The sequence below is a fragment of the Delphinus delphis genome, chromosome 6 (assembly GCF_949987515.2).
Source record: "Delphinus delphis chromosome 6, mDelDel1.2, whole genome shotgun sequence".
Classification (NCBI taxonomy): domain Eukaryota; kingdom Metazoa; phylum Chordata; class Mammalia; order Artiodactyla; family Delphinidae; genus Delphinus; species Delphinus delphis.
In genome coordinates, this window is record NC_082688.1 from 92,573,320 (window position 1) to 92,861,677 (window position 288,358).

The 288,358-nt window shown below is 42.5% G+C and overlaps 2 protein-coding genes and 1 pseudogene across 3 annotated transcripts; 1 reads left to right on the forward strand and 2 right to left on the reverse strand.

Annotated features, from left to right (window-relative positions):
- The first annotated feature begins 69,080 nt into the window (after positions 1–69,080).
- S1PR3 (sphingosine-1-phosphate receptor 3) lies at positions 69,081–79,802 on the forward strand. The gene is made up of 2 exons (XM_060015079.1): positions 69,081–69,290; positions 77,071–79,802. Exon 2 carries the CDS (start codon positions 77,214–77,216, stop codon positions 78,348–78,350), a length of 1,137 nt encoding a protein of 378 aa, XP_059871062.1. The 5' UTR covers positions 69,081–69,290; positions 77,071–77,213; the 3' UTR covers positions 78,351–79,802.
- Positions 79,803–88,872: 9,070 nt separating this feature from the next.
- Positions 88,873–230,602, reverse strand: SHC3 (SHC adaptor protein 3). Of its 2 annotated transcripts, none has more exons than XM_060013535.1 (12): positions 229,648–230,602; positions 187,472–187,542; positions 151,195–151,258; positions 148,812–148,931; positions 145,217–145,270; positions 139,994–140,045; positions 130,001–130,127; positions 118,434–118,584; positions 117,387–117,474; positions 114,254–114,412; positions 110,570–110,865; positions 88,873–89,213 (listed from the first exon to the last, which is right to left on the reverse strand). In XM_060013535.1, exons 1-12 carry the CDS (start codon positions 230,101–230,103, stop codon positions 89,085–89,087), a joined length of 1,767 nt encoding a protein of 588 aa, XP_059869518.1. In that variant the 5' UTR covers positions 230,104–230,602; the 3' UTR covers positions 88,873–89,084. The 2 variants fall into 2 exon arrangements, with proteins under 2 accessions (XP_059869518.1, XP_059869517.1); XM_060013534.1 differs by having other exon boundaries at positions 117,375–117,474.
- LOC132426838 (keratin, type I cytoskeletal 25-like) lies at positions 209,506–226,322 on the reverse strand (annotated as a pseudogene).
- Positions 230,603–288,358: the final 57,756 nt, after the last annotated feature.

The following is a 288,358-nucleotide window of genomic DNA, read 5'->3' on the forward strand; positions in this document are numbered from 1 at the left end:
GTTTAGAGTTGAGAAACATGTTGACAAGTCAGAAATCAAATTCTTGCCAACATCTTCCTCTACCTAAACATTCATTAAGAAATCAAGTAGCAACTCCAGTAAAGATTCAACCAACCCAGCCACTGGGTGCCATTTGCCTCTCCCTTTTCCCACTTGCAGAGATTCTGGCCATAAACAAGCCTTGTGAAGAAAAGAGAACAGGTGGAATGGTCCCAGCAATTCTCCACAATGGGAAAAATCTGTGTTTAGATATAATTTTATAACGCATGTTCCGATAAGTTGGCTGTTGAAATATTTAGTACTGCTTGGCTGTAAATGACAGAAACCCACCTGCCACTCACTCCCTCTACCCCCCCCCCCCCCGCCCCGGGAAAAAACAAAACAAAACAGTGGTTTAAATGAGAGAAATGTTTCTCTTTCCTCTTGGGCCTCACGAGGTGGTCAGGGGTCACTCCACTGCCTCTTGGCCCAATGTGGCAAAAAAGGTGGATGAAACAGGATGAATCCGGAAGCCTCCTGAGTCTATGAGCCTGCAACCAACGTCTCCACCAGGGTCCAGTCCACCTGCCAGGGTGGCAGACAAGGGCCTGCACGCAGTCAGGGAGGGGACAGATGTTCAGGAGAGCCCAAGCTCTCTGCCTGGGGCTAGGGCCAGCAGAAAGCATAATGAAAGGGCGAAATTTACACTCAGGATCCACCCAAGCCCCAGGACTCAGGCTTGCAATCAAGTGTCTTGCCAGGTTGCCCACTGACCTACCCAGAGAACAATGGGACAAGAAGTGCCACATCACCCACTAACTGAGTGGGATTTGAATTCTTGTCTCCTGAACAAAAAACAAATGAGAAACCTATCACCTGTTCTGCTCAGTGGCAAAATTCCTTGATCCTGGAGGCAAAGACAGGCCTCTTGGTCAGCCTGCAGGAAAAGTAAGCACAAGTTTACAACTTGCTTCCATCCAAATGGGTTATGTTGGCAATTTCATAGTGATGCCAAGTTTTAAACACAATCTCTAGGTATTAGAAGAAATGAAAGCTCAGCATAATGCAAACTCCATTCCATCATGCAAACGCCATTGGCTCTGGAGGGTCAATAAAACCCCAAGAGTCTGAAGGACAGTTGGCCCGGGGCTGACACTCATCATGACACTCTCCAGGGAGGCCAGGGTCTCTGTTTCCACCCCACCCTCCTCCTGACAGCCTTCCCTAGAGAATGCCTCAGACAGATCTGGGTGCTTTGCCTGTGTTTTCTGTTTCTTTCCCCTCTGGGTAGACGTGGAGAGTGAGGTTCAAAGGCTGCTCAGGGAATGAGTGGCAAAGGCAGACTTCAAGCCCAAGCCTGCCTGCGCCCCAGGCCCCAGTAGAGGCTGTGAGCAGGGGGAGGGGGATGGAGAGGGAGGGAGGGAGGGAGGGAGGCAGGGACGGGTTGGGGGGATGACTGTGGGAAGACTGAGCTGCCACCTCCCACGCAGGGAACCACAGAACCCTCTTCCTCCTATGAAGTGTTATAAGGGGCAGCCAGCTTCCAGACCAGCTCTAGATTTTTTTAATCATGCCATGTAGCGGAAATGATATCACAATCACAGGGGTTATCAGCAAAATGACCATTTCTTTGGGCCAGCCTAGGAAACTAGCCACAGGTACAGCTATGTCTTGAATAAGGTGGGGCCTGAGTTCCAAACAACAAACTGTGAAACAAGGCTTTGAAACCTTATGAATTTGGAGGCAAAGGGTAGGAGTGAAACACAAAAGCAGGTTGGATTGGTTATTGGTACACACCTTCCCTCCCTCACCAAAGAGTGCCCACCCGCTGCCCTGTGTCCACTCTGTGGAGTGCAAAGATGGAGAGATATGTGAGTAAGGGTGGCCCAGTGGACTGGTAGCCCCAGTGACTAGCCCTCCCAGGATCCATGTCCTTGGCTAACCTTGTCCCCTGAATCTGTGCTGGGTCCAGGACCAGCTTTAACCAGTGGAAAGTGACAGAAGTGGCAAAATGCTGATTCCCAGACTGAACCCCAAGAAGGCCTCGCAGCCTGAGCCCTGTCATGTGTTCCTGGGCCCCTGGGCCACCCCATAAGAAGTATGGTTCCCTGCTGAACAGCCCCATGGTGAGCCCTGGGACGGCATGACAAGAGATTTCCCCAGCCCCCGTCTTCTCACCGGCTGAGTTGGGGCTCTGGCTTGTTCTGTCCCAACCTCTAGCCCCTGGAATTGCAGCACATCAGACCCTGAAGCCCCATGCCCCCCTGGCTTCCTCACCCATCTGGATTTCTGCATTTACTTCCTCAGTCCTGACCCGCCTCATGAGTCAGCTGTGCATTTGCTGTTCTGGTCCTTGGCAGGAACAACCCCCCACCCCGGCCCCCGCCCCTGCTTTCCTAGAACAAAACAGGGTTCAGATATTCTATATTCAGTCAAGACATTCCCAAAACAGATGACTTACACTGGAGCACAAAGAACCTCTGCTCACTCAAGGAAAAAGGGTAATCACTGAAATAAATCATGAACAGGTCTGCCCAACAGCCATCACTTAAACACCTTTAATAGGAGGGTAGATGTTCATGTTTTTGGTGGCTGAGTTTTCTTTTAAAGGTGGAGGTAAACCATAACAGTGATTCCCAATCCTGGCTGATTGCTCTAATCACTTTGAAAGGTATTTCAAGAGCACTTAAGAGCTTTTAAACGCACAGGTCCCCACAGATCTGAGGTTCTGATGAGTGTGTTTGGGAACACTTGACCTTGATGGCTTACTAAGATACCATCCAACAATTGGTTTTGTAGTTCTATGCTGTTACTACTGTTTTTCTTACCAATGCAGAATGAGCCCCTTATTACAGCAATCGTAGAAGATGTCATTTTCATCTGTGAGAAGTATGAAAAAACCTTACTGTCATTATCATTTACTCTATTTTTGTAACTAATTAAGTTAGAAAAAAAGAGTTTTGTTCTATAGAGATACAAGTATTTGTTTTTTAAATAATTCAATATTAACTGTTGTTAAAATGGTTTCTTAATATTGGGGAAAAAAAAGTGTTGAGAGCTAAAGGTTTGAACAGCCAGAAAGAAGGTAATATCCATTGGTATTTAAAATCAAGTATGGTTTAAAATTTGCTCTAATGATAAACCTCATTTGTACTGAGTTGTGGTTATTACTCATTGCCAGCCTCTGTGCTAGGTAGGAAGCATTTAATCCTCCTGATAAACTCAGAGGTTGATCTTGCTTTGCACCCAGCTCACAGGGGAGACGGCAGCTACATGGGGTCACACAGCTCATTCATCGCAGTGATGGGAGCCAGTGTGGGGCCGGGGGACAACCCTGTTATTAAACGCTTTTAACTTCTGCTGTGTTTTGAAATAGAAGCAAGAAGAGAGCCGTGAGACTGTAAAGATGAAAACTTCTCACGTGCTACGTTGGGAGCCTCAGGGGACCACTTACCTGGGAGGAGGCAGGCTGCTCCCAGAAGCACACGATAGTTGCGCACAGACACGCCTCCAGCTTCGAAAATGCTCATAAGATGAACGCCCTTGGGTCACCAGCACCTTGATCATGACATGAAGCATGACCACCTCCAAAGGCCCCTAGCGACCCCTTCACTATCACTATCCTCCCAAATACCACTATGCTGATTTCCAGTCCCATACATGTTTGCCTGGTTTTTAGATTTTGGAATTGTAACCATGCTACGTGGACTTGTTTGAGTCTTCATGGGGGCTTCTTCTGCTCCACGTTATATCGGTGAGATTCACTTGTGTGGCTGCATGTAGATGTGGCTCTTCATTCTCCAGCTGAGTGGTGCTCTTTTCCAGCAGAAGACCACCACTGGTGTGACCGTCCCACCCGAGGCTGGCATTGGGCGGGTTCCAATTTGGGGCTTTTGTGAATAGTTTCCACACACGCTCTCAGGCATGTCTCCTGGGGAACATCTGGACACACTTCTGTTGGGTATATTCCTAGGGGTGGAACTGCTAGGTCATCCGGTAGGCATATGTTCAGCTTGAGCAGATGTTGCCAAGCAATTTTCCAAAGTCTTGTGTCAATGTTTCTTCCCACCAGCCGTGTACGAGGGTTCCATATGTTTATTATTCATTATTGTTCCTCCTTATTGATTTGTGAAATTCCTTACATATGATATGAGCCCTTTACTGAGTATTTGTATAAATAGCAAATATCTTCCGCCACTTTCTAGCTTGCCTTCTTATGCTCTTACTATTGTCTTTTAATGGACAAATTCTGTACGGTCCTTTTTAAAACATATGTTATTTCTCCTCTTATCTCTTCTTCCTCCTCACTCTCCTCTTTCTTCCCCTTCTTATTCTCTTACAGTCTTTCTGGAGGTCTATCAATTTTATTAGTCTTTTCAAAGAACCAGCTGTTGCCTTTTTTGAGTTTCTGTGTTGCATGTTTGTTTCCATTTCATTGGTTCTGCTCTTACCATTATTCCCTTCCATCAAGTTAAACTTGCATTTTTTTTTAACTTTTTGAGAGGCTCACATGAGTAATGAACTTCAGTCTTTATTCTTTCTTGATAAATACTTTTAAGGCTATAATTTTCCTTCTAAGCACTGCTGTATTTGTATCCTACAAGTCTTGATATGACATTTTTATTAACATTCCATCTAAAATAGCTTCTAATAGTCATTGAATTTTTTTGATCAGTGGGTTATTTTAAAGTGTATTTAAAATGTTCATTTCTGAACACTTATGGATTTTCTGGTTGCCCTTCTATTATTAATTTGTAACTTACTTCCACTGTGGCTGGGGAACATACAATGTAATATGTATGCTTTTAATATGCTTGAGGTCTGTGACTCTGACCGAGGTCCCACCACCCCAGAGTCACAACTTATCCAGTCACAGTTATGTGTCCTTGTAGGAGTAGAAAATGTTCAAGAACTGTGCCAGAAATGCAAGTCTAAAAAGTAGCTGCAGAGAAGAAGTCCAAAGAATACTGGAATACTTCCTCCAGGAGGTAAAGCTTAATTCCATTCTCTCTCCCCCTTTGACAATGGGCTAGACTTAGTGACTTGCAAAGAATAAAATAGGATAAAGGAAAATAGTAACTTGACAGTGGAGAAACCAGGCAGACACCATCTTAACCAGTGATGAAGGTTAACTCGTACCTGTGATGTTGAGCAAATGTCCTGTACTCCTGATAAGATGTCTTGAGTAGGTGCTTCACCTCGGTAGTACTATTTCTAAAAACCCATAACCTGAGTCTAACTAAGAAAAAGAAACCAGACAAGCCCAGATTGGGGAACATTTTACAGGATACCTGGCCAGTCCTCCTCAAGATGGTCAAAGTCATCAAAAATGAGGAAACACTGAGAAACTTATCACTGACCAAAGGAGGCTGGAGAGGCATGACTAGTAAAAGCAATGTGATGCCCTGGACTGGATCCTGGAACACAAAGAGAATGTTACTGGAAAAACTGGTGGAATGGAATAAACTGTGGGCTTTAGTTGTGACAAATGTACTAAGGTAAGGTAAGATCTTAACAATGGGGGAAACTGGTGGAGAGGGTTACAGCAACCCTTTGTACTATCTTTGCAGTTTTCCTGTAAATCTAACACTGTTATAAAATAAATAGTTTATTAAAAGAAGAAAGAGGAAGAGAAGTAGAAGAAGCTGCAGCAAACCACATGGCTACCAGGTCCTGCTCAGGTAGCTCCTGAGGCTTGTTCAGGCATAGTGTTGTTTCTCCACTGGAAATCGAAAACTGGAGCTTATAGTGGGTAAACTCTCCCAAAGAATCTCAAATGCACTTGTCACTTGAACTGACATGGAAAGAGGAGTCTGGCTCTTTCAGATCGTATTCTATCAACATTGAGAGTATCATGCAATGCCTACAACTTTGGGTGGTAAAATTTAATTAGAGCCTTTTGTTTTGCTAGTGAGAGGCAACTACTAGTTTGTTCCTCCTCTCAAATCCAAACCAACCCAAATCTTAAAGTTTAATTCTGCTGGTTTTGGAAAGTTTTTTATTTATGCCTGTTGTATTTTTCCTTTTCAGGTCTTCCTGTAGTCCCAGGTGGGAGCAGAATCACAAATGGCCAAGTCCTGTGAAAAGGCTCTTCTCAGCAGTGCTGCTGTCAGATTGGGATGGATAAAGTCCCAGAACCCACAGAAAAGCCCATTCTCATGTGTTTTCTGGCTGAGTTATGCAACTGCAGGTGGTTTATATTATGGGGTTTATATTACTTTGGACACACATGTGTGTGTGTTTGGAGGTACATCCAATGAAGTGTCCAATGAACCTGAACTTTAGACTCCCATCCTGCTTCTCACCACATCACCACAAAGAAGGGAATTTTGGAGATCACTGCCCAACTGTGCTAACACTCATATCTTAGAATAAATACCTCATTTCCCTTCTTTCAAAAGCAAAGAAATGGTGTTGACTGGCAGGGACCAAACATTGAACCTAAAAACAGGTAAATGTAAAGGATTCTCATTCCTATCTGGTCACGGCCACTGAAAAGAGCAGCAGACGTGAGCAGGTGAGCTGATGAAGGCCACTTGAGGACCCCTTAGGAGAAAGAATGCAGGGCTACCAGGAACCATGTGGACGCCATGCTTTCATCTGAGCCTTGGGAATGACCCTATAGCTTAAGCAATTCACAAAGCAGGTATGAGCTGCTCCTGTTCCTGGAAAACAGCCAGGTGGTCAGGAGAGAAGGGAGGAAGAACCAATGCTGTTCCTTCTGGCTGCTGCCAGCCTCCTGGGCCTCAGGTCCTGCCTTCTGGGAAGTTCAACTGATGAGTAACATTAATTCCTTTCTCATGATTTCAGTGCAATGACCCCTGTGATCACCAAGCCAATCACATCACTTCACAGGAGAAAGAGAAGCCTCCCATGAAATAAAACGGCTCATCCAGAAAAAAGCCAGAGCTGAGGTTGGGCCTGAGACCCCTGACTCACTTGGAGGATAATCAACTAGTCACCTGGTACCAGCCACTGAGAGCCCTGGTGGCTGGAAGCATTTTGAGAGCCCTCAGTCTCCGCTCATTCTGATACAAGTTCAGAATGAAATGTGTTGTTAATAAAACATGGTTAGTATATACCTCCCAAAATTGAATTCAAGGTCTTGAAGAGATATTCGTATACCCACGTTCATAGCAGCATTATTCACAATAGCCAAAAGGTGTCCATTGACCAGATGAGATGCATACAATGGAATATCATTCAGCCTTAAAAAGGAAGGAAATTCTGACACATGCTACAACATGGATGAAGCTTGAGGGATGCATACTATGGAATATCATTCAGCCTTAAAAAAGGAAGGAAATTCTGACACATGCTACAACACAGATGAAGCTTGAGGGCATTACGCTAAGTGAAATAAGCCAGTCACAAAAGGACAAATCCTGCATGGTTCCACTTATATGATGTCCCTAGAATAGTCAAATTCATAGAGACAGAAAATAGAACAGTGGGTGCCACGTGTTAGGGAGAAGGGGTAATTGGGAGTTGTTGTTTAATGGGGATGGAGTTTTAGTTTGGGAAGACGAAAAAGTTCTTGGATGGTGGTGATGGTTGCGCAAACTATGTGAATGTACTATTGAACTGTGTATTCTAAAATGGTTAAGATCACAAATTTTACATTATTTGTATTTTACCGCAATTAACATCTTTTAAAGATGCTAAAAGAGCTGACTGTGGGTTTTGCTGTCTTCAATCTTGTATGGATGTCATTTGCCATATGAGTGAAGTGTTGGAGCCACACTGGCTGCACAGATATTGACTGAGGAGCTTCTTTGCATGACCAGGACTCCAAGCTGCCTTTGGGGTGCCCTTGCCCAAGCCTCTCCTCAGACATTGATATGATGGTGGTGGTGGGGTGGTGGTGATGATGGTGTCACCTATTGGTAAAATCCAAATGGTACTCATATCTCCACTATATGACTGAGAAGATTGACACTCAAGAATTTCACAGAAGACACCCAAAGCCAAAATCGGCAAGTAAAACAAATGTGTGTATGCAGAGAAGGCCATCTCCGGAGGCTATTAGCCTTTCAGAAATGGTTGCTTAAATTATTTTTTATTCCAAACCTTATTTCTCACATATCTCCCCCTACCAACCTCAGTCTCCTTGTTCTCAAGCTACTAAGAAGCCTGTATAGTTCTGGCCATCCAAAGCTAGCAGACTTCCTGGAGTCTGTTTGGATTCCTGGGAAAGTCTAAGGCCCTTCTAGAATAAAGGTTTGATGTGTTTCGTAAAGTACAGACATTTTCATCTGAATTGTTCCACAGACTGTAAACCCCGTCATAGGTGTGGTCATTGATGTGTCATTGACCAGGAAGCCAAGGTCTGGGAAGGGCTAAGGATCTGCCAGAGTCCTGAGTGAAGAAAAGGAAAATAAGGGCCCAGTGAATATCCTGGGTGTAAACTGGATACCCAGGATAAACCCAGAATACCTTGTAAACAAGAGCTCAGGGTGTAAACTGATGAACAGACTGCTCTGACTAGAAGGCACTGCTGAGAGGAGGGCTACTCCCCCCTGAATTGGAGGAGAATAATCACATTTTGGAATAGCCCCTCCAGGACTCCAGGTTAAGCAGTGGGTGGGGCTGAACTTGACACCCTCAGCTCTTGCTGGAGGTTCTCCTTCTAGCTGACCCTGCCCTGCTGTTGGGAATCTCAGTCATCTTCACCTGGGTGGGGTCTGTAACAAGCTCCATGCTGATTTTAAGTCTACCTTCTAATGATGACAGATTGTATTGAAGAAATTTCCAAATCTCTTTTCCTCCAAAAAGAACAAAGACTCAAGACAGGAAACTGGCTGATGATGTCTGGTGGAGGAAGAGACTCAGTGGATTACTTCTGCAAGTGTCACAGGTAGCCAGGCCTTGGGATGGCAAAGGTGACTGACTACTTAGGCAGTAAGAGAAATATCTTTTCTAAGTTTCAAATTGACCATGTTTTTGAACAGTGTTTTTACTTTAATCTTAAACACAAACACACACACACACACACACACACACACACACACACACACACACACACAGAAGATTTAGAACTTCTACCATTAACAAAAGGGGAATCCCAATGGGAATGCATAAATTCCCAGCAAATTCTTACCAGATACACCCCTCATGCCAACTGTAAGATTTACTCTACTGCAGTGTTTCTTTGTATGGATCAGAAGATGATGACAATGATGATGATGATCTATAAGAAGCAAAATCTAAAGATTCCCTGAAATCCAGTTGCTTCATTAGAACAAAAAGTTCTTTTTACATTGGCTTAATAGTTGATGGCTGCTTTTAGAAACTTAGTCCCTGTGTGGTCTAAGAACAATGCAGTGAAACACCCAGGCAGAGCCTCATTCAGCTGGTCAGCGTGGGCCCTGAGGTTCTGCACATCAGCAAAGCTCTCAGGCAGTGTCTGTGCAGGCAGTCTGTAGACCATACTTTGAGTAGCAAAGTTAAGGGCATTTAATTCCCCAAAGTGACCATGAAAGGTGGCGTCAGATCCTCCACACCCACCCAGAAGTACTGAATAAAACTGGCATTGCAACAGCATCCCCATGAGATTTGGGGGACCACCCAAGACATCCCAAAATATTGGGCATGGGGAGAGCCTGGGAGTCTATACATTTACAAATCTCCAAAAGTGATTCACACACAAGCAGAAGGAAGAGGGATGTGGGATGCAGGAAAACAGAGCACTGGGCTCTAAAATTACATGGCCTTTATATGACCACAGATCCTCTCTGCCTCCAAATATGTAGGCCCAGTGTACGCGTTTGCTAGGGCTGCTGTAACAAAGCACCACACAAGCGGCTTAGACAACAGAAAATCATCATCTCACAGCTCTGAAGGCTGGAAAGCCTGAGATGAAGGTATCAGTAGGGCTGGTTCTTTCTGAGGCTGTGGGAGAAAATCTGTTCCAGGCCTCTCTTCTTGGCTTGAAGGTGGCTGTCCTTACTTCACATGGGTCCCCTGTGTGCATGTCTGTGTCCAAATTTCCCTTTTCTATAAGGACACCAGTCATACTGGATTAGGGCTCACCCTAATGACCTTGTTTTAACTTGATTACTCCTGCAAAGACCCTATCTCCAAATAATGTCACATTCTGAAGTGCTGGAGATTAGAACTTCAGCTTATGAATCTTTGAGGTGGGGGGGAGACACAATTCAGCCCATAGCACCCAGAAAGATGGGGTCAGGGGCAGCCCAGAGATATTGTATAATGCAAGCGCTAGAAACCTCTGGAACAGATCGGCCCCTTGTGCACGACCAGACCCCTCCTTTCTCCAGTGTTTCAGTGGAACAAATGAACCTCAGCTGTGAGGCTGTAATGACATTTTTGTGGCAAAAACAAGGCCTTGAGCCTTGATCTTTGAGGTTTGCTTGCAGTTTCATGGGTTAGAAAGTTCACAGGCACAAGCTCTGCAGGTTTATCACACATGAAAAAGCAAAAAGCTTGTTTTCATCTTCAGAGACTTTGGGGCCCATTGACTGGACCACCTTTGTTTCTCCTTTTTATCAGTCTCACATATGTTTTACCACCTGGGAAAACTGAAAAACGAATGAGAACCTCAGTCTTCAGATCAGTTGTTTCACTTGAATCCAATCTACTAAACATAATAATATAGGTTTTTTTCATTCTTATACCTAAGATCATAAAGTCGAACACTCTGAGAATCTCCAGCTTTATTTGTCCCAATAGAAGAACTGAAAACTAACATTTGATTTCAAGTGAACATGGTTAGATATGGCTCATTTGAATTTTTTGTATGTACACGTGATACTTCAAGGTCATAAATTCTTCAAATCTGAAGGTCCAAGATAATCTGCCAAATAAAGGTGTATAAAAAGAGCTATTTTTTTTTCAATTTTTAGTTATGCTAAAAGGATCTCTGGTCTCTCAGTACCTTTCCATTTTCTTTTGCTATTCCCATCTTTCATTCTTTCTTCTGTGTGCTTTTGTTTCATGTCGCTAATTTTCTCTAATTTTCCAACCCTTTTTAATCCTTGTAGTTTCCCACCTTTTTCTTTTCCTTGATTCTTAAATTCAACTTTTACTTGTCCTGACAAAACACTAGTTATTAAAATTCAGTGCAGAAAGAGTTTCTTCCTTTTTCTTTTTTGTCATTTTGTGTGTTCTTCCTCATTGGATTATAAACATAGATATATTGCGGTGCGGTGACAAGATCTCAGAATGTTAGGAAGTGTGGGATCCCTGGCTATCCACACAGCATCACTCCCTGGTGACCAGAGCTGCCAAACGTGGGGACTGGGGCAGTTTTGAATTTCACTCCTTTGGCCTGTCTGCACAGTTACCTTCACCCTCAGTGGAGTCACCCCAGCTTCAGAGCACAAAGGATGAGAAAGACTACTCTACCAACAGGATTCTGGTCCATTCAGCTAGGTTTCCTTTGTCTGTTTCCAGGTGTTTTTAAAATGCACTACTGGTTCTCCCTTACTAACACAGAGTTTCAAGGCGGGCATGTGCTTTTTCACTCTCCCTCATACATTTCACTCCTTCCCAATTTTCTCTCCTCAGTTGTTTGCAGAGAACAGATTTCTTCATCCTCAGGAATGTCAGCATAATCCTGGACCTCTGAAGCTGGACATGTCCATTTCCTGGACAAAGGCCAGGCTGTGCCTCTTCACATGTGTTCTTCTTGCTACTCTGTCTACTGAGTCTGAGGAGTTAATCATGTGGGTCCTGATTTGTCACCTGGTGGGATGCTGGCTCCAGTGCTGTGGCCTCCCTGTGCTCACAGTGCTGGGAGAAGCTGGTGGGTGGTCTAGAAAGCCACCCTCGGAGCACACGGTGTCATGGGTCCATGTGACAATCAGACCAATCAGACCTGGAGGTACTGCTGCTCCAGTGCCTTTGAAGAGTAGGTGCCCCTTGCAGGATCCAGACTCAGTCAGTCTCTGAAAGGCCAACGTCCACTTCCAAAATGCTCCTGAGACTAAAGTGCCCACTGGGAGCTCCCCCGATTACTGTCCACGTGGGCCACTCACACTGCTCTGCAAATAGGCTGCATGGAAAGCAAGTCATAACCAGAAGCCACTTGACCAATTCACCATGAAAAAAAAGACTATCAAAAAGCCCAGGAATCAGCACAGCACATGCTTTCTCTAGAGAGGGTCACAGCAGTTTAGTGAATTACCCAGGACAGGCTGTAGGAGCTGCAGAGCCAACAGGTGACCCAGAGCCTGTGCTTTGCCTGGCTTTCACTGCCATCAACAATGGTTTTGCACAGATCCCTCAGAGGTGTGTCACAAACACTGAGAGCCTAGTAAAACCATTTAAAAAGCTGACATTGGTTACTTGGTGGGTGTGCTGGCTTCCGTTTGGTTCAGGAAGCAAGAAGTAGAAGGGTGACCATGAAGTACTGTGGAAGGATGAGCAGCTCCAGCCAGGCTCCAGCCAGGATCCAGCCAGCTGTGCCGCCAACCAGCTGTCACTAACCAGCTTGGAAAGTTGGGCAACCTCTCTGGTCATCCACCCTGTCCATGGTCAGATGAGGTCAGGCCCACTTGGGGTGCATCCTGGGGCATCACAGCTGCATAATGACCTGTGGAGCAGCAGGCTGGCATTTCAGAGAACCCTCTCCAGGTGATGCATTTTCCTGCCCCGTTAACACACCACAGCCAGGTGCCCTTGCAGATTCCTTCCAGAGCTAATGGGTTGTTTTGGGGGTGCTCTGCAGGTTTTTGAGCGTGAGGACCCACACATATTTAAGTTTACAAAGAACATTCACACAGATTGTCTCATTCGTTGAAGAACTCAAACCCTAGCAGGTGCGTTTCTTTCCCAAGGACACAGAGCCAATAAATGCCACATGAGCTCTGGGTCAGGCCCCTGGACCCCACGTCCAGTGGTCTCATGACTCTCCTCCACTAGTTCCTGGGTAAATGGCACCAGTAGCATCCTCCCCACCCTTTCCTGACCCAAAGAACCAACAGCCTCCTTCAAACAGCTGAGAAACCCATGTTCAGAACTCCGTCAACTCAGTTTTTATTTTTATTTCAGGTTTAAGCCAATCCTTGTCAAGGTCAACAGCATCTTCGTTAATAGAATCCTTTAAAACACTTAAATAACCTCAAGTTGCCTTTGGCAAAACACGTTTCAGAAACATTTTCCATGGGATTTGACTGGGACAGTTGAGCCATGTGTTCTGTGGGCGGGGCAGTCTGTCCCTGGAGCATCCTTTGAGGCAGGCATAGAAAGGTAACTTCGGTGACTCAGGTAAGGGATTCATTCTTAGCAGCTATAAATATCCTCTAGCCCTTTCTCCATCTGTATCCCAAACCTAATATCCTCATTCTTTTGCTGGGAACTAACTAGCTCAATCCCCATCTCATGTCATTTCTATGACAAACAGATTGTTTATTTAGCAAATTCCATCTTTCATAACCCCTTATCTGTCCAACACGGATGTCCGGGCACATGGACTACCCCATGCTGGCTTCCTCCCCATTTCTCCTGCACCTAGCAGATCAGCTTTTTTTCTTGAAGAGGCAGGTGAATAGTGCTGGTGACCAGAAGGAGTTACTCCTTCAGCAGAAACTCACAAGCAGTATGAGCCCCACCTGCTGCCCAGATGTCTCTCGCACCCTGCAGGGCCATTCTGCCAAAGGGCTATGGCCTCCAACCAAGAGTATTATTCCTGGAGACATCTGAAATCAACCCCAAGTCTTTTCCCAGAGACTTCTCTCACCGAGGAGGAAAGACCCTGCTGGGGACCGTGCAAACGTAGGCCAATCTCCAGGAACAAGAGGAACTGCTTGTGCCAGCATTCCCCAGAGGGGAGCAGCCTTCACTGGCCCTGGGTCTACTTCCTGTCAAGCAGGAGGTTCTGGGACAAGAGTTTCAGAGGGGAATTTTCTTTTGTTCTTATTGCCAACAAATGCTGATCTAACATGCAGAGCTTGAGTCCATAGCAGCTGCGGACCCCTATAACTGTGGAGGGGGAAGGGTAAGCTGGGACAAATTGAGACAGTGGCATGGACATATATACACTACCAAACATAAAATAGATAGCTAGTGGGAAGCAGCCGCATAGCACAGGGAGATCAGCTCGGTGCTTTGTGACCACCTAGAGGGGTGGGATAGGGAGGGTGGGAGGGAGGGAGACGCAAGAGGGAAGAGATATGGGAACACATGTATATGTATAACTGATTCACTTTGTTATAAAGCAGAAACTAACACACCAGTGTAAAGCAATTATACTCTAATAAAGATGTTAAAAAAACCAAAAAAACCTAAAAAACTGTGAATTGCGTAAACTCATTCTCTGAATCAGGTGTATCTCCTGGGAGGAAAAATGATTGTAGAGGGTGGGTGTGGGATATGCAGAGTGTGTATGTAGAGAGTAAATGTAGAGGGTATATATGGAAGTTGTGTGTGGAGGGTGTTATGAACTGAAGGTTAAGATGAAGCAAGTTTCCGGTTTGTGTTTAGTGTGAGAAAGGGCACAGAATAAATGTTTTCGGTGATTCTCCTGAAACTAACACAATCATTTAAGGTCTTTGTAAACATGAAACAACTCACATCAAAACTTTTCCAAATTAATTACAAGGAGCCTTTAAAAGGCAATGGGGAGATTTTTACTGGAGCACAATGAGAAATGCTTTGAGGGCATCTTATTTTCCTCAACCTATTAAAATTTTAAATGCACTGGCCTCTCAGCAGTTCACCTTCCTCCCAAATACTTAAGATTCTATAAATCCTCAATTAGCTCTTAGAGAATGGTTGTGCTGTGGCTCTTAAAACAAGTCTCCCTTAATTTGAAGGGGTTAAAGTGTAGAAAGAAAATGTAAAGAGGAAAGGGAGAGAAGTTTCTGGCAGAAAATCCAGTTTAAAAATAAATTGCTCAGTTCAGGGAAAGAAATATCTCTTGAGAACGGAATCTGTGAGGGGAGAAAAGGGAGATGGGTGAGATAGGGGGAATTCTGAGAGAGTGCCATGAACTCACCACCCCCGTGTGTCCAGTGTGAGCCCCTCCCCTTGCTTGTGGGTGGGACCTAGAGCCTGCTTCCAATCAGGAGAACACAGCAGAGGGGATGGAGATGTAGCTGCTGTGAGTAGGTTACAATACTCTGTCTTTGTTGTGCTTCGTATGTAAGAAACAGACTCCTGCTGTCCTTGAAGAAGAAAACTGCCATCTTGTGAACTGCCTAAGGATAAGTCGGAAACTCAGAAGGTCTTTAGAAACTGAGCCAGGAGCAACTAAATTATGCGAACAACCATGGGAGCTCTGGGGGGCACCACAAACTTCAGAGGAAAATGCAGCCTGACTACTCCCTGATCGCAGCCCTATGAGACCCTGAGCAGAAAACTCAGCCAAGCCATGCCCTGACTCCTGACTCATGGGTACAGTGAGATAAAAAACAGGTGTTTTTTTGTTTTCAAAACAGCTTTATTATAATCATTTCACATACATACAATTCATCCATAAAGGTGTATAATTCACTGTATTTTAATATATTTACAGCGTTATGCAGTCATCAACACCAATTCTAGAACATTTTGATCCCTCCTGAAAGAACTTCAATTCCCATTAGCTATCACTCCATATTTTTCCCCCAACTCCTGCCCAGCCCTAAGTAACCACTAATCCAGTTTCTAGCTCTATGAATTTGTCTGTTCTGGACATTTCATATAAATGGAATCATAAAATATGAGGTCTTTAGTGACTGGGTACATTCAGTTACCATATTATATACAAGGTTAATCTATGTATTAACATGTATTATTACTGCATTCATTTTTTCATGGCTGAATAGTATTATATTGTATGGATATACCATATTTTATTTACTCATTCATAAGCTGGTGGACATTTGGGTTGTCTCCACTTTTTGGCTATTATGAATAACACTGCTATAAATATTTATGTACATGTTTTTGTATGGATATATGTTTTGTTCCATTTGAGGAACTGCCAGACTGTATTCCAAGGCGACTGCACCATTTTACATTCCCAACAGTAGGTATGAATGTTCCAATTTCTCCATGTTCTAGTCAGCATTTGTCATATCTAATTATAGCCATTCTAGTGGATGTGAGGTATGTTTTGATTTGCATTTCCCTAATGACTAATGATGTCTTTTCATGTACATGTTGGCCATTTGTTTGTTTCCTTTAGAGAAATATCTCCTCAAATCTTTTGTATATTTTTAATTGAATTGTCTTTTTAATATTGAGTTGTAAGTGTTCTTTGTATGTTCTAGAAACAAGCCCCTTGTCACATATATGATTTTCAAATATTTTCTCCTATTCTGTGGGTTGTCTTTTTCACCTTCTTGATGTATCTTTTGCAGCACAAAATTTTTAATTTTGAGCAAGTCTAATATATACCTATTTTTTCTTTTGCTATTTGTGCTTTTGGTGTCATTATGTAAGAACACTTTGGCTAGGCCAACATCATGAAGATTTAGTCCTATATTTTCTTTTAAGAGTTTTATAGCTTTAGCTCTTACATTTAGGTTGATAATTCATTTTGAGTTCATTTTTGTGTATGGTGTGTGGTATGGGACCATCTTCATTTTTAGCATGTGGATATCCAGTTGTCCCAACACCACTTTTTAAAAAGACTATTCTTTCCCTAATGGAATTGTCTTGGCACCCTTTTCAAAAATCAATTGACCATAAATGTCAAGATTTATTTCTTAACTCTCACTTCTGTTCTATTGACCTATATGACTATCCTTATACCTTGATTACTGCAGCTTTGTATTAAGTTTTAAAATTGAGATGTTGAGTCCTAAACCTTATTCTTTGTTTTCAAGATTGTTTTGGTTATTCTGGGACTCTTGCATTTCTATATGAATTATAGGATCAGCATGTCAATTTCTGCCAAAAACACCAACTGGGATTTTAATTCACATTGAATATGTAGATTATTTGGGAGAGTATAGCAATCTTAATAATATTAACTCCTATAAACCATGAAAATGGAATGTCTTTGCATTTATTTAGCTCTACTTTAATTTCAACAATGTTTTATAGTTTTTAGTGTAAAAGTTTTGCACTTCTTTTGTTAAATTTATTCCCCAATATCTTCTTCTTTTTGATACTATTGAAAATTGAATTATTTCCTTTAAAATTGTTTTTTCAAAATGTTCATGGCCAGTATATAGAAATACAATTGCTTTTGGATATTGATATTATCTTCAGAGACCTTAATGAACTGAGTTATTAGGTTCAAAAGGTGGGTTTTTATGGTAGATTCCTTAGTATTTTGTACATACAATGTCATGCCATCTGTGATTATAGTTTTACCTCTTCTCTAATCTGGATGCCTTTTATTTTATTTTCTTGTGTAATGGTCCTGACTAGAACTTCCAGTGCAAGGTTGAATAGAAATGTTAAGAGCAGACATCCCTGTCATGTTCCTGATCTTAGAGGGAAATCATTCAGTTTTTCACCATTAACATGATGTTAGCTGTGAGTTTTTTATAAATATCCTTTATCTGGTTTAAGTTCCCTTCTACTTTTGTTTGTTGAGTGGTTTTATTATGAAAGTGTTTGGGAATTTTTTCATGTGATTTTTCTGCATCTATTGATATGATTATATTTTTTTGTTTTTATTCCATTAAATATTGCATTACACCAATTGATTTTTAATGATTTTTAATGAATTTATTGGTTTAAATGCAACCTTGAATTACTCACACAAATCCTATTTGCTAATGGTGTATAATACTATTTATATGTGGCTGGATTCAGGTTGTTTGTATTTTGTTGAGGATTTCTACATCTATATTCATATGGGGTAGTGGTCTGTAGTTTTCTTTGGTGTCTTTGTCTGGTTTCGGTATCAGCCTTATTATGAAGTTTGGAAGTGTTTCTTCTTCCATTATTTGGATAAATTTGTGAAGGATTAATATTAATTCTTTATTAAATATTAAATATTTGGTAGAATTCACCAGCGAAATCATCTGGGCATGGGCTTTTCTTTACAGTTTGTGCAGTTTTTAAAATTGCTAATTGAATCTCTTGTTTAAGGTACATTTAGATACTCTCTTTTAAGTCGGTTTCAATAATTTGTATCTTGCTATGAATTTATCCATTTCATCTAAGTTAACTAATTTACTGGCATAAAATTCATAATTGGCCCTTATAATCCTCTTTATTTCTATAATGTCATGTCTTCTCTTTATTTTTTTTCTTTATCTATGTAGGTAAAGATTTGTCAATTTTGTTGATCTTTTTAAAAACCAACTTTGGTTGCATTGATTTTCCCTATTGTTTTACTTTTCTCTATTTCATTAATTTCTGCTCTAATCTTTATTTCTTTCCATTTTTTCACTTCAGGTTTATTTTATTCTTTTTCCAGTGTCTTAAGGGAGAATCTTACATTATTCATTAGAAACTATTATTCTTTTTTAAATACAGTCATTTATAGCCATAAATTTTCCTCTAAGCCTTACTTTAGCTGTATCTCATAAATTTTACTATGTTATGTCTTAATTTTCATTCATTTCAAAGACTTTCCTAATGTCCCTTGTGATTTTCTTCTTTAAGTCATTGGTTATTTAAGAATGTGTTGTTTACTTTCCACATATTTATGAATTACCCCAATTTCCTTTTGTTAATGATTTTTAATTTCCATTCCATTGCAGGTATTGGAATGGAATACTTTGTATGACTTCAGTCCTTTTAAATTTATAAGGCTTGTTTTATAGTCTAGCATATGGTGTATCCTGGATAATATTCCATGTGTGCTTGAGAATATGTATTTTCTTGCAGAAGGGTGGAGTGTTCTTTACATGTCTATTAGGTCTCTTTGATTATAGTGCTGTTAAAGTCTTTTACTTTCTGGTCGATCATCTACCTAGTTTTTCTATTCATTATTGAAAGTGGGGAATTAAAGTCTCCATCTTTTATTGTCAAACTCTCTATTTCTCCCTTGAGTTATGCCAGCTTTTGCTTCATGTATTTTGGATGTGTTTTGTTGTTATATGTATGTATGTTTTTAATTGTTATATCTTCCTGATAGATTGACCCTTTTATTGTTATATAATGACCCCACTTTATCTTAGTGACTTTTTTTGTTTTAAAGTTTATTTACGAGATGTCATCATAGCCATTCCACTTTCTTCTGGTTACTGTTTTTAAGGTATGTATGTTTTCATTCTTTTACTTTCAGCCTATTTGAACTTCTGAATCTAAAGTGTGTCTCCTACAAACAGCATATAATTTGATCTTTTTAAATTTTACCCACCTGGACAATCTCTGCCTTTGATTAATTGTTTAATTCATCTGCAATTTTACTTTTTGCTTTCTGTCTCATGCTTCTTTGTTCCTTTCTTCCTCCTTTACTTGTTTTGTATTTACTGAATATTTTCTAGTGTAAAGTTTTAATTCTTTTAATGATTTAATGATTTTTTTACCATTTTTAAAGTTATTTCCTTAGTGATTGCTCTAGGGTTTACAATATACATCTTAATGTATCAGAATCTACTTCAGATTGACACTAACAATTTCAGTGACATATATATAGTCCCTATAACCTTTTTTGTGTTATTATTACTCTACATATTATGTCTATATATGTTACAAACTCAATAATACATTGCTATAATTATTACTTTATGTAATTTTGTATCTTTTTTGAAAGCTTAGAGGAAAAAAATGAGCTAGTATATATTTTTAGTGTTGGTTCAACCACAGCTTTTTCCTTTTATTTTCAAATATATTACATTTTATATGTTATAGGTCCAATAATACAAATTATATATATAAATATATAATACAAATTATATATATAAAATATATATAGCAATTTATACAATTATTTTTCAAATCAGTTAAGAGGAAAGAGAAGACAAATAGAAAATTTTATCGCTTTTATAACTACCTGCATATTTACCTCTACTGGCACACTTTGTTTTTTCATATGGATTTGAATTATTGTCTAGTATCTTTTACTTTCAGCCTAAAGAACTTCCTTTAATATTTCTTATAAGGTAGATCTTGAAACAACAAATTTTCTGTTTCTGCTTATCTAGTAATGTCTTAATTTCTTCCTCATTTTTGGAGAATAGTTTCTGCTATATATGATATTCTGGTTTGACAGTTTGGGGGGTTTTCTTTTGGCATTTTGAGCATGTTATCCCACTGCTTTCTAGCCACCATTGCTTCTGTTGAGAAGTCAGGTATTCATTGTATTGGTGTTCCCTTGTACATTAAGCGTCATTTTTCTCTTGCTGCTTTCAAGATTTTCTCCTCGTCTTTCAACATTTTTGACCTTGATTTGTGTGTCTAAGTATTCATGTCTTTGTTTTATCCTACCTGGATTTTATTGAGCTCCTTGGATATATAGAAAAAAATGTTTTAAATCAAATTTGGGAAGTCCTCAGCCATAATTCTTCAATATTTTTCCTGTTCCTTTTTTTTCTCTCTCCTCTCTTCTGGTATTCTCTTTACTTGCATATTGATATGTCTAATGATATCCCACATTTCTCTGCTCTTCTGCTCATTTTGTTATATCTTGGAATTAGCCTTCTCTTAACTTCTTTTCACCAAGTTATGACTCATTTCCCCCAACACCTTCAGGCATAGATTCTCCACTTTCTGTACCAAATAGACAGTCCTTTCCACTAGAGACACAGAACTATCTTATGGTCTTCCTATCCACTGGACAAGACCCCTACACCAGAGCTGGAAGGCCAGACTTTGCTTCTCTGGGAGTGACACCTCTACTTTACAGATGGATTCTGGATGGGGGGCGGGTAGCAGCCCCTGGTCTTCTCTGCTTGCTTCTTCCAGCATGGCAGGGGGTGATTGGGGCCCCTGTATACCCAGCCTGACACACAGGGGATATAATGTTCACCCTATGAGCCGGGCTTTGTGGGGAAAGAGAGATCTGGTCTTCTTGTCTGTGCCTGCCAGCCTTCTTGTCTCTGTAGAGCTTCTGCAACACAGAGATGGGGGATGAGAAACACCACAATCTGCTTATCCCAAGATGGGCCTATAGTAACTTCAGACTGGGGGAGAGAGAACCCCTGAATTCTTGGCTGCATATACCCAGGGTAGAGCTTCAATCACATGGAGCTGTTGGGGGAGGAGGGTTAATAGAGCAAGTTGTGGTTCAAATTCCATGACTCACTGTTCTTTATGAGATTTAGTAGGCTTTCTTAAATGAATGTTTCACCATTTGTTGTATGGCCTTAGGACAATTTCCAGAGACTTTAAATCATCGGGTTTGGGGTTTTGTTTAATAATTTCACCAGTTAAATTGTTGTTTTGTTGGAGAGAGGGTCCATGGAGCTCTTTACTCAGTCATTCCAGAAGTTCTGTAAGTTGTTTTTTTTTAACTGTCAAATGCATGGTAATTTGTTGTGTGGCAATAGAAAACTAATAAAAGTGTGGTTTGTATTCAGATAGCTATTCTATTGAGAATGGCAAAGCAACTGTAGCAAAGTGTAGGAAAAATGCCTCTTCGGAAGATTTATCCTTTCTGGCCACCACCCAAGAGCACAAAGGCTGAGGGCATTTATTCCTGGAGGCCCCTGCCTCTTCCTGGCAAACTCATGGGGACTGGGATGGAGCCCAGGTGCAGTACAAGTCCCAAGGAGTTTCAGGGCTCTTTCTTATTTTATTGAAGTATAGGTGACATACAATATTATATTATATTATATTATATTATATTATATTATATTATATTATATTATATTATATTATGTTCCAGGTGTACAACTTAGTGATTCGACATTTATATACATTACAAATTGATCACCACAATAAGTCTAATAACCATATGTCAGCACAGAAAGTTATTACAGTATTATTGACTATATTCTCTATGCTGTGTATTACATCCCTGTGACTGCTTTATTTTATAACTAGAGGTTTATATCTCTTCATTCCCTTTACCTATTTCATCCAACACCCTACTTCCCTCTTTTCTGGTGACCATCAGTTTGTTCTCTGTATCTATAAGTCTGTTTCTGCTTTGTTTTGTTTGTTCATTTGTTTTGTTTCTTAGACTTCTCATATAAATTAGATCAGATGGTATGGTTCTCTGTCTGACTTATTTCACTTAGGATAAGTGATCCCTCTAGATCCCTCTAGATCCATCCATATTGTCACAAATGGCACAATTTCATTCTTTCTTATGGCTGAGCAATGTTTCGTTGTAATGTGTACCACATCTTCTTTATCCATTCATCTGTTGATGGACACTTAGGTTACTTCCATATTATGGCTATTGTAAATAATGCTGCAGTGAACATCAGGGTGCAAATATCTTTTTGAATTAGTGTTTTCATGTTCTTCAGATATATACCAAGAAATGGAAATGTTGGCTCATATAATAATTCTGGGTTTTTTTTAGGAATCTCCATACTGTTCTCCATAGTGGCTGCACCAATTTACATTCCCACCAACGGCAAAGGAGGGTTCCCTTTTCTGCACATTATCACCAACATTTGCTAATTGCTGTCTTTTTGATAATAGCCATTCTGACAGGTGTGAGGTGATATCTCTTTGTGGTTTGGGTTTGCATTTACCTCATGATTAGTAGTGTTGAGTATCTTTTCATCTTTTTGTTGGCTGTCTTTATGTCTTCCTTAGAAAAAAGTCTGTTCAGTTTCTCTGCCCATTTTTTTTGTTTGTTTGTTTTGTTGTTGTTTTTTTTTTTTGTGGTACACGGGCCTCTCACTGTTGTGGCCTCTCCCGTTGTGGAGCACAGGCTCTGGACGCGCAGGCTCAGCGGCCATGGCTCACGGGCCTAGCTGCTCCGCGGCATGTGGGATCTTCCCAGACGGGGGGACGGACCCGTGTCCCCTGCATTGGCAGGCAGACTCTCAACCACTGCGCCACCAGGAAAGCCCTCTCTGCCCATTTTTAAATGGGATTGTTTGGTTTTTTGGTATTGAGTTGTATGAGTTCTTTATATATTTTGGATATTAACCCCTTATTGGATATGTCATTTGAAAATATCTTCTCCCATTCAAGTAGGTTGGCTGCAGTGCTCTCTCTTTGCCTCTGCCCAGCAACCCAGGGGTGTTGATAACACCACAGCCCAACATCTGAGCCTGAAGCACCTTTACTCAGAGCAAATTAGCCCCAACTTATGACCAAGAAAAACTATTCAGGATGAAGTATGCATTTAACTTGAGAGATTAAATGCAGATGTGCCTTTAACAGTTAAATTTAATAAGTTCTTAGCAAATAACTAGGATTGGTTTTTCTTTTAATCATCCTGTTTGAGGTTATTGGTAAGTTATAACTAGCCATGATTAGATTTACTAAATTCCTGTGTCTTATTTTAGAAAAAGGGTTCCATTTATATAAGTCAAATTGACTTCTTTCAGTAATCCAACCATTGGGAAAGATTCCTGCAACCTCATTTTCAGGAACCATCATATGCCAGTTGGCAGGTCCATGTGTTGTAGCCAGCCATCCTAGGGGGAAATTGTTAACCTACTCTGGATAAGTGATGTGAGACCTTCAGGTGAAGCAGACATTACATAGGAAGGAAACAAACTGAATTGGAAGCCTGACAAGGCACAGAATCACATTAGTTGCTGCTGCCCTTCTTGGGAAGACCAAGGGCAGAAATGTACCATCAAGTGAGGCTGGTGAGGCTTTGCATAGGAGGTTCATTACAGGAGTATCAATACCTGTGAAGATTCAGAACATGTTAGCCATCAGACTGTAGGTGAGTGTAACTTAAACAATCATGCATCCATGTCATGGAACACAGCTATTGAAAATCATGTTTTTGATACTTTATGGTATAAAGAAAAAAATACCAGTTATTTTTACAAGTAGGATACAGACTTTATGTCACACAACACTAATTTATAGTATACAATACATGGTAGCTCCCTATAGATTTCATACATATGTGTTCTAGGTACATACAAATACACAGACAGTACATGGTATCTTCCTATACATTGCACACACATATACACACACCATATGGTAGCTTTCTCTCTCTCTCTCTCTCTCTCTCTCTCTCTCTCTCTATATATATATATATATATATATATATAGTGGTCCTACTGTGTGCACCGCCATGCACAGTACTAAGTGCTTTAGAACCATTATCTCATTTATTCCTTGTGACAACCCTGTGAGGGATGTATGTACTGAGTTGAATAATGTCCTCCAAAATTCATGTCCACCTGGAAACTGACTGTAACCTTATTTGGATATAGGGTCTTTGCAGATGTGACCCAGTTAGGATGAGGTCATACTGGATTAGGGAGGTCCCCCAATCTAATGACTGGTGTCTTTATAAGAAGAAAATTTGGACACAGACATATAGGGGAAAAGCCTATGTGAAGACAGAGATTGGAGTGATGTGTCTAAGCCAAAGAGCATCAAGGATTTCTAGCAACCACCAGAAGCTGGGAGAGCAAGGAAACATCCTCCCTAGAACCTTCAGAGGGAGCATGGCCCTGACATCACCTGGATTTGAGGCTTCTGGCATCCAGAACTGTGAGATGATAAATTTCTCTTGTTTTAAGCCACTCTTTTTATGGTACTTTGTGGTACTTTGTTACGGTGGCCCTAGGACATTATCACAAAGTATCAATATATTTATTCCCATTGGCTACATAAAGACAATTAGCATCAGTAGGTTTAAGGCCACACAGTTAGTAGCTGCAGAGACAGAATTCAAATGCTAGTAAAGTGGTGCCTGAGAGACCCAGAATGCAAGCCACACTGACTCCCAGTTTTTGATAAATTTCACAGGAAAGAAAATTTTAATTTCAGCATTTATTTGGGGTAGCTGAACAATAGATGATTTTAATTTTTTTATTATATTTTTGTAGATTTCCAGTTTTTTATGGTGAATGTAGTTAATGTTTATAAATCCAAGGAAAAGAATGTTATTAAAGAATTATGGCTCCACACCAGATGAGACTGTGGTCACCTGTGAAGGGCCCTCCTCATCTTTCCATTCTAGGCCCTTCCTCAGGGAGCCAGGTTGAGGCTAAATGCAGAAAACAGCAGTAAGAAACAGCAGTGATTTCTTTCCGAGGAGAAAGGCTTACAGCCAGTGGGGCAGCCAAACCACTAGCAGCTTCAACTCCCAGGGCAATTCTAAATTAGTATTGTGTGGGATTTCCAGGTGAAAGCAGAGCCCATCCGTCAAGGCCTTGGTTCCCCAGGAGCACTCCCCGATGGGGCGGGAAAGTCGGGGGGGAGGGGGTGTTGCTTAAGGGAATTCTGCCTCACTCTACGCTGCCCTATGACCCAGCAGCACCCATGTTAACCTATTCAAGAAGTCAGGCCACAAGCACATTTATTTCCACCAAGAATGCTGATTGTTTCTATTTCCCAGTCGAGGCTTTTGGAAATGCCACCGCATGAGGGCTTGAATCTGGTATGTTTTCCTCTTCCTTCCAACTCCTACTCTGGTAGGAGTGCCCAGGACCTGCAGACGATCCAGACAGCCCTGCTGGGGGCCTGGTATGAACTGCAGCTGTGTGCTTGTCCACATGAGTACTCACGAAAAAGGCTGACACGGCTCAGGGTAGTGTTCCAGGGACCTGATGCTCTGCAGACCTTCCGGAGGCCTGAGAGCAGACATCCTGTTGGGCCGATGGCTCTTGGTCTCCAAAAGCAGGAGAAAACAGTCTCCTGCTCCTCCCACCAGAGACACAAAAACCACTGCTTCTTCACCCTTCCAGCCAAGATTGATATGACCTGTGTGTCGGTCCATGTGGCCTCCCTGAAGGAACTCCTGTGGGAAGTCCTCCAACCAAAGGATGCTGACATGAGAAGCACAGCAGGGTGAGTAAATGGGCCAACAGGGCATGCAAGTATAGAGTGTGATGATCTCTGAGTCACAGAGGCAGTGAAGGTGGTGATGTGGCTGAGTGTGGGTAGGCAGGAATTGTGGATGATTTAAAACAAAGAGACATACAACATTTTAAAATCAAATGATGGCCTAGAACTACAAGTTCTAAATTCTTCTTTTGGGGGGCTGTTGGGGTGAAGTGAGGAGGGAGATGAAGTAAGGAAATGACAAAAACATTCTGGAAAAAACTTATTTACTGCTTTTATAGTTATTAATAAAGATTTAATTATAAATGTTGAAAACAGGAAGTTTGTTGTAAATATAATCCCAATGTGAGTCAAATAAAACTGAACGCACTGTTATTACCAACTTTCACGCGTGTGTTATTTTAGATGAGTGCATTCAGTGATCTGAGAATACTTACTATGTAGAGTTTTCATTAGAAAACAATGACATCAGGAAGACAGGCAACCTGCTGACCACCATCCTGAAAGTTCTCCAAATGACAGGAAATTTGGGAAAGAATGTCAGCCCTAAATGCATGGCTGGCTAAAGGAGAACGCTTTCCTAAATCACAGAGTTACATTACCAGAAGCCCACCATGACCCTGTCTCCTTCACTGTTACAAGTGCCTGACACCTCTTCTTAATTGGTCCTGCAAACAATGGGTCGTGGAAACTTCTCCTGCTTTTAATGCGTAGGTGCACCCTTTGGAGGAGTGTGCAGGCAGTAACAGGCCCTTTTCACATTTTTCTTGTTTATATAAAAGCAGAATCCAAACGGAAGTAGAGGGGTAGGTGGGAGTCAGGGCATCTCGGCAGAGGTGTGGACAGAGGGCCAGGGAGGGCTTGTCATGCACCTGTCTAATATTTATGAGGTGAGATGTCCAGGAGTAAGAAGGAGCCAGGAGAGAGGACGAGATGAAGGATGATTGATTGGAAACATCGCATGGAAACAGGGTTTGACCCTGGAGGAAGAAAGGGGGGACAGGAAGTCAAAGGTGGATGCAGCATCCTTGAAGGGAGTCAGAGAAAGGAGGCAAGGGATGTGCCAGTGCAGGTCGTGCAGAGGCGGTGCAGCGTCTCCCCCTCCTGAGAGGGGCATGGGTGGGACATCTGGTGTGAGGTGAGGTGATGCTGGGAACAGCGTGGGTGGGACCAGGACGGGGGACGAAATGTACAGCCATCAGCTCTGAGAGCCGGGCTGAGGTGAGAAGCTAAAGCTGTGGTTTTATCCATCTGTAGGATGAAGCCTTAGGAGGCAAGAAGGCAGGTGGCTGGAAAGATTCAAAATGCGACACTGACAGGGCAGCTGTGGCAGATGGACAAGAGGACCAGGAATTTGAGGGTATAGAAAAGAGGTAGAATAGTGCATGAGGAGAGCTGGGTTGTCAGGGAAGACAGTAAAACCTTGGGCAGGGGGTCAAAGGACTAGACAACTCCATGAAGTCAGAGCACTCCTCACAGATGGGGGAAGGAGAGGGCTGGGGTTATGCTCAGCATGTTGGACGTGGAAGTCTTCAGACAATCACAAGATGACACATGGCATGGGTACGAAGTGAGATGTGTAAAGGTTGTTGGAACACCGGCTGTTCACAGACACTGTAGTGGTCCAGGATGCTGGCAGGAGTGTCCCTGGCTGGTGGGAGAATTGTGTTTAACATGGAATTTGTTCAAAGTCTGAATGTTACCAAACCACCTTGGGTCTGCTTGCCTGCACACGGTAAAGCCAATCTACTGACACCAGGGTGTGGTGAAGGAAAGTGTAGCATTTATTGCAGGGTGCCAAGCAAGTAGTCCAACTAGCTAGTACTTAAAAGGCCTGAACTCCCTGATGGCTTTCAGGGAAAGGTTTTTAAAGATAGGGTGAGGGAGGAGGGTCAGAAGGATGTGTGATCAGCTCGTGGACATTCTTCTGATTGGTTGGTGGTGAGGTGATTGGGAGTCAACATCGTCAATCTTCTGGTTCCAGTCAGTCTGGGGTCTACTGCTTGTGGGCAGCATACAGTTAACTTCTTCCACCTGGTGGGGGTTTCAGTATCTGCAAAACAGCTCAAAGGATATGGCCCAGAATATTATCTACAGTTCTTGAGGAGGAACTAAAAGTCCCTGACTTTGTTTAATGGCTGAACTATTATTATTTTGTCTTGCTTGACTGTTTTCCTTTCTTTGTTCATTTTCTCACTTCTCTGATTAAATTTATTCTTTGGAATTCAGGGAAGGCCTAGGAGGCTAATATTTTTCTACCAGGCAAGAGGTAGACAGAGGATACGGGGAGTGGGGGAGGATCTGTTCTGGGAAGGCCCCATAGGATCCTGCTCGGTTACATAAAGCGCTACACAAACTCAAGGTGAAGACCATCAATCTGTTTTTCTAATAATTTATTCTATAGCTTCAGAAAATATTATCAAGAATAAGATTCAAAAGGAACCCCACATCCTGTGTTCAGATCTTTTGGTGCCATCACAGAGCTTCTGGATCCATCCCTACCTGAACCCCACCCATATTGTTTCAGGCATGTGATTTGAGTCCTCTGTTATTTGCAGCTGAAAGCATCCAAACAGATACAGGAACTATTTGTGTAAGGGTTATTTCTTTGTTTACAATTCTTATCCCCCTCCCCTATACTAACTCAGCTAGATTAAGTCTTCTAGCAGAAAGTAACAGTGAATTTCTCCTCAAAAAACTTTTGCATTCAAATAAGCTGCATTTTAAACTAATGAAGCAACAAAAGTTTACTTACGAAAATGACGTGCTAGAGTATTGTGAAACACCAAAATAAGAACATAAATTTAAAAACATTTCCACAAAATTCAGATCGTAGGAGTCCAGAACAAGAATATTAAAACAACAATCCCGAAAATGAAACTTTCTCTATTATCGAGACCAAATCTACAGGTCGTTGAAACAACTGGAAGATCGGCCTTGCAGGGGACAAAATGCAAACACATGGATGGTCACTCTCAGTCTTTGGTAACATAAGAGAAACTGCCGAAGAGTGAATCCAGACAAACCTGGGTACACTAGCAAAATCTGTGACAGAGAGCCTACGGAAGTACAGAGGATCAACATCATTTGTCATTTTCTTCCCTACCTGTGTTTCTCGCTGTCCTAATCTGTGAAAGCAGCCAGGCTGCTTCCTGGCGGCAGTTCGTGTATGGCCCAAAGCAGAGGTTGCTTGCAAGACTCTTCCTTTGCTGGCCTTTGTTTTCCTAAGGCCTGAGTTTATGAAAAAGACTACCCTAAGAGCCTCTGTGGACAACCAGGTAGACAGAATGGGTGTGAGGGCTAGGAGTAGAAATAAGGGAACCAAAGGAAGAGGAAGGCCAGAGAGGGACAGCTGCCAGACACTCTCAGCTTGGCTACAGTTCCGGTTTCCTGCCTGGCATGTGGGGACAGAGATCTCCCCAGTTCTCCAGGCCACACCCAGCCTAGACAGTGAGGACACAGGCAACCACCAAGATGGATTTCAGCTTAGAGGCCCCTCCCATCATGTGAACCTCCCAGGGTGCCATCTGGGGGAAAAGGAGATTCCGAGACTGCCTGAGGTCCAATTCTCCACCAGCCTAGAAGCATAAAGTTTCAAAGTCAGATTTCGAGGAAAATGAAGACATGACTGTGTTTTGCTGACCTGAGTCCATATGATCCAGCAACTCTACTCCTGGGTATATATCCAAAAAAATAACTAATTCAAAAAGATACAGGCATCCCAATGTTTGTAGCAGCACTATTTACAATTGCCAAGATATGGAAACAACCTAGGTGCCCATCAACAGCTGTATGGATAAAGAAGGTGTGGTATACACACACACACACACACACACACACACACACACACACACACACACACACACAAAATGGAATATTACTCAGCCATAAAGAATGAAATTTTGCCATTTGCAGCAACATGGATAGACTTAGAGAGAGGGCATTATGCTAAATGAAATAAGTCAAACAGAGAAAGACAAATACCATATCATACCAAGTGGTATGATACCACTTATATATGGAATCTAAAAAATACAACAAGCTAGTGAATAAAACAAAAAAGAAGCAGACTCACAGATATAGAGAACAAACTAATGGTTCAGTGGGGAGGGGGGAGGGGTAATATAAGGGTATTGGATTAAGAGGTACAAACTATTAGGTATAAAATAAGCTACAAGGATATATTGTACAGCACAGGGAATATGGCCAATATTGTATAATAACTATAAATAGAGTGTAAGTTTTTGAAATTGTGAATCACTGTACTATACACTCGTAACATATAATATTGTACAGCAACTATGCTTCAATTTAAAAAATAAAAGTAAAATAAAAAAGAAATGGTATTTTTAACATTTCTTGTTCTAAATCTAACTAAAATATCAATAGACTGATGATGGAATAAAGCTAAAGACATTGGTTAGAATTCATGTTTGTTTTCATATAGAAAAGGACAGATAGATAACAAAATAAATGTCGATCAGTGTGCATTAAAGATTAGCCTGCACTAAGCTCTAAGCATTAAAGGTTAGGGTCACTAACTAGCTCTGTCCACCATGAGGGTCTCGAAGCAGTGATATTCCAGGAGCAACAAGCAGATCCATGTCCCAGATCTTAGTGTCTAAACACCAATTTCCAACAAATGGAACCACAACTCCCTGCAGAAAAGGCTGATTCTAGGACAGGGGCAAAGAAAATACCAGATGAGCTCAGAACATCTTGTTGTGCCAGAAATTAAGAAAGTGCTCAAAAAAAAGAACAAAAAGATAAGAGCTGGGGCATTTTGAAAGAGCACAGGAACCAACCTGGAAAAACTCCCAGTGGCCAAAGCTGGAACAAGTTGAGCAACAAAATAAATAAGGAGAATATTAGATTGTAACCCAGAGAAGAAAATAAATATCTATGAGTACACACTGACATAAACAAATGATTGAAAAATAAATAACTGGGGAAATGGGAAAAAACTTTCTTCATGAATTCCAAACAATAAACATAGGACTGAGGGAAAGAGAAAATCCCCATGAGAACACCTCAATAATCATTGCTGCAGGCAAGGTGCACAGATGATGTTAAAATCAGTGGATATTGGCATAGCCTCAAAGTACCTACTGCAAAATGTTTATTAATTACTGTGGTGGTTTATCATAGTCCACAAATTCTTTGATCAACCTCCAGGAGGAGGATCTTACTTCCTCTGCCCTTGAGTGTGAACTTAGTGCCTTGTTACCAACTTACTGAAAGAGGACTTAGTGCCTCGTTACCAACTAACAGACACCCCACCGTAACCAGGAGATCCAGGTTACTAGCACCAGGGACGTACCTCCTGATATGAGTGTATGAGGAGACACTTACCCCTATAATATTCTCTCCAGAATACTCATGAGAAAGCATCAGACACACTCACACTAAGGGACATTCTACAAAATACCTGACCCATGCTCTTCAAAACCATCAGAGTCACAAAAACAAAGAAACACCATAAACTGTCCCAGGACCCAGGGGGAGTCGTACAACTAATCGCAACATGGAATCCTGGATTGGATTCTGGGGTAGAAACAGGACATTGGTGGGAAAACATGTGACATCTGAATGGTCTGGATTTCAGTAAATAGTGTAGTACCAATGCTAAATTCTTAGTTTCTACAAATGTACCATGGTTACATAAGATTTCAACATCAGTGAAATGGTGAAGATGAGCGTGCTCTGTACTATTTTTGACCCTTTGTAAATATAAATTATCTCAAAATAAAAAATTAAATTGTTTTAAAACAAGAAGGTAGGCCATCAAATGCTGGAGGATGAGAAGCTATTGAGGAAATAGCCATACAAAAGGCCTGATACATCTGATATATTCAAAAAATGTTGGTCCCCTTCTCTTCCCATCCTAAGTACTTCCTCTTGCTGAAGAAACAGAATAAGCCGCCTAAGTAAGCCCAAAGTGGTAGCCATTAGCTGCATTTTTTTCCTTAAGAAGGGTTGTAACTATCACTGGAGAGGCGTTTGAATAAGATAAATTTTTAGAGGCAGAATTTCAGGCAACAGAGACCAGTGAGGGGGCCACTTTCACCAAAGTAAAAGGCTAGTACCTCCTGTAGCTACTAAGAATGTGTCCTCTCCCATTGACTCAGCAATTCCATTTCTTCCTAGGAATTTGTCCTAAGGAAAAATCAGGTATGTGTGCAAATATTTAGCTATGAAAATATCCACTGTTGTGTTGTTTATAATAATAAAAAAGTGGAAATAAATCAAGCATCTAAGAATAAAGAATTAGTTAAACCATGGTACATCTGCAAAAGAAATATTATGAAGTCATTTAAGAAGATGTTGAAATACAATAGAATATTATTCAGCCTTTAAAAGGAAGGAATTCTGGCACATGCTACAACATGGATAAAATTGAGGACATTATGCTAAGTGAAATAAACTAGTCACGAAGGACAAATACTGTATGATTCCACCTGTATGACACCCCTAGAGGAGTCAAATTCATAGAGACAGGAAGCAGAATGGTGGTTGCCAGGGGCTGGGTTGGGGAGGAAAAGCCGGGAGTTAGTGTTTAATAAGGACAGAGTTTCAGTTTGGGAAAAATGAAAAAGTTCTGGCCCTGTGCCAAGGGCCCAGCTCAAGGCAAAGGTCAGCCAAGAGGGATGGTGGGGGTGTTACCATAAGGTGTGTGTGTGTGTGTGTGTGTGTGTGTGTGTGTGTCTACAGTGGGGGACGGCTAAGGTGTCATCTGCTGCATTTCTTCTAATCAAAATTCTTCCTGCTATTTGGCCTAATGGATTTTCCTATGTACCCCTGCCAACATTTTCAAGTTACCCTTTTTCCTTTGTGACTGGAGAGGTGTGTTGGTTGATTTTTGACTTTCTCTAATGCATGCAAGTCTCAGTTCATTCTGGGTGCTCATCAGGAAGGTTTTAATGCTCTCAAGGCAATTGCTTCAGAGCCAGCCTGCCCTCCATCTATGGTACCGTCCCTTAGGTGGGGGTCCTGGCCGGAGTGGTTATGTCTTCCAGGAGAGTTCTGAGGCACAGGCACCCAAAAGTATTCAAAGAGAAAAGAGAATTAAACAAAAAATATTAACATCCCTATAAATGAAGCTTGTCAGAGAAGCATCCTTGAGGTTACAGAAAGGAAAGTAAGTTTAAAAAAAGAAAAGATGCAGTGGATGCCATCACGTCGATGTTCTGTGCACGTGCACATTCTGTAGGGAAACATCCTGGAACAAGTCAGAGATCGCTGAATTTCTGCACAGCCAGGATACTTCATTTCTGGATGCGTGCCTCATTCAGCAATCAAGACAGAGCATACTTCCCTGAGAGGTTTCTTTGTTTGTTTGTTTTTAGGGTTTTTTTTTTTTTAAAGAAGATGTTGGGGGTAGGAGTTTATTAATTTATTTTATTTATTTTTGCTGTGTTGGGTCTTCGTTTCTGTGCGAGGGCTTTCTCTAGTTGTGGCAAGTGGGGGCCACTTTTCATCGCAGTGCACGGGCCTCTCACTATCGTGGCCTCTCTTGTTGCAGAGCACAGGCTCCAGACGCACAGGCTCAATAGTTGTGGCTCACGGGCCCAGTTGCTCTGCGGCATGTGGGATCCTTCCAGACCAGGGCTTGAACCCGTGTTTCCCGCACTAGCAGGCGGACTCTCAACCACTGCGCCACCAGGGAAGCCCTGTTTTTAGGGGTTTTCTGTGGGTTTTTTTTTCCCTCATTGTCTAGCATCTGGAATCTGACCCTGGAGACTCAACACAGTTTATTTTAAGACCCAGCCACTCAACAATGCCCACACACTCCTTACTGATAGGCAAAGTTCAAAGGTGGTGTAGACGGTTCCCAGAATAGAAGCGTCTCTGCTGCTTCCGGCAGCGCTCCCTGCGTGACTGACTCAGGCGGTCCCAGCCAGGCTCACTGCGGGTGCCCTTGCTGGCTCACCTGCATGTGACCATGTGCTTGGTAGACCAGCGTTTTCATCCTTTGCCTGGAGACCAGGGTCCCCAAAACGTGCACAGACAGCAGATGAACAGGAGTCCTAGGACAGCCTATTTGTAGCACAAAGTCATAAAAATGCACTGTGATTTTTTTAAATGTATATAGAAATTCCCCAAGAGCAATGGAGTTCAAACTTTCGTATTCTAAAGGTGACCTGACCAACCTTCCAGCACCGTGAACTTACAAGTGTGTGCGTGCTCTAATGCTTACTGCTGAAAGGTTTATTTTGCCCCCTCCCTGACAAAAGTCACTACACCTCTTAACACTCTTCAAAATTTAAACCACCCGCCTAAAGAGCTGACACTTCTTTTAGGACTTATCTAATCCGTTTTGACAATATTTCGAACAGAAGGTCCAGGCTTGATTTCACAGACATGCAGACTTGAATAGAAAATGACTTGTCCAAATTAGTACCTGCTCATTAGGCCAATACCAATACACTCTGGAAAACCCTCTCTTTAGCTGGCTTGCCCATTATGAAGACGCCCCTTGCAGCCACCACCTAGAAGCTGAGAACCTGCACCGTGTCATCCATCATCCACTGAGTGTCATCGGCACCCTGTGGGACAGTTTCCTTGCTCTGCCCACCACCCTGGAGATCCTGCAATCTCACTTTCTATACGACTGACCAACACCACTCTCCCTACAGCATGCGGTTTACCCTAGCCCCACCCCAGTTCAGGTATCCCTTTGAAACTTTGATGAAAGCCAAGGAGAACAAAGGCACTTATTCATACAAGCATTCTGCATGCCTGTCCTTCAATTGCCAGTGACATCTTCCCAGCCAATCTCAGCAGCTGCTGCTTCTCCTCCCTTACCTGTCAGTTACTTCTGGCTTTGCTCAAGAGATGACCAAGTGGGCTTCCCTGGTGGCGCAGTGGTTGAGAGCCCACCTGCCGATGCAGGGGACACGGGTTCGTGCCCCGGTCTGGGAAGATCCCACATGCCGCAGAGCTACTGGGCCCGTGAGCCATGGCCGCTGAGCCTGCGCGTCCGGAGCCTGTGCTCCGCAACGGGAGAGGCCACAACAGTGACAGGCCCACACACCTAAAAAAAAAAAAAAAAAAAGATGACCAAGTCCTCCTAGAGGCTCCTGCATTCTCCTGACATCCCCGGGGGCTGGACTGGCTCCCTCTCACACTCACGGCTTTCTGCATGATTGTAATCACCTGGGACTTGTTTGGAGCTTGTTTATCCTATTACATTATTTGTGTCTTTCACAGTAACACATTCATGAAACATTGTTATACCAACACATCACAGACAGAGGCAAACAAGACAAAAACTTCTAAAATTTTTCACTGAAATGTGCTCACTGTCATTATTAGTTTAAAAGGATCAAAAGTTTCATGAACGTAAAGCTTGGGAAAATTCACACTCCTCTATTATTTACTCCTTTATTATTACTATTACAAGAATGCATGCATCAGTGAGACAGGTGCAGTTTGAAACTTAGAGAATTCAGTGATGTAGCTCTTTGATCACTTTTATTTTTATCCCCATTGTTTTTAAAAATAAAGAGAGAAATGGATGGTTGTAAAAAGAAAGGGCCAAAGCAAAAACGAAGTCATAGTTGACTAAAGGTCAAAATCCTGAATCTGAACCCTTCACAGAGCCATCGATCACATAGAATATTTTTTGTGAGGTAAACACCATGGGGGAAAAGGAATGAGTCATACTGGTTAGGGGTGGCAAACATGGCACAACTTAGCTGTAGATACTGAAAAATTAATTCCTCATAAACTAAGGGTTATTTTCTTAGCCCTCAGCTGATTAGAAAGGTCAAAGCAGAAACCAGCAAAATTCTGTGGGTTTTGAATTGTTTTGACCTGCCTGGGTTCTCAGTGGTGTTCTCTGGGCTTTTGGTAAACACAGAGTGGCTTTTGACCCGCTTTTGTGTTACAAATAGAAATGTATATTTAGAAGGTGGTGCATATGAAAACCCCAGTGTGGCAATTTCACCTCAGAGGCACTCTTGGGTGGTTATTGCCACATTCTGTAACCCATGTATGTGTGTGTGTGCATAGAGTGTGTCCCTAAGCAGATGCACATGCATCTAACCCAGCTTAACAGTGGTTACCCCCTGGCTCTTGTCCATGTAGTTCCACAAAGTGTATTGCTTCCACGATGTCACTAGTGTGATGTTTAATTATTTTGGGGGGGCCTCACTGCACAGCTTGCGGGATCTCAGCTCCCTGACCAGGGATTGAACCTGGGCCACGGCAGTGAAAGCCCTGAGTCCTAACCACTGGACCGCCAGGGAATTCCCCCTGTGATGTTTAATTTTAACTGTCAACTTGGCTAGGACATGGCACCCAGTGTTTGGCCCAATGTCTGCTGTGAAGGTAGTTTTAGCTGTGATTAACATCTAAATCAGTAGAATTTGAGAAAAGCAGATAGCCCTCCATAAAGTGGGTGGGCCTCATCAATCATTTGAAGATCTTAGGAGAAAAAAGACTTGAGATTCCCAGGAAAGAGGGGATTCTGACTCCAGATGACCTTTGGACTCAAGCTGCAGCATCAACACTTCCCTGGGTCTCCAGCCTGCCGACTTGCCCTGTAGATCTGGACTTGCCAGCCTCCAAAATCGTGTTAGCCAATTCCTTAAAATAAGTTTCTTATCTGGTTCTGTTTCTCTGGAGAACCCTGACTAAAACTCCAGAGGATGAGTTCATGGCACCTTTCTCTTGAGTGGAATCCAAGCAAAGCCACCATCAGTGATGTTCTGTGATCATCAAGGTACACCTTCTCAGCTCCAGGCCCATGCAGTTAGACACAGTCTTCACTCTCCAGGGGTCCCAGTCAGGGAAGGATGTATCGAACAGAGACACTGGGGAGCTGAGAGGAGGCAGACATAACCCAGTCTTCAGTGAGGATGTCAGAGAATGTTTCTGGCAGGAGAAAAGCCAGCTTGGAAAGAGACAGCTAGAGAGATGGAACGCCTTCTGGTTCTTCTGGAAAAATGGGTGCCAGGATAATGGCATAAAGGGTCACTAGTCTTGGTGTTTGGGAGCATGGGCTTAATTTTGCCTCAACTGATTTGCATTGTTATGAGACTTATTATTTTTTCATTGCAATGGTTCCTGGCATCAGGAGCCCCTGCAGAACTCTTTGAAATGTAGAATAATGGGCCCTACCCCAGAATCTCTGACTTAGTAGGTCTGGGTGGGGCTCAATAATCTACATTTCTCAGGTGATGCTACTGGCCGTGGGGCCACACTTTGAGAATCCATCTTACTGGGATAGATTTTTAAGGATCTGTGGTACTTCTAGATTGAGGGTTGGGTGAACTGTCACATATGCTAATCTATAGGACCATTTAATCATCAACTTTACCCAGAACCCAAAAGAAAGCCACCTAAGAAAAGTTGAGGTTTTCAGTGCCAGCTTCTCATTGAAGGAGAAGGAGGTTGCAGGTGAAACCCTCCCCATCACTCAACTGTCTTCACGACCACACACATCCAGCTTCCTGGGTCACCCAGGCAAGAATCTGGGTTAGAAGGTGGACTCATACACAATTTATGTCCTTCTCTCAGGATGATTTTTAAATCTTTTCAATCCAACAGCCCCTGGAAAACTCTGTTTCCATAGGTGCGATCAGCAGGGTGCTGAGGAATGCTGGTTGAGTCTCATCTCACGACCACCTTTCTGTTGTGTCCTGACTGGATCTGGCTTTTTCTGGGGGCTGCCACAGTGGGGAGACAGCATGTCCAGAGGCCTGCCGTGTTCTGTCTCAGTGTCAACATCAGGGACCCTCTGCCTCTGGCTGCCTTCATCTGCCCTCTGCTAAGACCTCACGCTCTCACAGACCAGAGTGATTGCGGGCTATCCCTCAACCAGCTTGCCTTCCCTCCAACTTGTGGATGAAATCCCACAATTAAAGACCCATATCTCTGTCCCTGCAGAAGAGTGCAAGATGCTCATGCTTCTCAGAGCAGAGCATTGTCCATTGACTACCTGGGGACATTTATTTAAAATTAAAATGAAAAGCTGCTTCCTGAAGCAATCAAATCCAAAGTTGTGGAGCCAGAACCCCATCACCTGCATCTCAGAGCACCCCTGATCCTATCAGGCAAGCTGAGGTTCGAGAGTCAACGAGAGCAAGCCTTGTCTTTAAGGACCGTACAGGCTGCAGAGCAGGGAGGCGTCCTCTGTGCCTCACCCACTGCTCCGGATGAGGCTGCCTCCACCCATTCAACCAACACATTCACTGTCACTCCAAGAGGGAGTTTCCTAGACCATCACAGAGAAGGGGTGGGAGAGGGGAGGCAGAAAATCTCCCAGGCAAAGGTCAGCCAGAGACCAACTGGAAGGGCCACTAAGAAGAGCCAGCCTTCCAGGCGGCCGGGGCAGAGGGGTGCTTGCCCACATGACACTGCAGCCTCAGCCTTGCAGACTCAGCCTTGCAGACTCTGAAGTGATCACTATGCACCAGAGAGCGAGTCATCTTGCAGGGAACTGATAATTTTCTCCACTGTGATAGGCCTGCCTTGTCCTCCACACTGAATTTGAAAACTCGGGGATGGAACGGTGTTCTCTGTAGACTTCTCACCTGTGTGCATGCACGAACCCACCGTGAACACCGACAGACCACTTGAGAGAGGCCTGCTAAACGGAGAATGTCACCTTCTATGCAGAAACAGCCAACTGCTCCTGGGGTTCCAGGGTGGGCTGGATCCCTGGGGTCTGTGCCGGCTTGGGGGCAAGAGCAGGAGACTCTGCCAGCATGTTTTGATTCAGAGCTTCTCTGGGCCTGTCCAGGAGCTCTCTTGGGAAGCAGCCTAGACCCATTGGGTCCCACACAGGACCTCCCTCTCCAGGGGCCGGACCCAACCTTTGGTGGAGAGCTCACTAGTGTGGCCTCAAGGCTGCTCAAAGGCCTGCAGCCAAGGAAGGGCCAAGCCCCGGGCTCCCAGAGTCAGTCACAGAGGCGGGAGCAGGGAGAATGGGGCTGCTTTAGGGTGGCATCAGGCAGCTCAGCTCAGCTCTCCCCCACTCGACTCTTCCAAGGGACCCCCACAAATTCACAGCTCTGTGCCCATGGGGTCGGCATGCAGCTGGGGACAGGTGGCATCCCTGCAGAGCCCAGAGCTGCCCCGTCAGTGGGGTGGGCCTCTGGACCAGCACAATGACAGCCCTGACAATACCATCACAGGAGCACCTGTATACTCTTAGGGATGTTCTGGAATTAGGATGCCACTTTGAAACTCCTTCAAAAGCTCTGTAACAGTGGTTCTCCGCTGAATGTGATTATGTACCACCCCCCCACCCCCCCACCCCCCACCCCCCCGCCCAGGGAATATTTGGCAGTGCTTGAAAGATATTTTTAGTTGTCACAACTGGGAGGAAGGGATGCTATTGGCATCTAATGGATAGAGGCTCAACATCCTACAGCGCACAGGACAGGACCCATAAGAAAAAATTTTCTGGCCCCAAATGCCAGTGGTACCAAGGATATGAAACCCTGCTTTACATGCTTTTTTAAAAAAAGTTAATTTGTGTATTTTAATGATTCAGTTAAAAAGATGTCCCAAGCATGCTGTGCTTTCTCACGTCTCCAAGTGTTGCATCTGTTCCCACCCCCACCCCCAAGCCAGCTCTCCAGACTGCCCCACCCTTCCTGCTGGATGGAGCCCTAGACCCTTGACCCCACCTGGCTCCAGGCTGTTTGCATTTGTGTCTTAGTTTGAGTCTTTCCCAGAGCAGTTGCTGAGACAAAGTTCGGTTGCAGTAGTTCATTTGGAGTTAGTTGCAGGAAACGCTTACTTGGGGAGAAGGGAGGAGGGCTGATGAAGTGTGTGCTGCTGAGGTGCTAGGAGCACCTGGGGCTCAGTCCTGCTGGGAACCCTCCAGGCTGAGGGGACCCCCCTACCATGGAGCAAGGAAGACAGTGATCGGCAGTCCCAGCCGCTCCTGGGTGAGGGGTGACCCCGGGCATTGGCTCCCCAGCCCTTCCTGACGTTGGGGTCTGGGCCTGCTCGGGGTGGGGGGTTCTGTGGGAGGAGCACGTGGCCTCTGGAGTGGGCCAGGGGCGAGGGCAGGGCTTTCGCCGCAGCTGCTCTCACTGACCTTTCCCAGCAAATGTGAACATCACACTGCAACCATCGCCATTTCCCCATAAACTCCTATACAACAGTGACCATGTCTTTCAGCTTTGTGTTCCCAGAGACAGAGGCCTGGTACCCTCAAGAGATAATTGATACAGGAAGGAAGGAACTGAATACCTGCAACATCCAAGTGGCTGCTGAAGGGATCAGTTACTTTGTTTCCACTGACCCTGCCTGGTTTGCCAACATAATAAGAAATACACTGTGAGAGCCAATTAGCCAATCCACCCTGGCAAAATTGTATTTGAAAATGCATTTTATGCTCAGCATTGATCCACAGTCAGGAAGAGAAAAAGGTATGTAACTTGATCCCTGCCAAAGAGGATGGGTATCTAATTGAGAAGACTCAAACCTCATAACTACTGGACTGAAAAGCAGCAGCTCTGGCGGACGTGACCAGTGTTCTCTAGGTGCACCTGCCTGTTCTTGGCTGGAGGTAAGCTGCACATAACTAACTAGGGGAGAAAATCAAAGTTGTAGGGATTTATAAGATTTTGAGCCATCATCCTACCATCTCCACCTTTTTCCTCCAACATTTTGTTGTGAAATGTTTCAAATAAACCAAAAAGCCAAAAGAATTTTGCAGTGAATGCCCACATATGTACCACCTAGGTCCTACCATTTCCATTTTACCCTACCTGCTTTATCACACATCCATCCATCTCTCCACCTGTCTACCCTCCAGCCACCCATCCATCCCCAGCTTCTACCTTTCAGCTCAATGACCAAGTTAACAAGCTCCAGCTTCATGTTGTATTTATTCAGGGAAGACAGAGAATAGACATCACAGGCAACACAAACAGGCAAAGAGTTCAGACTGAAGAAAGCAAACCCTTTATGAGAAGCCTTCCCTGCAGGCCACATGGTAAAGAGGTTTAAAGGTACAGTTTGCTAACAACTGTGGCCAAGCCACAATTCTCACCTCCACCTTCAAAATCTTGGGAGTTGGTAACACCAGTGAGCACATCGTAGGTTACTTTGTTATAGCGGAACACTGTTTTAGGACTTAAGAGAAAAGGCTGGGCCTGCGCAGGTTGATGGGGAAACAGGGTCCCTTCGTTGCAGTGGACCCCTCAGCAGAGCCTGCCGTCTGCAATTCTGACAGACACATCAGGAGATGGTGGTACCCAGGAAAACCACACTAAAAGTTACTATGGTGGACTTTAGCTGCTGGAAATTTATTGCTTAATATTTTGGAAATTCAACTTTTCATTTCTATAGGTATTGTTAAGCATGCATCATAGGACTTAATGAGATGGATAAGATTAGGTCACAGTTACAGACATTTCTAAGCACTTAGTTCCTTCACGAAGGTTATGGATTGTTAGCAGTTGTTTACCTAATCAAAGGTTTGAGAGTGAAAGGAAATGTCTGAGACACAACAGAAGAAATATTAAAAAGAAAAAGAAATAAGGAAGGACAAATAGACCACAAGACTAACATGCCATTTGAAAATGATAAATGTAGACAGAGAAATAAATAAATCAATAAAAATTGAGAGAGACTGATAAAAAACCAGAAAAACAAAACAGTACATAAGTAACAAACTATCAAAAATATGAAAGAACAGAACACAGAAAATGCATATTAAACTCCAAGCACTGCATGCATAGCAAGATACCAGGCACAAGGTTAAAGATGTTCTGCTATTCATTATTATAGTCAGCTAGGAGTTTAACAAAGAGTAATTTGTGTTTGTTTCGATTGCAATGACACAAGAGAAAGGCTGAAGGACGGCTAAGAATGAGGCTTGTGGCCGGGAGAGGTGAGAATTCAGAATCGTAGGCTGTAAAGTTCCCTCTCCTACCACACAGCATCCTTGTGCGTCGTGAGCATCTCCCCGGCTCCCACCACTACTGGTGTCTGCAAGAAGCTAAGTCCATACTTGCCTCACGGCTCTGCACATGGTCAGCACGAACGTGTTCTAATCAGCCTCCCACGAGATGAATATATTACAACGTTCAAGAGCTACCCTCTAGTTAATAGTTTCCAGGTGCACTGGTAGCTGTTAACTGAGGTCACACATCTCTGTCTCCTGCTCCTGGCCTCCTTGGAAATAGCCTTCTTGAGGGACTCTCTTCCTCTCGTTCTTCTGGGTGGTTGTCAAATGTTGTAACAACTTCTACAGAACAAGACAGAGTAAATGTAACCCGGGTGTAAGCTGTTAGAGCAAATTTCCAGGCTTTGGTGAAGAGTCTCCTTAAACCAAAGATTTTTCTATTTTACCAGTGAGTTTCAATAACTTGTGCTAATTTACAAAATGACTTACTATGATAATAGTAATTACCTGGCACTTTGTATATAAACTTATATATATAAACTTATATAAACAGGTAAATAGGACAAGCATCATTCATTATACAAGAATATCGATCACAATAAGTATATTAACATGAATGATTAAATAATCTGGGGATTGTACTGAAGATGACTTTTAAATTGAATAGAAAAGCAAATGTGATAGAGTTGCCAGACATAAAAATGGGACTCTCAAAACAATATATGTCCCTCTTGCAATATGAAGGGGGTCAGACCCATAATACATTCTAAGGTATTTGGGGTTCTCTTCTGTTTTGAAAAGCCCTGACCAGTGGACATTTCACCATTTCAGTCTCTTCTAGAACACGTAGGTTGGAGAACCCTGGAAGACAGTGAGGGCTGAATCAGGGAAGAGGCCTCGACCAGAAGAAGCTGGATGGTAGAGAGGATTCCCCTCCGGCTCCCTTTCCCCTCTACACTGGACACACACAGTGGGCAGCTAGGCTTTGGGTGGCCCCCAGGGAGGGCCTAGCACCCAGCAGGCTGCTTCTCTGAGGGTGGGGCTGTGACAGGTGCTGCGAACACCCTGTGGGGCTCCTAATCAGAATACTTCCCTACCTGAATTCCTCCAGAGGCTCCTGCCACATGCAGGATAAAAATGCAAATTTCTTACCTGACTTATAATGGCTGGCCCCTCACAGGCATCCTAATCATGTCTTAATCCCTGGAAACTATGGATATGTTACCTGCCATGGCAAAGATTGCAGGTGGAATTAAGAGCACTTATCAGGTGACTCTGACAAAGGAGACCATCCTGGATTACCCAGGTGGGCCCAATGTAATCACAAGGGTCCTGGAAAGGGGAGGAGAGAACCAGAGAGATGGCAGCATGCAAAGGACTCTGCCTAATGTTGCTGGCTTTGAAGGTGGAGGAAGGGGCCACAAGCCAAGGAATGCAGGCAGCTTCTAGAAGCAGAAAACACAAGGTAACAGATTCAACACTACAGCCTCCAGAAAGTAATGCACCCTTCAGACACCTTGATCTTGGTCCAGTGAGATCCATGCCAGCCTTCTCATCTGCAGACCTGTGAGGTAATACATTTGTGTGGTTTTAAGTCACTGAGTTGGTGGTCACTTGTAACAGCAGCTAGAGAAAACCAATACAAAGTTTTGTTCCTTTGACCTTAGATTATACCCCTCTCATCCTGGCTTAATATTCTCTGCGAAAACCAACTTTCTCACTCTTCCCCAATATGCCACGCTGGTTCCTACCTCAGGACCTTTGCACTGGCTGTTCTTCCTGCTTGTACCACTTGGCTGCCCCCCATTTTTGCAAGGCTTGATCTCCCAGCCAACTGGTGACATCACACGTAAGCACATCCTCAGAGGCCTTCCTTGTGGACCTCCGCACTCCTTTTCTGACTTGAAGTGATTTGGGGAAAAGGTGCCACACCCCTGCTACACCCATCTCCATCTGTCACACAGACGACGTGTGAGTATACAACCTTAGACATCATCACTCCTGGTCACTTTTATTTCTATCTTATTCCCACAAACACTATTTTTTTCTTCTTTCCACTTTTTCCTTTTTCTATTTTTCCAACCCACGAGAGGCAAAAGCAAAGTTCCACAGCTTCCCTAAAACCTGAACCTGGTAAAAATGGCTCTTGGCTCTGTTATAACATCCAGCGTGTCCAGTCTGGCTACAAAATGGGCTGGGAATGTAATGTCCTGGGATGATGATTCCTGGAGGCCCCTGGTGGTCCCCATGGCTTCTCATTTTCCCAGCTGCACAAGTGGGATCATTAAACTCTCACACAATCACACAATTGTTTTACCCCCCCAGAGATGGTGACTCTTATAACACCCATGTTTGAAATCATGGCTTTGCAATTAACACTTTTAAAAAAATGCTTTGAAGTCACCAAGGATCCTGGATGTGAGAACCATCTGCCCCACATACCTGATCAGGGAAGCAGCAGGCTCTCCCCTCACCCTGCACATCCAAGCCAGGGGGCAGTGCCCAGCTTCAACCTGACAAACAAGAGGATGACCTTCCCCACTAGGCCTTCTAAAGCATTTGGCACCAATGTCTTCAGTCAAAGACAGAACTAGTCTAAGGAAAAACTAAAATAAAATCCAAGATAAGAAGTCCAAGACACTAGTAACCATGACAGAAGTTTTACAAAATCAAATTTGGTTATACATGTAAGTTGAGTTTCTTAAATACAAGAGATAAATTGGAAGAGACTTTTATAAATAACAAGAGGTGAATTGTAGCTCTGGCCGGGATCGCTCAGCTAGCCAGATTAAATTAGCCCAAAATGCTTTCCCCTTCAGATAAGAGCTGTGGGGCAAGATGCAGAGAGTCCTGGGACTTCTTGGGTAGGGTCTGGAGTGGGTTAAATTCAATGGGGTTAACTTCTCGGAGTCAGCATACCAAGTGTTCCTGAACTGACTGCAGTGGACAGCCTGTCTTGGGCCAGCTGACTCCACACCTCTCAGTGAATATACACATATCCTGCAAGATGACTTGTGACATTATTTTCTTCTGTCTGAATCCCACAGATGGGCTGCCTGTGAGTGCAGACTCAGGCCCTCCAAGGCGTCTGGACCCACTCTCACTTGGAGTGCTGTATCCGGGTGACCCCCTTGTACTCAGAGGTCAAATATCTCCCGAAGACCTCCTGAAATATCACAGTCTTTCCTCTCATCATGTTTCCAGGTCTCTGTTCTTGCTCTCTGAGCTTGGATCTATATTGCTAGTCACTAGGAAGTGTTGAGCAACTTCAGGAAGTTTCCTTTAACTGTTAAGGTTCTTACCTTGATGAGTGCCCTTTGTAGTCCAGCTTCTGCAAAGGGATTATGAATAGTGGACTACTCAGAAATTCTTCTGATGCAAGACATATTTGTGTTTCTCAGAGACAGAGAAAGCTACCTCGAGGAAGGAGAACCACATAAACAAACACACCGTTTGAGCTGAACATCAGCTTTTTATTTAACAAACCCAAGCATTGCAAATGTCCTTGCTTTGAGGATCATCCCTGAAAAGTATCCAGAATGGGAACTATCTTGACCTCCTGATGTAACTTATGCTCATGCTGTTCATCTTTCCTGACGGCATTGTCCTTAACCATCATTTAAAAGCACCTGAAAACTTAAAAAAGAAAAGTAGCTGTATTCATAGTGTCAGAAAACAATCTTGGGCAGTTCTTTGCTATAATTTTTAAATCATCAAGGCATTTCTCCCAACCACTGTCTATAAACATTCCTCCTGCATTGATAGTCACAGCCAGAGAGGGTTCAAGATGGCAGCATAGGAAGACCCTGAACTCATCTCCTACCATGGACACAACAAATCTACAACTACATATGAGATAATTCCCTCAGAAAAGGACCTAAAATCCAGATGAACAGAGCTGCCACAACAAAGGGTAAAAGGACAGCATCTAAATGGGTAAAAGAAGCAGAGATACAAGTTTGCCAGGGAAAAACCCATATCCCAGCTGCAGTGATCCACAATCAAGAGAGATCACAAAGGCATGGGTCTTCTTCCTGAATAATGAAGGATTCGAGCTTCATATCTGACTCTCCAACCCCTAGGTCCTGCACAGGAGAGAGTCCCCAAAACACCTGGCTTTGAAAACTAACAGGGAATGTGCCCAGGAAAACTATAAAACTGTAGGGAATGGAGAACCCACTCTTAAAGGGATCATGTGCAAACTCACTCAACCCCAAAACCAACTCAAAAACACCTTCTTCATAGGTTAAGGAGACCCACTTACTAATCTTGAAGCATCTGCTGGAGAGGCAGGAACAAGTCGGGATACTTCGCAGGGACTGAGTTACTGGCGGGAGCAATTTATGCAATCTCAGGCTATCTCACTAATACTTGCATTTGTGGGCACCATTTTAGAATTCTCCTTCTAACGTGTTAGTGCCAGTGGGCATAACCTTCCGAGAGCCCTGCCCACCCTTGCAACTCAGCCAGGCCTCACAGCTGGCTGAACAATAACCCCAACCATCAACGTTCTGTAGCAGCCACAGCTGGGCCCCATAGTCAATCTGAGGGCCAGCCCTGCCCACCAGTGCCCTACAGCAGCCACAGCCCTGCCACAACAGGAAGGTGCATGTAGCCCACATAGGGGACACCCCTTGAGTGCCTGGTTCTTGTGGCAAGGCAGGACTGAACCTCTGAGCCCCACAGAACATTTCCTAAGTAAGGCCACTCCTTCAAGACTGTGAGAGATAGCTAATACACCTAATACATAGAAATAAACACAGAGAATTAAGCAAAATGAGAAGGCAGAAGAATATGTTCCAATCGAAAGAACAAGACAAAACCTCAGGAAAAGAACTAAATAAAACAGAGATAAGCAATCTATCTGATAAAGAGTTCAAAGTAATGGTCATAAGGTTGCTCACAGAACTTGGAAGAAGAATGAATGAACTTCAACAAACAGATAGAAAATATAAGAAAGTATGAAACAGAAGTTATAACTAAACTGAAAAATACACTAGAGGGGTTCAACAGCAGGCTGGATAAGGTAGAAGAATGAATCAGTGAGATGGAAGACAATACAATGGAACTCACCCAGCCAGAGCAGCAAAATGAAAAAAAAAAAAAACTTTAAAAAGTGAAGATACCTTAAGGAACCATAGGGACGACATCAGGTAGATGTTGCATTATAAGGTTCCAGAAGGAGAAGAGAGAGAGAGAGAGAAAGGGCTAGAAAAATTATTTGAAGAAATAGTGGCTGAAAACTTCCCTAATTTGGGGAAGGAAACAGACATCCAAGTCTAGAAAGCTCAGAAAGTACCAAATAAGATGAACCCAAAGAGAAACACACCAAGATACATTATAATTAAAAAGATAAAAGTTAAAAATAAAGAGAAACTCTTAAAAGCAGAAGGAGAAAAACAATTTGTTAAATACAAGGGGAACCCCATAAAGCAACCAGCAGATTTTTTCAGCAGAAATTTTTACAGGCCAGAAGGGAATGGCATGCCATATTCAGCACTGAAAAGAAGAAAAACTTCAAACCAAGAATTCTCATTTACCTATAACTATGTTTATCGCTTTATTAATTTTAAATAAAGTGTAAAAAAAGGGGGGGCTTCTCTGGTGGTGCAGTGGTTAAGGATAGGCCTGCCAATGCAGGGGACACAGGTTCAATCCCTGGTCCAGGAGAATCCTACATGCAGCAGAGCAACTAAGCCCATGCACCACAACTACTGAGCCTGGGCTCTAGAGCCTGTGAGCCACAACTACTGAACCTGAGTGCCACAGCTGCTGAGGCCTGTGCGTCTAGAGCCTGTGCTCCACAACAAGATAAGCCACCACAATGAGAAGCCCATGCACCGCAATGAAGAGTGGCCCCTGATCACTGCAAATAGAGAAGAGCCTGCAAGCAGCAATGAAGACCCAGCACAGCCAAAAATACAATATTTTTTTTTTAAATCTATAAACAAACAAACAAACAAAAAAATGATAACCAGCAATTTTATCATTCAGAATTGAAGGAGAGAGCATGAGTTTCTCAGATAAGCAAAAGCTAAAAAAAGTTTATCACCATTAAATTGGCCCTACAAGAAATATTAAAGTGATTTCTTTAAGCTGAAATAAATGGTACTAATTAATAATAAGAAAACATATTAAAGTAAAATTCTCAGTGAAAATGGTAATATATAATATATATTATAATATAGTAAAGATAGTGGACCAATCATTTATAAAGTGAGCATGAAGGTTAAAAGACAAAAGTAGTAAATATTACTAAAATTACAATAATTAGATAAGGGATGCATAAAATAAAATGATGTAAAATGTGACATCAAAAGTATAAAATGTGGTAAAGTGAAGTAAAAAGATAAAGCTTTGGAATGTGTTCAAATTTAGGTTACTACCGATTAAAACAGACTACTACTTAAATAGGATGTTATATGTTATATGTGAACTTCATGGTAACCACAAAGAAAAATCTTATAACAAATACACAAAAGAAAATGAGAAAGGAATCTAAACATAACACTATAGAAAACCACCAATACATGAGGAAAGAGAGAAAGAGAAGAAGAAAGGAAAGAGATAAACTACATAAACAGCCTCAAAACAATTAACAAAATGTCAATAAGCACATACCTACAATAATTACTTTAAACATAAACAGCTAAATTCACCAATCAAAAGACATAGAGTAGCTGGAAAAAAAAAAAGACATAGAGTAGCTGAATGGATAACAAAACAAGACACATCTATATGCTGCCTCCAAGAGACACCCTTCAGAAAACAAGGGCACACAGATTGAAAGTGAAAGGATGGAGAAAGATATTCCATACAAATGGAAATAAAATGAAAGTTGGAGCAGCTATGCTCATATCAGACAAAATAAACTTTAAAACCAAGACTGTAACAAAAAGACAAAGAAGGACATGACACAATGATAAAGGAGTCAATCCAGTAAGAAGATACAACATTCATAAATGTAAATGCACCCAACAGAGGAGCACCAAGATATATAAAGCAAATGTTAATGTACTTAAAGGGAGAAATTGAAAGCAATAAAATCATAGTAGGGGACTTTAACACCCCACTTACAATGGATAGATCATCCAGACAGAAAATCAATAAGGAAATATCAGACTTAGGCAACATATTAGATCAATAAACTTAATAGATATATACAGAACATTCCATCCAAAAGCAAAAGAATACACATTCTTCCCAAGTACACATGGAACATTCTCTAGGATATGTGACATGTTAGGTCACAAGAAAAGTCTCTATAAATTCAGGAAGATTGAAATTATATCAAGCATCTTCTCCAACTACAATGGTATGAAAGTAGAAATCAATCACAAGGAAAATAAAACAAAAAGATCACAAAAACATGAAGATTAAACAACATGCTACTGAAGAAACCAAAGGAGAAATTTAAAAATACCTAGGACAAAAAACCCCAGAAATACTAAAAGGGAAGTTCATAGCAGTACAGACCTACCTCAAGAAACAAGAAAAATCCCAAATGAACAATCTAAATTTACACCTAAAGGAATTAAAAAAAGGAAGATAGGACACTGACTCCCACTTTAACAACACTGCTCCTTAAATGCTTCAATACATTCAAGGCTACTACACTTTATCCTGTGAATAGGCATTCAGGGACTTGTACAAATATATATTAAGTATGATGAATTACGTTAGAGTTCATATTTTGTCTATAATAGAGTACAGATGTTAGCACTTGTCCAGTAACTGACTAGTTAGATTATCTGAATATAAAGATGGTCCCTGTTCCATACAACTAATCCTGGCTTTAAAGCTAAAACCTTGAGCAGGATTTTGAAGAAACCTTTGTTTTAAGAGATCTTCGATATCTCATGTTCTCTCCAGAGCATTAAATATTATACAGAATTCTGTACAATTAATTAAAACTGACTTGCATTTTTCTCTTTTATATATTAACCTCATATCACATACTAACCAATAAAAAAAGAAGCCTAAAATTAGTAGAAGAAAGGAAATAACGAAGATCAAAGCAGAAATTAATGAAATAGAAACAAAAAAAAAAAAAATAGAAAAAATCAATCAAACTAAGAACCAATTCTTAGAAAGGATAAATAAAATCAACACACCTTTAACTAGACTCAACAAGAAAATAAAAGAGAACTCAAATAAAATCAAAGATGAAAGAAGTTACAACTGATACATAGATGTACAAAGTGTTGTAAAAGACTGCTACAATCAATGATACGTCAACAATTTAGACAATCTAAAAGAAAAAGGATAAATTCGTAGAAACATATAATCTTCCAAGACTGAGTCTTGGGGAAATAAAAAATCTGAATAGAGCAATTACCAGCAAGGATATTGAAACAGTAATCAAAATCTCCCAACAACCAAAAGGCCAGGACTAGATGGTTTCACGGATGAATTCTACAAGACATTCAAGGAAGATTTACTACCTATCCTTCTCATGTTCTTACAGAAAATTGAAGGGAAGGGAAACCTTCTAAACACATTTTACAAAGCCAGCATTACCCTATACCAAAACCAGCCAAGGACACCACAAAAAAATAAAATTACAGCCTAATATCCTTGATGAACACAGATGCAAAAATCCTCAACAAAATGGTAGCAAACCAAAGCCAACAGTACATTAAAAATATCATACACCACAATCAAGTGGGATTTAGTTCACGGACGCAAGTCTGTTCAACATCAACAAATCAATCAATGTGATACATCATATTAACAAAATGAAACAATAAAAATAATATGATTATCTCACAGATGCAGAAAAATATTTGACAAAATTAAACATTATTGATAAACACTCTCAACAAACTGGCTATAGAGGGAACATACCTCAACATAATAATGACCATGTATGACAAACTCACAGCTAACATCATACTCAATGGTGAAGAGCTGAAAGCTTTTCCTGTAATATCAGAAATGAGACAAGGATGCCCACTCTTGCCATTTTTATTCAACATGCTATTGGTAGTCCTAGCCACAGCAGTTAGACAAGAAAAAGAAATAAAAGGCATCCAAACTGAAAAGGAAGAAATAAAATGTCACTTTATATGATGTCATATCATATCATGTAGATGATATGATATTATATATAGAAAACCCTAAAGACTCCATCAAAAAACTGTTGAACTAATAAATCAATTTAGAAAAGTTGCAGGATCTAAAATCAATAAACAGAAATCTGTGGCATTTCTACACACTAATAACAAACTATCAGAAAGAGTAATTAAGAAAACAATCCCATTTACAATAGCATCAAAAAGAATAAAATACTTAGGAATAAATTTAATCTAGGAGGTAAAAATACCTATACAACTGAAAACTAAGACACTGATGAAAGAAATTGAAGAAGACACAAATAAATGGAAAGGTATTCCATGTTCATGAATTAGAAGTATTAATATTGTTAAAATGTCCATACTACCTAAAACAATCAGCAGATTCAGTGCAATCCCTATCAAATTTCCAATGGCATATTTCACAGAACTAGAACAAATAATTCTAAAAATTTTATGGAATCACAAAGGTCTCAAGTAGCCAAGACAATCTTAAGAAAGAAGAACAAAGTTGGAGGTATCACACACCCTGATTTCAAACTATACTACTATATAGTATGTATAGTAGCTATAGTAATCTGAATAGTATGATATTGGCATAAAAACATACAGAATAATAGAACAGATTGAGAACCCAGAAATAAACTTACACATATATGGACAATTAATTTATGGCAAAGGAAAGAACGTGCAATGGAAAAAGGATAGTCTCTTCAATTAAATGGTGTTGAAAAAACTGGACAGTCACATGCAAAAAAACCTAGATCACTATCTTACATCATACACAAAAATTAACTCAAAATGGATTAAAGATTTGAAAGTAAGACCCAAAAACATAAAATTCCTAGAAGAAAACATAGGTGGTAATTTCACTGTCATTGGTCTTAGTGATGTTTTTGTGATCTGACTCCAAAGGCAAGGGAAACAAAAGCAAAAATAAACAATTTGGACTACATCAAACTACAAAGCTTCTGCTCAGTGAAGGAAACCATTATCAAAATCAAAAGGCAATCTCCCTAATGGGAGAAGATACTTGCAAATCATATATCTGATAAGGAATTAATATCTGAAATATGTTTATAAACCTCACACTACTCAACAACAAAGAAATAAAAACCCCTTAAAAATGACATGCTTGAATAGACATTTTTCCAAAGAATGCATACAGATGGCCAGCAGGCACATGAAAAGATGTTCAACATCACCAATTATTGGGGAAATGCAAATCAAAATACAATGAGATATCACCTCACACCTGTTAGAATGGCTATTATGGAAATGACAAGAAATAACAAATGTTGGAGAGGATGTGGAGAAAAAGGAACGCTTGTACACTGTTGGTAGGAATATAACTTGATGCAACCACTATGGAGAAAAGAATGGAGGTTCCTCAAAAAATTAATAATAGAACCACCATATGATCCAGCTATTCCACTTGGGGTATTTACCCAAAGAACACGAAAACACTAATTTGAAAAGATCTGTACATCTCTATGTTCATTGCAGCATTATTTACAATTGCCAAGAGATGGAAACATGGAAGCAACCTAAGTACCCATCAATGGATGAATTGATAAAGAAGATGTGGCATATATATATATATATATATATATATATAATAAAATATACATATATTACACATATAGAATACTACTCAGCTGTAAAAAAATGAAATGAAATTTTGCCATTTGCAACAACATGGCTGGACCTAGAGGGTATTATGCTAAGTGAAATAAGTCAGATGGAGAAAGACAAATGCTGTATGATTTTACTCATATGTAAAAGCTATAAAAACAAAACAAACAAACAAACAAAATCAAACAAAACAAACTCATAGATACAGAGGACAGATTAGTAGTTACCAGATCTGAAGGGGGATGAGGGGAGGGCAAAATGGTTAAAGGGGGTCAAAGATATGGTGACGGACAGCAATTAGACTTGTAGCAAGGATCACTCTGTAGTGTATACAGATGGCAAATTGTATTGAATAATTCTGTACACCTGAAACTGACATAATAGGGAAAAAAGAAAAGAAAGTCATGGCCAGTAAAGTAATCCATTTTCAAATCATCATTATGTTTAATGGAAAAAATCTGAAAAGACTATATATATATAACTGAATCATTTTGCTGTACACCTGAAGCTAACACAACATTGCAAATCAACTATGCTTCAGTTTTTTTTAAAAAGTGACAAACTATTGATGCACACAACAACATAGATGAATCTCAGAAACATCATGTTGGATAAAAGAAGCCAAACGAATAAAACAAACACAAAAGTCATCGTTATGAAGAGTGGATGTCCCCAGACTACCAACCTAGGGGTTCACCCACCTCCCTCTTGCTGACCTGTCTCAGAAACTTCTGAGGGGTCTGTGAGCCACCACAAGGCTGGTGACTGCAGAAGTCAGGTGGCCTCGGTTCCCACCCACCCTGCTCACCACAGCTGGCCACATCCTGCCCTGTCTCAGACCATTCTGGGAACTTTTGATCTCAGTTCCTGACAGCCAGTTGAAACTAAGAGGGGAAGCTGTCTCCTTTTCTCTGTCCCAAGGTGGGGCACTGATCAGGGCCAGAAGAGCCCTGTACCTTCTCAGGAGCCACCTGGGTCCTGTCACCAGAATCTGCACGGCCGTGCCTTTCCTGTGGTGGGCTTTCCCACCTGTGACCTGGCCAAAGCCCTTCCTCTTCACGCAGGACCTATGGTTCCCTGTGATGTACTTGCCTATACGCCACCTCAGAGCCAACGTTTTCACCCCGATTAGGCCATCTGAGCCCTGGCACCTCACATTGCTGCTAGGCTTGTGGGTGTCCTGGATCCACTCACAGCCCTGCTCTGGACAGTCGGCCCACATCGTACAGCAAGCTGACCTCTGCCCGCACCACACCCCAGGTCCCAGTTCCTGTCACACCCTGCAGTGCTGCGTGCTTGCCCTTTGCCCTGTCTGGATCCCAAGGCCCTCAGGCTTCTCAGAAACCTGCATGGGGGGCTTTGTCATGGTCCATGGGCTTCTTGCCACCAGCTATCATTTTGTAGCCATTAGTAGAGCCCTGCTGGGTGAAATCTTGCTTGGATGTTCAGTTAAAGAGGTAGCTGTAAAAGTAAATTGTCTCCATGTCATAGGAGAACTGACTAGGCCCTGGCCTCGGCCACTTTCAGCTAAGACTCTCAGGACATCAGGGAGTGGCAGGCTACTGTGCACCCCATCTCTCTGAATGTCGCACCCTGTCTCCCCCAACTGAAATGCCTGGTATGCTGAATGCCACAGCTTTTCTCTCCCCAGTTCTTGCCCTGAGGTCACTCTCAAAGTTTGTCTTTTCATTTACTGCTTACACTTAATTTTTTTCTTAAAGTAAAAGACAATTTTCAAACGCACGTTTGTGATGTTTGCCTTCAGCTCTCCCTGTCATCTTGCTGTGACTCAGGCTCGGGGAACCGGGAACCTAGAAATGGCAAGTGAACATCAAACTATGCAAAGAGTCTCAGCTCTGAAGATGAGCTCATGTGAAACCTTAGGTGACTCACTTTGAAAGTGACCATCCTCAGGCCACAGGCCTGCAAAGAATCACAGGCAGGAAAAACACAGTTATAGATGCAGTTGGTTTTTAATAAAACAAGTGAAAATAATTCCTACAGCATTTACTTGCTTAGTAGAAACTTTAGGACCGGAACAGATGTGTGTGTGAGTGTGTGTGAGTGTATGTGTAGTGAGTGTGTGTATCATGTGAGTGTGTGTGTGTGTGTGTGTGTGTGTGTGTGTGTGTGTGTGTGTACCCATATTAAAGCTTAGGTACCTTTGTTAGCTGGTTTGAGAGGAGGGTGTGTTGAATTTACATACATGTCTGTATACCTGTATTATATACATGCATGTTGATTATAAACATATATGTTGCCATATGTTGAATTTGAGATGACCATACATGTTGGGCATGTGGAGTTGGAGTTTGAGGTCTAGGGTCTCCATGTACCCCTCAACAAGATGCAGGGGTTGACGCCAGGGATGGGGAGATCGCCCTGCAAGTGGAGGTGGAGAGAGGAGTGGATCCAGCGGGTGGAGCCGCTCTCAGTGCTGGCTGCGCAGGGCACCGCCTGACCAGCTGGCTCCATTGGTCTGGCCTGTGGCTGGATCTGGAGAGTGTGAGATCTCTCGGGTGATGCTAACATGCAGGGAGGCGGGGAATTGTTCCTACAGCCCAGAGCTCCTCCCACTCCAGTGCCTCAGAAAACACCTGCGGGTCTGTTAAAGCACAGATTCTGGTGCAGGAGGTCCGGTGGGACCTCAGAGTCTGTATTTCTCACGAGCTCCCAGGCGATGCCAAACCTCTGCCCTTGCTTCCATAAAGAAAGTGGGGAGCTTCCCTGGTGGCGCAGTGGTTGAGGGTCCGCCTGCCGATGCAGGGGACACGGGTTCGTGCCCCGGCCCAGGAGGATCCCACATGCTGCGGAGCGGCTGGGCCCGTGAGCCATGGCCGCTGAGACTGCGTGTTCAGAGCCTGTGCTCCGCAGCGGGAGAGGCCACAACAGTGAGAGGCCCACGTACCGAAAAAAAAAAAAGAAAAAAAGAAAGTGGGCTCTTTAACAAGGTTTTCTTCTGCCCAGTTGCTTACACCAGCCAGCAGGAACACACCTCGCAGTGCCCTGGAAGTTGACGGATAACATATTGCATTTATAGAGCAATCGACCAGGAGCACACGCCACCATCTCTAAGACATTCTCAGTTAGCGATGACGCTATCGTCCACACCCACCAGTCTGCCTGCCCACCCCGGAGCTCTTGTCTCCAGCGGCTAAGAGGGTGAAGGTTCCTGCAGCCCCCAGCCAGGCCTCCCCAGGCCTCAGCCTTACCTCTCCTCCGAGGCTGCACAGGGAGCACTTCCTCACCGTGTGCGCGCCGAGGCCTGAGGGCGGAGAGCGAGGCTGATGCGTCTCCTCACAGGCCCATTGGGTCAGGAAACCCCTGCTTTGAAGCCTGCAAAGGCCCTTTGTCCAAAAGGACAGTTGGAAATCCTCAGTGTGATGACTGAGAGGTCGGATCCTTCCCACCACCTTGCCAACCCTGACTTCCCACTCCACCCCAATACACACACTGATCTCAAGCCGCATCTAACTTCACGCAGCGCCCAGAGGGCACACGCTCTCCAGGCTTGGCGCCAGCCACCCGGCCCTCCGCTGCTGGGCCCTGTGTGTTTGTATCCGTTCTGTAAAACGGCCCCCCCACCCCGCCTCGGTAAGCCTTACCCATCCCCCGGTCTGGGCTGGGAGCCCCCCCGCACCCTCCTTAAGAGCAGCCCTGTCATTGCCTCCACCTTCTGGTCCTTCCCACTCTACTAGATTAGAAGGGTTTTGAGGACAGACGTTTGGTCCTATTCACAGGATCCAATGTCAGTTCTGGGTGTGGCCCCACAAATGTTAGTTATTAGTTGATAAATTGAGTTTAAAAAAAAAACGAATAACAGATAAGAGGGAGGGAGGGAAGGTGGGAGAGAGGAAAGAATTTAGCTGTCCAAACCCTGTATCCTATTTCTTTTTAAGGCCTTGGGACCTACTCTCCATGTGGCACTGTGCGTAGGCAAGAGGGCCCGCTGAACGTAGCTGGTGCACCACCTTTATAGCAGTCAGTGCAAAGTGACAAGAGTGTAAACGTTTGTTGCTGAAGGAATGAGTAGATCTACCCTTCAGCTTGGTGGATACTCATGGCATGGTTACTATCCTGCAAATTCAAGTGAAAGTGCTATAAAGGCCAGCAGGGATATTTAAAAATTCAAGGTGAACACAGATAATACTTTGCCTCATTGTAATCCAGATCAGATAAGGTTGAGAGTAGAGAGGGAAATAAGAGAGAAATAAGAATAATTTCGTCTTAAATTGTCTTTCAACACAGTTAACAGAAAACAGGGTAAAAATACTACATACCAAAGCAGTAATTAGCATAAAACTCAAAACTCATTGTCAGAGCCACCAGCCATTAGAGACAACTGCTAAGCAAGGAGCTCAGTGGGATGACATGGCAGCCACTCCAAAGGCAGCCTGCAGAGAAGTGTTGTCTGGACCTGAGACCTCTGCTCCGCACGTGCCCAGACACACACGTACACACATGCACACACAGAGACACACTTGCAGACACACACGTACACACAGAGACACACATGCAGACACACACGTACACACACGCACACGGTACACTTTTCCCAGAGTCACACTGAGCTCCAGACCACAGAGTTGCTGAGCCTACATTTCTCCCATCTCCGGGTTTGGAATCCATCCAAAGGGGCCGTCTGTTTTCCCAGAGTCCTGGTTCCAAGTGTAGATTTCCCTCCTGCCCACTTATATTAAGCAATCAACTGTCAAACATTTTAATTTAGTGAATGAAAACCTCTTGACCCTGGAAGGCTGTAAATTAAATGAAACCTCATCTGCACACCTGGCCACCTCCGGGGCTTCATCCCCCAGGTAAGCAGCCACCCAGCCGCAGGGCATCAGGATTCCCAGGTGTTTCCTGGGGCTGCGGTGAACCAGGTCCCACCGTGGGGTGGCTGTGGCATGTCAGTGTGAGAACAAAAACACTCCCCACATCCTGAAAGGTCACTGATGTTACACGCGCATTTTAATTACATTAATTCAAAAAATAAAAATATCACTTCATGTAAAAAATTGGAAAAAATAGAAATCACACCCTCTCCTCAGAAAAGGGGCCAGGAACTGCATACTTCTAAGCAAGCCAGCAGAGTGAATGTAAATTGTGTTTCCACTACATGGGAGAACAGAACACCCTACACTCTGCATTGGGACTGGCTGAAATGAGGCAAAACCCTCAGGAATGTGTTGCTCAAATACGACAGAGATCCAAGCCCTCCTGATAATGGAGCCTAGGGTCTGGAGGCAGATGCAGAATCCAGATGGGGGTGAGGGGAGGAGGAATTAGGGGAGCATTTATCTCTTTCGTGGCCAGGAGGAAACACAGAGAGAATCAGATGCATCAAGGAGGACTTCCTGCAGGAAGAGCCTCTTCATCCGGAAGCCAAAGTGTGGGTAGGATCTAATGAGATGAGGATGGTGGGAGAACAGCATGTGCAAAGGCCCTGTGGTGGGAAGCAGTGTGGCAAGGAAGAGGTTTCCACAGGTGGAGGGGAGAGGTAAGAGAGATGGGATGTGACAAGGTAGGAGGTTGGCTGGAGAAAGGACATTCAGGGCACCAGGTCATGAAAGAATGGGAACTATCCTAGGAGCTGGGAGGGGCTAGGGGTAAGGATAGAAGTAATCACTTGTGCATTTTGAAAAGATCCTTTAGGCTGCAGTGTGAAAGGAGAATTAGGGGCAGCTCAGCTGTGTTTGTGTATGCCCACGGTGGAAATTAAAGATGAGAAGGACCTAGATCCAGCCCTGAGGAAAGTCAAAGGTTAGCCTCTAGTGAAGCCAGAGTTACCTATAGAGAAGAGCAAGGGAACATCAGAGAGGAGGATAAATAGATGATGAAGGAAAGGACAGCCCAAAAGGTGTGTTAAGGTGACAGTCGGCTGAAGGGCCACAGTGAAAAAAATAGGGTTCTGGGCTTAGCAGCATGTAGGTCCTTGGTGATCTTAGTAAGAGATGTTATGGTTGGAGCAACAGATCCAAGCTAAATGGGAGTGAACTGAGGAGAGAGGCAGAAAGAGAGGAAACAGCAATTTTCTAGGAAGGAGAGGAAAGACGGTAGCCATGGGGAGGAGGTAGTTATCAAGGAAGGGGATGGTTTTGCTGTTTTTGTTGTTATAATTGTTTAGAATGAGAATGTTTAAAAACCCATCGTGAGCTTTCCAGCTGAATATATTGCATTGACCAAACACTTGCTTCCTCTCCTTCTTAAAACCCCACCAGAATGGCAATAAATGTATGAGGTTTGGAAGCCTAAGGGACAAAGACAAATGGAACAGGGACATCAGGGAAAGAGACATTCATGGTACTTTTGGGAAAGAACACCTGGATGAAGGGGCAGGAACTGCCTTAGGAAGGCTTGCAGGGATAGATGCTGACAAGGAGAACCCCAGGGAGCCTTCAGTCTGCGAGCTGAAACAGGAGAATCCAACTGGGAGCCTATGTCCCCATCCCACCTGTTCTCAGAGCACAGCCAGGTGATGGTTACAAAAATCTACACAAGTGATTAAAGGGCACAGAACTACGCACACACTCTCCATGTCAATTTCCTGGTTTTGATGTTGTACTAAAACTATGTAAGCTGTGACCATCAGGGAACTGGGTGAAGGGTACCTTGCAGATTCCTATGCATCTATAATTACTTCAGAATAAAAAGTTAAAATTTTAAATAATTAAAAATCAGAAAAGTCCTTTTTTTCTGGTGAAAGGTTTAACACATGATGTCCCCGTTCCAGTGGGAAAATTGATGGGTAAATATGTTCTAACGATATATATGAGAACTAGGGTACAGACCCTCAGTGAGAAAGAACTGAATACCTCTCTGTTACAAAGAACGGGGAGCAGGCAGAAAGACCCGATGTAAAGGGCCAATGGACATGCTGCTCCTGAGCTTGTGGTCTCAACGTGGAGTGTTTTTTTTTCTGAGATACCCCTTTCTGGACAATGCAATAGAACGCACAGAACTGAAAACCCTTAAGCCAGCAAGTCCTGGGATCCCAAGGTGATGGGCGAAGCTAGAGGAAGACCACGGAGCTGCAGGCTCTCTGGGCGCCTGGAGAAGTGTTCAGAGCCAGGGCTGCTGGCCATTTCCTCCTTCCAGGCACAAAGCCTGGCCCTGCCTTCTTTCAGGTTCTCAAGTGGCTCATTGCCTCTGACTCAGCTTTTTTGATAACCATACTCTCTGCAGCTGGGGCTTTTGTTTTTCCTGGGTTTACCCACCGCTCTCCACTGACTCAGCCTGAGCTTCTACATTTAAAATCATAATGCTCCAAAGGTTTTTATCCTTTTTGTCCTCTTTATTTATTTTTAAGTGCCTAGGTGAGCATTATAGCCTATGTAGCCCTGGAAGATTCCCTGTGGCCTTTATTGAATGGAATTTACTCTACTCTTTATGAATCAAAGTCAATTCCTTCCAGCATAATGGAATCTGTTTTCAGATGACTGAGGAGGATTCTCAATTACCCTGGGGCTTCAGGCAGCAGGTTAGCCTTGAAGGCAGGATTTATTTCCGGTTTATGATTTGCCTCTGCTTTTGTCTGACTTTGCAAGATCCTATAGCCCATAGAACTAGGAGTCTGGGGCACTTTGGTTGGCTTTACTAGTTAGAGATTGCAGCCCTGAAGCAAGGATGATCTGATGTCTTCAGACTTCTGGGCCGAGGGACTAGAGAGATCACTTTATTTTTTCCCTGTTGTTTGGAATAGAGAAGGGAGCAAAGAGCCAGTGAGGGAGGACAAGGTGGATTTGTGTGCTGGGTTTATAGAAGACTGAAAGCATTTATACAGAAGACCTGTGTTCACGCTATTCTTATTAGCATGCACCTTATGAAATTACCATATTAGTGCTTTAAAGTAGCCAAGTGTGGTCATTTCACAGAGTTCATTCTAGTGTATTCCTTTGGTAGCTAACCCCCTCCCTCTACCAAAAACACAGCAATGTCTTTCCTCTCTTTCCCTTCCTGGTTATGCTTCCCCAGCAAGCCTCTGCTTATTCCAAATGCTCCCATCCTAACTAATTGCAAGATTTTTCCCATTCCCGAGAGACAGCAATATTTGATGTGGTTCACACACAGAAGCATTAAAGACAAAGTGGGAATAACCACAAAGAAAAGTGAGGGAAGATTATTTTCCAGGCCTGACCCTTTTAAACTTTTCATTGGTGTGAAAGTAGGGGGAAGAAGGGTAAAGATAATCACAGATGAGCCTCCTTAGAGCCATCATCCAGAAAATTTCCTTCTCAGGCAGGCATCATGGGATTTGCTCTCCCCATGTGGTTTAGATTTCTTACTTTCAGGGCCCATGCTGTTCTCTTTCTTAGTTTACTCTCTCATTTTGCTGAACCTCATTCTCAAGTAACTCCCTAAGAAAGAGGCATAGAAGGAGAATTGTTTCAATACTTGCTTTGTCTGAAAACATCTTTATGATGCCCTCAGACTTGGTTGACAATTTGGCTGAGTGTAGGATTCCGGGCTCCATCTTCTGTCAAAGCTACTGTTGAGAAATCTGGTGCTGTTATGATGACCATTTCCTGGCATGTGGCCTGGCTTATCTTTCCTTTCTTTGGAAGTTGTTAGGAATTGTGTTAAACCTTATATCAATTTTGGAGAATTGACCCCTTTTAACAAGTTGAATCTAATCCATGAACATGGTATATCCCTCCATTCATTAAGATCTTTGATATCTTTTTTCAGCACTTTGTAGTTTTCAGGATACAAGTCCTGTGCATATTTTGTCAGATTTACACCTAAGAATTTCTTTTTGTTTAGTGATTATGTCATATTATATTTTAAATTTCAGTTTCCTTATGTTTATTGCTAGTATATAAAAATACAGTTCAGTTTTGTACATGGATCTTGTATCCTGCAAACTTGTTTATTAGTTCTTGGAGTTTTTATGTTTGTTTTTCTTTGTCTTTTATAGATTCTTTAGGATTTTTATGAAGTCTATCATGCCATCTACAAATTGGGGCAGTTTTATTTCTTCCTTTATGACCTATATATTTTTATTCCTTTCTTTTCCTTATTTTGCTGTCTAGGACTTAACAGTACCATATTGAATAGAAGTGGTGTCAGTGAGCATCCTTGTCCTGTGCCTGATCTTAGGGAAAAGCATTCAGTCTTTCATCATCAGGTATAATGTTAGCAGTAGGGTTTTTGCAGATGCTCTTTATCAAGTTGAGGAAGGTTCACTATATTCCTAGTTATCTGAGAGTTTTATCATAAATGAGTGTTGAATTTTGTCAAATGCTTTTTCTGCATCAATTGATAGATCACATGGTTTTTCTTCTTTAGCCTATAAGTATTATGGATTATGTTTCTTGATTTGTGAATATTAAACCAGCATTTCATCCTTAAAAGAAGTTCATTTTGCTCATGGTAATAATTATTTTATGTACTGCTGAATTCTATTTGCTAATATTTTCTTAAGAATGCATGTGTCTATATTTATGAAGAATAGTGTTCTGTAGTCTTTTTTTGTACTTTCTTTGTCTGGTTTTGGTATCAAGATAATACTTGCTTTATAAAATGAGTTGAGAATTGTTCTCACCTCTTCTATTTTCTGAAAGAATTGTTCAGAATTGGCATCAATTGTTCTTTGTATACTTTGGTAGAATTTTCAGTAAAACCATCTGGGCCTGAAGATTTCTTTTTTGAGAATTTAAAAATTATGAATTCCTTTTCTTTAATAGTTATAGGGCTATTAAAATGGTTTATTTCACATTGGGAGAATGGCGGTAGATTGCACTTTTCAAGGAATTGGTTCATTATATCTAAGTTGTTGAATATTATATGTGTGGAGTTGTTCCTAGTTTTCCCTTATTATCTTTCTGATGTCTACAGGGAATGTAGTGATCACCTGTTTCATTCCTGATACTGCTAATTTCTGTCTTCCCCCATTTTTCCCTTGTCAATCCTGCTAGAGACTTGGCGATTTATTGATCTTTGAAAGAACCACTCTTCATTTCATTGATTATTTTTCTGCTTTCATTTAATGAATTTCTGCTCTTATCTTTCTTGCTTCCTTCTTTCTGCTTGCTTTGGGTTTGTTTTGCCTTCTTTTTCTTGTTTCCTGAGGTGAGAGCTTAGATTATTGATTTGACACTTTTTTCTTTTCTAATCTCAGCTTTTTAAAACATGTTTTAATCAAGAAGAAGAGTCTGTGCACTGTTTCAATTCAATGAATATGGAAGGAAAACCTTTTCCTTTTTGTGAAAAACTGTAGAATTTCTATGATCCATTTAAATGCCCAGATAGTTAGTTAGTTTAATTCTACCCATTAAATGCAGTACAATGTACCACTTTCCAGATGTGAACCCTGATACTCAGAAGTTTAACAGTTTCTTTTATTAATTAAGAATGATGGTGGAAGCAAGATTCCCCACCCTTCTCCCCACTATAGCATTCCAGCCTGTGCTAGCCATCCTCACCATCTGGGGCAGAGGCTGTCCATAAGGGACTTAGGCAGGTTTCATTCAGTCTCCTCCAAACCAGTCATGCACAGTCCACAACCCAGAGTACATATGCGAACTGGTAAGCTAGAGGGTCAGTGGGTGGCATCTACCGTCCTCTTCCTGCCCTCAGGCTCCAGTCAAGCCAGATCAAGGGAGCCAGGGACCCAGATATTGGGCATCCATGCATAAAGCCCAGCCTATGTTTTTCAGGAGGGTTGCAACCTCCAAAGTGCTAAAATAAATCAACAAACTCCAAACAGACAGGGCATTCCAACTCTGCTACTTACCAGCTATGCGACTTTGGGCAAATATATGATTATCTCTGTGTCTCAATTTCCTCATCTGAAAAATGGGATGATATTGGTTTTCATCTCCTAGAGTTGTTCTGAGGGTTAAGGAGTTACTCTGTGTGAAGCTCTTTGAACAGTGCCTAGCAGGAGTAAGCGCCAAGTCAAAGCTGGTATTTGTTCTTACTGCTGCCAACCAAACTTCTTCAGCCCTTTCTGCTTAAGGTCCATAGTGTCTGATGGTGGAAGAGGGAGGAAATTGGCAACTACTGTTGCAGTTCATCTCACCACCCTCTCTCTCCATTCCATCACCAACCAACCCTTCAGCAGCCAAGAAAAAGCCAAGTTATTCAACAATGTTGCAGACACTTGTTCAAAAAGCCAGGGGCACGGGAGGAATACACAGAACTGGTCCAAGCAGAGGGTGGACAGGTGTACACAAAACAACCCCATCCACTGTGTGCTATCTGAATGATTGGATAAACACAACTGGGGCATTTTTGTTGAATTACACCCCCAGACTGTATATATCAACAGTCCTCCATAAACGCAAAGTGCTTCTCCAGCAAGCCAGCCCTCACCACGTTTTCTCAGGCGCAGCATCCAACAAGAAGGGCACGTTTTTGGACTACTTTGACTCAAAGCATCAGGCTGCCGAAGACTGGGCTACCCGCTTTGTGGGATTCAGTACCGGCATCGCCGCGAGCCCTCAGCCAGCTCTCCTCATCAAAACAATGGAGAGAATCAAGGGTACCTCCACCCAGTGGGATGCCTTCCAGACCACCCTTTCTCCTCTTGCTTTCAGAGCGCACGGGCCTCGGCTGAAAACACACCACGTGGGCATACACACAAACGCGCTAAACCCTCACCATCCCCCCAGGCTGAGTTCACATTTCCCTGTCTATCTGCTCCCACTGAACATTCTGCCCAGCTGACTACAAATTTGGAGGTTCCACACCTTCCTCAAGTTTGGTCATTTGCCGGAACAATTCACAGAACTCAAGGAAACACTTTACTTATCTCAACTGGTTTATTATAAAGGATACAGCTCAGGAAAGGCCAAATGGAAGAGATACATAGAGCAAGGTATGGAGAAAGGGCTTGGAGCTTCCATGCCCTCTCTGGGTGTATCATCCTCCTAGCACAGAGCTGTGTTCACCAGCCCAGAATCCCCCAAACTCAGTTGTTTAGGGGCTTTTATGGAGGATTCATTATTTAGGCTTCATTGATAAAATCATTGGCCTTTAGTGATTAACTCCAGCTCCAGCCCCTCTCCTCTCCCCAGAATGGGGCTGAAAGTTCCAACCCTGTAATCACATGGTTGGTTCTTTTGCTAACCAGCCGCCATCCTGAACCTATCTAGGGCCCGGCCACCAGCCATCTCATTAGCATGTAAAAGACAGTAAATTCAGGGATTTTAGGAGCTCTGTGCCAAGAACCAGGAGCAAAGACCGAATATTTATTTTCTATTATACTACAAGGTCCATCGGCTTATCTTCCAGGGATGGTCAGACACATTACCTCCCTCACCAGGAGTACAGTCCTTCTGCAGCACACACACAAACACACATGTGCAAACACATGCACACACACATACATGCACACATACATGCACACACACACATACACCCCTATACACATACATACACTCATACACCCATACACACGCAAACACATACACACAGTTACACACTTATATGAACACACATGCACACACTAGTCAGGTGTCTGAATATTAGAGACATCTTTATAAAATATGAAATGTGAAAAGAACAATTCTTGGAATCTCTGTTGTCCTTGACTGACAGTGTGAGTGGAGAAAGGGGATGCATGAGGCATAAAGATGGGGACAGACGATGTACTGTACTGTGAAGTCACAAAGTCGTGAGGTCCAGGTGTAAGTGTCTCTGTCAACGAATGAATACTTATTGGGAAAGAGTTCGGACAGCTAGTCAGAGGCTTCACTTGGCCCCAGCCAGGGTTGTAAGGTACAAAAGTTCAAGTTTCATTTTTGCAAATCCAATCCAGATGTTTCAGAGTTATTTCTCTCCAGCACTATGTAAATGATTTCCATCGTGGTGATCTGTTGGAGAACCACAAGACCTCAGTCCCCAACACTGCCCAGGGCTCCCCAAGGATTCTTTTCTACCAGGTTCCCTTCCCTGTGGCCCATCCAGCCTACCCTACGCCCTGCCCAGGGCTCCTGCCACAGCCTTGTCCACATGTGTGAACTCACACCACATTGTCCTGACTGTATGCTTGAGGATCGGCCTCTGAAACCCACAAAAAGTGGCAGGCACAATTACTCAAGATAAAAGCAAGACAGAGATCCAAGAGGCAGAGGCTGGGAGGGAGGAAAAAAGGGAGAAAGAAGGTGCATTTATAGGCACAATCGTCTGGCCTTCCCAGCTTCTCCGTTCCTGCAGTCGGCTCCTGCCATGTCTCAGCTCTGCTGGGGAAGGCTTCCCTGTGGGTTAGATTCTTAAAACTGGATGTCTTTTAACCAAGTGGTACCTGCATGCCAGGCTGCAGGCACTAATGTGTTGGGAAAATAAAAGGTATTTCCTTTATAAAAATTACAAACTAGTGTATAATATTATATTACATATATCAATATATCATAATATGTATTTGCTCAAATGATGTTCAAGTTTGGGGCCACGTGGTTTTCAAAAGTATACTGATATAAATCATCCTATCTTTTTATTTTATTCCCATAAGCCTAGATTTGATTTGATAGTTTGAGACAGAGATGGACAAATTTTTAAAATTATTTATTACCTGACATTTTATTTTTCGCCAACTTTTTACTATGGGAAAATTTCAAGCACACAGAGAAGGCGAGCCCATTGTACAACTCCCCCCATCCACCCCTGAAATCCCATAACCGCTAACATTTTGTCATATCAGCTTTATGTGTACATACTGTTTTTGCTGAATTATTTAAAAACAATTTTAAGGTATCAAGACATTCCACTCTTCAATAGTTCAGCAGGCATCTCCTAAAAATAAGGTCATTCTAGACAAGTAGTGTGCTATTATCACACCTAATAACACGAACAATAATTCTACCATATCATTCAATACACCATCATGTTGAAACGTCCTCCAAATTCTTTAATGCTGGTTAGTTGACCCAGGAGTTGATCAGGGTCCATGTTTGTTATGAATGTCACTTCTTTTTAGCTGTTTTTGTACTACAACCATTCCCATTCTTTCTCCGACACTGACTTTTTTGAGGAGACCACGCCAACTGATACAGAACGCCCTGCTCTCTGGACGTGTCTGATCGTTTCTCCCTGGCGTCATTTACTCTGCTGTTTAAGCCCTTCTTTCCCGTAAACTGGAAGTGAAGGTCACAGGCTTGACCTCTGACTGAATTTTAGCATTTTTAGCAAGAGCACAGCATTGGTGATGTGTGCTGGATTCTGGATCCCATAATATCAGATTGATCCAGTGTGAGAGATGCTAAGTTTGATCCCTCCTTGAGCCCCTGACAGCCAGATGTCTCCATTAAAACAGAGAACGTTCTTCCTTTTCCAGTTAGCATTGTGTGCTTCACCAATTCTCCACACTTTCACCGTGCTGTGCATGAATTCACCTGGTTCAACTCAATTATTTCAGCGGGAGGTGAAAAATGGGAACTTCCTAATTCTCCCATTCCTTCTACATTTATGAGCCACCATTCCTCTGTAAAGAGCTGTCACTGCAGAGGGGGAGATTTTTATTCAACAGACTCAGGGAGAGCTGGTTCTCTCCAGAGGAGTTATGAGAGAATATGATTTCTAGAGATTGTGTGAGGGCACAGAGGGCACTCCAGTCAGGGCCCAGTGACTGAGCTCTAGGGCCCATGGAGTGGGGAGCAAGCAGGGGTACACAGTGGGCCAGCCAGAGGACTGTGCTTGGAGAGAGCTGCTCAGGGTGGGGAATCTTTGGGAAAAAGGAGTCTTTACCAAAAGAGGAGTTTCAGGAATCCTTTGGTCTCCCTTGGGACATTTACAGTAAAGAGTCCCACTGTTTTTCAGCCTTCTGGAGTCCAGGTCCTGAGGCTGCTTTTGGAGCCATCACTAGACCTCAAGGTTGCCCTAGTAATGTCTGGATTTCAGACTTTGTCCAGTGAATGAAGACATGGGCACCAGTCAAAACAAACTTCAGCCAGTAACCTAGTAGTGCATTTTTCGTAGTGTGACGCAACTAAATGAACAGATTTGTTGATGAACTAACTGACTGTTTTGGTCAGGTGTAAGCACAGTGGCCAGTACGCTGTCTGGTTACCCTGGCCACGGTGAGTGGCTGAAGATGCAGTCTCTCCTCTCCTTTTCCTGACTTGGTGCTGTAGGAGTGGAAAGATTAAGGAACCTTAATTATAAGGGTCCCCTTATAATTTGGGGCAGAGATGGCTTCTCAGAGCTTGCACAAGACACCCTGAGCCAGTTTGGAGGCTACCATACTGGAGAGGTCTCACAGCAGTGCAGGCAGAGTACAGTAGATTAAGTGGAAACAAGGACAGGGCAGCAGCAGCCCTCCACTGAGCCCCAGAGGTCAGCCAGAGCTCTGCAGTACCGCCCAGCCCCCCACCCCGCTTTTTCTCCAGGGCTGGGGTTTCTCAGCAGGGAACAACTGAGAAGGCCAGCAAAAGCACTGGCAACTTGCACTCTGTTGTCTATGCCTCCTCTCAGGGCTCAATCCCACCCCTAATAAGCATTTGCTCCCAGCTCTAGGGGAAGGATGCTTGGGGCTCTTCCTCTGGAGGCAAGAGGGCAAATCACAAGACAGGTAACTGAGGGAGACTTTCCCCAAGATTCCCCAACTTGCTTCAGGGACCCCTGCAGTGCCTGTCTGGTCTGCCCAGGAATGCACAGCCTTGCTTGGGATAGCAGGCCTTCTGGTTCCTTTTTCTTGCCTCTCTCCATTTCCTCCTCCCCCGTTCTCTTTCTTTCTCCCTCGCTAGAAGCTTCCAGGGTCGGTTGCTGTGTTCACTCACTCAGGACCTTCACTTTCTGTGTCCAATAGATTTGGTAGTCCCCTCCCTCGGAATTCTTCTTTCGGAAGCTCTTCGCATAGATTATCTCATTTATCCACACAAAAGGAGTGAATCCCTGAGGTGTGCCACGGAAAATCCACGAGCTCTTGTGCCCAGGGCGGGTCCGGGGATACGGAGCGTGTGTGCCCCCGGGGAACAGCCTCTGCGCTGGAGGCCCACAGCACGAGGGAGGTGGAAGGCACCGGTCCAAACCAAAATGTTGCCAGATGTTACCCCTCAAGTTGGGGGTCAGTCAGTTCCAACCCAAAATGATCATGATCGCGACAATTATGCTAATGATGATGATGATAACAGTAATCTGCCAAACCCTCGCCCTCAGTGCGCCCTGCCCAAGTCCAACCCCGGACCCGGTTTGGACCTGCCGGCTGGGTCCTGAGCCCCTGGGTCGGCAGCCGGGAGCTCAGGAGGAGCGCAGGATCTGAAGGCCGTTCTGGGGCAGAGGCGGAGGGGCAAGCCAAGCCCAGGGGGACTAAGAAGGGAGGCGGGAGGCCATGGGAGAATGTCTAGGACCCACCAGAGAGGGCCTCGACTGTGGGGGCAGGCAAGGGAGGCAGGAAGACCGGAGCAGGAGTTCGGGGGCGGGAGTCCGGGAGCAGGACACAGGGGTTTGGGGGCAAGTGCGGGCGCGGAGTGCGGGGGATGCTGAGGCGGGGGGCGGGGAAGGAGGGACGCGGAAATAGGGGCGCGGCGCTGAGGGAAGGGGTATGAAGGTGGTGGGGGACAAAGAAGTGACGGCAGAGGGCTGGGAGATGGGGGAGGGGGCAAAGGGTAGATGGGTGGGCGGGGAGATGCCGGGAGGCCGGGGGATGGAGCAGGGTGCGGGGAGGTGGGGTATGAGGTCAGGGGAGGAGGGGGCGTGGGGGGCGTGAGTAGGGGGCTGGGGCTCGGGGAGGTGGAGGTGGGGCCCGGGATGTGGGCGTGGGGCGGCAGGGCGGGGAGGCGGAGCGCGGGCCCCGCCCCAGCGGGCCGCTGGAAAAGTTTGCGCCCGGCTGGCGGGGACAGAGGCTGAAGAATCTGGTCTGGGAGACACGCGACAGGAACCCGGCGCCAAGCGCGGTGGCAGGACGAACCCGAGCGAGACTCTCCGGCCCGGGAACGTGCCCCCACTCCCGAGCCCCAGGACTATCCCGGCGTCCCAGCCCAGCTCTCATCTGAGCGGAGGAAGGGGTGTCAGGATGCCGGTGGCCCAAGTGCCCTTTCCAGAAGGAGGTGAGACGGCACGGCCGAAGGCCCGGGGCACCGGGGTGGGTGGGGGCAGCCGGGTCCACTTTTCTCACAAATTTCCAGCCAGTCCTCGGCGCGACGGTGACCTGGGTGGGCGAGCACATTACATCAGCATCACCCCCTCCACACAGGTCAGCCATTCTGGTGACTGAAGCCGAGGCGGGGTGGGGGAGGGGATGGTCCCTTTTTAAGTACAATTGGAGCATTTAAATGCCAAGGAAAGAGTAGTGACTCTTCACAGAGACGTTCCGTCAGTCGCTTTCCTGGAACAATTAAAAAGTTGGGCTCCCGCCCAGGATGAGGACCTGGGACTCTGGAAGCGTGTGTACATGTGCTTGTTCTCTTGGGGAAATTATTCTATTTAATTTCATTCGCCACGAAATTCCAGTTTTCCTTCTATGTCTCAAACAAGGCAGTCAGGGCTGTCAGAATCAGGGGGCTGGAAGAAAAAGTTCCTATCGTGCAATAATGAGGTTCCCAGGGAAGATCAGTATGTTACATTCCTAACAGATAAAGCTGGGGAAGGTCCTTCTTTGACCTGGTGCAGGAAAGTGCTAACTTTGCCACTTTTAACCCTCCAGTCTCCAAATGGTTCTCTCTCCCTCTCTCTTGATCCCTCTCCTTCTTACGTTCTCTCTCTTCCTGACATTAGACACTCCCAAGGACATATTACTTTGTGGTGTTTTTGTATTTAGAGGTAAGAGAGGGACTTCTTGTTGGATTTTTAAAGTGAACATGCTTTACTTTGAAAATGAAGAAAGGTAGCAGCATGAACTGAGTCTGGCTCTTCTGGAGCTCTGGGTACTTCCACAATTAGGCATCTTTTTCAAGTCTGGAGTTAGAAGTTGCAGACCTTGTATATAATCACATGTTCCTAATATATCTTTTCAACATTTATTTCTTCATTGATGAAAATCTTGCTGGCATGGTTAACAAAAACGTAATTCCTAGGAAGTACGAGGGCAGGATTATGGTCTGTGGGTATATGAGTAACAAGGGATGGCCAAGCCTGTTGCTGGTGTACGTGGTGGTTCTGGTGTGTATATGTGTGTGGAGTGTGGTATGGTGTGGTGTGTGTGTGTGTAGTACTTAAGGAGTTGTGGAATTATCCACATCTGTACAAGTTCTCAATTGATGCAGAGCTCAGTGCCAGTATGAATAATTTTGTTGCGGGAGGAGAACCATACACTGGATGTTCTCAGTCAGCAAACATTCACTTAGGTCCTGCTAGTCCAGGCGCTCTTGTTGCCTGACACCAGAGATCTGAAACACAAAGTCACCCCTTAAGATATAGACAAAATGCTTCCTCGACCAGTTTTCATCTCTGAAAATGCTGCTTTCCTCTTTACATTTGTGCATTTCATTAAAGGCATGAGTCTTCTAATTTTCTACCATATGTGGATACTGAAACTCCCATTTCCTGTACAAGGAGCCTTACCTATTGGCCTAATGAATTTATTTCTCAAAATTTACTAACTGATTTTTCTTTGTTTGGAAATAATGACACTAATTTGATTCCACGGTATCTCTTCCACCTCCTAAAAATGTTTCAGGACCTACAGTGTATACATATATTTTTGTTGCAAAGACATGGGGATTTGAGCATACCATAATCTTGAAACATTTGGGGTTGCCCAATTGGAGAAACCCTTTTTTTCTGCCAGGACTTGGGACTATGACTCTGGTGCTGCCACAGCTGGCAAGGCAGCCTCAGGCAATCTGTTACGTTGGCCAGTTAGCCAGGACTGCTGTGCCGTGGGCTACACGAGCCTTTCTGTTTCCTTGCATTTGGCTTCGTGATTCCTTTCTTAGCAGTTTCGGAGCCATTTCATATTATTCCTTTGCCGTACATTTTCTGTAAAATTAATTACTTGCCTTAAGAGATATTCCATGAACTTTTGGAGATAATATGATATACTGAGTGGAATCCTGTCTAGTTTTAGTTAATAATACTTTTAAGTGTTGTTACAGTTACTAAGCATAAAGTTGCCTTTTCTTCTCTTTTGTTTTCATTCAATTTTTGAGGAATTACAGCTGCATCTATAAGAGGCCAGGCAATAGGCCAGTCAGGTAAATCAGTGACAAGGTTGTTCCAAGGAGAGTACGGATTGGGTGGCTCTAACGTCCCATCAGCACCGTGAGCTGGAGTGAGAGACCTGAGTCAGTTGACTAGGCTCTTTGGCCTTGAAGATGCCGCTCCATTTCCTCGGGGTCAGAGTTTTCCATATATTTCAGTCAAGCCCTCACATTAGCATTCCAGCATTTTGCTATCAGTTCCAAGCATGGTGGTGACACTCTTGTCACTATCTAGGTGAGGAACACATGGAAAGGTGACAGCCTCCGGAAGAGCTTATCCCTAACGTGGTGCGCTGGAATCCAATGACACAGGCATCCGGCCCAGCGCAGCCTCTTCCAAGCTGTGCTACAAAGGACACTGAGCCCGCACACCCAACCCTCCGGACTCAGTTTCCTCCTATGTACATTTGGAAGGCAGATGCTGTAGTGGGGATCAGACATGGTACCTGCAATGTACAACATGGGGTACATGTGCAGTATCACCGAGTAAGAGCACTGCTGTGGGAAAGGATGACAGGGACCCCCCAGTTAGGACTTCCTGGGCAGAACACCTCTTATTTGCATATGCCTGGAGGAGCTCATTTCCACACACTTTCATTCGTCCTGTGGCAGTCTTGGTAGGAATTCAGTCCCGTGCCCTTCCTTAGAACAAGCACAGAAGAGAAAGTTTGACAAGGCTGGTTGAAAACCAATGAAGGTAAAGACCTTTTGCATCTAAAGCAGTTGCCCTCCGATTGACGAGCCAGGATGCCCAGGAGTGTGTGCACGGAGGCAGATGTTCGAGCTGCACCAGGTCCTGGGTACAACCTGCATTCCTGGGGCTCCCTGGACTGCCCCCAGATCTGTGTTATCATCCAAGCTTTGTTTACCGGGAGAAAGAGCTGTGGAGAAGCCACTGAAAAGCAGGAATCCTGATCAGGACTAACTCACTTCCACACTCCAGAGAAGAAAGGGGAAGGTGTGGAATCCTGACGTAGTTCATCTGTAACAGCCGTTTTCTCACTGGGAGCTCCACTAATGGTCACAGAGCAACTCGCAGGCGTGCAAGACTGAGTGTGTGAAGCCTCTTGCTATGAACTATCTCTGAAAGCAGAGTGAGGTCACCTAAGAAGCTTGGAGTGAGGGGAAATACTCATTAGCAAAGGAATTTTTCTGGGGCCATGAAATGGCCAACTCATTATTTCCTTCCTAAATTCTTCTAAACAAAAAAAAAAAAAACAAAAAGAAAAAACCCTTGCTTTCCAAGAAATTTGGCTTGTTGGCAAATGCTTCATGTTTTAATTCAGTTTGGGGGATGAACTGGGAGAACGTGCCTTTAAAAATACAGTGCCCTGCATCCGACCAGGAGAAATAAATTTCTCACTATCTTATTGTGTGTGTGCGTGCGCTTTTTTGTTTGTTCGTTTGGGGGGTTTTTTTTGGCCATTACAGAGAGAAAGAGATAGACCACAGATTGTGGAAATATTTCCCTTTGTTTTTTTTCCTTTTCCTTCTTTTTACAGTTTGTTTATTTTTCAAATTGACATGTGTAGAGAAAGTGAATCACTAGCACAGAAAGCACATCTGGAATCCATCGGCCCCTGCCGGGCTCACTCCTCCCCGCAGATGCTCCAACTTGGAATGGAGGGAAGAGGTGTGGGGTGACACACCTCTGAACCACCTTACAGAAAGTGTCGTATTCCTTCTCTGCAAAAAGAAAAAGGCTTGGTGTTGAAATGCCTTGAGGTAGACTTGAAGACCCCAACTGAATGAAGTTGAAGTGAAAACTCTTAGGTGTAACAGGTCTCTGTTGAGTAGATGTAAGGGAAGCTCAGGTGTGGGCAGTGTACTTCAGGGGACGGGTCTGTGGGGGTCTGGGCCACATGAGCACAGTTTGAGAGTGAGAACTCTGCCTGTGGACATAAGCAAGGCACAGCTGTGTCGGAATCTGGGTTTGTTGGAAGACCACTGTCCATAAGCAGGAGCATCTCTGTCCTGAGTATCTTCTATAACATGCCTGGCTTTCGGAATGTGTACACGACTAGCCAGCACCCAGCCACACTTCTCAGCATCAGGCTGTATTTTTAAGTATTCTGGTGGAAATTAAGCAGTGATCAACCTTTTACAATGGAAAGGCAGATGCTGGTCACTAACAGCCCCAGACACCTATCTTTTAAAATAAAACAAAACGTGAGCATTTGTAATGTGTAACGCTCACCCTCTATGTGGACTTCTCCAGCTCCCCACAAATACCACTTGCAGGACCAGGGGCTAAGACCCATAAGCCTCTGCAGGGACCCTCCCATCAAAGCCCAACCTAGACATCAATGCTAGGAAATCCACGGTACTCCTTGGAAACACAGGCACGTGCTCGCCACAACGACATCCTCAACCCATCCTAGCACCACTGCTAAGGACAACAACACTTGGAAACCACTCCATGTCCACAACCAGGAATGAATGGAGGCTGTTGCATCCATCCACATGGTGGAAGCAATGGGAAGGAATTACCGGCATCTCCACGCATGGCTCACAGGAGCATCACATTGAGAAGACGATGCCAGGCACACTGTATATCATATGGCTCCATTTATATGAAGGTCAGACACAGGCTAAATTACCCTAGGGGACGAGACGTCCAGAGAATGTTACTATCTGGGAGTGGTCAGTGACTAGAAGAGGCCATGAGGGATAGGATAGGTTGGTCTCCCAGGAGCCCTGGTGCCTGCAGTGCCCAGCACCCCTGCAGTGACCAGCAGCAGCAGGATGGATGAGCCAGGGAGGGCCGATGCCCCACCTCGCCATGAGCAGGACCTGGGAGGGGCAGAGCGTTCTTCCGGCAAACTCGGAGTCTGTGCTGCGCCCCTCGGGATGGAGACCGGAACTCGTCCGTGAGATGGTCGGACTATGCACAGTGGTGTTCAGATGCATCCAAAATCAATCTGATCTTTCGCCCAGCACTTAACTCTCAGATGGGGTCTACTTTCTAATGTTGATAATCCAAAGAAAATAAGCTTTTAGATTCCAAAGAGAGATGGATATCTTCCAGTTACGCAAAATGCGGAGATTCACATTTAACAAAAGACGTTCTGAAAAAATGTGCTCCTTGAGCGATAAATATTTAATTAAGGGAAACTATAAATCAAGAATTAACGGGAAGATATGTTCACCTTCAAGATTCATGGTTTGGATGGGTTTCTGGCATATCTTAGACAATTTTTGTTTTGGTTATTTTCTTTCTGGTTATCAGTTTTTATTGTTCCCTTCTGTTTCCTCTACTCAATTTTATCAAAACTCTACATATTCAGGGGATAAAAAAGCTGATGTGAGTCTGCAAAGCCTGTGGTGTATTTCCTCTGCCCTTTATTTCCAAGAGAAGTCCAGATCCATCAGTTTTAAAGGGACTCACTTCCCTGCTATCCATACTATATAACCTAGTCGGAGGGGTGGAGACTGTCCAAGAGGTATTCAAATGCTGTGGAGTAATGGGGGAAACTAAGGCACAGGAGACAAACTTTGGACACACCCTGGTTTCAAAAGCCTTTCAGTTGCAGATGCCTAGAGCCCTTTCACCCCAGTGTGAGTGGGAATTCCTGTACAATTCATGTTCCTGTCCTTTTAGTCCTGTTAGTATGTTTTTTATCATTCAGACTGCTCTGGTGCTGAGTCAGTTACCATTATAAATCCCCTTGTTATGCTTGCCAATATCAGGTCCTGGGAGAGAAACCCCTGATGGGAAAGCAGATGTCTCAGAGACATCTGAGGCAAACCCGACATGATGGTGTCATGGACAGAGGGGCGGCCACTTGGATGTGGCAGCAAGGGTCTGGCATGGGGGATGTTGCGTATGTAGGGCCCTCGGGCCAGCCATGTGACCCCATTGCCGTCGGGGAAATAGCCGCTCTCAGGATGCTGCTGCTTTGTGGCTCTTGGTGGAGCGGCACATGTGTTCCTCTTCCCTACCTTTGTGCCACGCCTTTTCCATGAATGAGGTCACACGTGGTGCAGTGGCAGTGCATCTGTGTGGGGATGAGGAATACTCTCTCCGGGGTTGTGCTCTGGGGTGGCAAGTGGTGGGAAGATAACCAGGCGACTAAGTTCTCCTGTGCCTGGTTTCCTACGACAGATCTTCACGATGTCAGCATGGGGATTAAATAAGGGGCTCCAGGGAAAGTGCTCTGAGAGTGTCAGCTGCTGCACCTACTTCTACTCTTAAAAAGACAGCTTGCAATTTGTTTTAAAAAGTGGTGTGCGGGCTTCCCTGGTGGCGCAGTGGTTGAGAATCTGCCTGCCGATGCAGGGGATACAGGTTCGTGCCCCAGTCCGGGAGGATCCCACGTGCCGCGGAGTGGCTGGGCCTGTGAGCTATGGCCAATAAGCCTGCGTGTCCGGAGCCTGTGCTCCACAACGGGAGAGGCCACAACAGTGAGAGGCCCGCGTACCACAAAAAGAAAAAAAAAAGGTAAAGAAAAATCTTCACACAGTCGGTTGTTGTAAATTAACCTCGTTTGATCTTAATTATATATTTAAATACTCAAATAATTTTAATTTAGAATAAGTGAGCTTAGTGAAATCCATTTCTGCTTTGGTAGCTGGGTCTGCTTCATTGAGGACATCACAGGAGGCTGATGGATAAAGCCACAGGTGGGTTGGGGTGTCCAGTGGGGAAGGACCATCGGAAGTCTGGCTCTTGGGTTTTCCGCCCCACCCTCTCACTAGTGCTCCCAAGTTGGTTTCTTTCAGTTCACACACACCGATTTAGTTTTGGCAGTTTAGACAGTTAGAGCTAAACTCTGAATTTTAAGCCAAACTCGAAAATCCAGTTAGTTGTCCTCTCTTTTCTTCCTTTAGTCTCAAAAGCTGTTGATTCCACTTTTACAGGTTTGTATTTCTTCCTCCCCTGGCTCCATGCTCAGCTGCTTGCTAGGGGGTGGCCATGTGGGCCGTGCGTGGCCTGTGCTCTTCTTCCTTTGGTGGCCAGGTGGTCGGTTTCCGAGCTCTCCGCTGGGCAGACCTGGGGGCCGTCTAGACTCAATTTCTGGCCCTGGCCCTGCTACCCGGGGATCCCATCCAGGAAGTGTGAGTACTTCCCACAATGTTGCGCCAAAACCCACCAAGGACGTTTCAGAAATCGGACGGGCATTATTCCAGATTCTATTCTATTTTTTGGACCTGGCATAATACTGTTTCTCTCTCAGTAACTGGGAATAAGGGTTTACCACCTCCTGTGCAGTAGATGAGTATGAACTGGTTAGCGTTCCTTAAGTGCCTTGAGGCCCGTGCGCCGCGATGAAGAGTGGCCACCGCTTGCCACAACTAGAGAAAGCCCTCGCACAGAAACGAAGACCCAACATGGCAAAAATAAATAAATTAATTAATAAACTCCTACCACCAACATCTTAAAAAAAAAAAAAGAGATTTCCAGATGGAAGTATTACTTGGGTGTGTGTGTGATGGTGACGTGACTGAATGATGGCGGAGCTCATGCACTGAATTTCCCTCCTGAGCAACTGCAGACACAGAACTGCTCCCTCTGTCTCCATGGTCACTTAGGATCTTGACCTGTGTTAAAGGCCCCCTCTGGGCCCATGCAGATCAGCCGTCCAAATGCTTCAACATTTTTAGTGCCTTTACCCAACTTTATTGTTGCCGTTGATCTTAGGTGCTGTTACTTTATCACTGGGCGCCCCCTCCTTTTATCTTTTTTCAGGAGCCCATTCTCAACACCCTAGCCGGTGTCTGGCTTGGATCACTATTGCAGCCTGAGCCGCAGGCTTTCTTTGCCCGGGAAATGGACGTTCCCAGGGCGCCCTCTGGTGGATTCTGGAGCTAACCGATCGTGAGTTCCAAGTGATGGCGACGGTTCTCACGCTGCACCCCAGACCCTACACCTCCAATGAGACCCTGCACAAACATTACAGCTATGTAGGCAAGCTGAAGGACAGGCTGAAGGACGCCCCCGAGGGCAGCACGCTCACCACCATTGTTTTCTTGATCATCTGCAGCTTCATTGTCTTGGAGAACCTGATGGTTTTGATCGCCATCTGGAAAAACAATAAATTTCACAACCGCATGTACTTTTTCATTGGCAACCTGGCTCTCTGCGACCTGCTGGCCGGCATAGCCTACAAGGTCAACATTCTGATGTCAGGCAAGAGGACTCTGAGCCTGTCTCTGACGGTCTGGTTCCTACGGGAAGGCAGCATGTTCGTGGCCCTCGGGGCGTCCACCTGTAGCCTACTGGCCATTGCTATCGAGCGGCACTTGACCATGATCAAAATGAGACCTTACGATGCCAACAAGAAGCACCGCGTCTTTCTCCTGATCGGGATGTGCTGGCTGATCGCGTTCTCGCTGGGCGCCTTACCCATCCTGGGCTGGAACTGCCTGCACAACCTCCCTGACTGCTCCACCATCCTGCCCCTCTACTCCAAGAAGTACATCGCGTTCTGCGTCAGCATCTTCACGGCCATCCTGGTGACCATCGTGATCCTGTACACACGCATCTACTTCCTGGTGAAGTCCAGCAGCCGCAGGGTGGCCAGCCCTCACAACTCAGAGCGGTCCATGGCCCTGCTGCGGACCGTGGTGATCGTGGTGAGCGTCTTCATCGCCTGCTGGTCCCCACTCTTCATCCTCTTCCTCGTGGATGTGGCCTGCAAGGTGAAGGAGTGTGCCATCCTGTTCAAGGCCCAGTGGTTCATTGTGCTGGCCGTGCTCAACTCCGCCATGAACCCGGTCATCTACACGCTGGCCAGCAAGGAGATGCGGCGGGCCTTCTTCCGGCTGGTCTGCACCTGCCTGGTCAGGGGCCAGGGTGCCCTCTCCTCACCCATCCAGCCTGCTCTCGACCCAAGCAGAAGCAAATCCAGCGGCAGCAACAACAGCAGCCCCTCCCCAAAGAGCAAGGAAGACCTCCCCCAAACAGCTGCCTCGCCCTGCATAACAGACAGAAACAAAACCCTGCAGAATGGGATCCTCTGCAAGTGAGGACGCCGGGCTCCAGGAACGTGGGGTCCTTGCATCTCCATGGAACGAGCAGCAGCTAACCCTGCAGCCACATTCTTATTGATTGCACGCCTCACCCACGGCGGCTGTTCCAGAGCTAGGACTCAGGAAACCTATTCTGCCAACAGCCTGCCTGTTGTGGACGTCTCTTAAGGAGGGAACCCAAGGAATTGCCAACCCATTTCAGTGTAGACAGCATGCCTTTTCCGTTTAGGCTCCAGGCTCTTCCAAATGTACCAAGCTGCCGATGTCATCAGTGCCTTACCTTGAATCCCACCGACCACTGTCTGCTGTGCCTAGAGAGGGAAGGTCGTGGACCACAGTGTACAGTGTGTCTCCCAGAACATCAGGATGATGTTTGGTAACTTTACACTACACTCTGCACAGGATAGATGCTGTATATTCGTCATTTCTGTGTTACAGAGCACTTGCGTTTCATACGTCTGCCATTGGTACATGCATAAGTCGCAGTACGTGATACTGTTACGTAACAGGAAGTACAGGTATGTTCTGACTGAAGCACCAGGTATGAGGATATGGCTGGGTACTAGGTGGACGCACTGGTCCCAGTCTCCTCAGACTGACATGAAGTCTCAAGTTAAGCAGGTTTTGAAAGCCCAAATCCCCCCAAAGGACTTGTCCAAGGCTGGTCTCAGATGTGTGGGTCTGACTCCAAACTGTCCTGAGACATACACTTGACAGCGTCTGGAGTATCCTGGTGAGAATGAGCAAGTTCTGTGGGCGTACATCCCCCAAGGGGACCCCTGCTTCTCTTCTGTCATTTGTCCCTGCAGTCTTAAGCACATCTAAAAGCCAAGTTAGCCAAATTACGTGATTGTTTGGCATTTCTCCAAATCACAGAAAAGCCAGCCAACGTATTCCAGGAGCCTGTGCCCCAGACCAACCAAGAAAAGAACCCACGAGGGAGAAGCAGAGGACAGACCCCTGGCTCATTTCACCTTTCCAATGTAATGGGGAGTTTCTATTGAATTAGGAGAGGTTTGCAAGGCAGCACTGTGATCCTATGTTGAGTTTGAATCTGTATCAGAAAGCACCAAGTCAACAACTCCCTGCATTGTCACAGCTGAGCAGCTGAGGTCATCAGCAGCCTCATGGATTCCCGAAAGCTGACCCTGACCATTACTATTAGAGCAGTTTACTTGTGATCTGGCAGCTTGTGCTTTCTTCAAAGAAATATAGCCATACTGTACTCTTCCTTTTCAACACATGTTGACCCTGTATCACTGTTTACCTTAAGAAGCAATTACTTAGAAGGTATTTTTGTACACAGTCATCCCCAGTGATTCTTCATGCAGTACAAATGGGTGAAGAATACACAAATTTGTAGAGCTGTCATAAGCATATAGTTGATGTATTGAGTTCTTTGTTTAAAAAAAAAAAAAGCAACCTTTAAAAGGATTTTTTCTTGGGTAAGCCTTACATCAGAACCCCCTGAAGTTTTTAGGTTCAGTGGGAATTTTGCCTGGATAAAGACTAAAAGAGTAGTCTTAATACATGAATAACTTTTCAAAGAGAAAGGGACTCCTCTTTGTTATATGATGCCAGTTCCTCTTTATTAAGGAAGATTTCTGTGGGTCCTGGGTGATCATGTACCGACCAATGTCTTTCTTAATTTTTGTTACTGATGAGATAAATCCTATTTGTAAGGAGATGCTCATTGGTGGCTTTTTTTTTTTTTTTGCGGTATGCGGGCCTCTCACTGTTGTGGCCTCTCCCGTTGCTGAGCACAGGCTCTGGACGCGCAGGCTCAGCGGCCACGGCTCACGGGCCCAGCCGCTCTGCGGCATGTGGGATCTTCCCGGACCGGGGCACGAACCCGTGTCCCCTGCATCGGCAGGTGGACTCTCAACCACTGCGCCACCAGGGAAGCCCATAGGTGGCATTTTTGTTGTCCTCATTACATCACTGAAAAGGAGCTGATTCTCTTGTCAATAGCATGAGAAAATCCAGGGCATTTCTGGAAAAGTTAAGCATTAAGATACTGGGATAAGAAAACAACAACAACAAAATTGCCTCAGAGAGCCCAAATATTGAGTATTGCATTTTACCTTAGGTAGGGAAATGACTTAAGAAATTTATATGTTAGTTCTGAGTTGCTTGGGGGCCCCAGATGTCTGGCACTAATATTAATAACACTATAACCTCAACTTTTTTTGAGGTAGTGCAAAACTTTCAATCAATCTGAATGAAAAATACTCCAAAAAAGTAATTGTGTTTATTTGATATATGCAAAAAGTAATCAAATTTAGTACTGATGTGTACATTCCTAACTAGCTAGCTGGAGATCATTTAGAAGTTGAGTATGTCAAAGCCACAGAGAACCTGTGCATTAGATCTCGTTCAGTTAGTAACCTTTACTGTGTCCCATGTATGTTTGTTAAAAAAATAAATAAAACTGAAAGCCTTTGTATAAACTCATTCTTGGGAGTCCGTGTGAGGGGCTGTGTACACTGGGGCTGCCCCTGGTGATGTGCAAAGTGGCAGTATGACCTCTCACTTGGTGCCAGTGTTTCTGTAGGAGTTAAAACACTCTGAGAATTCCAATAACATTTCCCCTAGGCTTCCCACTAGCAGAGCTGGTGTTTTAGGAAACTTCAGTGTATTGGGTGCTTTTCCACCAATTTTGGTAGGTCAATAGGGAAGGTCAATGGACTACCCTTTTGATAGGGGGACAATTGTAAGGGTCATGGCAGCCAAAGTACAGCTGAAAGAGATGGGATGATGGGTTCTGTTCCATTTGGTGTAATTGAAGCAACAGGAGAGACTAGATCAGAACTAACCCTTTCTCTAGCTTTCTCCAGCACAAATGGTAAGTTTTCACTTCTCCACCCTACATTCTACATAGAAGGAGACCAGTGTTTGGCATCACTAGTTGGTAGTGACATTCTGCCACCTTTGCTAACTGCCCAAGGCCGAGTGGACAGAAGTTAACATAAATCTCAACAGGAATGCCTTTGCCAGGCCGCCATTTTCATCCCACACCTTTGGTGTTCCTGACGGGGTTCTGCTGTGATTGTGTTTTAAGAGGTCTCCTGGGGAATAATTGAGACTATCTGCTTTCTATGGAAAGGTTTCAAACTCAACTCCTCTCCTTCATGAGGCAATACAAGATCCACCAAACAAATGAGAGACTTTTCACGATATTCTTTATTGCCCTCAGACCCACATTGACAGTTAACATCAGACTATTTAGAGAACAGTTGTTTCCACCCTTGACCCATGTTGCTTCTGCACTGGTAAAGAGCCTTTCACAGAAATGTAACAAGGTGTACTTTATAGAAAACTTCTAGTTAAATTACCAAGTCCATGCTTTTAAATGTATCTACGAGTGCAAAACTTCCACACCCAAATGTTTTTAGTATCTAAGTCAAATATCAAAGGGTTTGCTACATAATCAGAAATGCACACACCACTATTCTGAAAATGAAGGCACATTTTCCAATAACCAGTGATAAGAAGTGCAGCATTGCCTAAGTGGGTGTGACAGCCTTTGCCCCTGGGCCACAGTGATGGCGTCCAGGGATGACATGTGGCATCTCCAGTTGGCTGCCCTAGAAGCTCAGGGATGTGCCCAGTGTGGCAGCAGGGCTCACAACTGGAAGCCACATCATTTACTGAAGGAGTGAAGTGGATTCACTGAATGTGAGGAGGGAAGGAACTTAAGCCAATTCTCTTTACCCGTTGTGTTAACAAATATCCCAAATGTTGGCCGAATAATTTAGGTTTTATTATTTTTCATAGAACAGAGGTTAGAAAACTTGAAATTGGTTTTGTATTTCCACTCCTCAGAGATGTCCAAATACCGATTCTGTTCCAATATCAACGTAGAAAGTGGTAAATTGGCAATAAACCATAGACCTTCACAGTAATTCCTTTTTGTTTCACAAAAGTTAACGGAAAACAAAACACAAAATTTTCAAATATTTATCAATATGTATAATTTGCCATCCAAATGCTTTTTAAAAATTAATAAATATCTCATTATTACACATTAGATGTACACGGAGTTCTCTCCTAATCCTTGGATTTAAACATCAAATTTTAATTCTTATTTAGTTCTGGATACAAAGAAACATTCATGTACTTAACTTTACAATATTTATTCTGGAACAAGTTATATTCAAAAGTCAAATGAACAGAGACCATTCCACTTGCAACCAACATACAGCTGTTACAAAAAAGTTAATTCAGTGTTCAAAAATGGATTTGCCCATTGATTTCGGCTTTAGTTGTCACTTGATTTGTGGTTAGAAACTTTGGTTGTGGTAAAAATGTCCCAGACAAGTGTGAATTCATGACCTCAAACACCAGGGCCACAGTGTGTGTCCCACTTGCATATATTCCTGCCTACAGCATTTCAAGGTGAAACAACAAAAGAGAAACTTTACATTGCATGAGATGCAGGAAGGAGGCGAGAACAGGCAGAAGCAACCTCACCTCCGCCTCCAGCATCCCTCCTAACACCGACCATTTTTCATGCATGAGGGGGTCCCGGCCTCCTCCTGGGCCATCCATGCCTTGTCTGCCTGTTCTTACCCTCCGCATCCCGTCTGCAGCCTAGTTTGCAAAGCCTTCAGACTCCCCAGACCCACCCAGGAGTTCCACCCTCCAGGGTCCTAGTTGAAGTTGGCCACACCAGCCATCAGGCCTGTCACGCTCCCACACTCTTTGTGCGTTTATTTCCTACTGGACTATATCCTCAGGCAGACGGAACCTTTGCACACTCACAGGAGCCCAGAACAATGCCTACTTCACGTGAACTAACGTAAGATGAGGCCAAGAGAAAGCTGGTTAGAGAAGCCAACAAGCAGTGCGGCTATACCGAGGAAGACCACACTCAGCCCCCAAACACGCCTGCCCAGGCAGCCTCACCAACACCCACCCCTGCTTGTTTTTTTTACATGCTACTGGGTGAACAGGGGATGTAGGTCTGGACGTGCTGCCCCCTCCCTTCTTTTTTCTTTTTCTTCCTCTGTCCTCCCATCCTTTCCTTTCCTGTCTTCCCCCATTGACTTCTCTTCCCTTGTGTCACTTTCCACAGTGGACCCCCCGTGACCCTCTTGTCCTATTCCTGCAGCATCCAGGACCCTCCTCCCTGTGTCTGTAAATTCTAGGATATATCGGTCCCCAAACTCTCCACATTTGTGTAACTTTCTAGTTGTCCTTGTTAGTTAAAATACCAAAACCCAGGGAGGAGCCCCGAAGTGCTAATTGCCCAGTCAACCTGCGTGTGCACACGTACAGACAGAGATGCACGTCCGTTGTAATCAATGTAGGTATATGCATGTGTATATATGTATATACAGACAGACAGAGATGCACATCTGTCATAATCAGTAGATATATGTGTGTGTGTGTGTATATATGTATCTATACATATGCAATTGATATTCACAAGTCCTGGTATAAAGTTGCAATTTTTCTGGCTGCTATAAAATATGCCAGTTTTAAAACTGTTTATTTGTTGCTTGCAAACTTATAAATATGTATAAACTCCATTATAAATAAATTGTGGCTGGCAGATGGCATTTTATCTGCCAGCAATGATTGCATGGAGTTATAAATGCTTATTAATCCTCCACTTTTAAACTCACAGCATGGACGCTGGGATCTATAACATGAAGTGGCATGAAAACATAATCATACATTAGAGGGGAAAAACCATCAATGAGACAGGTAAGGGCTAGCAATTCGCACCTGAGGATGGTTCTCAAAGTCAAGACTGCCTACCAGCTTCACCCACAATTTATTAGAAAGGCAAATTCTCTGGCCCCATCCAGAACTACTGAGTCAGGAACTCTGGAGAGGACCCCCGATGGCTCTGATGCCTGCCTTTCACCCCAAGTCTGCTTATGAAGGCCTGTCTCTCTGCCAAAGGATTCCCTGGCTTGGTGTGCATAGGACTGGCCAGGACACTGGGGCTAGAAACAGCCTTCCACCAGTGCTGGGCTGTTTGGGTAAATATCTAGCTCTCTCCCCACGCTGGTGGATTAGCTCTGAGGTATGTCCAGCCCTGCTGCCCTCAGTCCCCAATGCAATTCGTTAGCCACATCCTGGTGACTTGCCTGACCATGCCTTCCTCATCAGCTTCCTTCCTTTCCCCACCCCTAAGTCTACATAGGCTCTGAGCTTCTCTCAAGGTCTGCTTCTGAGGGACGCCAAACTAAACAAAGGAATAGAAACACTTCCTTGTCCGTGTGAATGACTCACACCTTTATGCATTTTGGAAAAAAAGATGGAACATAAATGTAAACTCAAGGAGGGAAGCACTACTGGCCATTTTCCATCAGGGGCTGAGCTTTATGTACAAGCCCTAAAGGACTCTAATAAGTCCTGCACTCTGTCCTAGATTCAGTCACTGACTGTCGCCACCCTCCAGCAAGTCAATTGGCTCTGGTTTCCTCACTGAAAAATGGGTCCCTCCAGCTGTATTATCCCAGAACACTCCCTTACTTGCTGTCCCCTGAGGAGCAGGGACAGTTCCAGGTTAACAAGATGTGCCAGTCGTTTTTCCACTTCTCTTTCTCAGGACCAACTTAAAGTTTTACTACAGAACCCTAGAGTATCATTCTGAAACCCAAGGCCAAGATCTGTCTGTGTCCTACAGTTACCTATTTACAATCTTTCCACAATCTCCTTCCCACTTCCCACCGGGCTGTCACCGTTCACAGAAAGGCATTTATGGATGGCATCCTTACATACTTGGCCAGCGAGAGAGCACAGATGTACACTTTTGAGAGTGAAGCATCCCAGGAAACAACTGTCCTCCATGCTTACACATAGTCACTGGCCCCCACAGCCTCTCAGGACAGGGACTGCACAGCCCGGTGGTGCAGGTGGAGAGCCAGGGCTCAGAGAAACTGAGCAACCAGCTCAAGGCCACATGGCTCTGTGCATACGGGAGCCAAGGTAGGCTGCCCGGGGAGCCTGGGATCCAAGGAAACGTGTGACTGGACTTCAAGAAGTGACTGATTCAGGGAAATAAGGACCAGGACATTTGTTTTCAAGGGTTACTTATATAAAGGAGTCACCCAGGCATCTGATGCTACCTGAAAGGAGAGCTCCATTTCAGGAAGCGGGCATCTTCAGGACAGCAGGCTGGACACGGAGCCAGGAGAATGAGTCGACACTGTCCCCAAGCACGGGGCCCTTTGAGGGGGCCGCACAAAGTGCTGTTTCATCCACTCCTCTCCCAGGCCTGCCCTGCTTTCAGCCAGGACTTTCCCTTCGCACTCGGCTTCTCACCTTCTGTCCTCATTGGAAATGATCACTGCTACCCTCCTCCATCAGGAGAACCCCAGTTGGGTCTTTGTCCAGCAACCCCAACAGCTGAGATGGCCCAAAACAGAATCATTGCTCAAATGAAACACAGGTAAAGGCCAGGCAGGCTCCCGGTCCTCTGGCCTCTCAAACATAAAAAGTCCGGAAGTGGTGGCTTAAACATAGGATTTAGGTGGGGAGTTATTTGATTTGAACACACCATCTGACTGTCCACCTGCTTCTTTTTTTTTTTTTTTTGGCCGTACCATGTGGCTTGCAAGATCTTAGTTCCCCAACCAGGGATCGAACCCTTGGCCCCGGCAGTGAGAGTACCGAGTCCTAACCACTGGACCACCAGGGAATTCCCCACCTGCCTCTACTATGAGCTGTTCAGAGTATCCCTAGTAGTCAGATGTCAAAGCTGACTGAAACCAGTGACCAGCAGCCCCACAGAAGCCCCGCAGGCTCCCAGCAGATAGGAGTGTCACTGGAAAGCACAGCTAATTCAAACAGGATGGTGTGGGTAGGAAGGGGAAGGGGGGTCTCCAGAGCTACTTAGCAAGATGGGCCATTTTAGGACTGCTGGACCCTGCCTGGCTCTCCTGGCAGACACAGAGGCCTGGGTCAAGTGGCAGGGGGCCCACGAGAGGGGCAGCAGGTCCTGGCACACTCCGAGGGCCCAGGGTGGCCCGGCACGGCGCTCAGTGACCACGCCCTGGGAGTTGGAGGCCCTGGAGCTGCCCCGACTGTGGCTGCAGCGAAGTTTGCCTCTGAATCCCGAGCTCCCTATGGAGCAGAGCTCAGAGAAGCGCTGAGAGAGTAGAACAGCTCTGTTGCCCACCGACCCTGTAGCCTTGAGCAAGGTGGGCACTACCTGAGCCTCAGTTTCCCCATCTGTGAGTGAGGCTCCGTGATACCCAGCATGTGGCGTTAAGGAAGAGAAGAGATGACCCAGGTGAGCTCTTACATGCTTTACATGCTTTACAAATGGGAGAAAACAAAGACTAGAAAATTGCTGCTACACCTCAAATCTGCTCCAATGGCTACAAAGGAGTGCCAGTTATGTCCCACTAGCACTGTTCTGTGGGAAGCGATCTTAAAACCTGAGCTTAAAAATACATATTTTGAATGAATATTGAAACAATATTTGATCCCCCATTACTTTTAATTTTCTAAATTGATTCTCATGCAGAAAGCATATATTGCTTATCACCATTGAGATAAACACTAACTTCAGAGCAGAGAGCTACTAAACCTGCAGATTACCATTTCTTATACTCCCAAGAGAAAAACAAAACAGATCAAATGTTCAGGGGCCCTCAGTTCTTAACTCTTGTTTCCTACTTTCCTTTGCCCTTAACATGAGCGTTTTGGCCTTATGCAGGGGGGTGTGCAATTCTGTTGAAAGAAGTCATTTGATCCATTTTTATATGTGTGTACACTTGCACACAAAGAAGGATCATGCATCCCCATAGAGGTCAGATTTTTATGTATACGTCTGCAGGGCTGCAGGCCTCAAGGAGACAGAGTGCAGGGCAATTCTCACAGCCACCCCAAAGTCTACATTGTCACAGGGGAAGAGCCCAACCTAGCTGCTGTCTGGCATCCCTGTTCAGACCCCACTGCTTTTGGATAACTTGGAGCAGGGTATCTGTTCTGCACCTGAAAACAGACCATTCTAGGAAGAGGCAGGGCAGTCTAGATTAGTGTCAGACTCCCCATAAAGTTCCAATTCACTGCAGAACATTCTAGAAGATTGAAGCCACTGTCAGCTTTGGTTCATTGGACCTTCAAAAGGTAAAAACTCCACAGAAGGCTAACATGAATCCTTGGACCTGCCCCAAGCCATCCTCAGCCAACAGGTCTACCCCATCCTCCCATCCTGGCCATACACACCCTCTAAAAGTAGAAACAGGGTTCACGCACATAGCATTAGAACTTTGTGGAATTAGCGCTCATTAGAATTTTTTAAATCTACCATTAACTCCACATTCTCGAAGCATCAAACTTATTACTCTCCAATGCTAAGTGTATGCAGAGAGTCCTTCCGTTGCACTGATGAAGGGGGTGCTGCCCGCAATGGATTTCACTGGGACAAGAGCCAACATTGCAGCACAAGTGAGAAGGTGCCAACGAATGAGTGAATCCTTCCATCTTTTAAAAGACAGCACCTGTTAAATCATATGGTAATCTCAAGCCAAACATTTTTTAAAAGTTAGAAACACTGTCGACTTCCTAACACCAAACGACCCAGTAGGAAATCAGTGTTTGATCCCAAAGGAAGGAGCCGGGACAAAGCGCTGCCCAGGGCATGAGCCCTTTTCATGGAGCAATTGGGAAACAATTGTAGAGACAAACCAGCCAATTTACCACCAATCTCTCCAGAAGTGGGACCTCAAACTGATTCCCAAAGCTCTTGAGCCTGGTCCCGAGCTTCAGGCAAACCTGAATCAGCCACAGCTGATGGAATGTCTCCAGGCAGGAACTCTGAGCACATGTGTTTGCACCCGTCTTCCACAGATCGTACACATGCTTCTTCCTCTACTGAATATAAAGGGGGCGGGGTTTTACTAGCAGGTACTGCAGCAGCCTGTTGGCTAAGAGGATGTACAAACCCCCATCTACCCCTCCACTCATCCTCATTTTGTCCTTATACAGATTAAAAACAAAGGAAGCATTTACCTGTCAAGATCTTGATCAGTGAGGCTTATTTTGTGCCCTATTTGGCAGTAAAGTGGATCCCCAAGAACCCCTGGACAACCGGAGTCATGGGAGACGGCATTCCTGTGCTCAGCACTACCTGAAACAGCTGGAGTAATGCCTACTCTTCAGTGCAGCAGCCCTAATCTCTGGTGCTGGAAACCCCATGCACACAGGTGTGATGCAGGCAGCCTGGGAGGCGTCGCCAAGCAGGAGGGACAGCCATGAGGACCAGCACTTCACAGGGCTTTACGTGCAGAGCATAGACAGCATCTTGCCTTATTCTATCACAATCCCAAGTGTTTATTACCGACCCTCCTGCTGCTTCTATTCCCTGTATTGTGCTTAGTAGGTAATACCTTCCCAGTGGACTTTCCCAGTGGAATGGGTCAGCTGAATTAACATTTTGCCCGGACAACTACAGTCAAACTTTGTTTTCATTAAAAACATACAGCACGGAACATCAGTCTTACATCTTTCTTAGTCTTAAAAAATATAAATATAGAGGGATAATTTGTACAGGATGTATAGGTATGTACACCTTTAATATGCACATGAGAATTCGGAACAAGTTTATGAAACTTGCACTTTAGGGAGGCCTTCCTCCTGGGGCTTTGAACAAAGCTCTGAGCTAGTGGGCAGATGCTTGAGTTCCCATGGCCCAGTACCCATCTACCGGGAAGAAGTGAGCCCTCCTGACTGCAGGTGCAGTGTCGGGACGGGGCAGCTGGCAGGTCACGGGTTCCTCTCCACCGGCTGCTGAAGGCAGAGCTCGCTCCCGGCAGAGACGATGGGCAGGCTGTTCTCCAGGTGATGGTTGATGAGGTCGTTGATACTGTCAAAGATCCTGTCCTTTGTGCGGATCTGTGAGGGTGCAGAGGGAAGGTTAGCACCACCCACAGGCAAAGGAAGAAGAACGCCCCCCACTGGGAGTCAGAACTGGAGACGCAGCCTCCTTAGCGACCCAGGGTTTCCCTGTGCTTTCAGAGGTGGTGTCTGCTAAGTCCCTGGTCCCTGTCACTGGCCAGTAAATTCAGTCAGTTCATCTGTCCACCCCTCTGGGACTGAGCCATGGCCTCCCCCACCTTTAGCAACCAGGGGCCGTGGTGAGATCCTCTGCATCCCAACAGCCTCCTCTCTCTGGCTCCCCTCCTGCCCTCATGGGATTCATCCCAGAAACCTCTGTCCTGCACCACCCAGCGGTGTCTGCAGGCTCCCCTGCCCCTGCCACCTGCAGGCCTTTGCCCGGCGGTACTGGCCCAGACCTCTTCTTCCACCTGGGAACCTAGCTCAGCCTCCAGGTCAGCACCTTCAGGCCCCCGTCCTTCCTCACCACCCCTCCCCAGGCCAGCTGTCAGCATCTTGCACACCTGCCAGAAAGGAGCCCACAGTTGTGAGGAGGGGCTCCAAATTCCCACTGGAGAGTGACCCTTGCTGGGATGGAGGGGCAGTGCTGCACGTTTCTGGTCACTCAGTTCTAAAGCTTAGTAGGGTGCCTGTCCATGAACTTCTCCTGAATAGATGAAGGCCTGAGATGGGGTGAGGGTGCTGGGTGGTGCTTTGCCTCTTCCCTCTGCACAATGGCCCTGTGCTCTGGTCCCTGGGGGTCACCAGTCCCCCCACCCTGAGCCGGTACACTCACAGTATAGACCACACTTGAAGGAGGCAGTATGAGTTCTGGTCAGGAGCAGTGTCCCAGCGTGCTCCGGATGCAGCCCCGGGGCCCTACTTCTTTGAGAGGGAATGGAGACGGGGCAGGGAGTAGGCCCCTGGCTGTACCCACTAGTGCTCCAGTCCCATTGATGACCCTCACAATGGGTCTGGGATGCCTGGGTACCCCAACCCCTCTCTCCAGCCTCATTGCTGGGACCCATCCCTCCCTTGGAACAACCAGGGAACAACCATCCCTCCCTCAAGGATCTGAAGGCACATCTATTCTCCTCACTTACTTGTCCCAATATTCTTTCCCCAAGTTATTTTTTTGTTAATTTTATTGGAGTATAGTTGATTTAAAATGTTGTGTTAGTTTCTGCTGTACAGCAATATGAGTCAGGTATACATAAACATATATCCACTCTTCTTTAGATTCTTTTCCCATATAGGTCATTACAGAGTACTGAGTAGAGTTCCCTGTGCTATACAGTAGGTTCTTATTGGTTATCTATTTTATATATAATAATGTGCATATGCAAATCCCAATCTCCCAATTTATCCCTCCCCCGCCCCTTTCCCCCTGGTAACCATAAATTTCTTTTCTGCATCTGTGACTCTATTTCTGTTTCGTAAATAAGTTATTTGTAACATCTTTTAGATTCCACATATAAGTGATATCATATGATATTTGCCTTTCTGTGTCTGAATTACTTCACTCAATATGACAATCTCTAGGTCCATCCATCCTTCTCCAAGTTCTTAATCTCACTCTCCTTTCTTAATGTGGCCACCCTTTTTTCTCCCTCTCCATCAACCCACCAATGGGATGTCCATCTCTAGGCCTTCAGTCCCATATCTCATTCTCTCTCTAAATCTATGCTTCAGGTGTGTATATCAGAAGCCCCTGCCCAGACCATCTGCCCTGGGCTTTAAACTTTTTAAAATTAGGATGCTCTCCTCTCCTGGGTTCCAACTCTGATGTGAGGCTCCTCCCCACCCACCTCTGTAAGCACTGAAGGGGAAGAAACTTCCCAGGCCATGGGGTCCCCTGACTCTTGGGCATTAAGCCTCAGTAAGGGTGTAATCTGATGGGCACATTCAGAAAAAAATCTTTTTGCAAGACTTTCTGGCATCTTTGCATCAAGGTTGTTTAATCCTCCTGGGGCTCCTTAGAATTCCCCACCCAGAAAGACCCCCTGGGTAACACAACAGGCCCCTTCCTTGGATGCTGAAAGCACCCAGGAGCTCAGCTTGAGCCTAGTATTATCGGGGTGTTGCCTTTACATCATTGACTCCTTATTTCCACTTCTTAATGATTAACACTCATTTATGTTCTGGGGCAATAGAGACAGATGAAGAAGGATTTATGTTGGGAAAGTGTCTGGGACAGTGGTCTAAACCTGGGCTCACGTTGGCATCACCTGAGTTGCTCTCAGTAACCCCATGCCTAGGCCAACTTCACCAGGAGCTTGGGATGGGGCCTGGGCACTAGCGTGTTGTATGTTCCCTCCATGATTCCAACATGCTGCCAAGCTGAGGAACACTGGTCAGTGTTTTTGTAGTACGTAGGCTGGCCAGTATAAACATGCACACATGTAAGCACACAGAAGAGTAAGCCATATAAAGAAGTAGGCAGTTTACTTCACTCCTATAAATACTGGCTGAAACTCTGATCTAGCTCCTGCCCAGAGAACTTGCAACACACAGAGCCATCTGTGTGGACTCACCTGCCATGTGCTGGAAATGCCAATGGCTGATTTTAAAAGCCCAGCAGCCCAGACAAACCTAGGACAAACTTCTCCAGATACATAAAGGGATTCTGCTACAGTGATGACACATGAATGTTAACCCCAGAAAACTACGTTAGGCTTTGCATAGCAAAAAAGCACATAAAAGTGTGGATGAGAGCCTTTGTTTTAGTTCAATACGCATATATTGAAAATGAAGAAAAATCTGAAATCAATAATCTAAGCTTCCACTTTAGGAAACTAGAGAAGGAAAAGCAAGTTAAGTTCAAGTTAAGTAAAGGGAAAGAAATAATAAAAATTAGGGCAGAAATCAATGAAATTGAAATAGGAAATCAATACAGAAAATCAATGATCCCCAAAGCTAGTTCTTTGAAAAGATAAATAAAATCAATAAGCCCCTAACCAGGCTAAGTAAGAAAAAATGAAAGAAGACACAAATTACTAATATCAGAAGTGAAAGAGGGGTCATCACTACAGATCTCACAGACATTAAAAGGATAATAAAGGAATATTACAAATAACTTGAAGCTTTCCCAGTAAGATCAGGAACAAGGCAAGGATGTCCCATCTCATTACTCCTTTTCAACATCATAGTGGAAGTCCCAGCTAATGCAACAAGTCAAGAAAAGGAAATAAAATGTATGCTGATTGGAAAGGAAGAAATAAAACTGTCTTTGCTTACAGATGATATGATTGTCTATGAATAAAATCCAAAAAAATCAACAGCAACAACAACCAAAATACAAACAACCAAACATTCCTGGAACTAATAAATGATTGTAGCAAGATTGCAGGATAAGAGGTTACTATACAAAAGTCAGTTGCTTTCGTATATATAAGCAATGAACAAGTTGAATTTGAAATTAAAAACATAATACTATTTATTGGGTTGGCCAAAAAGCTTGTTTGGGTTTTTCCCAAAACATCTTATGGAAAACTCCAAACAAACTTTTTGGCCAACCCAGTATATTAGCACCCCCAAAATGAAATAGTTATAAATCTAACAAAATATATACACAATTATATGAGGGAAACTACAAAACTATGAAAGTTTTAAAAAACTAAATAAATGAAGATATATTCGGTATTCATGGATTGAAATATTGTCAAGATGTCAGTTCTTCCCAACTTGATCTATAGATTCAATGCAGTCCCAATCAAAATCCCAGCAAGATATTGTGTATATTGACAAACTTATTCTAAAGTTTATATGGAAAAGCAAAAGACCAAGTGTAGCCAACACAATACCAAAGGAGAAGAATAAAATTGGAGGACTGATAATACTCAACTTCAAGTTTTACAATAAAGCTTCAGTAATCAAGATAGTGTGGTATTAGTGAAAGAACAGACAAATAGATCAATGGAACAGAATAGAGAGCCCAGAAATAGACCCACACAAATATAGATGACTGATCTTTGACAAAGAAGCAAAGGCAATACAATGGAGTAAATATTGACTTTTCAACAAATGGTGCTAGAACAGCAAATTGTGCTGGACAACCACATGCAAAAAACTGAACCTAGACACAAACTGTACACTCTTCACAAAAATTGACTCAAAATGGATGATAAACCTAAATGTAAAATGCAAAACTATAAAACTCTTACAAGATAACATAGGAGAAAACCTAGATGACTGTGGGTTTGATGATGACTTTTTATTTATGATATCAAAGGCATGATCCATGAAAGAAGGAAATGAGAAGCTGGATTTCATTAAAATTAAAAACTTCTGCCCTTCAAATGACACTGTCAAGAGAATGAGAAGACATGCCACAGATGGGAAGAAAATATTTGCAAGAGACATATCTAATAAATAAAATAATATATAATAACAATAAATAATAAAATAATAAGTTTGGACTATTATCCAATACAATATTCTACTATACAAAGAACTCTTAAAACCAATAATAAGAAAAAAAACAACCAGACTTAAAAATGGGCCAAATCAAGAATACATAATGGGGAAAAACAGCCTCTTCAATAAACGGTGTTGGGAAAACTGGACATACAAAAGAATCAAACTAGAATACTTTCTCACACCATATACAGAAATAAAATTGATTAAAGACTTAAATGTAAGACCTGAAACCATAAAAATTCTAGAAGAAGACCTAAGCAGACACTCTCTGACATCGGTTTTAGCAATAGTTTTTTGGACATGTCTCCTCAGGCAAGGGAAATGTAAGCACAAATGAACAAATGAGATTACATAGAACTAAAAAGCTTTTGTACAGTGAAGGGAACTATCGACAACAAAAAAAGGCCACCTATAGAATGGGAGAAGATATTTGCAAATAATAAGCCCAATACAGGGTTAATATCCAAAATATACAAAAAACTCACACAACTCAACATAAAAAAGAAAAATAACCTGATTAAAAATGGTCAAAGGACCTGAATGGACATTTTTCCAAAGAAGACATACAGATGGCCTGTTGGCCAACCGGCATGGAAAGATGCTCAACATCACTAATCACCACAGAAATGCAAATTAAAACCACAGTGAAATATCACCTCACACCTGTCAGAAGGGCTATTGTCAAAAAGACAAAAAATAACAAGTGTTGATCAGGATGCGAAGAAAAGGGAACCCTCCTACACTGTTGGTGGGAATGTAAATTGATGCAGCCACTGTGGAAAAGCAGCATGGAGATTCGTCAAAAAATTAAAAATAGATTTCCCATGTGATCCAGCAATTCCACCTCACTGTCCTAGCAGTATCTGCAAGGGTGGGAGCAGCAGTGGAGGTGGGAAGTGGTGGGTCAACCTCAGGATGTTAATTTTTGGAGTAGAATATCAGGTTTGGGATCTGAGGGCACAGGAGAGACTGAGTGAAGTCTCTGAGCTCTTCTCACCACCCCCCTTCATTGATTCTGGACGTTTTCTCCATCAAGGTTGACTAAGCCAGATGTGGACATCTGTCAGAAGGGACACCCTATGCCCGGGTTTTGCTCTGTAGTCTGGGCTCTTCACCTTGATGAGCAGTGGAAGAGGGCAGTGGTGGACGTGAGTGCCATGAGGATGGGGTGATGCAGGGGGCAGTCATCCAGGAGGGCAAAGGAGAGGACAGCTAAGTTGCAGCCTGGTCTGAGCACACCTGATCACCTCACAGGTGAGCCTCCATGCCCTTGCAGATGTGGGGCTGCTTGATCAGCCCTTTGGAACTCTAACTTTCCAGCAGTATTGGGTTTATGAACTTTTGTTCAAACTGTTCAGAAAGTATAATAATTCCTTGTTGCTTGTATCAACTAGCACAGAAAATTCTACCTTAAAAATAATTTTTTAGGAGCTCTGTAGATGGATAGAATTGTAGTCTCTCTAAATGCAGAACTTTCATCCCAGGAAGATTCTCTGGGGCCCTGCTAGTTCTAAGTGCTCACCTCTGTGAGGCTTCCAGGATGCCAGCTGATAAGGCACTGCTCAAGAAAGTACCCAAAAAGTCCTAATTCCAGCTTAAAGGAGGAAGGCTGGGGCACTCAATGCATCCCCAAGCTGTCTGACCCTGCAGTGCTCACCACCAAAGACCATGCCAAATGTACTTTGGCGGGGGAGAACACTGGGCGCAGAATGCAGACCCAGGGAGGACAGAGCCATCCCACAAAGCTAACCTGATAACTTTGTGAAAATCTGTGAACACAGAGCAAACTAGGAAGAGAAGAAGCACAGAGTAGCGTGGACAGCAGGCTCTCCTGCAAGCCTGCCTGGACTGCTGAGAAGCAGAGGTTGGACGCTCACCTGCATCCTTACAGGTGAGGAGGCTCAGCCATCCCTTTCCCAGGATAGAAGCTGTGTGCCTTTTGCTCCCTCTAGTGGCTGGCAGAACACAGTGGCGAAGAAATTGAACTGAGAGCTGGAAGCTTCCTTCAATATTATCTGGTGTTGCCCTCCCCAAACATTTTCTTCTTAGCCATGAAGCAACCCTGTGACACAAAGCCCCAGGCAGAGGCCCCAAAATGTACAGGCCAGGAAGGATGCGTTCACTAGACTGTGGTTCTCAGCTTGAGCAGCATCAAAAGCCCCTAGGGTCTTCTGGAAGCACAGACTGCCTGACACCCCCACCCCAAGAGATTCTGACTCAGCAGGTGGAGCCTGAGAATTTGCATTTCTAGCAGGTTCCAGTGGACAGGGGACCCCACTCTGAGAACCACTGGGCGAGAAGAGTACAGCTTGAAGCTCTGTTGGTCTAATTGCATTGTTGACAGGAACGTGACAGTACCTGCCCTGTTCATTCAGCCCCTCCACCCACCCAGTATCAAAACAGAAATGATGGGACATTCTCAAGATGCTCCACTGAGATGTAAACCAGCCAGACACCAGCGCTTTCCTTCGTCACCCAGCTGGGTGCCAAGCAGCATTCTGTGTGCTTTGTGAACTACCATCGGACCTCCCCCCCAACCCCCAAGATAACTGTCTGGTGTAGTGACAAGAAGCCAGTTTCAAGCACCTGGGTTCACCTCCCCACCTGTCACCTCCTAATGGTGCCCTTTAGGGCAAGTTACTGACCTCTCTGAGCCTTCATTCCCATGTAAATTTGTTATCATAATAGTCCTACTTCATAGGATTCTCATCAGAAGTAACTGATTAATGTGCATGAAGAATTTCACACAGTGCAGGGCCCCTAGTACATGCTCAGTAAATGTTTGCTGTTCCTGTTTTTCATACCATACTGAGCAGTTTAAACTTACCCTGAAGGCAACGGCCATCCTGGAGAGATTTAGAACAGGGAATGACATTAGCGGAGCCTCCTGCTGGCAGTGAAGGGTGGGGGGAAATGCACTGACAATCCAGGAAGAGAGGGACCCTTTCAGAGATATTTAGGGGATTGGTCAGTCAGAGAATGTGGAGTGTGAGAGGGAGGTGCTGGTGGCAGAGGCTTGCTGACTGGGCAAGCCATGGGAAGGCATCCAGGGGGCAGCTGGGGTGAGGAGCTGGGAACGATGGGATGATACCTTCCCCTTTAGACGTGGTAGGCTCAAGTTGCCTAGAACACTTATGTGGAGTTGCTCTGTAGGCATTTAGAAATTGTGCATTTAAAAATGGTATATTAAGGGAGTTCCCTGGGGGCCTAGTGGTTAGGATTCCAGGCTTTCACTGCCACAGCCCGGGTTCAATCTCTGGTTTGGGAACTGAGATCTCACAAGCCACGTGGTGCGGCCAAAAAAAAAAAATCATGCCTTAAGGAGTACATTCAATCGATGACAAAATGATTACATTCAGCCCCGTCCAAAGGGTGGCACTAGAACAGGCAAAGCTGTCAGTTGAAGATGTCTCCTGATGAAAACTCTGATTCCACAGGAACAGTTGCACATACAGACCTGCAGCCCTCTGTCTACTGTCTCAGCTTTGGCTGGATCCACTGACATCTTCCCACCCCCAAAAGTTCATGCCTGAATGCAACCTAACACAGATAGGATGTAGACCCACCCTGGCCACATTGTCTGGCTTCTTCCAGACTTGAAATTAAGGTGCAGTCCAAGTCCCTCCTAAACCCAATGGCCACAGTGCTGGATCCACATCAGCCCCCGGGGCTGCAATGCCAAGGGTCGTACTTGGAATCTTGCACGCCAGTTGCTTACATTTTCCAATTGATGCCTTGCTCCACATGTACACTCATTTTCCATCCAAACTGTAAGCTTGATCATGAATCCCTGCACAGCTGGGATCCTGGAGATCTTCCAATCTCCCCCTCCCACCCCATGGTTTCCCTGACCAGCCACATCCAGGGGAGGACTATTTTGGGCTGCCTGGCCCTGGCTCCTTCTAGGTGTAATGTCCCTTCTTTTTCCAGTTCCAAGGTACTAAGGAGCCTCAATCATCCCCAAGTTTACCCAAAAGTCAGCAAAGTCTGTTTCTGATAATAGAAGAGAAAAAAGGTAGAAGCCTGACCACGGTATCCAAAAGGGAAATTCATAGGAAATGTTCACCAATCAGGGTTTCTTCAGAGCCATGCCTGAGAAGCACAGAAATGTTGTGGACACATTAGCTCCAAGCTCCCCTAGGGCACTGGTGTATTTACAGAAAAAAAGGAGGGAAGGTCCCTTACCAAATATTGAGTGGGGAAGATACTAAAATGTACCTATGTGTTTTTACTTCTTTAATTTTGTAATTGTCGATAGAAAACAGAGATGGGTGAATAGCTGATGTTTTACATCATTAAATGATTCTCTTTTTACAGGAAAGGCATGAGTAAAGAAATTCTAATTTAAAATGTAAGGCTGAGTATAGGCATTGTCTTATCCCATCTTCGCCAAACCCAGTGAAATGACAGTAGAGGAATAAACTTCTAAAACAAAAAAGAAGGATGTGGATTGCCAGTGGATACTGTAACATCAGCACACTGTGGGCTAGCAGAAAAGAGGAAGGCTGTTGAAATAAAAGAGTGAGGAGGAGGGTAGCCTAGAATGTAGAGGGGAGGGCGGATCCTGCAGCTGAGGAGAGAGAGGAGCAATGGTGGGAGGGAGAGCAGTTAGGCTGCCTGGAGAATGCTCCAGAGTAACTTAGCCAGCAGCTCCACCACCCCCTCCTTCCCCTTTGCCTCCTTATAGCCAAACTAGTATTTTGCCTTCAGGGAAGAAGCCAGAGAATGTTTATCCAAAGAAATTAAATAAGACGTCTGGGGAAAATTAAGGCTATAGGAGGGTAAAGGTGATTCCAAGTAAAACGCTCCTGGGAGGTACCCAGCGTAAAAGTCCGAGCCCCCTCCACCCCTTCTCACCCTACAGTCCTCTAATCTGTCATACAACAGCTTCCCTTCACCTAATCCCCTCCAAAATATCCCTACCCCATGTCTCACCCACCACACACACATAATCTCAGTCAGTCTTCAATGCTAATGCCAGGAAAGACTAGAGGGAAAGATACCTAAATGTATTACAGCAGAGGAGATCCATCCCAGGAAAATCAGTCCAGTCTCTTGTTCTTCTATATGGCAAGGAAATGTACTGGGCATCTTAAGAATGTCAGTACCATGAAAAGAAAAATCATGATAAGCAAACAAACACCTGACCCCACAAGTTAAGTTGGAAAATAGACAAAATATTAAAAACAACTCATATTAATAACACCAAAAAGTAAAAATGTTCTTCTTCTTTTTAACCATTAAAAAGAACAAGATGCACAAAAAAGTAAAACAATCAGAAGATAACAAATTTTCCTTTAGAAATTAAATATACAATTTGTAAAATTATACATATATTAAGTTTGGAAGATCATCAAGGAAAGCTTTCAGAACATAGAGCAAATTTTCAAAGAACTGGAAACTTGCAGGAAAGAAGAGACAGAAGATCAATCCAAGAGATCCATCCCCTCAACAAGGTGTTCTAAGGGGAAAGAATAAAGAAGGTAAGAAATTATCAAAGAATAATATAAGGAAATTGCTATGACCTAAGAAAAAACAAAAATTTTCAGATGGAAAGGGTTCATCACATCTCTGGAAAAATGAATAAGAAAAGGTACACACAGATTCATGACCACGTCATTGTAGAAGGTAAAGAAAAAACTAAAAATGTCTAGTAGGTAAAGAAAAAGTAATCTACAAAAGATTAAGAATCAGAGCAGCCATGCTACAGGCAACCATAAGGTGAATCAAAGTGACTTCAAAATATATTTTCAGACATGTGGGAATGAGAAAGTTCATGCCCATGCACCTGTTTTGAGAAATAACTCCAATTAAAGTGAGTGAAAACCATAAAAGAGGAAGATATAGTATACACAACAGGCTGAAACTCACCCAAGACTCCAATGAGACTATGTCCTTAGAATAATGGGTTTGCTTTAGTAATCTATTAGTCCACATTAGAACAGAAAATCAGACTGTCTTCATGCATGTTCCAAAAATAGTTGGAATGAGCTGGATAATAGTAATGACATGGTGAGGAAAACTTAGGTCTCTTCTCTCAAGAAGGCAATTAGAAACTTCAATATTAACTTATTTAAAAGTAATTGTATAAAATAATATGAATATAATGTAATGTTGGGCCTAACATAGAAATGTAATATATGTATAACATATTTGCCAATAACAGTACAAAGGAGGTGGGCAGAGCAAAGCTGCATTAGGCTAAGGAAATAATTTCAGAGGGTAAGGTAATATAACCATGCATTGTTAAGTCTGTAACATTAATATAATAGATTTAATATGTATAACAATAATGCCACACTAAGGGGATACAATCTCTGACCAAAATGGAATGAAACTGGGACTCAACAGCAGGAAAAGAATTCAGAAACTCACAAATACATAGAAATTCAAAAAAAAACTCCTACATAATTAATGAGTCAAAGAGATATCAGGAGGGAAATAAGAAAATACTTAAAATAAATGAAAACGAAGACACAACAGACCAAACTTATGAGCTACAGCTATACTTAAGAAATTTATAGCTGTAAATGTCTATATTAAGACAGACAAAATCTCAAATCAATAACATAACCCCTCACTTAAAGACCCTGAAAAAAAGAAGAGTATACTAAACTTAAGGCAAGCAGAAGAAAGAAAATCATAAAGATTAAAGCAGAGATAAACAAAATGGAGAATAGAGAAACAATAGAAAAAAAATCAATGAAACCAAAAGTTGGTTCTTTGAAAATGTCAACAAACTTGACAAACCTTTAGCTAGATTGACCAAATTAAAAAACAAAGAAGACTCAAACTACTATACTTAGAAATGAAAAGGGGAACATTTTCCCCACATTATAAAAATAAAAAAGATTATAAAAGAATACCATGGAAAATTTTATGCCAACCAATTTGATATTAGGTGAAATGGACAAATTCTTAGAAAGACACAAACTATCAAAACTGACTCAGGAAGAAATACAAAATCTGAATACACCTATAACAAGTGAAGATATTAAGCAGTAAACAGAAGTACCCCAAAAGAAAAGCCCAGGACCAGATAACTTCACTGCTGAATTCTATCAAATGTTTAAAGAAAAATTAATATAAATTCTTTGGAATTTCTTCCAAAAAGTAGAAGATGAGGGAATACTTCCAAATTCAATCAATGAGGCCAGTAGTACCCTGATACCAAAACCAGACAAAGAAACTACAAGAAAAGAGAACTACAGACTAATATCTCTTATGAATATGGATGCAAAAAATCCTCAACAAAAAGTACTAGCAAACCAAATCCAGAAATATATAAAAATAATTATACACTATGACCAAGCAGAATTTATTCCAGGAATGCAAGGTTGGTTTAACATCTGAAAACCAATTGATGGAGTTGAACATATCAATAGAATAAAAAACAAAAATCACATAATTATTTCAATAGGCACATAAAGAGCATTTGACAAAATCCAACACTTTTTCATGTTAAAAGATACTCAAAAAAGTAGAAGGAAATTTACTTAACCTGATAAAGGACATCCACAAAAACTCACAGCATCATACCTAATGGTGAAAGATTGGATGCTTTCCCCTTAAGATAAGTAAAAAGATAAAGACGACCACTCTTGCCACTTCTATTATTCTATTGGATGTTCTAGCCAGGGCAAATAGTCAATAAAAAGAAATAAAATGCATCCAGATTTGAAAGAAGTAAACTATCTCTATTCACAGATAATATGATCTTATATGTAGAAAACACTAAGGAATCACTAAAAACTACTATTAGAACTAATAAATGAGTTCAGCTAGTTTGCACGATATAAGATTAATATAAACAATTAATTGTAGTTATATACTTGCAAAGAACACAATGAGAATGAAATTGAGAAAACAATTGCATTCATGAGTGCATCCAAGAAACAAATATATAGAGAGGAATAAATTTAACAAAGTAAGTGGAAAACTTACACTCTGGAAACTAAAAAAACATTGTCAAAAGAAATTAAAGATCTAGATAAGTGGGAAAACATCCCATGTTAATGGACAGAAGACAGCATTGTTAAGATGGCAATACTCTCTATCCCCCAGTTGATCTGTACATTCAACACAATTCCTATAAGAAACCCATCTGACTTCTTTGTAAAAATTGACAAGCTGTTTCTAAAATGTATATAAAATTGTGAGGTTCCCTGAATAGCTAAAACGATCTTGAAAAAGAACAAAGTCAGAGGACTCACTCTCTTTGACTTAAAAACTTACTACTAAGCAGCAGTAATCAAGGCAATGTTGTACTGCCATAAAGGTAGACATAGGGATCAACAGAATGGAATTGAGATGCAGAAATACACCCACACATATATGGTCAATCGATTTTCAGCAATGCCAAACATATTCAATGGGGGAAAGAATAGTCTTTTCAACAAATGATGCTGAGAAAACTGGATATCCACCTGTAAAATAATAAAATCGAAACATTGCCTCACCCCAAATATACAAATTAACTCAAAATGGACAAAAAGCCTAAATGGAAAAGCTAACACTATAAAACTCTTAGAAAAAACAGAGGGATAAATATTCATGAAAAAGACTTTAAAATAACTTGAAGGTGCCTTAAAGATGCTCAAAGAACTAAATAAAGATGTGGAGAAAGTCAAGAAAATGATGTACGAAAATAATAGAAACATCAATAAAACCTATTTAGAAAACCTAAATAGGAACCAAAATGAAACTCTGGAGTGGAAAAGCACAAGACAGAAGAAAGAATCAGGGAGCTTGAAGATAGGACAATTGAAATTTTTGAGTCCCAGGAACAGAAGGAAAAAAGATTGAAGAAAAGTGAACAGAGCCTAAAGGACCTGTGGGATACCATAAAATAGATCAACATATGCATTGCTAGAATGCTAGAGGGAGAAGAGAGTAAAAAGAGAAAGACATAGTACTTGAAGAAATAATGACAGAAATTTTCCAAATCTGATTAAATACACGAGTATAAACGTCCAAAAAGCTCAATGAACTCTAATAAGGATGAATATAAAGAGACCAACAAAACTGATCATTAGAGAAATGCAAATCAAAACTACAATGAAATACCATCTTACATCCATTAGGATGGCTACTATCAAGAAAATAGAGGGCTTCCCTCGTGGAGCAGTGGTTGAGAGTCCGCCTGCCGATGCAGGGCACACGGGTTCATGCCCCGGTCCGGGAAGATCCCACATGCCGCAGAGCGGCTAGGCTCGTGAGCCATGGCCGCTGAGCCTGCGCGTCCGGAGCCTGTGCTCCGCAACTGGAGAGGCCACAACAGTAGGAGGCCTGCATACAGCAAAAAAAAAAAAAAAAAAAAAAGAAAATAGAAGATAAATGTTGGAGAGGATGTGCAGAAATTGGTACCCTTGTATACTGCTGGTGGGAATGTAAAATGGTGCAGCCACTGTGGAAAAAATATGATGGTTTCTCAAGAAAATATTACAAATGAATTACCATATGATCCAGCAAATCCACCTTTGGATATATACTATAAAAGTCGAAAGTGGGGTCTGGAAGAGATATTTGCATACCCATGTTCATAGCATCATTTTTCACAATAGCTAAAACATGGAAGCAACCCAAATATCCATCCACTGATGAATGGATAAGCAAAATGCGATACAATGCGATACATACATATAATGGAATATTATTTAGCCTTAAAAAGGAAGGAAATTCTGACACATTCTACAATGTGGATGAAACCTGAGGGCATTGTGCTACGTGAAATAAACCAATTACAAAAAGACAAATACTATATGATTCCACTTATATGAGGTATACTTACAGTAGTCAAAATCATAGTTACAGAAAGTAAAATGGTGGATGCCAGGGACTGGGGGTTGGGAATGGGAAGTTATTGTTCAATAGGTATAAAGTTTCAGGTTTAAAAGATGAGAAGGGTTCTGGAGATGGATGGCGGTGGTGGTTGCCTAACTATATAAACATACTTAATATCATTGAACTGTACACTCAAAAAGTAGTTAAGATGGTAAATTTTATATTACATATATTTTACCACAATAAAAAGTGAAGAGAAAAAAAAGAAAAGGAAGATGTGTAGGCAAAGGATCTGAATAGTCATTTCTCCAAAGAAGATACACACACGGCCGATAAGCACATGAAAAAACGCTCAACCTCATTAGTCATCAAGGAAAATGCAAATCAAAACCACAATGGTATACCACTTTACATCCACTAGTATGTCTAGAATCAAAAAGTCAGATAATAACAAGTGTTGGTGATGATATAGAGGAATTATAACCCTTATACACTGCTGGTTGGAATGTAAAATGGTATAGCTGCTTTGGAAAACTGTCTGGCATTTCATCAAGAGACAAAGTACAGAGTTACCATTTGACCTAGCATCCCACTCTTAGATATATATCCAAGAGAAATGAAACATATGTCCATGCAAAAACTTGTACGTACCATTTATAGCTGCATTATTCACAATAGCCAAGTGTCCATCAACAGACTAATCATAAACTGTGGTATGTCCAAAAATGGAATATTATTCATCCATAAAAAGGAATGGAGTGCTCACACATATTACAGCATGGGTAAAGCCTTTAAAACATTATGTTAAGTGAAAGAAGTTAGTCAAAAGTCCACATATTATATAATTCTATTCATACATATGTCCAGAATTGGATAATCTATAGAGACAGAAAATAGCTGAGTGGTTCCTAGGGCTGCGGGATCGGAGGATAGGGAGGTGATAGCTAAATGGTACAGCATGAAAATATTCCAAAATGGACGGTGATGATGGATGCTCATATCTGCGAACATACTAAAAACCACAGAATTGTACACTTCAAGTGTGTATTATGTAAATTCTGTCCCAACAGAGCTGTTTTTAAAGATCTTTATGTTTACCAATTCATAGATAATACAAGAAACAAGAAACAAGTTAAATAATGCCACAAGAAGGCAAGGACACAAATCACTACGTGGGAAATTCTACAGACAAATGTCCAGTTCACCAAACAAATCAAGGTGTAGAGGGAAACAGAAAGAAAGCTTCTACGGAGTGTGAATCTTGAGACATAATGAAATGCATGACGTGGATGGACCATCTATGGATTCTGATTCCAACAAACTTACTATAAAAAGAATATCTTTGAGATAATCAGGAAATTTTGAGTATGTTTAGTAATTAGTTTTGGTTTTTGTTGGCTATAGCAATGACATGTTGTTGTTGTTGTTTTAATGTCCTTATTGGTAGGGATGCGTGCTAAGGTAGTTATACTAGGAATGATAGGAGGCCCAGGATCTGTTATGAAATACTTTGCAAAGCTCCTCTTCCCTTTCCTTTCCTCTCCTTTTCCTTCCTAAGTGAACAAAAAGTCCAAATGCCAAGAAGACAGGTGTCTGTGATGTGGGGGTCATGTAGCCACAATGGCCCCAAATGGCATACCAGAGTGCGGGCAGAGTGGGTATGCCCAAGGGCTGGATGGATGGATGGACTGGCACAGGGTGTCAGAAGCGTCCATGCCAAGGAGAAGGTTGGGCAGCCCACCATGGAAGTCACAGCCAAGGAGGGGGAGGGCATGTATGTAGGAGGATCGAGCAGTGTGGGTGTCAAAACATGAACAGGGTGAGGAGGGAACCCATGTGGGGACAGCTGGGCAGAGGAGTCGAAATCCAGGCTTGATGAGGCAGGTTTCCACATACAAGGAAGTTCATCAAATAGGTAAAAACATTAAGAATAATGGGAGTCAGGTTTCTCATTGTTGGAGAAGGGAGTCCCTTATTTGTTACGGCAGCACAGGCTAGACTGACTGGTACAAAGGGAATTTCAAAATAACAACAGGGCTTTATTAAGTGGAGGGATCAGGGGGCTTTTTGTTTTCTTAATTACCCTGAGAAGAAAATAAAAACCTGATAAATGTGGATGTTGGATGGTTGTCATGGTTTGGTGAGTTCAGGAATGCAAAAACCCCTGTACACGCTCTCAAACATGCCATAATCTGAGACCACGTTGACGAAGCCCATGGAATACCCAGCAACGTGCAGCCGTAGCTTGTTCAAATGCAAGCACAGTGCCCACATCACTTTGCTGGCCCTTCAAGGCCAAAGTGATGAATCAATGATATATGACTCAGGGAATAATTTTAGACACAGAGGGTTGACTAAATGATTCTGAAAGATGTTGAAAAGAAAAAAAAGTGCACCAGACTCCATATCTGAGGCTGTTCCTACAGACCCACTCGCCGGCTTCTTTTCAGCTGCTGTTATCTAGGGTCGGTAGCCTCAGCACCTCTGCAGGAGCTCAGAAGCCCTGCCACGGTGATCCTTGTCACCCACATTTCCAGCTCGCCCAGGCGCCCTCGTCTTGAACAATCAGTGCACAGTGGGAAGGCACATAGGTTGGTATACTCTGGAGTAAATTTAGACGTAGAACTGTTTTGCATCCTTATTTATCTGAGTAATCTGTTCTGCCAAGTTTCCGCCTTTATAGTCAGGGACCAACCAATTACCATGAAAATCAGATGAATAAATATTGAAGAGAATGTGTTCATCGTCTATTTTGGTGTCCTCACAGCAAGGAAGTGACATTACGTTTTTAATTAAGTCTTTCATTTCCATTTTCTTTTTCAGCTAAAGCTGTCCTCCATAGGATCAATTAAGCTAGATAATCAGATCCCACAAAAAGCCCCCCAAAAGAACAGTTATTAGTAGGTGTGATTTACAGATTTTCTCAACCATACTGCAAATTTCTCCTCCAAAATTAAAGTTGTAGAGACAGCACAGCTTGGGGTGTTTGGGCTTGCTCAGACACCTGGTCTAACTTCACGTCCTCCTTGTCTTCTACATTATCTTGATACTGGTTCATGAATGTATAATATATTAGTAGTAGTACGTATCTTCTGTAAATCATCTTTTTGTCTATAAGAACTGAGTGAACAAAAAAACTAATCGTCTTTGATCTATAAGAGGGTATAATTTAGCTAAATTTTAACTTTAAAAAAATACCTAAAATTTTCAACTGAAATATTCATATTCTCATAGGATTTCTATTTCCCTCCTATTTTCCTTTAGATAACTACAACTAATTTAATAGGTAGCCAATGCAAATGGAAAGAACTCTGGACTGAGTCTGTGTAGAAAATCTCACTTGTGACCCCAGCTCACCTTCTTCGGTCCTCAACCTCCTAACCTGAAAAAGCCTGAGGTTGATTTATGTATTCAGTTATCTAATGCTTATTGAACACAAGCTATGTGCCAGGCACTATTCTAGATGGTGGGAAATACTGCAATGAACAAGACTGATACCCTCTTGGAGATTATAGTCTAGTGGGGGAAACGAAATAATAAACAAATTAGCAAATAAACGAGTGCTTGTTTGTGGTAAGTGCTTAAGGGTAAAAATAAATCAGGGTAAAGAAATAGGGGGTATCTAGGGGATTCTATTTGAGGTAAAATGGTGGGGGAAGTCTCCTCTGGCCTGAGTAAGCCTAGATCATTGTAAGAGGTGTGTATAACCACATAATCTTGACACCCAAACCAGACGAGCACACACAAGAGAAGGAAGCAAAGACAATGAAGACAGATTTCTCTCATGAACTGTGCCTGAAAAATCCTAAAGGAAATATTAGGACTCCAAATCCATGATTACTATGTCAAGACCAAGCAGGGTTTATGCCAGGATGCAACATCAGAAAAATCTACCTGTGTAATTTCCCACATGAATGGACTTTAGGAAAAAAATCATGGTATTATCTCAAAATCTGCTGAAGAAGCATTTGATAAAGTTCAACACCTATACATGATAAAAGTAGTTGGTCAATTAATACGTATAAATAGGTAATGAGAGCAGAGATTGCCCTTTTAACTGGCTCATGGACATATCCCAGGTGCCAAAAACAATGCCTGGATTAGTAGTCATCCAGTACACATTTGTTGAGTGAATGAATGAACGAAGTCTTTTAGGTTGATAAGGACATCTACCAAAAGCTTACATCATCCTTAAGGGAACAATACCTCAAACATTCCTTCAGGTTGGAAGCTGAACAAGGGCGCCCTCTCCTGGCCAATGCTCAAAGGTGTCCTCTAATGTCTGGGATTGGAAGGCAGGCGAAGAAACGCAGTGTTTGCAATGGCAACGACCGCTGGTCCAGTAAAACGACCACAATCAGCAAAATTTCCAGGCTCAAGATCACACTACTTTCCTCTCCCTGCAGCAACAACTACTGAGAAAAAGTGATCAAAAATAACATACCACTTACAACAAGAACTAAAACTATCCCTAGGAAGCAACCTAACAATGGAAACAGAAGAACTTTCTGGAGAGAATTTTAATATTCTAACAAAAGACATCTTAAAACTAAATAAGTGGAGACATGCCATGTTCATGGAGGTGATTATTTAATATTGAAAAATGTCAGCTTGCCCCAAATTAATCTGTAAATTCAGTGCAAGTCCTATCGAAACCCCAGCATGTATTTTTGGTGACTTAATAAACTGAATCTAAAATCAGTACAAAGAATAAAGGTCTGAGAATAGCTAAGACAACTTATAAAAAGGAAACTCAAGAGGAAGGACGCACACCACCAGATATTAAGACAGTTTAAGGCTGTAATGACTAAAGCAGTATGGAACTTGCACAAGAAACAGACAGTCAAATCAGTAGAACAAAACTGAGAGTCCAGAAACAGACCCATGACACAGAGACTTAGTGTGTAATAGAGGGAGCATCACTACCACAGAGAAAAGGTGAATTATTTGGTAAATAGTGACGGGAGAATTGACTCACTACATGGCGATTTTTAAAATGTTGGGTCCTATCTTATATCATCTTCCAAAGTAACTTCAGTTGGAATTGAAAGGTAAATGTGAAAGACAAACAATAAAGCTAGTAGGAGAAAATATATAGTACCGTACATCTGTGATTTGTAGGTAAGAAACCTTTTAAAACTCAAAACTATAAAGCATAAAGGGGAAAATTGATGGATTCAGCTACATTCCCCAAAAAAAGACTTTTATCTGATGAAGAATGTCACAGACAAAACTGTCTCATAGGTGAAGATGTGGGAGAGTACATATGGAGATTCTATTGCTGGAATAAACTCAAGAAAACCCAATAAGAAGATTAAAAGAGAAACATGGAGGAAAGATAGGAACATAAAATTTATGGAGAAACCTGTTAAAGTGCAATCAAAGAATTGCACAGCAAACAATGAGACATCACTTCACTCCCCACCCGCACCAGATTAGCAAAACTAGATAGAGAAAGGGTGGGTGTGGGACCCTCACACTCTGCTGCTGCACATGTCAGTAGCCCAGCCATTCTGGATGCAGATGCAACCCCTGATGACATTAAATGTATGTACACCCTATAATCAAACACTCCTGGGATATGCCCCAGAGAGACCATCCCAGGTGCAGGGGAAACAGGCACGAGGTTTGCAGCACCTTCAGTTTTTCAATGTTTCACAAGAGAGCTCAGGAAGTGATGTGCAGATGGTGTATCCAGTGAGCCCCAGATGGCCCACCCAAGTAACAATTCAGTATATGGAAGGCACTACTGACAGATCTTAAAAACATGTACCGAAGGGAAAAAGAAAGAAATGATTTGTGGAATAACATCATGTTTGTTTGCAAATTTCTGAAACACACAAACACAAAATATGTATTTTCCCTGGTGTGCATATATGCAAAAAAAATCCACACAACGAAAGAAGGTGAATTGGATATACGTTACATGCATGGGAAGTGGTTGCCCAGCTGGAGAATGGAAGAGAAGAGAAGGTGCAGAGGTCTAGGGAGCTGAGGTGTGCAGGCAACTTAGTCTAGATGCCTGAGGCAACAAATCATCTCAGGTAACACCGCCTCTTTCCCCAAACACAAACAGTTAAATTCTGTCCAAGTTCAACTGAAGACTGTCTTCATCCCTACCTGTCAATCAAAAAATGCAATGTCCTTCATAGAGAACAGACTTGTGGTTGCCAAGGGGAAGGGGAGATTGGGGAGGAAAGGATTAGAAGTTTGGGTTTAGCAGATGCAAACTATTATATATAGAATGGATAAACAGCAAGGTCCTACTGTATAGCACAGGGAACTATATTCAGTATCCTGTGATAAATCATAATGGAAAAGAATATGAAAAAGAATATATATATATGCATAACTAAGTCACTTTGCTGTACAGCAGAAATTAACACAACATTGTGAATCAACTACACTTCAATACATTTTTTTTAAATGCCATGTTCTTAACCACTATTGAGATAACTCTACCTGCTGCTTTGTTTTCACTGGATAAAAAAATTTTAAACAACAATCCTGGAATTTACTCAATGGTTAGGCTAAGGTAACTATATTTATTAAACTTAGTAATTCTTGGACTGTGCCAGGGTGAAGTCAAATTTATTTATTGACTGAAAGATGGTATATTCAGTCAACCCCATAGAATTATTCAGACACAACTGTACTGCCAGGAAGTGCCAAAATCACTGTCATGAGGTATTACTTCTCTGGGTGGGAAAGCAAGAGACTAATTAATAGGAGGCTTACTTACTTCTTCATCACATTTTATAACCTGCAAATAAAAACTGGTGATTCAACTTGTAGAGATATTTGAGGTAAATATTAAAAGCCCAGGAGCCCTGTACTTCTTTGTCCACTATGAACATATCTGAAAGGACAACTTTCTCAGTTTTTGTATTTATTTTAAAGAACATGAGAATTAAACCTTTCAACCCAGGCCCTGGGGATTTCCAAGTTTTGTAACTTGCACAGGGGGTCCTGACCATGGGCTCCTGTAGCCTGGCTCTGGCCTGAAAGCATAAGTCCTCTGGGCCTGGTCTCCAGGGCCCTGAAGAAGTGACCGTCAGGACTCAGCAGGCATATGTGAGTAGAGGAGGGAAAGTGGTCCCCAGTGCAGTGACCCAGGGTAGACTGTCGGAGGGAGGTTGCCCAGTGCAGGCCACACTCCGACCTGTGCTCACCGTGCCTTCTGGGTCCACGAGCAGCAGGTGCTTGGCCTGGCCATTGTGCATGCCAGTGAGGACAAAGGAGCCTGGGTTGGTGGTGCTCTTCCTGACCAGGAAGTCTCCATCTCTCTTCAGTAGCCCCTCTGCCTCCTTCCTGCTCATCTCCCCTTGGTACCAAGGCTCTGCTTTCAGCTCTTCCAGCATCTTAGCATCCGGGGCTCTGGGTGAGACGGGGCTGATGCACTCCACGGAGGCTGCCTTGCTCAACACAGGCCCCAAGGACTGGTTCTTGAGAGCATCTTCAAAAGGTTCTGCCAACAACATTTGCCAGCAACACGTCAATCCCAAGGAGAACAAATGATAAACAGTACAATGTGAGGGCTGGAAATGCAAAGGCAACTTCTACCAGAAAAAAAAGAAGTAGAGAAAAATGACTGGCTGGTAATACAACAAGACTCATCATAACAAGCATTTGAAAGCAAAGCCCAAATCTTGGCATGACTCATTCTGATGAGTCTGCTTTCCCAAGACAGCTGGGCATTGTGTCTTGTGCCAAAGACTCAAGCACACCCTTTGCCTCACTAGTTAGAATGACTCCATTTTTGCACGCTGCAAGAGGCCATGAATATTACATGCCATCTACTTTCTCTGGAATATTGGCTAGCCTCTTCAACAAATGTGTTCTCTTCTGAATAAAAACCTGCCAATACCAAAGAAAATACACAAAGTTGCAAGGTTTTGATTTCATGCAAAACTGAAACCCAGCCCAACAAATGTTTCTTTTAAAATTTTTGTATTAGGTGAATTCTTAAAAGAGAAGAAAACTGACATTTATTGGGTGCATTTTGTGTGACTTGCCCCAGGCTAGGAGCTCTACCTCCCCTTGACCTTCACTTGTTACCCTGTAGAAAAAGGCTCTTGTGTGAGTGTTTGAGATTGAGCTTGATTTTATGCCCTTCAGAACATACTTCTCACTGCAGGCCATGGCTCTAAGAGCCACAAACATCAGCGGTAAGAGAAGTCACCAGGCTCATCTAATTAAATCTCAATGTTCGATTTTCAAACAAGGCAATATGTACAACAGCACTCTGAAAAATGCCCCCAGTGCCACACAAGTGTAAGGTGTTGTGATGATTATCTAGGACCCCACTGCCAACCTACTACAATGCAAGCACCACAAGAAAAAGAATGGTTCTCTCCTGGGCACAGCAACATCCCTCTAGTCCGACATTGTTCCTGGGACATAGTTTGTACCCATAAATATTCAGTGAGTGCTGTAAAATCAGACCAGTTTGCTAAATGGTGGTAGAGAATGGGCAGAAGTGAAGTGAATAAATGAAACCAAAACTAAATCATTTTGACACTTGTTAAATGATTTACAGATTTGGGGCAAAAAAGAGGTTAAAACTATGGGCTAAAATTATGTTCGTAGATTTTCTCTTTTTATTCTACTTTTTCCCTGATTACCTGGAGTAGTTGAAAATTTGTATTCTGTTTCTGTACCATCATCATCATCACCACCATCACCATTACCACACATCATCATCACCATCATAATCACCATCACCTCAGCCCCACCACTAGCATCAACATCATCACCATCACTATCAACATCATCATCACCATCATCATCATCACCAACACCACTATCACCATCTTATCATTATTATCACCTTCATTACCACCATTACCATCATCACCATCACCATATCATTACCCTCATCACCATCACCACCATCACCACAATCATCAGCATCACCACCACCATCAGTACCATTACCATCACTAACAGCACCACTACCACCATCATTATTTAGCTATAGTGGTTCAAGATAAACACAGAGTGCTAGGTCTATTTTTCCGTACTTTTCAATAGATACTAGCCTCTCCAGGGCTCTTTATACTTTCGGTTTCCCCTTCTCTAGTTTTGGGAGTAGGAGTAGAAATTGATGGATGAAAAAAGGGAGGTCTGGCTTTCATTTTTCCCATCTCAAACCCCAGCCAAATCTAACTCTTCTCAGGCTCTGGGGCCAAGAGTCACTGGTATATTGACTAAATTAAACAGTGAAAATTGTCTGACCATAAATACAACTACTAAACTGATGTTGGGAGATATCGTTACAACTGGAGCTACCACTTTGCTCTGCATCTTGAGAAGTTGCTTCATACCTCCTAGGCTATTTCCACATTTTTTTAAATGAAGAGATTAGACTAGATGCTTCTACAGTTCTTCTGGCTCTGGTGATTTTTAAAATCAGAATGGGAGTCCAGTGTCCCATTCTGGGGAAAAATAGACTTTTGTTGTCATGGTGCAGCCTGTTTATAAAAGCACTCAGCCCTGTCCTAACCCACATACAATAACAGGTATGTATTGTATGTGGTGAACCAGCAGTGAAGTTACCAAACCTCTAGGGTTCTCTGTTTCCTCCTCTATAAAATGGTAATAATAATAATATCTACCCGTAGGACTATTGCAAAAATTAAATAAAATAATAAGCACCTAGCCACGTGGTAGAAACTCACTAAGTGCTAGTCTCCTCTCCTTCCCTCTTCAGCCTGTAAAATTCTCAAGGAAATTGAAAAAGAAATTTGGGGATGTAAAGCTGTTTGTGAGCTTGGGAAGCTCTTTCAAAATTCCTTAACAACAATTTACACTTTCATTAATCACGGGTGATTTATTTTTCCCAATCTATATGCCAAACAGAGGTCTATGGTACACATCATACTACAGTGCAATCAACAGGAGTTTGGGGTTACTCTTCTTATCCCGTTTTATTTTTCATCAGAGTACCTGTCACTACCGGTAACACATGGTGGTTATTTAAACTTCATGAGAGTAGGGACTTTGTCTATTTGGTTTTCCTGTATATCCCCAGTAAGTAGACTAGTATTTGACACATGGTAGGTGTTCAGTAGAGAGGAAGAAGGGGAGAGAGAAAGAGAAAAAGTGAGAGGGAAAGTGAGTGTATGTAGGCAAACAAGAGGGTATATTACAATTTCTTGCTTATATGTTAGTCTTGTTCAACAGACTAAGAGCTCTATGAAAACAGGGGCCAAGCCATTTCATCTTGGCATCCTTAAAACTGATACAGTATTTGGCACACAATATCCAATTAATACCTAAGTGAATAAATAAATGAATGCATTTATGTATATCATTTGTCTCAATACGATCTTCAAGAGCAAAGTCAATTATAAAACGGGGGTGGGGGGACTTCCCTGGTGGTCCAGTGGTTAAGAATCCGCCTTCCAATGCAGGAGAAGCGGGTTCGATCCCTGGTCGGGGAACTAAGATCCCACATGCCGTGGGGCAACTAATCCTGCATGCTGCAACTACTGAACCCGTGTGCTTTGGAGCCCACATGCCACAACTGGAGAGAAATCCGCATGCCACCACGAAGATCCCATGTGCTGCAACTAAGACCCAACACAGCCAAATACATTAATTAATTAAAAAAAAAAAAAAAGGGGAAGCTGCTTTGCCTCTGGACTGCAGAGAAGGTTGTAATTCCAAAGCAGGGGTTGGCCAAATTCAAAGTCTTGAAAAGCTCAATCATAACCCAGAAAAATACAGCTAATCAGTGTCATTCATCAAAACCCCACCAGAAGAAAATTCAGTAATTGCACAGATTTCAAACAAAAGACAATGCAAAAAAACAGCCTCAAAAGAGAAAAATCCAGTGGCAGATGGAAACCCACTCATGTCAAAGAGGTCTTTCCGTGGGCTGCTTTCTGCACTGCTGCCCGCGGCCAGCCCAGCCTGCAGCGGGATGCACCGGGTGTTGACATAGGTGGGGGCTTCTCCCGTAGGGGTCACATGCGATTTCCTTTCCGGCATGCTGTAGATGTCCAAGGACCCTGCAACAAGAAAACAGCCCTCTTTTCTCTTCTGATCGTAAAGCTATTCATGTTAAGCTACCCAGTGATTCACAGAAAAGTTCCTTTAGCCCATTCATAGGAAGATCCTTGCTTCAGATGCCCATCCATTAAGTCTCCTCTCTGACCCTCTCATACCCTGTTGTACTCTGCTAGGATGCTCTCCACTCCTTCCTGTCAAAATGGGACCTACTGGCCAAGGATGATGGACGCCGTGAAGGTTAGGAGCCTTACCAAGACCCTAGGCGCCTCTGACCCGGGTTGGGGGGAGCAGGTGGGGGGGGCACACCTGCTGCAGAAGCTGCCTCAGCCTCCTCATCCCCTTTACAAAGGCCTGAGATCAAAATAACTGAGCAGAAGAACAACAGGCCTTATTTTCATTGTTCTTTTTTTAAGTGTAGGGGAATGCTTCATATGTTAACTCCATTAGAAATGCAGTGCAGGTGCTGTGACCCCATTTTATTAGAAAGTTACTTCCTAATGAATGAGGCACCTTCCTTCTAAAACAGAGTCAGGCTTGTGCCTTCGTGGGACTTCCCAGCTGGACCAAGACTCTGTTAAGGCAGGGTCAAGCTGTCCCTGCTCTTGTTGCCTGAGGCGAATGAAGGGTGTCGCCCTGCTTGAGCCACTATCCCATTCTTTGTATGGGATCACTGTTTCTAACAGGCTTCCACAGACACTCTCAAGATTGCCTTGGGCCTGGAGAGAGGTCACCTCTCCAGGTGGTGGGCTGTGGAAGTCAGCTCAATCCATCTGGCTAGAGTGGGTTCAGGGCTTTGGGAGAAGCTTTCCCAAGAGCCCACTAAAGGACTTTTGGCAGCACCACTGTCTCTGGCCTGTAAGCGTGAGAATGCAGGTGTCCTGCGAAAATCCCGTCTCTGGAGAGCATCTCCACAAATTCCTGAGCTGTGTCTACTCCTCTCCCCGGACGTGGTTTCTATGCATCACTGGTCGTTCCTGCGCTACGAGTCGTGGCTTAGTGATGACTATCTTCCATTCAGATGTCTGTATGAACTGCAGACAATTCAGACTGTAAAAACAACTTTACAAACTAATCTTTAAAAAGATCAAAAGCCCAATGAATAAGTTGCTGATGACAGCCCTTTCCCACTTCAGACATTGGCAGGTGCTGAGTCGGGGGCAGGGAGACACACCCTCCCTGGTGTTGGTACCCAGAGTTCAGTTTCATTTAGGGGAAATGGCTGCCAGCAGATCAATAAAGAACATTTGTATTTGTTCTATGGAAAATATATTTATTGCTTACAAATAAGAACTTGAAATTTATTTATTCTCTTTACACAAGAACTTGTGTAAGGCTCATTTTTGCCCTGGTGAACTTCTTCCATTGTCTGTTTTTGATCTGGCTGGAATAACTTGAACATAAAAAAAGATGTCATTTTCAAATAAACCTGATGAATTTTCAATAGAGTAAATATCTCATGTAAGTAATGTGTCTCCTTTAATCTTTAGCAGTTATATGTCTATGTACACAATTGCTGTATAATACTTTTTAAATGTGTATAGAACAAAGATGAAAAATGTTAAAAAAAAAAGTGCCTCTGGCAAAGTTATAACTTTAATGTGCTATTTCCATCCTATTCTGAGATAGAACCATGTGGTGTACTGACTGGGTTTTAGGGATTACTGGCTGGGCAGTATGGATGGGTCATCTTTCAGCTGGGGCAGGCAAGACATGAAATTCTTTCATCGGGGGAAATTTTAAAAATATATTGTCAAGGGCTTCCCTGGTGGCGCAGTGGTTGAGAGTCCACCTGCCGATGCAGGGGACACGGGTTCGTGCCCCAGTCCGGGAAGATCCCACATGCCGCGGAGCGGCTGGGCCCGTGAGCCGTGGCCTCTGAGCCCGCGCGTCCGGAGCCTGTGCTCCGCAATGGGAGAGGCCACAGCAGTGGGAGGCCTGCGTACTGCAAAGAAAAAAAAAAAAAAAAAAAAAATATATATATATATATATATATATAGTCAATTACTTGCCAGAGCAAATGTCAATAATGAATGGAAAAGCCTTAATGTTAAACCAACAAATGTAAATTTCTATACCCAGAAGTGTACATTGGATCTTAGCTCATTTGTCACTCCATCTCCTCCAGGCCCTGAACAGTTAGTAGTCAGGGCCCCAGAGCTATTGAAAGTTATAGAAATGTTTGAGGTGGGAAAAAGTTTAAAATTAAAAGGGACTTCAAAAATGTATGTATACATACACACACATATATGTATGTGTAGAAATAACTGTCTAGAGAATAGAGACATGTTAGCGGTTAGTTTAAACTAAATGGTCCTTCAATAGCCATATAATTTTTAATGTGGGAGTTAGGTGCGTGCTAAGAGGTTGAATAAGAGGTGGAAGTGTCCTCTGACAGGACCCAGGGCTTGTGAGGGATTTGTATCCCTGGTACTATCTCTGCCAAGGGCCGGCATTGCTCCACTCTTCCTGAAGCTGACCCTGGAGAGGGAAGGCAGGGGTGAGGCAAGGAAGGGAAAGCTACAAGCTACTGTTGGGAGCCACCGGGGTTCAGCCCTGCTGGGGAGCTGAGGGACAACACAAAGCACGCCCCACAGTCTCCCAAGCCAGCCCCGTTTGAAATGGGTGCAGGTGCCCCTGGGGAGGTGAATTCCTCAGACCCTGGGCAGTCAAGCCCTCCTGCCAGAGAAAGGCCTTAGGAGGAAAGTCTCAGGGTGCAGGAAGCACTGGGGCGGGTGGGGGCAGTGAGCTGGTCCTGGTGCCAGGGGCGGCGTCATCTGATGTGTGCCCTCAGACATGCCCGACAGCTATTATTTCTATTTGTATGATCTGGCTGGGAACCTGCAGCCACACCCACAGCAGGTATTTCCAGTGGGTCACTCTGCCACTCCACAGGAGAGGAACTACCCACTAGGGAGCATGTCACTTTCAAAAAGTATTTTTTATGTTTCTTGTTCACCTCACCTTGCCTCTCACCTTGCCTGACAGGTGTTTGCTGCCAGTCTTCGCCAAGCGGGTCTCCTAAGTGTCTCCCCTGGTAGTAAGTTTGCTCTTTTCCTGCAAACTATAGACATATATAAATACACAGAGTGAAAAATTCATCCTCTTCTTGTTTCTGCATCTTTAAAAGCCATAGTACAGTAGAAGGGCCTTCAATGGCCAATGGATTGCATGCCTATTACACCCAATTTTCCCTTCACGCCTCTCGGTTGGCATTAAGATTTGGGGAATAAGTTTGTGTGGGTGTGAGAAAGAGGCTGTATCTCATCAAAACTACAAATGCCCCCTGTTTTCATTACCCCCCACATCCCTTCCTTAAGTATGACCATAAATTGAGCTCTTTTACATGTAGCCACATCACTCAACATGACCTAAAATAGATTTCAGTTAAAGATTATCTATGTGTCAGAACATACTTCCCACCCAGCACACACACCCATAACCATTCATGCCTTGGCAAGTCCACCTTGCTGATTCCTTCTCAGTGTTAGAGCTACTGACACTTGGTTTCAATGTTATTTGCCACTTTCATTGGTGTCATTGTCATTCACATAAGGTAGGTGACATCAAAAAATTCCCTATAACGAAGAGATATCATGGAGATACCATAACTCTAGAAAACGAATGCCTTACTAGAATTTCGAGTTAGAGGGAAAATCAGGGAAATGCGCAAAACAGAAAAACTCAAAAAAATCTCATGTTAAAGGCTTACATCCACTCTCCTTTCAGAGAACCCAAAGCACCCCAGGCCTTTTAGAAGTCTTGAACTCTCTCTTTTCCTCATTAAGTTCACAGTAGAATGGGATTTGTGCTAGGATGAAGAGGGAACTCCCAGACTCAGGAATCACAATATAGCTCCAAGGCATTTGACGTTGAAACAAAAGCTTCCCCTACTTCTCTGCTTTGTGAAATTCAAGGGGGAAAAGTTTGTGAGTTTTTCTGTCTGGACCTGAAAATAAAGTTAAAGAAAGCAAAAGGAAAGTTCAGTTAGCCACCATCCAAGGGAAAAGGTATAAGATTCACCTGGGCTGTGTCAGGACCATGGAGTCTGGCTTTCAGTCGAGCATCTACAAAGCCCCCTGGAGGAGGCATCTTGCTTGGAATGCTGTTGTAGTACGGGTGGTCTGTGCCGTCACCCTCCTCTTCAGTCCAGGGCTCATCTAGACTCTGCATTCTGTTAAAAGAGGATTTTCAGGGACTTTAGCCAAAAGTCGAGCTTGCAGTCAAAACCAAAAAATCTAATGTTAGTAATTGTTGACCCAGAAAGCAGAGTTTAGTCACTGCCCCTTTAACCATCCAGGTCTCAGGCATATATATAAAGCAGATGAGTGGTTTGGCCGAATATTTCTGACTTATTCACAGTTCTACCCTTTAGGAAATTCTGGTCATATTTGAAACAGGAAAGAACTCCTTTTTTAAAATTACATTTTAATAAGGAAAAATATAATTTATATGTAAGGATAACCAGTTTCTCAAGACATAGACACACATTTTAGTACATTATGAAATTTACCCAAAACAAAATTAACTTTAAAATGGAGATTTATTGACATCAGGGAAAATGGCAGAGTAAGGACCTCTGAAAATTCTCTCCTCTGTAATAGCAACAAGAAAGCCAGCAAAGAAAGTTTCATAATCAACTTTTTCATAACTCTGGAAATTAACCAGAAGCTTGTAGCAACCTAGAGCATGTTTATTAAAACAAACAAAAAACCACAAACTGCTGTCAGAACAACAGCTTTGTTGCATTTTAACTTGCTTTATTGTCATCTCCATGGTAGCCTTAAAAATCCAAATCCCACAGTCACAGTGAAAACCAGCAGCCTAATAGCCATGGGAGGGGACAAAAGAGCATTGAGGCTCCTTCAAAGCCCTATTCCCAGAGAACAGTCATTATTACGCTTCTGGTCATTCTCCAGAATCCTCCACTCCAAAGGTTGTCTTTATTTGACCTGATTCAGAGCTTGTCCAGGGAACATAGCTTCTTCCCCAGGGTCATTTGTCAAAAACAATTAGAAGCACTTCTTTAACATTGTGGCTCCCTGAAACAGTAGATAACATTTGGGGTAAAGAGTGAGCTAATCAGAAAGCTTAAAAGAAAAGCTGGGAAATAATAAGCTTTGACATAATTCTGGCAATCTAGAAGGCTACATGTATACGAGGGCTGTTTTCATGGCCAGGGTTCTGTTCCTGCTCAGAAAAGATGTAAAAAAGCTCTAGTTCTCACCTGTGACTGACTTTGAAGCTTTGCACAAGCAGGAAGTAAAAGCTAACGCAGAGTTGTCAGCTGCCTGAGTGTTGAAGGAGTGCCCCAACACACACACAGAAACCCTCAGCAGAAACTGTGAGACTTAATGGTTTCAGACATTTAAGGAAATCTCTTTTCAGTCATTAGCTGTCTAATAAATGAACTGAGCTGAGTTGTCAGTGACCATATATGACAAAAAATACAGACTTTACTAAGTTAGTTTAGAAAAGTCATTACAACAAACAACCACAACAAACAGCAACAACAAATCCTGAGGAGGGGAGAAATCTGACTTCCAGAGTTGTCACACCACGTTATTTAAAATTTCCAATTTCTACAAAAAATTATGGGATGCAAAGAAACAAAAAAATTTGGCTCACACACAAGAAAAAAAAGCAATCAACAGAAACTGTCCCTGAGAAAACTCAGGTTTTGGACTAACTAGACAAAGACTTTAAATTAGCTACTTTCAATATGTTCTGAGAGCTAAAGGAAACAAAAAATCAAACATGACAATGCTGTCTCACCAAATGGGGAATAACAAAAGAGATTCAAACCTAGACACCTCATAATCAAACTGATTAAAGCCAAAGAGAAAGAATCATGAAAGTAGCAAGAGAGAAGTAGCTCATCATATACAAAGGATCCTCAATAATATTAACAGTGGATTTCTTATCAGAACCAATGGAGGCCAGAAGGCAGTGAGATGTCACATTCCAAGTACCAAAAGAAAAAGACTATCTACCCAAGAACTCTATATAGGCATAGTTTGTTCTATTGTGCTTCACTTCATTGCATTTCACAGATTTCACAATTTGCATGTTTCACAAATTGAAGGTTTGTAGCAACACTGCACTGAGCAAGTTTTCAGTGCCGTTTTTCCAACAGCATTTGCTCACTTCCTGTGTCTGTGTCATGTTTTGATAATTTTCACAATATTTCAAACATTTTCATTATTCTTATATTTGTTATGGTCATCTGTGATCAGTGATCTCTGACGTTACTATTGTAATTGTTTTGGGGTGCCACAAACTTCATCCATATAAGATGGCAAACTTAATCAATAAATGTGTGTTCTGACTGCTCCACCAACTGACTGTTCCCCTATCTTTATCCCTTTTCTCTGGCTTTCTTATTCCCTGAGACACAACAGTATTGAAATTAGGCCCATTAATAACCCTGCAATGGCCCCTCAGTGTTCAAATGAAAGGAAGAGTCATATGTCTGTCACTTTAAATCAAAAGCTAGAAAAGATTAAACTTTGTGAGGAAGGCATGTCAAAAGCTGAGACAGTCCAAAAGCTAGGCTTCTTGTGCCAAACAGTTAGCCAAGTTGTGAATGCAAAGGAACCATTCTTGAAGGAAATTAAAAGTGCTACTCCAGTGAACGCATAAATGATAAGAAAGTGAAACAGCCTTATTGCTAATATGGAGAAAGTTTTAATGGTCTGGATAGAATATAAAACCAACCACGACATTACCTTAAGCCAAAGCTTAATGTAGAGCAAGTCTAACTCTCTTCAATTCTATGAAGGCTAAGAAAGATGAGGAAGCTGCAGAAGAAAAACTTGAATCTAGCACAGGTTGGTTCACGAGGCTTAAGGAAAGAAGCCATTTACATAACATCAAAGAGCAAGGTAAAGCCCCAAGTGCTGATGTAGAAGCTGCAGCAAGTTATCCAGAGGATCTAGCTAAGATAATTAATGAAGGTGGCTACACTAAGCAACAGATTTTCAGTGCAGATAAAATAGCCTCATATTGGAAGGAGATTCCATCTAGGAATTTCATAGCTAGAGAGAAGTCAATGCCTGGCTTTAAAACTTCAAAGGACAGACTGACTCTCTTGTTAGGGGCTAATGCAGCTGGTGACTTTAAGTTGAAGCCAATGCTCATTTACCATTCTGAAAATCCTAGGGCCCTTGAGAATTATGCTAAATCTGCTCTGCTTACGCTCTATAAATGCAGCAACAAAGCCTGGATGACAGCACATCTGTTTACAGCATGGTTAACTGAATATTTCAAGCCCACTATTGAGGCCTACTGCTTGGAAAAAAGATTCCTTTCAAAATATTACTACTCAATGACAATGCACCTGGTCACCCAAGAGCTCCGATTGAGATGCCAATGAGATTAATGTTGTTTTCATGCCTGTTAACACAACATCTATTCTGCAGCCCATAGATCAAGGAGTAACTTCAATTTCAAGTCTTAGTATTTAAGAAATGCATTTCATAAGGCTGTAGCTGCCATACATAGTTATTCCTCTGATCGATCTGAGCAAAGTCAATTGAAAACTTCTGGAAAGGATTGACCATTCTAGATGCCATCAAAAACACTCATGATTCATGGAAAGAGATAAAATCATCACCATTAACAGGAGTTTGGAATAAGTTAATTCCAACCCTCATGGATGACTTTGAGGGGTTCAAGACATCAGTTGAGGAAGTAACTGCAGATGTGGTGGAAATAGCAAGAGAACCAGAACTAGAAATGGAGCCTGAAGATGTGACTGACTTGCTGGAATGTTATGATAAAAATTTAATGGATGAGGAGCTGCGTCTTAGGGATGGGCAAAGAGAGTGGTTTCTTGAGATGGAATCTACTCCTAGTGAAGATGCTGTGAAGATTGTTGAAATGACAACAAAGGGTTAGAATGCTATATAAACTTAGTTGATAAGCAGTGGCAGGGTTTGAGAGGAGTGACTCCAATTTTGAAGGTAAATCTGTGAGGGAAATGCTATCAAACAGCATCACATGCTACAGAGAAATCATTCATGAAAGGAAGAGTCAATCAGTGTGGCAAAATTCATCGTTGTCTTGTTTTAAGAATATGTCACAGTCACCCCAAGCTTCAGCAATCATCACCCCCTGATCAGTAAGCGACCATCAACACAGAGGCAAGACCCTCTACCAGCAAAAAGGTTGCAACTCGCTCAGATGATGGCTAGCAATAAAGTTTTTAGCAATAAAGTATTGATAATTAAGGTGTGTTCATTATTTTTTAGACATAATACTATTGCACACTTAATAGACTACAGTATATTGTAAACATAACTTCTAAATGCACTAGGAAACCAAAAAATTTGTGTGACTTGCTTTATTGTGATATTCACTTTATTGCAGTGGTCTGGAACCAAACCCTCAATATCTCTGATGTATGCCTGTACCCAGCAAAACTATCCTTCAAAATGAATCAAAAGTTAAAACAGTGCCAGATAAATAAAAACCTAGAAAATTCATCACTAACAAATCTGCACTACGAAAAAATACTAAAGGAAGGCTAAAATGAAAGCCACTAAACAATAATTCATGTCACATGAAAAAATAGAGGATAATGGTAAAGTTAAATACATAGGCAAATATTAAAACAGTATAAATGTAGTTTTTGTCCATAACTCTTTTCCTCTCCTCTCTGATTTAAAAGACAACTGAATAAAGCAATAATTATAAACCTGTGTTGATGAGCACTCAATGTATAAATATGGAATCTTCATAACATAACAGCACAATGTAAGGTGGAGAAATAGAGCCACATAGAAGCAAAGTTTTTGTATACTACTGCAATTAAATTGGTGTTAATCTGAATTAAATTGTTACAAATTAAGATGTTAGTTGTAACCCCCAGGGCAACCTCTAAGAAAATAACTTTTAAAAGACAGTTAAAAAAAAGAAAAAAAAAACAAGGTAATGAAAAGAGTTCACTCATAAAATATTTATTTGACACCAAAGAAAGCAGTTATGGAGAAACAAAGGGACAAAAAAATGACATAACACATATAGGAAAAACTAGCAAAATGTCAGGTAAAATCCTAATTTATCAGTAATTACATTAAATGTAAATACATTAAACACTCCAATTAAAAAACAAAGATTGGCAGAATGGATTTTTAAGATAACGTGATCTGACTATATGCTTTCTACAAGAGACACATTTTAGATTGAAAGACATTTTAGATTTAAAGATTTAGGTTGAAAGTAAAAGGATGTAAAAAGGTATTTCATGCAAACAGTAACCAAAAGAGAGCTATGGTAACTCTACTAATATCGGACAAAATAGACTTCAAGACAAAATGTTTACTAGAGACAAAGATAAAAGAGCAACCAGTCAAGAAGATACAATAATTATAAAGCTATATGTACCTCACAACAGACCCTAAACTATATGCAGCAAAATCTGACAGAATCAAAGGGAGAAATAATGCAGTACTAATATTTGAAGACATCAATACCCACTTTCAATAATGGATAGAACAACCAGAGAGAAGATTGGGAAATAGAAAATTGAACACTATACATCAACTAGACCTAACAGACATCTATAGAACACTCCATTCAATAACAGAATATAAATTTTTCTCAAGTCCACGTGTAACATTCTCCAGGATAGACCATATGTTAAGCCACAAAACAAGACTCAAAATTGTTAAAAGATTAAAATCATACAACTATGTTTTCAGACCATAATGGAATTAAAGCAGAAATCAGTACTAGAAAGAAATTTGGGAAATTCACAGATATGTAGAAATTAAACAACACATGCTTAAATAACAAATGGATCAGAAAGTAAATCACAGGGAAATTGGAAGAAACTTTCAGATGAATAAAAACAAAAACAACATACCAATACTTATGGGCTGAATGTAAAGCAGTGCTTAGAGGGAAATTTATGAACTATAAATGCCTATATGATAACAGACAATCTCAAATCAATAACCTGACCTTCTACGTTAATAAACTAGAAAATAAGAGCTAAACCCAAGGCAAGCAGAAGGAAGAATAATAAATATTAAGGTGGAAATAAATAAAATAGTTAGTAGAAAATCAATAGAGAAAAGCAATGAAACCAAGAGTTGGTTCTTAGAAAGATCAACAATATTGACAAATCTACAGCTAGACTGACCAACAAAAAAGAGAGAAGACTCAAATTACCAAAACTAGGAAGGAAAGAGGAAAGACTGCTACCAACCACACAGAAATTAAAAGGATTATAAGAGAAACTATTAAAAATCATATGCCAACAAATTGGATAACCTAGATGAAATGGAAAAATTCCTACAAAGACTCCATCTACCAAAATGACTCAAGAAGAAATAGAAAATCTAAACAGAACTGGAAGAAATAGAAAATCTAAACAGAACTGTAACAGATAAAGAGATTAAATTAGTAATCAAAATCTTGCATCCCAAGAAAAGCACAGAATCATATGGCTGGCTTCTTGGTGGTTTCTATCTAACATCTAAAGGAGAATTAACAGCAATTCTTCATAACTCTTCCAAAAAAATAGAAGAGGACAGAAGTTTCCAAACTCAGTCTATGATGCCAGTATTACCCTGATATGAAAACCAAAGACACCACAAGAGAAACAAAACAAACTGCAGACCAATATCTCTTATGAATATGGATTGAAAACAAAATATTAGCAAACCAAGTCCAGCAACATACAAAAAGAGTCATACACCATGACTGAGTGGGATTTCTTCCAGCAATGTAAGATTGGTTCAACATTCAAAAATCAACTAATGTAATATGTCATACCAGTAGAATAAAAACAAATACCAGATACTCATCTCAGTAGACACAGAAAAATCATTTGACAAAATCCAACACGTTTCCATGATAAAAACCCTCAAAAAACTTGGAATAGAAGGGCATTTTCTCAACCTGAAAAAGCATCTATGAAAAGCCCACAGCTAAGAACACAATTAATGGTGAAAGTCGGAATGCTTACCTCCTAAAATTAGGAACATGACAAGGTTGTCCTGTCTTTCCACCTCTATTCATTGTACTAGAGATTCTAGCCAGGACAATTAGATTATAAAAAGAAATAAAATAATTCAGATTAGGAAGTAAGAAGTAATAAAACTATATTTATTTGCACAGGACATGATCTTGTACATAAAAAATACTAAGGAATACACACACACACACACACACACACACACACACACACACAAATGATTAGCGCTAATAAATGAATTCTGTAAGTTTGCAGGATACATAATGAATATGCAAAAATCAATTGTATTTTTATACATTAACAATGAAAAAATAAAATTAACAAGCAATTCCTTTTATTATAGTATCAAAAAGAATAAAAGATTTATTCTTTTGGTAGTAAAAATTATCAAAGCAAGTGCAAGACTTGTACAATGAAAACTACAAAACGCTGTTGAAAGAAATTAAATAAACTCTAAATAAATGGAAAGACATCCTGTGTTCAGGGATTGGAAGATTAAATACTGTTAAGATGGAAGTACTCCTCAAATTGGTCTATGGATTCAAGACAATATCTATAACATCCCAAGTGCCTTTTTTGTAAAAGTAGACAAGCTATGCTAAAATTTATTTGAAATTGCAAGGGGCCCAGAATAGTGAAAACAATCTTGACAAAGAAGAATGTAGTTGGAAGACTTATACTTCCTGATTTCAAACTAACTATAAAGCTATACTATTCAAGGCTATGTGGTACTGGCATAAGGACAGACATACAAATCAATGGAATAGAATTAAGAGTCCATAAATAAACCCATACATTTATGGTCAATTGAATTCAACATGGATGCCCAGACAATTCAATGTGTGAAACTTTCAGCAAATGGTGCTGTGACAGCTGGATAGCCATTTGTGAAAGAATGAAGTTGGACTCTTACCTCACACCATATACAAAAATTAAGTCAAATGGATTAAAGACCTGAAAATAAGAGCTAAAACTTAGGAAAAAACATAGACGTAAACCTTCATGACCTTGGATTAGGCAATGTTTCTTACATATGACACCAAAACAAAAGCAACCAAAGAAAAAATAAGTACATTAATTGGACTTCATCAAAATTAAAAATGATTGTGCTTCAAAGGACATTATCAAAAAAATGTGAAGACAACACAAAAAAAGGAGAAAATATTTGCTAATCATATATCTGAAAAGAGACTTATATCTACAATATATAAAGAACTTCTATACAAGTCAACAATAGAAAGACAAATAACTCAATCTTAAAAATGAGCTAAGGATTTGAGCAGACCTTTCTCCAAAGAAGATATACAAATAGCCAATAAGCACATGAAAAGATGCTTGACATCATTAGTCAACAAGAAAATGCAAATCAAAACCACAATCAGAGACCACTTTGTACTCACTAGGATAGCTAAAATCAAAATGATGGACAATAACAAATGTCAGTGAAATTGGAACTTTCATACGTTGCTGGTAAAAATATAAAATGGTACAGCCGCTTTGGAAAACAGTTTGGTAATTTCTCAAAATTTTAGCATAGAGTTCCCATATGACTGAGCAATTCAGCTCCTAGTTGAATTGAAACATCTGTCCACACAGGAACTTGTACACATCTTCATAGCAGCGTTATTCATAAGAACTAAAAGGTGAAAATAACCCAATGTCCATAAACTGATAAATGAATAAACAAAAGGTAACATATGCATACAAAGGAATATTATTCAGCCCTAAAAATAATGCCATACTGATACATGCTACTATATGGATTAACCTTGAAAACATTCCAGTAAGTGAAAGAAGTCAGGCACATATTGTATGATAACATTTATATAAAATGTCCAGAATTAGCAAATCAATAAAGACAGAAAGTAGAGTAGTGGTTGTCTGGGGAAAGGGGGTTGGAAAATGGGGAGTAACTGCTAATGAGTATGGGTTTTCTTTCTGGGGTGATGAAAAATGTTCTGGAATTAGATAGTGGTGATGATTGTACTTGTGCTATCTTTGACAATACTAAATACCACAGAACTGTATATTTTTAAAGGGTAATTTTATCATAAATAAACTATATATCAATTTTTAAAAAAATAATAAATGGAGCTTTGGCTACATTTGAATTCTCTTTCATTGTCTTCTCTGGTTTTGTGTTGAAAATAACCTTGGAGCTCTGCAAGAAAAATCAGAGGAAAAAATCTTCTAAGGAAAATCATACCATACCAAAAAACCCATTCATTTAAAAGTATTATTTTTTATTTCCAGTTGGAGATGGGTGATGAATCCAGATCACAGAGTCTGTCCCCCAATAATTAATACAATGAACAAAAAAGAATTCACGAATAAGTAAAGCCATCCACTCACTAGCAGCAAGAGAAGAAGGAAAGAGGAAGTCATGTGCCACCAACATGAAACTTTGAGATGCTGGGGCAGCTTGCTGGGACCTAATGCTGCCCCACTCACTCCACGCTCACCTGTCCCCAGCTCTACTCCAAGGAATGTGGACAAAGAAGCTGACTGTGCCAATTCTCATACCTCCAGCTCATGCCCAATTTGAAGAGAAATGGCCTGAGCAAGTGAGCAGAAAACCCAAGGAGAACTGCTCACAAATAGAACCTCCTGTTTTGCTGGCCCCTGGGAAATCTAGAAGGAAAATGGGCCAGTGCCCTCCACAGTCCAGGGTCCCCATAACAGGGCAGGGAGGGGAAGAGGGACATGGCAGCTGGAAGCGAAGTGCATTCTCTCACAGCCCAGTATTTCCCCAGCTGGGACAGAAGGTGGTGCATTCCCACCTGCTCCCTGGATCTCAGACCTGCTCAATGGACACAACAAGCAGCTTGTCAGACAAGATGAGACTGATATCAGGGAACACAGGTCCCCTTGTTCCTGCTCTGCTTTAGAAATGTTATACCATTACTTGCATATTGGGTTGAAAGTTTTCTCGGTAGATAAGATCTCTCTACTTCATTCTCTTTCCCCAAAACTTCTTCAAACTTTATTATATAGAAACATATACAGGACTTCATACCTTAAGTATATTTCTGGAGAAGCATGGTAGTTCAATTAACTTCCCCCACTCATTTTTGACATATTATTTTAATAGGATTTATTTGACTTCTTTGCAACATTTCAAAAGTACAGAAAAGCCTAAATTAATATAAAAGCCACCTACACATCCACCACTGAGATTAAACAAGTGTGAACATTTTGCTATATTTGATCTCTTTCTTTTAAAGAAATAAAACTTGTCAAACTTGCTTTGGATGAAAAAATACGTGATATTAACTGTAAAATGCTAATGGTAGAATCTAGATGGTGGGTATACAGGTGTTCCCCGCAAATTCTTTTTGTATATTGGAACACTGTTGTTATAAAATGTTAGGGAGGAAATACACTTAACAAAATCAGTTAAAGCCCACCCGTGTCCCTGTCATCCTCAGATGTCCTAGAGTTGGTATGTAATATTCTTGCATGTTTTTATACTCTTTATACACATGTACTTATCCATAAACTATATATACAATTTTTTATGTGTTTTTAAAATTTCCATAGATGGTTCATATCCTTTTCTTTATCAACCGGGAAAAAATGGGGCCTTCACAGGCACCTCCAGAATGAATGTCTTAACAGAAATTTTCCAGTGGATGAAGGAAAAAAAAATTAAAATTCTCTTTCAAGAAAGGTGAAGGCTTCAGAGAGATGAAAGGAGACTTCATAATAATGAAGGTAGAGGAGGCACTGCCTTCACAACTAAGTCCTGGAATGTGGCTGCAGAAGTTGGAGAAAACATAAAAAGTAAATTCAGGAGAAATAAAGTTTTATTGACAGTGAACACACCATTGTAATAGGCTTTCAATAAGACAGGTGACTGAATAACCAACATGCCCCATATTATTTTTTTTTAATGCTACATGGAATATTCTCATGTCCTAAGGAATCTCAAGGGTAGACGCTGAACATTTTTTATAATAAACTAAACATCTCACAATTCCTGTTTACATTTACTATTTCAGTTAACACTTAAAATACTGCCAAGCCACTATTATTCCTATTTTACAGAGAAAACTGCTGAGACCCAGACTGGTTAAAGAACTTGCCCAGGACCACACAGGCCATCAAGTCTGAAAGCTATGAAAGCCAATAAAGCAGAATCAATGCTCGTCATTCCAAGCGGAGTGCCTCACGAAGGGAGCCTCTGAATCGGGACTTCGGCTAACCCTGAGGACAAGGACAATGGGACAGGTAGAACCTGTGGTGACACCGACCCAAGGAGGCAACATGTGGAAACATCACGTGCTTGCAGGAGAAACAGAACAAAAACGTATTACAATGTTTTTTTTTTTTGTAACCTTGGCTACTGTCACTATAGTTTCAAGAAAATGTTTTTCTAAACATTGGGAGCATCGCCCATATGTCGGCTTCCATCTGTCAGTTTCCTGAGCCATGGCCCAGCACCAGTCAGGTGTCTCCGGGCCCAGGAAGCCCTGGGATTAACTGTGTCTGTGCAGAGCACTCCTCGGGGAGGTAGTTGTGTGGTTTCCTCCTTTTAAGTGTTTTCAAGAGGAAAGGTCAGAAAATGCAGAGAGGTCACTGCAAACGGTGTCACAGCGCTACTCACCGGTCGTGGAGAGCAGGGATCTTGGAAGGACACTGCAAATATTGCTTAAACCGGAGCTCAAAGGCTTGTCCGATGGAGCCGATGACCTCCTGGGCCAGCCCGTCACAGCATTCCAGAATGTGACAAGCTGTAGGAGCAAGGGACACAGGCTCATTAGAGACAGACACTGGAGCTACCCAGGCTCCTCCTTCCTGAGGGTGAAAGCCCGCAGCCTAGGAAAGAAGAGAGGGACAAGGAGGTGCCTTTCATGACATGTCCTGTCAGCTCTGCGTGCAGCTTAATCCCTGAGAGCCCCCAGCGGTACCGTTTCACCGCAGAGATCCATTTCTTAATAGCCTATTCTCTCCAAAAGTAAAGGTTCTATTTGTAAGTACGTTTTAACATTTTTAAGTTCAACTTGATTGCTCTTCTATTGCTTTAGAGTCTATAAAATATCAACTCAGAACTTAGTAGGGAAACAGGGTTTGGAAGGAAACCTTAACAAGACAAAGAACCTGATAGTAACAAGAAATGAACCCCTTTAAGACCCCGTGAGGCTTAACAAATGGACTTAAACTGGCTCTTATTGAATGAATCCTGAGGTATCCGATGGACTTAGAGCAAGCTGTTTGCTTACTTCCTAGTGGGAGTAGAGTGTCACCACCAGACGTGGCAACTCAAAGCAATAAGATCAACAACCTTGTAAGATGAGTTTAAAGGGATATTAATTAATCACTATGACCATCCCACCACATGCCACCTGCATCTACACTGGACGAGACTGGATATTCATGCCAGTTCTCAGAAAAGGGGTGTTGGCAGGCCCCTCAGAGACCTGGAGCAACCTTTAACCCCTTTGGGGTGCCCGCTGTCATGGTGGCCAGGCTGTGGTGTAATCCATGTGGAACCTTTGGAGAAAAGAGGGTTGAGTGGGGGAAGGCACCTAAGAAGGTCCCATCTCTGCTCTACAAGAAAGTAGAATGTCTTCTCCCCAGACACACGTCCATGGCATCCCACAGAAGAGTCCCAGACCCTTCACGTTGTCCCGTGACCAGCATGACATGCTCTGTTACTAATGGGATAAAGGCATCTCCCTGGAGAAAATGACAGACGCATGTGTCACACTCCATCTTTCTCTTGCCACCAGTTAGGATACAATTGTGTTTCAAGGAGGTTCCTCCAGGAGCACAGTGGGTGCCCAGCAGTGAGAAGAGGCATTGCTACAGGGGTAGCCATTCCCCAGCAGTGATTAGGGAGATGCAGAAGCATCCCTCTGCTGCAGGAGAAGCGAGCACAGAAAGAGGACTCATTAAGGTGGGAACTGCGAGGGAAGGAACAGAGACATCAACACCTCCACAGTTTGGCCACTCTTCCATCACGATGCCGCCTTCTACACGCACAAAGACAGCCAGGCACCACAGAGCTCACCCTGATGGTGGCTGCTAGGGTGGGGGGCCTCAGGCTTCTTCTCTCCCCAGGCTCGAGGAGGGAGCATGCTCCTGAGGACACAGGGACAAGCATTTCCTGGGAAGAGCAAGTGTAACCGGATTGCTGCTTCAGACTGCAATGCAATCCCTTGGATACATTAGCCTATCTCAGATATGGCCAAGGGATTTGTCCAAGGAGACAGGTGTCCCGGCTGTATTTTATTATTGAGTATTGATATTGTTTTATGTTATTATTGATATTAGTATTTATTATCAACCCGGTTAGGCACAAAGCAAGGCCATATTAAGCAGCTGTTGGAGTCATGGGGTTGTTCGTTAACGGATAGCAGTGGAGGTGTCTTTCCAGCCAATAAGGAAGTAGGAGTCTAAGACAGAGTGAGAGAAAGACACCTGGCTCCCCCACCTGCCCTGTGTTTCCAGCCACACCTGCCCCCTCCACGCAGCATCAGCACCAGCCAAGAGAACTTGCTGGCCAGTACTTTAGAGAAACAGAATAACAACTGGGGACGGAAGAAAGTGAAGCTTATTTTTCTTTTAAGGAGAAAAGCAGTGCCCTAGCCTTAGTGAATAAAGAGCAAGGTTTCTGCAGAGGGGGCCATATGATCAATCCACACGGCCCCCTCATCTTCTACACACTAGAGAGCACGAGGTTGGAAGTGAGACTTCTTTAAATCAGTTCCTGGGACATTGGGAAGATGCAGGGCTCTGGGTGGAAGCACCCTCACTTGGTGAGGGTGGAGCCCTAGTATCTGGTCTAGATACCAGAGGGTGACAGGAACTGCAGATGCAGAATTAAATCACGACTCCAGGCTCTGGGGCCTGGCTCATTCCTCCGTGGACCGTGAAAACGTCATCTGTTGGCTAGGTCTGAGGATCCTCTGTAGAATGGCCTCTCTGTGTTCCAGAAACCCACTCCAAATCCAGATCTAACCCTGGGCTGACAGTCTCTCTGGACCTGTATTTTCTCTGACTGTTGCAACAGTCTTTCGCTAAAAGCTACTGTCTTCTAACTTCACCTGTGTGACTCAGTGTGTGTTAGGAATGATGAGGTTCTCGCCACAGGTAACCATCGGGGCTGCTTGTTTTACATCCCATGAGGAAAGGATGGATGGAGGTGTCATTCATGAGCAAGAAGGAGAACTGGATGAGAGGCAGGTACAGAGTGGTGGGGCCCAGGATCGAGACTCAGAATGATGTTGTAAAACATAAAACGTGGCCCCAAACAAACATAGGAGCAGCAAAATGGGGTCATTCCTCATTCTATCCCTTCTGAAGGGGACGGGCTCTTTGGCAGCGGTGCAGTAGTTGCTGGGGTGGGGGGGTCTCCGGGGTGGGGGGTGGGGGTGCTTTTCTGCCCATGCTGGTCTCTCTCTCTGACCAATAAGCAAGGCTGATGTCGCTTTCCTGGAAAGCCAGCTCAGACCCCACAGCAGCCAGCTCAGCCCTGACACTAGTGAGGGGACTTCATCAGGCCTCACCACAAAGGTCACTCCCGACCTGGGATGAGCCACTTGAGAGCAGGATGTGCTGCAGCCCTTGTAACCATGCCAGATAGAACTGGGGCACAGCATCTTTCCTCACACAGCAGCCTCCTAATGGGTTAACCACACATCTTCCCTGCACAGTAGACACTGGCAGATCAGAAGTCCCTCCGCAAGTTTCCCAATGGCTCCAAATAAGTCCAGAGGCCAGTGGCTGCACCTGTTCATCGGTGTTCAAGACTGCCCTGGCCATCTGACTGATAAATGGACTGCAGGCCAACGGGGGCCACCATTCATCTGAGCTAGCTCTCTGAGCCCTGCCTGGGATGGCTGCTCCGTTAGTCAGCACAGGCAAGTGACGCCACAACAACAAACAGCCCCAGCATCTTAGTGGCTGAAAACAATCCCATTCTCACTTGTTCATTTCTGGGCAACTCTCCAGGTGGTGACCCCATGAACCAAGCTGCTTTGATCTTTCAATCCTGAATTTCAACACAAGGCCTCCTCCCAAGCCAGGGAAGAAAGAGACAGCAGGGCCTTGCACCAGCACTAACTGCCTCATCCATTCTGCTCTCACACAGAACTGTCACCTGGCTCCTCCTCCACCCAGGAGAGGCTGGTAGTACAGTCTCCTGCGAGCTTGGAAAGAGTGAGGTCAGGACATCAGTGAGTACTAGCAATGCCTATCACATGCACCAAACACCCAAAAAGGCTTTACTTCTGTAAATAAGAAATTGTCAAGATTTTCTCATGCTTACCTGTGAAGAACTCTTTACTATACTGAGCATGTGTCCCAAATATGTATCTACTTATTTATAAATTGTGAACATATATTCCTGTGTTAATATAATAGTATGTATATTATAAAAATATCTTTCAAAAGATGTTAAAAATGATACAATAAAGATAAAATAAAGTTCAAGATGTCTTGTTGGCCCTGAAAGCATCACACTGTCATTTATTATCTCAAAGCAAGATAAATATTTTGGGTGAGGTTCATCACTAATGATGATGGATAGAAATTCATCCTTCCATCTTTGAAATATTTTTCTTAATCATTTTGAGTCTGGAGGGGTTGATTCCTTATCTTAGCTGATTAGATTATTGTTGGGGTGGGTTTTTTTGTTTTTTGGGTTTTTTTGCTTTGTAAAAGTAAGACCCCACTTTCTCACCCCTTCTGTGGTCAGGAGCAGCTGACATACAGAAAGGGTGTCACTGGCTCACTGCACCCTTTACATATGACTACGGGGTAATACCCGCTCTATCTCAGATCAGTGACTATAGACAGAGGCTCCAGCATGTGTTTCCCACCACAGTGGCTGCTTCCACACCCTGTGGGATGGGCCACCCCACCTCAGTGGGCATTGTTTTCATGGGGCGACTCTGCAAGTATGAGCAGAAAACCTCTCAGGATCTGTGCTGCTCTTTTAAGAAGTCATGGCCCCTCCCACCCACACCCACACCAACCCAACTCACACTTCACAGCCATCTGGCCTCCACAAGGCAGCCCAGCCCTTGAAGGGGTCCCATCTCAGACTGTCCCACTGTCCTCTTATCTAGACTCACGGACTCTCCAAGAGTTCAAATTCATAGCCAAGTTCTCTACCAACTGGTGACTGACATAGGGAACCTCGGAGATACCTGGAGTCATTACCTAATCAGAAAAAAATCCTACCAAACAATGACTGCTGTCTCTTCCTCTTAGTGGGCTGATAACTCTCACCCCTTAAAAGGAACACTGAACACCAGTGAATTCTTACCAGAGAAATGGAGACTCCAAACTCAAGCATAGTTTTCAGCCAACTCTAGTCTGTTCACTTCATATATCCATATATTCCTCATTGTTCCAGACTTTTTTGATCTGAGACAGGTAAGAACTCCAAGATTCAGCTGCCATGCTCTTAATTAAGAGTTGTTTAATATCTGTTCTAGCCCCAGAGTGGAAAACTAAAACTTTATGAGGAGATAATTTTGCACCTATCAGACTGGCAGGGATTTAAAAGTCTGAAAATTCCAAGCGTTGAACAAGAGCTGAAGCCAAGGAGCCCTCCTGTGCCACTTGTGGAATTATAAAGTGAAATAACCATTTTTAAAAAACTGAAGGTGTTCCAGAACACAGTGATTTGTCCCAGAGGTATAAACCCTAAGAAAATTCTTGCACATGAGCACAAGGCAAATGTACAAAATATTTACTGCAGACTTCACTCAATAGACACTTATTGAGCACCAACTCTGTACCAGGCTCTGCCCCAGGATCTCCAGATACAGCAAGTAACAAAACAGTGTCCTGCTCTCACCAACCTTACAGTCTAGAAGGTGGACACTGAAAATAAAGAAGGAAAAATATACCATTAGAACGGGTTGAATGGTGCCCCCCAGCAGCCAAAGCCCTGTCTACATCCTGACCCCCTGAACCTGTGAAAAAGAGTCTTTGCAGATGTAATTAAGGACTCAAAATGAGATCATTCTGGATTAGGGTGGGCCCTAAATCCAATGACAAGTGTCTTATAAGGGTCAGAAGAGGAGGTGACACAGACACAGAGGAGGTGATGTGAAGATGGAGGCCAAGGAGGCCATAAGCCAAAGACTCCTGGAGCCACCAGACGCTGGAAGAAGCAGGAAGCCTTCCCCCCTGGAACGTTTGGAGGGAGCATGGCTGCTGACACCTTGATTTCAGACCCTTAGCCTCCAGAACTGTGAGAGAGCAAACTTTTGTTGTCTTGAGCCACAAAGTTTGCAGTAATTTGTTAGAGCAGTCACAGGAAACTAATAAAACCATAAAGACAATAATGTGAAATAAAGGGGGTGATGAAGATGATGTTGTAGGGTGACATGTAGGATGACCAGGGAAAGCCATATAGGAGGTGGCATTGCAGAAGAAGCCTGAAGGAAGTCAGGGAGTGAGCCATGGGAAGGTCTAGTCTAAGAATGTTGCAGGCATAGGGCTCAACAGGTGCAAAGGCCCTGAGGCAGGTGCTTGCTTGCCATGTTCAAGGAAGAGCCAGAAGATCAGTGGAGCTGGAGTGGAGGTGAGGGGAGATCATAGGAAACGAGATAGGGGATAGAGCAGGAGTGAGCTCACATCATGATGAGTGAGACAGGCAGATACTTTGTGGTGGAAGGAAAGACCTAGCTCTGTGGCTTGTCAAGGTGAGGGGGCTAGGAGGCTTCTGAGCAGAGATGTGCAGCAGGCTGGTAACTACACAAGTCTGACTTTCAGCCAGAAGCTTGGGCTACACAGGAACATTCATAGTCTTTGGCACAGGGTATTTAGAGCTCAGGGACTGGCTTGTTTATTTAAAAAAAAAACACACAAAAAAACCATGGTTGACGAAAGCCAGATATGGGAAACAACCTAAACATTCACTCACAGGAAAATTAACCTCCCACCACAGTGTTATGAGATGGAATTTAACCTCCTGGCTTAAAAAAATAAATCATTACTTTCACCTATTATACAGAAGAGGTTTTACTCCTAGGGGAAAGAAAAGCCAGAAAAGGTTCTGTATTATTTAAGGAGTTCATACTCTAAGTTTCTCCCGGAAAGTCACCTCCTGCAGCCTACAACTGTCTGAGGCCAGAGGAACCCTAAATTCAGTGTTGAAATGACCGTGAGCTAGTAGAGAAGCCTGGAGAAGAAAGCACAGCCATGTGAGGCAGTAGTCCATGGGGGGCTTCCCTCTCAAGTCCAATCACCACGTTTCCCCCTTATTCAGGAAATCCTGGGGAAAGGGCAGCAGGATGTGTTAGAAGCTATAACAGCTGAACACTCAGGCCTCTCTACCATCAGGTCAGCACCGTAGGATATGACTTTCCATGCAAGTTCAGGAGTTGCAGAAGGCGCCTGAACAGGGATGCTATTGTGGTTATAAATTATAGGAAGTACATGCCACCTGCAGGCAGCCATATGTCTAATTAGGACATTATTTTTTATGTACTTTTGTGACCCAAACAGTCCATTCCGAACCAATAGACATTAGATTGCAGGGAATGGGAGTCCTTGTGTAGTAATACAGATTCCAATGTGAAAAGAAAATGGTATATTAGGATCCAGCAAAGCCTGATTTTGGGGGCTTTTTATCCTACATATATCAGTAGTCACCTTCCAGGTCTCCTGTCAGACCTGCCTTTCAGCTATAAGGTGCCAACCTCATGAAACTTCACTCATTTGCAATCCCTACCTTCTCAAGATGGTGGTGGTTACCATAGAGCTTAATGACATGGGTCAGAGATCCTTTGCCCTTCCACCAGATTAATTATATAAGCCATGGGTTCTTGATACTAGAGAGAAAATATAATTTTTTTCTCACTGTAAATACTGCTAGATTATCCAAAAACACACACCAGAATGTATAAGCAGGAATCAGTGTGGAAAGGACAAATGATAACAGTGAGGGACTTTGACCCATCTCTGCAGGATTTTGACAGAAGACTTTCTGGGCTCCAAATGTGCCTTGATGCCTGCCTGCCTTGAGTAGCTATGCCTGCAGCCAGGGAACCACAATGGGGTCAGCACATCAACTGGGGCCTCTGCGTGGGGAGTTGGATATTTAAGAGTCCAAATAAGAACATTCACTCCCAGAATTTCTTGCTAATCTGACTCCTGCATGGCAGAGGCCATTCTTATTCAATTAAACTCTCTTCCTGGCCTAGGGCAGGAGGAAAGAGAAGAGAGCAGCCAGGGGAGCCCTCCCCCAGCTCCTTGCCGAAGGAGGCAACGGTGGGTGGACACATATCGGATGGAGGCAAAGCCTGCTCTGAGATACTGTTCATGGCCAGATCTATGACTCCCCTCCCTTCCCACACTGCCTCCCAGGAGGCTGGGGCTGCCTGGGTACGTGTGGGAACAGAGATGTGATGGATAAGGAAGGCTGCAAATTCCTGTCGGAGGGCAGGTCTGGTTCCCCTCCCCTGAATCTGAGCTGCCTGGGACAGCTTTGACTAGTCAACTATGACAGAGATGAAGTGGTGCCTGGTCTTTGGCATCCACTTTGGCATCATTGAGCCCAGAGTTGCTATGTGGGAAGTCCTACTGCCCTGATTCAGGGGCCACTTGGAGGAACCCTGAGACTCCTTGCAGAGGGAGAAGGACCCTTCTGGCTTTGGCTTCTTGTCCTCCCTACCAAGGTCCAAGGCATGGAAGTGAAGTCAGCTTGGACCCTCTAGACCAGGCCAGCCACCAGCCAAAGACCACCCAATACCCCATTGATGCCACAGAGAGCAGAAGAATTGGTCAACTGAGCCCTGCCTGGACACTTAATACTTCATCATATCAAAAGATATTTTAAAATGATGGCTGTTAGGCCATTAAGATTTGTTACAGGCAACAGATAACTGGAAGGAGGGAGTGATCCTCTCCTATCAAGCATCTCAAAGGACCCCTATGCTGCTGGTGCCCCCAAAGCACCAGCAACGGCGCAGAGGTCTGGTGTCTGTCTTTACACCAGCACTGCATGCAGGTCCCAAAGGGAGCTGGTCCAGCAACCATTGAGCACATGGAGTGGATCCTGATTTCCATGACTTTGAAAAGGTACTGTGGACAGAAGGTGCTGCTGGTTTGCAGCCGTGAAACAAGGTATCAGCTTGTATGCTTCCATGGCCCTAAGTCAAATAGCACAGGGTTAAACTCCTTCAGGGTCTGGACCTAGAGCCTGATTTCTCAGTCCTGGCTGTACATGGGAATCATCTGGAGAGCTTTTAAAAAGTACAGTTGCCTGGGTACCCCTCTCTGAGGCCTGAGCATTGAGATTTTTTTAAAGCTCCCCAGGTGATTCTAAAGTATAGTTCATTTTCAGAACCATTGACCTAGGAGCCATTAAGGGTGTAAAAAAAAAGTCTAGGATTACTTGAAGTTAACTTAGAACAAACAAAAATAAAGGAAGAACTTCAACAAGTGTTAACTCTGGGATGAGTGCAGCCTGCCACCTCCCCCTCCCTCAAGGCTGGTGGGAAAACAGAATGCTAAAATCTCATCTGTGGTGAAATTTTAAAAGAAGAGTAGGGCTTCCCTGGTGGCACAGTGGTTGAGGGTCCGCCTGCCGATACAGGGAACATGGGTTCGTGCCCTGGTCTGGGAGGATCCCACATGCCGCGGAGCGGCTGGGCCTGTGAGCCATGGCCGCTGAGCCTGCGTGTCCGGAGCCTGTGCTCCGCAGCGGGAGAGGCCACAACAGTGAGAGGCCTGCGTACCGCAAAAAAACAAACAAACAAACAAAAAACAAAAGTAGAAGAGTATATATATGTATATGGACAGACATAAAACTTCTGCAAAGCCAGCTAGGAAATCTTAACAATGGGTACCTGGGGTAGAGGGTGGGAGGAGGAGGGGAAGCAATGGGTGATAGAGGGAAGTGCCATTTGTAGTGTTACAAACCCCACAGGTGACCTCCATCAGTGAGTTCTAAATTGGAGTTGTGCAGCACCTGGTGGCTTTCTGGGATTCAAGGGTAGTGCCCCCTAATCAGCTCACCTGTCCAAGCTTATTAACATTGGAGGGGGGGACCCTTTGGTTTTGTAAATGATGAAAGAAATGGGGTGGTGGGTATGTAGGGAGGGTCTAGGAATAAAGGTTCCATGTAGATGGGAAGTACTTGGATGTTTCAAATCCCCTACCCAGCCTGTGTTTGAGGCCCTAGCACCTTTGTGGGGTGTAAGTGGGCAGCACCAGAGCTTGGACACTGGCTTCCAGGGCCATGCAGAGCAGCACGAGGCTTCTCGGGGAGACTTAGTTGGCAGTGGACGCACAAGGAGCTGTAGCTGGGCAGGAGGCCAGCGGTTTGCAAAGTCTTCAGGTGTAACTGAGGGCACCTTCAGAGTATGAGTGGGAGCTGCCATCCGCAGGTCAGGTGTACCAAGCTCTAGCCATCTGGATATAAGTGTGTTTAAAGCTCTCAGATATCCAGCATCTCCTAACCCAGCCAGGTGTGCCGCCACGCTTCACTGCCTGCAAACCTCAATTATCGCTAACAGTACGATATGACACTTAGTTTGGATGAAGAGGGCTGAGATCATGAGGACCATCTGGTATCCATTGTTAAGCCTGGCTGCTCATGAGTGAGAGATGACGAAAGTCACACATTGCTTACCTCTGCGATTAACAGGGTCCTTAGCTACGTATGCAACATAGTCTGTTGTATCCTGTGAAAGAAAAATGAGATGTCACATCACTAATCACAGGTGAAGACAGGACAGCAGACACATCATGCATACAGCAGATCAGTAATCAAGAGTAGCCCTGATGACAGCCCAGCATTTCTCAGACTGTACAGTGGGCAGGAATCACCGGGGATCTTGTGAAATGCAGATTCTGACTCCACAGGCCAGGAGCTGGGCCCGAGGTTCTGCATCTGCAGACAGCTCTCACAAGACACTGATGCAGCTTCGCCACACCCACACTTTGAGCAGCAAGGGTGTGAAGGGCATCCATTCTCAGCATGTCGGATCACTGAGGAGCTATAAACACACTAATACCTGAGTCCCAACTCCGAGATAATCTGATTTAACTGGTGTGGATGTGAGGCCCAGGCATTAAGGATTTTTAAAAGCTCCCCAGATGATTCTATTATGAACCAAGGCTGAGAGCCACTGCTGTCAGCTGTCTCCAACAACGATCCTCAAATCTGAGCTGGGGTCAGAATCCCCGGCAGGGCTTGTTACAGCACAGATTGCTGAGCTCCAGCCCAGGGTATCCGATTTGGCAGGTCTGAGGTGAGGCCCCGAAACGTACATTTCTGACAAGCAACCAGGTGCTGCCACTGATCTGGGGGCCACACTGAGAAAATTAGAAGTGATGTTCAAAGGCTGGTTGCAAACATCCCTCATGGGTGGATGAGATATGGATACGATGACATAAGTAGTAATTTTAATTCTTTTAAGATGTTTCAAAAGCATGAGCTCTATTTAGAAGTCTCACCCTTACACATGAAATATAAGTCCCCTTGCCTGCCTCATCTACTTGGCATGCAGAGGAAACGATGACCTCAGGAGTGAGCCGAGGTGACCATGTGAATTTTAGTTTCTAAACAGAGGAAACAATAATTCTCTTAATTCTTGAAAGCAAAAGAAAGACTTTCCTGCAAAGTTGACATTTTCAACATTCAAAAAGTCTGGGGGGGGCATGGTAAAGGTCTCCTCGTTGCTGTGGATATTTCCCCCATGTGATGGTTTTGGAGGACTCCAAGGTTATCGATTAGCTTCCAATGTTTTCAGCATCTGCAAGATTCTCTGTCGTGAGTTCCTTCTTTGTGATACTCTATGGGCAGGAGAAACGACCCCTTCTTTCTCCACAGGGCTCCAGAAAACCCTCCAATGTGTGAGGGGAAGAGGGAAAGTGAGTGTGGAGGCAGGGGAGGAGGATGCAGTGCTTCTGAGAACCCACTGCAGGGTGCAAGTCGCTTTTCCAAACATCACTGCCCTGCAACTCAAAAACACCCACTAAGACTAAGAAGGGAGAGAGCTCTTCCGGCAGCTCTTGACGTATTGGACTGCTACCCTGAGGTCATTCTCCAGCATGTAGTCTATCTAAGCTGTTTCCCCTTCCTGCTCAGGCTCTATCCTCTCTCTTTTTCTCTCTCTATCTCTGTCCTTTGGTGTATTCACAGACTGACCTGGGAAAGGGAGTGGGAGTCCATCAACCGGTCGACCTGACTTCCTGCCATTTCATCAAGGAAGATCGGGTCAGAATCTGAAGTTACTGGCAAAAATAAGGATTGTAGCTTGTAATCATAGACACTCTTCCTGGATTCAGGAGATGTGAATGTCAGAAGTGGACTTAGGGAGCACTAGCTTCTCAGTCTGAGATCCATGGAACCCTAGGGTTGGGCAGGTATATTCTCCAGTGTTTGAGATGTCACCAGAATCTCTTTTCATGCTTTCATTTCTATGATAATCTTAAAAGTTAATACAGTAATATGCGGGGTCATCTGAATGACACCTGTGCCATCAAGCTCTGCACGCAATTTCAGTGCCAAGATTTTCAGTGGGGTTTCCAACATTACGGGTGCCAGGTTTTTAAAGAATCAGAGAGAAAAGAACAGTCAGATGGCTTTGCCCCACCTGAAGCAAATTAATGTCACATTTGTACACAATGATGTACCACTGAAGTGTTTACTTGAATGGAAGAAATCAGTGGAAGGAGTGAGTCATCTGGCGCCTGTGGTAGTAGAGAGATGCTGACCTCAAAGGCTTCTGCACCATGGTAGCCAGTTCTAGAGTCACATTGGGAGCAGAGATTTAGTTTCAACAAAACTTTACTCATCACAGTAAATTAATTTTACTTTGAATGTTATTGCCTTTACTGTGTTTATTTGTACTTAATTTCCAAGTTTGATTGGGATTTACAGTTTAATAAAAGGAATAAACATAAGGAGTCTATACATAATTTATTTTTGTACATATTTGTGTAACAAAACTAATTTGAGTCCACATTAGTAGCATATACAAGGAAATTCTTCTTTTTAAATTCTTACTCCAGTCTGAGAAATGCTCCTCTGGCTTCAAGCTAGGGAAGGAAGACTAGGTAAGAGATGTGATGTGTCCCTGTCACTCAGATGATCAATGGCCAAGCCAAGGACACAGCTTTTCCAATGCCAATATTGATGCATTCCCGGCACAGTGGGGGAGTGTATTGCTGTTAAAACAATGTTCTTGACATCACCCAGTCACACAGTGAGCACTCTAAGTGCCAAAGATGGGGATGCCAAGTGCTTGTTCTGTATTTACCCATGTCTGTTCTCACTCCCCAAGTTTTTCTGAGCCTGACCATTATTCTGGCTTTCTTTTGGTGATCTTTTAGAACTGCTAATAATAGTAGATTATAATTGTAGTATGCCTTTTTTTTTTTTTTTTTTTGCGGTACACGGGCCTCTCACTGTTGTGGCCTCTCCCATTGTGGAGCACAGGCCCCGGACGTGCAGGCTCAGCGGCCATGGCTCACGGGCCCAGCCGCTCCGTGGCATGTGGGATCTTCCCGGACTGGGGCACGAACCCGTGTCCCCTGCATCGGCAGGCAGGCTCTCAACCACTGCACCACCGGGGGAAGCCCTGTAGTATGCCTTTTTTAATTGCAGGGATTAACTGTGTTTTCCAGTCTGTCTTATTTGACATTTCAAAATACCATTTTCTCACCCAGTAAACTGAGGCACAAAGCAAAAAGTAGATATATACTTAGCAGCAGAACAAGGAATAGGACCTAGAATTGTTGGTTTTATTTAAAAGGTATACCAATTGTAATGGTTATAAATAAATTTGGAATGAGAACTCATGCACAATGTGATGTGCATTTGAATTGGTTAAAATAAAAAGTAACCAGGCTTCCTGTCCCCTGGAATCATGACATTTTCTGTATCAGAAAAAAAATATTAAAAGTTATGAATTACTTTAAGGGTCACTGAATGTTTCCTTTTTTTAAGAGGAGGTGATAGGGAAAATTGAAAATAGTTCACAGGTCTTTGTGCATAGTGGAGAATAAAATAATTCTAACACAGGACAATGTATTTGGCTTTCCGTTTTCTAGATCTCTGCATCTCCACTCAATGTCAACATGAAGATGAGGTTTGAGACAAGTTCTTGAAAGGAGATATTGATGCAGGTGTGCAACGTTTCTGCCTCTTATTTTTCAAACTGGGTTACCTTCCAAATTTAAGAATCTATGGCTCTAAGCATCACATTAGGCAAGCAAGTAGACAGCCACTGCAAATTAACTAGATCTGGTTACAGATATAAGTATAGATATGTGTATATGTGTAGTACAGGTAGAGAATGAGTGTATACATATGTCTAGATATAATCTTCAGAAATGCTCCTTAGATGGGCTTGATTATGGAACACTTCCACTTTCTAAACATACATCTCAGTGAGGTATTTCATTTTGCAGTGGATCATAAGAAATTAAAGGATTGGAAATAAAGTAAAAGAAGGGAAGGGAAGGAAAAAAGAAGAGGAAAGCATCCTGGAAGACTTCTGAAAATTAGACCCTAAATATGAAATAGGGCCAAAGCCAGTGGAACCCACTGAATGAGATGTTTAAATAATGCTCTGGTCATCCTGTGACACTTTAGCAGAAGATTAAGGGCAAAGAACCATCTGCAGGGTGGCCAAATCCCTCTCCTGCCAGTGCCCTTGGCTCAAGGGTCCGAGACAGGGAGACTCCTGGGGCCTCTCCCTGCAGCCTGCATCTCCCCAGCAGGAGCTCAGTGCTAGGGAGATAGGAGTGATGCCTCCCTGGAGGCTGTAGCAGGTGGGAGAGGGAAGGGCAGGCGCAGGCTTTCCTGTGGCTGAGACACTCAGTGTCATGATTATACTGTCCTTTGGGAACATCGAGATTGGAGCCAGCAGTGGAGATCACTCCCTCGATTTGGGTTTCAATGTGCCAACAGCAGTTCTGCAATCAGGTTACACAGGTAGGAGTATGTCAGGAAAGATATATGAGTTAAACACAGGGCATGGTAAAAATCCCCTTCCCGGGCTAGAAATAGACAAGGTCCCTGGCCTTGGGATAAGGAGTAATATAATGCACTAATTACTCAGGCTATCTTGGACCAGTAAACTCTTACATAAAATCTGAGCGTTGTCTACCGATAATTTGACAAAATAATACAAACAACAATAATGATAACAGAAACACTGCCCTGCCTGAGGAGGAAGTGGTTTTCTGAGTCCTGCCTTTCCTGACACTGAAACTGAATGCTGGCATTGTATCGTAGAATTCCTGACCGAATGTGGGGAGCAAATTCCCTTGTTGTTCCACCTTCTTAATAAAAGAAGCAATGAAAACTAGAACATTCTCGTATTCTCTATCCTCTCTCTTTTTCTCTCTCTATCTCTGAAACTCCTTCCCTGTTGGCAAAACAAAGCATTAAAAGACTACAGTGTTAAATTTGGAGAGAAAAATACCAATTTCAAATATTTATGAATAAACCAGACTAAGTAAATTCACAGCCTTTGAATAGACTTAAAATCCAAAAATGGAAGACTCCAAGGGAGAGCCAGTAGAAAAACAGGAACAAAGCAAGATTAGCAGAGTCACGAGTGCACTCCAGCAACTTGAGAAACCAGCAACTTAAGAAAGCCAGTGCTTCAGGGATTTTTGACAGCTTTTTACTAATGAAATGAAATTTAATGGTAGGTCCTTGTCATGGGTTACCCCTAAAAAAAAATGAGAGTCAGGAAGAGCTTATGAAAGGGAAGTGGAAATAGTTGGTATCACAGCTAACTTTCTTTATAGGGTCCTAAGAGGCATGCTTCTGAAGCAGGGCCCCTTTGCAGCAATTCTGACAAGAGCAAGAGGAAACAACTCCACGGGCACTTACCGGGTCTCCGCCAGAGGCAAAGGAGATGGACTGCATGTGATGATTCGCTATAATCTGCCAGGTCCAAAACAAGAAAAGAGATGTGCCGTTATTACCTTTCCCATGTCTTGGAAAACTTACTGTTTGTTGGCAGGAAATACAAATCCACAAGGATTCCTGATAATTGGTAAAATTCATACCCAATGAAAATAACAATTATAAAAGTAATAACAATAGATAACCCTGAATGAACTTTCACAACGTCAGACGCTCATCTAGCTGCTTTGCCAGAATTATCTCATTTAAGTCTCACAGCAGCCCTATAAGGTAGGAACTATTGCAATCCCATTTTACAGATGAAGAGCCTGAGGCCCAGAGGGGCTAATCAGCTGGCTCAAAGCTCTACAGCTAGTTAAAGGCAGAGCTGTGACCGAACACAGGGGATCTTAACAACCATGACTCTTTGAGAAGGAAAACGTCTCAACCACACACCAAAACATGTCAACTGTGCAGTTTCTGTTTCCAAAGACACATGAGGTCTTTGGTACAGACCCCATAGCTGGAGTGGAGGGAAGTGTGGCTGTCTCCTACTTCATCCCATTTGTATCATGAGCACATGAATTAGAAAGCCGGCATCCAAGATCAAAATTGGTGTCCTCTCAGGCACTCTTGTAATTTATCAATTTAAAAACCACCGAGGATGTTCCAAGTTAATTTTAAATTGGGAAATTTCCATTAGCTTTATAAACTGCAGCATACGGTGGGATTTAGTAGACACTGAGTAAATTAGGAGCTGCCCTAAATTTAAAAGGCTACATAAGTCTTCCATGCTATTTTTATCTTTTTAAAGACAACATAGTGACATTGAAGTAAATTTCCGGGGGTGGGAACAGCACTCTCGTCTCCATCCCAGCATAACCAGGTTTCTTTCTGCACAGCCCCCTCAGGTCCTCGCCGGCAGGCAGGCAGAATTTACAGAGCTGTAATCCTACCATCCAAGGGATTTTTCCAACCATGCTCCAGTAAAACTCAAAGCAAAACTATAACTGAATTACAAGATAAAATTAGATATTTTTAAATGCCTACTTCACTTGTTGGCACTTGCAAAACTACTCAGGATCTAGAAAAGCCTGAGTATATCGATGAATAAAAACAACGAGTTCAGCTCTGTAGCCTGTACCCAAACCCAGCTGGATCAGACTAATAGCTGCCCTTTGCAGCTTTCTGAATTCTGCCTCTAGTCCAGGGGCAGAGGGCTCCCAAGAGAGCAATGAGGACATAGCAGTCCCCAGATGATGACAAACTATGACTTCTAAAGTTGTTCATTTTTTGCTTATTGAATTTTTTGTTTATTTAATTTTTGATTCTAAAGCAGCTCTAAAACTGGGGTTTGGAAATCAAAGTGAACACACAGATTTAAGAAAAAAATGGAAATCATATTTGGCCAACGTGACCGTTACTGCGTGATTGTATGTTGTCCCTTTGGGTAAGATAGACATTGAAAAGGAGAGTAAGAAAATTAGAGCTAATTAACTAAAGGATGTGTTTTGCTCTGAGGGTGTTTCATCTTGCTTCTTCTCCTTGAGAGCTCTGAAAAGGAGAGCTAGCTTTGCCTTTCTGCTGGCTCTCTGGTTTGCGAAGGGTCTGCCCACTCGGGCTCCTTGTATTTGCTACAGCCTGGCCCTTAACTCGGGAGAGGCAGAGGGATGTGAGCTCTGGGTCCTGCCAAACCTTCCTCAGACTGTGCTCATGTCACCCGAGCTGCCATTCCCCAGGCATCCGCCCAGCCCCACACTCCCTCCCACATCCACATAAACAAGGGCGGGACAATGAGACCTGGATACGCCCAACCAGCCCCCAACCCGAGGATGGGATGGCCAACCATGGTGACCTCATCGTTTCTGCTCTGAGAGTCTGCCTCTCTCTCCCTTTTTTTATTTTTTGAGGTAGAAGGGAGAATTAGGAGATAAGATCTCACAGAATTGAGGACTGTGGTCTGAGGATTCCTACAAACAAAAGGTATAGAAGCCACATGAATCAGAATGAAAGAGAACAGACTTGTGGTTGCCCAGGCAGAGGGGGCGGAGGGAAGGACTGGAGTTTGGGGTTAGCAAATGCAAACCATTATATATAGAATATATAAACAAGAAGTCCTACTGCATAGCACAGGGAGCTGGATTCAATATCCTGTGATAAACCATAACAGAAAAGGATTTTCAAAAGAATGTATATAAATGTATAATGGAATCACTTGGCTGTACAGCAGAATTAACACAACATTGTAAATCAACTATACTTCAGTTAAAAACAAAAAGATTGGAAGTGAGCGTGTGAGGGCAGCGCCGAGCAAGGTGCACCGTGAGCCACCACGGTGCTCAGCAGGAGGCAGCTCCAGAGAAATGCTGAGCCTCTTGCACGTTCTTAATCTGCCACCTAACGACTGGTTACCCATCCCTCGGAAGGGACGATGAGAAAAGACGGGATTATCCATCAGTTGAGTGAGGACAAAGGAATGGAGTGAGAAGTGGCATCCACTATGTCAAAACACAGCCCAGGTGTTGCCTCTCATTTCTATGCTAGATATAGAATTTATTTCAACATCTTGGGTTGGGACAGGGGTGCGGTGGTGTCCCATTCATCCTAAATGAAGCTGGGGATGCTGCTTGCTTACCTGGGGAATATGGAATCAATAAATATGAATATGTATAGCAACATGAAGGTACCCCTAGGCATCCCTGGTAACACACTGCCAGAGTCAGGAAGTGTGTCATTCAGAGGTCTGTGGATTGCCCATCCCTCTCCGTGTAGGCACATCCAAATCCCAGCTCACACTGCCAGCAGCAGAGGCGCAGACTGGGCAGAGCAAGTGAAGGATGGCTTCGCTCCACCTCCCACCTTTATGGTTTATGAGCATTTTCACCTCCTTTGCCTCCTTTGGCCTTTAGAACTCCCCTGCTGGTTTCAGGACAGCTACTCATACACCCACTTTCCCAGCTAAAGGAACTAACAATCAGAGAAACTTAAGATATAGACACTGAAGAAAAACCCAACTATCTTAACAGGGTTTTCCTCAGTAAGCATCGTCGTCCCCACCTCAGTCAGTAAGGGCCCCGTCCGCACTGGACATGCCACAGATGTGCCATACTGCACCAACCTATGACACTGTCAACTAAGAGAGGCTCCAAAATAACAACCCACGAAGAAGTAAAAAAATACTGCCAATTAAACCATGACATGCCACCATCTCAAAGATGATAAATCTGAAAATAAAATGTGGACGGTAGAACCAACAAAATACAATATTAAAGAAAGCAAAATAGGTCAAGGACATTGAGAGGAGAGGTGTGGGCATACACACACCTCTTTTTACACTATAAGTAAACTGATGCGTTCATGCATTATCCTCAAAAAAAGGTAATTTATAGCAGAATTCAAGAGACCCAATTCCATCTATCATTCTGTCAGCGACCTTTGGAAGTGGCCAGAGTTTGTGGACTGGTGAAGATTTTACACAAATGTGCTCCGCAGGGACCCAGTAAAGCTAGAAATGGGAAGCCTTGTGCAACAGCCATGGTTTGGGGGCTATGGGCAGGGCAGGGCCTGAGCACCTACAGACCTGTTTCGAGTCTGGGGTCCGCAGGTTCAGGCTGGCGGTGGATATGGTCAGGGAGATGCTCATCCCCGCAAACTGGAGGTTGCTCTTGCCCAGGATGCTGGACAACATTTTGCTCGGAGGCTGTGAAATCAAGCAGCATTATTTTAGCTTTCCGTTCACAGGAGGCCACACTGTCAAGACCTCTACGCTGTTATCTTCCATACCTTCAACCTCCACCGTCCCCTCTCATCGGGCACATGAAGGCAACATTCCAGGAATGAGCTGGGAGTGTGGGATCTGACACTAACATACAAACTCTAGAATACACAATAGGTAAACTGTAAAGCACCTAATATACACACACTGAGATGACGACTCTGCTGGAAGGTCAGAGGTGTCAGTACACCAGGCAGCTCCTGTTGGGGTGTGTCTCATGGGGTCACTCATAAGTCCCAGGAAGGCGCCACAGGCCAGGGCCTGAAGCTTTGCAGCCTCAGAAACCAGTTTCATCCTACCAGGAATCAAACTACTCAGGACCAGACTGAAATGGAGCAGCTCATGGGGCTGATGAGCAACTAAATGGTCCAGTTAAAACTCAGGGGTCTGGAGCCAGCACAAGGATGGACAGACCCAGTTCTGCTCTAACTGGTGCATCAACCAGCCCTTCAGAACTGTCCTTGGCACAGGGACCCACTAGCTGTCCCTTCCTTCCTTTTCAGAGTAGAACATGCCCTCTTTTGAGATGCCAATTAAGACTAGTTCTTAACCAAGCAGGCATCGCTTTTGAATCCCCTATCAGAGCTATTTAAAAATAGAGATGCCTGGGCCCCACCCCAGAGATTCTGATTTAGCATACCAGGGGTGAAGCCCAGAAATCGACATTGTTTCCACCACTTTCACCAAGAGGCCTGAGAGGGAACCCCGAGACTTGCTGGTAGGGTACCAAGTGGCTGTGAAAGACGAGGTTCCTTATTTCAGTTCTCAGATGCCCTCCTAGTTCCTGTATTCAAGATTCTGGAGCCTTGTCTGGCTTCTATGTCCCCTGTGGGCTGACTGGAACACAGGCTGGCACATCTAGATGAGTCTTCATCCAAAGTTCTCTGCCTGAAACCCAGTTGCTCTGAGGGCTCACAAATGTCTCCGGTCTACAAAGACAGAGCTGACCCTCAGCCCTGGGAGCAGCAGAGGCAATCACACAACCTGTCCCAGAGCCTCAGCCTCAGGACAGACTCGGAGATACTCACAGGGATGCGCTCGCCACCATTCAGTCCAGGCATAGAAAAGTCTGGATGGTGGATATTTAATTATGTATTCACTACACACTTAAGAAAAGAGTTTTTCTGAGCTTTGTCTTAATCCAGTTTTTTCCTTCTGGTCCAACCACCTCCAGGATGAAAAGGTCGAGTCCAGGGGTTGAACGTGCAGCCCGTGGAGCCAGGTGGCCTGAGCTTGAGCTCAGCTCCACCACCTTCTCGCATTGTGGGTTCTTATACTTGTGCCTCAGTTTTTAACATCTGTAAAATGGGGATATTCAACGGTGTTCTAGAGCTGTCTTGTTCCAGCTAATGAGAGACAATTATTAAATTTTTAGGAATTTTATGAGCTGGCCATTAAAAAGAGCTGCTATTAAAAATTAATTTATGTAAACTTACAATTAAATCAATTACATTTTTAAAAAAACAAACAATAAATACTCAAAACTCATCACTTCCTAATTGTTTCCACATTAACTATTACCTATGCTGTTCAGGTTATTTAGTGTGGACAATGTCCTTGTCCACTACATGTAGTGGGGACATTGTGTAAGGGTGACCGACCGCACATCTCTTCCCAACTCCACTTTAGAGATGTCAGGTTAGAGCTTGAAATCGGCCATTGTGGAAGCGTTTATGCCACAGAAACTGGCAAACGCAGCAAATTTAGTGCTTCTCAGTCTCCACCTCCAGCCCCAAGAGCCTGTTGTTAAACTATTACCAGCACACCACTGAGGTCATCAACCACAGAGTCGTTCTAATGAAATGAACTAATGTACATAAAGGCTGAGAAGAATGCCTGGCCCTGGTTTACATGTCTTTCAGTGTAGATCTGGGATGTTTATTTTGACAACCCTATCAGTTAGCCTTGAGAGCTAAATGTCCTCGTTAACCACATGGCAAGGAGGGAATATAAGCTCTTTTTGTTTTTAAAAGTGACAAGAGTCACTGTGAGTTATGCCCTTTAAATCAACAGATGTCTCTTGGCTCCCCTTTGCCCAGCAAAAAAAAAAAAAAAAAAAAAAGTGACAAGAGCCGGGACATGGAAAAGAGAAACGGAACAATTGTGTGTGATTAAAGATGCTGAGTGTTGACAGAAGAGAGAAGAAGTAAAAGAGACACAGGTAGGCACGGAGCCGAGAGAACAGTACCTTTCTTTTCCTGAAGGCTCCCTTGGCGCCAGGGACGGCTTCGCAAACCCGGCTGATGGCTTCCCTTAAGAGAACAGGAAGAGAGAGATCCATTTTATCCCATCCTTCAGGATTACATAACCCAGACGTTCTACACGTGCGAAAAACAAAACTAAGCAAACCACATCTTAGAGCCTCTGGCTGGCAGTATCCTAATTCTTTCTGTTGCTGTGGTTGTATCTTAAGGGTGGGATATGAATCGATGCCACACTTTCTTTTTTCTGTTTTTAATGTTTGGTTAAGATTATATTTTAGAAAATCAGTACCCTGAAGTGCTGAAGTGTACTCTTCTGGATGTCCTCTCCATGGCCATGGTCATGGCACAAGGCCCAAACCTAATCAAGCATTGCTATTGATTAAGATCTTTCTGAAGTGAGTCAGAATGTAATTAAAAGAAATTTGGTCCTCTGAGTTTTATTCCAGCTTGTGCAGTTACTAAATATCATAAAATCAAGAGGATTTTGAAGGAGGACAGGAACTCCAGGGGTACACAAATGAGCCAGAAATGAGGCTCTGCATAGGCATTTCTAAAGCATCTACAATGTGCTGGGCACTGTCTTGAGGAAGGAGGCAAGGAGCATTCTAGTACCAAGGGGGGCTGACAGAAGGACCAGCTGCAGAGGGTCTGACCCACAGGTCTGCCCGGCACAGGAGGGCACGGGAGCAGTGGGAGGGTGAAAAAGTAAGACTAGACAGAGACTGCTACAGTCCAGAAGCTGGAGGCTGGTGGGGACGTGGCTTGGGCAGGTGCTTGAAAGCAAGCATAGCTCAACTTTGTGACTCGGCCTCAGTGAGAAATAATGGGTGATATGCCAAAGGCAGCTCCAAAGTCAGGAGCCCAGAAAGGAGCTGGGTGAACTTCTCAACTCCCACATGGGGAAGGACAAAATAGTAAAAGAACACAGAAAAAAAAAAATAGGAATATGGAGAAACACTGAATGATAGAGAAGATAATAGGTCCTTAGAAACATTCCACAAACTTTCTCAGCTGAATACTTCTTGAAATTATTTTCTATCATCTAGAAACATAATTACTGTCACAATGCGATGCTTTTAAGGGAAATATGACCTTGTCAAATTAGGTGAGAGACTATTAAGATAAGCTTCACATTTGCCATTCAATTCATTGTACAGAGAGAAGAAAGAAATACTATTTTAAAAGTTCAGATGCCATAAAAACTATAGATTATGAATCACCATGACTCAGAAAAAGTTTGTTTGAAAGAAACAAGTGTTTTTTTGATGTTTATCCTTAGTCATTTATTTTATAATAATATTCTAAAAGTGGTTCTATCAAAATAATCATCCAAAGTATTTTCTAAAGGTAAATTCCTTATTGAAGAGAGTCAAGTTGTTTCTCTAGAGAAACATGTATAAAAAGTATCTATATTTTATCTGTTTAATTTTTAAAGCTTGATGTGTGTCTGCACTGTACTTATTATATTAAATGATACATTTAGCTGAGCAAAGCAGCTCAGTCCCTGATAGTCCCAATAGGCTGGAAAGACATTATTTGGTGGAAAGTTTCCAGTAAGTCATTCCTTAAATACCCCTAGTAAGCATCGTATTTCTTTTCCCATCCACTGACGTAGAGGATAAGAGAAAAAAATCAGTCTTGGATGACAGTTTTCAAAAAGGAAATGTCAAATGTCTAATATATTATATAGGTTACACATCATCAAACGTCTAATCTAGTCAGGCTATGAAGCTTGGGCAGAAGGCCTTGCTGCTTATGTGCCACTTTGGGAGACGGAGGTGGAAACAACCAGTGAGCATTAAGAGTGGGATTGTGGAGAAAATGTTGCAAATAATAAACATGGTCTATCAAACAAATCCTCCCACAGAGAGGCAAGCAAGCATCTCAGAGAACATTCAGAGACTCAATATTTTGGCCTTAAATTTTGCAAATGTAAGACGTTCCAGAAATTTATCAGAGCTCATGGACTCAAGAAAGTCCTAGGGATCCCCCCGTCAGCCAACCTTTAGAATTCCCAAAAAGATTTGCAAACCAAGCTGCTTTTCAGAAGAATGCTGTCCTTTCATCACTGGCAAAAATTTGTTTCTGATGCTCATATAAACTGTGTGTGTGTGAATTCTCACTTCAACCAGGTTGATGGTATCTATTTCTGTTTGAAATAGAAATGTAACATAACTATTAGTAATTGCAATAGTTAGATGACTGAAATTAGTAACTTGAACTCCAAAGTCTAATTTAAATATAACCATTCTTACCGTCTCTCCTTATTGCCTAGCAGAGTGCCTTTTGGTGAGTAGTGCTATTTTAATTGGTTCTTTTAGCAATAATTATTTAGCTTTGTGTAAATCCATTTAATCCCAGTTTGAGCCTCAGGTAGTGATTTTGCCCTGTTTTTAGTAATGGAGAGTGCTTCCTAACATTCTTTCCAGTAAGACCCCATTTTGGTAAGCCAACCCATGACCTTGGAGTTCAGTTAATATGAAAATGGAATATTTGGCACCTCCAGAGTCATCTGAAAGTAACTGAAGCCAGCCCCAAATGCTAACCCTTACTTTCTCATGAGTGCACCATCTTCCCCTTTTGTCTAAAATTCTCATCATTAGAGCCAGTACCTTTGATATTTTAATAGCTTTTTCATTAGAATGTAGTACTGGATCCTTTGAAATCACGCTGCACCATCTTACTCCCTACTCACCCATCTCATTGCTACCCACCCAGCCTCCCCAAACACACATACACACACACACACACATTCGTATTTTACAGACTAAAAAAAAAAAAAAAAATAGGACATCTGGGTTACTTCTACACTCATTCACTCCTATTCTAGTGTGGGGGGGGGGTGCAACAAACGAACACATATAATGGTAAATTGCAATCAATTTCATGAAGAAACAAGAAGGAGAGGTATGTAGAACGTGTGGATAAGTAGTACATGCCACCCGCAAATATGTCTCTCTGGTATAAGGATCATGTTGAGCTGAAGGCAATTAAGAAGAAGCAGATACAAGAAAAGTCCCTGCACTTCCCCTATTGGCCTAAAAGCAGGACATAAATTTGTAAAGGCATCCCCTTCCCCTCTCTACCAAGAAGGACAGACATTAATCACTGGAGACAACTCTAGACCCTGATCAACTAAGAGATGCACCAGAGGAATCTGCATAACAAACCTTGTTACTAGCTCTTATCTTCCATAAGTTTCCTCATACATTTACCTTCCCACAGCTTGTCACCCCCAGAAACTCAAAGTCTTTTTTTCTGTGTCTTGTCAATTCTGTACAGATTTTTCATCTTCGTTTAAGATATAAGCCCAAGTTCTAACCACTTCTTTGAGTTACTCATCACTGAATTTCACTGCGAGCATGTGCACTTCGTGCTTTAATCAAGTTTGGTTTTCTCTTGTTAATCTGTCTTCTGTTAGTCTAATTTGCAGGGTCCCAGCCAAAGAATATAGGAGGGCAGAGCACAAAAGTTTTTTTCCTTCCCTACAGAATAAATGCTGTAATGCATGTCAGTAGGGGTGAAGAGTTACCCAGTGAGTGGCATTTGAGTGCCTGGGCAACTATCCAGGAAAAAGTAAGTTGAGTTCCTATCTTATGCCTTACATGCAAATAAATCCTAGATGGATTGCAAATTTAATTTGTTTGTGATGAACCATAAAAGTACTAAAAGAAAATTGGGAAGACATTTTTAATCTCTGAATCTTAGAATGATACAGAAACCATAAAAGGAAATATTGACACAATATCATAAAAATAAAACTTTATGCACAAGAAAAAAATGGTAACATTTCACAGCCAAAGAGATAATTGTCCTAATATAAGTCAATAAGGAAAACATCAAAAACCCAATAGAAAATGAGTAAAAGATATGAACAAAGAGTTTACACAGGAGATAAATGGCACTTGAAAATATGAAAAGATTCTCAGCTTTACTCATAATAAGAATACAAATTAAAGCCTATACTAAAAGTCAATTTTCACAGCCAAAGATTTAAGCTTGATAAGAACTTGTTGGTAAAGTATCCCACATCAGTGAGAATGTAGCTTGGTGCAGCCTCTGTGGGGGCAGATTGGTCATATCCCTAACAAAACCCTTTCATCCAGCAGTTCTACTTCTGGGAATGCATCCTCTAAATACTCTCAGAAACAGGCCAGAAGATTCATGTACACACTATTGATTGCTGCAATGTTTTAATAGAATGATAGGAAACAATCAATACCTATCAGGGGCCAGTTCAATAAATTATGGTTCCTCAAAAAAATGGACCGTCAACAGCGTTGTTGATGGTGCCCTCTCCACTCTCACCTCCCTTTTCTCCTCAGCTCTCCCCAGGCCACTCTTGTTCCTACTAACTGTTCTGCAAAGTCGCCAACACCCTCCCTGGCACCAAATCGACAGGCAATCTGCTGTCCTCACTTCCTTGACACACTTCTTTTTCTTGACTTCTTGATCCCACAGTCCTCTGACGTCCCCCACCATCCTGGGTGCTCCTGGTCAGTTTCTCGCCTTCTCCGCGACTCTACCTCTAAATCACGGAGAGCCCCAAGGATCCGTTCCACCCACCTCCTATCTGTCCTCTGTGTGACCTGCATGAGTGGATGGTACAATCTGAGAACGAGTTTACTGCCCCAATGTCTTCTGTCTAAATCCACTCGGGGCCAGCTCCTCCCTGGCCCCGGACGGAGCCCTGGGCATGCCCCGTATCTAGTCCACTCATTTCCAGAGAAGAAAATATCCTCAATAACTTACAACTTACTCCATTTTCCTATTTTAGAGGTAAAAATTCTTAGCCTCAGCATAATAATAAAAACCCAGAACATCATTTAAAGTTAGAGCTCTCCTCCTTCCCTTAGCACTGTCTGGGGCTCAAAACCTCCCAGTGGTCAAAGAAGGAGGTGCCTCCCAACCTTCTGGCTGCAGTTTCTGACCCCTTGACTGGGATGGTGCTCTGGGGGTGCCTATGAAGAAGTCAGGGAGCACTGAGTGACACTGACAGCCCCGGCTGGGCCCTCTGGCCAGAGTTGAGGTTTGCAGCCAACTCCTCCCACAGCCACTTTCCTTGTTTCTTTAAGGCTCCTCCCCCAACCCCGGGAATATTAGGGTGCCCATGCTGTGAAATGGACAGCGTCTGTTCTTCATCTGCCCACACACCTTCCCCCTCCTGGCACCAACACCCATGGGGCAGGTCCAGCCTCTTGCTGCTGACACGGCCCCAATCTTTAGCAGTAAGCATTCCAGGGTGAGTTCAGTGGGCTCATGGCCCCATTAGGGTGCCTCCTGCCCACAGCACCTTCCATCAGCGGGAGGTAGTTTCTCCCCAAACACACTCACTCCTGCTTCAGGTCTCAGTGGTGTGGTCCAATGGGCTCCCCAGGCTCTGGGTGACACATGCCAAAGTCAGCGTCATTTGCTGAAAGCCCCTCACTCTATCTGAAGCAAGGGGGAACCACCTGGCCCCTCCCACATTAACAGGGTAGGGATCACAGGACACAGGACTCTAGCCAAAGAAATCCTCTCTGTAATTCCCAGCTTCATTCATTATACTTCCCAGGTGAGTGTTGGACAAATAACAGCAAAATAGATTCCCACGCCCATCTTGTCTTCCCAAACCCTGCCTGGGTGGTCCCACACCATAGCCCTTCGGGACTGCTGGAGCCATGCCCTGACTTGGATCTCAGCTAAACAAAGACAGAGTCTAATTTTACTCTGCAGTTACCTCCATCCACTCCTGTTCTAAGGTGTCTTATTGTCTCTAGCTCCAAAGGCCTCATTTGTCTTTATCTCCAGCCTCATTTGTCTTCCATCTCCCAGAATGTTGGTACCAAGATCTTATAGACAATTACCACATCCAATTGATATCTCCAGCTCATTGTCTAAAGTCTCCTCAGACTTAATCTTTTCAAACAAAGCCTTGACTGTCCCCACCAAAAGCATTCCTACCCTGGTCTTCCCATGGCGGAAAACGAGACCATGGTCCTCTAGAGAGCTGCCCTCACCCCCACCCAGGAACTGTCCTTGATCCTCCTGTGCCACGCCCACACCAAATCCATCACAGCCCTGACCACCATGGAGAAGGCAAGACATTCTGTGTTCTCAAGAAACCTACAGGGCAGCGGAGGAGATTAACAACTCATGGAATAGCCTAGAGAAAAAAGTAGCCACAGCATGGGCACTATTAACTACTAGAGGGCAATTCTGTCTTTCAGAGAAACGAGAGGGCATGTACACCCAGTCCACAGAGAAGCCTCATCACTAAAGGAGCTGGAAACCAGGGGCGGTAGAAGATCTCTGGAGAAAGTACAGATTGGAACTGGGCCCAGAGGAACAGCCTTGTCGAGCAGTGGCTGTGCCGGGAAATGGCAGACTGGGTCAGATTTGCAGAAGGACAGCAAAAAGAGGCAGAGGAATTTAGAATTCAGACTCAGGTCCGAGAAGCATCCAGGGATGTGCTGAGGGGTGATAAACAGCAGAGGCCTTTTAAATAGGGCTAATATGATCGAAACAGGATTGAACGGACATTAACCTAGCAGCAGTGTGCAAGACACAGAAAGGGCTGAGAAACAGCAGGCAGGGAGACCAGCCCAGACTTCTGTTGTGAAAATGACAATGAAAAGAGGCCCATTTGGAGAAGAAAACTCACAGGTCTGCCTGATCATGGAGAGTAGAGCTAAGGGTAGGACTATAGACAGCTCACTCTCACCGTGGGGACAGCCTCTCTCCCTCTCCAAGGAGGCATGAAAGCAGCCGATTATCTCCATCGTGAAGCCATGAGACAGGCAGGCAATGTATGAGAGCCAACACACAGCAAGGATGGGGCCAGGAGGCTGCCAGCCAGGGTGAGAGGGCATGTGGGGGCTCAGAGTGCTAAGAGGAGCACTTAGAGCAAATGGCTTCTTCCCAGCTTCATCCGCACAAATTAATCAAAACTTCCCAGCACCTACAACCTAAAGCATCATACAGAGTTAAATACAATTTTAGGCATCAAAAATACCTTAATTTGTCGAAAGTAATTTCACCAGAACAGGTTGAAACCACTTAAATCTTCCAACAATAGGTATGTTGCAAGCATAAGTATAGCCATGAATTTTGAAATCTGTGCACCACTTGAAAAATCAGTGAGATGCCAAAGCAAGTTCCCTAATTGTCATAATTTTACAGTCACCCCTGCCATTTTTATCCCAACATTCCCAATGTTTGTGATTTGCCCCAGACACACATACATAGTAGGTGTCAATAACTACTGATTGATGATTATTAAACAGATGCAAAAAAAAACCAGTATCCTATAATTTCTCATTTTGAAAAAAAGCCCAACAGGAAACTAGAAAAGAGATTCCTTAACCTTGCTGTACAATATCTCACAAAATGAAAGATAAACCCTTAGGATTGCTAAAAATGTAGAACCAAAGAATAAAGCCCTCCCGAGACAATATTGAAGCTAATATTCCTAATGGTTTAAATAACTAAAGTTCGCTCAAGGTCACAGGTGGTGTCACAGACATCTTTGTTTGAGAGATCAGGGACTTGCTTCGTTCTTATGAACACTTTCAATGAATTTTCTTTTCCCTTTTAAAATTCTAACCGTTGGGTTAGAAAAAGTTCTCTACTCCCAATTCAGCTGCTTCAAGATGCTGATAAGCCAATCAAAAAGAAAGTTACACCTCATAATTGCTGTTTATGGCAGGTACAATTTTATAAAAAGCAAGGTCTCAAATAATCGGGATGGGTCCACCCAACCGCACTGTGCTCCAGGCAAGATGGTGCCACTTGCCTTCAGAACGCCAGCCACGAAGGGGCTGAAAGGGGCTGCCCAAAGTAGCGTGGAATCCACAGACCTTGGAAACCTTGCATATATCCGTCTTTACTGCCAGCTTTTTGGAGAGATGCATCTTCTGAGATCAACTACCACAAGCTCTAAAGAGCCCAACTCTGCTGATATCTGCTTCCTAATAGCAAAGCGGAAATACAGGAGAAGCAAGCAAACCTGACCCCAAAGTCTCTGACCCTTTGGATACACATACCAAAAACACAAGGGGACCTGACTTTTGCCAGGCTCTGTTCTATGTGCTTTCATGGGATGGCCTCATTTAATCCTCACACATCCTTGGAAGGTAGGAGCATTGATGCTGGTTTTATAGTTGAGGAGATGGAGGCACAGAGTAGTTAAGCAACGTGCCTGAGATCACACAGCCAGCAAGCGCCTAAGCCTGCTCAGAGCCCAGGGAGTGAACCCACAGCTTTAAGAACCGGCCACGTGGGAGGTCCACGGAGATGGCACGTTTTCTGAACTCCAGTCTCTCTCTGGACCTAGGGAGAGCCCATCTGCTTGTTCCTCAGCAAGGTCACCCACAACAGGACTCAGAATCTTAGAGTTCTAACAATCACAGGACCACGTAAGGCCTTGGAAATCCTCAACGCCAATTCTAACCCACCAGAAGTGGTGTGCAAGATGGGAACCGTGGGAACCAGAAACCAGGTGCCATATGTACTAAATCTACCTTGAGTGGATAAACAAACCACGTTCAGAGGGCTCAAGTGAAACTGTGCTGGGAGTGAAAAAGAGCAGGGACACACACACAACATCAACCAGCCTGAACAAAATTATGTGGCATGAAGGAGATCAGACAAAGAAGAGTATGTGCTGCATGATTCCAGGCATATAAAAACTCCAGGAAATGCACACTAATTATAAGTGCTGATGCTGTGTGGGTGTCTGGGAGGCAGCAGGAGGCAGGAAGGGGCCTGTTCCCATACTCCCTGGGAGAAGCCTAGGCCCAGGATTTCCCATCATGTCCCCCGAAGGGCAGGGCAGGCCTCCATCACCAAGTCTCTCTGTGGCTCTAGTCTTGACTGAACCGCCTAAACCTGGACCAAACAAACACTTGGTCTTCCTTCCCTCCATCCTCTGTGTTCACTTTTCTTTGTAAAATGGCAGCTACATCATTGTGGGTGACACTTTGGCCAGGCAGCTCAGACACCTGGGCCATGCCTGATCCTGTGCTGTGCTCTCTACCGCACTGCAGACTGAGAACCCATTTCCCAATGAGATCTTTCCTTTTAGGATCCTGTGGGTGGAGGGATGCAGGTCTTGGAGCAGGCAGCTAAAAATAGGCTCAGCCAACAGGATCTTGAATGCAGCCCTGTTAACAGCCCTGTGTCACACACAGACACGTCCTCTGACATTATTTTCTGTATAGCATGACATTTTGACATCTTAAAGAACTTTTCTAGCTGGGGAGACACCACCCCTCTGGGGTTAGTCAATTCTTAGAGACAGCAAAGGGCCCGGTCGGATCACCTATGACATGCAGATTAACCAGTGCAGGGCCAGGCCTCCTCTCCTGGCCCCTGCACCCCCAGAGGCAATATTCCTCTGCCTTACTCATCTCAGGACCAGATGCCAGGCAACTGCGACCAGCCCTATAGCTCAGAGCCCGCAGGAGGTGCCCAAACTAGCCATCCTGAGCTGTCCACCCTGCCCTGCCTTGCCTTTCCCATGGAGACCCCAGTAAAGGCTCTGGCCTAAACCTCTCTCCTGTCCTCTGCCTCCTGCCCACCCTGGTGTTTCCCCCTGTGGCCCCCGATATCAAGGTGCACTGGGAAGCGGGGAGCTCACGCCAGCCTCACAGCAACTCCGGAGGCCGTCTCAGTCAGACAGCTCCTCCTCTCTACTCTTGGTGGGGGGCGGGCCCTCTTTTTTTTTTTTTTTTTTTTGCGGTACGCGGGTCTCTCACTGCTGTGGCCTCTCCTGTTGCGGAGCACAGGCTCCGGACGCGTAGGCTCAGCGGCCATGGCTCACGGGCCCAGCCGCTCCGTGGCACGTGGGATCTTCCCGGACCGGGGCACGAACCCGTGTCCCCTGCATCGGCAGGCAGACTCTCAACCACTGCGCCACCAGGGAAGCCCGGTGGCGGGGGGGGGGGGGGGGGCCCTCTTAGTGAGCTCTCCCTTTCGGGGCAGCTGCTGAGGGTCACAGGCGGTTGAGGAGTCCTGGGGAGTCAGAGGAGGGGAGGGGAGGGGAGGGAGAGCCAGGTGACTCTGCCCACCCACACACCCACGCCCACCTCTTTCGGCGGTCTACTTCGCTGGTCCCAAAACGTCCTCCCTTGTCACCATTTTATTAATAAGACAACGACAGATTATTATATAACTCTAGAAGACAAGCAGCATGGAATTCAGGAAGCCAAAGTACAAATTCCTAGAAATAAATGCTCCATAGACACAATGGGTTGCTTTTCTCAGAAATATGTTTAATATCAGGAAAGAGCTACAAGGCAATCAGTCAAAAGGATGATTGCCGGGCCCCGTGGGAAAGGACAGGGAGGCCCCCAAAGTGGTGCGGAAGTGCAGGACAGGGGCCAGGGGAGGAGCCGCAGGAGGGACATGAGCAGGCCAGCTGGCTGGCGGAGGGTTGGAGAGTTCGGAGCACGGGAGTCAGCACCCCCCGCTGCCGTGGGCCTCAGAGGTGGCGAGGAGTGCTCCTGGGGCATGGGGCCCCCCCTCCGCGGATCCTCAGAAAGTGCCTTTCAGTGAGAGCACATCTGCAAGGCAAGAGAGCACATGCTGGTTTTATTCGTCCTCAGGTATAAATGGTGTTAATCCCACCCCTTCCTGGGGGAGGCACAGCTTCATGGTGGTTTTTATCTAGACAAGCTCTGTTTCCTTTCTCTGATCATTCAACGAGCTCCATTCATCATAGGCTCCTCTATTTGGAGAGAGTTCCCTTCTTAGTCCTCTTGTCTGGCTTTCTGTCTGTATTTGGCTGTTTCTATGTAGGTGTGAAAACGAAGTCCCTCTGGTTGAACTTGTGGAGGAGAAAGGACAAGAGGGCACAAGACAGGGCCGTGAGGGAAACATTAGAGATAAACTTTCAAAGAAATATACTTGGGCAGTTGCTGTGTGGAGGTAATTCTCAATTTAAGAGGCAGAGCGAGAGGGGACTGGGGATCTGGGACCTGGAGGGTGGGTGTTCAGGCTCCCTGCAAATGAGGAATTTAAGCTGTAAGAAGGGGGCTCGCACGCACACACACACACACACACACACACACACACACACACCGTGCTAAGTCAGCACCCCAAGAGTGAGGGAGCTAGCCTCTGCTGTGTGCCTCCACGGCCCTCATCTCCCTGAGCTGCCACCCCTGAGATGTAGGCACCATCCTTCCCCTTGGGGAAAAATAAACTAAGATAAAAGGAATTAAGCTCAGAGAAGGTACTTAATTCTTCCCAGAATCACATCGTATTAGAAGAGTCAAAATCTGAATTAGATCCTCAAGCCTCCACAGCCGGGCCTTTCCCAGCCCTGAGTCTCCTTAGAGGCTGTGGTGGGGAGGCCCTGGCCACCTTAACTCATCAGATGCACCCAGTGACCCAGGGGCCATCCTGCCATCAGCCTCCATGAGCAAAGAAGCGGGCACCCCACGGTCACACAGGAAGAAGGGACGAGCCCTGTCAGGCCGGGACATCCGGGTGTGGGTTGTGATCTTGCCCCGTTGTCACAGTGCACAACCACCAGGGGCAGCACCGCTGGGTGTGCAGCACTGCTCGGTGACACTGGGCACGGCTCCAGAACCCTGAGACTTCGTCTCTCGGGAGGATGCTCAACACTCCCGAGCTGCCTTCCAAAGCTACCCAAGCACATCATCGGGTCCACACAGAATCCCATGAACACACACGATGGATGGGCGCACAGCATTGATGAGCCAGGTCAGGAGAGGGCCTTCAGATGCAGCATCTCACTAAGACGACCAGACACGGGGGGCAGACATCAAACCCCTGTCCATTTCCCTCTGCTGGGGAGGCCGGCAGGTCAGCCGAGACCACGAGGCCAGCACTGGCACTGGGGTGGGCCTCGGCCAGCCCTTCCCTCATGGGGCTCGAGCGTGTGCAGAGCAGCCAGACCCTGTGGGCAGCAGGGACAGACAAGAAGAGCCGTCCGCACAGGGTGGGCTCAGAACTGACATGAGAAGGGAAACCAAATGCACGAAGTGAGGAGAAGGAAGGACCACATCCAGCCCCACACTATGTGACATGGTCTCAGAGAAAGGAAAGACCACGGGTCTCCAAGTGCAGGGTCAGAGCAGGGAAATCCTTGGCCCTCTGGGCACAGGCTGGCTCCCCACCCCGGGGGTTTTGGCAGGCTCTCTGTTGAGAAGAGTGCCAAGCCCAGTGCAGGAAAGGGGAGGGCAAGCAAAGACACAGAAATGAAGAGAAGGGAGGTTGGGCCTGGAAGGCAGCTACAGAGCACAGAGGATGCCCAGAAGCAAGACCTTGAACGGAAACCAAGGATGCAGGCAAGTAAGCCACAAGGGTGGTGTCATGAACGCTGGGGGAAATTGTGTTGTTGAAGAGACATGAGGAAAAAAACTACTGGGAAGTAATATGAAGGTCTGGTAATGTAGAAACAAATAAGAAAGACTCTTTTCCTTCCAACAGCAGTGAGCACATAGAAAGGGGAATAGTGGGGTGAAGGGTGGGGAACCCCATGCACATCGAGGCCAAAACTGTGCAAGACACAGGATGGAGTGTAACACGTGGGGCACGGCCTGCATGAAGACAAGCTAAAATGTTACCACAGGACATAACAAGGTCTGAATAAACGTCCCCAGATATAAAGACATACTAATATTAAATGTAAATTCTCTCCAAAGCAATAAATTAATTTGATTATAATTGTAATCCTAATGAGATCTTTTTGCACTGAGCAGTATGATGTTAGACTGCATAAGAAAGTTCAAAAATTGTGAAGAAATGTTTTTAAACAGAAAGAAAGTCTAGCAAGGGGCAACACCTCCTATGAAATCAGAAATATGATACCATCACCACAAAGATCAGAACCGTAGGTTATTGGTACACCAAAGAAAAATCCATCAGCGGACTTAAATAGGGCCCAGAAACAGAGCCAAAGAGATAAGGGAATTTAATAGATGATAAGGTGGAATTTCAACTCAGTGGGACATTCCAGTTTGGGCACCTGTATCTTATTACAGGTGAAAAAAAGACCCAAATATAAAAAGTAAAGTGAAATATTAAAAACTCATTAGTATAATCTCACAGTGAGGGAGATATTGTGTTACAAAATATTTCCAGTACATATAAAATGTGCAAAAAGTGCCCCAAAATTGATAAGAAAATGAAAAAGTACCCAATAGAAAAACAGGCAAGTGATGTAAAAGTGATTCATTAAAAAGGAAATGAAACCGGCCAACAAATATGTGTGAGAAGATGCCACCTTTCTGGAACACAAAAACCTCAAAGGAAAACAACAGCAACATTGTTTTGACCATAAAACTAGTAAATTAACAACATTAAGACCCCGTGCTACAAATTTGTGAAGAAAGGACTGCGTTCAAAAATTGCTCGAGATGGTGTGAACTTGAGAAGCGACCCTGTAGCAGCCCCACATCGAAGAATCCTATGGAAATCAGATCTCCAGTGCAAAGGATAGAGACCCGTGTGACCTTGCAGCGTGGCTTTGTCCAGCAAAACAACAAAAATGGGAGGAGTTGACTAAATTGTCATGTAGCCATAATGACTTGCAACTATAAAAAAATGAGTTAGACCCAAAGCTACTGATCTGTTCCTAAGGAAGGCAAATTGTGGAGAAATGAGTGTAGTACCAATCCGTTTTTACAAACAGATGGGGAGTTCCTATGTGTGTGTTTGTGTGTATGTGTGTGCTATATGTGTGTGGTGTGTGATATGTGGTGCATCTGTGTGTGTGTAGTGTGTGAATGCAAAAAAATGTGGTTACCTGTTACCTTACCTCAAGTAGGTGTGATTGGAACAGAGAGAAACTTTATCTTTTCTTTCTGTACTTCTATACTATTTGACATGTTACAATAAGCATCTATGTTTTAATCAAATTTTTAAAAGAAAAAAAGTTTAATAGAACAAGAAATTAGTCCATGTGGTCACATGCATCAGTAATTCATTCTTTTTTATCACTGAGTGGTATTTATAGCAGGTACATACCAGAATTTGTTTATTTATTCATTGGTTGATTGATGGTTGAGTTGTTTCTAGCTTGGGTCTATCATGAATTATAAGGCTATGAACACTGACCTACTATGGACATAAGTTTTGCTGGGTTGTATGGTAAATTTATATTAACTTATTAAAAAAAAACTGCCCAACTGTTTTCCAAAGTGCATCCCTACCAGCAATGACACACAACAACATGGGGGCCCTCAGAGCATTGTGCTGAATGAAAGAAGGCAGACGCAGAAGACCTCATTTGGTATGAATCTATTTATGTGAAATTATAGAAAAGGCAAAATTATAGGACCAGAAAGTGCTATGGTTGCCTGGGGCAGACTTGGGGATGGCTATTGACTACAAAAAGCATAAGGGAATTTGGAAGGGGAGATAAAAATGTTCTGTGTCTTCTTTGTGGTGGTAATTAAATGACTATACAATTGCCGACATTAATCAAACTGTACACTTAAAATGGATGGATTTTATTGATGTAAGTCAGACCTCAATGAATCAATGAAACATTTATAGTCACAGAAAAAACTTTTAATAAAATAAGAAACATAGCCTACACTTTGACCACCACTGCACACTAAGGTACATATCCCAGAGGAATGATGCACACGTTCCCTGGAAGACACGCACAAGAATATGCATAGCAGCTGTGTGGTATCACACTCCCTGGGTACCACTCATCAGTAAAAAAGAACAGACAACAGCAGGAATTAAGGTCAAAGAGAATATGATGAGGGAAAGGAAAAAGGCAGGCACAAGTACAGCCTGTATCCTCCCATTTATGAGAAGTTCAAGAACAGGGTGGGGTTTTACCAGCTTGGGAAGGCACAGAGGGCATTCTGGGGTCTGGTAATGTTCTAAGTCTTGATCTAGGTGTCAGCTATTCAGCGTGTGCACGTGTAAAATTCCAGTGAGTTTTACACTGAATATTTGTGCACTCTACTGGAGGTATGTTATACCTCAACAAATTCATTGTTAAATACAAAACAAGAATGAAAAGTCACAGAGGAAAACCAGCCAGCATGACTGGAATGTATTCTGCTCTGTCATTAGGACCCAATGTAGCTTTTGAAGCTAGAGAAAAAGGGGATGAAAATAGTTTTGGAACAGTAATATGATCTTATTTAAGGAGAAACTGGAGGAAGAAGTGATGCTGGGCAAATACTTAGGGGTCTAATGTGAAAGTGAGTCTCTGTGGTAAAGAATCCTGGGAAGAGCTGAGGTGGGATGGAAGGAAGGTAGGAACCCGAGAAGCATTTTCAAGAAGAGCACACACAATTTGAAGACACTGACTCTGAGGCTGGTGACGGGGTGATGTTATTGTCAAGGTAGGAAGATTGTAAAAGTAATAATAATAGCCCCAACTAACACTTTTGGAGTGTTTGCTAAGCGTCTGGCCCTGTTCTATGATTTTGAGCATATTAATATTTTAATATGGTAGGATCATTATGATTCCCATTTTACAGGTGAAGAACCTAAGACCAGAGAGGTTAAGTGGCCTGTCTGAGGTCACACAGCTGGGAGGTGGCTGTGGGCAGTGGATCTAGTTTGTAGCATAAGCCCTGGATGCTGGAAGAAATTGTACGAATCCAGACTGGGGCACCTGGCATTAGAGTCACAACAAACACCTATCACCTACGAGGGGATCAAATGTAAACTCATATGCGAAAGGAATTTGAAATAAAAAAGCAAAACACTCTACAAGTATAAATGATCATTCCTGTTGAAGCCACAATGAGATGCCATGTCATACCTATCAGGATGACTATTGTTAAAATAAAATTTTAAACTAAACCTAAAATAGTAAGTGTTGGCAAGGACGTGGAGAAACTGAAATACTTGTGCATTGCTGGCAGGAACGTAAAATGATGCTGCTGCTGTGGGAACTGGTATGAAGGTCACTCAAAAAATTAAACATATGATCCAGCAATTCCACTTCTGGGTATATATCAAAAAAATTATATACATATATATATATATATATATATATATATATAAAATATATCTCTCCAAAAAAGCAGGGACTTGGGTATTTGTACACCCATGTTCATAGCAGCACTATTCACAATAGCCAAAAGGTGGTAGCAACCCGTGTCCATTGACCAGTTGAATGGATAAACCAAATGTGGAATATACATACAGTGGAATATTATTTGGCCTTAAAAAAGGAGGAAATTGACACATGCCACATGGATGAACTTTGAGGACGTTCTGCTAAGTGAAATCAGCCAGTTATAGAAAGATAAATACTGTATGATTCCTCCTGTATGAGGTCCCTAGAGGAGTCAAATTCACAGAGACATAAAGTAGAATGGAGGTTGCCAGGGGCTGAGGGGAGCAAAGAATGGGAAGTGATTATCTAATGGGGACAGAATTCTAGTTTGGGAAGATGAAAATGTCCTAGAGATGGTTGATGGTGATGGCTGCACAACAATGGAATGTACTTAACGCCACTAAGCTGTACAGTTAAAAATGGTTAAATGGTTAAAATGGTAAATTTTATGTTTAGCCAAAATAAAAACAACAACAACAACAACAATCATTGCTGTCAGAGCCAGACACCAAGGGCCGTGTGTACAACCACAAGCACCCTGGCAGCAGCTGGGCATAAAAGTGTAGTGTGTCTCCCACCTACAGGCTGACCCACTGGGTCATAGGTGACTGACTGAGATTCATGGATTTTAATCTTGTCCTTCATTCTGGGTATAATTAAACCTTCAGTATTTCCTGTCAAGTGCATCATCATTTTTTAATACATTTTTATGTCCAGAATGACAGAATTCCTGCCTGAGTCTATAAATAATTGAGCTAAGGCCCTTTCAAACCTAAATGATAACATGCTTCTCGTGGGACATCCTTCAGCACATCCTGTGCTCTGCAGCTATTAAAAGGCTTTGTGGGCGTCTGGCCACATGTCAGAAAGTGCTGCCTCAGATGTAAACAAACCACAGATAAGAAATAATGAATAACATATACTTAGGCACATACATTTCAGAGGATCAGGGTCTACTCTACTACACGCACTAATGTTGAATACGGATGGATGAGAAAGTTGTATTCAGATGAAAACAAGAATTTTGTCAAACATACAAAATGTTAACAGCTAATAACTGGGCATGAGATGATTCTCAATTCCCCAAGACATCGTTACTTGCTTGTGTCCTGGATTCAAGGAGTTGGGTGGAGACTGCAAGGCAGACCCCATCCACCCCCAAGTGAGGTCTGTACTCAGACTTGGCTCCCATCAAATGTGAAGGGCTGAGTTAATTTCCATTAAGACCCAGTGAATAGACTGGAGGGAGTGACCTGGAGATAATATATACACATAACATAAAATTAAAGTAATAATATGAACCTGATTACTTAATATTACATTTAAGAAAAAAATGAAGGCACAAAACATTGCATAAAGTGTGATTGCAAAATTGTGAAAGATTAAGGGAAAACTTTCCCTTCCTTTTTTGTGTACTTTTCTTTATTTTCTAAAATTTCTCTGGTGGGCATGTACGTATGACTTTTATGATGAACTCAAATTTAGTTTTAAGGTATGGAGGTTAGTGTAAAGCAGCAGTTTTAATCCAGGGGACACTGGGCAAATTCAGAAGATGGTTTGAGCCATTGCAACGTTGGGGAAGAGGGTATCTAGTAGGTAGAGCTCAGAGGGGCTTCTAAACATCCTGAAATGCACAGAACAGTCCCCACAGCAAAGCATGATCTGGCCCCAAATGTCAATGATGTCGAGGCCGAGAAACCCTGGCGTAGAGCCTATTTTTTGTTTCCCATATGGGACCGCAGTGCCGGGACTCCCACTTCCCAGGCCACCAGCAGTGCAGGGGTGTGTGTGTGTGTGTGTGTGTGTGTGTGTGTGTGTGTGTGTTTTCCCAGGAGGAGCCCATGGGTGTGCTCTTTACACGAGAGAAAGATGTCCAAGGAAGGTAGGCTTGGTGTGAAAATCGCTGAAGTGGCTGCCCCCACTCTCCCAGTGCACATTCAGGGAGCACCCGGTGTGCAGGCTGCAGGGATGGCCTGACCCCACCTTCACCGTCACCTGCCTGTCCTGCAGGTCTCAACAGGTCAAGGGGGAACAGGGGTGAGGACAGGCTGGGCCTCTGATGGTCACAGGCAGCAGGGAGCATTTGCTGGTACTTCAGATAATCCTCGAAGGGTCTGAAAACCAGAACCCCAGGATCTGCCACCAACTGCCCTCCCCAGGAAGAGAGGTCCTGGGTTCTGGACAGAGTGGAGGTGGACAAGGGGTCCAGCTGGTCCTGCTAAACTCAGTGCCTGAGAAAGTGAGGATTGTTTTGTTAAAATAGAAGAGAGCATAACAAGGAGTGACCAGGGCCTCACAAGAGTGTGGAAGAAACTGCATGATGCAGCTGGGAGCCAGTCGCCCCAGTCCTGCAAGGGGAGACTTCTGACACAGGTGCTCCCATCCCAGGTGACAAGCAGAGTTACAAGTTCCACCAAAGGGGGCGCTGCAGAGACCCTGGGTCCTGAGGCGGATGCCGCACAGCAAGGATACCAGCCAGGCCAGGTACCAGCAGGCAGGAGGAAGAGAAGGAGTTCATTCTTTTAAAAGAACACCAGCCACAAGCCATGTCCCCCAGAGGAGACAGAATGAGACTCACCATTCAACAATATGTCTCTTTCTCTGATATTTTAGGTATTAAAGTACATTAAACTAAATTACAGATTAGCTAATTGAATTTACTTTCCAGTGCTTAAAGGCTTTACTTCAAAAGGAGTTACAAGTTGCTAATCTGGAAATTATCCAACAAGTCTTCATTTTTCCAGGTTATATTATAAGTAGAAAATTAAAATATGAAGAGAAAGGACACTATCCCACAATATTATATTCCAACAAAGGAAGCCAGGTCTTCTAAAACAAGTGCCTTCCATTTTGCTCAGCAGATGTAGCTGCACTAATTTTCATAGAAAAGGCCCAGGGGGCCAAAAGGAAGGAGAAATTTAATATCATTTTTTCCACTCAGAGTTTGTCATATTAATCACATCTTCTGAGCTGCCACTATTAGCAATTTGCTTTTTCTGATGCTTCATTTTTAGTCATTTCCCTAGATTCATGAAACTTTAAGATTTCAAAAAACTTTGATTGAGCACCTACTATGTGCTGGCCCAGGGCCTAGGTCTCTTCTAGGGATAGCCTGTTGCCTTTGTGGGCCATAAGAATACCTCCCTGAGAGCTCATCAAGGAAATTCAAACCCAACTTTCAAGATAACTTGGCTCAGTCCCCACTGCATTCAGACATTTTAGACTTTATTCTTTTTAAATAATAAACAATAAATACTGAAAGCTTTTAATGATGAGAAATGTTTATGATTCTAAAGGAGGAAAGATGAACATAAACTTTTATATACAGTCTGAACACTATTATATGAACAATGTATATGAAAAATACCCCATCTTAACTCATCAAAGTTGACATCATCAATATGGAGACAAAGTGACACCATGTACCTTCTAATGTCATGAACTGAGAAGGACACAATTTCTATTGTTTACTGCCAGAAATACATAACTTGAAATGAATCATGGGAAAGCAACAGGAAAATTAAAAGTGACGGAAATTCTACAAAATAACTGACATGTACTCTTAATAAATGTCAATGTCAAGAAAGACAAAGAAAGGCTGGGGAACTGTTCCAGATTAAAAGACTCCAAAGAGACACAGCAACCAAATGCCATGTGCGAGCCTGGATGGAATCCTAGACTGGACAAAAACAGCTATGGAGGACATTACCAGGAGAACTGATGAAATGAGGAGATGGGCTGTAGATTCGATAATAGTGTTCTATCAGTGTTATAGTTCCAGATTTGATCACTGTGCTCTGGATACGTAAGAAAATGCCATTGTCCTTAGGAAAGACACTCTTACGTAGTTAAGGTCTAAGAAGCACAATATCTCCAACTTATTCTGAAATGGTTCAGAAAAAAAAAATAGAGATTTGCAGGAATCCTTTGTCCTATTCTTACACCTTTTCTGTTAGTTTAAAATCACATAAAATGTTTTAAAATGCATAGAAAACATGAAGGAAATGCTACATTTAGCCAAACTGAAGATGCAACTGACTACAATATAGATCATATTTTATGTCCCAGAAATAAAGAAAAAATGCATATTGTATGTCCCACAACTAAAGAAAAAACTATGACACAATACTTCATCACTTAAAATTTTTCTTTTATACTTTGAGAGAACTTTTTTAGACTTGTTAATGCATAGATTTATATTTATCTATCTATCTATCTATCTATCACTCTTCTGTATATGTAAAAAGAAATAGGTAAGTGAAATAAATAGACTAAAATATTCCTCCAATCTCTTTGCATTGTGGTTTCAACACTTCTGAATCACATTCTGATTCAGTTGTTGGTATCTATGCATTTCTATGTAAAATCATCCTCTGAGCCATCAAGAATGTAGGTGAGACAGCAGTTTTTAAAAGAACACTCCATGACTATTTTGGTATTTTCTTAGAAGCCACTGAAGCCTATTATGCAAGAGTTAACTCTTGGCCTTTCCAAAAGGGCTTGGGGGAAGGATTTTGACCAACTCTGAAGACTCATGTTCCCTTAAATGGTTGGTGGACTGACCATTGAGGGTCAAAGTTGTCTACCTGAGCTGACATGAACAGCAATCAGATTGTCAGGTGCTCAGAAATAACAGCAAACATACAACTGTAGTCCACTGGGCAGGAATAGGTTAAGATACAACTGAATATAGTTGCATCCAGATTTCAGAGATGTTAAAATGTGAAAAGAGTGCATCTGAAAGTTGGAATGTGGTGCTGGGTTTGTGGGTAGGAGGTTACACTCCTCCTATACAGTCCAATTTTGTACCAATATGCACACATTAATTTCTTGGTGTCATTTTTATACCCAGAAAAAAAAAGAATACATCTTGATCCACAGAATAGAGTTATTTCATGAAAATTTTATGCCTGATTGTTGTCTGTGCACTCCCTATGTTTCCCAAGGCACAAAATTCTCCACCTTCCAGTTCAGGTCTAAGAAGCTTCTCTGATGTAAAATGCATTAACTGACCCAATAATTATTAATCAAAGTCTGTGAAGTGTAAGGAAAATTCCGTCTCTGATGATGCTATCAAAGGTCTTAAAAGTTTAGAGGGTTCTTTTCCCTAGGGAATAGAAGGAAGCACAATGAATTGATTCTAAGAGGCACATTTTTTTCATATCTTAACATTTCTGAAACCTCTGTGGGCCAGGCAGCAGTCATTATGTAGTTACCATTTCCTGCATATACACATCACAATTTGCAGAATGAGTATCATTAGTTTGAAAAACAATTTCAGAGACAATAGTGGAAAGACAGGTTTCTTGAGATATTTTATATAAGGTGAAATTCACTCTTTTAGATGTTCAGTTCTATGAGTTTTGAAAGGTATGTACCGTCATGTAACCACCACAAAATCAAAAGATAGAATATTTCCATTATCCCTGAAAGGTTTCCCCGTGCCGTTTCTGTGGTCAATCCTCTCCCCCCGACCTCCAGACCTTGGCCACTGGTGATCTGATCTCCACCTCTAGCTTTACCTTTTCCAGAATGTCATATAAATGGAATCATATAGCATGCAGCCTTTTGTGTCTGGCTTCTTTCACTCAGCACAGTGCTTTTGAGATTTATCTATATTCTTGCATGTATAAAGATTTTGTTGAACAGACCATTAGTAAGATAGAATCACTAATCAAAAACTTCCCGGGCTTCCCTGGTGGCGCAGTGGTTGAGAGTCCGCCTGCCGATGCAGGGGACACGGGTTCGCGCCCCGGTCCGGGAAGATCCCACATGCCGCTGAGTAGCTGGGCCCGTGAGCCATGGCCGCTGAGCCTGCTCGTCCGGAGCCTGTGCTCCGCAACAGGAGAGGCCACAATGGTGAGAGGCCCATGTACCGCAAAAAAAAAAAACAAAAAAACAAAACAAAACAAAAAAAAACTTCCCAACACAGAAAACCCCAGGACCAGATGGCTTCACTGGTGAACTCTACAAAAGTATAGGCCAATATCCCTGATGAACATAGATGCAAAAATCCTCAATAAAATATTAGCAAACTAAATTCAACAACCATTAAAGCATACCCCATGATCCAGTGGGATTTATTCCAGAGATGGAAGGATGGTTCAACATCTGCAAATCAATAAATGTGATACACCACATTAACAAAAGGAATGGTAAAAATTATAATGATCATATCAGTATATGCAGAAAAAGCATTTGACAAAATTCAATATCCAATCATGATAAAAACTCTCAACAAACTGTGTATAGAGGGAACATACCTCAACATAATAAAGGACATATGTAACAAACCCACAGCCAACATCATACTCAATGGTGAAAGCCTGAAAGCTGCTCCAAGATCAGGAAAAAGACAAGGATGCTCATTCTTACCACTTGTATACCACATAGTACTGGAAGTTCTAACCGGAGCAATTAGGCAAGAAAAATATATGAAAGGCATCCAAACTGGAAAGAAAGAAGTAAAACCGTCTCTATTTGCAAATGACATATTATGTATAGAAAACCCTAAAGACTCCACCAAAAAAAAACTGTTAGAACTAGTAAACAAATTCAGTAAAGTTGTAGGAAACAAAATCAATACACAAAAATCATTTGTGTTTCTACACACTAACAATGAACTATCAGAAAGAAATTAAGAAAACAATCCCATTTAAAATTGCATCAAAAAGAATAAAACACTTATGAATAAATTTAACCAAGAAGGTGAAAGATCTGTACACTGAAAACTGTAAGACACTGATGAAAGAAATTGAAGAGGGTACAAATAAATGGAAAGATATTCCATGCTCATGGATTGACAGAATTAATACAGTTAAAATATCCATACCATATACAGCAATATACAGATTCAGTGCACTCCCTATCAAAATTCCAATAGCATTTCTCACAGAAATGGGCATGACACAGCCAAAAAATAAAAATAAATAAATAATTTTTTTAAAAAAACAAAACAAACCTTTCACAGAGAAAACTCTAGGGGCACATGGTTCCATTGGTGAATTCTACCAAACATTTAAAGAAGAAATAACACCAATTTTTCACAGTCTCTTCCAGAAAATAAGAGGGAACAATTCCCAGTTCATTTTTTGAGGCCAACATTGCCCTGATACCAAAATCAGACAAAGGCATTATAAAACAAAAACAAAAACAAAATAACTTGTGAACTTACATACAAAACCCTGACAACATAGTAGCAAATTGAGTCTAGCAATATATCAAAAAGATAATAATACATCGTAAACTTGAGGGGTTATCCATGGCTTGAGAGGTTGGTTCAACATTAAAAAAATCAATTGATGTAATTACTCATATCAGCAGACTAAGAAAGGAAAACTATATGAAAATGTCAATAGATGCAGAAAAGCCTTTGATAAAATTCAACACACATTCATGATAAAAACTCTCAGCACACTACCAATAGAAGGAAACTTCCTTAATCTGGTAACAAGACATCCACAAGAACCCTATAGCCTATATTACAGTTAATGGTGGAAAACTAAATACTTTCCCTCTAATATCAGGAACAAGGCAGGAATGTCTACTTTCACAACTCATTTAACATTGTACTAGAGATCTTAGGCTGTGCAGTAAGACAAGAAAAAAAGAAAAGTAAAAGCCATACAAATTAGATAGGAAAAAATAAAACTGCCTTTATTTGTAGATGACATAATCATCTATATAGAAACTCCTGAAGACTCTACATAAAAGCTACTAGAACTAATAAGTGAGTTTAGCAAACTGTGGGAAGGTTTTTTTTATTGTTTGGTTTTGCTTTTTAATTAATTAATTTATTTTTATTTTTTGGCCACATCACATGGCATGTGGGATTTTAGTTCCTCGACCAGGGATCAAACCCATGCCACTTGCACTGGAAGTGCAGAGTCTTAACCACTGGCCTACCAGGGAAGTTCCCTGTTTGTTGTTTTTACCATGAATTTAATTTCTTTAATAGATACAGACCTATTATGTTTACCTATTTTTTCTTTAAGCCACTTTGGTAGTTGTAACTTTAAGGGAATTTGTCCATTTTATCTAAGTTATTCAATTTGTTGATATAAAATTGTTGATAATATTCCCTTCTTATTCTAGCAGTGTCTGTAGTATCTGTAGTAATGTGTCCTTGCTGTTACCTGTAATCTGAATTTTCTCTCTCTTTCCTTGACCAGTCTAAGTAGTAGTTTATCAATTTTAGTGCTTTTTAAAAAACACTTTTCAGGTTCAAATATCTTTTCTATTCTTTTTCTGATTCCAATTTTATTGATTTCTAATGCTCTTGAAATAGCCTAAAGGACAATAAAGCCTAGAAAAAAAACATAGATAGCAAGATTCTAAGTCAAAAAAAAAGAAGATTCACTATATTCAGACTCTGAAATAGAAGAAATTTTTAGGAATACCTTTTTCATTTACTTATATTTTCCTTCTAACAAACGTAGAAGTATTATAATGATATAAATCTGTGTCTGCAAAATTCCAAAATAGCTTTTTCAATTTATGTAAATTGAATCTAAGTGACGTGAAAGCATTGTGTCATATTTTAATAGGCAGTGCTTTCTTTTTTATTTTTTAGTGGTTATAAAAAATGAAGTGTTTTGTATAGGAGATGGTATTTTAGAGTAGATGAAATATAGCCTGTGTCTTTAAAAGTCTAATACAATGTGCAAGAACGTAAAAAGCCTGTAGAGCAATTCAGACAAAGTGGTCTTATAGCTCAAGGCAAAAGCAAATACTTCTTGTGGCTGAATCTTTGCCCTTGAGGTGTGACAGTGGACCAGGAGAATGGGGCAGTGTGTAGGTCAGTGTGGTTGTGCAAAGGAGGCATAATGGAGAGTTATAAGAAATATATTTGGAAAGTTATGCTGGGGCAGGTCAAATAGAACATTGAATAACATTAAAATATTTTTCATTGTATTCTGCAGGTAGTGGATAAAACAATGAAACTTAACAGGAAGTAATATGTTTCAGGCACATTCAGGATTAGCAAGTAGAAAGAGAATTGAAGGAGAGAGAGAGACTAGAAGAAAGGAGAGAAATTATTCAGGAGGCTTCCAAGGGAGAATCAACAGCATTGGTAATTGAACAGGGAGGAGAGATGATATAAGACTGACTCCCTGGTTTCTACTTCGGGAGAATGCGTGGGTTGTAGTTATGACAAGCATTCAAGGAGACGTGAGCTGGGCCTAACTATGGTAATAGAGGTGAGAATGGACGGATGTAAACAGAACAGAGAGGCAGAGATAGGTTGCTTAGGACTTGGCGACTGACCAAGCATCTCCAAGAAGACACAGGTCCAGTCAGCTGCTAAAAATACAGGGATGGACTTAAGAGAAGATCCAGAGGTACAGATACAGATTTGTGGCTTATATACCTAGAAGTGGTATTTAAAGCAATGAGATTACCAACAACGAGAGGATATAATAAAAATGAAAATATCAGTATTAGTTAACATGCCTTGAGCCCTTCCGGGTACTAGACAGCATGTTAAGTGCTTTTCAGATATTAACACAATTTCTTCTCAACCCAATGAAGAAGGTACCATTATGATTCCCATTTTAAAGATGGGGAAAGTGGGACACAGAGAACTTAAGTTATTTGCACAAGATCACACAGCTGAAATGTTGTTCAGCCTAGTAGAAGCCCGGATAATCTGACTCCAAAACCTGCAACACTAGCTGCTCTCGGCAAGGGCAAAGGGTTCCTTATGGAATGATATATTTGGGGTAAGTGAACTCAGAGAAGGAGTCAGAAAAGGAGCAATCAGAGGGGTACATTCTGACACAAATGTGCTTCTGGCATGAGGATTATAAATATACACCATACCAGATGGTCCTCAAGGAGAGTATGGAATGAACGCCACATATTCATCTTATGGATTCTATTTAAACCATTCTAAGCCACCAAGCCATGTATGCTCTCCATTTTTAAAATTTTTGGATGAGTGGGATCACTTGGAAAAATAATAAATGGACCTATTTTCAAACTGTGGCTTCATAGATGGTAGTTGCAAATGGTTCAGAAGTTAAAAATAGAACTCTGGAACGTTGCTTCTCAAAGTGTGGTACCTGATCTGGCAGCATCAAGCACCCCCTGAAAACTTGACAGAAATGGAAATTCCCAGCTCCCACCCTAGTCCTACTGATGAAAAACTCTGGGGGTGGGGCCCAGCCATCTGGTGTAACAAGGTCTCCAGGTGATTTTGATTTATGTCCAAGTTTGAGAACCACTGCTCTAGAAAATGAGATGATATGTGTATGTGTGTTAAACCTTTGGGGACCCTGTCCCAGGTCAGACATATCTGTGTGGCCCCTCTATGTCCAGCCTGCTGTATTCTTCAAGAAATCCATAGTACAGTGGAGCCCAGGTTAGGTGAGAATTCCTTTTCATGTGGTGTAATATGGTAGAGAAGAGACAAAGATTTTCTGTTCTTATTGCCATCATCCAGAGATATTAGCAGGCCACCTTGGGGATCACCCAAGGCCTCGCCCCAACCCAGTGCAACAGAATCTCCACGGCAGGGCATCATGGTAATTGACAAGTTTCCTGTTTCCTCTACCTTCACGTAAAGAGCGACATGTCTTTACCAACCAAAGGTTTCACCAGGAGACACAGCCAGCTGCTAAAGAAGTAAAAAAATAACCAAACAAACAAATAAATCTTGAGGCTTTGCACATGAGGCTCTGCAAAGTCCTCAACTTGCTCAGCTTAAACTCTTAGACACTGTATCTAACCCCTTTCTCTGTATTTCAATGACAACATTTCAATGAACTTATCCTAGCCACTTGCCCTTCCTAGCCACACATCCTATGAGATCCTGGCTCATCTGTACAGTCAACTGGAGATCCAAGCCCATGCCAAGCCCTGAGCTGCCGGTCCATGCATGCCCAGTTGACCTTGACACACCCAGCCAGCAGACTGTCAGTAGAAAGATATCTCCACCCAGGTTCATAGGAACAGGTCCCATGGTTGGAAGTTTTCATGCCCTTGGGCACTATGCCCTCACTGGGAGAGACAGCTACATAACTTGCCCCTGATCTCCATAACCAGCTTGCCAGAAAACTATGATGATGGGGTCATCCTGACAAAGTGTTAACCAGTGTTTGAAATGAAAGGAGAAACAAGGAAGTAGAATAATGTCTGTATTTTCTAGTTTGGGAAAAAGATAAGAATCGGTTTATTCCAATGGTCAAGGCGAGAAAAGGAATACGACTCGCCCAGAACCTCTGGGAGAGAAAGATGGCACCTTGTCCTTTCCACCCAGCCCCCTCCACCTTACCCAGCCCACCCCGTCTCACCCCACTCCTACGCAGCCTTTCCCATTTCGCAGCCCCTCACCCAGCCCACCCTTCCTCATCTCATCTATCCTCTCACCCCCCAGTCACCTGCTTCCCACTTCCCCTCTCCCCGTTCTAACCCACCCTACTCACTTTGAGCTAGTTAAGGTGGCAAGGGCCTCATCCTTTCTACAAACTTTTCATATGAAAAGTTTTTAAGGACACATTTATTATATTTCTTTCCATTATTTAGTGAAATTCAATGAAGTGCTGCTGAAGCACAGGACAAACATTCCCAGGATGAATAAAGCAAGTAGAATAGGAGTAGCACAGTGTTTGCAGAGCCCACTCTGCCCCCCAACTGACCATTTTCCTTATGTATATTTGCCCCATTCATCCCAACTGGACTGCAAGTGCCTCATTTTCTTTGTGCCCTGCTCAAGACCATCATGTCACTGTGGGTCAGGAAAGGAGTTTTATAATTAACATCGAATTTCCTTCTTCCAAGTGTGCCCCCCGGCCCAGTGTGTCTGGTGTTTGCCAGCACTTGTGGCTTCCTGAAGGATGCAACCCTCTTGATCAAGCAGCAACAGGAGACTCTTGATTCTAGATTCCGACTTGCTCTGGTTCCAATCTCGAGTTTGCCACTTCCTGGCTCTGTGATCTTAGACAGTTTTTCTAAACTTTCTGATCCTCAGCTTCCTCATCTCCAAAATGCACACAACCCGCCTCCCAGGGATCCTGAGAGAAGACCCCACACGCTCTCACCACTATCTGAAATTATTACGCCAAACGACATGAAATGGCTGACATTTGATGACTTTCAACTACAAAATCGATAAGTTCATGTGGTTCACCTTAACACCCTTCTTTTGTATATGTCTGTGTGCTTATTTTCTCTCTCTGCTGTAGAAGGTTTGCTCTTATTTAGTGCTCTGTTCCTAATATCTAAACAGTGACTAGACATGGTACGTGATCAATAAAAATTTGTTGAATGAATGAATAACATGCTTAGAGCAATACAGTAAGTATTCAATACCAGTGCTATTATTATTAGCAGCAGCAGCAATTGGCAAAGCAGGAAGATAGAATGAAATACTAGATAATATTGGCTCAAGTGAAAATTAATGCCACGTTACCAAATATTTTATCCTTTTCAGTAACTTCAGTTTGTTGCATCAAACCAAAGTTTCTTTTCAGCTAGAAAAGCTACCCTGAATTGAATTGATTGATATTGATAATTAGAGTAATATCAATCTGCAGTTGATATTATCATATACAGAAATTTGGAAAGAGTGAACGGCAAAATTAAATCCATGGTAAAAACCGTATCCAGATTTGCTGAATACCTACTGTGTGCCAGGTGCAGCCCCATGTAGGTCTCATTTCTAAGACTCTCAACAAGCCTGCTTATGTGGGTTACATCCCTGTTCCATGAGCAAGAAACCAATGCTGAGAGGTAATGAGAAGCTGGAATGCACCTCTCTGGTGAGAGGTAATTCTGGTCCAGTATGCAAGGATCCCTTTACTCACCTGCTAGGTGAGGAACCCCAACCATGTAAATACAGCTCTGCTATGTGGGTCAGCAGACTGCTGTCCAAAGATCAGGCTGGGACAGTTGCTCAGAGAGGAGGTCCCAAGAGAAAACTCCAATTCAGAGAGACAGGCCCAGGAGCTGAGTGATTGGAGCCTCAAGCCTTCAGCCAGAGCTGTCATCTCACAGCCCCCAGCCTACTCTAGGTTCCAGGGATGTCTGCATAAGCATGGCCACGCTGCCTCCAGGGCCAGGGTCTGGCCTCTGCTGCTTTGATAGAGGCTTTGCCAGCACCCTCAGCCCACTCCCACCCTCTGCTCCCTACCACACCCTCCCTAGTACGCTCCCCACACCAAGTCTCAGGGTCTGCTCAGAGGACAGATTAAGGCACATACATGTACGTGTGGGTCTGGTCAAGGGAATGGCCTTGAGACCTTTCCTGTACATAGCCTGTGCCAGGTGTTTCCAGAAGTAATGTCTCATTTAATCCTCACAAAGCGTGTGAATGCCTCAACATGTATTAGCATGAAGAGACAGAACATGAAATTGAGGCCTATCGGAAAGCAGACACCAGTGTCCCTTTGCCCCAGGGCCCAGATGTCCTAAGGCAGCCGGGCTCGGGGCAGGACCTCAGATGGGTGCAGACGGTTCCCTGTGTTCCTTCATGGCGTCCGACTCAGGCCTCACCCTTTGTCAGGCATTAGAATTACTGCACAGAGGCAGACAGGCAGAACCCCTTGTGGGGCCCAAGTGGAAGCAACTGCCTCAGTTTTATGCTTCCTTCTGGTCTGCCATGTGGTCGGGGGAGAAATTCACCAGGGGTTAAATGCTCCCTTCCCCAGGAAGTCCTTCCAGACTTGTCCAGGCCCCAGGGACCTTCTTCCATGTTTCTGAGGTACTTTTCCCATGCTTCCTGCTGCCTGTCCCACTGCCTTGTGACTCTGGACCTCTTTCCCTGGTCGTGGTTTCTTGGGCACCTGTGATCCATGCACCCCTGTCTAGCACATTCTCGCACATAAATGATGACGAAGGAGGCACAGGGGCACACAACTATTCTGGTTGGTGTTAAGCCCTGAGTAACGATGTAGAAGTAAAGCGGAAGGACTCAGCCTGCTTCATCCAAAGCCCGGATGCGTTTGCACGCAGGCAAGCTGGTGTTTTCAAAAAGAATTCTAAACTGAGAAAACACTAACTCCCCCCCTTGCCAGGCCTCGTCCCCCTGGGGGTGGAAGGCTTCGAGAGACTCAGTCTGAAAAACGTGTTCAGAAAAAGTAAATTTAGAACGAGCCAGTAAGGCTAAAATCACAAGTTAACCAACCTGCACTAGTCGAGTACAGAGGGACGGGTGTGCAGGCTGTTCACACCTGCCGCTCTCCTTTCTAATCCTGAGAGTCAACCAGCCTCAGGGAAGACTTTTACAGAGTTGCTCCTTTTCCTGGCATGTTGAACTTAAATCAACATTACAGGTGTTTATTTTGTAGTGAAAAAGGAATTCTCCAATATTATGACCGAGGAGTCTAATTGGAGAGATCAGATCCATGGAGCACCAAGGCACCTAAGCAAAAGTCAGCCTTGTTTTCCATGTCACCTGCCAGGTGTCAAGCACACATCTTAACATCACTGATACGATGGGTTTACAAAAAAGGGACTTCCAAATTCTTCCTCTCAGTCTGCAAAGTGAGAAAGCTACAGAGCCAAAGTCCTGCCGGTTTGGTGCAGCATGTGGAGTCCATGTCACAGTCCAAGAGGGAACGATCACCCCAAACCTGAAAAGAAGATGTTCAGAGCCCCCCCCCCCACCCTTCCTGGGGGTTTCCATCTTTCTACTGTTCAGGGTAGTGCAACCAGACCCCGTGTCATTCCCTGGACTGTGTGCAGTTCTCCCAGAGGCAGAGGTGTCCAACGCCTTACCTGCCCTTCGTCCTCTGCATCCATCTTCTGCCCCCACAGCTCCTCACAGGTGAATGCTGCCCTGAGGATGGGAAAGCCTCCACAAACAACACAAATATCTTGTTAGTAAATATGGCCTTTTCCCAAACCACACCCTGTGCACTGCTCTGATCCCCATGAACTGGTGATGAAATGGCCACACGACACAAATGTTTGAAGCGAGATGGTGAAGGGCTGCAGTGGATACGGTGTGGGGGGAGGGGGCCAGGGCACCTGGCCCGCAGCCTGGTTGGCCCCTCTCTTGCAGGAAGTCCAACGAGGGCGCACGGTGCCGGGGGGCCTTCAAGTACACGAGGGGAAATGCACTGCAGCTGGGATGGATGCACACGGATGAGGATGTGCGGGGACTGGATGGAGCTGAAGGACTGCATGGTGAAAGGTTTTACCTTGGCCTTTTTCTCTTCTTTTTGAGAGCACTGAGCCAGAAGTGACTGGAGGAGTGAGTGTTACCAAGCCTGCCAGGTCAACTCGGGGAAGGGAGGGTGGACAGAGTGGAGACGCTGCACCGAGGCCGTCTGACTTGCCTTCCTTCAGGCTGAGGATGGACCCCTCCATGCACCCGACTGGCAAGGAATGCCCCTGCAAGCCAGGTCGCCATTCTCACTGTAGCAGGAGCATCCGTGATTCTGAACACCTCGTCTCTGGGCTCCCTTCTCCCCTCCGCCTCCAGACAGTGCCGGCTATTTTGTTCAAACTCACGGCCCTGCAGCTATCACAGTGCCCAGCACTGTCAGACCAGTTCCACGTGGTCACACATCTACCTTCTAACCAAAGTCCCCTCATGAAACATCAGACAGAGAAGATCCAGTGTCACAGAGTTCAGTCCCACTCACCAGCTCACGGCTGATTCTGTGTCCATTACACTCTGCCTCCTCCAGCTGTGGTAACATGAGAAGATCGTGGCCAGGTGACTCTGAACTTCAATACATGTGCTAGCATCCACGATAAAAGTCTCCGGAGACCCCATCAATAGGTTGAATAAGAACAGAAGGAAATACTTTCCCCAAAGAAGAATGTTCTCCTTTTACAAATTTTGAGTTTGGTTTCAAACCAAAAGGAGTTTATGCATGCTCCTGGGGAATTTTTGAAAAGCCCCAATTCCAAAGTAGAACCCTCCAGTGTGTGGATGCAAAGCGGAATGCTAGGGAGTGGTCACATCCACGGGCAGTGCTGGCCAAGGTCTGGGCCAGACCAGTATCTTCAGGGCCCATTGAAAATATGACAACTTTAAAATGAGGGAAACGAAAACCGTTAACTAGATCCAACTGTTTACTCTCTACAATTTGGAAAAGCAGGTTTGTCGTGGACAACACGACAACATGTTGCCCTGGACAACATTTTATTAATAGACGCTCACCCAGGAAGTGTAGCAAAACCACGCACACTGAGCCCACATGTCTCCATGGGCCTGAGTGGAAAGCAAACTCAGCAGTTATCGGATGAGTCCAAGCAGTGCAGGAGAACAGCTGGGGTCATTTAGAACCAAAAATACACATCAGATGTTCACACTTACTGTTGGAGAAGGACCACCTTGCTGAGTGCTCTGGGTTTAACTGCGTATATATTTATAGCCTTCCATGCCCTAAAAACGGCTTAAGGTGATTTCCCATAATAGATAAAATTTAACACGATAAATCAAATAAAGATTAGCAGATGGGATGGGGGAAAGAAAGTAAGGCCGTGTTATTCCCATGACCACAGCACATGGGAGCTTCCTGTCGCCCTGCAGGGTGGCCCAACAGGCTGCTCTCCAAGTGTCAGACCGAGAGCTCGATCTCCCCGGAGTGGGCCCCATCTGATGAGGCACATCTCGCTCTGACGGGAAGTACAATAACTCAGTTCAACCCCTCCCCCAAGGCAAGGTGAGAGAAGTCGCAGGAGAGGACATCGCAGGAGAGGACGTCTCAGGGAGATGCAGGTTGTGGTTCCCATGGGCAGAGTGGCCAGTCGCCGGAGCAGTGGCTATCACCATTGTACCACAGTCACCTCGTGTGGAGACCCAGTGGCTTAACTCAGATGAAAGCCGAGGTCTCTGACTGACCTCTGACTGGGGACCTGGGTCCTCCCTGCTTGGGACCCCCACCTTCCCCAGGGTGACACCAAGCTAAGACCCTCCCCCAAGGCCCTCAGGGGCTGCACAGCACGGTGTGAAATCTACGCGGGAAGAACAGTCCCTTGTGGGTTTCAAGGACTGTGACGTGCTCCTGGTGGGGGGGCAGGGAGCACAGGGCAGTTGCCACAAGCTCTAGAGTGGCCCACCTTCGGCAGCGGGATTCCTGTATGGCCTTAACAGTGCCTTGTCATAAGGGAGTAGGGAGTCTTCCCGGACAGAGGGCACATTGAGGGGAAGGAGCTCAAGAGATTCGCCCTCTGTGAGGCCATGCCGGGTGTGTGACCAGGGGCACATTGGGAAGCTAGTTCTTCTACAGGAGATATTTCTTCTTCTGGTGTGCATCTGTCCCCTGGGCAGACTTTCACAAATACTGAATCTCTCAACTCCTCCATGTACCCCACCAGCAGGCTGACCCGGGGAAGCAGTGGCTGTCGAGGCCACGATCTATATGCCCTCAAATGCCCCCATGCTTGCCAACTCTCACTTCTTTGGACACTGGGGTCTTGTGTCCCAGTACGTGTTGAATACAAGCTCAGGCAACAGGACGGAGCAAACACTTAAACAAGGCTGCCCTTTTGCCAGGGCCTGTCCTGTGGGCATCAGATATAGAAATTGTTCTATTTCCCACAACAACCATTGGGGTAGAAATTAGCAGAGCTGGGCTCCACATACAGGCCATCTCCTCCACACGGCGGGCACTGATTACTGTGAACGAGTCACCAAGAGCCTCTGCCCAGAGCGCTAGGAGGGCAAGGCCATTAACAGTCACCAACAATGGCAGCTCCCGGGTAGTTTTTAAAGTGACCTATTAGTAAGAGATCAGTAATCCAATGCTGATGTGATTGCAAGCACCACAATCAATCTGAACCCCAACTCAGGAACAGCATAAAACTAAACTGACCCCAACAAAAGGACATCTGGTTTGGCTGTCAGAGCCTCTAAAAGACACACCCAAACCTTGAAATAGCGGAACAGATGAGTAGGGATTGGTTGTTTCCTTATAAAAGCTATATATATATATATATATATATGTATTTTTATGAAAGGCATGGCTAAGAAGCTTTGGAAACAGGTTTTACTAAGGCCTAATATAACAATTACATTAGATTTCCCTAAAACCTTTCAAGAATGACTTTAGTATATAAAGTAAACCTCGGTGGTAGAGTTTAATCATAGGGTGTTTAACACTCAGCTACCACGTAGGCTTTAAAATATGCCACGTCTACAGGACATCATTGGGCGTTCCTGTCCTGGGTGCAAATGCTTCTTTCTGATGCTGACTTGTCAAATTGTTTCCTACAAGTGGTCTCTGGCTATTACTAAAATAAGAAACATGTCACACAATAAAAATGAGGCAAACAATAGAAAGCATCATAAAGAAAAGCAAACATCGTTTTCAAAAATCTAATAAACCCAAAAGAATGTATATATATATATATATATATATATATATATATGTATAACTGATTCACTTTGCTGTACAGCAGAAATTAACACAACATTGTAAATCAACTATACTTCAATTAAGATAAATAAATTGATTTTTTCTTAAAAGTCTAATAAACCCAAAGCAATTATGGTATAACCAGAATGCAGCACCAAGTTTTCTGAGTCAAAGAATGGCACTCCACTTGGCCCATTACATTGCTGTACCTTTGCTGAAATCTAAATGGAATGGGATTGGATATCTGTTCCACGGCTTTCTTCTACCACTACTATAGGTGGTCTCAAATAGTGCTGAGACCTTCATCCAAGGGCACACTGGGCATGCTCACTGGTCCCCACCCACCTCCACTCCTGAGGAGCCCGACTTGCTCTGCGCCCCTCGCAGGCCCCTCAGTCATTTGCATGTGCATCTTTCTGCCCCCAAACCAGGAGGTCTTGCAAAGCAGGACAGCCCAAGTTGGCCAGCATATGCTGCATGTGCACAGCCACAGTAAACACTTGATAAATACAGCAGAAGAATTAAAATGACATAAAATCATCTCAGAAGTTCTAATATCTATAAAGTGAATTCAGTAGAAATGGTCGACAATTGTCTTTTAAAAAAATGCACCATACACAACACTGTAAATCAAATATACTTCAATTTTTTGTAAGTTTTTAAAAAAAACACTGCCACCACCCACGAGAAGGTGACCAGTGTCACAGGTTCCAGTATCCCCAGGCCCACGGGCAAGCACTCTGCCCACCCCGCACGGCACGTGCATTTTTCATGGCTGGGATGAATGAATGATTGATTAAACATTCAAACTTTTCTTTTAAATGCTCTCACTTCAAAATACCATTCTTTGCCTTGGCAATTTCCATAAACCATTTTGTACAAATATGTAGAGATGGATTATTCCCTTGGTATAGATTACTACTGTCAGTGTGCTCCCAATACGTGTGTCTTGAGTTGCTTTAGAGAGAAGGGGAACTTCAACCCTTTGAACACGAATTTCTTCAATGAGCAAGAAGAGGTTTCATCGTTGTGCTTAAAGCATAGAATTGAGGCAATGTACACTACTGAGTAGCTAATTACTACCAATAATTGCTTTCTAAAGCTCAATCTTTACTTTTTGGCTTGCTAATCCAAAGGTATCCAATAGAGAGATTTGAATGAAATAAAAATGAGGCATTTTCTGATATCACTATTTAGATTAAACAATTCCACGACTGCCAAAGCAATATAAGCTCATTGCCCTCAGAAATGTAGCTATTTCACAGACTCAGTCCTAGCTTTCCGGTTCTCTTCTTCAAGATGACTTGAAATTGGCATTTTTCTAAAGGTACACGTTCTACTAGACTATGAATTTTTTAAAAACAATGGTCAAAAACAGAACTGACCCTCAAGAAGTTTAAAATCTAGTTGATGTTGGAGAATATATAAACCTGTTCAAAACCACTGACACCTTAAAATAATTGGTCAGCTTTCTAAATTGCTACTCCCATTAAGATTTCTACTTCCAATTCTATGCATTTTATTCCCTATGTATACTGTTGGAAATTCTCTCTGACATCTTGATTTTCTTTTTAAAAAGAAATAACACAGTTCAGTAGATTTTAAAATATCAATCTGGTCTTAGAGTTTCATTTATTAAAGAAAAAAACATAAACGCTCCAGCTTAATTATAAAAAGAGCTTAGAAGTGGAGAGTGTCCTTCAGGGGGCTTTGTATTAAGACACACATGTCACAAACATGGATGAACACTAAAGAGACTTGAAACAGTGGGTGCTGACTCCCTGTCGCCAGTCACCAGCACTCAAGGGGCAGACTTCCCCTCTGGAAATTTCTAGTTGTTAACCTCAGAAAGCATTCCTTTCCAAAGTAAAATCACAGGAGTCCATTTTCAAGAGGGCTTACCTGGTAATTTGTGTCCTTGTACTGAAGTCAAGTGACCTCATTGAGCGAAGAACTTCAATGCACCCCAAGTACTGCAAGGCGAGAAAATGTAAATCATGAACACTGAGAACTGACATGAAGAGACAATTCCTAACTACAACAAGGCCATTTTGGGAGGCATACACATTTCTTAGCCACATTTTAACTTTTTATTCATGGTGACACTTTGTTCCGTTTCTATAAAAGTAATAAAAGTAATAACTCACACCCATCAGCAAATACCCTGAGTGCTGACATTTGACACTATGCTTAACTTTTCTGAAATCCATTAGTATTTTCGCTTTCTTTAGAAATACATTTGCAAAAACTTTTGTCAAGGTATAACTAGCATGCTGTAAAATGCAGAAATTTGTTTTTTTCAAGATTTTTTTTGATGTGGACCTTTTTTAAAGTCCTTATTGAATTTGTTTTATGCTTTGGTTTTTTGGCCATGAGGCATGTGGGATCATAGCTCCCCAACCAGGGACTGAACCCGCACCCCCTGCATTGGAAGGCGAAGTCTTAACCACTGGACTGCCAGGGAAGTCCCCAGAAATCTTAAATGTATAATTCAATGATTGTTTAAACATGTACCTGTCATGTAACCACCACCCAAACTCCAACATTCCAGCATCACATTTCTAGTGTTTTACAAAGCTTCTAGAAGTTTATAATTTTAAAGAAAGAATGAAAACACTATAATACCAACATTTTGGCCAACATTAAACTTCATTATTTAATAAATGTATTTTGGGTTATATGAATAAACTATAGATTACCCCCAAAGGTACTTTATTTTGGCCTACCAGAAAGACCTCTTCTGCATAATTTAACATAAATTTTCAGAATTTCAACTTACACATCTAAATTTGTAGCTAAACTTTTTATCAGTTTTACACGTGAAAATGTATGTGTATATGTGAATATATGGCCACAACTAAAGCTATAGACACACCACTGGAGTGGAAGAGATAGAATATTTGTGTTCCAAAGCCTTTGGGGAGTTTGACGGTACAGATGTTTTATACCAATGTCTTTAAATTTAGACTTAACAGGAAGAGATCTCATGGTGTAGTACAGAAAAGACTGCATTTGAATTATTCAGAAAGCCTGAATTTGAGCCTGGCTCTGTCATATATTCTTATATAACTTTAAACAAAACTTTAAACTTCTCTGAAATGTGACTATTACTCTAACCACTGCACAGTCACAGAGTTTTTTAAACACTGTCACCTTCATCAGTTATGTGAGTACCATGAATGGTCACAGAGACATACAAATTAGACGACCACTAACATTGCAGAGTCATGTGATTAAAATGACAACATCTCAGAATCATGTGAATACGAAGACTAACATCGCAGGGTTATATGACTACCTCCACCACCAAAGTCGAAGACTTATGCAACATCATCACAAAGTTACATGAATACCATGACCAACATTGCAGAATTATGTAATACTACAACCATGTCACAAGTCACATGAAAACAATGAACAACAGTGCATCATTATGTGACTGCTATTATAGAGTTGTGTGGATGCCATCACCACCACAGCAGAGTTATATGCCGACCACTGTCACTAAGGTATGTGGAGACCACAATATACTTTACCGAGTTATAAGATTGGCACACCCAACACTGTCACAGTTATGTGAACAACACAACATCCCAGAGATAAGTGAATACCACCACCAGCAACATTACAAATTAATGTTAACTACTTCCACCAAAGTAATTACTTCCACCAAAGTGGCAAAGTTGTGTCAGTATCTCTCAGAGATATATGACTACCATCACCACCACCATTGCAGGGTTATGCAAATTCCACATCCATGGTCACAGGCTTAGGGAAACCCCATGACCACCATTGCAGATGTGTGAATATGACGTGGCCACTGTAGATCATCTGATTACTATGCCCACTGTCACAGAGTTATTGAAGACCACTTTATAACATTGCAGAGATATGTAAATACTACCAACACCACCACAGCATAATGTGAATTCTGTAAATGCTCTCTCAGTTATGGGAATATCACTACCTCACAGTGATATGTTAATGCCAACACTACCATTGTCATAGAGCTATGTAAGTTCCATGACCAAGTCCTGGTGTTATCTGAATTACACCATCACCACCAACACAAGATATGTGAGTAGTACCACAAATGTTGCACAATTATGCCAACACCATAACAAAATAGCGTCTTAAGGTTATAGGAATACCGTGATGAATTTCACAGCATCTGTGAATACAACTTCCACCAACGTTGCAGGGTCATGTGAATACACGACCTTTGCCACATAGTTATTTGAATACCACCTGTTGGGCTGCACCCTACAGGCCTGCAAGCCCTGCACTTGCCCAGCCTCAAGACCCAAGAAAGAGCTCGGAGTCAGTGACAGAGACATCAACAATTTAATGGATAGGGGGATCTTACAGGTCTGAAGCAAGGTCCTAGAGTGACAACCTGCCGTGTGCAGCAGAGGGCAGGCAGGACATGGCAGTAGTCTTCACTCCCAGGGTAGAGGGAGGTTACCAATTATAGGGGGAATTGACATCAGGTTGGCAATCAGTTACCAGGGAAACCAGCAGAGGAGCACATCCCTCACCGCCCCTTTGATAAGCTATCACAGTGGAGATGCCTTGATCTAAAGATCAGAATGATCACTAGCTTGGACTGAGGGCAAGTATGTAGGAAGGTCAGCCATGTGAGTAGGGTGTAAGTGAAGCAAGTACTGGTCAAGCAGGGAATGCACAAAGAACAAAGAACAGCCATCTTGGGTTGCCTCATCATACACCACCTCTGCCCCCACCATGGTAGTATGTGAAATGTGAACACCTGGCCAACCACAGAGCCATGGAAATAACATCAGCAACAACATCATAAAACCACATGAACGCACCTACCACAGTTGCTGATTATGTGTATGCAAACACCCCCACCATGACAGGGTTATGTGGATACCATGACCAAAGTCACAGAGCTTTGGGAATAGACAGCCAATGATGAGGTTATGGGAAGACTACCACCAACGAAACCACTGAGTTATGTGACTACCACAACCAACACCACAGGTTGTATAAATACCATAACCAACATCCAACATCAATTGAATATCATCAGCACCACACCATTGCAGTTATGTGAATATCATGGCCACCACAGCAGAGTTATGTGAAGACCACCTGCACCCACTTCACAGAATAACCAATAACATGACCAACATTGCAGAGTTAGATGAATACTATCACCTTGATTATTGCAGAGTCACATGAATACCTCCAACAACAACTTTGCAGAATTATTTGAATAACACAGCCAACTCTGCAGTGTTATATGAACGTGACCACAACCAGTGTCACAGATTCTTGTGAATACCACCTCCAACACTAACGCAAAGCCATGTGAATACCATGACAAATGTAACAGAGTAACATGTAGACTAACTTCTCAGAGTTATATGATTACCACCACTACCTTCACAGATATGTCAGTACCTCCACTGCTGTCACAGTTACATGAAGACCATGACCAACTTCAGGGAATTACATGATGACCACCACCACCACGTTTGCAGTCCTACGTGAACACCACCACCACCATCGCCGAGTTGAGTTACCCTCCCAAGGGGCTGTAGCAATTTGTTCTCTCAGCACCAATGTCTAAGAAAGTTTATTTCTCTATCCTTCATAACAGTGGACAGCATCAGTCTTTTGAACCTTTGCCTCTCATGGGCAAAGATTTCTTTTTTTTGTTTTGTTTTAATTTGAATCTCTTTGATATCTAATAAGATTATGTAGTTTTTTCATTTGTTTATTGGCTATTTGCACTTCTTTTTCTGTTAATTGACTATTCATATCTTTGGCCCAATTTTCTATTAAGTTTTTTATCTTTTTCTTATAGATTAATGTGATATTAATCTCCCATTCAGTCATTTTTCTTTTGATGGCCAGTTTCTACATTTTACCTAAAAGAATTGTTACTGTAGAAATATGGTAATAATTACTGTGATCACATGTCTATCCTTTTCTGTATGGCTTTGGAATGCCCTGTCTTGCTTAAGAAGGTCTTGTGTCCCTAGATTCTTACAATATTCTCCCAAATTTTATTTTAACAATATTAATCATTTATCTATACATTCACTTTAATGTTTTTCATTTACCTTTTTTATCGATTTGGAATTTGTCTATACAGGCTATGACATGAATTATAATACTAGCCTCCAAATGGACTATTACTTATATCAGTACCACTGATTTAATAATTCATCCATGTCTTCCTGGATTGATGTGCCAATTTTGTGGTATATCAAATTCCTATTTCTGTATGGACTTTTACCTAAACTCTATTCTATGTCATTTGTCAATTTCTGTGTCTCTTGTATATATTTTTCCTTGAGAACTTTAAGATCATTTTGTCAAGTTCTCCTGCCCTCAAAAACTATTTGGATTACGATCAAAATTTCATATATTACCTTGAAGAGAATTACATTTATTATTAAGTTTTTGTATCCATAAACATTAGAGTTGTTTCCATTTCAGATATTATTTACCACATTTAATAAGACTATCTAATTTTATTTTATTTATATATATATATCTCCTACACTTTTTTTCTTCAGTGTATTCTGAGGCATTATTTTCTAAGTTTTGGTAACCACAGGGAATGAGAGTTTGATTTTTCCATCCCATGTCTACCTGGTTTTTACTACATAGAAAATTCAATCAATGGGCTCCAGAGATGTACAAAACTGAAGAATTGTGAAAGCCTGGACAATGGAGCCTAGAAAACCTCCCAGAACTGAAGACAACCTCCTAGCGCCAAAGAGATTAAAATACAAAAGAGAGTGTACATTTGTGGAATTTAGATGCAGAAGTCCCTGCATCAACCTCACAGGAATTCCAGGAAAAGAAAAGAAAAAAGTAGAGGGAAAGAAATATTTAAGAACAAAGAGAGTAAAATTTATAGTATTGTAGGGAGGCTACAAGGCTCAAGAAGAAATATGAAGAAAGATCCACTTTTTTCATATTTCAGTACAAAAGGACCAAGAGAGAAACATTCTGAAAACATTCCATGAGGGGGAAAGAAAATAGGTTACTTACAAAGAAAGTTCTCTTTCAGCATCAAATACATGAAAACAAATAACATCAGAAGACTGAGAAGTACTAAGCCAAGAATCTTATATCCATCCAAACTACCATTCAAGTGGGAGGGCAAAACAAAGACTCAGAAAGTTAACCACCCACAGATGCTCTCTGAAAGAATTATTCCAGGAAAATGGGAATACAAGAAACAGAAGGATGTGGGCTACGAGAAACAATGATATGAAAAGAATCAAAAAAATTTACAGGTATGCCTTATGACTTAATAATTATTGATGCATAACTCCAAATATTTTTTTTACAATGATGGGGAGCTAAAATCTCAGAAGACCTCAACAGGGCTGGTAGGGGACAGATCAAAAAGAGTGGTTGAAGAGGATGAGGGAAGCTTGCTAAAGGCAGTTGTGTTTTGTGAAAGTAGGGCCAGAACAAATTCTAGGTAGCAGTAGAAAAATGTAAGTTTACATACATGTGTAAGAAATTGTAAGGCACTATAAAAATAAGAATGAAATGATCAACTTCCAAACTAAATAGCCCCACCAGCAAAAAGAAGGAAAAAAATTAAAACGCACAAATGAAAGGGAAAGAAAAAACATTAAACAAAACATCAGTGATAGGTCCAAACACCTCATTGGTCACAACAATCATGAATGGATCAAACCCACTAATTAAAAGTCAAAGACTTTCACACTGATTAAAAATATGTGTGTGTACTGATGAACTCAGTGGCAGGGCAGGAATAAAGACGCAGATGTAGAGAATGGACTTGAGGACATGGGGTGGAAAGGGAAGCTGGGATGAAGTGAGAGAGTAGCACTGACATATATACACTACCAAATGTAAAATGGATGGCTAGCGGTAAGCTGCTGCATAGCACAGGGAGATCAGATTGATGCTTTGTGACCACCTAGAGGGGTGGAATAGGGAGGGTGGGAGGGAGGCTAAAGAGGGAGGGAATATAGGGATATATGTATACATACAGCTGATTCACTTTGTTGTACAGCAGAAACTAACACAAAACATTGTAAAGCAGTTATACTCCAATAAAGATATAAAAAGGATATATGTGTGTTAAATAAACTGACAAAGAAAATACTAAGAAGATAAAACATTCAAATCAGGCAAATGCTAACAAAAGAAAGCAGGGAAATAGTATCCCATTTACAATCAAAAGAAACAAGAAACATGAAATAAACAAGAAATTTGCGAGATTAAGTTGAAAAAACCTTTAATGAAGGATGAGTAAATTTTTTAAAACCTGCTTATATGGAAAGACATACCATGATTTCTGGATTGGATGATTTAATACTAAAAACATGCCAATCCTCCTCCAAATTCATCTATAATTTCACTGTGATGTCAATTAAAGTCCCAACAGGACTTTACCCCCAGAACTAGAAAAATTAATTCCAAAACTTATATCAAAAAGGAGGATCCTTAAGAACACAAATTTCTGAAGAAAATAAAAATGAAAAGTAACTGGTGAAAGTTATGTGACATTGACATGGGAATAGACAAATCATGCAAGGGACTAGAATGGGGCTGAGAAGAAAAAGGTATACAGATCTGTGGGTGTCACTAAAGAAAAGATAAACCAGTCAGCAAGTGTGGGGATTTGACTAGCTGTACATTAGGAAAAGATCTATCTAGACAGCCCTGCCCACAGCTGTTGTGTATGGTGTATAAGGTGTGTGTTATGTATGAAAGGCATGCCCTCTCCAAAATGCTCACCTAACCCCATGCACAAAAGTAATCACAAAATGATTAAAGAGCTAAAGCTAAGAAATAAAATTATTGAAACATTACAAGAAATAGAAAATTATATTTCTATCAAAAGACCTAAAACTCAAAGGCCATAAGTGAGCTCATGAAAATTAATCATTTTTGAAGAAAAAGACAAATGATATAAACAATATGAAAAGGCAAGTGAAAGACTGAGAAAAATCCAAAACAAACACAAAAAATTTAAGCAAGCCCATCAACTTAATAGACAAAATGGGCAAAGGATACAAACAGAAGATTCGCAGAGGAAGAAAGACAATTGGCCAACATGCATCTGTAAAGACGAGTGCCCAGATGGATGGATCAGAGAAATTAAAATAATACCAGAAAGAGATACAATTTTTCACCCAGCAGAATAGTGAGTTGGGTGAGGAGGCAGGAAAATGGGCCCTGTCACACATTCTTGTAACAGTGTAATTTGGTGAAAACTTTTTGGAAGACTATTTGGAAGTATCCATGGATATGGAAAATGTGCTTGCCTTTTACCCAGTAATGTTATTTGTAGGTCTCTATTCATGCATAAGTGCATGAAATTGTACATGCAAAATATTCATTACTTCATTGCCTCTAAAGAGTGAAAATTTGAATCCCCTCCTCAAATGTTGATCAATAAATGTATAGTTAAACACTTAGGGCACATCCAAACTGTGGTTCCAAAAGCAGCCATTTTTAAAATGATTTAAGCTTAGTCTCAAAGAAACACTGTGACTTCCTCCACATTTTACTGGTTAAAGCAAGTCACAGTGTCAGTCCAGATTCAAGGAGAGGGGACCACTTAAGGGTGTGAACAAAAGGATGCTTGGTTCACTGGGTCCACTTTTGAAGACATAAAGGCACAGAGAAGAGACAAAGATGGCGCAGATACTGCTGGGGAGAGCAGTGGGAAGGAGGAATGATTAGGAAGGAGTATTATCCCTGAATACTTCTACATTATTTAGACATTTTATAACAAAAACATGTTCATTTATTAATCATACAATTACAAAATGAGGAAAAAATAAAAATATTTTCCACCAAAAGAAAAAGACCATACTTAATAAAATTGGACCTCCAAGCTATGATGTAGAATTGATCACAAAGTGATTAAGGTCATCTGGTATCTCAAATTACAAGGGATCTGGAACAGCCCTCCTGAATCTTCTGGAGAGCTACCTTGTTCTGGTAATGCAATGGAAAGTGAAGTGGTTAGTGAAACCAGCCACACCTCTCAGGTAGGCTATTCCTATCATGGGCGTCTTTGAATTCCATCCCCAAGCCTCAGCAATTGGTCAAGGATGGGTGTGTGATCCCAGGCAGGCCAAGTCACAGACCTGGGAGTTTTGGTGGAATTGCCTGGACTGTCTACTCTCTAGGAGTCACAAGCTCCAACGCAGCTTCTGAGAGCTGCACTGTTAACAGTAACTGTTCCTCAGTCCCCATACCTTTCTGGCCAGAGGAGTTTAGAAGAATTTATGAATAATTAACCCTGGTGATTTCTAGCTTCAGGGCCTATTAGAGGCCCCTTTCAAATTTCATTTGGAATTATGGTAAACCCAGGCTTGAATTTTCAAGCATTGCCCATAAATGGGGATGTTGTCCATCTAGACCTGAAGAAAAGTCTATTATATCTTCAATATTTTGTTAGCCTACTGAGTAATTTGCCTTTTAGGCTTCTGGTACTGAGCAAAGAAACATCTATTAAATGACTGTAAAATGCTTAAGTAATAATTAAATCATAGCTATTAATAATATAAGCATTTGTTTACTAACAACAGGTAACAAGACCCTACATCATTCATGCCACAATTAATAAACACTTATCTGCACCTGTTAGGATGCTCAGGTAGAGAGAATTTGAACAGGTATTGTGACTTTGAAGACCTTACAGTTTCTGGTCATCCTTTGACAGCTACACCATGTGGCAGCAAAAGAAATGTGCCAGAGCCAGGATGAAAGACAAATTGCTAGGAAATTGAAGGAGAGACCACGAAGCACTGTCCATGTGAACTGTTAATCTGAGGCAGTGACTTTCTATGTGTGGTCCCCTGTCCAGTAGCAGCATCTGGGAACTTGTTAGAAATACAAGTCCCTAACTTACTGCAAGCTCTCTATGGATTTTGATGTCCACTTAGGTCTGAGATTTATCTGTATAAAGACTGATCTAACTTTCTGAACTTTCTTTATCTGATCAGTGTTGTATGCAGGCTATGTAAGTTCAAATCTTGGTTTTTCCATTTAATAGTTGAAGGCTTAGTTTTTTGAAATAAATCTCCCAGAGTCTTGTTTTCCTTAAACAAGAATGGTGATGTCAATATCTATGTCCTGAATTTGCCATGAGTATAAAACTCACCTGTAAAGTATTTCACATAACTCCTGGCATACATTTGGCTCAAGATACCAGTAATATTATTTGTACACTTGAGGCCAGGTTCCTAGAGGTACCTTTATACATGGGGCTGAGGGCTCAGCTACAGTTCATACTTTGCTAAAAATGGCATATGTTTCAGTGTGTTTTATTTTTTTCAAACTCCAGCTAACCTTGAGGGTCCCAGGACTTTGTGGCTTTTGGCTCCTGTTTTCTGCAATAAGCCTTGGACACAGCCCCCAGGTAGGGTCTCAGAACATCCCAAATCTTAGGAAACTGATGGCATAACATTGGTAAATGGACTTTGTGAAAACCCACGTTCACAATATTAAAATAAAGTATTTGCAATTGTGTCTGAAGAATTTCTCCAGGAAACAGAGGAATATGGGCAAACAGCACTATTATTAGCAATAATAACTTAAGAGCTCAGAATAAAATCAGCTTTCTGGATGAGAAACATTAAAAGCAAAAACATCTAGGGTTGGAGACAGAGTTCCTATAACAGAAATAAGTGTCACTGATAGAATAAACTGAGCCAGCTTGTTCAAGAATTCAAAGAAATTTTTTTTAAAAGGAGTTCAAAGAAATAATGGGGTGTGTAGGCAAGAATCCAGAGCCCTCAGAAAAAGAACTGCAACTTACAAAGATCCTGAAAGAAAACTCAATTCAATTTGGGGCAGGAGGAAAATAAGGGAAAATGTTGTGCCTTCAATACATAAGAAAAGAGCGATAACCGCCGATAGCACTAAGACAAAAGCCATTATTTTGTAAAAGAGGGTCTTGATAAAGACGTTTCTTGGCAACTGTGTGCCTGCGCCAGCTACAAATGAACGGAAAGGGCAGGAAGCCAAAAATGAGTTGGGAAAGATTAGTCACAGGTCTGTCACCCTCCACTGATTCTGATGGCTCTCTCCTCACCCGGAGAGCCAGGAGCTGCCATCTCAGAGGTCTACAGAGACCTGGAGACCCAGAGCCTCGGCCGTGAGTGTCTAAGGACAAGGGGGACATCAGAATTGTCCTAGCAGGCGTATTTTTCCTTGCCCTACCAGGAGTTTTAGGGAGGGAAGGGGTCTGGGGGATGGGGACACATTTTGGAGCCCGAATTGCAAAACTTCCCCATGGGATGCAGGAATTTAAGGACTGAGGGACCGGGTCCTAGAACAACAGAAAACTGGACTCGCAGGAGGGCTGAGAGGCCAGGGAAGGTTTGTAGTGCTCACTGAAACCTGCCACTCTGAACCGACAACTCCCAGGCCCCGAAATTTATCCCACTCTTGCATGTTGCTTGGGCCCTCTGGAACCTGAGGGGCAGAGCCTCTTGCACAGTTAGAGTGTAGTGTGCTTCACAAACTGGCAAGCAATATTCAGATTACAAATACGCTCCTCACTCTTCGGGGAGACAGAGATACCACTGTGCCCACCCTCAGGGCATTGAGAAACACCCAGACTTTCAAAGCTGTGCCCACCCTTCTTGGGCCTTCAGGGGGAGTTGGGGTTGTTTCCTGAGCCTTAGTGCTTGTTCTTCAGGACCATGGGCAGATCTGAATTTTCACCGTGAGGATCCATCTGCAAAGGACGGTATTTAAAGAAAGATAAAGTCTAGCTTGAAATTCCATCAACCTGAGTAATAGAAGGGTAAACCATAAAAAAAAAAAAAAAGTCTGCAAATGTTAAAAAAAAAAGCAGGGCCATATTGTCTTTTTTTTTAACAATAATAATCTAGATAAATGCCTTCTTTTTCCTCATATTTTCTCTGCCTAATCAAACACACATCCACATTTCTCTTTCTGTGTGTGTGTGTGTGTGTGTGTGTGTGTGTGTGTGTGTGTATGTGCTTATATTGATAAAGGATACGATACACACCTGGCATGCCACAGGGAGTATGCTGAAGGAGAGAAGTGGCCTCGTACTTTGATGTTATATCATTAAGGATGGTTGGATTTTCATGTGTGTGTGTGTGTGTGTGTGTGTAACAAATACAAAAAGAGTAGATGCATTAACCTTATAATAAAAATATTTTTAATCTGTACAACCACATAGAAAATAATTTTTCTATACATATAAAGAGGCTCTGTTCGTTTGCTCCAGAAACATCATTGCTGAAATTATAAGGAATGTGTCTTAATGATCCTCACTCCTAAAAAAGCTTCATACACAAAGATGCTTTATCAACTATTATTTACTATAAGAACAACAAAGACACAAACTAAACCGTCCTCAGGAGACGAGGGCCAGTGTGGTGAAGCTATTGGATGGACTATGTCATCATCACATATTTATGAAGACTGTATAAATACTGAGAAAAGAATGCAACATAGTCAATTTTTAAAAACTATATAGTATGATAATAACCCGGTCTTTCAAAAGCTACATATAAAAAATGGAAGTAATTATACCAAAATGTTAATCATTAAGAGCAAACATTTATTAAGCACTCACTATGCGCCACACATGGTGCTGACCATTTTGAGTGGTGATCCTTGCACACAACAGGTGCTATCCCCACACAACAGGTGCTATCACTAGCTCCATTGTACAATGTGGAAACGGAGGCAGAGTATGAAGAGGGAATTTCCAGGACATACCCAGGTGACCACCAAACATGTGAAGATATATTCAACTTCATTGGCACTCAAAGCTATGCAGTTTAAACCGCAACAAGAAATTGAAAATTGGCAAAAATTGCAAAGTTTAATGACATTAGTGTTGGTGGAAATGAGATGAAACAGTGCTTATTTACTGTTGGTGGGACCATAATTGGTACAAGCATTTCAGAGAATGCCTCAAAAATTTAGATGTGCACTCTTCTCTTTTGATACAAAACTTCTCTTGTGGAAAATTACTCGAGGGAGATTCTCACACATTTTAGGAGTGGACATGTGCAAAGATTTTTACTGTGCGATTGTATTAGAAAGAAGTTAAATCATGGTTGATCCAAGAAGTAATTTTTTAATGGATCTGTTTTTGAAAAATTCCCAAGGCAAGTAAAATAATAATAATAGTAAAAACTTCGGGAAAGTATGAAACCATTTATGTTAAAACCAAAAAAGGAAAACCCACAAAACTACATATTCCTAGTAGCATGTATGTCTGCATAGATGCATGTATATGCACAGACAAAAAGATCTGCAAGAACAGGCAGCAAACTGGTAACTGCAGTGATCACTGGGAAGGAATCTTATACCTGACTGTTGTGAAGAGGGACTTTTGCTTTTTCACTCTATGTGACATAATTTTTTTCAGCAAGAATGTACCCATGTATTACTTATGCAGTTACAAATAATTACATAAGTAAAGGGCAAATGAAATAAACCATGCTTAGAGTAATGGTTCTCAAAACTGAGCATACGTTAGAAGCACCTGGGCTTGTTGAGCCCAGAGTGCTAGGCCCTCCCCATCACAGAGTTTTTGACTCAGTAGGTCTGCATGGGGTCTGATGCTGATATCTGGTCAGAGGCCACACTTGGAAAACCAGTCCTTAGAAAGGTGAAATGCTGATCTTACAGGGTCACAGAAGAGCCAAGATTTGAACCCAGATCATGTCATATCGGACCCAAACTCTTGATCTCAATCACCTGCTGCCTAGGGATAACTTTATGTTGTGGGATTAAAGGGGATTTGTTTTTTGACCATTTTTTAAAATATATATTTTAAATATACTTATTGGGTTTTTAAATATAATATCAACTCATCCTGAAAATCCATAAACTATATTTTCTATATTTTCCAAAGTTCATAAGTATTCATTGCTTTGGTAATTTTAAAAAAATTATATAACAAGCTCCCTTTGTCTCAGTGAAGCATCTGACAGAGACAGGGACTTCCTGGTGTGAACCTGAGCTGAGCTTCAAACAGGACTCAGCTCTCTGGGGTGGGAGACAAGCACTCACTCCATTTATGATGGGCACGCAGAGCTGGCAACACATATCCTTTCCCTAACAGTGGGGCATCACCCCAAAATACAAATAGGCTTAACTAAGCCAAGGAAATTAAGAAGGAAGTGCATTCATATTATGAATGAGAATTTTTTTTCTGTTTAAAAATTGATAAAAGTTCTGGATGATGTTAGCTGCCTGCATGCACGCTGCAGCCTCCCCCTTCCACTCAAATTCCCAGTACTGGCAGAAGAGCTATAAAGAGTAGGTGAATCCCTAATTACAATGGAAAGCAGAAGAAGGGGCATATCAGTGGACCAAACACTGTGTGCACAGCAGAGGACTGACACAGGAACAATGATGAGCACAGACAGCATCAAGAGGATGTTGCCAAGAGAATGCCTCGTTCAGGCTTCATCCTGGTTCTTGAGCTAACTGCTTACAGGGGGACTATGATTACAACGACTGACTTAGAGTAATCAAGACCACACCTAGAGATGGGCACAGTTCCTGAAATCCATTGCTGCTACATATGTGGAAAGAGCAAATGGAGACTGAGGAACCGACCACACTAAACACCAACAGGATAAAGGTACAAAGACTGGGGATGAGTAAAAGAAATTTTAAAAGACATTGAAGATAGATTCAGACATTTCAACACCCATCAATATAAGATGCAGGCATCAGAATACAGAGAAGTAATAGAGAAGACTCAATTTCTCCTTTGAAATGTTCCAACAAGTGCTAAGCAAGATTAAAAGAACAGGGAATTCCCTGGTGGTCCAGTGGTTAGGACTCTACGCTTCCACTGCAGGGGACATGTTCGATCCCTGGGCGGGGAACTAAGATCCCGCAAGCCACACAGTGCAGCCCCACACACACACAAAAAAAAGACTAAAAGAACAAATGAACAAAAACTCCCAAGTCTTGGTGTAATGTCAGAACAAAGATAAAGAAGAAATTCTAGAAAGTTTGGGAGTTGGAGATGAACATTCAATTACTTAAAAAAGAATTAGACACAAAAATGTGAAGGTAGTTAATGCCTTCTGAACTGTGCACTTAAAATGGTAAATTTTCTGTTTGTATATTTTAACACAGTTTAAAATACATACATACATGAATACATAGATAAAAGAATGAGCAGATGGACAGTAGACCTCTCATCCACAATTTCAGATACAAAAAGACAATGGAGCAACATCTTCAAAATTCTGAAGGAAGATAATTTTTGAACCTAGAATTCAACACCCAGCTAAACTACACTGTGGAGGGGGACAGGTAGAGAACATTCTCAGATGCACATAGATTCAGAAAGTTTACTGCACAGAAACTCCCTTGAAAGAATTACTTGAGGTTGTACTCAGCAAGAATTAAAATAAATCCTAGAAAAAGAAATGAGAACTAGGATGCAATATTTAATAATCAATGAAATTAACTGTTAAGTCTAAACATCTTATGGCTGCATCTTAATATAATAATAATCTGTTCTATGTAATAATCTGTTCTAAAGTTCTATGTAGACACGGAAGGTAGAAGGAGCATAGCAGAGGGAGGATGGCAATGAAGAGAAATGAAAGGTGGTGAGGCTCTTGTCTCCTTTGGACTAGAATACTGACTAACATCAGATACTAAAGCTAGTTTAAACTGTGCATTACATTTTAAGGTAACTTCAAGGGGAAAATACACAATTGAAAGGTGATCGGTTTCATTAGTCATCAGGTAACTGCTCATTGAACCACAATGCACACACTACACACCCACTCTAGTGGTAAAGTGGAAAATATAATATCAAGAGTGCGAGGGGATGTGGAGCAACAGGAACTCTTTCACTGCTGGCAGGAGTGTAAATTAGGGCAAACACTTGGGAAAACTGTTTGGCATTTTCTTCTGAAACTGAATATGTGCATACCCTGTGATCCAGCAATTCCACTCCAAGAGAAATAAATCCATCTGCCACCAAAAGAAATGTATGAAAATATTCATAGTAGCACTATTCATAATAGTCCCAAACTGAAGGAAAACCAAATATCCATCAATGGTATAATGAATAAATAAATAGTAATATATTCACAAAATATGGTGATTGATGGTACAGCAATGAAAACTGAAAGAACCTCAACTATATGCAACAGCTTATCTCTGTAATTGACAAAGAAGACTCTTCAACCACGTCATTCATTCTCTAAATGTTGGCAGAGCCCCCACTCTGTGCCAGAACTAGTCTAAGCAGATGGTAGGACACGAGCGAACAGGATAGGTGAGGTCGTGCACTGACTGAGGGTCCATTCTAGTCAGGAAAGTAGGTAATAAATATAAATAAATAATTGTTCTATCCTTCACCTGCCTTTTGGGCTTCATGCACTAACTCCATACCCATACTCCTCACCAAACTGAATTTTTCATCACCGCCTTCTCCACCCCACCTTCTCACACCTCCTGTGTCCATATATGCAATGAACTGCTTCCTGCAATCCCTTCTTTCCTCCCCTCCCTTCCACTTCCCCTTCTCAGATCCCTTCCAATCCTTAACGATCCACATCAAATATCAGACACCCAGAAAATGCCCCTCCCCCCTCAAATAATAACATCCCTTATTGTATGAGAGCGCTATTTGTGTTCTGCTGCCATGGACCTCTTTGCCTGTTTGCATGATGCCTTTTCACCATTTTATCACGGCACAGGATTTGCACAGAGAATGTAACAAAGTTACGCTGCCAAAATTAAAAATGAAGAAAATTTAAATCTTTAGGGCTCTTTGTCATTGTCATGCCATCCCTCCCTATCAATTCCCTCACATCCCAGGATGCCTCCAAAATGTCGAGTTAGTGCCCTGCATCATTGTCTCCTAAACTAGTGCAGGCTCTAGCACCCATTTACACATTTGGTCACCCAGAAGATGCTGCAGGATCGTGTCTTTATTCCTCTTTGCATTCCTAATAACTCACCTGGAATGGGTACAAAATAAATGTTTGGTGAATGTATTCACTAAAGGCTAACGAAGTTAAAGATGCTTTCAACATCCCTCCAGTAATCAGAACTAGAAAGCTTATAACACTTCATTTGATAATACAGAAATCTCATGAATCATAATTTTTTCATTAACTTTTCATTTCACTTATTAGCACCAATTTACAGTGGTTTGTGATATGTAATGTACTTGAACATTCTCTGATTGTGTTTCCCTGAAATTATTCTGGAATTTAGATATTTGACTGTTAAATAAGCCTTTTCACTTAGCTATATTAATCCAAGTGGGTGTCTGAGACTGTGTATTTTAAGTTAAAGAACAATACGAAAAAACAAGGTGGGGGACGGGAATGCTGATCCCAGCAAAGGAAGAGAGGAGTGAAAAGCACAATAAATATTTGTAACAATATTCTGTAATTCTTTCAAAATAAAAAGTTTTTTAAAAAATTCAGGAATGGAGAAAAGAAGACTATAATAGTATTGCTATAAATTTCAACATTTTCTCCAGTTTACCTAGGTGTCAATTTTTCCCCATCTAGAGCAGTATCCTGGAAATGGATACAGGTAACATTCAATTGGGATTACAGGTGCATTTCCTAAAAGGCCAGCTAATTGACAGTTTTCCAATTGAATCACATACTTAGTTTCCCAATGACTAATTACAATTTTTAAATGAATATATATTCTATGAGTTAGCCACCTAATCTCTAAGTCTGTATGTTAACTGGCATGTGTTCTTTTAAGCCGAGTATGCCATAATTACACAATTCAACATGTATTTAATGCTTCTATGTGCCAAGTGCTACAATATAAAAATGAACAAGAAAAACCACTAACCTCAAATTTCACTCCTCTGTCTCCCGTTCTTTTAAAAGCATAAGAAGACAGTTCTAAGAAAGGCACATGTCACTTTTGCTGGCTGGCGAATGACAAAGCCTTGTGAAGCTTTGCATATTTCTGCATTCAGCTAGATAGACAAGAGTGGACTTTGGATTCATACTGCCCTAGGTTACAGACACACCTCGTGGTTACGTGAACTGCAGCAAACCACTGAGCCTTTTTGAGTCTCTTTTTCCTCATCTGTAAAATGCGATTATTGTGAGAAATACACGAGACAGCATGGACTTTAAACAAATGGCATTAATTAAGCCAGGCACAGTGAGTGAAAGCTACCTATACTATATTCAGAACACTGATTATTCATCCACAACACACTCCTGTGATAAGTATTTCAATTGGCTTTTCATAAAACTTGTACCGATTTATACATCTGCTCATGGTGTGTGAGAGCCCTTTCCCCTCCCTCTTTGCCAACTCTGCAGGATGTGATTTATTTTCATTTTACTATTTACCTGAAAATCATAATTTTTACAATGAACTTCATTGCCTCGGAAATGAGATTTTATTTTCATTTTAATGCCTAGTCTCTTTCACCTAATCTAAGGAAATAATGAGGGGCCCATCAGAAAAGGCATGGCCCCTCCACACACCCCTCCTGAGACCTTTCACGCTGTGCCCTGTTATCTAAAACACTTTCCTCCTTTCTTCACCTAGATGACTGCTCTGACATTCAGACTTCACATGCTTGATGAAATCAAGTCCCCTCTTCCCTCTGGCTCATTTTATTTAACATACCCACATTTTTAGCAATTCTGTTTGATTGAGATGTAATTCATCTGCTATAAAAAGTCATCCTTTTAACATGTACAATTGTCATTTTTAGTATATTCACAATATTGTACAATCTTCCCCACTATTTAACTCCAGAACATTTTTGTCACCCCCAAAATAAACCTGGGTAGAGACTCATTAGCTGTCTCCACCCTCTCTCTACCCTAGCTCCTGGCAACCACTAACCTACTTTTTATTTCTACAGAATTGCCAATTCTGGACATTCTATATAAATGCAATTATAAATATGTGCCCTTTTGTGTCTGGCTTCTTTCACTTAGCATGTTTTCAAGTCTCATCCATGTTACAGCATGTGTTGGTATTTCATTCCTTTTCCTAGGTGAATACTATTCCATTGTATCCATTCAGCAGCTGATGGACATGTGGGTTATTTCCACTTTGGGGCTATTATAAAGAAAGCTGCCATGAACATTCATGTAAGTTTTCATGTGAACATATGCTTTCAGTTCTCTTGGGTGTATACATAGGAGTGGAATTGCTGGGTCATGTGGTAACTCTATGTTTAACATTCTGAAAAACCACCAAAACTTTTTCCAAAGCAGGTGTAGCATTTTACATTCCCATCAGCAACATATGAGTTCCAATTCCTCCACATCTTCACCAACAGCACTCGATATTGTTTGTCTTTTTTATTTCAGCTATCCTAGTGGGTGTGGAGTGATATCTTATTGTGGTTTTGATTTGCATTTCCCTAATGACTAAAGATGTTGAGCATCTTTTCATGTGATTACTGGCCATCTGTATGTCTTTTTTGGAGAAATGTCTGTTCAAATCCTTTGCTCATTTTTTAAATTGAGTTATTTTTGTCTTTAATGTTGAATTATAATAATTCCTTATATATTCTGGATGTCAGTCCCTTATCAGACATATGATTTGCAAATATTTTCTCCCATTCTTTGGTTGTCTTTTCACTTTCTTGACAGTGTCCTTTGAAGCACAAAAATTTTCATTTTAATGAAGTTCAATTTATCTATTTTTCTTCTGTTGTTTATGCTTTTGGTATCATAGTTGAAAAATGATTGCTTAATCCATGATCACAAAGATCTACCCCTATGTGTTTTCTATGAGTTTTGTGGTTTTAGTTCTTAAAGTCTTTGATCCAGCATGAGTTTATTTTTATATATGATGTGGGAAGGGGTCCAACTTCATTCTTTTGCATGTGGATATCTAGTTGTCTTAGCACCATCTGCTGAAAAGACAATTCCCTATTGAACAGTGTTGGAACCTATGTAAAAAATAAATTGACCATAAATGTATGGATTTATTTCTGGACTCTCAATTCTATTCCATTGATCTATATAGCTATACTTAAGCCAGTATCATATTGTCTTGAAATCAGAAAATGTGAGTCCTCTAACATTTTTCTTCTTATCAAGATTATTTTGGCTCTTCTGGGCATGGCTGCATTTTTAAATTATTTGATTAGTTTTTAAATTGTCTTTATTTGATTTTCTTGTTTATTTCATTTGTTTCTGACTTCCTAACCAGAATGTAAGCTCTATGAGGCAAAAGACCACAACCGGTTTTTTTTATCCCCAGTTTGTACCCTCTGAAATTGTACAGGGCCTGAGTATAAACTCAGTGCGATTTACTGAGTAAATGAATGAATGATTGAATACACAAGCTTTTATAGTGATAAATATTGGAAATAGCCTAAATATTAAAAAATAAGAAAGTGTTTAAGTAAGTTATAATGCTTTAATGGGATAGAATATTATGCAATCATTAAAAACCATGTCTTCTAGAGAATTCCCTGGCCATCAGCAGTTAGGACTACCTTTCACTGCCAAGGGCCTAGGTTCAATCCCTGGTTGGGGAACTAAGATCCCACAAACCACACGGCACAGCCAAAAAAAAAAAAAATGTCTTCTAATAATATTGAATAATTTGGAGAATCATTGAACCTGATCTCAATTTTTCATAAGTAAAAATAAAGGTTAAAAATCATCATGGAAATCTTAATAGCAGTTACTATGAAAAATTGTGATTACAGGTAAGTTTAATTTTCTTTATCCTTTTCTCTAGTTTCTACTTTTTCTGCAATTAGCATGTATTGCTTCATAAGAGAAAGCTAAACATTATTAACTAGAAGTATCCATATTTAGTAAGGTTGTGTACAGACTTTTGGATTTGCAATAAAGGTCAGTGAATCTCTTTTTAGGATTTTGTTGTTAGTGACACCGACACCTATTGACTTGAATGGCTTCAGGTTCTATGGAGAACTGGCACATGTGATGAACTGTTCTCCAGAAATCTGAATTAAATATGTGGGGCATAAAGTACACTATAAACGAGCTCCTGCCTGAGTCTCATCTCTGACTTGGTGAATCATCACTCAGCAACCTGTGAGAACCCAAAGGCCCAGGGCAGGCTGTGAACTTCACCTCTTTCATCCAAATCCCCATTGGGTGACCCCAATGGTGAGCACATGTAAGGGCTACTATACCCACTATCAAATAGAGTTCAAATGTCATCAACTTATGGAATGTGTGGCAACTGTTTTTTTGTTTGTTTGTTTGTTTTTTAAATTTTATTATTTGGTTGTGTAGCGTGTTAGCTGCGCCACTTGGGATCATCATTGCAGCATTCGGGATCCTTCGTCACGGTGCGCAGGCTCTTCATTGTGGCGTGCGGGCTTCTCTAGTTGGGGCGCATGGGCTCTAGAGAGTTGAGCTCAGTAGTTGCAGTGCGTGGGCTTAGTTGCCCCATGCATGTGGGATCTTAGTTCCCTGACCAGGGATCAAACTCACATTCCCTGCATTGGAAGGTGGATTCTTAACCACTGGAGCACCAGGGAAGTTCCTGTGTGGGGACTTTAAATTCAAGCAAAATTCTGTTCCAGAAATTTTAGGTTTGAAAAATCCTTTAGAACTGCTGAAGTTAGCTGTGGTCCAACTATCTTAGCAAGTTGATCACAAACTCTTGTGTTCAAGAGCAACTTCTCTACAAATAACAAATGTTGGAGACAGTGTGGAGAAAAGGGGATCCTCCTACACTGTTGATGGGAATGTAAAATGGTGCAGCCACTGTGGAAAACAGGATGGAGGTTCCTTTAAAAACTAAAAATAGAGTTGCCATATAATTTAGCAATCCCACTCATGGCATATATACAGAGAAAACTGTTAATTCAAAAAGACACATGCACCCCAATGTTCATAGCAGCACTATTTATAAACCAAGACATGGAAGTAACCTAAATGTCTGTCGACAGATGAATGGGTAAAGAAGAGGTGGTAAATATATATCTATATATAGATATAATGGAAATTTACTCAGCCATAGAAAAGAATGAAACAATGCCATTTGCAGCAACATGGATGGACCTAGAGATTATCATACTAAGTGAAGTAAATTGGAACAAAAAGGACAAATACTGTATGATATCATTTATATGTGGAATCTAAAATATGACACAAATGAACTTACTTATAAAACAGAAACAGACAGACATAGAAAACAAACTTATGGTTATCAAAGGGGAAAGGGAGTGGTGGAGGGAAAAATTAGGAGTTTGGGATTAGCAGATACCAACTATTATATACAAAATAGATAAATAACAAAGTCTTATTGGATAGCACAAGGAACTATATTCAGTATCCTGTAATAAACCATACTGGAAAATAATATATGATATATATATGCATATGTTCATACATATATATATATGTATATGTTCATATATATATATATATATATCACTTTGCTGTACACCAGAAACTAACATTTAAATCAGCTATGTTTCAATTTTTTAAAAAAGAGCACCTTCTCACAATTTTCAAGTCAACCATGCCCACTCTCCCACTTACATAACATGGCATGTAATTCTGTCTGGTATTGCTATGAAATAATTTCAGGTTCCAAAATGATTTGATTTAGTGATGCTAAAGTTAAGATTATTTGTTATGAGTTAAGATTATTTAAAGTTAAGATTATTTGTTATTTATATATATATAAATATATATATACATTTTTTTAAAGGAAGAAGGTTTACTGACTACAAAGAATTGACAGCATTTTCTGTAAGGTAATCAAATGAGTCATCACATTTGTACATGACGTTCTTCCAAATGAATGCGAAGATGCTATTGATAATGCTATTGATTGCCCAGAGAAAGGTTATATTTCAGTAACAGAAAGGCAAGAGGACAGACCTTTTTCTTAGGCTTGCTCATTTTTCCAGACAGATATAAAACACCTTCTCTTCTCAGAGAGTATTTGGCATATGCTCTCTCTTGTGTATCAAATTAATTGCTTTGAGATTTCTCCTCCAGGGAGTGGAGCCTGGTGATAAGTATTTTGCTGCTTTGGTCTACCTCCTCAAGGACTTTCTTAATCACTATGGGTTTGGCCAGATTTTGATTTGGTTTCCCACATTTCCAGATACATAATCTTTAGACTTGTAACCTTTGGACTCACAAGCCCCATCATCTCCACCGATGAGGAAACAGTAGGTCTCGATTTCTTTTTCCAGGTGGACTTTGATGTCCAGGAGCTACTCGCACTCCAGTTTCTGGCCCTCGGTCTCCATCTTGACCTGGTGCAGCTGTTCCTCCAAGGGCCCCAATCTGAGCCTGGATCTGGGCCAGCTGCACACAGTAGTTGCCCTTGGTCTCTGTCAAGGAACACTCCAGGGAGTGTTTCGTGGCTAGGAGAGACTGAAGTTCAATTTCCAGTGTTTGGACTGAGGTGGTGGCTCCCATATCCTCATACATCTGCTGTTGCAGTGAAGCACTGTTTTCATTGAACCAGGCCTCGGCATCCCTGTGGTTCTGCTTGGCCAGGGCTTCCTACTCAGCCTGCATGTTGTTCAGCAGAACCGTGAGGTCCACACCGGGCTGTACATATTTGAGAAAAGGAAAACTCTAGATTTCATCAATTAACTTGCCTAATCTACTTTATATGGGATTTTGTATCCTTAAAGTTATATATTTATAAGATTTCCTCTAAAAATAGCCTGGAGTTTATTGAAATGTTACTGTCCACACAAGAAGAATGGGCCATACTTAACAGCACTAATTTTGCCAATATCATAGATTCTTTTTCATTTAAAAGTTCATGGACATAAACTAATCAATGGTGGCAGAAGTCAGAATAGTGGGTACTCTTGGATGGGTCCTGACTGGCTGGGGCATGAGGAAGCCTGGGAGGACCTGGGAATATGCTTTTGGTCTTTGTCAGGTACTTGTGTGGGTGTGATGTATTTGTATATATATGGTGCTCTTTGAGCTGAACATTCAAGGTTGCATGGTCTACTATGTAGTCAACAAAAAGAATAAAATATCATTGTTTTAAGAAAACCCTCGGGCTTCCCTGGTGGCGCAGTGGTTAAGAATCCTCCTGTCAATGCAGGGGACACGGGTTCAAGCCCTGGTCTGGAAAGATCCCACATGCCAGGGAGCAACTAAGCCCGTGCGCCACAACTACTGAGTCTGTGCTCTAGAGCCCTCAAGCCACAACTGCTGAGCCCACAGGCCACAACTACTGAAGCCCGTGTGCCTAGAGCCCATGCTCTGCAACAAAGAGAAGCCACCACAATAAGAAGCCCGCACACCACAACAAAGAGTAGCCCCCACTCACCACAACTAGAGAAAGCCCGCACACAGCAACGAAGACCCAACGCAGCCAAAAATAAATTAATTTTTTTAAAAAATTAAATTTATTTATTTATTTTTGGCTGCGTTGGGTCTTCATTTCTGTGTGAGGACTTTCTCTAGTTGCGGTGAGCGGGAGCCACTCTTCGTCGCGGTGCGCGGGCCTCTCACTGTCACGGCCTCTCTTGTTGCGGAGGACAGGCTCCAGACGTGCAGGCTCAGTAGTTGTGGCTCATGGGCCCAGTTGCTCCGCGGCATGTGGGATCTTCCCAGACCAGGGCTTGAACCCGTGTCCCCTGCATTGGCAGGCAGATTCTCAACCACTGCGCCACCAGGGAAGCCCCTAAATTAATTAATTTTTTTAAAAACTTTAAAAAAAAAGAAAGCCCTCAAAGTCATTTTATTTTTAATAGTCAACTTTTTCTGATGAATGATGTATGTTCATTGTACAAAAATTTGGAAAACACAAACAAGCATCAAAAGATGAAAATCATTTCTAATCAACCCACCAGAATAACTTGGCTTTATAATAAATGTTGTTTGAAGCCCTGTAACAGCTCAGTTTCTGTTCCCTGGCTTATAGGGCAGCTGTCAAGCTCTTTGTCAGAACCTATCAACTTCAACACTGACACTAGAAGCTATGGCCGCATAGACACCACACACCCACAATGCAACCTGTTTCCAGCATCCATGCTGCTTCTTCCCAGCAGCAAAAACCAGTTGGCTGGTTTTCAAAACCAGTTACTGGCAATTACCTTGTTATTCACCCTCCATGACAAAACCCATGCTGTTCATACTGCAGCCCCAAAGAAAATTTGCAGAAGCTTTGAAGCTGAGAACCCAAAATAGGCACCAGGAAGACCAAGCAATCACTTCCAGCTTTCATCCCATCGAGTCTCAGCCTCACGTCCACCTCAGTGGCATCGAGAGCAGTGCTGCACCATCACATCCATCTCCTGGAATGGATTCACACGTTAGGAAGTTGAGCTGACACAGAGTTGGAGTTATAATCTTCTGATATGACAGTACTCTTTCTTGACTAAAGCAAATGAATAATCAATCTCTTTGACTGAAGACAGAGGTCATCCCTGACTCATGGAACTTTGGAGAGGTGAGCTCCAGATTCAATAATAGGGACACAGATGGCTCAAATAGCAAATTTTCAGGAAGCTTCTGTCACCTGCCAGGCACTGTGCCAGTTGCCCTACTAATGTTCATTCACTGCACTCCTCCTGACTACTCTATAAGACGATGCTGTAGTCACCCCCATTTCAGATAAGGGACTCGAGTCTCAGATGTACCTCTTCCTGATAGGCATCACCCTGTGGAAGGGAAGATTAAGAGTTAAGTAGAGTTGTCACATGTCCAGAGAACCCGGAGTACCTGCTGTTAAGAGTAAAGCGAGAAATGTGTCTCCGGTGCAGTGGCACAAAGGTCACATGACGTGAAGAGGTAGATGCCGCAGGACAGTCTTGTGGGAATAAATGGGTTGGATGTTGAGAGAGGTAACAGCCCACTTTCAGTTTCCCTATTTCCTTTATCAGATTCTTTTCAGCTCCCTTACAGGGAAGAAATTAGCCATTTGGTTCCATAGGAACCCTATGTCTTAACGTTTCCTTAGCTAGTGCGACAATTCTCTTTTAATCTTTCATCTCACAGGGAAAATTATTAATACAAATGCCATATAGGCTTTCATCAAAAGAGCCAGGATGTCATTGTAAATGTTAGCTGGTGGCGTGTGTCATCCATCTCATTTACGATGAGGAAGCTGAGTCAGAGAGAGGAAGTATGACTGGGGTTTGGTTAAAAGTAAATCACTGTGCTTCATTTCATCTGAAAATCACAGCAATGCAATAGGCCACATCTGCTATTCAAAGTCAAAGGAAAAGATGGAAGAAATATTCCCAAAATACATATTGGTATTATAGCTAAAGTCCTGTTCTAGTTCATGTGTAAAGGAGGCAAAGCTGACCAGCCCTCTTTATCCTATGGAGTGTGTCTCCATTCACCACTCTCATCCTCACTCTGACACTGAACTAGCTGCTTGGTCTCAGAAGATACATTCTCTCACCTTGAGCTTTCGTTTTCTTCACCTCCCACCATCTGAAAAAATAAATAAAAAGATCATTGGACAAGATGGCCCCTGAGGTCTGCTTAGCTTCTCTCTGTGTAGCTGAACCCCTTGTAGGCCTAGTGCCAACAGCCACCTTCTTCTGTGGGCCCACTCACAGGGCCTTGAGCCCCAGTCTCAGTACTGGGCCTCCGTTTAATTGCACCAGACTATATCTGGATTCCTGGTTTTGCATTCCACTCCTTGCCACACTCCCTTTGCCCGGAGCCTACCTCACTGTCCTGGCTCTTAGGGAGCTGCCACCAGCCCAGGGTCTGGACTCTAACAACTGAGAACAAGGCCAAGCTGTCTCGGAAGTCTTGTCAGGGCTACAGGATCTGTTGAAATAACCCCTTCTACATTCCTAGGATTGGTGACTTGTATCTTCTCTCTTTTGATCTTTGTCAGTCTTGCTGGGTTTATTCATTTTATTGATTTTTTTCAAAGAAACAGATTTTTGTTTTATTGACTTTTTTCTATTGATTTTGTTTTTCATTACATTGATTTTGCTTTTATCTTTGTTATTTTCTTATACAAAGCTGCTTGCTTTGGCTTTATTTTGTTCTTTTTTAGTGTCGAGCTAGATACTTGGATTATTGGTTGGAGAACTTTTTTCCAATGTAAGCATTTGTAGCTATATATTTCCCTCTTGGCACTATTCTAGCTGCGTCCCACATATTTTGATATGATGTAGTTTCATTTTCATTCAATTCTATGTATTTTAAAATTTCCTTTGAAATTTGTCCTTTGTCCCATGGATTATTTATAGGCATGTGGCTTAATTTCCAAGTGTTTGGATATTTTCCTGCTGTCCTTCCTTATTGCTTTCTAACTTGAATCCATTGTGGTCAGAGAACATAATCTGTATGATTCCAATTATTTTAAACTTGGTTAGATTTGCTTATTTTATGGCTTGAGGAATGATCTGTCTTGGTAGATGTTCCATGGGCACTTGATAAGAATGTTTATTCTGCTGTGGTTTCATGGAGGACTCTATGGATGTCTACTTGATTCTGTGGTTGATTATGATGTTCAGCTTTGGATATCCTTGATGATTTTAAGCACAGTAACCTATCAATTGCTCAAAGTGGGCTGTGGAAATCTCCATCTATAATTATGGATATATACAAGCATTTCTGTACTCATTTCTACTATAAGAATTAGTTCATATTACACACACGTTGTTGCACCATGCTCTTCTCAGCCAGAGATGCCTCTTTTCCAATAAACCATAATAAAATTCTAATTTACTGTTTTAAATGTCTATATGTTACTGCATGGTTTTGAATGCATCAGAACTTATAGCACCACTCTATTGTGGGACATTCACTTTGTTCTGTGGGTGGCATTATTCCCACTGATGATTCCACTGGCCTTCTTAATTGCAATTCTGAGTTTTGATGACAAAGGCTGATGGTTGGAAGTTCTCAATTGTTGAGTGGCCTATAGTTGGAGGGTGGGAGGGCAGAGGTGAGTTTACACTGAGCCTTTAGATAAAAGGAAGTGTGACTCTGAAAATCATCTGCTTGTAGATTATAACAAATAAGCCATAAAGAAAACCCTATCATCCTTTCTTGGAAAAAGGAGCAGCTGTATCTTAGACAAAGATGAATTTATCTCTGTCGTGTAGGCATATGAAATAAGGTCCAAATTATTCTCAGGACACAACAAAACTCTACAAACAGAATATACACCAACCCAAGCAATTCCACCAAATTCTTTACATGAGCAAAATCTCTTAAATGTAATTTACAAACTAAGATGTAAACAGATAAGAGAATCCAGGATATCGTGAGATCAGGACTGTTGACTGAGTGAGAAATGTTTAGCTTGGAGAGGAGAAAGTGAGGGAAATATACCTCCAGCTCCCAGCATCATGGAGGGAGGTTGCCTAGTGTAATCCAAAAAGGACCAGCAATGGACTGGTTCCCCCATTGAACAGGCAGCATCCTGACTCCAAGGGGCTACAGCCCCTGTTACCGACAAATGGCAGCCAACATCTCAGCGTCCCTTTGAATGTGGCCAGTCTGCAGTGGAATGTCTTCCCGCCGGCCCCCCCGCGCCCCCCCCCCCGCAACCGCCCCGTCAAATGCCATGCCCACTCCCGCCTCCAAAGTGTCTCTCACTCTGGTTCTCCTGCTTGAACATCCTCCATCCCTCCACCTACCCAGATCTGGACGATCTTTCAGGACCCAGAAAAAAATCCCACACCCTCTGAGAAGCCTTTCTTGATAACTCCAGCCACCACCAATCTCTCACCATGCCATTAGCACCTTATTAAACATGATATTTTTTTCTGTCTTTTTAAAATGGAGCAGCTTTTCCTCCTCAACTGGATCACAAGTCCCTTTCGGAAAATCACCCTGTACCTCTTTCACAATCTACAATACCTTCCACAGGACAAGGCAAGTGACTGAGCCCTCAGAAAGTACTTGTTGATACACTCATTTTCCCTCATTCTTTTTCATAAATCCACGTGCTTTAATTAAAGGTGGGGGCACGTGGAAGTGTGCAGGAGTTTAGCTTTCTGTTTGGAAATGTCCTGGTGACATTTGGCTATACAATATTTTACCTTAATAATGCTTATTCATGGCTATCATTAAAGTTGATTATCTTACTGAAACCCTTCTGTAATTAGCTTTAAAGAAAAAGAGCAATAAAAACAAAATTCATGGGTCTGCTAATAAGGCTTCTCATCTATGGAACAGCCTGTAAAGACTTTGGGTGGGCTGTGTCATACATGCCAGTTCATGGAAAGAACAATCATCAAGGGATTTTTAAACAGAATGGAGTTCAAAATGTGCCTCTCTGAAGTTACATTCTTAATCACCAACCATATATAAATAGGCCCACAGGTCACCCTCCTCACCAGTCTCTTTTGTTCTGTCACATTCCCCAGTGTCCTACAGTCACCTTGATTCCTCCTTCTTCACGTGTTAAGTGTTTATCACTGGCTCTTTCCCCAGGGAAGTTTTGGGAAGAGCCAGCTGACCTCCTTTTCCACAATTCATGGCCTTCTATCACACATCTGTAAAGCCCCCTCTGGAGAATGATTTCCTTGAAAGCAGGGACCATTTAATTCATCTTGGATTCTCAGGAGCCCCAGCAATAGGCATCCAGTAGGTTCCCACTTAGCATGGATTGAATCAATGAACACAAAGACAAACCCACAGGGCTATGGAGATCCTAAGACGTGATCATTAACTCTGCCTCATACACTCTGCTGCTGAGTCTTGAAAACTAACAGTTATTTCAGACCAAGATAGAGTGGACAGAAAGGGCCCAGAGCGGGAGAATTTGATCTAAGGCCAGAGTTGCAACTGGTTTGGGGAAAACAAGTTGTTTCATGTGGCTGAAATATTGGTGGTTGAGGGGAAAAAGATGAAGCTCAAGCGCTAAACTGAAGCCAAACTATGAAAGTTTGTGTGTCATAATAAGGCATTTGGATTGACTTCTACAAGCAAAGGCAAGCAACAGAGAGCTTTTCATTAGAAAGATGAGAGATATTTATTTTACAAAGGTAAATGATTCACCACATTAATAGAAAAAGGGTGAAAAATATATATTTATCTCAAATGCTGAAAACTAATTTGGAAGTTCATTTGGAAAACTAGGGTTATAGGAAATGTTTATTAACTTGTAAAAGTGTATATAATAGTAAATGTCCTCCTTTATAATAAGTACAGGAGACTGACTTTGTAGCCAGAAGTGAAAAAGTCACCTTCAATAAATGGATAAAGAAGATGTGGCACATATATACAATGGAACATTACTCAGCCATAAAAAGAAATGAAATTGAGTTATTTGTAGTGAGGTGGATGGACCTAGAGTCTGTCATACAGAGAGTGAAGTAAGTCAGAAAGAGAAAAACGAATTCTGTATGCTAACACATATATATGGAGTCTAAAAAAAAAAAAATGGTTCTGAAGAACCTAGGGGCAGGAAAGGAATAAAGACACAGATGTAGAGAACGTACTTAAGGACACAGACATAGAGAACAGACTTAAGCACACAGGGAGGGGGAAGGGCAAGCTGGGACAAAGTGAGAGAGTGGCATGGACATATATACACTACCAAATGTAAAATAGATAGCTAGTGGGAAGCAGCCACATAGCACAGGGAGATCAGCTCGGTGCTTTTTGTCCACCTAGAGGGGTGGGATAGGGAAGGTAGGAGGGAGATGCAAGAGGGAGGAGATATGGGGATATATGTATATGTATAGCTGATTCATTTTTTTATAAAGCAGAAACTAACACACCATTGTAAAACAATTATACTCCAATAAAGATGTTTTAAAAAAAATTAAAAATAAAAAAGTCACCTTCACCAATAGAATTGATTACTGTACTCTAGGTCCCATGAATGTAATAAGAAAAGAAAAGGTTAATATTAGCTAAAACTTATTGTACACACAGGCAAAAATATTTGCCCAAATGGAAAGATTCATGTAGAAGAATGTTCATTATTTTACAATCTGTGATAAACTGGAAACTATCTACATGTCTAACAATAGGGAACTGACTGAATAAGTATTAGCACCTCCTTGTATATGAATATTAAGCAAATGCCAAAAAGAATGAAGCAGAATTATAGGTACTAATATTGAAAGATTTCCAAAGCATATTAAATGAAAAGAGCAAGTCACAGAACTATGTATGTAGAATACTTTGCTTTGTGAAACAGAAAGGAAAAAGAAAAGATAAAAGAAAGGAAGAAAAATAAGTGTGTATGTGTGTGTCTGGAAATATAAATAACAAACAGGTGATGGTGATTACCTCTGAGAGGAAGAAAATTAGAAGGGAAAGCAGCTGAAGGGAAACTTTGAAACATCTAAGTAAGACTATATTTTTTAGCCAATTTAAAAAGAAGAGTCTTTCCCAAAGGAATCATCTGAAGACCAGTTAGTTTATTGTAATAATCACAGAAAGAAATGGTGAAGGCATGAATCAGGACAAAAGGAAGGGAAAAGAAGATCTGAAACCCTGTTGAGCAGAAATGATAGTTTAGTGACTGAAAAGATGTAATAAGTTTAGGAAAAGGAGGTATTCAAGGATGGCGATGAGGTCTCGAGTTTGGGAAGCAGGTGAGCCGTGACACCATTAACTGAGGAACAGAATGTAGGTGGGAAAGGTCATGAATTCAGTTTGAGACCTATTTCATTTAAGAGGCCATGAAACAGTGGATGGGCATGTTGGATGGTCAGTAAGCAATACAGACCTGAGCCCAATGTATGCCACTGCCCTTTGACACATGACACTGGTCCAAGCCACCTTCACCGCTCCTAATTGTCTCCGAACTGCCTCTACTTTCATTTCTGCCTTTCCAATCTGTTCTCCCCACAGAAGATAGAATAATCTTTCAGAAAATCTCCAGTGGTTTCCCACTGCACTTGCCTGGTGCTGGGACACCTCCTAGGTACCCTCCCCCTGACTCAATACACTAATTACATTGGATACAGTTAGTTTCTATCTCCTCCTCCTAGAATGCAGTACACATGCACGCACACACACACTCATGCACAAAAACACCTGCACACCAATCCCATCCATTTTCTTGGGTATCTAGGGCTCCACTTCCGTATCACCTCCTCAGAGAAGCCAATCTTGATTTCTGTAACCTCACTACCAATGTGATCTCCTGGTATTTTCTCTCATCTGTCTCTACTACTGACACTGAAAGAGCAGGAAGCATGCTTATTTAATCACCTCTTTATCCCCAACTCTTAGGACAGGGCTACCCCAGAATGGCAATTCAATAAACACTAGTTGAATGAAATAATTGATTAGTATATTGATGGAGGAATAAATTAATAATTAGAGGGTAAGTCTGTTCACAAATAATCAGAAATAAGAAAAAATAAAGAGGAACCTGCACAGCAGATGCTGGGAGTCTGGGAGAAAGGTTGTGAGGTGACAGCATCAGGTGAAAAGGAGTTTTTGATTTTATAATTAGGGGGTCACCAAGGAACCTTTTCCAGACACTGTCTGCGGATCGGGAGCAGCCAATTGTCTCACGTTGGTGTAAATAAGGTGAGAGAAAGTGAAATGAGGAAGGAGGGGGTGGGAGAGGGAAGAAGGGATGCTTGGAGGGGAAGCTGTTTTAGGTACAAGAAGCCTAAGGATGAGGTCCACAAAAATAAGTTATATTTTTTTAAAGGTAATACTCAAAACTCATCACTTGCTAATCATTGTGTGACATGTTACTATCGTCTACACCCTTGAAGTTGAGACTCTGCAAAGCTGTGTTACTGCACATCTTTTCCCACCTCCCAGTGGAAGCAGGGTATAACTATTTATACTACAGGAACTGGCAAACCCTATAAATCATGACGTTTTAGTCCACAAAGCCAGGTGTTAACGTTTCCCCGCATAGCCCTTCCCTGGGAGCCTTAACCAACAGATAGCACAGGAATGAGGGTTGGGGCGGGGGAGGCGGGAAGGTATTTGCAATAAAAGGACAGGAGTTTGTGGGCCACACTGGAACATCAGAACCCCCTCTCCTGGCCATCATTTGATGACTTTTATTTTCTTCTCCCACGTGAGTAAATAAGTCTCTCTGCAAACAAGGTTATTATCTATTACAGGAGTTGCTACTTCCAGCAAAAAAATCACAGCTCAGTCCTTTAGATCGTGCAGCCACCACCGCCTCACAAATAACCATCCATAAAATAGCAGTGTCTCCAGCTCAGGGACCAGGAGGAGAGCCTGGAGGGGGCAGTCCTGAAGGAGTGAGACCAGTGGGACCGGTGAACTTGTTACAACCTCCGGTGATGACGTTAGGTGTGACACCATCATTCATCAGGTGCAGGAGGCCGTTCCAGCCTCCATTCTGGACAAGTATACAAACCACAGACACACACTATTACCACTGGTCCTATAAAGACCTATTTCACAGCTCTTCTGGTGAGTAGGGGGTCATAGTTCATCTGTCTCGTATTCCAGGACCTTAGTTTGAGGGTTAGGCTTGAGGAATTTTTAAAGGTGTCTCCATTTGGTGCCCACAGAAATGGTAAAGAAACCTGAGACTCTTCCAGGTGGGTTATTTTGTCATTTCTTACTCTCATCTCCATTCTTCCAGAGAATATGAATCTTCTTAAGTGTTTGAGTCAGCTAGTGGCCACTCTAGATGAGACTCCAAAAGTTTGTGTACAGCCTGTGATGGTAAATTTCACGTGTTAACTTGGCTGGGCCACTGGGTGCCCAGATACGTGATCAAACATGATTCTGGGGGCTTCCCTGGTGGTGCAGTGGTTGAGAATCTGCCTGCTAATTCAGGGGACACGGGTTCGAGCCCTGGACTGGGAAGATCCCACATGCCGTGGAGCAACTGGGCTTGTGAGCCACAACTGCTGAGCCTGCACGTCTGGAGCCTCTCCTCTGCAACAAGAGAGGCCGCGATAGTGAGAGGCCCGCGCACCATGATGAAGAGCGGCCCCCGCTTGCCACAACTAGAGAAAGCTCTCGCACAGAAACAAAGACCCAACACAGCAAAAATAAATTAATTAATTAATAAGAACAAGTCACCAAGACCTGCAATTAAAAAAAAAAAAAAAGATGATTCTGGGTGTTTCCGTGAGGGTGTTTTTGGATGACTTTAGTATTCAAATGGATAGACAGACTGAGTAAAGCAGACTGCCCTCCCTAATGTGGGTGGGCCTCATCGAATCAACTGAAGGCCTGAAGAGAACAAAAAACTGACCCTCCTGGGAAAAGAGGGAATTCCTCCTACCTGATGGCCTTCAAGCTGGGATAATGGCTTTTTCCTGCCTTTGGACTCAAACTGAAACACTGGCTCTTCCTGGGTCTCAAGCCTGCTGACTCACCCTGCAGACTTCTCAGCCTCCATAATCACATGCACCAATGCCTCATCACAAATCTCCTTCTATATATATGCACATCCTATTTGTCCTCTTTCTCTGGAGACCCTGGACTAATCCACTACTATAAAAACAGTTTGGGAGAAAACCTGTTCCTAAAAGGATCATCTGGTTGCTAGAGGAGAACCCACCAGGGCCAGGAGGTAGGGTGGTCCAGGGGAGCCTGAGCAGGGTGGGTGTGGAGGTACAGCTCCCACCCCATCCCCTGGGGGTGTCCATCAGAGGCATCTCCTGAATCCCAATGTCATCACCTCTGAAGGAGAAATCACAGAGGCTGGCCCACCTCCTCTGCCTCGGGGACCACAGAGTCGAATGCAGGGATGTTCCAGGGCCTGTGACCCTGACCGCGCTCTGCCAGACTTGGAACCGCTATTAAGTCTAATCCTGCAACTTACTCATCAGAACCTTGAGTTCTGTCAGTGCTGATGTGGGACCCCCCCCAGCTCCGCAGGATTCAGGAAGCGGGAGAGGGGTGTCGATGGCTGTGAGCTGACACCTGTAGAAGCTGGCTACCGGGCACCTTTTAGATCATTTCTCTTTTTTTTAATGTTGATATATTTTGTATGTTGTATGTATGTGTGAAAATTTCCACAGCAAACGTCTACATTTTATAAAGAAAGGTTTACAAAAGAACCAGGTGAGTGACATCACAAGAGTGACATCTCTGCTGCCAGCAAGAGAAGGTGGCTGTTCAGTCTCTGTCTTTCGAGTCCATGACCGTGTTTCTCTGGGGGCCCTGGGGCCCATCTGAAGACAAGTCCCAGCCTCTGGAGGCTGCCTTTCTCTGCCTGTCCCTCTCATCATTCCTGTCTTTTAGACATAATTCAGTGTCGGCAGAAGCAGGCTGTGGGGACTTCTGCTTGAACAGGCCTCTGCTCAGGAAGATCAGAGGATCCAAACTGAGGTCCGGAGGGAAAGGAAGTGAGATGGATGTGCCAAATCCTAGGAGGTAAAGGGCTCTTCAGGATCCAACATGGTGCAGCCCAGTGGTCCCAGCAGGACCGAGTTGCGTGCATACACTGCATCCACCTCCAGGAGGACTGATGTGTCGTGAAAGGGGCTGGCTCTTCCACACAAAGAACACTCAAAACAGTTATGTTTTCATTGTTTTCTCCCAAGAGGTAAAAGCATTGTTACTCCCTCTTTGGGGGAAAGCATAAGGGACCCCGATTTTATAGTGTTTCTGCTGAAAACCAGGCTAGGGCTAGTTTTCCATCAAGAGAGCTAGAACTGTGTTGTGGTTTTTCAAGATGTTTTTAAACGGAAGGTTTCTATATGGGCAAATAGTATTAGAAATGCTGAATATTTGCAAAGCAAAAAGCAATAGGATTGAACCTTATCTGTCGGTCCCTCTAGAATGCCAAACAATTATATTTAATTGTCAGAAGGATCCCAGCAGAGAGCACTACTGGTGGGAAGTTGGGTGAAAGTCAAGTTCCACTGAGTTTGCAGGTTTGATACAAGTTTAAATTCTTAAAATTTAGAAAGAAACCGTTGCTGCTTTTTCTGCCCATTCAATAGACAGAAGTGAGGAAATGCTCTTCTGAGGGGCCTTCACTTTAGAAAAACTACACATTTCAAATGACACACTAGGATGGCTTCAAGTCTAAAGTAAGCAGCCAGCGTTGGGAATTCTCTGGCCGTCCAGTGGTTAAAACTCCACGTTTCCACTGCAGGGGGCACTGGTTCAATCCCTGGTGGGGGAAGTAAGATCCCACATGCTGTGGCCAATAAATAAATAAATAAATAAATAAATAAATAAAAATAATAATAAATAAAGTAAGCAGCGTCATAACAACAAGCTCTTTGGACATTCTTTCTCAGAAAGCCTTGGCTTTGAGGGGGTTCAGATATTCTGATGCCACTGGGCATCAGGCACACCAGTGATAAGGTGAGGCTCCAGTCCCTCAGCTCTCCCTTCTCTGCAGCTTCTCTTCCAGCATCTAGGTTTCTCTACAGCTTCTGCAGGAGATGAGATCATGGCTAGAAACCCAGATCTCTGCAGGAAGGTGGTAGAACTTGCCAGACCTCTCTTGTCGAGAGGCAAGGCAAGTCTGAGCCCAGAATCTGAGGGCCAAAGACCATGGGTGCCCTGAGCTGCCATCATCTGCCAAGCAAGAGCAGAGGCTGATCCGAACCTGAGGCACCGCACAGAGTCAAGAGGATGCAAGGGGATGCCAGCTCCCCAAGAAGAGCAGCAACTGGTCCTCTCCTCCCAGGCATATCAGGGGTGCACATGGCACCTTCTGCCCACCAAGGTGAAGAGCACAGCATTGCCTGAGCCATGGAAACTCCGTCTTTGGCCTGGCATCTTGCTGGAATCCAGTGGTTCTCATGGAGATTCCTGGCCCCCCCACCCTCCAAGTTTAACTAGTGCCATTCTGTTTGTTTTAGGGAAACCTCGCCAATCCTAGTGCTGGGAGGCACAGACTGACACACAGCAGCATGCCACCCTAGTGGAGGGGAGGGAAGAGGCAAAACCACATGGGGACAGAATGATTTGTTGTTTCTTTACCTCAACTGAAAATCAATACTTATGAATTTGCAGGACCAAAAGCAACTTGTAAGATTATTGTATGATTGCACACACACACACACACACACCCCCCACGGTCAGCATCCATCCTGTTGTGCACTTACACACACACACACAGAGTTAACATCTACCTACTCAGTAGGCCATTCTTACACTTAATGCCTCCCACCATAAAGACATTCTTTATCCACTGCATATTGTAGATTTCTTCTGCTAAAATTCTAATTTTTTTCTTGTCCTTTACCCAGGAAATATGCACAACTGATCATTTCTTTCCATTTCATATGAAACTATCTTATTTCTTTTTTTTTAATAACATCTTTATTGGAGTATAATTGCTTTACAATGGTGTGTTAGTTTCTGCTGTATAACAAAGTGAATCAGCTCTACGTATACATGTAATCCCCATATCCCCTCCCTCTTGCATCTCCCTCCCTATCCCACCCCTCTAGGTAGACACGAAGCACCGAGCTGATCTCCCTGTGCTATGCAGCTGCTTCCCACTAGCTACCTATTTTACATTTGGTAGTGTATATATGTCCATGCCACTCTCTCACTTCGCCCCAGCTTACCCTACCCGCTTCATGTGTCCTCAAGTCCATTCTCTACATATGTCTTTACCCCTGTCCTGCCCTAGGTTCTTCAGAACCATTTTTTTCTTTAGATTCCATATATGTGTGTTAGCATATGGTATTTGTTTTTCTCTTTCTGACTTACTTCACTCTGTATGACAGACTCTAGGTCCATCCACCTCACTACAAATAACTCAATTTCGTGAAACCATCTTATTTCTAAATTAAGTAATTCCATTTAACTTAATTTGTCCTTGGGTATTTTCATTTAAAATGCTGAATCCTCATTGTGCTTCTCTCTGAACCCCACAAAACTTTCTGGGCAGCAGCACCATGGGGTCTGGCCCTGGCCCGGAGAAGCACACCCTGATACAGCGGTGCAGCCCAGAAGCCCCGTTCTTCCAGATGCATGAGGTGCAGGAGCAAGGAACTGCCCTAGCCATGACACCGCCTCCTCCCCCATGTCACAGGAGCCTGGCTGAGCTTGTGCTCAGCCCACCCTCTACTTCCTGCGGCCCCATGTAAAGGTCCAGAGAGGCGGGCTGACCTCTTGAGCTCCACACTCTGAGGTGGCCAAGTGGATCTGGGGTCCCAGTGTCCAGGCGCCCCCCAGACCCTCCACGTCCAGGCCACGTCCCTGCTGGGAGACACGACAACCAAGCAAGGGGCTGCAGGCTTCACAAACCCTTCAGGATGAGCCTGTTGGCTGGAAAGACAGCCTTTTACATGTTTTACATGTTTGCTGCCCAAGTGTCCCATTACCACTACTTTGCTTCAATGATATTTATCATGTATTCCCCAAAAGCTGACATATATTCAAAGACAGAACAGAGTGGTAGCGTAGAAGAGCAAGAAGTCTACTCTTTGTGAGATTAAAGTTTCATCAAAAGCTTATCTTTTGGAATTATTTTCTCTTAAACATGAATATAAAAGCAATGAATGAAATAATCAGGTATTTCTGGAAATAAAACATTTACTATTTTCTAATGACCCTGTCCAAAGTCATTACATGTTGTGTGTGTGTGTGTATGTGTGTGTGGTGTATGTGTGATGTGGTGTGTGTGTGTGTGTGTATATGTGGGTGGGACAGGGTATATGTGTGTGTGTGTGTATGTATATGTGTGATGTGTGTGTGTGTATATGTGGGGGGATAGGTTATGTACGTGTATGTGTGTGTGTGTGTGTGTGTGTGTGTGTGTGTGGTATATGTGGGGAGGTGGGCTATGTATGTGTGTATGTGTGGTGTGTGTGTGATGTAGTGTATATGTGCACACACACATTTAATGCATCTGTTATACTTGTGTCACATAAAAAAAGAGATGTCCAGATCAAATTAGTAATTTTGTCTATTAATCTCAAAAGAGTTTCTTACACTGTTTTTCAAACGATTTAGACAATTTACATGTAAGCCACCCATTTATGAGATTTTTCAACAATTTTAAGAAAAAAATCAACTTTTAAAGTTGTCTTTTACATCAAGGAACAATTTTTTAATCTAAAATTAAAGCAAAATTCAATCAGTCTCACCATAATGATATATCATGGCTATACTTGAAATAGCTTTGTTGATGACAGTTTAATATGACCTTAGCTCACAGTTATCAAAAGAACACAACGTTAAGAAAAAAAAGTTTAGATATTTTTGCTAAGAAAAAGATTTAAAATATTTTTAAAGACAGTGAAAAAACTACCAACTGAGAATAAATTTTAGAGTACAGTTAATAAAGACCATCTAGGGCTTCCCTGGTGGCACAGTGGTTGAGAGTCCGCCTGCCGATGCAGGGGACACGGGTTCGTGCCCTGGTCCAGGAGGATCCCACATGCCGCAGAGCGGCTGGGCCTGTGAGCCATGGCCGCTGAGCCTGTGCGTCCGGAGCCTGTGCTCCGCAACGGGAGAAGCCACAACGGTGAGAGGCCCGCGTACCGCAAAAAATAAATAAATAAATAAATAATAAAGACCATCTATAAAAAGCAATAGAACATTTATAAATAAAATGAATAATTTATACCACCCTAAATATCATCAGATTTGCAAATGGGGGAAACAAAATATTTTTTAAAGAGCTCTTGTAAAAACAAGGATTCATTCCAAAAGAAAAACAATCCAGCATACCAGGAAATAATTCAGTAGTTCTCTGTTAAAATCTCCTGTAAACAGCTCGTATCATAGAGCTATTATCAGTAAAGATATAACACTCTTTGCAGACCAAAACCTCAGCTGTCTGAGGGAGGCATCACGGGATTTATGGACACATAACCTACTTTCTCACTGTGTTGCTGGTGATCAGCGAACACTTGGGCCTCTTGATTCTTGCCATGGGCACTCAGGTCAGTCCTAAATGTGGTAACTTTTATCCTGTTTTGAGTCTGTGGCATGATGTGCTGTAAAGAGAGCCCTTCTTTTGGGGAACCCCCCCCCAGGGCTGCCAGCTAGCCCAGGTACCTCCCACACAGTATTGCCTTCCGCTGCTGGGGGGCGGGAGGTGTCAAGGCTGAACCTCAAGACCACGCTTGTCTTCAAATGGCTACTCCACCTCAGCCAGTGCCTATTTTTAAGAACTGACTCCCAACTGTTCATGTCTATCTTCCCTTCCTAAACTGTTCTCTCTGTGGATCTGCAGGTGTCACACCCAAATAGCGCCTTTGGGACCTGCTAAAGACGCTTATCAGCCCCCATGGGCACTCAGGCTCCTTGCCAGCTTGGACTTTTAGGCAATAGAATTTGAAAGTGGGTAGCAGCGTAATCAACACTTGTCTGTATCAACACTTGTCTGTATTTCTCTAGGCCTTTCAAGTTCAAATTTAAAATAGTTTTAAAATAGGGTTGTAATGAAAATATTCATTGCTCTTAGCTGTTACGATGTTCCTTTTCTGTCTATAAAGGGCATATTTTCTTGTTCTTTCCCTTTTGTGTCACCAAAAGAAAAAACCCAGTGTCAGGCATACTTAGGCAGGTACAAAGGTGCTGCCAGTGGGGTCTCCTGATGTAAATAAATACAAACCTGGAGGCTGCCTGGACTCTTCCTTATCTGCATACCCTCATGCTGCTATTAAAAGCAGACTCAAGTGATGGCACGAAGGACAAATTAAACATGCTCTGAGCTTGGAATTCTACTGCTGCTCAGGTACTTCTATTTTTAAATTTTAAATCCTTCATTAATTAATATTACAACCTGCTGTTCAAATAGTTCGATGTTTCCTAATTGATCAAAACCAGCCAGACTTCGGGATTTTACAATTTCCACTTTCATGTAAGTAGATTACGTTAAAATATTTTTGAAGAATAAATCTGTGTGCAATATCTTAATATTGTCTGTAGGTAGGTATTTCTATGAGGCAGGAAATCTATAATTATACAGCAGATGAATCTTCCAGGAAACTGGAAAACATTTGGGGGTTTTCCTTAATTTAGAAGTACATTTAAATCAAAGAGAATAAGAAGTTCTTTCCCAAACCCTAAGCCTTTAGATTTTGCAACTGAGTTACAGGCATGTTATAAAGATTGCCCCTTTCTATCTACCAGAGATCTTTTAAAGTAAGGATACCAATAAAACTATTTACAAGTCAGCAAATAATACCAAATTAAGTTTTTTTCAGTTTTGTGATTTTTCAAGAGAATAAGTTCATGGTTCTAAATTCAACATGGGCAATTCAGAAATGTGTACCAACAGAGGGCCACGTGATATTGTGAATCAAATGTGCACAGAAGAAATTGTCCTTTAGTGTCTGGTCTCCTTTGCTGTGTGATTTCAAACTTCTCCAGGGAAGCCTGAGCGTCCTATGTTGCCGCAATTCACCACTGAAGATGGGCCAGACCACAGCAAGGGGCACTGACCGGGCCGTGCTATATGCCCCCAGGTCACTACAGTCTCATGGCACAACAATGTGACCTGAAATCCAGAAGGCTCTGGGCAGACCCAGCCTTCTGCCTATTTGAGTGTTGCTGCTACTTCTGCGGGGTGTGTCACAACCTAATGGCCCAGCAGAGCAGACTAGTTTTAGTTGCTCATCCTTCTTCAGCCACAACTGACATTTAGAACTGGATGTCTGCCTTCATCCTTCAAAAAGCAAGAGTAAAGCCCTAAGCAAAGTGAATGATTTCTTTTTTTTAAGGAACACTTTAAAGGCATAAGTTTGAAAATTCTCCCTCCATTTGGAAACTACCCTCTATGTGCAACATGACAGGTATAAAAAGCTTTGCCAACATCCATCTATTTCAAACGTAGGCTGTTTTTTTCTTTAGATAGCAATTATACTAATATGCCACGTAATATACTCTGGCATCACCTCTTCACCTCAGAGTTGTCAGGGATTTTTGTTTGGTTTTGTTTTTTCTTTTTTTCTTTTTGTTTTTGGCTCCTGGTTATATAATTTAAAGAAGAAATACAAGAAGAATATTCTTTTATAATAAACTCAACCTGCTGTGCATACTTTATGCTGATCTTTATCCCTTTTGTAAAATATATTATTAATCCATTTTCAGAAGTTAAGAATGAAGATGAAATTAAAAAGCAGCTTCAAAAGGAGAAAAGGCCCATGTTTAATACTAATGATCATATTCCTTTGTCGGTACTTTTTAGATAGTTAAAGATAATCCACAAAGTTAACTGTTTCCTTTAATATTTGGTTCAAAATTACCAAGCTACAACATTTTCCCTGGGGATGTGATCTGTAGAATTTTTAAACTGGATCTGTAGCCAGTATGTATTGACTAGATGGCCTGCAGGTTTCTCAATGGGGTTGACGACACTGGAGACAGAGTTTGAGTCTCATTTCTTTTTAAACAAAAAGCCATGCCTTGGAGTGACCAGTCTGAAATAATGTAGTTTTGACCCCTTCCCCCTGTCTGTAGGCTATCTGCCCAGCTGGAGAACGCTGTGGTGGCTCTCTACTGCCCGGCAGCCAGGAGGACATGATAAGCATGTGGCAGGCCAGTTGAATGCGGCTGAGTATTTGTTCTTTAAATATCATAGAATACTTGCATAAGGGAAGAATTTTGTGGACTACATCCGGCGTGATTGTATAATTCCTTGTGTTGGAGGAAAAAAATCTCCTTTCCAGCCTGTGGCTCAGCTCTCTTTAGCCTATTTAAATGGATGACTACAGTCCCCAAGGAAAAACAGTCCCAAATTCTCCTTCTGCTGCTGTTAACCAACACAGTTAGGTATGGAATGAAAGGCAGACACTAAAGCTGGGTAAGAAAGTACGACCCATCTGGTATAAAGCAAGGACAGCACTTGGCCTGCACTGAAAGGAGCTGGAAATTCTTGCTGTGGCAGAAATGAAACCACCTACCCTGCCGCCTGGGGCAAACACAGCAGAAGTAGTGACACCACCTGCCTTTCTCATCGCAGGGGCTGCCCAGTTCCTCCAAGTATGTTCACTGTACCCTAGGTAGGCCTGATGCACAGTTTCCAAGGATAGTGGTCCATGCGGAGAGGGGTACTGGCCGGACACATGGCAAAGCGAGGTGGCAAAGGCATGCCAAAGGAGCGGAGCCAAGGGAAACCAGGACAGAGTGAGGTCACCGATTTCAAACCGTCTCCCAATGGATGCGCAACGGGCGCTTTTGCTGTGCCGGGTCGCCGCAGCCAGGCGAGCTGACTGCGAGGGAGTGACCTCCCGGCCTACAAGGCGACCCACTGTGCCGGACGCCCCTTCGCCCGGTCTTTCCCACCCGGCAGCCCGCGCCCGCACCCACCTTGACGACGTAGGTGACTCCGGCCCCCAGCACCTGGTCGCTAGCGTGCGGGGCGCGGGGCGGCGGCTCGTCGCCTGGTCGGCCCTTCCTGGCGGCGCGCATGGCCGGGGCGCGGGGGCCGGGGGGCGCGCTGCCGTCCGGGGCGGCCAGGCTGGGCGCGCTGCAGCTGCCCGAGAGCCGCGCGCCCGCCCGCTCCCTGGCCGCCGACAGGCCGCGGAGGCCCGAGCTGGAGAGTTTCAGGTGGGACACCTTGTGGAGCAGGTGGCCCAGGCTGCCCGGCCCATCGTCGGGCGCCCTGCGCAGCGCGTCTCCGGACACCAGGTAGGGGGCCGCCGCCGGGGCCGCGCGCGCCGCCGAGACCTTGCCACCGCCGCTCACCGACAGGTTGTGCAGAAGGTCATCGACCGATGTCACCGAGTCATTCCTGAAGCGATTGTACTTGGTGCGTGGAAGCATGCCCCTCCGTGGGCTCGCCGCATCCGCCCGGGCGCTGCAGGTGCCGGCCCCGGCGCGGGCTGCCGCGCATAGCAGGCGAGCCGCGGTCCCCGGGGCGGGACGGAGCGGCCGGGACAGCCGGCTGGGGGGCGCGAGCAGCGGCGCCGGTCTACCACCGCTAACACCCCGCACGGCCGTGGCCGCGCAGCCCCGGCCCCGGACTCGGCTGCTGAGGGCGGCACGTTTGCTTTGCAAAAGTCATAGTTTCCTCTGATGAGCGCCCAGCTGCTTGGGGCTGCTCACAGCAAAAGCATGACTCACTCCGAGAGGAGACCCTTCTCAACAAAGGCTCGGTGAGCACTGCAAATCACTTCCTGTAGCAAAAAAAAAAGAAAGAAAAAAAGAAGAAAAAAACCACATACACCCACTGACAGCACACTAGAGCCAATCAATTCTCAAATTTCCTTTCTCTACCTTCCCAGATATTTCCTTCCAACCTTTGGATTTTCACCTCCCCATCCCCCGACCCCCCTCAGCATTTGTGCCAGAGGTAAATCCAGTTCCTTCAGATGATCAGATGAACTTTCTGAAACCCATTATTCTATGCTAGGTTTTTTTTTTTTTCTTCCCTGTTCAGCCCATCTGTGTGAGCCTGGAAAAGTGTCTGACGGCGCAGCGTTAAAATGTGACGAAGGATTTTTAAGAATAAGATCTTCAGCGGATCCTCATGAATTCTGATTTGGAAAGCAGCAGGAATTGTTAAATAGCCAAAAAAAAAAAAAAAAAAAAAAGAAGAAGAAGAAGAAGGGGAAATATTCACTCCCAGGTGAACATAAAATACCAATTTCCAGGGTACTTTTTCTTTTCAAATCAACAGAGCAGCCATGACAAGTGCCTTTGTGGCAATGCAGTTCCTCAAAAAAAAAAAAGAAAAAGAAAAAAGAAAAAATCTGCATAGGAACTTCTGCCCAGAGCCAGTGAGGGTCTCTTCCCTGCTAATTTACAACAGTCTTTCTCAGCCAGGGTTAAGTTGAAAACCTACTTCCGAAAAAGAAGAGTGCTTCTTTGATGAATGGCAACAAGCTCCAGAAATCCATTCCAAAAAGGGGGCTGTGCTTGAAGCTTTATTCCAACTGAATGTGCTCAAGCTCTGGAAAAATGCCTAAAAACGCTACAAATACATTTCAATATCCCTTTAGTTGCTGCTTGCAACCCTGCAATAAGGACGGAAAAAAAAATGCAGCTGCTCTCATTACACATCAAATCCGCAGAAAAATGCCTTATCTTCAGGAGTCAGACACGGGCTGCAAGTGAAAAACACAGGCCTCCTTCCTGTCAGGCAGAACAGAGCATTGCCCCCCCCACCCCCAGAAGGTCTACGGAGGCGCAAACCCACTGACCCCTGTCACCATGGGCTCTGCCGGTCTTCATTGTCTACTGAGAGAAGCTGCCGACACAGTGAAAACGCTCTCTGTCCAAGTTTCCCGGCTACTTCTGTGCAAAAAATGAATTTACCTCTAGCATGTTATCAGGTCACCCTGAGTCTTCTCACACCCACGACTAGACATGTGACACTTGAGGCACCGAGCCTTGAAGAGCTTTATGGAACAAGGTGTAAGGAGTGCCCCTGATGGCGGGCCAGGTGAGGCCCGCTGCAGGGAAGCAGGAGTGCAGAGGAGCGGCGGCCCCCCTCCCAGGGCTGCAGGCCTAGCCGAGCAGCCGCATGGCACTCATTTTTTTCCTTCCCCTTGCTGGCATAGCAACAGCAAAGGCACACCCCAGAGATGATGGTGATGCTTATCCAAGTCCCCCAAAATCTAAAGCAAAACTGCCCTATCATGCCCAAACCGTGATCTTCATTAGAAGCAGACAAAAACAGCAAAATGTGAATGAAATGCTGTTTGTGTGAATGAAAGGGCTAGCGAGCGAGCCAGCGTTTCTGTGAATGAAGCAGGGCCTTGCAGCCGGCGCCAGGCAATCCCCTGGTTCCAGCGGACTCAGCCAATGAGCATCCGCCCTGATGACTCATTCAACAAAAGCTTGCTCAATAGTGGAAGATTCCATTTCAATCAAAGGCGGGATCTTTCATCCAACGGCAGTGTGGGAAAAAAAAAAAAAAAAAAAAGCCAGCTTGATTACAAAGATGCAGGGAGGAAGGAGACCGCTGTTACAAAGAGAGGAAAAACTAGTTTTTCCAAGGAAATTCAAGAACCATTGGATAGGTATGAGTGTGAACAGGATTGCCCTCTTGGAAGTGAGCTGTGCCCTAAAACTTTCATTCAGCCATTCATTTACATCAAGGAGCAACCATGAATGTGCCATTCTGTTCAGCATTTATTATGAATGTACAGTGAATGCACATTCAAACCTAGGCTCCTCGCCCTTGATTCTTTTTGTGAAAGGAGTACAGAACAGGCATGCACGTTCTGAGTCTCCAAGGAGGAAAAAAAAAAAAAAAGCTACAATGTTAACCCTTCAGCCAACAGGAGACTTTTATTTCTTTTGTTATGATGAAGCAAGTAAAGGGAAATTGACCATTTTAAAATGTAAATAGCAATATAAATTTACCACATGTAAGAAGATACATAATCTAAGAGTGTGATTAGTATTTTAAGAATACAATAGTACAGTAAAACCTCACTTCAGGAAGATGGTATCAGCATTTTGGAACATAGGAGAAAAGCAGAAAGACAATCCCAAAGGCTTCTTAGCAGCAAAATAGAAGCTGCAAGCCCAGCCAAGAAGCCCCCCGCCCCCCACCCCTGACAGCCTTGTGGGCCCTCACTGAGGGCTGTTACTGCTTATTTTAGACATTATCCCAAAAGCCCGAGTATTGAGTTTATCAGCCTGTGACTACATAAAGATGGATGATGGATGAAATTTTCATAGTCTGGTGACACAGACAAAAACAGAAAAAAAGGAAACCATTATTAAGTCAGTCTCGAGAAAGCCAGGCAGCCTTTCCAGAATATTTCAGTTTTTCTTTTTAAATCTATTCATTTAAAAGCATATTGATTTTCCATTGCTGCCATAACCACAAAATCAGTGGTTTAAAACAATACAAATTGGTTATCTCCTGGTGCTGTAGGTCAGAAATCCAAAATGGCTTACATGGGGATAAAGTCAAGATGTGGGCAGGGCTCATGCCTTTTGGAATTTCTGGAGAAGAATCCTTCTCCTTGCCTTCTCCTGCTTCTAGAGACTGTCCAAACAGGTATTCCTGAGGATGGGCCATAAGTTGGGCTCTGAGGAGTGTGGCTTTGCCCCATAGAAGGTTTCTTTCTAGCAAGAGAGGCAGAAAATTGAAAATTAATATTATAATGCAGTATGCTATGTAAATGTTTTAACATGTGTGAGATACAAAAATTATCCAGAGGGGGCCATGCTGAGCTTGGCTTAAGGATGTCAGGGGTGACTTCAGTGGGGAGATGACCCCCCAAGCAGAGTTTTGAGGGACTGCTGGGATCTTCCAGGTAGGCTGAGAGGAAAAGGTACTTTGGGAGGAGATGCTGTGTGGGGAACAGCTCAAGGCTTGAGCGGGCTCAGGATTTCCAGAATCCTGTGTAGATTGGTTGGGCTGATGTGGAGTGTTGGGAAGCCAGGCCACTAAGAGGGCTAGACCTGGAGGGTCTAGGAATATCCGGTAACTTCCTCAAGATGCTCAAGCAGACCTGCAGTGGCTTGAGAGGGGTGACACAGTCAGGTTTGCATTTTATGTGGACACCTTGACAGTGATGCAGGGTGGCTCTGGGGAGTTGTTCACAGTTGGGGTCTTAAAGGAAGGCCAGAACAATGGTCTGGAAAGGAGACAGTAAAACAACCTGGATGACAAGGATGGGTGAGGGAAAGTGGAGCAGGTTGGCTTGTCTGGAGGCAAAGTTGAGATGGAGTTTGGGGGGTGCAAGATGCGTTAGGGACCAACCTCCATGGAAGGCAGGAAGAGGCTGCAGGATTGAGCAGGTGGAGGAGTGCAGCTTTGTGAAGCCACATATGCCCCAGCCTGGTGGCCCCCCAACTGAGGGTCCCCTTAGGATCTGCAGGGCTCCCCTCGCCCCCTCACTACTCACCCCCTCAGCTGGCCCAGGAGTAATGGCCTCCAGCCAAGCAGCCTCTGCAGCTGAGCCCTTGAAGGAGTGGGCAGTGGAAACTACCTGCTCGCCAGAGCCTGGCAGCAGGGCAGGAGCCGGCTGTGGAAGAGTCTGATCAGGGCCTGCTGCATCTCCCCTGGAGAGGAATGCAGAGCAAAGGCTATAATTCTGACTTGGGTGGTGAGCCTGAGTGAGTCTCATCCATTAAGATAAGGAGCACAGGTGGCTGAGGGAAAGGTAAGGGCTCGGTTCTGAATGCATGTGAGTAGTGGCACTTCCATGGAGAGCTGTCCAGAGCTGAGGAACAGTCAGGGCCGGAGACTGAAACTTAAAAGTCATAGGCGTGCAGGTAATGTTGAGTCTCCGAAGACTGGTGCAAACTTAGGCAGGAAGAACAAAGAGGAGGGATTCCTAAGGAAATGCCAGACTTCCCACATGGGAGCTGAGAAAAAATGATCAGGATTTGGAGGATACATATGGAAATCTAATTTGATGGATGCCATGTGTCTTAGTTGGGATTGCTATAACAAAATACCATAGACTGGGCAGCTTTAATAATAAACATTTATTTCCCACAGTTCTGGAAGCTGATCGAATCTCCAGCAGATTTGTGTCTGGTGAGGACCCATTTCCTGATTGATAGAGTGCCACCCTGAGTCCTCACATGGTGGAAGGAGCAAAGGAGTTCTCTGAGGTGTCTTTTATAAAAACACTAATCCCACTCATAAGGGCTCCATCCTCATGACCTGCTCACCTCCCAAACCCAAACCTCCATATACCATCACACTGGAGGTTAGGTTTCAACATATGCATTTGTGGGGCACAAATATTGTTTTCAAGAGAAAATCAGTGATGGTGAATAAGAGCAGCAGTGGCAGTCATAACTTCTTTGAGCATCCCCATGTGCCAAGTGATGCACACCCGTTATCTCCTTCAATCCCATGACCTTGAGATAGAGTTTACATCCCATTCTGCACAGAAAGAAACAGAGGATCAGAAGGGTTATGAGATGTGCCCAGGCCACACAGGGTTAGGAACTGGCCATTCTGTCTGACTCCAAACCCATGTTTATGACCACAGCCTCCGAGAGCTCAAGTAAGGACCTGCTGAGAATCACCTATGGAGGTGGTGATTACCCATCACAACACCTTAGCAGGAAAATGGAGGGGCTGCCACTTAGGTCACAGGATGGTGCCAACCAAATGGGAGATGATGAAATGTATGAGGAAAACTCATACTTTTCAGAAGACTAAGTGCAACAAAAGGGAAGATATAGGGCAATGGTTGGAAATACAGCAGGGAGTATAGAACAGGTGATAGAAGAGTTACGGACATGTTTAGAGTAAAGGTGAGGGCTTTAGAGTAGAACAGAATGGGAGAGATGGAGATCCAGGAAAGGGAAGGTCAAGAGGAGAGATGGAGCTATCAGCCTAGAAAGGATGGTGGGGATAGGGAGGAATGGGGGCGCAGATCATTTGGGGTTGAGTAAGAAACAGGTGGTTTCAAGGAGGAGTCCTTAGTGAAGACATGTTTTCAGAGATGGGGTTAAGGAAGTCCAAAGGTTGGTGACTGTGGACAAGGAATGTACCATTTCTATAAGCATCAAGCTATTAGCCACTGCAGCTGCCCAACTGTGCACCCTAAGGGGAATTCAGGATGGAGAAAAACAGGAAACATTCTGTGCCTTGGATAGTTAAAATGCATATATCAAGGAACAATTTCAATGAATCCAGATTCTTGCACCTTCAAAAACATAGAAAAGCACTAAAATCATTGAGAAGTCTGTTTTTTGTGATTAGCAGTAATCTTCTGATGTTTGACTACATCTTTTTTTAACAGCAAAAAAACTCATATATATCCTGGCTCCTCCCTTACCTCTTCAGAACAATTTCTTCAGAGCTTTCTGAGAGGCTGTCTCCTGGGTATAGTCCTCAATAAGACTCCCAAATAAAATTTAACTTGAAACTTTTAGCTTGTGCATTTTTCTTCAGTCAATATAACACACCAGGGATTCCTAAGAGCCAGAAGACATTCCCACCTTTAGGGCTGAGGAAATGGGAAGACAACTGAATTTCTGGAGCCAGTGGAATTCCAGCTGGAAATTTGGAGGTAGGGCTGCCAGGACGAGTTATAGTTTTGGAGGAATAAAGTTGCTGACAGAGAAGTAGAACCAATGATGCGGAGGTAACAGAGATTAAATACCCCAGTTTCTCTCTCCCCAGTCTCTGACATCCTGTGATTCCCTCTTATTAGCCAAACTCACGGGAAGCCAGAGGTCCAAGGAGATTGGTATTGAGGAGTGAGGGGGCAGCCTCCCAGGCACAGAGCAGGCTGGGCAGGGTAAAGGGAAGTGGACCACAGCCATCACCGTGAGGATAAATCTGTCTGTGACCATGGTAAGAAGCCAAAAAATTTTTATACCTAATGTGGATGTTACACCTGATTTCCTCTGTAACACAAAAGGCAAGATTGTAGTTAAAAAGTAAGAGGGGGCCATTTAAGTAAGGAAACTGAGGTGAGAATGAACACTTAGAGTGCCTGCTGAGGGGAACAGAGGATGTTACTGAGGAAGAGCGATGGTATCCCTGCACAGCGTTATGAACCCACCAGGACTCTGTGGTGTCCCAGAGGGCAGAGGTGTGATTTTTTCTAAAGGGTTTATCTGCCAACATATGAGCTGGAAGACAGTAGATCATTAGGTAGAGGGTTCATTCGAGGATGCAGGCAGAGAAGGAAAGGAGAGGAGAAGGCAGGCTAGCAGGAGTGGGACATGGGCTGTGGGGAGAAGAAGGACAGAGATGGAAGTGGCCATGGAAGGAGTATCAAGTGCAGCACGGTGGCATTGAAGAGGAGGAACACTGGGGAGGTGGCAGCCTGGATCCTTTGGGATGTAAATCTCAGGGAAGTGGCAGGGAGCAGAAGGTCCCTAATGGTGCCCCTGAGGCAGAGGAGCAGCCTCACAGGTCCCTGGATGTAGGAATGTCTGTGGTATAGGAATCCTCTGTAACAGGCCACCTGATGGCGAGAAATCTGGGTGCTGAAAACTGGTTGTGCCAATGGTTCAGCACTGAGAATGGTTTCTTTTTAAAAATTTAATTTTGCTTTTTAAAACTGAGGTATAGTTGATTAACAATAGTATATAAGTTTCAGGTGTACAACATAGTGATTCATAATTTTTAAAAATTATATTCCATTTATAGTTATTATAAAATGTTGACTATGTTCCCTGTGCTGTACAATATATCCTTGTATCTTACTTATTTTATATCTAGTAGTTTGTATCTCTTAATCCCCTACTCCTCTCTTGCCCCACCCATCCTTTCCTCTCCCCACTGGTAACCACTAGTTTGTTCTCTATATCTGTGAATCTGTTTCTTTTTTGTTATATTCACTAGTTGGTTTTATTTTTTAGTTTCCACATAAAAGTGATAACATACAGTATTTGTCTTTCCCTCTCTGACTTATTTCACTAAGCATAATACCCTCCAGATTCATCCAAATTGCTGCAAATGGCAAAATTTTATTCATTTTTATGGCTGAGTAATATTCCATTTTGTGTGTGTTTGTGTGTGTGTGTGTATATATATATATATTTATTTATATTTATATATATACACACATATGTATATATATACACATCTGTTGATGGACGGTTAGGTTGCTTCCATATCTTGGCTATTGTAAATAATGCTGCCATGAACATTGGGGATGCATGTATCTTTTCAAATTAGTGTTTTTGTTTTCTTTGGCTAGATACCCAGGAGTACAATTGCTAGATCACATGGCAGTTTTATTTTTAGTTTTTTGAGGAATCTCCATACTGTTCTCCACAGTGGCTGACCAATTTACATTCCCACCAACAGTGCACAAGGACTTCCTTTTCTCCACATCCTTGCCAACACTTGTTATTTGTTGTCTTTTTGATAATAGACATTCTGGCAGGTGTGAGGTGATATCTCATTGTGGTTTTGATTTGCGTTTCTCTGATTAGTGATGGTGAGCATCTTCTCACGTGCCTATTGGCCATCTGTATGTCTTCTTTGGGAAAATTTCTGTTCAGATCCTCTGCCCATTTTTTAGTTGGGTTGTTTGTTTTTTTGATGTTGAGTTGTATGAGCTGTTTATGTATTTTGGATATTAACCCCTTATCAGATACATCGTTTTCAGATATCTTCTCCCATTCAGTAGGTGGTCTTTTCATTTTATTGACAGTTTTCTTCACTGTGCAAAAGCTTTTTAGTTTGATGTAGTCCCTCTTGTTTATTTTTGCTTTTGTTTCCCTTGCCTGAGGAGGCATATCCAAAAAACTATTACTAAGAACAATGTCAAAGATCTTACTGCCTATGTTTTCTTCTAGAAGTTTTATGGTTTCAGGTCTTACATTTAAGTCTTTATTCCACTTCAAATTTATTTTTGTGCATGGTATGAGAGAGTAGTCCAGTTTGATTCTTTTGCATGTAGCTGTCCAGTTTACCCAACATGATTTAAGAGGCTGTCTTTTCCCCATTGTATATTCTCACCTCCTTTGTCATAAATTAATTGCTCATATATGTGTAGTTTTATTTCTGGGCTCTCTATTCTATTCCATTGATCGATGTGTCAGTATCATGCTGTTTTGATTACTGTAACTTTGCAATATAGTTTGAAATCAGGGAGCCTGATACCTCCAGCTTTGTTCTTCTTTCTCAAGATTGTTTTGACTATTTTGGGTGTTTTGTATTTCCATACAAATTTTAGAATTATTTTCTCTAGTTTTGTGAAAAATGCCATTGGTGTTTTGATAGGTATTTCTTTGGGTCTGTAGATTGCCTTGGGTAATATGGTCATTTTAACAATATTAATTGCCAATCCATGAAGATGATATATCTTTCCATTTGTTTGTGTCATCTTCAATTTCTTTCATCAGTGTCATATAGTTTTCCTTATATTCCTTTGTAAAATAAATTATAGCTTTTCCTGAAGAATTAATTCATTTAGAAAACATGTAGGGACTTCTTTCATGGCCCAGTGGTTAAGAATCTGCCTGCCAATGCAGGGGACACAGGTTCGATCCCTGGTCTGGGAAGATCCCACATGCCACAGAGCAACTAAGCCCATGTGCCACAACTAGTGAGCCTGCGCTCTACAGCCTGCGAGCCACAACTACTGAGCCCACACAACACAACCTCTGAGCCCATGCGCTGCAACAAATAAACCCCATGTGCTCTAGGGCCCGCGTGCCGCAACTACTAAGACAGCATGCTGCAACTACTGAAGCCCACGTGCCTAGAGCCTGTGCTCCACAACAAGAGAAGTCACAGCAATGAGAAGCCAACACACAGCAATGAAGAACCAATGCAGTCACAAAAAAAAAGAAAAAAAATTTAGTGGATTCTATAGTCCTGTCAATTCCTTGGTCACATGCACTTCTAGTTTTATGTAGAAATAATTTAATGCTTTCTCTTTTTCCTCTAAAGAATCTATTTTCAGAGACAATTTGTTTTGTAACATAATCTCCACAAATATATTTCATGGCTGAATAATGTTCCATGGAATTGAGAAAATATAATTCCCTTAGGCCTTCCCCATCACTGGACACTTTTGTTGTTTCTCATTTATCAGTGCCATAAACATTGCCATAATGAGAGCCTTTACACATCCAGCTTGCTTTGTATCATTGGATTATTTCTCAGTATAAACCACAGGGAAAGCAAACTTCCATAGCTCTTGATTAGTATTGCAAAATGCCTTTCCTGAAGTCCTTTATGTTTTCAGCTCTGACAGCAGTCAGTAGGAGTAGACCTGTGTCTCTGAAACCTTTTTTTGGTCTTCATATTTATAAATAGTTTCTCTTATTTAATAGTTGCAGGATGGTTATTCAAGGGTCTGGGCTTTTAACTGGTGGAGACAGTGCCATACCTCTGCCTTCATTCTGATTGGTTGGCTCCAAACCAAAAGTGGTGAGATTTGCCCAGATCTGGAATGGGGGCCAGGGGTGGGGGGCGGGGAGTCTGCCTATGGACTTGAACTTGTACAGACCCTCACCCATAACTTTCCATCAAACACAGGCCTTGCTTTGAATCTCACACTCATCTTTCTGGACTCACAGTATTATTTGGGCTATTTTTATTTTGGATTATTTTTGCCAGACTCTGTGTGGGTTTTTACTATAGTCAAATGTTTACCATTTTTACCTTTTTCAAAAAATATTTTAGTATATAGATAATTATGTATAATATAGTTACATTGTTATATAATTACTTACATATTGTATAATATATTATACATTATGATTTACACATAATATATATACTAATATACTTATATAATCTATATTGGTATAATACTGATATATATTAATTAAAAGTACTACTTCTCTTTCATATGGATATATGCTGCGATTCATACATAATTATATATACTAATATATTTATATAGCCTACATTTGTACAATGTTTATATATATTAATTATATGTATTATTGCTCTTTCATATGGATGTATTATGTCTTATGATTCACACATAATTATATATACTAAAATGCTTATACAATCTTTGTTGGTATAATATTTATATATATTAATTACATATATTATTTCTCCTTCATGTAGAGAGTCAGAAGCAGCAACACTGGTGCATCAATATGCTGACACTGGTACCCTGGAAAGACCTTCACTGTCTCAGAGGCACTTAGCAAGACAGAGAATGCAAATCCTGTAAGTTTTCCCACGGCAGTCACCATGCTGTGTTGTGTAGTTCTCAGATGAGGATCCCCTGGTGGGCTTAACACCACGAAAATGGCTGGTCCCATCTGGAGTTTCTGATTTAGTAGTTGTTGGTGGTGACCAGGTGATCACCATGCTGCCCAGTTGGTTTGCACATAAACAATGCCTGCTGACCACTCAGCAACTGTGCAAGCCAGTGATCCCCAACTGAAAACCAAACCCCTGGACATGTTCCAGCCAAGGTGCACAACAGACTGCAATGGTTCCACCCGCCAGCATCTGGGAACATCAAGGTGGTTAACCTTGATAAGGCTGGCAAGACAAAATTCTGGCAAATTCCTGTCACGAGTCTTTGAGGAGCTCAGTAGAACTCTTGGAGAACTTCACAATGTGAAATCCTTCTGCAACAGTTTCCAATGTTGGCTGTACATTGGAAATCTTGAGAATTTCCTAATCAAAGAAGCCAGAAATGTAAACCAAGAACCCCCACAAATAAATAATGGCTAAAACAATGGGCCGAATACTTTTCTAAGTACTTTAAATGTTCTTTCACTTTTACGAGCTCCCTAATCACATATGCACTGCCATTGCCTTTTGCATGTGGGGAAACTGAGGCACAGAGAGCTTAAGTAATGGTTCACAGTCACAGGCTAGTTAGGATAGAGCCAGACCTTGGCTTCGGCAGCTCTGGTCCACCAGGCTGTTGATGACTGACGTACAGCCTTAGGAGTTAGCAACACCAGGTATCTGGGGACTTGCATGCAAAGGAGAGGGGCTGATATAAGCAGGCATACTTGAAAGTCTTTTTAAAAGTAGTTGGATCCCAGGTCTATTTCTCCACACCACACATCCAGGCGGTAGCTTCCTGCCCACCCTGTCAAAGATAAGCTGTTTTTGCTTTGGAGAAGGTGGAGTGGAGGTGTCTGTCCTAAGACACCAGGTGCAGATAAGAGTGAGCACAGCAGGGGAAAGGCTGGGCTGGGAAATGTACCCACAGTGAGGCCACCGCAAAGGCCTCCTGCTCTTCCCTTTTGATGATTAAAACACAACAGAAATTAAAAATCCATTTCATACAGGGTTTGGAGAATGAAATTGAGGATGTCTAGAAAGCCAAACAAAATTACAAAATGATGGAAAGTAGAAAAGATAAGAAATTAGACCTCCAAACCAGAAGATTCATTAGCCAAATTATAGGAGTTGCAGGAAGGAAAAAGAGCGATAGAGATAGAGGGGAGGAAGGAAGGAAGGAAAGATAGAAGGAAGGAAGAAAGGAGAGAGAAAAAGAAAGGAAGGAAGGAAGGGAAAATGAGAAGAGAGAATGAAATAACACAGCAAAATTTCCCAGAACTGAAGCACATAAATACTGAGACTGACCAGGATTCAGGTACAAAGAGACCATTCTGTGTGGAAAAGCCTCAGTGGGAGAGAGAAAGAGAGAAACAGGTCACATATAAAGAATCAGGTTGGGGGGTGAGGGGGGAGGGTAAGCTGGGACGAAGTGAGAGAGTGGCATGGACATATATACACTACCAAATGTAAGGTAGATAGCTAGTGGGAAGCAGCCGCATAGCACAGGGAGATCAGCTGGGTGCTTCGTGTCCACCTAGAGGGGTGGGATAGGGAGGGTGGGAGGGAGACGCAAGAAGGAGGGGATATGGGGATATATGTATACGTATAGCTGATTCACTTTGTTATAAAGCAGAAACTAACACAACATTGTAAAGCAATTTTATTCCAATAAAGATGTTTAAAAAAAAGAATCAGGATCAGGGAATTCCCTGACAGTCCAGTGGTTAGGAGTCTGCGTTCTCACTGCCGAGGGCCCGGGTTCAGTACATGGTCGGGGAAGAAAGATCCCACAACCTGCATAGCATGGCCAAAAAAAAGAGAAAGAATCAGTATCAGTGGACTTCCCTGGTGGCACAGTGGTTAAGACTCCACACTCCCAATGCAGGAGGCCCGGCCCGGGTTCGATCCCTTGTCAGGGAACTAGATCCCACATGCATGCCACAACTAAGATTTCGCATACCACAACTAAGGAGCCCCTGTTCTGCAACTAAAGAGACTGAAAGCCACAACTAAGAAGTCCACCTGCCAGGAGAGCACGGTACAGGAATGTAAAACCAGACACAGAGAGAGGCAGTTCAGACTGCTGATGGGGGCTTGGGGGTACTACTCGTGATAAGTACAAAGAATACGAAACAAATTAAAAAGGCAACTTTTCATCTCCAAGGAATGTTAAGGAGTTGGGGCAGAAAAGGAAGACTAATTGCAGCATACTACATGGGTCAGTTCTCAGTAATATTTGCATAATCAAAATAATGTAAACACTGAATGTTAATCTAAACGAAATACACTATAATTGTATTGGGAGAACTGGGGTTTGGAAAGTGCGTATGTGGTGTGAATGTATTATAAATTTCAAAGAACCAATTGATTCTAAGGAATAATTGAAACTCATTGCTGCTGGGGTGTGAGAAATAGAAAAAGAATGGATGGGGGCTGCCATTTCTCCAGACAGGCCTTGTACAACTGATGGACCCCTCAGATGACGTGCACACATAACTTCAGCCCAGAGTTTTGTAGATCAAGTACTGCAGTCAGAAACCCCAACCAGGAAAATAATTGTATTTTCCCTTAAGCCTCTGATTTTGACAGTTTTGTATCTTCTTGGTCTTAGCAGAAGTAACTGGCTGTAAATGTATTTCCAGATATCTGAGTTAATTGACATGTTGGGTGAAATTTCTTATGATTGTCAGTCGGTCTGTGTGGTGAGAGATGCCTGGTTTTATAGAAATTCATACTGAGTGGTTCTGCCAGTCATTTGACCTGTGCTTTGGTTGATCTTTGGGTCACTCCTGCTGGCAGCCTCAAAGGCCCATCTATCCTCAGGGCAGGGTATTACCATTTGCTAAGAGGGCATGCAGCTCATTCATAAAAATTTAATCTAGCAGGAATGCAAAATGGTGCCAACACTATGGAAGATAGTTTGGCAGTTTCTTAAAATGTTAAACATAGACTTATGCACCCAGCAATTCTACTCCTTAGAATCTACCCAAGAGGAAGGAAAATATATGTCCACAAAAGACCTGTGCACAGATGTTCATAACATCATTACTCATCATTGCCAAATAGTGGAAACAACCCAGATGTCCATCATTTGGTGAATGAAATACTACTCTGTAGTAAAAAGGAACAAACTATTGATACACACTACAACATAGGTGAACCCAAAACTGTTACACTGAGAGAAAAAAGCCAGACATACAGACCAACAGAATGATTCTATTTATATGAAATGTTCAGAAAAGGCAAACATATTGAGACAGGAAACAGATCAGTGGATGCCTGCAGGGGGGGCAATGGGAGGTGGGCAGTGATTGGGGACTGACTACAAATGGACCCAAGGAAGGTTTTTAGGGTGATAGAAACATTTTAGAACTACATTGTGGTGATGTAGTACAATCCCATAAATTTACTAAAAATTACTAAATTGTAAAGATTATTTACTAAAAAATTAATTTTTAAATGGTTGAATTTAATGGTATGCAAACAATCTGTCTTAAGAAAAATATTTTGAAATACTTCTTTATAAAAAGTGGAAACTAAGACATGATTTTGTGTAAAAGCATTTCCATTCTGATTCTCCCAGTGATATTACAGGTTAGACCTTCCTTTAAGTCCTTTATTCCTCATACAAGATATTACATGAAGTCAGCTGCACTACACCTCACCAGCAGCAAAGCTGTTTGAGGTGAGATGGGGTGAGATGGAAAGAGAGATATCTAGAAAAATAAAGGATCTGCAATTGTAGCAAAAGAGAGAGAATATTTTCCAACTTTTAAAATGAGGCATACTATAATTTGAGTTTTCTCTGAGGAGTTGTGCCCCCATGACATTACATTTTGAAGAAGAAGATCTTCTCTTCGGGCACTTCTCAACATTGAATGTTAGTCAAGGGTGGTGATACTGGGTCCCATCTAGACAGAGTGTTGACGTAAATCTGGAATGATACAAATGCGTGAAGTGGAAAGATATAATCCTATCAGCAGTTAATGAAAACTGGTGTCCAATATTAATCTACTATGATCTACTATAAAAAGTCATTTTTTAGAATTCGTTTTAAAAGTTGAGTTCTTTTTGTGTGAACTTTTCAAAATTGCACACTTTGCTGCTTCCATTTGGCTTTGCTTGCAAGTTTTACCAAACCATCAAAGCATACTGGGTTTAAAGAGTTAACATGGATTTAGGGGGAGTATGACTACCTCTAGCTTGGCCTAAAACCTCCCTTTCAAGGATAGAGAATAATAGAGGACTGACTGATAATAATCTGTAATGTTATATAATCTATAATACTATAATTTAGCAACAATATATGAATAATGAATAATGATTGATACTACTATATGTGAACATTTCCCTACCCTGAGTCTATAGGCTGCCATCTAATACTGTTAGTTGTGATTATAGGTTAGCTTTGTCCTGTATTTCCCTCTCTGAATCAGACACTTACTTAGAGGTGTGGTCAAGAGGAAACAGCTTTTCAAATTCAGATTTTCCAATTGAGAGTTTAGAGTAACCATTATTTGATGCTAAGCATTCACATCTCCTATGACAGTAATGTTAACTGACTGGAGCATAGAACGTATAAAATTCAAAACACTATAAAGTTTGAATTAGATATCTGAGTGATATTTACACCTTAACAAAAGGAGTTTGTGTATTTAGACATATCAGACTAGTTCTATCAGAAAGCCAGGTCAAGAACAAGAAAAATAAATGATATTTTTAGTTCCAGGAGACTAGAGAATTTTGCTTCTGTTACTAGTAGATCTGCATGATTGGTGCAGTATTGTCAGGATGGACTAGATTATACCGTGGTAACAAAAGACCCAACATCTCGTGGGTCTTTACTTTATCTACACATCAACCCTGGGTCAGCTGCACTCTGCTCTCTGTTGTCTTCTCTCAGGGACTCAGTTAGCAGAGCAGCCTGTTATGTCCATGATCCTGTGCAGAGAGAACAGTGCTGGCAATGCTCACACCTTCAAGCTTCTCTCAGGAAGTGACACCCATAACTCTGCTCACATTTCACTGGCCAGAGCAAGTCATGTGACCATGCCTGAGTCGTGTATGGTGATGCTGTTCAATCTTTCTGCGAAGAGTGGAGCAGTGATTAGTGAATGACTGGTAATGCAGCGTTCCACAGCCACACTTGTCTCTACTGAGAAGGCTGTGAGGTCCCCAAGGGCAAAGGCTGCCCTAAGAATCCCTGCACCTTCAGCATCTCAATTCTGGCTGGCACAAGTTCTTGCTTAATCACATCTCAGGAAACACCAACCCAGTGAATGGTTGATAAATGGATGGATGAAGTATAAATGAATACTAGAGTCACATAATCTAGGGCTTGACTAGAGAAACAACACAATGATGCCTGCTTTCACCATTTTTATTCAGTATAGTACTAAAAGTCCTAGCCAAAGCAGTTGGGCAATTGGGCAAGAAAAAGAAATGGAATTGATTATAATTGGAAAGGAAGCAGAAAAATTATCTGTGTTCACAGATGACATGATCTTATACTGTAGGAAACTCTAAAGATTACACACACACTCACACACACTCACAAAGAAAAACTGATCTCCTTCAAAGAGACAATTGGGTTTTTTTTGCAACTTTTTCAGCAAAGTTGCAGGATACAAAATCAACAGACAAAAATCATTTGTGTTTTTATACAGCAGCAATAAGCAACCTGAAAAGGAAGTTAAGAAAACAATTCCATTTACGATAGCATCAAAAAGAAGAAAATACTTCAGAATAAACTTAACCAAGGAGGTGAAAAACTTATACATTGAAAACTATAAAATGTTACCAAAAGAAATTTTTTAATAAATGAAAGGACATCTGTGTACTTGGATTGGAAGACTTAATATAGTTAATATGTTAATACTTCCCAGAGCAATCTGCAGATTTAATGCAATCCTTGTCAAAATTGCAGTGGTGTGTTTTGCAAAAATAGAAAAATCCATCCAAAAATTCAGATGGAATATCAAGGGACCTGATAGCCAGCACAGTCTTTTTTTTTTTCAATTAAGTCAACTTTTATTTTGGCATCAATATTATAAAATATTCCCATGCTACAGTTTGAGAAAACCAATTCTAATAGAATAGAGCACTGGATTCAGATAAATAACTCTTTTAGTAATCATTAAGCACTTGAAAACTTTAAAAACAGGTACAGGTGGGGAAGGGGAGATTGAGCAGGCTTCATGAAAGGACCATGACAAGAACAATATCATTTCAGTTCAGTATAGCAAAGCAAGATTTCTTTATCTACTACTTTATCAACTGATCTACTAGAAACAATGTTAAGATTTTCTTTCTTATCATTTTTCAGTCAGCCATTAATACAAATATTTGCCGCCTCTCACAAATGATATCCAAGGAATATCTAAAGGTAAGATTTTATAGGAATATTGGCTTAATTCTAGATAATTCAGTTAAGTAGTACTGCTTAAATTGTTCTCTTTGAAGGAGATCAATTCAGTGAAAATAATCATTTGGGGCTAGTATAGGACACACATCAATGGGTTCCATTTAATGATAGTTAAAACCATTTTAACATCTCTGAAAATATTAAGTTCAAGAATTTTAAAACAATTCTTATACAGTACTTATTATTAAGCAGTCTACTTGAATTGAATAATGAAATAATGTTAGCCTTGGGAGATTCAAAGTAAATAAGAATAACTTATAATTAAATCAGCCTCCCCAATTGTTTTTTTTGTTTGTTTATTTTTTTTATTTTTGCTGTGTTGGGTCTTCGTTTCTGTGCGAGAGCTTTCTCTAGTTGTGGCAAGCGTGGGCCACTCTTCATCGCGGTGCATGGGCCCCTCACTATCACGGCCTCTCTTGTTGCGGAGCACAGGCTCCAGACGCGCAGGCTCAGCAGCCATGGCTCACGGGCCCAGCCACTCCGCGGCATGTGGGATTTTCCCAGACCAGAGCTCGAACCCGTGTCCCCTGCATCGGCAGGCGGACTCTCAACCACTGCGCCACCAGGGAAGTCCTCCTCAATTGTTTTAATATTAGAAATAATAAAGACAACCAATTTATATAAAAATATTACATTTAAATAATAGTAAATGGTGGACATTTTCAAGATGAAGTTTTTAGAAGAAAGAAAGGAGAGGCTGGTACTTCTAATAGAAATATTTAATAAATATTGTAATGGGATTCTAATGGTATTAGCATCAGGGAATAAGTAATAATGGATGGAATGAGGATGTTTTCATTAGTAATTATATCCTCAGTTATTTAAATTTTCCACTGGAAGTCTAAAATCTTGTGATTGAGTATACAGAAGAGCATTAAGTATGTGCCATTTATAAGAGCAAAGTAAGACATCAAATAAGAATTCTGAAGTTACAGTCTCACTTCCAGGGTCCTGCAGAATACTGATCTTGTTTTTTCAACTTTGGGTTAAAATATCTACAAGACTGGTTGGGAACCTCCAAATGCAGTAGTCATGTTTCTTTCTTCTGGGACTTGTGCCTTCTACCAGTTCTTCTCGATCCTCTGGAGACAGGAGATGATACCTCATTCCACTTATTACCATCTTAAAGCATTCAGTATTGTCTTGAATAAGTGGTTCAGCTTGTACCGTTTTACTTAAGGAATTCTTTGATGCAAGACAAAACCTGACTTTAGCAAGGATGTCAACCATAAATGGCTGGCACTTAGGTTCATCATATTTCAACCACCTGACTGCAGCATCATAAACCTGACCCTCTGCTCTTACAGTCAGAGTGTCCTGGTTGAGAAGATGTGTAACTCACTTGACATCAAGTTATAGAAACTCATCAGTATATAAACTTCAGTAAAATGCTGATGAATAAAGTCATCTGCAGTTGCTTTCAATTCAGGACACTCTAGACCCTCTGCTAGCACACTTATACCAAGACAATTTGAAGCATCAACTTCTTCTTTCAAAAAAATCAGCACACATTTTCTTCACAGGTTCAATCTGGTACTGGTTTGCTGCATCTAACAAAGACTGAACATTATTGCTATTCACAGAAATTCTAGTAGTATAAGCGAATTCCGCAAGTTGTTCAATAATGGTCAGGTTCAGCATCTTTGAGTTCTACTTCAAAGGACGTTGATTCAAGCATGTTAGCTGTGAATATTAAGTTGAAAAAAAAATGACTGGCTGCAGCAAGGACATGATGAGCAGGTATCTTTCTTTGCTGGACTTTAAGGATCACATCACACAATATTTTCTTTGGATTTATGTAGCTTGTCAACAAGGTTCTGTAATCAGTACCTCCCAGCATGATGTCAAGTTGACCCTGGGTACAAATCCCTGGGTAGACTGTAGATTCAACTACAGTTCGTGGTGGATTTAAATCACTGTTTCCACATGTTATTCATGATGCTCATGAAGCCCGCCAACAATTTAGCTTCTTCTCGAGCAGCAAGTTTCTTCTCAGTCTTCTTCTTGCTGCTCTTCTCCATCCCATAGGCTGCCATCCTCCCTCAGCACTGTTCATGCCCAGAGCTTGCCAGGCTGGGAGAGGGGCTGCATGATCCTGGCACACTGGGGCTTCTGCTTGCCAAACACCAAGGCCAGGACTGCAGCTGCAACACCCTGCTCCCGAATGCGTGGGCGGTGGTGGCCTGGCCACTGTGGTAGGACAAGGTCGGATGGCCCCCTTAGAAATTCACAGGGAGGAAATGTCGCTGGCTGGGCTGCATCTCCCATCTCCAGCAGAAGCGGAGCCCGGAGGAGGAGCCTGCACTGCCAGCACAGTCTTGAAAAAGCAGAACAAAGTTGGAGGTCTCACACTTCCTGATTTCAAAATATAGTACAAAGCTACAGTAATCAAAACAGTGTGGTTTTTGCATAAAGACAGATCAATGAAATAGAACAGGTAGCTCAGAAATATATCTTTGAACATAAGGACAAATGAGTTCTGACGGGGTTCCAAGACAACTCAATGAGGAAAGGAATATCTTTTCAACAAATAGTGCTGAGAAAACAAGATATGCACATATAAAAGAATGAAGTTGGACCCTTACTTTACATCATATGGAAAAATTTATCAGAGAGACTTCCCTGGTGGTGCACTGGTTAAGAATCTGCCTGCCAATGCAGGGGACATGGGTTTGATCCCTGGTCTAGGAAGATTCCACATGCTGTGGAGCAACTAAGCCCATGTGCCATGACTACTGAAGCCCGCATGCCTAGAGCCTGTGCTCTGCAACAAGAGAAGCCACTGCAAATGAGAAGCCCATGCACTGCAATGAAGACCCAATGTAGCCAAATAATAATAATAAATAAATAAAAACCTTTAAAAAATTTATTAGAACTCAAAGGCCTAAACATAAGAGCTAAGACTATAAAACTTTTAGAAGAAAACAGGGAGAAAGGTTCATGACTTTGGGTTTGGCAATGATTTCCTAGATATAACACCAAAAGCACAGGAAACAAAGAACAAGTAGATAAATTGAACTACATCTAAATTTAAAACTTCTATGCATCAAAAGACACCATCAACAGAGTGAAAAGACAACCCACAAAATAGAAAAAAAATTTGCAAATGATGTATCTGATAAGAGGTTAATGTTCAGAACATACAAACTGGATAAATATACAAATATGTATGTATAAATATACAAACTCATACAACTCAACAATTTTTAAATGAACTAAAAGTGGGCAAAGGACTTGAATAAACATTTCTCCAAAGAAGATATACAAATGGACAATAAGTACATAAAAAAATGTTCAACATGACTAATTATTAAGGAAATGTAAATCAAAACCACATTGAGATACCACCTCATCCCCATTAGGATGTCTACTATCAAAAACAAAACTTTTGTTTAATGGATATAAAGTTTTAGTCATACAAGATGAAAGAAATTCTGGAGATTGATTGCACAGCAATGTGAATGTACTTTACTGAAATGTACACTAAAAAAATGGTTAAGAGAATAAATTTTATGTTATGTGCATTTTACCAGTTTTTTTTTGAAATTTTGAATTTTATTTTATTTATTTATTTTTTTATACAGCAGGTTCTTATTAGTTATCTATTTTATACATATTAGTGTATGTGTATGTCAATCCCAATCTCCCAATTCATCACACCACCACCACCACCATCACCACCCCCACCACTTTCCCCAGTTGGTGTCCATACATTCGTTTTCTACACCTGTGTTTCTATTTCTGCCTTGCAAACCAGTTCATCTGTACCATTTTTCTAGATTCCACATATATGTGTTAAAATACAATATTTGTTTTTCTCTTTCTGACTTACTTCACTCTGTATGACAGTCTATAGATCTATCCACATCTCTACAAATGACCCAATTTCGTCCCATTTTATGGTTGAGTAATAATTCATTGTATATATGTACCACATTTTCTTTATCCATTCATCTGTCAGTGGACATTTAGGTTGCTTCCATGACCTGGCTATTGTAAATAGTGCTGCAATGAACGTTGGGGTGCGTGTGTCTTTGTGAATTACAAAGGTTTTCTCTGGATATATGCCCAGTAGTGAGATTGCTGGGTCATATGGTAGTTCGATTTTTAGTTTTTTAAGGAACCTCCATACTGTTCTCCATAGTGGCTGTATCAATTTACATTCCCACCAACAGTGCAAGAGGGTTCCCTTTTCTCCACACCCTCTCCAGCATTTGTTGTTTGTAGATTTTCTGATGATGCCCATTCTAACCAGTGTGAGGTTATACCTAATTGTAGTTTTGATTTGCATTTCTCTAATAATTAGTGATGTTGAGCAGGTTTTCATGTGCCTCTTGGCCATCTGTATGTCTTCTTTGGAGAAATGTCTATTTAAGTCTTCTGCCCATTTTATGATTGGGTTGTTTTTTTAATATTGAGCTGCATGAGCTGTTTATATATTTTGGAGATTAACCCTTGGTCCATTGATTTATGTGCAAATATTTTCTCCCATTCTGAGGGCTGTCTTTTTGTCAAGTTTGTAGTTTCCTTTGCTGTGCAAAAGCTTTGAAGTTTCATTAGGTCCCATTTGTTTATTTTTGGTTTTGTTCTCATTACTCTAGGAGGTGGATCAAAAAAGATTTTGCTGTGATTTATGTCAAAGAGTGTTCTTCCTATGTTTTCCTCTAAGAGTTTTATAGTGTCTGGTCTTACATTTAGGTCTTTAAACCATTTTGAGTTTATTTTTGTGTACAGTGTTAGGGAATGTCTAATTTCATTCTTTTACATGTAGCTGTCAAGTTTTCCCAGCACCTCTTATTGAAGAGACTGTCTTTCCTCCATTGTATATCTTTGCATCCTTTGTCATAGATTAGTTGACCATAGGTGCGTGGGTTTATCTTTGGACTTTCTATACTGTTCCATTGATCTATATTTCTGTTTTTGTGCCAGTACCATATTGTCTTTATTACTGTAGCCTTGTAGTATAGTCTGAATTCAGGGTGCCTGATTCCTCCAGCTCTGTTTTATTCCCTCAAGATTGCTTTAGCTATTTGGGGTCTTTTATGTCTCCATACAAATTTTAAGATTTTTTTGTTCTAGTTCTGTAGAAAATGCCACTGGTAATTTGATAGGGATTGCACTGACTCTGTAGATTGCTTTGGGTAGTATAGTCATTTTCAGTATTGATTCTTCCAATCCAAGAACATGGTATATCTCTCCATCTGTTTGTGTCATCTTTGATTTCTTTCATCAGTGTCTTATAGTTTTCTGAGTACAGGTCTCTTACCTCCTTTGGTAGGTTTATTCCTAGGTATTTTATTCTTTTTGTTGCAATGGTGAATGGGACTGTTTCCTTAATTTCTCTTTCTGATCTTTTGTTGTTAGTGTATAGGAATGCAAGAGATTTCTGTGTATTAATTTTGTATCCTGCAACTTTACCAAATTCATTAATTAGCTCTAGTACTTTTCTGGTAACATCTTTAGGATTCTCTATGTAGAGTATCATGTCATATGCAAACAATGACAGTTTTACTTCTTCTTTTCCAATTTGTATTCCTTTTATTTCTTTTTCTTCTCTGATTGCCATGGCTAGGACTTCCCAAACTATGTTGAATAAGAGTGGTGAGAGTGGACATCCTTGTCTTGTTCCTGATTTTAGAGGAAATGCTTTCAGTTTTTCACCATTGAGAATGATGTTTGCTGTGGGTTTGTCGTATATGGCCTTTATTAGGTTGAGCTAGGTTCCCTCTGTGCCCACTTTCTGGAGAGGTTTTATCATAAATCAGTGTTGAATTTTGTAAAAAGCTTTTTGTGCATCTATTGAGTTGATCATATGGTTTTTATTTTTCAATTTGTTAATATGGTGTATCACACTGGTTGATTTGCATATATTGAAGAATCCTTGCATCCCTGTGGTAAATCCCACTTGATCATGGTGTATGATCCTTTTAATGTGTTGTTGGATTCTGTTTGCTAATATTTTGTTGAGGATTTTTGCAACTATATTCACCAGTGATATTGGTCTGTAATTTTCTTTTTTTGTAGTATCTCTGTCTGGTTTTGGTATCAAAGTGATAGTGACCTCATAGAATGAATTTGGGAGTGTTCCTTCCTCTGTAATTTTTTGGAAGAGTTTCAGAAGGATGGGTGCTAGCTCTTCTCTAAATGTTTGATAGAATTCACCTGTGAAGCCATCTGGTCCTGGACTTCTGTTTGTTGGAAGATTTTTAATCACAGTTTCAATTTCATTACTTGTGATTGTTCTGTTCATATTTTCTGTTTCTTCCTGGTTCAGTCTTGGAAGGTTATACCTTTCTAAGAATTTGTCCATTTCTTCCAGGTTGTCCATTTTATTGGTATAGAGTTGCTTGTAGTAGTCTCTTATGATGTTTTGTATTTCTGCGGTGTCTGTTGTAACCTCTCCTTTTACATTTCTAATTTTATTGATTTGAGTCCTCTCCCTCTTTTTCTTGATGAGTCTGGCTAAAGGTTTATCAATTTTGTTTATCTTCTCAAAGAAACAACTTTACTTTTATTCATCTTTGCTATTGTTTTCTTTGTTGCTATTTCATTTATTTCTTCTCTGGCCTTTATGATTTCTTTCCTCCTACTAACTTTGGGTTTTGTTTGTTCTTCTTTCTCTTGTTCCTTTAGGTGTAAGGTTAGATTGTTTATTCGAGATTTTTCTTGTTTCTTGAGGTAGGATTGTATTGCTATAAACTTCCCTCTTAGAACTGCTTTTGCTGCATCATTTTTTGATTTCGTCTTTGATTTCTTCATTGATCTCTTGGTTATTTAGTAGTGTATTGTTTAGCCTCCACGTGTTTGTGCTTTTTACATTCTTTTCCCTGTAATTGATTTCTAATCTCATAGCATTGTGATAGGCAAAGATGTTTGGTATGATATCAGTTTTCTTAAATTTATCTAGGCTTGATTTGTGACCCAAGATGTGATCTATCATGGAGAATGTTCTGTGTGCACTTGAGAAGAAAGTGTAATCTACTATTTTTGGATGGAATGTCCTAAAATATCAATTAAATCTATCTGGCCTATTGTGTCATTAAGACTTGTGTTTCCTTATTAATTTTTTGTCTGGATGATCTGTCCTTTGGTGTAAGTGAGGTGTTAAAGTTCCCCACTATTACTGTGTTACTGTCGATTTCCTCTTTTATAGCTGTTAGCAGTTGCCTTATGTATTGAGGTGCTCCTATGTTGAGTGCATATGTATTTATAATTGCTATGTGCTCTTCCTGGATTGATCCCTTGATCATTATGTAGTGTCCTTATCTCTTGTAACAGTCTTTACTTTAAAGTCTATTTTATGTGTTATGAGTATTGCTACTCCAGCTTTCTTTGGATTTCCATTTGCATGGATGGAATATCTTTTTTCATCCCCTCACTTTCAGTCTGTATGTGTCATTAGGTCTGAAGTGGGTCTCTTGTAGACAGTATATATATGGCTCTTATTTTTGTATCTGTTCAGTGAGCTTATGTCTTTTGGTTGAAGCATTGATCCATTCACATTTAAGGTAATTATCTATATGTGTGCTCCTATTAGCATTTTCTTAATTGTTATGGGTTTATTTTTGTAGGTCCTTTTCTTCTCTTGTGTTTCCCACTTAGAGAAGTTCCTTTAGCGTGTGTTGTAGAGCTGGTTTGGTGGTACTGAATTCTCTTAGCTTTTTCTTGTCTATAAAGCTTTTGATTTCTCCATTGAATCTGAATGAGATCCTTGCTGGGTAATCTTGGTTGTAGGTTCTTCCCTTCCATCACTTTAAATATATCATGCCACTCCTTTCTGGCTTGTAGAGTTTCTGCTGAGAAATCAGCTGTTAACTTATGGGAGTTCCCTTGTATGTTATTTGTTGTTTTTCCCTTGTTGCTTTCAATAACTTTTCTTTTTCTTTAATTTTTGTCAATTTGATTACTAAGTGTCTTGGCATGTCCCTCCTTGGGTTTATCCTGGCTGGGACTCTCTGTGTTTCCTGGACTTGGGTCACTGTTTCCTTTCCCATTTTAGGGAAGTTTTCAACTATAATCTCTTCAAATATTTTCTCGGGTCCTTTCTCTCTCTCCTCTCCTTCTGGGACCCCTATAATGTGAATGTTGTTCATTTAATGTTGTCCCAGAAATCTCTTAGGCTGTGTTCATTTCTTTTCATTCTTTTTTCTTTATTCTGTTTCACAGCAGTGAATTCCACCATTCTGTCATCCAGGTCACTTATCCATTCTTCTGCCTCAGTTATTCTGCTATTGATTCCTTCTAGTGTATTTTTCATTTCAGTTATTGTATTGTTCATCTCTGTTTGTTTGTTCTTTAGTTCTTCTAGGTGTTTGTTCTTTAATTCTTCTAGGTCTTTGATGAACATTTCTTGCATCTTCTCGATCTTTGCCTCCATTCTTTTTCCGAGGTCCTGGATCATCTTCACTATCATTATTCTGAATTCTTTTTCTGGAAGGTTGCCTATCTCCACTACATTTAGTTGTTTTTCTGGGGTTTTATCTTGTTTCTTCATCTGGTACGTAGTCCTCTGCCTTTTCATTTTGTCTGTCTTTCTGTGAATGTGGTTTTTGTTCCACAGGCTGCAGAATTGTAGATCTTCTTGCTTCTGCTGTCTACCCTCTTTTATCACAGTTTTTAACAAATATTTTTTTTAAAAACTATATGTGCATCAGAACAAGGAGGCTTTGTAGAAGAACAGAAAAAGGAGTTAGATGTAGAGTTGCCATATTCAGGAGAGAAAGAAAAAATATAAGACATCCAGTTAAGTCTGAACCTCACGTAAGTCATTTTTAATTTTTTAGTATGAGTATACCCCGTGCAATATTTGGGTCATAATTACATCCAAAAATCATTTGTTGTTTATCTGAGATTCAGATTTGCCTTGGTGTCCTATATTTCATCCAGAAACCCTAGTTAGGTCCTGACCCAGGATCCTGAGCTATCTTCCTGGTTATGTCTACTTCCAGAGCCTCTGCCATGGGCCACATGCCTCCGCCTAATGTCCAGCTCACCCAGCACGGTCTTCTCTCCACTTAGATAGTGGAGCTCTTTTCCTACAGGAAGAGGACGTGCTGGGCCAGAAAACCCTGCGCTGGAGGACATGCAAGTTCAAGTTCTCTCTGTCAATTACACAATCCCAATTCTGCCCACAAGTATTTTTCCTTCGGCCTGGGTCAGGCATTGCGCTGCGGATGCCAGAAACCACACAGGCATTACAGGGTGCTGGGTGCTTTCACAGGGAGTTTCACAGGGCACAGGGAGCCCAGAGGAGAGGGAGGCAGCTGCACTGTGCTGGTGGGGCAAGGGCAGGCCCAGCAGAAGCCTCAAGGGGATTATAAGAAGGTCAGGGGATTCAGTGTTCACTAAGTCTTGTGAGCCAGACTTTGAGTCCGAGTGTTTGGCATGGCTTCACAGAATGGGGGAGTGGAGCTCCCCTCTGGGGAACCCCTCTAGTGAGCCTAGGGCTTGTACTAACTCTTTGGTTAACAGGAACTTCTAGAAGTGTATTAAACCATCTTTTCATGTGTCTAGGTTCACAGACTAGAAGCAGGATGGAGAATGGACTGGGAAGGTGAGATTGGAAATAGAATAACCGCTGGGAGACAACTGTTCCCCACCATTGCCCAGATGGGGAGGATGAGGGACTGACGACAGGATGAATAGAACAGGTACGTCTCATCAGCAGGTAGAGCTCCTGGTCTGCAGACCAAGGGCCAGACAGCATGTTCTCCAAGTCAGAGCTCCCTGGGCAGCTTCTTTGAGAGCCACTGGCCCTGCCTCTTGGGACACCCACTTTATCAGATACATTTCTCTTCCTGAAACTTCTCTCTCTGTACCACCCCCACACTCCAGTTTCTCTTTTGAAATTTTTTACACCTACAGAAGCCTTGGAGGCATAGGTTAATGAGCAACCTTGTATCCCTCACCTGCATTCACAATTGTTTACCTTCTGCAGTACTTGATCACACCTTTTCTCTCTCAACACATTTTCAAACGCTTTGAAAGCCCACTGCAGACATCACACCCTTCTTGTCCCTTGGCCTGAGGGACCTCATGCTCTTCTCACGGCATCTCATCCTGTCCTTTGATCCATTGTCCCTACAGCACTCAGGTTAAAGACACAGCCACCTGATCTTCCCATTGTAAAGGTATCTCTCCCCAACACAATCCACTTTTAAGAAATCCTATCTGTAATATGAGATTCCTTTGGAAAAGCATGTTTAGTGCTGAATTCATATATTAAATTTGCCTGAAGTGGGTGAGACCTATGGCACTGTAACATCTTAACACTTGGCTTGCTTAAAGTGGGGGAAGTACCAAATTTGTACATTGTATACACTGTGACACTAAGTGTTTTTTTTTTCTTTAAACAACTTTGTTTATTTATGTAACAAACATTCTTATTGCTTCCATCACCTGCTATGCAACATGCTAGTGGATGATACAAAGTTGATTTAAAAAATAAGTGATCCTCCCCTTCAGTCTGGGGGGAAAAATCCACACATCCTGTTAGTTCAACACAATGTGATAAGTGGTAAGAATCAAGAAATGATGGAGTACAAAAGAAGTGAGTAGTTTTGTGCCTCAGAGAAAGGGTCAGCTGATTGGTTTGGGGCTTTGCAGAGTTGTTTGGGCTGGGAAAGCAGGAGAGAGGGCAATGTGAAAAACACACCCCAGGCCTGCACCTCCCCCAGTTGAGACCCACTAACCTGGGCGGAAAGAGCTTGTTCTTTTTACTGCGGTGTCAGGTCCCACTCAGGAACCCAGGGCTGTTGTGCTGTGTGATGGGTCTTCTGCCTTTCCAAGCCCCCGCAGCCCTCATGAAACAGGCAGTCGGTGGTGTGCTGGGGTCTCAGAGTTGAAGATCAAGCCCCAGAAATGCTCAGGCTCCCTTCACAATCCGTGACAGATCTGCCATCTGTAAGTGAACCTACAAGTTTTAAGTCCCAGGCTCTATATGGTGAGCACATGTCCCTAACTGTCCCAGACACAAGCTCCATTCAGGGTGCTACCTGTGATAAGTCATTTCCTCCCTTGAACTTTTAGACCCTCACCCGCCGAGTTTTAAGTGGTTTCTCCAGTTCCAGGTATGGCATCAGCTGCTGGAGTTCCTTTTCATACCACTCTATGTTTCCTGGAGCAAGATCTTTGCCCCCCTGCCTTTCTCTTTTCAGACTGAACAGACCCTTTTCAATGCTGCTGCCAGCAACCCACCCTCCCCTCTTCCCTACTGCTTCACCTGTGCTTCTGCAACAGCCCTAAAGTGCTACCACTAGAATGGCAGTCAATATTCTAGGTGCTGGAGCAGAGAGCAACTGTCTCACAGGGGTAGGAATCTACCACCATATCTGAGATTTACTTTAAAATGCTTCAGAAGAAAAAAAAAAAAAAAAGCTGGGGGATCCAGGAAACAAGATTGGTAAAATGTTGATAAACAGGAAGGCCCCATGAGAGTGCAAGGAAGGTCACTATATGACTCTTCCTGCATTTTTGTGTGTTTGAAATTCTCCATAATGAAAAGTTAATAAGTGGAGATTGAAATGATGTACAAAACATCAAAAACAACACCACAGAATCCAATTTCTTGTTGGGTTTTCTGTTACCATTCTGACATAAATGCACATTGTCTAAGCTCTTGATGCTTCCTGATAATTTAGAGAGTGTTTAGATATCAGTGGTTTCTCAAAGATAAAAATACAATATCCTTATTCACTAATACCATAGACTAGCTCATCATCCCATGCAGAAAAAAGCTGTTTGATAGTTTGTTTCCATGCGTTATGGGTCAGTCAGAGGGGCATGGACCCCACTCTCCTGGAATGTCAAGGACAGTGGGCCATCTCTCCAGATTTGCTTTCCTATATCCACAATCAGAAGGTTCCAGACCATTCCAGACATTGAGGCATACTTCATCCTCTGCTAGCTCCTTCATTTGTTCATTTAGCAAGTATTTATTGGGTGATCACATGTGCCCGTGACATATTGGCACACAGCAAGGAGGAGGACAGAAGCAGTCCCAGATAGTACACAGCTCAGGAGACAAGCAATTACATCCACATCTAGGAGATCTAGGGGTCTAAGGAGCCCTTGCTCCAGCTTGGGTGGGTCAGGGAGACTCTTGCAGGAAGTGACATTTTAGCTAAGTCCAGACGGTGGCAAAGGGGTTGTGGGAGCTTTCCCCCAAGCAAAGGGAAAGCATGTGAGCTGGCTGGGAGGTGAAGTAAAGCCTGTCCACAGAAGGAGCAAGAAGGAGATGGTGCCCGCCTGCTGACGGAGACCAAAGCTGTAGCACATGCTTAGGGTTTAATGCCGCGGTCCACTCTCACCATCTCAAAATTCTTAATAATTGTATCTTTTGACTTTGTGTTTTGTAAGCAGAGTCAGTGGAACAGTGGAGTGTGCCCAGGGAGGTTAGCTCATGTGGTTCCACCTCCATCTGCCTCCCCAGGATGAGTTCTCACCTTCTTGCTTCCGCTTGCCTTTGCGGGGATCTGGCTCAGATGCCCTGTCCCCATGCTGTGACCTCAGCTGCTCTCCTCTCCTATCAGAGATCCAGGCTCACATGGGCATGCCTGCAGCATCTCAGGTGGCATGAGGTGGACCTGTTCAGCTCCCCCAGCTCTAGGCTGGCTGTACCATTGCACACCCTGGTAGGCAGCCAGTGGGAGGTCACCTCTTGGCTGGAGTGAGCCTCTTGCTCATCCCTGATCCAGGCGAAGATCCCTGTGGGAGTCAGCCATCTGCCATGGGTGGGCACAGTGGTCCCATGAGAATGGGGGAGGCTCTGCTTCCCCAGATCTCCCCTCACCTGGAGCATAGCACATCTGTTCTGAAGCTGGCAAGGGGGAACTCAGCAGCCCTGGTCGAACCAGTGCCAGGACACCAAGTCATAGGCAGGGACCCAGGGAGCCTGGGAGCACTCCCTGAGCCAGCTGTGTGCCTGGGGTCTTCTCTGCCTCCTTCCCTCCTTAAGTGTCTGTGCCCAACTCTACTAGCCAGCTTGAGGAAGCCTCCCAGGACCAGCCAGGAAACCTAAACTGTGTCATTTCAGTGACTGCATACAAGCCAGATGCTCTGCTGTTTGCACTTAAAATTGGCATTGCCCAGTATAAAGATGCACAATAACATTCATGACAACTCAGTTTTTTCCTTAGATCATTAAACACAAAAGAAGATAAATAAATAAACACCATTAGAAGCGGAGAAGGAACATACCTGAGAAAGAAAAAAGCTTTCAAAGTAAATTTAAGGCACATTTTCCCTACTTATTTGAACAAGGGCCTTCCACATTTTCACTGTGTGCTGGGCTTGCACATTTTGCAGCCAGCCCTGGAGGGAGGATGTGTGTGATGAAGCCAGTGAGTGAGGAGTGAAGAGGTCTAGAAAGACCTTGCAAAGGAGCTTGACCTCATCTCAAGGGCGACGGGAGCAGCTAAGGTGTCTGCAGCGCGCAGCTCTGGAAGGACAGAGCCATGCCAAGAAGATGCCCATTCTCCCTCCCTACCACCCAACCCGACAACAGCTGACTGGACCAGAGAGAACCAACCTGCTGACGACTCAATGCCCAGTGGCCAATCAAATGCTTTCTCAAAAATTTGAACCAAGGAGAGCATGGCTGAGAGAGAGTTAGGAAATGAGCCAGGTAGTTGAAGAGCTCAGAGTGAAGTTTCACAGAAACCTGCTGTGACACCCTAGAACTGCCCTGAGCTTTGTGCTTTCAGGTCTGGCTGCTCAGCTTGTCCTTTGGTCCCTATCTAGGGCCTACTTTTGTCACCATGTAAAGAGTAAAAGTGTGCCTCCCTACACCCAGGCAGCTGGGGGTCTCCAGACACCCTGCTTGGTGTGCCAGCGTGAACTGACACTTCTCTGTGCCCCAGGTCAAGATCAGGGACACACCTGAAACTTGTTTTATACCTCTAATAAGTGCTGATTGCTCAGGCAAACATGCAGGATACTGCCTAGCAGAGCAAGTTTTGCCCTAGAAATACCTTCTCTTCTAAGTGACGATCCTCCCAGTGACCTAGAATACTAGCTCGCCATGTGGGTTTATTAAAAGAGTGCCACTGCATTGGGAACTTAGCCTTAAAACATTGCCTTTCAGGGCTTCCCTGGTGGCGCAGCGGTTGAGAGTCCGCCTGCCGATGCAGGGGACACGGGTTCGTGCTCCGGTCCGGGAAGATCCCACATGCCACGGAGCGGCTGGGCACGTGAGCCACGGCTGCTGAGCCTGCGCGTCCGGAGCTTGTGCTCCGCAACGGGAGAGGCCACAACAGAGAGGGGGGCCTGCGTACCGCAAAAAACAAACGAACAAAAAAACATTGTCTTCCAAGCTCAGTCCAAAGGCCAACGAGAGGCTCTTCATGTCCCAGGGATGTTCTATTTCTCGGACGACCACATGGTTTTGCATTAATAATTACTCAGATATCTGATGTTTTGTCCAGAGCAACACTGTTCTTCCAGTTGCACTGATGACAATTTGTATAGTTTGGCATGCTTCAAAGTTCCTCCAGTGGTTCTACAAAATCGTCAAATTCTCAAAGGAAATTAACTTAAGTAACTTCAGTTTTTAAAATGTTTGAGATGTAATCCACCTATAACATATTAGTTTCAGTTGTACCATGTAGTGATTTGACATATGTCTATATTGCAAAATAATCATCACATTAAGTCTAGTTAACATCCATCACCACATACAGCTACAATTCTTTTTTCTTGTGATAAGAACTTTTAAGATCTACTGTCTTAGCAACTTTGAAATATACAATACAGTACTGTTAACTATAATCACCATGCTGTACATTATATTCCCATGACTTATTTATTTTATAACTAGAAGTTTTCATCTTAGTTTTTAAAATGCATTATCATGTAGAGGAACATAAGAACTATAGATTTTAATCAATTGAAATATTGTAGAAAGGCCAGGCTGGGACCCCTAGGGTAGAGAGGCAGGAGAGAGAATGTGTGGGCTGGATCAATTTGACAAAAGATGGGGACAAATGTGGGGATTAGAACCTTACAGCTTGTATACAATCTGACAGCTACTGGCAATTTGGTTGGGAGACTGGACCAGCATTTACAGAGTGATTCCAGGAGACAGAGACGGTGAGAAGCATTTTCCTTGGAGCAACTGATTAATTTCCACACCAAACCCCTATGAGACCGGAAGTATTGTCTGCAATTTTGCAGATGAGAAAGTGAAAAGAGAGAAGTTAGGCATCTTGGAAGCAGCAGTGGGATATCAGGACCTCAGGACCACCACGTTCCCGCAGCACTGACTCTGGGGTTCAGTTTATTCTGTGGTATCAGAGAGAAAGCCTGAGACAACTCTTTATTTTTCCAGAGGAAATACATGCAGAGTCAGGAAGCTAAACTCTGTGTGCAGGTTAACTGGAAATGTCGATACATGGTGATTAACCACCCATATGTTCATCCTAAAATGGCAGATGTAGGGTTGAAGATGACTTTAAAATAGGTGATGGAGGCCAAAGCCCTGAGAGATGTCACACTGCATTTCCCATGGGAAGACTGGTGCCCTGGTGGAGCATTAAGGGCAGCCTCATGTCATCAGTGCAGCAGGGTTGCCACAATCACAGCAGTCACTCGTCTACCCCTCGCATCACACAGTATCTCCTACTGCAGCATCATGTGGCAGAAGGCCTTCCAGTCACAGGAAAGGCAACCAGCTCCAGTTCCTGAGACTCTGCAAAAGGACTCCCACTGCCTCCCTTCAGGTTGGCCCTGTCTCCCTGGCAACATGCTCCCCACGCAGCACACAAACCACAAACACAGACAGACAGCAGCTCAGTGCAGACGGGAAATCTGCGTGAGGGCTTCTCCAAGAGGTCTGGCCACCGTCCTTCCACTTCCCAAGACTTCAGGGGGACTCACAGAAATTTGAGAAATATAGCTGGGCTGCCAGAAACCAGCATCACCACAAAGTCTCGTGGATGCAGCAAAAGTATTATTGGCAGGCCCCAAGAAAAGAAAAACACAACTCAAGAAAATGAACCAATTTTGACCTTACAGTGTAATTAGGGATTAGCATCTAAAGGCTCAAGACATACTAATCCATGCAGTATTTTATATTTAATACAAAATTTCCTATCAACTTCAAGCACCTCCCCATTTCTTCCTGGGGATGACAATTATTACTCCTAAATATCCCTTGGCAGCGAGGAAGCAGTCAGGACAAAAAGAAAGACATGCACTCAGGTTCTTTATCAAGCAGTGGTATGCTGGAGCTAGCTGGTACTGGTCTCAGCGGTGTGGGGGTGGGGGGATGTGGCAGCTTGAAGCAGGACCTTGGTCCTCATCTTCTTTGAAGAAAGAATTCAGCAAAGAGACAGACTGTGAAGCAGATAAAGTGTTTATTAAAAGGAAATTACATGTGGAAGAACACACGGTGAACTGGTGGAATGAGTTGTGTGGAATAGGGGTGGGTTAGATTGCTTATATGGGAGTAGTCTTCCTGGTTGTCTCTGGTCAATCATCTTGCTTGTGCCCATATTTGGCTTGACTCAGGGTCCTTCCTGGTGGGTGAGTGTGCATCCCTCAGTCAAGATGGATTCCAACAGAAAGGTTTCTGGGAGGTTGGCAGCACAGATTATAGCCTGGACAGCTCCTTCCTCCTTTGACCCCTTTTCTAGACTGACCACCTTCTCCGCACATGTGTGGTCTGGGAAATCCCCTTGACCACAAGAATGAGAAAAATGTCGTCATTTTGTCTTTCACCCAATCAGTCCTGATGCTGCTGCTACTTCCTTATTTCAAAGTGTCAGCACAGAGACTGGCTTCAGCTGCTCAGCCTGGGGTCCATCTATCTCCTACCTCAGTACCAGCTCACAAGAGCTGGTTAAATTGTCAGGGATTTTGTGAGACTGATTTTCTTAGTAGCTTAAAATTAGCTGTGGTGGAGCATTGACACCACAGAAATAGGCAAACATTGATCAAGGTTTATTTGTTTGTTGTTTTCCAGAAAGCTGATTGTTAAACATTTACCAGCATCCCAACCCCCATCTGCTACTTCCCAGGTGGGCTTGTCACAGTTTCTTCACCATTTCAAATATTATTTTTCCTCTATTCATAAAATAGGAATCATAATTCATACCCCTCAAAACCAATTTTTCCTAAATGAGAACGATGAATGTGAAAGTGCTTTGTGAATTACAAAACAAATGGACAAATACCTGCATTTTCTTATACCCTCACACACTTGTCCTTAAAATATGCAAGAATGTCCCTGCCTTCCTTTGCCTGTGGGTACCAGAAATTTCATTTTAACCCTTACTTTCTTTCTTTTTTTTTTTCCCATGTTCATACCTCTAGTTTTTAATTTAAACTAAGGATTGTCAGGTTTCTACTCGTTCCTTCATAAGGAATGTCAGGGCAAGCTATGGTGATATTAAAAAGCACAAGAGAACCTAAAGCCCTCTTTCCATTTTCTGGGTTCTTTGCAAACATGGGCTTAGTGCCTACCAAGAGTCACTAAGTGGAACTAGAGGACACCTACCTTTCGGGCCCTTAAGGCAGAGTGGCGGGGCAGGCATGGATCTACTCTGTGAAATGGGATCCACAGCCATCAAGCTACCCAAATCTTCCCCAAGTGGCCACCCCCATGTTGCTCTGGAGAGGTGAGACCTCCATTTGTTCACAAGTGGGACACATTGCATCCCTAGAGAGCGTGGCGAGGCAGATGACCCCATCCTCAGCAATCTCTGTGAATGTTGACAGCTGCAATGTCACTCTCTCTTTCTTCACAGCGATGCTGTGCAAATTCCAACAGCCTCCAACCTAGGATCAGATGCCTCCTTAAAAGCACTGTTATCTCATGGCCTTCACAGTCTTGAACAATTCCCTGAATTTCTCCTGAGTTGGCCTGGGGCTGAGCCAGCACCTTGGATGGTGACCTCGCGCCGCATAGGGCTCCCCCTAGCACCTGTGGGTCTGGCTGAGGACCACAATGCTCACCTGGAGTGCTTTGCCCAGATTCTGATTCAGAATCTTTCCCACTCTCAGGTAGATGACACATCTGCAGTGTTCCTTGACTTCTTGCCACTTAATTTTTGTATATTTCCACTTCTATTTTGTAAATGACACATTTCATTATTTCTCTCTTTTTTTAACATCTTTATTGGAGTATAACTGCTTTACAATGCTGTGTTAGTTTCTGCTTTATAACAAAGTGAATCAGTTATACATATACATATATCCCCATATCTCTTCCCTCTTGCGTCTCCCTCCCTCTCACCCTCCCTATCCCACCCCTCTAGGTGGTCACAAAGCACCGAGCTGATCTCCCTGTGCTATGCAGCTGCTTCCCACTAGCTATCTATTTTACATTTGGTAGTGTATATATGTCCATGCCACTCTCTCACTTTGTCACAGCTTACCCTTACCCCTCCCCATATCCTCAAGTCCATTCTCTAGTAGGTCTGCATCTTTATTCTCGTCTTGCCCCTAGGTTCTTCTGACCATTTATTTTGTTTGTTTGTTTTTTAGATTACATATATATGTGTTAGTATACGGTATTTGTTTTTCTCTTTCTGACTTACTTCACTCCGTATGACAGTCTCTGGGTCCATCCACCTCACTACAAATAACTCAGTTTCGTTCCTTTTGATGGCTGAGTAATATTCCATTGTATATATGTGCCACATCTTCTTTACCCATTCATCTATTCATTATTTATCTTAATCAGATAAGCTGTACTGAGTTCCTGGCCACCTGGGACAGCAGGAAATGTCCTCTTTGTCACCTGTGAGTACCAGAAAACTGGTGATGGGGCAGCTGGGCCTTTGGTGCTCCTGATGTGCATCTTTACACATGCTCCCACTCGCCCTGGGCAGCTGCGGGCTTGGCTCCAGGCTGACTTAGAGCTCTTGGAGGAGATTGTTGTCTTCCCCTCAGCCTCTTGATGCCACTGAGCAGTGCCACCAGCCTCTACAGGTGTCCCTTTATTAGCAGTCTACACTGAGCCCCCAAGGGCCAGGGGGTCTTCCAGCCCTGTGTGTACACACACACACACTCACACTCACACACATATATACACACACTCACTCTCACAAAACCCCAAAGCCTGTACCTCCTCTTACTCCAGGGCCCTCTCTTTCCTGGACCCCCAACCCCCCTGAGGGCCAAGCTCTGGTCTCCTTTTCCAAAACCACTGCCTCCAGCTCGTCGCCCTCTGGGGTCTTCCAGCTCAGCCCTCCTCCACAAAACTGAAACACGCTTTCTGAGGAAAGGACACCCTTGAAATCACCATGCAGGCAGCTCTTACCCAGGTGCTTCTGGCGTTTGCTGTGGAAGAAGATACTAAAAACATCATTTAGTATTTTCTTAAATATCCAATTACTGAAAATCCAGGTTAGCAAAGGCTAACATAGTAGGTCCAATCAATAATGATTTCTGTTTGAGGCAGGCAAAGTTGACAGCTGTTTGCTCTGAATAAATTCATTCCTCTCAACTATGCAAATACGTATTACTAGATCTCAGATGTTGAGCTAAAGGTTTACAAAGATAATCTCCTTGAATGCTCAGAGAAGTCCCATAGGAACAGTTACCCCATTTTATAGATGTAGAAATAGACTCAGAAAAGGTTAAAAATGTAGCTAAAGCCACACAGCTCTAGTGGGTAACTGGATTCTAATGCATATACGTCAAACTCCAAACCCAATGCTTTTAGCCCCCTTTTAGTCTTATTATCAATGTCAGAATAAGGTACATCTTCCCAGCTGGCTTAAGGAATATGACTGGATGACCAACAGGTACATGAAAAGTGCTCCATTTCTAACCCAATCATCGGGGAAATGCAAATCTTAATCACAAGATATGACCTCACACCTTTTAGGATGACTGCTATCAGAAAGAGGAAAGATAACAAATGTTGGTGAGGATATGAAGAAAAGGGAACCCTCCTACACAGTTGGTGGGAAAGTAAATTGGTTCAGCCGCTATAAAAAGCTACTATGGAGGTTCCTCAAAATATTAAAAAATAGAACTACCATATGATTTAGCAATTCCACTTCTTGGCATATACCCACAGGAAATGAAATCAGGATCTCAAAGAGATGTCTGTACTCCCATGTTCATTGCAGCATGATTTACGATAGTCAAGATAAGGAAACAATATAAGTGTCCACTGACAAGACGAATGAATAAATAAGGAAATCCTGCCCTTTTGTGACAACATAGATGAACCAGGCGAACATTATGCTAAGTGAAATAAGCCAAGTGCAAAAAGACAAGTACTGCATGATCTCACTTATATGTGGAATCTAAAATAGTTCAACTCATAGAAACAGAGAGTAGAATGGTGGTTACCAGAGGCTTGAGGGTAGGAGAAATGGGCAGATAGTGGTCAAGGAGTACAAAGTCTCAGTTATGCAGGATGAATAAATTCTGGAGATCAAATGTACAACAATGTGACTATAGTTAACAATATTGTATGGTAGACTTAAAATTTGCTAAGAGGGTAGATCTTTAGTGTTCTCATCACACACACAAAACAGTAATTCCAAAATCATCTTATGGTCAAGAAATTTTGCCTATAAAATTCTCACTGCCAATTTAAATATACAATAGAAATTCATTTAAAGAAACTGCAGTTATTCATATATAATAATAATATGCAATCTTTAAAAATTATGACATATATTATGCTAATATAATTTTGCTAACTAAAAAAGCGTGTTACAAAACATTAAATAACCTGATCTCAAATATTTAAAGCTGTATATATACATAGACATGTACATGTTATGCATATTATAAATATAACAAAATGTTAATATATTTTTGCTACACAAAAGACCTATGTTACAAAACATTGTAAACTATGCTCCTGCATAGGTAAAGTTACATGGCATACATGTGTTGAGAGAGACAGTTCCCCACGACTGCTCCCACATCTTATCAGGTGTTCCAAGAATTGGAGGGCTTGACTCCTCTTTGTCCAGGCCATGTCTCAGGGTTGTGTTTGCAGCAAGCAACGCTGAGGCATGAGGTAATGTCCTCTCTGGGACAAAGAGCAGGGCTTACTGCCTGTTATAAAAAGCAATGGGTTTCCCCAAGCTCATGTTCTTCTCCTGCAGTGCAACTCACTGCCTATGTGGTGCCATCCAGGCTCTCCATGTCACAAACAGGCTGATGCTCAGGCTGCCTGTTATTTTGAAAATAATGACATTCTTTGTCTCATGCCTTCTATCAAGATCCATGAAAACTAATCAGGGCTAAAAGCAAGCTACATATATCCATATATGTCCAAATGCATTTTACTTTAGTGTATGTATATAAACAGACATGCTTATCTCCAGGTGATATTGTCACAAGTGATCACTTCCTCTGTGTTATGCTCATTTTCCCTATTTCTATAATTAACTTGTATTATTTGCAACCAGAAATAAGCAATAAATGTACTTTTAAAACTAGATAGTAAAAAAAAACTAGATGTAGTGTGATTTCAACTATATAAAATTCACTAAACATATACTATCATTTTTTGCATCTACTCCCCACTCTCCATGTAACCAGCATCATCTCTGGTGGCTGAGGATGTCATGGGGAGTAAGGTGACATGGGTCTATCTCATGGAACTCCACTGGAATCTCATAGAATTTACATTAAACGGAGGGGAAATGACATTTAAATAAATGAGGGGTGAAAAAATAAATTTGGAAGTGAATATTTGCAAACTACATATCCCACAAAGGACTAGTATCTACAATATATAAAGAACTCACAAAACTCAATGGTAAAAAAGCAAACAATCCAATTAGAAAAATGGGCAAAAGACAAGAATAGCCATTTCAATGAAGACGATACACAGATGGCAAATAAGCACAATGAAAACAAGTTCAGCATTATTAGCCATTAGAGAAATGCAAATTAGAAGCACAGTGAGAAACTAGGTCACTCATATATTGCTGATTGGGAATGTAAAATGGTAGAGCCACTCTAGAAAACTGTTTGGAAGTTTCTTAAAATACTACATATGTAGCTATCAGATGATCCAGCAATTACACTCCTGAGCATTTATCCCAGAGAAATGAAAACTTATGTGCACCCCAAAACCTGTACATGAATATTTATAGCAGCTTTATTTGTAATGGCCAAAAACTGGAAACAACCCCAATGTCCTTCAATGGTTAAATGGTCAAACGAACATGTTACATCCATATCATGGCATATGACTCAACAATAAAAATAAACGAACTATTGGCATACACAACAATCTGGATGAATTTCCAGATAATTATGCTAAGTGAAAAAGCCTGTCTCAAAAGGTTATATACTATCTGTTTCCATTTATATAACATTCTTGAAATGAAAAAATTACAGAAATGGAGGTCAGATTAGCACTTGCCAGGAGATAAGGAGTGGTTGGGGTGAGGAAGTGGGTGTGGCTGTGAAAGGGCAACATGAGGGATCCTTGTGATGACAGCAATGCTCTGTATCAATGTCAGTATGGGTGGTAGTATTGTCCTACAGCTTTGCAGATGTGACCATGGAGGGAAAGTGGGTGAAGTGTACATGGCATTTCTCATTATTATTTCTTTACAATTGTATGTGAATCTACAATGATCACGAAACTAAAAGTTTAAACAGATATTTAAAACTTAAATTTAAAAACAAAAAAACAAATTGATTTTTCCAAAAAAATGTAAGGTATAGAAGAGTGTATTTAGCATGCAACATTTTCATTAATAAGAGAGAAAATAAGAATTTAGAAATATCAAAGCAGAAATAAATGAAATAGAGACTAAGAAAACAATAGAAAAGATCAATAAAACTGAAAGCTGATTCATTGAAAGATAAACAAAATTGATGAAACTGTAGCCAGACTCATCAAGAAAAATAAGGAGAGGGCCCAAATCAATAAAATTAGAAATGAGAAAGGAGAAGTTACAATTGACACCATAGAAATACAAAGGACCATAAAAGACTACTGCAAACAACTATACGCCAATAAAATGGACAACCTAGAAGAAATGGACAAATTGTTAGAAAGGTACAACCATCCAAGACTGAACCAGGGAGAAATAGAAAATATGAACAGACCAATTACAAGTACTGAAATTGAATCTGTGATTTAAAAACTCCCAAGAAACAAAAGTCCAGGACCAGATGGCGTCCCAGGTAAATTCTATCAAACATTTACAGAATAGTTAACATCTATCCTTCTGAAACTCTTCCAAAAAACTGCAGAGGGAGGAACACTCCCAAATTCATTCTATGAGGTCACCATCACCCTGATACCAAAAGCAGGCAAAGATACTACAAAAAAAGAAAATGACAGACCAATATCACTGTGAATATAGATGCAAAAATCCTCAACAAAATAGTAGCAAACCAAATCCAACAACACATTAAAAGGATCATACACCATGATCAAGTGGGATTTATCCCAGGGATGCAAGGATTCTTCAATATATGCAAATCAATCAATGTGATACACCATATTAACAAATTGAAGAATAAAAACCATATGATCATCTCAATAGATGCACAAAAAGCTACTGACATAATTCAACACACATTTATGATAAAACCTTTCCAGAAAGTGGGCATAGAGGGAACCAAGCTCAACATAATAAAGGCCATATATGACAACACCACAGCAAACATTAGTCTCAGTGGTGAAAAACTGAAAGCATTTCCTCTAAAATCAGGAACAAGACAAGGGTGCCCACTCTCTCCACTATTATTCAACATAGATTTGGAAGTCTTAGTCATAGCAATCAGAGTAGAAAAAGAAATAAAAGGAACACAAATTGGAAAAGAAGGAGTAAAACTGTCACTGTTTGCAGATGACATAATACTATACATAGAAAATCCTAAAGATGCCACCAGAAAACTATTAGAGCTAATCAATGAATTTAATTACACAATGAAATAAACACACAGAAATCTCTTGCATTCCTATACACTAACAACAAAAGATCAGAAGGAGAAATTAAGGAAACACTCCCATTTACCATTGCAACAAAAAGAATAAAATACCTAGGAAGAAATCTACATAAGGAGGCCAAAGACCTGTATACAGAAAACTACAAGATACTGATGAAAGAAATCAAAGACAACACAAACAGATGGAGAGATATACCAAGTTCTTGGACTGGAAGAATCAATACTGTGAAAATGACTATACTACCCAAAGCAATCTACAGATTCAATGCAATCCTTATCAAATTACCAATGGCATTTTTCACAGAATTAGAATGAAAAAATTTTACAATTTGTATGGAAACACAAAAGACCTCAAACAGCAAAAGCAATCTTGAGAAACAAAATTAGAGACGGAGGAATTAGCCTCCCCAGCTTCAGACTATGCTACAAACTACAGTCATCAAGACAGTTATGGTACTGGCACAAAATCAGAAATATAGATCAACGGAACAGGATAGAAAGCCCAGGGATAAACCCATGCACCTATGGTCACCTAATCTATGACAAAGAGGGTCAGAATACACAGTAGAGCAAAGACAGCCTCTTCAATAAGTGGTGCTGGGAAAACTGGACAGCAACATGTAAAGGAATGAAATTAGAATACTCCCTAACACCATACACAAAAATAAAATGGATTAAAGACATAAATGTAAGACCAGACACTATAAAACTCTTAGAGGAAAACATAGGAAAAACACCCTTTGACGTAAATTGCAGCACTATCTTTTTTGACCCACCTCCTAGAGTAATGAGAATAAAAACAAAAATAAACAAATGAGACCTAATGAAACTTCAAAGCTTTTGCACAGCAAAGGAAACCATAAACAAGACAAAAAGACAGCCCTCAGAATGGGAGAAAATATTTGCAGACGAAGCAACGGACAGAGGATTAATCTCCAAAATATATAAACAGTTCATGCAACTTAATATATTTAAAAAAAGAAAAAAAACAATCAAAAAATGAGTGGAAGACCTAAATAGACATTTCTCCAAAGCAGACATACAGATGGCCAACAAACACATGGAAAAATTCTCAACATCACTAATTATTAGAGAAATGCAAATCCAAACTGCAGTGAGATATCACCTCACACTGGTCAGAATGGCCATCATCACAAAATTTACAAATAATAAATGCTGAAGAGGGTGTGGAGAAAAGAGAACCCTCTTGCACTATTGGTGGGAAGGTAAATTGGTACAGCCACTATGGAGAATAGTATGGAGGTTCCTTAAAAAATTAAAAATAGAACTACCATGTAGCCCAGCAATCCTACTACTGGGCATATACCCAGAGAAAACCATAATTTAAAAAGACACATGCACCCCACTGTTCACTGCAGCACTACTTACAATAGCCAGGTCATGGAAGCAACCTAAATGCCCATCGACAGATGAATGGATAAAGAAGATGTGGTACAGCCTTGGTAAATTTAAGAAAATTGAAATCGTATATAGTATCTTTTCTGACCACAATGCTATGAGACTAGATATCAATTACAGGAAAAAAAAATCTGTAAAAAATACAAAAAAACGGAGGCTAAACAATACACCACTTAATAACCGAGAGATCACTGAAGAAATCAAAGAGGAAATCAAAAAATGCCTAGAAACAAATGACAATGAAAACATGATGACCCAAAACCTATGGGATGCAGCAAAAGCAATTCTAAGAGGGAAGTTTATAGCAATACAATCATACCTTAAGAAACAAGAAACATCTCAAATAAACAACCTAACCTTATACCTAAAGCAATTAGAGAAAGAAGAACAAAAAAACCCCAAAGTTAGCAGAAGGAAAGAAATCATAAAGATCAGATCAGAAATAAATGAAAAAGATGTGGAGGAAACGATAGCAAAGATTAATAAAACTAAAAGCTGGTTCTTTGAGAAGATAAACAAAATTGGTAAACCATTAGCCAGACTCATCAAGAAAAAAAGGGAGAAGACTCAAATCATTAGAATTAGAAATGAAAAAAGAGAAGTAACAAATGACACTGCAAAAATACAAAGGATCATGAGAGATTACTACAAGCAACTCTATGCCAATAACATGGACAAACTGGAAGAAATGGACAAATTCTTAGAAATGCACAACCTTCCGAGACTGAATCAGGAAGAGATAGAACATATGAACAGACCAATCACAAGCACTGAAATTGAAACTGTGATTAAAAATCTTCCAACAAACAAAAGCCCAGGACCAGATGGCTTCACAGGCAAATTCTACCAAACATTTAGAGAAGAGCTAACACCCATCTTTCTCAAACTCTTCCAAAATATAGCAGAGGGAGGAACACACCCAAATTCATTCGACGAGGCCACCATCACCCAGATACCAAAACCAGACAAAGATGTCACAAAGAAAGAAAACTACAGGCCAATATCACTGATGAACACAGATGCAAAAATCCTCAACAAAATACTAGCAAACAGAATCCAACAGCACATTAAAAGGATCATACACCATGATCAAGTGGGGTTTATCCCAGGAATGCAAGGATTCTTGTGATACACCATATTAACCAATCAATCAATGTGATACACCATATTAACAAATTGAAGGAGAAAAACCATATGATCATTTCAATAGATGCAGAGAAAGCTTTTGACAAAATTCAACACCCATTTATGATTGAAACCCTCCAGAAAGTAGGCATAGAGGGAACTTACTTAAACATGATAAACACCATATATAACAAACAAACATGATAAACACCATATATAACAAACCCACCATATATAACAAACCCACAGCCAACATCGTCCTCAATGGTGAAAAACTGAAACCATTTCCACTAATATCAGGAACAAGACAAGGTTGTCCACTCTCACCATTATTATTCAACATAGTTTTGGAAGTCTTAGCCACAGCAATCAGAGAAGAAAAGGATATAAAACGAATCCAAATAGGAAAAGAAGAAATAAAGCTGTCACTGTTTGCAGATGACATGATACTATACATAGAGAATCCTAAAGATGCTACCAGAAAACTACTAGAGCCAATCAATGAATTTAGTAAAGTAGCAGGATACAAAATTAATGCACAGAAATCTCTGGCATTCCTATACACTAATGATGAAAAATCTGAAAGTGAAATTAAGAAAACACTCCCATTTACCACTGCAAAAAAAAGAATAAAATATCTAGGAATAAACCTACCTAAGGAGACAAAAGACCTGTATGCAGAAAATTATAAGACACTGATGAAAGAAATTAAAGATGATACAAAAGGATGGAGAGATATACCATGTTCTTGGATTGGAAGAATCAACATTGTGAAAATGACTCTACTACCCAAAGCAATCTATGGATTCAATGCAATCCCTATCAAGCTACCACTGGCATTTTTCACAGAACTAGAACAAAAAATGTCACAATTTGTATGGAAACACAAAAGACCTGAATAGCCAAAGCAATCTTGAGAACGAAAAACGGAGCTAAAGGAATCAGGCTCCCTGACTTCAGACTATACTACAAACCTACAGTAATCAAGACAGTATGGTACTGGCACAAAAACAGAAATTTAGATCAATGGAACAGAATAGAAAACCCAGAGATAAACCCATGCACATATGGTCACCTTATCTTTGATAAAGGAGGCAAGAATATACAGTGAAGAAAAGACAGTCTCTTCAATAAGTGGTGCTGGGAAAACTGGACAGGTACATGTAAAAGTATGAAATTAGAACACTCCCTAACACCATACACAAAAATAAACTCAAAATGGATTAAAGACCTAAATGTAAGGCCAGACACTATAATACTCTTAGAGGAAAACATAGGCAGAACACTCTATGACATAAATCGCAGCAATATCCTTTTTGACCCACCTCCTACAGAAATAGAAATAAAAACAAAAATAAACAAATGGGACCTAGTGAAACTTCAAAGCTTTTGCACAGCAAAGGAAACCATAAACAAAACCAAAAGACACCCCTCAGAATGGAAGAAAATATTTGCAAATGAAGCAACTGACAAAGGATTAATCTCCAAAATTTACAAGCAGCACTTGCAGCTCAATATCAAAAAAAAAAAAAAAAACCCAATCCAAAGATGGACAGAAGACCTAAATAGACATTTCTCCAAAGAAGATACACAGATTGCCAACAAACACATGAAAGAATGCTCAACATCATTGATCTTCAGAGAAATGCAAATCAAAACTACAATGAGATATCATCTCACACCAGTCAGAATGGTCATCATCAAAAACTCTACAAACAATAAATGTTGGAGAGGGTGTGGAGAAAAGGGAACCCTCTTGCACTGTTGGTGGGAATGTGAATTGATACAGCCACTATGGAGAACAGTATGGAGGTTCCTTAAAAAACTAAAAATAGGGCTTCCCTGGTGGTGCAGTGGTTGAGAGTCCGCCTGCCGATGCAGGTGACACGGGTTCGTGCCCTGGTCTGGGAAGATCCCACATGCCGCAGAGTGGCTGGGCCCGTGAGCCATGGCCGCTGAGCCTGCGCATCCGGAGCATGTGCTCCGCAGGAGGAGAGGCCACAACAGTGAGAGGCCCGTGTACCGCAAAAAAAAAAAAAAAAAACAAACTAAAAATAGAACTACAATACAACCCAGCAATCCCACTACTGGCCATATACCATGAGAAAACCATAATTCAAAAAGAGTCATGTAGCACAATTTTCATTGCAGCACTATTTACAATAGCCAGGACATGGAAGCAACCTAAGTGTCCATCAACAGATGAATGGATAAAGAAGATGTGGCACATATATACAATGGTATATTAATCAACCATGAAAAAAGAAACGAAACTGATTTATTTGTAGTGAGGTGGATGGACCTAGAGTCTGTCATACAGACTGAAGTAAGTCAGAAAGAGAAAAACAAATACTGTATGCTAACACATATATATATGGAATCTAAGAAAAAAAAAAAGGTCATGAAGACCCTAGGGGCAGGGTGGGAATAAAGATGCAGACCTACTAGAGAATGGACTTGAGGACATGGGGAGGGGGAAAGGGAAGCTGGGACAAAGTGAGTGAGTGGCATGGACATATATACACAAATGTAAAACAGATAGCTAGTGGGAAGCAACCGCATAACACAGGGAGATCAGCTCGGCACTCTGTGACCACCTAGAGGGGTGGGATAGGGAAAGTGGGAGGGAGGGAGACACAAGAGGGAAGAGATATGGGGATATATGTATATGTATAACTGATTCACTTTGCTATAAAGCAGAAACTAACACAGCATTGTAAAGTAATTATACTCCAATAAAGATGTAAAAATAAATAAATAAAATAAAGTATAATACTGAAATGTAGATGTATGTAGCCTTGGCATTAAAAGGTATGTGAAAATGAAAAAAAAGAAGATGTGGTACATATATACAATGGAATATTACTCAGCCATAACATGGAACGAAATTGTGTCATTTGTAGAGACGTGGATGGACCTAGAGACTGTCATACAGAATGAATAAGTCAGAAAGAGAAAAACAAATATCGTACATTAATGCATGTATGTGGCCTCTGAAAAAATTGCTATAAATGATCTTACTTACAAAGCAGAAATAGAGACACAGATGTAGAGAACAAACATATGAATACCAAGGGGGAAGGGGGAGGGTGGGATGAATTGGGAGACTGGGATTGACATATATACACTATTGATACTATGTATAAAATAGATAACTAATGAGAACCTACAATGTAGCACAGGGAACTCTACTCAATGCTCTGTGGTGACCTAAATGGGAAGGAAATCCAAAAAAGAGGGGATATATGTATACGTATAGGTGATTCACTTTGCTGTACAGTAGAAACTAACACAACATTGTAAAGCAACTACACTCCAATAAACATTAAAAAAAAGGAAATAAGTATGTGATTACAAATCGTGACAAGAGCTCTGAAGAACAGTGAAAGGGTGAGTGGTGGTCTGAGATAACAGCACAGATGATGCTGAGCTTATTCAAGAGTGTCTGAAGGCCTTTCCAATGAAATGACTCTCAGTCTGTGACCAGAGTCCAGGAGCACTGCTGGGGTGGCAGGAAGAAAGGCATTCTGGGCCATGGAAGAGGGCAGAAGTGTGAGATGCTCTACTGCAGGTGTCCCCAGCCCCCTGGGCACAGACCACTACCAGTTCTCGCCTGTTAGGAACAGGGCTGCCCAGCAGCAGGTAAGTGGTGGGAGAGCGAGTGAAGCTTCATCTGCTGCTCCCCATTGCTCCCCATTGCTCACATTACCACCTGAACCATCCCCCACACAGTCTGTGGAAAAATTGTCTTCCATGAAACCGGTCTCTGGTGCCAAAAATGTTGGGGATCCCTGCTCTACTAGACCTGAGAGACTGGGCTGTGAGCAAGAGCGAAATGTCAGGAGGCGAAGAGGCCAGGCGGGCAGGGACCAGCTCCAGGGAGACCTCGCAACCCATGGCACTGATTTTGGCCTTTATCCTAAGAGAGTCAGAAATTACTGGTGTTTGAAGCAGGGAACTCTCAGGTCTCCTTTTGAATATTGGAGCATCCCTTTGAATGCTGAGTAGAGAATGGATTGGAGAGGGCACAGGGGAGAGCCAGCAGGTCCAGGTGAGGGGTCAGGAGACCATTTCAGTCTGTACTGTGGAGTCAGAGCAGACATGCAGGTCAGGGCACAATGAGAGAGTGAGCAGATCATCTGTTTACCAAGAAGGATACAGGAAGAAGGTCTGACTGGGGAGAGAAGATCAGGGGTTGGGTTTGAGTTCTCCTGAGACCTCCAAGTGCAGGTGCCTAGGGGAGATGGGAACTCAGAAGAGACATTAGGCTGGAGTGAAGCAAAGGTGGTGTTTGAAGAATCCTGCAAAAAAGTTGTGTCTGCCCCAGATCTGTAACAGAGGGAGGGACCACTAAGCCTGCACCTGAAGTGAAGTGGCAGGGTACGTATCCCTAGTAGAATGTGTGACCTTTCTTCCTTTCTTCTAGCTTTTCAACACAGTGCAAATCAAATAATATTCCTACTGACCCCATGACAACATTTTTGTCAGAGCTTTTCCCTCTCAGCCCAGACCAGCACAGTCCTGGATGCTCAGTAACGACTCCCCACAAGCGATCAGTTTCCATTCTCCAAAACAAAACAGTGATTTGCAGCCCAGACTTGCAGGAAGTCCTGGCAGTTGTGACAGATCCCTTCTAGAAATGTCCAGGGACAATTCCTGTGGGCGCCATCTGAATTGGACAACAAATAGCTTTATTGAAAGATTCCAAAGGACTCTTTTCTTAAACATTTATGATAGTAGAAATGAAATGGCCAACACTGACAGAGGTCCTGGCAAAAGACTCTCAGGAACTGAGTCGCCACTGTTGTTAGTCTGCTAAAGCGTTAGTCCCAGCTCTTTGGGGTTAACAGGGGCAGATGGCAGCAGTGATGAAATCAGGGCAGGAGCTTGGACGGTGGAAGTTTCCACCTAGGTACACGGCAGAGGGTACCCCCACTTGATTTCGGTTTTTCACTTTCTTTTTCCCTGAAAGTTACACTTTTCTATACAAACACGTTTTTTTCCCCTTAATTCACTGTGTAGATTAACCCAGTCACAAAGTGTGATTTGCTGCCCTGCTCTCTCTGGTTCAGGACAGTGAAGTGTGAAGGTCAATGGGAAGTTCACCAAGAGAAGGTGGCAAGTCTTCCCCAAGGGGCTGAGGGTGGGATGCGAGTTAACCTGCATCCTCAGAGCAGCAACTGTCAGCACCCTTGCAGTGAGCACAGTTCCCAGCAGGGGTGAGAGCTGGTCCAGGGAGCAAAGCCACACTGGTGATTGGTTCTCTGCCTTAACTCCCACCACCGTCTCTTAAAATATGTCCATTCCCCACTTCACACCCATTAGGATGGCTACTACCAAAAAAAAAAAAAGAAAGAAAGAAAGAAAGAAAGAGAGAGAGAAAGAAAGAAAAGAATTGTTGACAGGGATGTGGAGAAATTGGAAACCTCACCATTCACACATTGCTGGTGAAAATGTAAAATGGTACGGCTGCTTTGGAGATAAGTAGGGTGGTTCCTCAAAATATTAAACAGAAGTACTATACGTGATCCAGCAATTCCACCTCTGGGTATATACCCAAAAAAATTAAAGACAGGGATTTGAACTGATATTTGTACGCCTGTGTTCATAGCAGCATCATTCTCTATAGCCAAAGGATAGAAGTAATCGTGTGTACATTGATAGATAAATGGATAAACAAAATATGGTATATCTATAAAATGAAATATTATGCAGCCTTAAGAAGACCAGAAATTCTGACACATACTACAATATGGTTGAAACTTGAGGATACTCTGGTAAGTGAAATAAACCACTCACAAAAAGGGCAAGTATTCTATGAAGTACTGAGAGTAGTCAGATTCCTCGAGACAGAAAGTAGAAGGCTGCCAGGGCCTGGGAGGAGGGGAATGAAGAGTTAATGTTTAATGGGTTGGAGGTAAGTTTTGGGATGATAAAAGCATTTTGGAAATGGATGGTGGTGATCGGTACAGAACATTGAGAGTATACTTACTGCCACTTCACTGTACACTTAAAAATAGTTAAAATGACAAACTTTGTGCTAGGTATATTTTACCACAATAAAACGTTTTCTGAAAAAGTCCTCCCTTACCTTGTTGCTGGTAAACATGGTGGAAAAAAAATTGTCTCAAGCACTTTCTTTGCTGCACATAGTGATATTCAAGTGACTTTCGACTCCTATAAAATGTCTGTAGTAATGCAACCAGCTTCCAAATTCTCTTCAAAGGAAAAGAAATCCAACCACTGATTAATCTAGTGAAAAATCCATCACTAACTGATTTGCAGGCTCTAGCCCAGCCCTTAGTTTCTAGATTGAGGTCTCATTATTCTGTACTCTGAGGTCTGTATTCTGATGACAGCTCATAGAAGCTCCCACAAGCCATGGACATGGCACCCTGGGCCTCCAGTGTGCCCACCACTCATGGTCCTCTGCTCTGCTAAAGTGGTGCTGTGATTAATGCAGGGAACCAAAGAACCCACACCCAGGATCCCTAGATGTGGAAGGATTTGGATTTCATTGTATTTTCTGCACAGTGTATAAACAATGTTATTATTTTAGAGAGTTATGTTGTTAGATGTTTTACTCATTACTGTCTTAATATAATGTATTCGTTCTAAGGTCCTGGGCCTAAGAAAACTCTGGATGTTCTTACATCAAAATAGATGAAAATTACAACTCGATAAACAATAATAGAGATTTATTAGGGCACCTAGTTCAGTGCCCACCCAGGTTAGCAGAGTGGAAAACCTGCCCCTGCCAACCTGAGCAGTTCCAACATTCAACCACCTCCCCAGGAGCAGGATCCTTGGAAAATCGCCTTCAGAAGTTAATATAACAGCCAGAATCAATTTTAAAATAGTGTTTCCATAGTGAGCACTTTAATTAATTTCTCCATGGAGTACCATCTTTCTTGAGGGAAGAACCTCTCTGTATGTCAAACAACCTGTATGGTTTGTGCTTTAGTTTTTCTTCTTAGCTGAAGCACTTCTCATGAATGCTTTGCATGTTAAATGCCTGTCTCCTAAGTACTGTCCTGACCACAATCACTAAAATAAAAAAACAACACATACACCTAAAATTAAAGACTTCAAGAAAGAGTGCAAAACCTTGATGATGAGTATCTCTCAGCAGGAGATTTCTGGAGACTCTTCCTATTTGTCTTTGTGCTTTTGTATAATTTCTACAAGTTTTACCAGGAACACATACAGGTTTTTCACCAGCATAAAAGGCTACTTTTTAAAATAAAAATCAGGCCCCCACTACAAAGAATCTTTAGAAGTAATTTATTAAATGACATTTTATTATTCTTTTAGTTCTGATTCAGAGAAGCACCTAATGTTTTCTAAATAGAAACAAAATCTCTCATAGCAGCCCTAGAATATCCCAAATGATCAGATATGCAGAAGGCTCAGTACTAGCTACGGTGCTGATACAATCCAACCCAAAAAAGTGGTAATTCACTATAAAGAACATTGAATAAAAGCACAAATGGCACACAGTCATTCAATTAATACAAAATCATATCAAATCCTTAATTCTATAAAGAATAGATTTCACGTACATCGTTTCTGCCTCTGACATACATAACCAGTCCCCTCCATGGGATGCTCATGTCTGGACAAACGTCTAAATGCATATGACACTCTGTATCCCCCCAAACATATTTTTCTTAAATACAATATGATTTAGATTTAAAATAGTAAACACTTGTGCTAAACTCTTTGGAAGCAAGACTTGTCACAAACATGCTATGTAAAGGAAATTTTTTTGAAAAGTCATGGTGCACTCATTTCCTAAACACACTGAGACCTACTGTAATTATTTCAATAAGAAATTCCTGCAAACCGCTCCTGCTCTTGCTTGCTTCCTCTCAGTGAGTTACAATGTGTTTCCATGGTAATCCTGTTGCTAAGGGGGACCCGAGAGCATCAGCATGTTATCTGCACTTTGAGACGCTGTTAGCCTGAGCGGCCAGGCTGGCTGGAATATTGAGATTTAATTTAGAGCCATTTCCCTCCGTGTCTTCACAGTGAATTCAGCAGAAACTGTTAGAAGTCGTCCCCGTGGGAGGGAGAAGTATGGACGCTTCCTAGGATCACCTCTGAGCTTTTATGCCCTTTGGATTACATTAGCCTTGCTTTTCATCATCCTCCTATGACTTACACACTAGAATTCTAAGAAAAAACAATAATAGCAATTACCAACATTACTAAATGCCACATGAGACTGATTTTGTTGAATGTTTATAAATGGCAAATATAAACTAAACATCAGTAGTTGGAAATAAACATCATTTTGATTCAATAATCTGAAAGATTTTAAACATTAAATATTTAGAAAGCCCCAAATGAAGCAAATCAAAATATTTTTTGAAGTTTCCCTTTCAATGTCTCTGAAATCATATTCTGGCAAACAGATTGTAACATTTCATCAGAATCCTGATTGGAATCCAGAATCTTCCATCAGGCCAATTTATATTGAATGTTTTATTTCTTGGGGATAAGTTTTATTGTTATAAGTTGTAATTCCTTAAAGTGGCCCAAGTTTCCTGATTCCATTTTCTTGTGCTCCTGAGCTTTGCATGAAGGAGGACCTTTCTGATGGCACCAAAGTGGTTGTCCTTGGCCAAAACAAAGGCTGAGAACCTAATGCAGCTCCTGGCCTAGCCCAAACAGGGGAAATGGGTTGGGGGTGGGGGGCATCCTGGCTGCCTGGCCCTCACTACCCGGGAATAGCCATATCAAATCCCAGCTTCTAAGATGAGTTCTGGAGGCCAGCATGGTGGGGAGCTGAGGAGGTTCTCCTGGGCTTACAGATAGCCATCTTCTCACTGTCCCCAAATGGTGGAGACAAGGGGAACAAGATCTGTGGTATGTCTTCTCATAAGGGCACTAATTCCACATAGGGGTCCCACCCTCATGACCTCATCTAAACCCATAGTTATCTCCCAAAGGCCCCACCTCCAAACACCATCCCATTAAGGGGTAGGCCTTCAACATATGAATTTGAGGGACACAGACCTTCAGTCCAGAGCAGGATCCACACCTACACCCTTACTTGATAAGTAAGGAGGGTTTGGAAAAGAGGGGTAGCTTTGCCAGGGCATCTGCCCTCCGGGTGATCAACCATCCCAGTCTGCTCAGGACCTCCATTCCTCCTGGACACACCTTCAATTTTCATGCTGGTGAACACATGCCTGGTGGAGCTGACAACTGTGCCATCAGCTGAGCTCCCTTCCCAGCTTTGCTGTCACTTCAGTTCTTCTCAAGCCATCAAATCAGGATGCAGCATGGATTATACAAATGAGTGATGCTGGACTGCCCATGTGTTTCCCTTGTAATTCACTGGCCCTTTCACATGTGAAAGGAAAATGTTTTCAGGTTGTTACCCCCATTTCATAGTCCAAGTGTGGAGCGCCTGGTGAGTGAGGCCAACATGTGAACTCAGGACCCTTTGACTCTAACTTATGCTTCAAGAGAGGTCCCTGACCCCAGTGGCCACCCTCTGGGTAACTACCTCAAAATAAAAACATCAGCTCTTGAAGGGCTGAAAGCTCTGGAGTGCTGACCCAGACTAGAGAGGGGTTATGATGCAAGATTCCATTTCCATCAATATGCAGAGAACATAAAGACAACGAACACTCACTGGGTGTTACCCAACTAGTCCACGTTCACACAATTCACTCATCCCTCCTTAGAGAGACAACCCAGGAGACCAACCTAAATCCAGAGACGACTTCATCAGGCGATTTACAAAGCTGTGTGCATCACACACGCACACGCACACACACACACACACACACACACACGCACACCACAGACAACACACACACAGCACACCACACATACACACCCCATACATACCCTGAAATGGGATTTCTGGGGTTCCTGTCTCTGAATAGATACAGACCTATTTGGGGAGAGGGTGGCATTGCAGGAGAAGAAAGTTTGCTCTAACACACCCCCAAGGATGATACAGATAGTCCACCTAGTCTCAGGTAGGCCTGACTCTAGGAAGAAGATTAGTGGGAAGATATAGCATCTCTTCCCAAATTTTTCTGTGAGATAAAGTCAGTATACGTCTTGCTCGGACTCTCTCAATCTGGGTAAGGCAGAATAAAGCTGGCTGCAAATACCCCTGCACTCCTTCCACAGAGGGGAGGAGTCCATCCTCTCCTCCCAACTCTGGGCAGGCTTTGACCCATCAAGAATGGTGAAAATGGCACCATGCCAGTTCTGTAGCTAGACTTGCAGCTTCTGCCTTGATCTCGTGGAGCCCTGAGTCACCATCTATTGGTCTGACCACCTGGAAGTCTCCATATTGTAGGGGCGCTCAAGCTAGCCATGTGGAAAGATTGCGTGGATAGAGAGAAAAAAGAGAGAGAGAGGCCCAGCCAAGACCCAGCCAAGACCCAGCCATTTGAGTCCTCCCAACTGAGGCCCCAAACATGGTGGAACAGGGATGAAGCATCCCTTCTGTGCCCTGTCCAAATTCCTGACCCTCAGAATCAAGATAATAATAATAAAGAGTTGTTTTAAGCCACTAAGTTTTATAGGGATATGTCATGCAGCAATGCAGAATCAGAACACTGCCTGATTGGCAGTAGCAGCTCAGGGCTCCACCCCAAGCCCCATCTCCATCAACATGCTCTCTTTGGGTGAGCCCATCCAGCTCCACTTCTTTAAATTCCATTCCTATACTGATGACCTTTCCCCTTAGGTCCAGATATACATTTCCATTTGCTCACTAAGTCACTTCCACTCACACATGTCATATGCATCTCACACTTAACAGGGCCAAAATTCAACTCTTGTGGGTTGAATTATGGTCCCCCAAAAGATGTGTCCATGCCACATTCCTGGAACCTGAGAATGTGACCTTATTTGAAAAAAGAATCTTGGCAGATGTAATAAATCTAAGGATCCTGAAGTGAGGAGATCATCCTGGATTATCCAGTGGGCTCTAAATCCAATGTCAAGTGTCTTTATAAGAGACACACAGACAGAAGAAAAGAAGCCCATGGGAAGAGAGAAGCTGAGACCAGAGTGATGTGTCCACAAATCAAGGAGTGTCGACAGCCTGCAGAGGCTGGAAGGGACAAAGAACAGGTCTCCCCGTAGAGCCTTCCAAGGGAACATGGCCCTGCTGACAACTTGATTTCAGACTTCTGGTCTCCAGAATTATGAGAGGATAAATTCTCATTGTTTTAAGCCACCCAGTTTGAGGTACTTTGTTACAGCACCCACAGAAAATAATACAAGTAGCCTCTCTGGTTACCAAACACAAACATTAATTCTGGGTCATTTGAGCAGAGAAGAAATGGGTGGTACATGGGCTGTAGGACCAGGCTTGGCTGTGAACCCAAATATGCAAAGCAGAGCCAAGATCCTGCTCAGGAATAATGGTTTTAAGGTGCTGTCACCATTGGACACTCTGCTACACAAGGACATCTGGCCCAGGTCTCTGGACAGCTGTTTCTACAGCAGTTCCCTGACTGTGCCCCATGTCACCCTCGTAGGATGCTACACCTGAATGTCCAGTCAGCAGCCAGAGTGTGCCTCCCTCTGTACCAAGATTCCCACAAAACAAGATGTCACCAATCACGGATGTTTACTACTCACTCCCAAATGGCATCTTCTCAGGCTTACCCACTCCATTCATCTCACTACCACACACCCATTAGCAAGCAGAAACCCTAGTGCATCCTTGCTTCCTGCCTTTCCCTCACCTTCCACGTCCAACCCAGCACAGGTCCTGATGGTCACACCTCCAAAACAGATCATCTACATTCCTTTGTCTCCACTGCTCCTCTCTGCTTTCACTTCTATGCCTTCCAAAAATGGCAGCCACAATGAGTCTTTTGAAACTGCAAAGCAGATCATATTAAACATACCACTCACTCCACCTCAAAGGTCCTTGCTCTTGTCTTGGCTCCTATGCCTTCTACTTGTTGCCTCTTCTGAAAATTCTTCCCTTTTTGCCTTCTGTAACGCAGCCCCATCAGTTTCAACAATGGCCCTCAGTGTAAATTGCATGAGGAAAGGGCCTGCAGTCTTGCCCACTGCTGGATCTGCAGCAGTTCAGCCAGTGCCTCCTTAAACGCTGAATGAAGGAAGGAAGGGGTGTATGGATGGATGGGTGGGGGGGTGGATGGATGGGCAGGCTGTGCATAAATATTCATTTTTGTCAGTGATATGAATTTTTTTTCCTCTTTGTGGATGATTTAGAGGAAGTTGGAAGAGGTTTTGGGGTGGGAAGGGGTGGATGGCCCAGACAGCCTTTTAAACTGGAAACACCTGTGTGTGCCATCTGACGCCATTTTTGCACATGCATATGTGACTCACCCATGTGTCCCGTGAAACTTCACCTCCACAGTGACAGCATATGTTTTCTGTTATCACATGAACCTCAGACCTGGAGGTGTAGGCAGCCAGTTGGCTTAGTCTGGAGGCTTGATGCCTCCTGTGGTGACACTTGAGGACAGGCCTGCACGGGGTGGAGAGGGGGCTGGGAGGCACCAAGTGTACAGAAGGAAGAAAGCCATTTACCCTCTCTGGACCTGGCGTTCTTGTTTGTGAGATGAGAAACATGATTGTGACAGTGTATTCCAACTCTAAATTTATAAAGATATTAACTTGGTCATCAACAGTTTTTATGCTTGGAGCCTGAGCACCCACAGTGGGAAAGCACTGCTGGAGTGAGCCTCCGGCTGTGCACTGTTAAATGAGGTCTACAACATGGAAACGTGTGCAAACACAATGGTCGCTGCACAATCACCGCCAAGCCATCCAGTATGACTGGAGAAAGGGTCTCATGGGCTGAGCTATGTCCCCCAAAATTCGTATGTTAGAGTTTTAACCTGAGTACCTCAGAATTTGATTATATTTGTAGGTAGGATTTTTACAGAGATTACTAAGGTCAAACGAGGTCATGAGGGTGGACCCTAATCCTATCTGAGTGGTGTCCTTATGAGAAGATATCAGACAAAGATGTGCACCCAGAGGGAAGACCATGTGAGGACACAGGGAGAAAATAGCCATACACAAGCCAAGGAGAGAGTCCTCAGGAGAAACCCATCATGCCAACACCTTGATCTTAAGACTTCCAGCTTCCAGGACTATGAAAGAATAAATTTCTCATGTTTTAGGTCCCAGTCTATGTACTTTGTTATGGCAGCCTGAGCAGATTGACATTAATCTTAGTAACTATACCTTTCTCGATTCTTTGCAGAGCCATGCATTAAACCTGTAAAATCTTTTACAGTTCTTTCCAAATTCTAAAATGTGTTTCAAACTCCTTTGCCATAATAAATAAAAAATTTTAATTACAAAATGTAATTAAATGTTTTGTGATGAATGATAAATTCAGTCATCATTAATTCTTCTGATGTGTATATCTTATGATATTGTAAATTATTTGAAGTATGAATACTGTCCAAGACACAATCTAGAATTTCCTTTTTCTTTAAACCATATACATGAGCTTTACTTTGATGAAATGTCCTTTTTTTCTTCCTGAAATGAAGGTGAAGATGTGCCATTGGACTGACTTGCTTCCCAGTGGAAAATCACTGCCCCTTCAGTAAAATTAAGTTTTAACTTGCAGGACAGAGAAGTCCCCTCAGGAGACACTGTTTATCCCACTGTCACTGGAGCGGCATTTAAGCATCCAGTTACTTCAGATTCAGGAACAACCTTCACCCACCCGCTGTGGGGTCGATGCCTTCAGAAGATTAACTCCTCAAGAGGACAGGGAGGGCTACTGCAACTTTTGATCACCACACTCTTTTTTTTTTGTAAAACATTGTCCTCTGTAGTGTTTCTGGGCTACTGAAGACCCTGAAAGTCAGCATAATTTTGGGCTCCTTACAGCTGCCAGAGATACCTCCATGCTTGGTATTAGAGAGCATCTGACTCCAGGGGAACATTATGGTAACAATCCAGTAAGGCTCTAGAGCAGACTCCCACACTGCCTTCCACATAGCAAAAATCTCACTGAGGGATGCATCTGGGGCTAAGAGAAAACCTACCAAAACCACAGCTTAAACTAATTAGGAGGGGTCATTTTTCTCCCTATACAAAAAGCAGTCCCAGGGCAAGTAGTATTGCATTATTTCAGCAGGTCAAAAAGCTAAGGATTCTGTATCATCTTGGCCTTTCCCTCAGGGTGAAAGATGGCTACTGTAGCTCCAGCCGTCACTTCCACATTCCATTCAGAAAGGAGAAGGAAGCAACAAAGAAGAAAGCAAAGCAAAACTTTCCCAGAAACTCACAGTGGGCATCCACTTATGTTTCTCTGGCCAGAACTGTGTTATGAACTGCCTCTGGCCACAAGGCAGACTGGACAATCCACCATGTTGGCTTCCTCCAGTGGAATCACAGTACTGGCAATGAAGAAGAGGGGAGAATAGACGGTAAATAGGCCATTCACACTGGCTGCCCCATGATAGTCATTTAAAAACAAAATCTCCTTAAGTAATATACGCTTATAGACTAAAAACAGATTTCATAAGATCCACCAGTCTCAATATTTCATTGTCATATTTTTATCACAAAGA

Coding starts and splice junctions, on each gene's coding strand:
- S1PR3 (XM_060015079.1), top strand. CDS start 77,214: ATGGCGACGGTTCTCACGCTGCACCCCAGACCCTACACCTCCAATGAG.
- SHC3 (XM_060013534.1), bottom strand. CDS start 230,103: ATGCTTCCACGCACCAAGTACAATCGCTTCAGGAATGACTCGGTGACA. Junction 148,932..151,194: donor GAGCCTTCAGGAAAAGAAAG/GTACTGTTCTCT, acceptor TTGATTTCACAG/CCTCCGAGCAAAATGTTGTC. Junction 117,475..118,433: donor ATGGTCCTGACACAGCCCAG/GTGAATCTTATA, acceptor ATATGTCTATAG/TTTGCAGGAAAAGAGCAAAC.